Source organism: Panthera leo, chromosome D4, assembly GCF_018350215.1.
Source record: "Panthera leo isolate Ple1 chromosome D4, P.leo_Ple1_pat1.1, whole genome shotgun sequence".
NCBI lineage: Eukaryota > Metazoa > Chordata > Mammalia > Carnivora > Felidae > Panthera > Panthera leo.
Genome location: NC_056691.1, coordinates 60,305,967 through 60,532,598, shown reverse-complemented (window position 1 = coordinate 60,532,598; position 226,632 = coordinate 60,305,967). Strand labels below are relative to the sequence as shown.

The window sequence follows — 226,632 nt, the reverse complement described above, 5'->3', positions numbered from 1 at the left end:
TTTGGGAGTCAATTTTAACTCCACAGCAGGAAAGCCACTGGAATGTTACCAGTGTTTCTGGATTGGGTTTCAGAGCCTCTGCTCTGAGTTCTAAGGACTACCAGATGTGAGGCTGTTATCTCAGTGCAGGGCCCACAGGGAGTCATGATTTCATATGATTTCTGCAGAAAAGACCTGCAACATCCACCTTCACTCACCCCCAACCCTGTACGTACAGCCTGAAGGTGGGGGCGAGGTAGGCTTTGTGGGTCAAAGCTAGAGGAAGCAAGAGAATGTGAAGTTCACGGATCAGCAGCCATCGCTTTCTCATCCCTTGGGGAACAGGGTGGGCATTAGACAAGTTCTCTTCCCCCGTAAGATTAGGGGTGCCCAGAGTATTCCTATGTACCCTTTCCCCACCACCAAGTAAAGGATTCACAATGCCCTTTAGCCAAAAACTTCAGAACCACTGGTGTGATACCCAGGGCTGATGCTGCTGGGGTGTGGAGAAAGGGGCCAGAAGATGGCCCAGCTGAGGAGAGGAGGGGTCTGAGGGTGGCCAGCAGCATTCCCCGTGTGGCTTGGCAGGAGACGTGAGTTTCCCATGGAGTGACTGAACACTAAGGAAGATTGCGGGGGGTTCATTCATCTTAAAGGAGGCTAAGGAGTGGTCTGCCAGTGGGCAGGCTGAAGAGAAAGAAGAGGGCTGAGCTTCCAGAGTAGGCTGCTGTATCTCCTTGCTGTTCTTAGAGCATCCCGAGGCCCCAGGTTAAACACAAATGCAGTGTCATTAAGAATTCCATGGTCGGGGTGCCTGGGTGGCTCAGTCGGTTAAGTGTCCGACTTCAGCTCAGGTCATGATCTCACAGCTCGTGAGTTCGAGCCCCGCGTCGGGCTCTGTGCTGACAGCTCAGAGCCTAGAGCCTGTTTCAGATTCTGTGTCTCCCTCTCTCTCTGCCCCTTCCCTGCTCATGCTGTGTCTCTCTCTTTCTCAAAAATAAATAAACATTAAAAACAAAAAAAGAATTCCATGGTCATCTCCAAGGAAACTCCCTCCCCAGTAAAATCCTTCCACTTTTCCACATGGCTTTGCAGAAACTGAGATCTTTCCTTTCCCCATTGTCTGATCTCTTCAAAATATATGTCAAAGGGGGAAGATGTGACTCAGCAAGGCAGATGTCCCCATTTGCTTAGCATCTTGGAGATGAAAGTTACCAGGGGTCTGCATTTATCTCCCTGCCGTCATACCTCCAGTTCTGGCCATGCGCTTTCTGAAGGGGCAGTTCTGGAGGAGGGGGAACTAATTAGTGACAAGCCTAGAAATCATGTCACGGGGGCAGTGGGAAAGCATGGCATGACAACAATTACCTTCTGTGGGAAGCAGTCACATATAAAACGTGCCATCCTCCTCCTTATTGCATCAAAGTGACAAAGGAGGACGGACTGCAGTAAGTTCCAGGAAGACGGTTTTGGCTCAGCAAACGTTAAGTTTACATAATGGAATAGGGAGCCTCAAGAGAAAGTGGCCGTGCCATCTCCACAAGGATTCATTCAAATCAGGAGGCTGGAGAGGGAATTCTTCCACTGGGTCAGAGGTTGAAATGGATAAGTCTGAAGACCTGTGTTTCAGTTTGCAAATGGACAACGCACGTGTCATGTTGGGGCAAACATGCGTTTGCTTTTGTTAGCGCAACGTTTGCCTACAAAGTGGTTTTTTTATTCAAATTTTTTATTTAAATAAAATCTGCATTTCCAGTTTCTTTTGAAAAGTAGAATAGAGCTGAGTAGAGGTACTCCTTTATATAGGTCATATGTTCTTTAATTCACCATAGCCGCACTGTTCCCTATTATTGTACTACATCAAAGCCAAGTGTCAATTGACATTTACCATCCTGCTTGTACTCTGGGGTTTTTTTCCTTACGCCCAACCTACTTAACTCATATATATTATTACCTGCCTTCTCTCCATAGGCATTTGAGTGGATGATCTTTGTTAAATGCTATGGCTCTCAACCTTCATTTGAAACAATGGTATAGAGCTACGTTCATCTCAATTCTCCCTCTCTCTCCATGTTCACTGAAGGTTTGCAGCGCATGTGAACAGGACAGGAAGTCACAAAAATGCCATATTCACCCAGCCCTGGACCTAGTAGCTCCCAGTAACCCAGTGGAGAGAAGAAAGGTAATTCCTGGGGTATGCTTCCACTGGTGGATCATGAAGCTACACTACGTCTTCAGGACAGTGGCCATTTTCCATTTTTAAAGAAACATTAGGGGGCGTCTGGGTGGCTCCGTCAGTTAGGCATCTGACTCTTGATTTCGGCTCAGGTCATGATCTCATGGTTTGTGAGTTGAAGCCCCACATCAGGCTCTGCGCTGATAGCACAGAGCCTGCTTGGGATTCTGTCTCCCTCTCTCTCTGCCTCTCCCCCACTTGTGCTCTATATCTCTCTCAAAATGAAAATAAACTTAAAAAAATAAGAATCATAAAGAGACATTATTCCTCATTGAAGGAACGTTACTATCTAGTTGACTCCATTTAGAAGAGCTCAGAGACCTCTGTTACTTAATGAAACCAGTAAGAAACAGGAAAACTTTTTTGTCTGCTAGCTTGGAATAAAAATAAGAATTTGGACAATGACCTGGATCAAATGCATGTTGGGAGTTCCCTATTAGCTTAAAGGACCTATGATTCTTAGAATTCTTACTAATATTAGTAGCTAGCACTTCTTAAATTCTTTCTATAGCCAGATACTATGTAAGCACTTTACATGGAATATCTCCCATAATTGTGTAATAACACTGCAGGAGAGATATTATGATTATCTTCAGTTATATAGATGAAGAAATTCAGGCACAGAGAGGATAAGTAACTTGTCCAAGGTCACACATCTAGGGATGATGGAGCCAGAATTCAAGTCCAGACCATCTAACTCCAAAGACAGGAGAAGAAGTGATTAAAGTACCACCAAGATTTGATACTTAATGTCCCAATGGGATTTCCTCTCCCTACCCATTAAATGATGTTGCTACATTTCTTGCCAAGCATACCAGGAACATAAAACACAAAAGTCTCGTTTTCTTTTCTCTGGCTTATAAAGTTGTGAACATTAAACTAAAAATATTCCTCCGTGTTATTTGATTTTAAAATATAAAATAAATTAAAAAGTGGGACGCCTGGGTGGCTCAGGCGATTGAGTGTCCAACTCTTGATTTCAGCTCAGGTCTTGATCCCAGGGTTGTGGGATCAAGCCCCGCATCAGGCTCCATGCTAAGCATGGAGCCTGCTTGGTATTCTCTCTCTCTCTCTCTCTCTCTCTCTCTCTCTCTCTCTCTCTCTCTCTCCTGTCCCTTTCCCCCTCTTGTGCTCTTTTTCTCTCTCTCAAATATAAATAAAAAAAAAATAAATAAATAAGATTTTTAAAAATGAATTAAAAAACAAGTTTCCCGGGATCAGAGTTCCTTTGGCAGAATTTGATTCACGTTCAAATTCAAAGAATTGGAAATGGAATATAAAATAGAAGAGCATTCTGGGAATGCAAGCTGGTGCAGCCACTCTGGAAAACAGTATGGAGGTTCCTCAAAAAACTAAAAATAGAACTACCCTACGATCCAGCAATTGCACTACTAGGCATTTATCCAGGGGATACAGGTGTGCTGTTTCGAAGGGACACATGCACCCCCATGTTTATAGCAGCACTATCAACAATAGCCAAAGTATGGAAAGAGCCCAAATGTCCCTCGCTGGATGAATGGATAAAGAAGATGTGGTATATATATATATATATATATATATATATATATATATATATATATATATACATACACATACATACAATGGAGTACTACTCGGCAATCAAAAAGAATGAAATCTTGCCATTTGCAACTACGTGGATAGAACTGGAGGGTATTATGCTAAGTGAAATTAGTCAGTCAGAGAAAGACAGATATCATGACTTCACTCATATGAGGACTTTAAGAGACAAAACAGATGGACATAAGGGAAGGGAAACAAAAATATAAAAACAGGGAGGGGGACAAAGCAGAAGAGACTCATAAATATGGAGAACAGAGAGTTACTGGAAGGGGTGTGGGGGGGGGGGATGGGCTAATGGGTAAGGGGCATTAAGGTATCTCCTCCTGAAATCATTGTTGAACTGTACACTAATTTGGATGTAAATTTAAAAAAATAAAATAAAATAAAATAAATGTTAAGTGAAAAAAATAAGATGGGCCATATATATAGTTTGATCTTATTAAATAAAAAGAAAAAACTGAAAAAAAGTAAGGGGAACTAATGATATTAATAAAGTATTTTATTTAATCAAAAAAATTAGAGCATTCAATGTCTGCAGTATCCAGTCATTCCTTCCAGATTCTATAGCTAAACGCTGTCAAACTTGTGCTTGACGTGTGGAGCCAAACCTCCGTTATGTTCAATCATGCAGACCTTAGCTGAGAGATGGATACTCTTTATGGTGATCCTTCCAGGTAACTAACGAGCTGTTTTGACCTCTGAGGTTATATTATGATGACATATCCATGCAAAACTAAACACTATCTCTCTGTTTGCATAATTCAGTATTTTGCAGGAAAACTGCCAATGAGAATCCTATTTGCAAATGACTTGTGGGTTCAAGTGAACCTAATTCCCTTTAAAAAATATGTATTTAAAAATCGTATGCCCCGGGGCGCCTGGGTGGCGCAGTCGGTTAAGCGTCCGACTTCAGCCAGGTCACGATCTCGCGGTCCGTGAGTTCGAGCCCCGCGTCAGGCTCTGGGCTGATGGCTCGGAGCCTGGAGCCTGTTTCCGATTCTGTGTCTCCCTCTCTCTCTGCCCCTCCCCCGTTCATGCTCTGTCTCTCTCTCTGTCCCAAAAATAAATTAAAAAAAAATAAATAAATAAAAAATAAAAATAAAAATCGTATGCCCCAAGTAAACTTGAATCCTTTGGGCTTATTATCAATTGGAAATTATATTACTCAAAAATAGGTCTAATAGAAAGCATATGATGATGTTTTGCTGACCAGAACACCTAGAGTTTTAAAAATGTGTTTTCAATAAGACTGTACTCCTTCCTTAATAAGAGAGCTAAAGCTAACCCCTAGTAAGACGGAAAAAATTTGACAAGGAAGACAACTCCAAATAACTTGAGGCATAATGTTCATTAGTGCATGTAATAAGCCCTTATATTGAACACAAAGAAAGACATGATTTCGTTGATAGAAATTCATTTCTCTTGCCTTCACTAAATAAATGGGTTGAAGGAACATGTAAAATATATTCCCTTTAAGGATGTCAAAGTATTAACATGCCTGTTTGGGATATGATGTGGGGGAAGGGGATATTGTTTGGTGCCTCTTTTAAGTAAGCCCTTTGACAAAATTGAGAACACTCAACATACCCAAGGGCAGTACAGAATAAAGGCCACAAGGGGTCGCTTTCTGACAACCTCTTGCTTTGCAGCTAACAATATTCTTGCGGGGAAGTAAGGGAGGGGGGGAGAGATGTTAACTATATTTTGATGTAATAACCAGAAGTGCATTTACTAGAATGCATAACAAACAATATGTCTAGATCAACAGAAGTTTCCCTACACCAAAACTTCAATCGTTTTTTTTTTTCCTTTTTATTTTCTTTTCCCCCCGGGGCAACCCTAAGCCTGTTGGTATTATTAAAGATGAAGAATACTGACGAGAAAATTTTCTGTCATTACCTTTTGGTCTTCAAAAACATTCGGTGGGATGTCCTGGGGACAAATTATGATCCCTGTCTTACCGGTGAAGAAACCAAAGCCCAGAAAGGTTGTAATTGGCCAATGAAAATTCCAGTGGCCCGGCCTCCTGACACCCACCACCCCTAACTGGGAACTGTATGCCCTGCCTCTCCCCACATCCCTCAGAGTGTAGATGGTTGGGAGTAGGGAGTGACTATTTTGCTTTTTGGAAATTAGTGTAAATAGTTTATATAAAACTGTCTGATATGAACTTGTATTTGATTATGTTTATAAAATAAGGCTTCAGAGAGTTTTCCTGGGTGCTCTAAGCCACTTTGAGCTGTGTCTCGGATGGGTTTACAAAGAGGCTCATTTTGTCGTTAGGAGTGTGTATTTGTTTGTTAGGGCTGCCAAACAAAGTATAGTTTGGGTGGTTTAAACCACAGAAATTTATGTTCTCACAATTCTGGAGGCTAGAAATCCAAGATCAAGGTGTCGACAGGGCTGGTTTTGTCTGACCTTTTGTAGACGGCTAGAGGTCTTCTCTCTGTCTTCACATGGTCTTCCCCCTGTCTGTGTCTGTGTCCTAATCTTCTCTTTGTATAAGGATACCAGTCATACTGGCACCTCACTTTACTTTAATTACCTCTTTAAAGGCCCTGTCTTCAAAAACAGTCACATTCTGAGGTACTGGGGGAGGGAGCGGTTAGGGCCTCAACATGTGAATTTGGAGGAGATACAATTCAATCTGTAACAGGGTGGAAAAGTTGAGAAACCTGCGTTACCCCTTCCAACTCTTGACCATGACAATGATAGTGTTCTAGTGTGTGTCCTTAGGCTACAACTCTGGAGAGTTGGATGTTATGTATTTCTTTCTCTAGAAAGCTCCTTAATTAATCTTGTTTTTGTATGTAATTTTCTTGATTGTTTCCTATGGGAGTGGAGCTCGAAGAACAGGTTTATGATCTCCATTCTTTTACTTTTTTCTTTAATGCTCTCCACAATAAGGGTAGTTACCATGTGTCAGCATACAAAGTTATTACAACACTATTGATGATATTCCCCATACTGTACCTCCATCCCTGGGACTTCTTTATTTTACATCCAGAAGTCTGTATGATCCCCGTTCTTCAAGTAAGAATTATATTCAACTTTGGAGCAACTTAAAAACAGGAACAGTTGTGTACTTACAAGTACATTTTTTTGAAGTTTATTTATTTTGAAAGAGAGAGAGAGCAGGAGAGAGGCAGAGAGAAAGGGAGAGAGAGAATCCCAAGCAGGCTCCACACTGTTAGTGCAGAGCCCTATGCGGGGCTCCAACTCACGAACCATAAGATCATGACCTGAGCAGAGATCAAGAGTCGGATACTCAACAGACTGAGCCACCCAGGTGCCCCACAAGTACATTTTATTTAAGATTTAAATTACATATTTTTTTATCTGTGGAAAATACAGAAAGCAAAAAAGAAGAAAATGAAAATTATTTTTAATCCCACCCCTAGAGAAAATGCTACTAATATTATGCATGTTTCCAATCTTTTATACATATACATAATACACCATACATATGTAAATATGTAATATATATATATATATATATATATATAATATATTTACCAATAGTAAGTTTTGTGAAAATGGTTTTGTGGTCTGCTTTGTTAACCTAATATTTTCCTTTATTTTAATTTTTTTTTTTACGTTTATTTATTTTTGAGATAGAGAGAGACAGAGCATGAACAGGGGAGGGTCAGAGAGAGGGAGACACAGAATCTGAAGCAGGCTCCAGGCTCCGAGCTGTCAGCACAGAGCCTGACACGGGACTCGAACTCACGGACCATGAGATCATGACCTGAGCTGAAGTCAGACGCTTAACCAACTGAGCCACCCAGGTGCCCCTAACCTAATATTTTCCATATCATTTCATATCCTCCTGCAAAAAGTAATTAATCAGTTACCTAACCAACTTCAGATTTTGGGACATTTATATTGATTCAAATTTTTGAAGTAATAAGTAATACTGTGATGAACATATTTGTAAGCATGTATGATTTTTTTCTTATGACAAATTCTTAGAGATGGAACTTTAAACCACAGGACACACAAAGTTCCAGGACTTTTGACCTAGCTGCCAAGTTATTTTCTGTGTTCCTTGTCCCAATTTACATCACTCTCCTCTGATCCCTCCTCTAGGAGACTGATGTGCCCCCATTCAAGGGACAGATTACATACAAAAAAAAAAAAAAAAAAAAAAAAAGCTGACCAATATTAATTATAGGTCAAAATTACTGGAGTGGTTAAAAGGTTTTGCTCTTTACACATTTAGTCTTTTCTTTTGTGAATGGATTGTTGATTTGTCCATTATTTTCATTGCTTCTTTGACTTACTGACTTGTGTGTGCAGCTTATAAATATTAACCCTGCATCATATGTGTTACAAATGTGTTTCAGATAATTTTCTCACCTTGCACTTGTCTTTTCAGGTGGTTCCTGATATTTTCTGGTACACACATTTGGAATATGCCTAAGGACAGTCTAGCAATCTTTAGCTTTCTGTGTGCTCTTTTTCATGTTATGCTTATAAAGGCTTCCTTCCCTCAAACCAAGATTACATATACATTTGCCTTTATTTTCTTCAAATACTTATGGTTTCACTTAAAAAATTTTATTGTGGTAAAATTATACATAATAAAATTTACCATTTTAACTATTTTTAAGTGTACAATTCAGTGGCCTCAAGTACGTTCATAGTATTCTACAACCATCATCACTCTACATTTCTAGAAGTTCTTCATCATCCCAAACAGAAACTCTGTACCCATTAAACAATAATTCCCCATTTCTCCCTTCCCCAACCCCTAGTAATTTCAATTATACTTTCTTTCTCCGTGAATTTTCCTTTTCTAGATACCTCATGTAAGGGGAACTATGCAACATTTGCCCTTTGGGGTCTTGTTTATTTCACTTAGCAGAATATTTTCAAGGTTAATCCATGTTATAGCATGCATCAGAATTTTCTTCCTTTTTAAGGCTGAATAACACTCCATTGTGTATATATTATTGTTTCATTTTTATGCATTATGTTCTAATCTACATAAACACTATTTTTATACACAATATTAGGTGAATACCTAAACTAACTTACTAAATAAATAGCTTATCATGTCCCCCAATGTTTTGAAATTCTAACTTTGTCTTATACTCCAATCACATGCATTCTCAATAAGGACAATATCACCCCAAGGGGTTCAAAATTGGTTCTTGGGGTACAAAAGAAAAATCCTACTCTTTGTATATATAAATCACAGATATACATGCAGTTCATTAAGAGATTCATATTATATTTATGGTGTTAAAATTTTACGGGAGGTGATGATCAGGGGGAAAAGCCTGAAAAGTCTCCTTTAGGGATAATAAGAAAAAAAAAAGTTTGAAACCCTTCCCTGTGCTACATTTCTACACTTATTTGTATGTTTTTCTGAATTTACTTTGCTCCATTTATGTGCCTGCCCCTGGACCAGAAATACTGCATTCTGTTGTTCTTATAATTCTGTTTATTTTCTTCCCAGAAAGTATGACAATCTGAAGTCACCATGTTCATTTACTTGCTTACCTGTCTATGGCCTGTCTCCTTGGACTACGGTGACAGCCCCATGGGATCTGGGACCTTGTCCCATTCATCACTGCAGCCCTGTATTTTAAATGGTACCTGGCAGTAGGTGCCCACTAAATACTTTTTGGTTGAATCAATACATTTGTATATGTAGTAGGCCAGATCCTAATTGCTCTTTTTCTTCAAAATTTTGGCTATTCTTGGGGCGCCTGGATGGCTCAGTTGGTTAAGCGTCTGACTTCGGCTCAGGTCACGATCTCACAGTTTGTGGATTCGAGCCCCACATCGGGCTCTGTGCTGACAGCTTGGAGCCTGGACGCTGCTTCTGATTCTGTCTCTCCCTCTCTCTCTGCCCCTCTCCTGCTCATGCTGTCTCTCTCTGTCTCTCACAAATAAATAAATGTAAAAAAAAAAAATAAAAAAAAATTTTTTTGGCTATTCTCACCTGCTCACCCTTGGAAATAAGCTTCAGAATCATTCTAATAGGCTATACAAAATGAAAATGCTACCAACCGTCCCCAACCCCCAGAAAGTGGAGCTTCTTGTGGTAGAGATTCAGGGACTCTATTCCAAGGAACAGAGTGTTGAAAGGGGAAAATGGTAACTTTATAGCCAAGGAATCTGGCAGAAACCATCTTAACCAAGGGACAGAGGTTACCATCACCATGTGTGTATCACATAGTTGGATATTAGGTGATGAGAGAGGCACTTCCCCTCTGTCCTGGTCTCCTCCAAAACCTATCACCCCCCTCTCATCATGAGAAAACACCAGACAAACCTAAATTCACAATATTCTACAAAATAGTTGACTGATACCCTTCAAAACTGTCAGGTCATAAAAAACAAGGAAAACCTGAAATATGTCATAGTTCACAGGAGACTAAGGAAACATGATGAGCAAATGTGGAATCCTGGATTAGCTCCTGGAACATTAGTGGGAAGACCTCTTTAGTTTTTCAGATGTAAGGCATATATTTGAAATTATTATAATTGTTCCTTCAAATACCTATCATTATTTAGCTAGAAAATCTAGAACAAGATGTCTGATTTATTAAGAAATTTTGAAACATTATTTCCATAATAATAGTGTTAAACTTCAGAAATGATGTTGAATTTGATCAAATACCTTTTTAGAAAATATTAAGATGCTCATATTTTTTGCACTGCAGGTGTAATTTTTTTATTGTTATTAAAATATCCCTAAAATAACTCCTTCTAGGTGTAGCATGTAATTCTTCGTAAAATACTAGAATTGATTTGTAAAATATTTTATTTAGGATTTTAGCATCATTATTTAGCAGCAGCCAAGCCTGATCACCTTACACAACCCGACCAGAGCCGTTGGGTGGTGAGTGGAAGTTGGGAACAGTACCGGGGTAAGCCGGGGAAGTCAGGGGGGAGTCACCGCGGCGCTAAAGTAACGCGGGATACAAGCCTGCGGACAGAGCCCTAGACCTAGAGCGCCCCGAGCTGCGCCGGAAGTGGCGTCACCGAGCCGGCGTCCCTCTCAGCCAATGGCCCCGGAATGCGCCGTCCGACGGTAACCCGCGCGGCACCTGCGGGGTAAAGGCGGACTGCCCTTAAGACGCAAGAAGAACCATCCTTCTACCTTATTACACGAGTTACCAAGGCAGTCTAGTCAGAGACAGGCATCTCTTCCCGCTTCCCTGCCGCCAGTTAACTTTGCTCAGTGTCACCGTGTTTTCAACCTGAGGGCCCCCACACGCCCTGCAGCTGCCCTCACTAAATATGGCTGACTTGGCGGAGCCTGAAAGCCGGAAGCGGGTGGGATGGGGAGAGCCGGCCGAGGGCGTGTCGGGGTGTGGCCTGGCTGCGGAGAGCTTGGGAGGGGCGTGGCCAACCGCCCCACCTGAGTTTGCCGTCAAAGGTTAACTTACTGTAGCCATCCGCATTCCTGCGGTTTCCAGGGGGGCGCGTCACCCGTGGCCCCGCCCCCGCCCAGATTTCTCGCTCTTAGGAGTTACCCGCTGAGTCTCTGGGATTTGGCCAGAGTTGGCTGCGGACCTCCAGTGCCTCGACGGTCTTTAGTGGAGATGGAGGGCGCCCAGGAGAATCCCGCAGAGTCTAGCTCCTCGGTCCTCAGGTCCGAAGAGCCTGCCAGGGGCCCAGAGGTGTTGCCTCAGGAGGAGTCGGAGAGCTGCTCCCGTTCCCTGGAGGCGGCCCCCAAGAAACTCTGTGGTTATTTAAATAAATTTGGCGGCAAAGGGCCCATCCGGGGTTGGAAATCCCGCTGGTTCTTCTACGACGAGAAGAAACGTCGCCTGTATTATTCACGGACCGCGCAGGATGCCAATCCCTTGGACAGCATCGACCTCTCCAGTGCGGTCTTTGACTGCAAGGCAGACGCCGAGGAGGGGACTTTTGAAATCAAGACTCCCAGCCGAATTATTACCCTGAAGGTAAATGGGGCAGTTTTTTGTTTTTTTTTTCCTTTTAAAGCCGGGATGAGTTCCCAGGGCACAGCCTGGCACGTGTGGGTGGTAACAGTAAATTTACTGGAACGAGTATTACAGACCCTGATCTCCCCCAGTGAACCGTGGGTGCCCAGGATTTAGTGCATTCCAAGACGCATTTGCACCCATTTTCTCATTGAGCTCCCATAACAGGCAGGAATGATGTACCCACATTAGAATCAAGAAACAGAGTCTTGGAGAGATGAAGTAACCAGCCAGTTACTTCAGAGGTCAGGCATCTAGTGAGTGGTGTAACCCACACTTGAAATCCCTTAGTCTTTGTACCTCTCAGTACTGTTTCAAAACTTTTACTTTTTGGTGTGCCTTAACAATGCAGTTACATTAACTTTCTTACTTGGGGCCGAAGGATAGTAAAGATATGAGCTGTGCAGTCCTCTCAAGACAAGGACTCTGAATCACTTTTCTTGATATTTTGGCGGAGGGAATTGAATGCTGAGCAAACATTGGCAGGGATTGGGAGATAAAATACTTAGGTTTCACTGATCGGCCTAGAAGGTTCATACAGGCTTATCTCAATGTGTTTCATCATTAGTAGGTTTTGTTTTATTATCGTCTTTAACTGAGAATGCCTGAAACAGTGGTAAGGCCATATGCTTTGAAATCAGACAGGCTTGGATTCAAATTTTACATCAGCTACTATTAACTAGCTGTGTAACCCTGGGCTACTTAATCTCCCAGAATCTAGGTAGTTTGTGAGATTTAAAACAAGATGTGTAAGCATCCAGGACCTACAAATTGAATTAATCCCAGCATCTAGAATACAGCCTAGCACCCGAGTGGGTGCTCCATAAATGTTTGTTTAATGAACCCACATGGTAATAGAACTGAGGTCCTAATGTTCATTTCCGGAGGAGTTGCCCCAGAACTTAAGTGGAAAGACAGATCTGGGTTAAGAATTCCAGGATTCACACACCCCAGAGAACAGTGTGCCAGGAGACAGCCTCCCCAACCCCACCCCGTCTTCCTGCTCCTTGACCCCCACTTCCAGCCAACTGGGAATCTACTGAGCGCCCTGTATGTAGCCCACAGCTTCAGTTCCCCTTTGATGGCTGGGCCTGGCCAGTGACCAGGCTGGGAAAATCAGACAAAATAATGCAAACCAGGAATTCCAGGCCAGGGAAGGCAGGCATTTTAGAGATCAGGTGGTTTACGGGTCATGTGTTTCCTCCCACAGGCTAAATGCTGTCTACAGAGTCTTGAACACATGGCTTTTACTGTTCCATTGATCTATGTGTGTGCCTGGCTCGGTGCTAAGCACCAGGGTATGGAGCCAAATCAGACCTGCCCCCTGGTTCTCAAACAGCTTAAGGTCTGGTGAGAGAACTCACAGGGGGCCTGGCACACACATGAAATGTTCCTTAGAGACGCCCTGATAAGTCTGTACCAGACAAGTATGGTGAACAGGAGGGTCAGTTCCACTGAGTGGAAGGGTCCATCCAGGAGCGCAGCACAGAGGGGATGACATCTGAGTCCTGAAAAAGGGATTCGGTTTTCTATGAACAGACAAGAGGAAGAAGGGCATTCCTGGCCGAGAGAGCCCCATGAGCAAAGACAAGAAACAGGATACAGCCCAGAGTGTCCAGGCAGATCACAGGAGCCTGGGGTACAGAGGGGCCCAAAAGATGGAGTGGGAGAGTGGAGGCCCAAGCGTGGGGCATTTGTGAGGTAGGCCTGGGAGCTTGGACTTTGTCCTATAGGTTGTGGGAGATTGTTGAAGAACTTTAAGCAAGGAAGCCCTGTGAGATTAGAATGTTTAGAAGGTTCAGTGTGGCTGTTGGGTAGAGAAAAAATGAGAAGGCAAGGTTGCTGAGCAGGGAGTCCATCTGGAGGTGATCGAGAGAGAATGGTGGCTGAGCTAGAGCTGTGACGGGGGAGGAAGACCGATGGGGGTGACTAGGGATGTGAGGGAGGAGGAACGCAAGGGAGGGGTGGCTGACTGCTTAGTCGGGCCAGCCACGACCTAGGGAACCCAGGCTGGGGAGGCCGTAGGACACCCCTTTGGTAGACTCTTAAGTTCTAAGAGGATGGGGCCATGACATGAATAGTAGGTGCTCAATATACACTTGTCCAATGAATTACTAAAATGAGGTATTTGGGTATGGGCTGGGAGCTTGTCAGCACAGGGTCATGGTGAAGGCCTGGGTAGCACTGAGGTCTCTTAGGGAGAGTGTATGGAAAGAGAAGACTGGTAGGCATTATTTTATCTCATGTGGCACCTCCTGACAGGCCCAGGTCCTCTCTCATGGAGCCCCTGGCCTCATGCACCCATCATCTGTGGATCACTTAGAAGGGGGAGCTTTGCCCTGGTTGCCCATAGCCTGCTGCCTGCTGGTGTTCTCACCTGGCCTTGATTGTGGGCAACTCTGTGAAGTTCACCATCCACTCCCAGCGAGCTGCCCGGCTGCTGTGGCCCAGGTGATCTCAGCCCTTCTCTGTGTAAGCCACAGTCCCCTGGCCATAAATTGCCACAAAGCTCTGGTCTAAAAGGGGAGACCCGGGTTCCGGGACCAGCTCTACCACCACCTGCCTGGGCAACTTCAGAGCCTTAGTTTCTCCATCTGTTGAAGGCTGATCACTCCTGCCCTGCCTCCCTCCTGGAGGATCCAACAATGTAATAGATGTGAAAGTAGGTATTTGGACCATCCAGTGCTGGGAAATGAATGACCAGTATCAACCATTACCTTGTTTGGGGTGCCTGGAGGGTGCCACTATGTTGTTACTGTGTGCATATGGCTTTCCAGTCCCCAACCAAATCCATGATTTCAGTGCATCCCCAAAGCAGAGGAAGGATTCTCTCTGTTCCATAAAAAGTCAGTCTTTTAGGATTCTTGGACCCAATTCAAACATGGGGCATGGATCCCCCCACAACACCAAGCAATTCGCAGGCACCAGCTGGTGTCCTAGAATTCAACTTAATTCTAACACTGTCTACCTGGAGACAGCATCAGATCCCATGGGTTAAGGGCTCAGTCCTACGAGACTTCCCACCTCACTTCCACACCTCACTTCAGATGCCAGTCACAAGCCCCAGGCTGTTACTTGTGCTGCTGACAGCAGGCTACAAATTGGAGTTTCCAGTGACCTCCTCCTTAGGTTTGATTATTTTGCTAGAGGGGCTCCCAGAACCCCCAGGGTAACACTTATGTTTACCAGTTTATTAAAGGATATGATAAAGGATACCAATCAATAGCCAGATGAAGAAGTGTATTGGGCAAGGTATGGGGAAGGGGTAGGAGCTTCCATGCCCTCTCCAGCTATGCCACTCTCCCCACGTCTCCATGTTCACCAACTCAAAAGCTCTCCAAACCCAGTCCTTTGGGTTTTTATGGAGGCTTCATTACATAGTCATGACTGACTAAGTCATTGGCTATTCTCTGGTTCAGCCTCTTTCTTTCTGGGGGGTAGGGGTGGGACTGAAAGTTCCAAGCCTTAGGGCATCTCAGGGTGGCTCAATGGATTAAGCATCTGATTCTTGATCTCAGCTCAGGTCTTGATCTCAGGGCCCTGAGTTCAAGGTCTGAGTTGGGCTCTATGCAGGGTATAAAGCCTACTGAAAGTTCCAAGCCTCTAATCACATGTTTGGTTCTCCTGGCAACCAGTCCCCCTCATTAGGTTCCCTAAGGGCTTTCCAAGAGTTAACGTATGAACACAACAAAAGTCAGCTTTATCGCCCTTATCCCAGGAAGTTCCAAGGGCTTTAGGAGCTGTGAGCCAGAAACCATGGACAAAGATCAAATACATATGAGAAATATATCTGGGTCATTTGAATGATCAAATATACGTTTCTTATAAATCGCAATATCACAGTCAGTTAAGACATTGCGATGTTGCACAATGAGGTGCTGGGGCCCCACTCAGGTCAGAATTTCAAAGTTCTTTCCCTCTCTTATCCCCTCCAAATTCCTTTGTCCAGTGAGCACATTTTGAGCACCTCCAGTGTGTCTGGTACTATGCTGGGCATTTCACTTCCCTTACCTAATTTCATCCTCATAACTGCCCCAGGACATGAGTGGTATCTTCACCATAGTACAGATGGGAAAACTGAGACCCAGAAAGGTTAAGGAACCTGTAAGTTTGGGACTGATGCCTGATTCTCTTCTGGGGCCAAGAAGCAGGTGGTGTTTCAGAAGCAGGCACCCATCTGCAGTGATAGTTGTTTTCCCTGGGAGGGAGAGAGTCACTAAGCCTCCCATGACCTTCCTGCACCCCACACCCAGTGCCACGCTGAGGGCACAGGGCCATACCAATTAACCCCTGTGCTTCTCAGGCCGCCACCAAGCAAGTGATGCTGTACTGGCTGCAGCAGCTGCAGATGAAGCGCTGGGAGTTCCACAACAGCCCGCCTGCACCTCCCGTCGCCCCTGATGCCACCCTGGCTGGGAATGGGCCCGCCCTGCGCCTCGAGCTAGGTACCCAATGGGTTCGCCTCCTGCACACACACCCAGGGGTCTTGGTGACCAAGCCTTTCCCCTCCTGTTGGGAGTGAGTGGGAGGAGCCTCTGCTAAAGAAGCAAAGAGCCAGGGATGTGACTCAGGATCAGTTAGGGCACAGTGTAGTGTCAAGGGCAAGAATACGGGCCCTGAGGCCAGGACGTCTGGGTTCAAATCCTAATCCTGTGTGGTCTTAAAAGTCAGTTGCTTGATCTTCCTGAGCTTCCGTTTCCTTCCGTATAAAATGAGCGTGATAAACTATACCTACTTCTTAGGGTTGTTATGAAAATCAAATGAGTCCATACACCTTAAGTGGTTGGAAGCATGCCGCACGTTGTCAGAGCGCAATAAGCGTCAGCTACTGTTACGATGACCGCCATGGGAAGGTCTGAAGAAATGAGACTCTCACGGGGTTGCTGTGCAGAAGGGTAATGAGAACACGCAGTTATTGTTGCTGCCTCCTACACAAATGCTTCTGTGTGTGCGTTGGGTAGGTCAGTGATTTTACCCGTAGTATTCCCTTAAGGCGGAATCCTTCACCTCCACGTGGCCTACAAAGGAAGTTGCTTGATCCCAAATCCTAGAACATCCAAGTATGGAAGAGTCCTGGAGATCACACCCTCCCACCCCCACGCTGCAGCCAGCCATATGGTTGGCAGGTAGAGAATCAGGACAGACCACCCCCAGCTGCCCCTGTAAGGGCTCGGAGCCTTGTCCCAGCTCAGAGCTGCAGCATGTCTGTAACACCTCATCCTCGGTTAGCAGGGAGACCGAATAGGCAAGGGCGCGACTTGTGGCCAGGCACCTCTAGAACTCTGTACCCAAGTGTTTTCCGTGTCCCAAACCGAGCTCTTCTGCCCTTGACCATCTGCTCCCCCAGTTTCTTTCCCGTCGTTAAATGGCCTTTTATTCACCCGGCTGTCCGGTAACAGGGCGCTGCCCTCGCCCCTTCGGCAGTCTGGGCTGGCCAGGCCGGTCGGTCACCATGTTGGCTGTGTCCGCCCTCTGGTGTCCGCACCAGGCCGGCCCCTCCTCGCTGCTGTACCTTGGCTCTGGCCTCATAGCCCCTGGCTGGAAAACCACAGTAGCCTCCTCACCCGTGCCCGTGAACCGGCCCGCCACCTCAGACCCATCCTCCCCACTGCAGGCCGAGCGGACTTTCTAAAGTGAGCGCTGGAGCCCCCCCACCTGTGACCGAGGCCCAGCTTTTTAGCCCGGTGCCTAGGGCTCATCCTCCCTCGGCTCACCTCTGCCTGCTCCCCCAGTGCCCGCCTCACGCCGTGTGCGCTTCAGCAGCACCAGAAGCTTGTCTGCCTGGCAAATTCCCGCTTATTCTTCATAGCCACGCTCCAGTGTCGCCTCCTACTCCTGCCAGGCTCCCCTTGGAAGCCTCCCAGTGCTAGGCTGGCTGGACTCTGTATGAGCCCTTGACGCTTTTTTCGCATGGTTCTAACAAGGCCTGTCACGCTGTGTTCTCCTTACAGCATCCTTGTAGGTCCCTGCCCTCGGGTGGGGACCATGTCTTTGTCACTTGTGTCCCAGTACCAGGTGCCCTACCTGGCACATTGGATATTTGTGAGCGATTGCATTGGATTCTATAATTAAATGAGGAAAGGAAGGTAAAGCCCTTAGACTAATGCCAGGCACACAGTAAGTGCTCAATACATAGTAACTGTTCTAATAACTTGTTGTTATATGTGTATGTGTACATTACTACTCTTAACATAACTGCTCTTTTCAGTTGTTAATAGTAATTATCAGTCATTTCTTCCGAGAACCTTCTGGGTGTTTCATGTGAGTAAGGGCTTTCTCTGGGGAAGCGTTTGTTTGTGCGTCTGCACTTGCAACCCACCCTCTCTCCGCCAGAGAGCCAGACAGCCCTGCCTGGTGTGGGAAACTGCAGCCTGAGTTGGCACAATTGGCCGAGATCAGCCTCAGATTTGCAGTGACAAGAAACCCTCCTGATGACAGAATTCTGGTGTGTCCGGAACTGAAATTGGAACTGAACTGGCTTTGGGATCCCACAGGTTCTTCTGCTGTGCTGAATCCTTTCCAGGTTCTTGAATTCTGTGGCTTTGGTTTACTACATTTAGTGAGCCTCTCCGGGGCCAGCTCCTACTGGAGACGTGGCGGGGGGCCGGGGGGTGGAGGAGGGAGAGAGCAGTTGTCATAATGACCAGGACACCAGTCTCCCAAGGAGGACCCTGGTAGGAGATGCAGGAAGCTGGGATGTGGGCCTTTACCCTCCGGATCATGTCCCCTGCGAACCTTTCCCGGCCCACCCAGAAGGACATTTGTGGAGCTGTGAGCGACCTGGATTTGCTGTCTGGAGCAGGTTGCCCCACAGCCGGTCCCCACCCTTTCTGGGAGGAAGCAGAGCCGGCTCCGGGACACTGAAAGCCAACTGACTCACATCTGCCTTTGAGTCACAGACACTTCATCTGGTAAAAAGTGTCCTATCACTGCTGTTGAGCAATCTGCAAGGCACGTTGTCTGCAGCTTTTAAGCGTTTACACCATTATTTCATGCTTTACCTAAACGTTGGTCTCCACAAGAGCTGAGAAAGATCAAGGGCAAACCAGCAGATTAATGATAATATGTTGCCAAAGTAGGACACGATTTACACAAAATAGCACTTAGGTAAGAATATATTGTTGTAAAAACATGCATACCACTTACACCGTTTCTAACACTTTACGTGTTTCTTTCATGTCATCTAATCCTCACATCAATCTTATGAGGTAGTGTTGTACCCATTTTACAGAAGAAGAAACTGAGGCCCCCAGAGGCCAGTGGACCTACCTGGTCAAGGTAGCAGAGCAAGAAAATGTCCACACTGAAATTTGAACCCGAATCTGCAGGCTCATAACCCCCTCCTTATGCCGAGGAGGCCACCACCATGTCCAGGGCCCTGCAGGGAAGTGACTGGCTGGCCCAGGCCCTTTGGTTGGGCAGTGACTTCCTACTGGTGGTGGAGCAGCCCCTGCAGCTCAGGCAAAGGGAGAATTCGGATGAACGCTGCTGAGAATTCCTTGTGCGGCCTTGGAGAGAGGCCCAGAGGCCCCAGACCAATCCTCTTACCCACAGGAAGTGCTAACCTTCACTGTGACATCACTGTCACGTGCCACCCATCTCTCAAACACCTCCTCGCGCTGGGGGCCTTCCCACTGGGCCTTCCCGGGCAGCCCCTCTCATCTTGGAACTGTCCGCCTGCCACAAAACCTGCTCTGACAAGCCACGTGGTTTTAGTGGACAAGCAAGGAACTGTGTTTGAGTGCGTGGCTCTGCTACCGGCTGTGTGACCCTGGCCACGAAAATCCTCCTGAGCCACTGTTTCCTCACTGGTGAATCCAGCCAGTGGGTGACATTCACCCCCAAGGCTTAGTTCGTGTGGCCTCAGGGTGGATTTAGGGCCAAAGGTGGACATTAAAGGAGAACAGATATTGGCAGTTAGGGAAGTACTTGCCAAGACATTAAAAATCTTAGGCAAATTGTACATTTTTTGTTTCTTCTGCATGAGGGAGATTAAAGATGGTTAAAGTATTGATAAACAAGAAAACCGTAATTATTTTGAATCAGCTCAAAGTCTGGATTAAAGACTACTTTTGAAAGATGCAAGTCCATGGGGCGCCTGGGTGGCTCAGTTGGTTAAGCGGCCGGCTTTGGCTCAGGTCACGATCTCACAGTCTGTGAGTTTGAGCCCCGTGTCGGGCTCTGTGCTGACAGCTCAGAGCCTGGAGCCTGTTTCAGATTCTGTGTCTCCCTCTCTCTGACCCTCCCCCAATCATGCTCTGTCTCTCTCTGTCTCAAAAATAAATAAACGTTAAAAAAAAAATTAAAAAAAAAAAAAAGAAAGATGCAAGTCCACAGAATGGGGCTTTTATGGTTTCCTAAATATTTTGATATACTTTACCTCCGAAGGAGACAGGATGGAGAGTATCCTTCCCATTTTAAAAATGCGGAACCATGCAGCGCCCGAGTGGCTCAGTCAGTTGAGCATCTGACTTCGGCCCAGGTCGTGATCTCATCGTTCGTGGGTTCGAGCCCCGCATCCAGCTCTGTGCTGACTGCTCAGAGCCTGGAGCCTACTTCGGATTCTGTGTCTGCCCCTCCCCAGCTTGCTCGCTCTCTCTGTCTCTCAAAAATAAATAAACATTAAAAAAAAAATTTTTTTTTTTTTTTAATTTAAAAATGGGGAACCTGGGGCCAGAAGAGAAAATGCGATTTCCAGTCTGGTCACAGCACCCTTCTAACAGAAACGTGGATTGGCTTCGGTTCTTCCAACACCACAGCTGTAACCCAGGTTCTTTGGAGCTTTTGCTGAAACCCTCAGGGGTCCCGTGGGTCCAGCCAGATGAGATCCCCTATTAGCCCCCTCCTGCCCATTTGTCCTTCCCAGCCCCATCTCCTCTGTTCCCTCTTGGCATCCTCCTTCACTCCTTTAGCAGTTCAAAATCCTTTCCAGCCCTCTAGGCCCTGCTCGAGTGCCCTTCCTCCAGGAAGCCTTTCCTGACTTGTGGTGAAACAATCTGTCTTCATCTCCCAGAACTCGCCCGCACCTTGCCTGGACTGCCCTCCATCTTCTACTCACTTGGTCTTCCTGAAGTGCACACTTCTCCCTGCTCCTTAAGCTGGGAGCTTCCTATGCCTTTGATTATCTAACTTTCTCCAGCTCCACCAGAAACCTCAGGGCAGATGCCAGAAGTGTTTGGTGAGAGAGTGAATTGAAGACAGGGAGCTCAAAAGAATGACTTGGGCCAAGTCGTGGCCCATCTGCCGGATGTGACAGGGCCTATTAGGAATTAAATATATTGATTGCAAAGTCTGTTTGTGAGTAGATGGAACAGCTCCCCCGCCCCTGCGGTTGTAGTCAATGTTTTTGCACCTGCACCCTGTTTGAAAATGGAGTGCAAAGGTAAAATTCCTTCTTCCCCTACATTTCACCCTCTCAGTAAGAGGGCTCCAGTGGAAGGCCAGTGGAGGGCCTGCTGCCCTCCGTGTCTCAGGAGCTGCCTGATCCAGATCCTGCCGCCCAATAGGTGGTCTTAATCCTCCCCTGCTTTTTGTAACACTCAAAACTAACTTCTGAGTATTTCACCTCCTCTCTCTTATACTTCAAATAATGTTACCTTAGCCTCAAAACGTTCCTTAATGTTAAGTGTTTTGAAGCACTCACTGTATAAGAATCGTTGCAGAACATTTACAAAAAGTAGAAAAGTGGAAGAAAAAGTAGCCATAATCCTATCACCCAGAGACAGCCAGTGTTCACATTACATTATGACCCCCACTTGCCTTTTATTTAAACGTATTTCAGATCATATAATAATACAAACACCCTACCTTGCTCTACGGTACTACGTATTGTGACCCTAATGCCTCCATGTCATAAAATCTGTTCATAAACTTCTACTTTTGATGAGTAAACATTATCTTTCTGTTTATAAAAAATAACCCATGTTTAGCATAGACAATTTGGGCAAAAACACGAAGCGATAATGAGGGCAGCCTGCTTCTGATCCCACCATGCACTTCTGACCTCTGTCCATACCACAGAGTGTATTTCTGTGAGACTTTCTCTACAGTTGAGATCATGATGCTCTAACCCAATTTTTTTACTAGCTGTTTTTATATCCCACACCTGTTCCTCATGATTTTAAGCATTCTTCATTAGTGTTGTTTTAAACGGCTGAGTAATATCCTATTTTCAGAAGGCATCATGATTTGTTTAACCCCTCCCCAGAACTTTACTTCTAGTTTGAGGGAGTTATTTCCAGTGTGAGGACAGACGGTGCCAGGATGAACCCCTTGGCTCATAAAGCTTTGTCTGCATGTCAGGTAACGTTTTTAGGGTAGATTCTCAGATGTAGAAGTATCAGCAGTTCTGCATATTTTAACAAGGTTTTCAGGAAGACTTTCTCAGTAAGATGCATCATTTTCCTGGAAGAACATTTAATGAAAAGCCTGCCTCTTTGGCTGCTCTTAACCTTCCAAAGAAGGCTTGCTCAGGCAGCCCACTGACTCCCACTTGCTCCCAGTGGGAACCCAGCCCAGTGCGCCTCTGTCTCGTATGTACAAGTGCAGCGACCCAGGTGGATGATTACCCTGTTTCTCTGTTCCGCAGAGCAAGAGGAAGTGGAGCTGGAGGAGTTCCTGTGCCCTGTGCAAACGCCCCCTGGGCTCGTGGGTGTGGCAGCCGCCTTGCAGCCGGTGCCTGCCATGCCCTTAGCCCTTCAGAATATTTCCCTCAAGCATCTGGGAACCGAAATACAGTAAGTGCAGTGGGACCGAGGGGCCGGCCACGTTGCAGACAGCCCCTTCTTTGGAGCTTACAGTGATCTGGTGTGATCCCTGCAGGGATGTGGTCCTGGGGAGAGGGTGAGGGGCTTTATTTTTAATTCGTCACATCATTTCTTTAAAATACTACATTTGTGCTTCTGATTGTTAAAGTAGTGCATATTCTTTGTAGGAAATTAGAAACATCTAGAAAGGTATAGGTTTTCAGTTACCCATGATCCTGTCTCCCAGACAGCATTCTTAGCATGTGGTATATCTCTTTCCTCTTCATTGTCGATACAGGTATACGCATAACTGAGATCATATTGAATGTAATGTGATGATCGTGTCACAAGTGTCCTCATATGTGAAACGCATCAAATTGTTAACTTTTTTTTTCCAGAGTGATTGTATACGACCTACTTTTTTTTTATTTATTTAAGAGAGAATTTGCACATGCACAGCGGGGGAGGGTCAGAGAGAGAGAGAGAGAGAGAGAGGGAGAGAGGGAATCCCAAGCAGGCTCCGTGCTGCCAATGCACAACCCGATGTGGAGCCTAAACTCACGAATCCATGAGATCATGACCTGAGTGGAAATCAAAAGTGGCATACTTAACTGACTGAGCCACCCAGGCGCCCCTGCAACCTACTTTTTAAAAATTTTTTACCTGAGTTTCATTTTATTTTTCATCTCGATAAGTGTACTCTTTAAGTTCCATCCCCTATTTCACCCATTCCCCTCCCCCCACCCCCCGCTTCTCCCCTCTGGTAACTGTCAGTTTGTTTTCTATAGTTAACAGTCTATTTCTTGGTTTGTCTTTCTCTCTCTTTTTTCCCTTTGCTCATTTGTTTTGTTTCTTAAACATATGAGTGAAATCATAATGGCATTTGTCTTTTTCTGACTGATTTATTTCACTTAGCATTATACTCTCTAGCTCCATCCATCTTACTGCAAATGCCAAGATTTCATTCTTCTTATGGCTGAATAATATTCCATTGTGTGTGTGTGTGTGTGTGTGTGTGTGTACCGCCTCTTATTTATCCATTCATCTATTGATGGATACTTGGTCTACTTCCGTAATTTGGTAAATAATGCTGCAATAAATATAGGGATGCATGTATCCCTTTGAATTAATGTTTTTGTATTTTTTGGGTAAATACCTAGTAGCGTGATTACTAGATTGTAGGGTAGTTCTATTTTTAATTTCTTGAGGAAACTCTATACTGTCTTCCACAGTGGCTGTACCGGTTTACATTCCCACCAGCAGCACAAGAGGGTTCCTTTTTCTCCACATCCTCACCAACACTTATTTCTTGTGTTTTTTATTTTAGCCATTCTGACAGGCTTGTGAGGTGATATCTTATTGTAATTTTGATTTGCATTTCCCTGATAATCACTGATGTTGAGCATTTTTTCATGTGTCTGTTGGACATCTGGATGTCTTCTTTGGAGAAGTGTCATGTCTTCTGCCATTTTTAATAGGATTATTTGGTTTTGGGGTATTGAGTTGTATCTGTTCTTTATATGTTTTGGATACCAATCCTTTATTGGACATGTCATTTGCAAGTATCTTCTCAAGTACCTTCCATAGGTTGCCTTTTAGTTTTGTTGATTGTTTCCCTCACTGTGCAGAAGCTTTTTGTCTTGATATAGTACCAATAGTTTATTTTTGCTTTTATTTCCCTTGCCTCAGGAGACATATCTAGAAAAATGTTGTTACAGCCAATGTCAGAGAGATTACTGCTTGTGCTCTCTTCAAGGATTTTTATGGTTTCAGGTCTCACATTTAGGTCTTTAATTCAGTGATCCAGTTTCATTCCTTGGCATGTAGCAGTCCAGTTTTTCCAACACTATTTGTTGAAGAGATTGTCTTTTTCCCATTGTATACTCATTCATTCTTTGTCGAAGATTAATTGACCATATAACTGTGGGTTTGTTTCTGGGTTTTCTATTCTGTTCCATTGATCTATGTGTCTATTTTTATGCCAGTACCATACTGTTTTAATTATTGCCACTTTGTAATAAAACTTGAAGTCTGGAATTTCATACCTTTAGTTTTTTTTTTTAATTCAATTTTAATATGTTTAATTTACTGTATGTTGATCATTTCTCAGCTACTTTTTCATTTATTATTCATGTATATACAATTTCCCACTAGCAGGATTTGATTTAAATAGTTTTTAAGAAGATAGTAATATGGCCTGAATTTTAGAGGCTGACTGCATGGATTTGTATCCTGGCTCCACCAGTCATGGGCTGTGCTGTCCTAAGCATCTTGTTTGATTTCTCTGTTTCACTTAAGTTTTTAGTAAAAGTGAATACAATAGTGCTTGCCCTACAAGATTAGTGTGGGAGTTAAATGGGTTAATGCATGCAAACTGCTTTAGAACTGTGCTTAGTACTTTATAAATATTGTTTGCTGCTGTCATAGACTCTGGGTCTAAAGTTCTCTCTTGTCTAGGAAAAAAGCGGGATGTAGGATTAAAGCAAGAGGTGGCTAATGTCTGGGAAAAGACAAGAGCCCCGAATAAGGGTCCTTGCCCCGTTTTTATTAGGATCAGAAGGCTTACAAACATGGCGATGGAAGTGCACAAAGGGACAATGAATCTGTGAACATTAACTTGTGGACATGAGGGAAAGGGAGCCTTGAGGATATTTGGGGTGAGGGGTTTGGGTTAATACAAAACAAAATCGGGGTACCAGGAGGAAGGTTGTTTACAGCAGACACGAGAGTGCACCTCTGTTTATCTTAGCCTAGGGGATGAGACAGGTAGGGGGAGTAACCTCAGGGTTAGTAAGGTACTTCTTCTTTTGTTAACCATCTCCATTCTGGGCTGCTTTGTCTGCAACGCAGTGGTCCATAGTCCAATTCACCGATTTACCTAACCTGGCCCTATTCTCCTGTGAAAGTGGCTTTTCTGCTATAGTACTAAATTGGGGTGTTTCCACCCTGAATATCTAATCTTGTTTATTTCATATACCTATGTATTGGGCATCTTTGCACCATTCCTATTTTAGGCCTTTGCCTCTCCCTCTCTATTCTGGGGGCTCTGCACCCCCTCTCTATTTTGGGGTGCCTTTGCACCTTCCTATTCTCGGGGTGCCTTTACACCCCCCTATTCTTGGGGTGCCAGTCTGATTTGCCCAAACTCAGGATTGAGCATTTTATGACTTTGTATTTCTTTATGTCTTGTTAACCCATGGGTGTAAGCCCGAGGAATTCCTAAGCTTATCCCCTACATGCTGCTATTATCATTTGTCTAACCAAAGAGAAGGAAGCTTTTGGGAATTCATACTGTATCCAATACTGATCTGTTGTGGTGCTTATTTTCTGTGTGGACTTCAGACAGACAGGGATGTTTTAGGAAGCAGACTAGATTGTTACCTGGACTTGGATTAGAGACCCCTGGCTCTGTGTGGCTCCTTTACAGAATTTCCCTGTCGGCTTCAGCGTTTGAATTCTCTCAAGTAACTAGGAGTGTAGTGATACTGATCCCAGGACAGAAGCAGGTTTTAGGGGAAAGACGATAAGTGTCCTCTAGGCCTGCTGGCTGGAGGTAAAAGTAGCCCAAGAGACATTTGGATGGAAGGACCTGGGAACTCAGGAGAGACATATGAGCTGCAGAGAGAGACTTAGGAGGTGTAATGGGTGAGCCCCCTGGTGTGAGTAGACAAAGAAGGTGGCCTGCAGGGGATTTTCCCTCAGGGGGAGCTGGAGGGAACTGGATGTGCTGGGAGCCTGTTGGGGCGGTGGGGGGGAGTCCAGCCATCCAGCCAGGGTGTATCCAGGGGGGTCTCACCAAGCTTAAGCCAGATCAGTGCCTGATGAAGGCCACAAACAGCAGAAGTGGAAGAGAGAACATGCAGAGACAGAAAGGAAGGAAGTTTCAGAGGATCAGTTGGTGACTTCCGTCCTGACATTTGTAATAACCCACAGAAAACATGAGGGAAAAGTGCAAGAAATGGGCTACTTGCCCTGGGCTGTTGCGAGCCCCCATAAGATTGGGGTTGCTTTTGTCTCCCGCATCCTGGGCCCTGGCTGTTCTTACAGCTTGCTGTGAGCTCTGTCATGAGCCCGGGTCATACTCTGGGAAAGGAAGTCAGGGTATTCCAGAGCGCTGTGCTAGGTGCGCGTGGCACTGGCGCTGAGTTGTCTGAACAAGCCTGTGAGGTGGTGTCAGAATGGCTAATTCTCAGACCATAATGTTAGACGTCCAGGTCTAATGCTCAGTCCCTCCACTCGCTGGCTCTATGGCTTTGGTTACTTAGCCTTGCCAAATCTCAGTTCTCCTCTCCCTACAATGAAGCTGGTACTAGTACTTCACTGGGCTGTGCGGAGGATTAAATGAGTTGAATGACTAGTGTTAGCTTAGCGTCTGGCCCATGGAAGGGTCCAGTCATTGTCTGTTGTGGACATGTTCCTTATCCCCATTGCAGACAAGGAAAGCCAGCCTCTGGGAGGATAAATGGCTTGCCCAAGGTTATCCTTCCAGAGCAAGTCTTTATGACCGCTCCACCCATGCTGACCAGGCCCTTCAGACCTGGAGCTAATCCTGCACAGAAAATGACCTATGAACTGCTCCATACAAGGTCAATAAATTTATGGAATGGAGATACCTCTTCCAAGTGCAGTAGTTCAGCTAGGTAGTGGCCACCTGGGCTGTGTCAGTAGTTAATGAGCATCTATCTCCAGAGGTGATGTGTGCTAGAGCTTAGGAGGCCCTTTGCTGCCCCGGAGTCAGGGTTTCTGTACCCTCTCCTACCCCAGGAATGACTCTTGTGAGCCCCTAGACACATAGGGGAGACAAGGGGACATGTAGGCAGCAATGATGGTCACCCACCCAGCAAGCGCCTCTGGCTATAGGAATGTGTTCCTGAGTCCTCTCCAATTGTGTGGCTGTGATTTGTGAGATGCATGTAATGGGGCTCAGCACAGGACCCAGCACAAAGTGGTACTCAGTAAATAGTGCTCCTCAGGACCACCATTTTCTTTTTAATATGACCACTACCCTTTTATTTGTAGATGAGGAAAGTAAGAACTGGGAAGGGGAGGTGACTAGGTCAAAGAGTCAGAGGCATCTTACGATAGAATCTTAATAACAACAGACAAGAGGGCGCCTGGGTGACTCATTTGGGCATCTAGCTCTTGATTTTGGCTCACACACTCTCAGTTTGTGGGTTCTAGCCCCTTGTCAGGCTCTGGGCTGATGATACAGAGCCTGCTTGGGATCCTCTCTCTCCCTCTCTCTCTGTCCCCTTGGTCATGCTCTCTCTCACTCTCTCTCAAAATGAACAAATAAAACTTAATAATAACAACAACAACAACAACAACAACAGAGCAAAAGCAATCAAAGACCAAATTTCAAAGTCAAGCATTTGGAATGCTGAGTTCTAATTTCTTCTCTGTTCTTAACAGATTGATTTTCCCTCCATGAGTCAGCTATACTCTCCATTAAAGTACAATTTTCTATCTTTCTCTGGACCCAACTGTACCAAAAGACTGGATTTTGTTTTAAAAACAAATTTCAGATCAAATGATGGTTCTTTGAAAAGATCAACAAAATTGACAACCCTCTAGCCAGACAGACCAAGAAAAAGACATGAGACTGAAATTACTGAAGTCAGGATCAAAAGATGGAACATTACTACCAAGCTAACAGAAATAAAAAACATTATAAAGGGATACTATGAACAGTTTTATGCCAACAAATGAAGAAAGGGACAAATTCTTAGAGAGACACAAATTACCAAAACCGATGCAAGAGGAAAGAGAAAATCTGAATAGACCTATACCATGTAAGCAGATTAAATTAATAATAATAAAAAAAAAAAACTACCCCCCGCCCATACAGACGAAAAACCCTAGGACCAGATAACTTCACTAGTGAATTCTACCAAACATTTAAAAAAGAATCAATACCAATTCTTCACAAAATCTTCCTTCCAAAAAAGAAAAGGAGGGAACACTTCCCCAATTCATTCTGTCAGGCCAATATTATCTTGATACCAAAACCTAACAAAGATATCACAAGAAAAATTTTTGAATGCCCAGAGCCTTCACCTAGAATTTCCTTGTGTTGATTTTGCCAGCAGGCGTGTTTTTTCCTAACTCACCTCATCTTGGGACTCCCAGCTGTATGTAAGAATTTCAATTTCAACTCTGCACTCTGGGTCCAAATGCTTTCTTTCCTCTCTTGCAACAGCCAAGGTTCTAGGCATCTGGAACCAACAGTTGATCCATGAAAAACATCTTGTGGCCATGCGTGGTGATGGATCTTCAATAGACATATCATGGTGATAATTTCACACTAGATTGGATAAATTTGTTGTACACCTGAAATGAATGTTATGTGTCAGTTATATCTCAAAAAAACAAAACAGTTGACCCCAGAGCAAACTCATATCCTAAGTCAATTTTCACAGCAATAATGCTGCAAACACACTTCAGAATTCAGTGTCATATGATCATTTCTCACACATCTGGATTCAGCTGATATAGGCTAGGTTCACTTGGTCTTAACTCTAAGCTGTTGGTAAGATCTAGGTCTACTTCTCGTATTTCTCATCTGCCACAGACCAGCAGCTGCCTGAGACTCGTTCTTGAAGAGGACTAGCCCTATATGCGAGGACGTTTTAAGCCTATGTTTAGATCACATCTGCTAACATCCCTTTGGCCAAAGCAAATCACATGCCTTGCCTGAGCCCACAGGAGAGGGAAGAAGTATTCTGCTCCTACGGAGGTGGTGGGAAAGGAGTGAATGTTTGCTGAGGACTAATCTAATCTACGTAGTCACCTTCTCACTTGAATTCACGTTTAGGCCCCAAGAATTTCCCTTCCTTTCTTGGAAATTTAGCTAAATATTTTTGAAATATGCTTGGTGTTTACCTAGCATCTAGGTGTTTGTGAATAAGGGTTTTTCAGGGTATTTTTTCCATCTTACTGCTAGAAGTATATGTTGTACATAGAGATGGCAGCAGAGCCAGGACTCCATCACAGATCTGCAGACCTTCATGTCCCCTTCTTTTTTGACCACGCTATTGCTTCCTTTTAAGTAAATGACCCCCTAGTGCATTGTTTTCAAACTGTGAGTTTTATAGCTCAGTACACATATATAGCTCAGTAAAACTTACAAAATATTAACTCTTTCAAAGTGGGGTGCATTCTGATATTTTCCATTCCATATTTTAAATGCTGGTTATGATACTAAACTGATTTTATAATCTACCAATAGTTCAGAACCTGCCATTCAGAAAATGCTGACCTGGTGAACTCTTTTAATCATTTCCTCTTCCTTGTTGTTAATTTTGGAATATGTTGGGGCACCTGGGTGGCTCAGTCAGTTAAGTGTCTGACTCTTGATTTCAGCCTAGGTCATGATCTCACAGTCATGGGACTGAGCCCCACATCAGGCTCTGTGCTGAGTGTGGAACCTGCTTGGGATTCTCTCTCTCTTCTCTCTCTCTGCCTCTCCCCTGCTCACATTCTCTCCCTCTCAAAAAAAAAAAATAATAATAATTTTGGAATACATCTACTTTCGTATCTTTTTAAAGGGAAAATAAACTCAGTTGAATGTCCTTTTATCTGCCTCATTATGAATTTTTCTGTGGCTGTGGTCCTAGGCCAGCCTTTGGTGCTACCTAGTTCCTTCCTACAAATCCAAAGTATCTTGAGCCTGCACACTGGGCATGTGCAGCCCAGTACCAGGTGCCACAGACATGCAGGTAGGTTACTGTCCAGCTCTTGAAGAAATGACACCATTATTCAGCCTAGACAAGTACTTGGTCAAAGGGTAGCCCATTCACAAAGTGCAGTAAACTCCTTGGAGACCAGATGATTAGTGAAGGCCTCAAGGGAGAACAGATCTAAGTGGGGAAAGAGTGCAAGGGGAGAAGGATCCAGGAGCGGTTTGGAACTTTGCTCAGCAGAAGTAGGGAGCTACTGATGATTTTTGAGCAAGTAGGTATAAAGCCAGATGAAAGTTTCAGGAAGTTCCTTTGGCAAGTTCATTCAGCATTCATTCAGCACGTATACTGTAAGCGCCCTCAATGCTGCAGGCGCTATGCTAGGCATGCATGGGGGCACCTGGGTGGCTCAGTCTGTTGAGCGTCTGACTCTTGATTTCAGCTCAGGTCATGATCTCACAGTTCGTGGGATCGAACCCCGTGTTGGGCTCTGCGCTGACAGTGCAGAGTCTGCTTGGGATTCTCTCTCTCTCTCCCTCTCTCTGCCCCTCCCCTGCCCATATTCATGCACATGCACACGCATGCTCTCTCTCTCTCCCAAAAATAAATAAACTTAAAAAGCACAAAATATTACAGGACACCTGGGTGGCTCAGTCAGTTGAGCATCCTACTTTGGCTCAGGTCAAGATCTCATGGTTCATGAGTTTGAGCCCTGGGCTCTGTGCTGACAGCTCAGAGTCTGGAGCCTGCTTTGGACTCTGTGTCTCCCTCTCTCTCTGCCCCTCCCCTGCTCACGGTCTGTCTCTCTCTGTCTCTCAAAAATAAACATTTAAAAAACACACACACACAAACACAAAATATCTTAGTGAACAAAACAGGCAAACATCCCTGCACTCAAGAGAACTTACACTCCAGTAGTGGGTTTGGGGGTGGGGGAATCAAGCTTCTGTTATTAGCAATATCATGTGTGGAAGGCGGGAAGTACAATGAGAACATGAAAAGACGGGCGAGGCGGGTGGGGAGCGCTCAGGCGGGATGCATCTTGCAGGGTGCCTGGAGTGTGGCAGACCGCTCCGGGCATGACTGGGGCTGAGGATGGCAGCCTCATGCTCCTCTGTTTTCCTTTCAGAAACACGATGTACAATATTCGGGGCAACAGGCAGGCCTCAGGAACAGGCCACGGACCTCCAGGGGAAGATTCTCCACTGAGCGGGGAACCTCAGAGGGCAGAGCAGCCTTTGCCCTCTGACCCCAGCACCCCAGGTGAGCTCTGCCCAGGTTTGAGCTGGGCCTTCAGAGGCCAAGCGAGTGCCCTCTTTCCTCCCCCAAAACCAACATCTACGCTTGTGTGTGTCCAATAGGACACTCTCCGGGTCACTCCTTGTTTCTATGGGTCTGGTAGCAGTGACTCCTTTTTTTAGTAATAGCGTTGTGGTAAAATATACATAAAATTTACCACGTTAACCCATTTTAAGTGTATAGTGCAGTAGCATTAAGCACACTCACGTCGACCACTGCCATCACCCACTTCCAGAACTCTTCCTCGTCTTCCCAAACTGACACTCCTGCAGTGATTCTTGAAGTAATGAAAATATCTCTCACTTCTTCTTTCTTACTTTTTTTAATTTATAAGGAAAGGATATGAAAATGCCTGTGTGGGCTGAGCAAAATCAGATCTCTGCCTGAAGAAGCAGAGCAGATGACCTCTACGTGTCTATCCCGGCTCCTCCATAGCACTTAATTATTGCACAAAATGTGAGTGGCCCACACCGCCGTGGGGGTTGGGCTTCTTTTGCAATTAGCATGGGTGCCCCCCCACCCAAGACATACCGTAACCTAGAAATGGAAGAAAACCAGCTGAGGCAGCCCTGTGCGGGCTTCTGGCAGGGGGGACCCCTGCCCTGTGGAGCAGTGCCTCCAGAGAAATCTCCCCTTTGGAGCAGCGTCTGGTGAGGCCACGCCGGTCACAGTGAACAGTCTGAGAGGGGACCGGTGCTCTCTCAAATCAACGGTAATAAAACCAGCACCCACATCTAGCACCTACTCTGTGCCAGGGCTACTCTAAGCACTTTTTTCCCTTTGGTAATGGTTTTATTAAGAGATAATTCACATATCAAACAATTCACCCATTCGAAGTGTACAGTTCACCATAATCTATTTTACTTTATTTTTTAAAGTTTATTTATTTATTTTGAAAGACAGACAGGAAGAGCATGAGTGGGGAGGGACAGAGAGAGAGACAGAGAAAGAGAATCCCAAGCAGGCTCTGCACTGTCAGCATGGAGCTCGATGCTGGCCTCAAACCCATGAACCGTAAGATCATGACCTGAGTGGAACTCAAGAGTCAGAGGCTTCACTGACTGAGCCAGCCAGGCGCCCCTCACCATAATCAATTTTAGAGCATGCTTATTATCCCAAGAAACCTTGCATCCTCCAGCTCTTGGCAACTACCGTTCGACTTTCTGTCTCTGTAGATTTGCCTGCTCTGGATCGTTCATATAAATGGAATCTGAAATATCTGGTCCTTCAGGACTGGCTCCTGTCACTTACCAGAATCTTCTTCCACGTGCACTAAGCACCTGCATTAACCTCTTCGACCCTTCCAACATCCTGAGCGGTTACTACATACCGTTGTTGTTCTCATTTACTAAATAAGGGAACTGAGGATGGAAAAGTGGAGTGACTCGCTCATGGCCGCACAGTGGGTGCAGAACTAGGGTTCAGGCCCAGCACTCTGGCCCCATACCACCACCTCAAGCCTCATTTTCTAAAGCGGTGATTTTTCAGACTACATTTTTCTCGCCATGACTCCTTGACCCCCATAAACAAAATCTAATATACAATGCAGACCACAGCAGACTTGAGGCATCGGTGGGAGTCTGGGCTCCCCTTGGCTCCCCACCCGTCCCTCCCAGTCAGCTCTGCCACCCTCCCATGAAATCCTACAGCACTGATTGAAAAACCACCCTCCTGGGCCTCATTTTCTCCAACTGTGAAATGGGCATAGTGACCCCTACCTTGCCTGCCCTCAGGGTGAGTGGGCAGTATTGTTATCAGAGGGCAACAGGGCTACAGCGAGCCCCCCTGCTCTTCTATACCCCGTGGCAAGAAAGAGAAAGAGACACTGCATTTTTCGGAGCTCTGCGGTCTGATTTGTACGCAGTGCAACCAGATTTCTTTCAAGTCTAGAACAAGACCATTCTGTTCTTGTACCCAACAAGGTCAGGGAGTTTCTGGTTCCCGTCACCTACTCGAGTAGTTTTTTTGTTTTTTTGTTTTTTTTTTAATTTTTTTTTTCAACGTTTTTTATTTATTTTTGGGACAGAGAGAGACAGAGCATGAACGGGGGAGGGGCAGAGAGAGAGGGAGACACAGAATCGGAAACAGGCTCCAGGCTCCGAGCCATCAGCCCAGAGCCTGACGCGGGGCTCGAACTCACGGACCGCGAGATCGTGACCTGGCTGAAGTCGGACGCTTAACCGACTGCGCCACCCAGGCGCCCCTCGAGTAGTTTTTTATCTGTTCAAGATTGTTTGGCTGGCCCCAGAAGAAACGTGGTAAATTATTCGGCTCTTCCTCTAAGCCCTCACCTGGGATCCCATACCACGTCCTTACGTTTAACACACTAGTCCCAAAAGGATCGGGGATAGCTTATTAAAATACACATCAGGGGAAAGACAATGAGTCATCTGGGTTAGGAAATTTAAATAAGATCAAGATATCCTATAGAGTAGCAAAGAGTGGGCAGCAGTGTGTCTGAGCTTCTCAGCAGCCAAGGCAAAGAGGGAAATGCAACTGTTAGATGATTTCCAGCATCCCTAAGAATAAACATATATTTTCTTGGAAGAAGCAAACCTTTTCTGGCACTGGGAGCTGTGGATGGCTCAGTTGGGAGAGCGTCCGACTTCAGCTCGGGTCATGATCTCACGGTTCGTGAGTTCAAGCCCCACACTGGGCTCGCTGCTGTCAGCGCAGAGCCTGCTTCAGATCCTCTGTCCCTCTCTCTCTGCCCTGTCCCTCTCTCTCTGTCCCTTTTCTGCTTGCACTCTCTCAAAAATAAATAAAACATTGGGAATGCAAGCTGGTGCAGCCACTCTGGAAAACAGTATGGAGGTTCCTCAAAAAACTAAAAATAGAACTACCCTACGACCCAGCAATTGTACTACTAGGCATTTATCCAAGGGATACAGGTGTGCTGTTTCCAAGGGACACATGCACCCCCGTGTTTATAGCAGCACTGTCAACAATAGCCAAAGTATGGAAAGAGCCCAAATGTCCATCGATGGATGAATGGGCAAAGAAGATGTGGTATATATATACAATGGAGTATTACTCGGCAATCAAAACGAATGAAATCTTGCCATTTGCAACTCCGTGAATGGAACTGGAGGGTATTATGCTAAGCAAAATTAGTCAGAGAAAGACAAAAATCATATGACTTCACTCATATGAGAACTTTAAGAGACAAAACAGATGAACATAAGGAAGGGAAACAAAAATAATATAAAAACAGGGAGGGGGACAAAACAAGAGACTCATAAATATGGAGAACAAACTGAGGGTTACTGGAGGGGTTGTGGGAGGGGGGATGGCTAAGGGGCACTAAGGGATCTACTCCTGAAATCATTGTTGCACTATATGCTAACTAATTTGGATGTAAATTAAAAAAAAAAAAAAAAAAAATAGAAACCACAAAAAAAAGAAAGTAACTGAAGACCCCAAAGAGCTTTTGTTAATGTGGGTTATATCTACTATTATTCACTGTACTAGAAATTACAACTGAGAAAATATTAAGTATTTATATGTCAATTCATTTAAAGATAATGGACTTATATAATAAATAATAAGTGAACATAATAAATAAATAAATAAATAAATAAATAAATAAATAAAACACTGAAAATGAAAAATGTCCCTGGATGCAGGCTGATGGCAGATCCTTTACTAAAGGATAGACAGAACAAGGCAGCATAGGTGACTGACTCTGATGTTGGATTTGAATGAAGAATAAAATAAGATAAAAATCAAATGAAATAAGAAATTCAGCAATGGTTGGCAAATGTTTTCTACAAAGGGCCAGAGAGTAAATGTTGGAGGCGTTGTGGGACATACGGTCTCCGTTGCCACACTCAACTCTGCCCTTATGGAGCGAAAGCAGCACAGACAATGCACAAACAAATGAGTGTGGCCGTGTTCCAATAAAACTTTATTTACAGAAGCAGGCTGTGGGCTAGATTTGGCCTGTAGACTGGATTTGGCCCATGAGCCAGTGTTTGCTGATCCTGGCTGTAGAGGAAATAAAAGAACTGTGCAGCCTTGGGACGATCAACTATGGGAAATATGTGTCCTAACTTAGCTTGTAATAAGAATCAAACAAGAGGGGCGTGTGGGTGGCTCGGTTGGTTGAGCGTCTGACTCTTGATTTTGGCTCAGGTCATGATTCCAGGGTCGTGGGACCAAGCCCTGTGTCCAGCTCCACACTGAGTGTGGAGCCTGCTTAAGATTCTCTCTTTCTCTCCCTCTGCCTCTCCCCTGCTCATTGCTCGCTTGCTCTCTCTCTCTCTCTCTCTCTCAAATAATTAATTAATTAAAAGGAGTCAAACAAGAGTTTGAGTTACTCTCTGGGGCAAGAATGCAGAGTACAGATACTCGATACTCCTATCTTGAACAGTTGTGTGTACTTTGGAACTTGCCCACAGGGTAGAGGTGGGATCCTGAGATAAGAAGCAAGACATCCTGCCAGGGCTTGTGCCTGAGGAGATGGCCGCCTGCACCGGCGGTGTCCTAGGAGATCACCCATGCAGGCAGGGATCCAAGAGCACAGGACAGGCACACTTTAGAGGATGGGCTGAAGGACCAGCCAGTACAGTGTAAATAATGTTTTTAGAGTCTGATGGTTCTCAAAGTGTGAGCCCTGGGCTAGTTGCATTGGCATCACCTAGGAATCTCTTAGAAATGCAAATTATCAAGCCCTGCCCCAGGCCTGTTGATGAAAAGTCTGGGAGTAGGGTCCCACAGTCTGTGTTTTAGCAAGCCTTCCAGGTGCTTCTGCAGCAAGCTCAAGTTTGAGAACCACTGAGGACACTGATCATAACCTCTGTGTTCCTCCTTTTGAAAGATCCAGCGGATTCTCCAAAGCCTACGCCCAAGTCTTCTCTGACCACCAATCTCCTTCAGAAAGCCAAGCGCCAGAACAACACCTTCCCACTCTTTGCCGAAGGACTCACACGGAACCGAACTGCCCAGGAAAAAGTGTTGGCCTTGGAGCAGCAGGTTCTCATGCTCACCAAGGAGTTAAAGTCTCAGAAGGTGAGCTCTGTCCCCAGAGAGGCCCCAGGCTCCAGTGGACCCCTCTGGGCCTGGAGCCTTTGAACTAGACCTGGCACGTCAGCCCAGCCGGGCATATGGCAGTCTGTGGTCCTTACCAGCCAAACTGCTGGTGGTTGAAAATGCTGTGCTGTTAATTACTAAGGGACATGTGGACACTCAGACTGGGTGTCGGAAGACCCTCAAGGGCAGGTCTCTGGAACTTACTTTGTAATTGCTCTTGGACTCCTCCTGGAGGACTGTGCATGGCCCGTCCCCACACTGAAGGGGGATAGCATTCGGAGGAGGGGGGTCTGGATGCAAGGTCCTGGGAGGGGCTGCTGAAGGAACCGGCAGCTGGTAACGGTGCAGCTCCCTGAAGGACTGTCAGAGGACAGAGAGAGCAGGCAGGTCTGTGTGGCTCTAGGGCTCAAGCAGGCCCGAAAGAGGACAGTGATGAGGAAGACTTAGGCTTAATAGAGAAATTAATTATAGCAGTTAAGAAAAGAAAGAGTCACATGGTCATTGTAGAACACAGATCGCACACATACCCAGACATTCAAATCATCCCCAAATCCTACAACCCAGAGAGTAAGTCGTGTTCACATTCTGGGGTGACTCTGTGAAGTAGGAGAGTCCCAAGGCAGGGGGTGAGAGGGACTGCAACACTGGGCTCTTTTTGGCACAATAAAAGTGGTTAAGTTAGTGCAGTCGTTACTGAAAACCTCAAGGGTGGTGCCTGGTGATGCCTCACTGGGCCCCACTGAGAACCCACACTTCTCTTCCTCCGAGAAGAAGGCCTAAGTTTTCATTTTGTGCTTTGGCTGCCCTGAGTCTTTTTCTGCTTTGTCTCCCGGCTCTTGCTTCTGGGGAAGAGGGGGGTACACTGTATTTACCTCTGAATAGTCTCCTTTCACATGTCTTCTCCTTTCTGCTGCTCTGTGTTTGGAGAAGACAGCCTAGAAATATGCTCTCCCTGCCTAATTTTGCCCCTCCTCTGCCCTTTCTTGCCCTAAGCTGATACCAAGGCAAGTAGCAGAGGCTTCACTCCTGGCAGATCAGCAGATACATTTAATGAAGCAGGCCTTGACTGAAGGTCTCAAGGGAGGAAGCCCATCTGTTTACATGTTCTCAATCCATTTGTTTTTGTGTCAAGTCCTTGTTGAGGACCTGTGGCGTGCACGCGGTATTCTAGGTGCTGGGGACGGTGAGAAGAGACGCAGGCCCCTCCCCTGAAGGGCTTACATTTCATGGCAGAGACAGGCGGTAAGCCCGCGAACACCCACATACATCATCACGGCGTGTGAAGTCCCCTCTGCTATCACTTAGCAGCCCAGCTCTCTTCTCCTCCCATCGTCCCCCGTTCCCGTCGCGGGGCGGCCAGCGGTCCTGAGAGCTAAGAGAGCATGCAGCTGGGTGGGAGCAGCTGCCTGATCCCTGGACCAGTACAGCATAAGTTCCAGGCTGAACCTGGCCAGGAAAAGAAATCTGGATGTGACCTCTGCCTCTCCCTTCATCACACCTTCCCCTTCTTTCTAGGAAATATGGGCAGCCTCCTGTGGCTTGGCCTTTGCTTTGAAGGTGTCGGGAATCATTGAATGAAGAAGAGAGGCCCAGGAGACCTAGATTTCAGTGAGGTTTGCCCCCAACATCTGTGCTACCCTGGAGAGTGTGGCATTCTTCAGTAAATGAAGTTAAGCTCTTGGAGATCAGTAAGGCCCACCCAGGCTGCTGACAGCTCCCCTGCCATCAGAGTGAAAATGGCAGGAGGAAGTTGTTCAAGCATTAAAGGACCTGGACTTTATATCTTTTTTTAAATATTTATTTTTGAGAGGGAGAGACAGAGTGCGAGCAGGGCAGGGGCAGAGAGAGAGGAAGACACAGGATCCAAAGCAGGCTGCAGACTCTGAGCTGTCAGCACAGAGCCTAATGCGGGGCTCTAACTCACAAACTGCGAGATCATGACCTGAGACCAAGTTGGACGCTCAACCCACTGAGCCACCCAGCCACCCCCAAGAACCTGGACTTTCTTACTGTTCACTTTCCTGGCCTGGGACAGACAATCAGAAGGGGAGAGTCTTGCAGTTTCACTTTTGACTCGTGGGATGAGTGTTTTCTGTGTTCTCCTGCCCATCTCCCAAACGTGGGAGACTGAGCACAGAAGGTATAGGCCGCAGTTCTGGCCGAAGAAGTTTCTTAACCTTGCATAGCCTCAGCTTCCTCCTCTGTACGTGTACAGCTGGGCTTACTGGAGAAGCCTGTGTCCGGATTTGTAAAGCCCGGTGTCTGGCAGCCAGCAGCCGCCCAGCAGATGCAGGCTTTGTTGGTTTGGGCTGTTACTGCAGTATTCCCTGCCCTCCTTATTGATTCCTAGTGGCCTTACAAGAAGTGACATGTTCCTCTGAGGGGCTCTGGGAAGACAGACAGGCACCCGTGAGGACCTCCAAGAAGTGAGTGGCCTAGCAGTGATAGGCGAGGGTCAAGTCTTAACCCCACATCAGGCGGGGGGAGCCCTAGCTTTACCGACTCAGGTTTTTAACTCCAGCCCAGATACCAAAACCAAAGAGGGGAAGGAGAAAAGATCAATTCTTGGCCCAGAGGTAGGATAGACGAGGCCTGCAAAACCTTGGGGCGCCCAGCAGTGCCCCGGACACGCAGAAATGCCAATCAGAGGGCCACTGTCCATCTGAGACTCTCTGAGCCCAGTTCTTCAGCTGGGGAAGCAATCCCTTGGATGTCCTGGGCTCACATCTGCAAGATGCTTTCCTGTGTCTCTTCTTGGGAGGTACTCTCTTTCTGCCTGAGGGTGCAGGAGGATGTGGGAACTGGAAGGGGGAAGTGGGTCTTGTCCTGGCTCAGCCACCCAGGTGGCCATTGCCAATAGCAATTGTGATTCTTTAAGAATTTGTATCTCAAAGTCTGTTGGACGCCGTGGAGGACACAGAGGTACACTGGCTCCCTGCCCTTGGGTAAGGAAGAGCAGGTAAGAGCACGCATGACTGGTGTTAAGTGTGGCCGCAGCTCTGTGCTGGGGCTTTCCATGCATTCTCTCTAATACTACAGTTATTAGCCCCCTTTTCCCGAAGAGGAAACTGAGGTTCTGAGAGGTTCTGAATGCCCAGGGTCTCTCAGCGGCCAAGATAGGTTTCACACTCTGGTCTGTCTGCTTCTAGAGATTTTTCCCTTTTTACCATGCCATGCTTAAGGATCTCAGAGAAGGTAGGTGACTGGCCTGAGGTCACACAGCTGAAGGAGCCAAGACTGAGACCCTGGCCTCCTTCCCCCAATCCAGGACTCATCCCAGCCCAACCACCTCCTCCATGTTCTCCAGGTATAGCCCAGCATGAGAGCACCGTAACTGCTCTTGAGAAAATATGAACACAGTCCTTGTATCTGGTGTCATATTAAACTATAGGGCCACTCCAGTACCTGTTGAGCTATTATCTGTCCCAGGCCCTTGTAGCTGGCCCCACAAGAGATTTGGACTCTGGGAGATAGCACCAGATGGCTGGTTGGCCGGGTGGCTCTCAGAGTTCACAAAACTGCACCCAGCCTGAAGGCTGTCTGCTCTGGCAGAGGGAAGCCCATTGTTTGTAGTGATGTTGGCCATCTGTCGACTGCTGGGAATGATGAACCCCTCCCAGGCCCTACCTGGGGTCAACTTAGCTCCCTCAGGGTAATTTGTTTAGAAAACTTGTTGGGGGCAAAGTGCAACCATGTACTTCCCTAGAACCCCAGCCAGGAACCTCAATGTACACTCCCCTTATACAGAGTACAGAGTTCAAAGATTTCAGCATAGAGGGAGGGTCGAGAGGGACCCTGGCTGTAGCTTCCGCTTGGGGAGAGACACTTGCCACCCTTTTTCTCTCCTCCTTTCAGTGGCTCTCCGAGGTGTAGGGATCATGATCTCCACTTTACATATGACAAAGCCAAAGTTCATTTTTCTGAAACACCCTCATTAGATACCCCTCCATAGACCTGGAATAGAGCCAAGGCCTCTGTGACTCCAGTGCTCCTTCATCTGCACCCTGCTAGCGCCCAGCCTCTTAAGGGTCAGTGGCTGGAGTGCCAGACTCTCAGTCCAGTGCTCTTTCCCCAGCATTGTTGGGCCCATCCACCTTGATTTTAGCAAGTGATGAAAGTATCAGCTCATTATTTAATAAGGTAAAGGATTACTTTTTTAAAAGATGATTTGTTGGATTTTAAAAATTTAAACAATCAACTCTCCTACAATTAAAAAAAATTTTTTTTAATAGAATGACAACTTGCAGCCAGTTATCAAAGTCTGAAATGGACCAAACATTGATTTGATTAAGAAATATTAAAAGCAGGGCGGGGCACCTGGGTGGCTCAGTCAGTTGAGCCTCTGACTCTGGCTTAGGTCATGATCTCATGGTTCGTGAGTTTGAGCCCCGCATCGGGTTCTGTGCCGACGGCTTGGAGCCTGAAGCCTGCTTCGTATTCTGTGTCTCTGTCTCTCTCCGCCCCTTCCCTGCTCATGCGCTCTCTCTCTCTCTCTCTCTCTCTCTCTCTTTCTGTCTCTCTCTCTCAAAAGTAAATAAACATTAAAAAAAAAATGGGGCGCCTGGGTGGCTCAGTCAATTGAGCGTCCTACTTCAGCTCAGGTCATGATCTCACAGTCTGTGAGTTCGAGCCTCGCATCGGGCTCTGTGCTGACAGCTCAGACCCTGGCACCTGCTTCGGATTCTGTGTCTCACTCTCTCTGCCCCTCCCTGCTCTCTCTCTCTCTCTCTCTCTCTCTCTCTCTCAAATAAATAAACATTAATTTTTTTTTTTTTTTTTTTTTTTTTTTTTAAGTAGCAGAGCGCCTGGGTGGCTCAGTCGGTTAAGCATCTGACTCTTGATTTCAGCTCAGGTCATAATCTCACGGTTGGTGAGTTTGAGCCCTACATTGGGCTCTGCACTGACAGTGCAGAGCCTGCCTGGGATTCTCTTTCTCTCCCTCTCTCTCTGCCCCTCCCCTCCACGCTCTCTGTCTCTCTCTGAAAAAATAAACTACGTATGTATATTAAAAGTGCCATTTGATCAGCTCTTCTATTTCTAAGAATTGGTTCTAAAGCACTGCTTATAATTGTGGGAATTGGAAACAACCTGGATGTCCCTCCTTGCGGGTGGGATAAGGGAACTGTGTGTCCATACAAGGAGTACCCTTGCACTGTTGCAAGTGATGGTGTTGCTCCATACTGACAGCTTGGAGAGGTGCTGTAGCATATCATAAGGCCCAGAGAAGCTTCAGAAGAAGATGTATCACAAGCTTCCGTTTTTGTTTTTAATATTTCTATGTAGTATGTATGTACATTTTTGTGACATAATGGCCCCAGGTTCGTCCATGAGGTAGCCTATAACAGGATTTCCTCCCTTTTTCAGGCAGAGTTTATTCTATCATACGTATATGCAACATTTTGTTTACCCGCTCACCGTCAGTGGGCATATGGGTTATTCCCAATCTCTTGGGTGCTGGGGGAATAATGCTGCTACGAACATGGGCTATTTCTATTTTTAAGGAAATTGGAAGAAGTGTTTCAGTGCAAAATCTATTAACTACCCATCATGGAGAAGTGGAAGACCCTAGATTAGGAGTTGGGGGTCCTCACTTATGGTGTGTTTTCCCACCTGTGGGGATCCACCAAGTCCCTGTAGTCCTCTTCCTTCTCCTTTCTTGGTCTTTAGTGCCCTCACATGACAGCAAGGCGACCTGACCAGGTGGTCTCCCCCCAGGCCTGCCAGCCTCCAAGTTTTCTGAATCCGAGGTCCATTCACACTCCTCATCTTGTGCTTCCTGCTCCCACTCTGTCCCTTCCCTGGTTCCTTTCTCCCTGTCTCATTCTGTTGTGGGGATTCTGGGGTGGGCGAAGGGCCTCCTGGGCTGGAGGTAGGAATGGGGAGGCACCTGGACATAATGAAATGGGCTTCAGAGTTGACTCTCCCAAAGTTGGCAGAAGGATACCTGCCTGATTCTGAGCCTCAGACAAGTCTGAACAGTGGTCTGCTGGTTATTTCACCCGGCAGTTCCCAGGGTAATCTCCACATCTCAGCCGAACCAGAAAATGGTTTCAGCTTCTCAGTTATCCTGGAACCACAGGAATGGTGAGCTCTCTCCGCAGAGCCTGAGAAGCTAATTCATTCCAAACATTCCGATTTGGTTTGCAACCACCTCCCCACCCACCTTCCAGCCACGCCCAACGATGCCCACAACCCCACATGGGCTCTTTCCTTCCTGTGGGCCTTTGCTTGAGCTGTTGACTCAGCAAGTGTGGAAAGCCCTTCCGACCCTCATCTCCTACTTGCTGCTTGGCCGTCTCTGGCCCTTCTTATTTTTCACGAATGAGTTCAAACTGTTCTGCCTTTCTATAGAATATACTGGTCTTCCCCCACCTCCACCCCAGGCAAAAGTCCTTGCTGTCTGCTCTGTGTCCCCACAAACACCCTTGCTTCCCTCTTGTAGTAAATCACTGCATTACAGTGTTTCACCTTCACTCCCACCAGCCTTGGTGGTTCTTGACCAATCCCCATCTAAGCCCCAGCACCCACCCCAGGGCCTGGCACTGAGTAGGGCTTCGTAAAGTTTGGATGGAGGGAGGGAAGGGAGAGAACCAGAAGAGAGACAGTCCACGGTTCCGAGGTTTCAGAAGATGCGTGCTAATTTGATCTCGCCATTAATTTCTCATATGAAGCCATGGTTTGGTGCAGTTCTCTTCCAAAATGGAATTGTTCTCAGCAGTAATCCTATCCAGCTGATTCATCTAGTTAAATACTTTGGCATGGATACAGGTAACTGGTCTCTAGAAACCATGTTTTTCCAGATGAGACTGGCATGGAGCATAGCAACGGCCCCAAACCCCTCCCCTGCCTACCAGGCTCTGAGGTTCACATGGGACTGGCCACTGGGCCTCCTGGCTTCTGATATTCTGACCCTGGTCTTAAATGAATCCATATCCTTGCTTTGGGGCAGCACAGGTCCTGGGGAGATTGGGGGTTTGAAGATGTGGGGAGCCAAGCAGACCTTGAGTTTCATTCTGAGTCCAGTACCCCTTCACGGGGTAAATAGAGGTCTTTGCTTCTGAGCTCTCTCAGGCTTTCTTGCACCAGCCCTCCAGGCATTGCTTGGTGGCCTAAGAGGCCGGGCACAGTGGACTGAATGAGGCTCTCTGTGTGGTTTAGTGTGAGGATTGCCCATGTGTTTCCTCCCCAGTGCTTTCCCAGCTCCATTGGTAGTGACTACTGTTTGCCGTATTCAGGATTCTGAGGCCTCAGTGAGGCTTAGCAGGAAGGAATAGGGAGCTTAATTAGTAAGGTCTGCCTGGGAGCGAGAGAGAGAAGTGCTGGCCTGTCACTTTGCTGCCGCCCCTGCCTTCATTACTGACCAAGTGCAGACTTAGGATTTGGGATGAAACTGCACCCTACTCTGCAGGGCATCAGTTTTCTCACTTCTGAAATGGACATGGATTAATTAGTCAGGGCACAGGCTCGGCTGCTGTAACAGAGAAGCCTCAGACCACTATCGCCTAAAACAGTTTGGAAGTTTATTTCTCTCCTATCTTCTCACAGAGAATCCAGAGAGGTAAGTGAGCAGTTCTGAGCTGGTAGGGCAACTGCCGTCCTCAACATACACCATCCGCTTATGAGCCCAAGGTGGCTGCTCTAGTTCTTGCCATTTCCCAGCCAGAAGAAAGGGCACCCAGACCAGGGGAGCACATGGGTAGTGGTTTCAAAGGCAGGACCCACAAGCCACCCACCTAATTTCTCAAATCGCGCTTAAGCGGAACAGATGCTAGGCTACACTTAGCCAAATAAGCCTGGCTACGAACATAGCCTTTAGCTGGGGAACCATGTATCTGGGTAAAACTTTCTTGGACAGAAAAAGAGAAAATGAGGTGGCCGAGAGGATGATGCTAGCCACCGCCCAGGGCTGTTAGGAGAACCGGGGGTAGCCAGTGCCGAGTCTCTGGCACCTCACGGGCCTTCCCCGAGTTCACAGAGCGCTTCCCTTCCCCCGCCCAGGAGCTGGTGAGGATCCTGCACAAGGCGCTAGAGGCTGCCCAGCAGGAGAAGAGGGCGTCCAGCGCGTACCTGGCGGCCGAGGACAAGGACCGGCTGGAGCTGGTGCGGCACCAAGTGCGGCAGATCGCAGAGCTGGGCAGGCGGCTGGAGGCCCTGGAGCGGGAGCGGGAGAGCCTGGCACAGACAGCAAGCCTGCAGGAACAGCAGGTGCGGGAGCTGCAGCAGCACGTGCAGCTGCTCATGGACAAGAACCAGGCCAAACAGCAGGTCATCTGCAAGCTCTCTGAGCAGGTCACCCAGACCTTCATGCGCCCGCCTCCCCAGCCCTCTGTGCCCTCAGGGACTGCCGACAGAGACGTCCTGAGCCAGCAGGAGAAGATGGAGCACCTGAAGGTAGGGGCCCCTCCCCCCAGGCCCTGGGCCCTCTGGGAGGGCACTGTTCGCAACCCTGAGGGTTTCCTAGATAGAGCAGGGATAGCCCTCAATACTGGAATATTCGTGTTTGAAATAGATCTTGGTGGAAATATTGCTGTTTCTTTCTTAACCAGAAGGCCCTGTGCAATTTGATCTCTTCCTGATATCCCAGGCTGGAAAGGGAAGGGATCTCGAGATTATCATTAGCAATGGAAGAGCACAAGATGAGGTCAGAACTCCTGAGTGCCACGGCAGCTAAGTGCCACGGTGACGCCCTCAGAAGCCCCCAAGGTGCCTGGCGGCCTCCCCCGGCACACAGTAGGTGTGTGTAATGTGTGGCTGGCTGTGACTTGCTCATAACGATGGCAGTACTCGCTGCTCCTCTGTGAGACTGTCTGTTGTGTGGCGGCCACTATCCCAAGTGCCCTGCTTGCATCACCTCACCTGATGCTCCATCAGCCCTGTGAGGCTGTCACTCTGTGCCCCCCACCACGTGCACGAAGGCTGAGGCTGACAAGGGGCCCCGTGCTGAGGAGGTGTGAACGTGGAACTCTCTGACTAGTGTCTGTTCTGCCGCCTTCTGGTCTCTTTGGGCCTTTCAGCTACTGCCGCCCTCCCTGCCTTCCTTACCCAGGCTTGTGGCTCCCACAGAGACCCACTGCGGCGCAGAGAGCAGGAACTTGATTTTAGGTGTGATGCCTGCCGTGGACTGCGGTGTCCTCTCCAGGACATGGTGACAGGACCTGCCAGACCTCCCAGGGGCCTGAGGCTGGGGATCGGCGCTCATAGCCCCCACTGTCCTTAAAGGCAGCTGTATAACCGGGGCCAGTCCTGCCCCAAACCCGCCACACACAGCCACATGTGTATACATACGTATAACTGTGGGAGCTCCTGTGCCATGGGACCGAAGCACTGCTACTGGAAGAGGGGAAACAGAAGGAAAAAAGAAAAATCCAGAAGCTTTTGCAAGACCAGTGGGCAGTGGTACAGTGGTCCCTGCCCCAGCTCTGAAGTCAGGCAAACCTGTGTTTGGATCCAGGCTCTGCCTCTTACTAGCTATGTGACCTTGACCTTGGGTAGGTCCCCTCACCTCCCTAAAAAATGGCCTAACTGTTCTTACTCACATGGTTGATGGCAGGGTAAAGGAAGATAACATGAAACCCAGATTCCCTTCCAGTTTCCTTCAGCATGAACAAACCACATAACCAGTCTCTGAATCTTTTTCCTTTAAGACCAGAGATTCTTTTGAGTTCAGAATGAAAACAAAATCTTTTCAAATGCAGATGGACTTAAGTTGTTAGAATGCTCTCAGGGCTGCAAAATTGCTTCCATCAGATTGCTTCCCTACCCTCTTAGTTTTGTTGATTGTTTCCTTTGCAGTGTAGAAGCTTTTTATTTTGATGAGGTCCCAATAGTTCATTTTTGCTTTTAATTCCCTTGCCTTTGGAGATGTGCCAAGTAAGAAATTGCTGCAGCTGAGGTCAGAGAGGTTTTTTCCTGCTTTCTCCTCTAGGGTTTTGATGGTTTCCTGTCTCACATTCAGGTCCTTTATCCATTTTGTTTATTTTTGTGAATGGTGTAAGAAAGTGGTCTAGTTTCATTCTTCTGCATGTTGGTATCCAGTTCTCCCAGCACCATTTGTTAAAGAGATTGTCTTTTTTCCTTTGGATATTCTTTCCTGCTTTGTCAAAGATTAGTTGGCCATACTTTTGTGGGTCCAATTCTGGAGTCTCTATTCTCTTCCATTGGTCGATGTGTCTGTTTTTGTGCCAATACCATGCTGTCTTGATTACAGCTTTGTAGTAGAGGCTGAAGTCTGGGATTGTAAAGGCAACTGACGAAATGGGAAAAGATATTTGCAAATGATATATCAGACAAAGGGCTAGTATCCAAAATCTATAAAGAACTCTCCAAACTCCACACCTAAAAAACAAATAATCCAGTGAAGAAATGGGCAGAAAACATGAATAGACACTTCTCTAAAGAAGACATCCAGATGGCCAACAGGCACATGAAAAGATGCTTAACGTCACTCCTCATCAGGGCAATACAAATCAAAACCACACTGAGATATCACCTCACGCCAGTCAGAGTGGCTAAAATGAACAAATCAGGAGACTATAGATGCTGGAGAGGATGTGGAGAAACGGGAACCCTCTTGCACTGTTGGTGGGAATGCAAACTGGTGCAGCCGCTCTGGAAAACAGTGTGGAGGTTCCTCAAAAAATTAAAAATAGATCTACCCTATGACCCAGCAATAGCACTGCTAGGAATTTACCCAAGGGATGCAGGAGTGCTGATGCCTAGGGGCACTTGTACCCTAATGTTTATAGCAACACTTTCAACAATACCCAAATTATGTAAAGAGCCTAAATGTCCATCAACTGATGAATGGATAAAGAAATTGTGGTTTATATACACAATGGAATACTACTTGGCAATGAGAAAGAATGAAATATGGCCCTTTGTAGCAACGTGGATGGAACTGGAGAGTGTTATGCTAAGTGAAATAAGTCAGGCAGAGAAAGACAGATACCATATGTTTTCACTCTTATGTGGATCCTGAGAAATTTAACAGAAGACCATGGGGGAGGGGAAGGAAGAAAAAAAAAAGAGAGGGAGGGAGCCAAACCATAAGAGACTTAAAAACTGAGAACAAACTGAGGGTTGATGGAGGGTGGGAGGGAGGGGAGGGTGGGTGATGGGCATTGAGGAGGGCACCTGTTGGGATGAACACTGGGTGTTGTATGGAAACCAATTTGACAATAAATTTCATATTAAAAAATAAAGATTGCTTCCCTACCCTCCTCCGCCCTGCTAAGAGTCTTCTCTGTGCCCATCTTGCAAGGATCTACAGTTGAAGACCCTATAAAGCAGCTCTGGGGTCAGAGAAATAGATCCGTTGGGTGCCTCTAGACTGCCCCCGAGAATTGACTGGAAGCATGGACTCACCTAGGAGACTGAGAATGCCCCTGGATTTGCATGTTCAGGAATTTATCAGTGAGCCCAGATATGGGGAGATTCACAATCAACCAACTGTACCTTGTAACTGATCCTCAGAGGCCCAGCATTTGTGCTAGAAAGAATTGCAAGTTCTAGAATTCCTCATTTGTTAGCCTTTAACGTGTCCGATCTAGAAAAAAATAGAACACTCATCAAAAATCCACTGTCTTTCAGTCTGGGGACAGAGGATGTTCACTTGCTTGCCGTGTGACATGCAACTTTAACAAAGTGCCCCCTTGTTGAAGGTGTCAATTTGAGAACAGAATCATCGACCTCTTGAGTAGCAGAGCTGGGAGACGCAGAGATCTCATTTTCTGGCAGGGACGGCTGACCCCTGGACAGGGGAAAGGACCGGCCCAGGGTCACACAGCCCAAGCAGCAGGTTTGGGCTAGACCCCAGGTCTCCCCACACCCGACCCACTGTCTTCCCCACTAGCACAAGGGCTAGTCCATGCAGCATTTCCCAGAGAAAATTCCCAGGCTCCTGATCCCTATGAAGGCAAACAGGCAGACTCTCTTCTTCCTGTCCCCTTTCTCCAGTTGTGTTTTCCTCCTTTGCTTATTGGCGACTGTCGTGTGGCATTCTCTTCTCTGAGCTCTCTCTTTTTCCTCCCTACAGTTCTGAGCCAAGAAGAGCACTCAAGGTAGGGCGACAAGCCGAATGGGAAGGTGCTGCCCAGAGGCCACCCCACTGCCGCTCCAAGGGTGCGCACTCCCACCCTCCCTGACTGGGCTGGAGGCAGGCTGCCCCACGCAACATGTCCAAAGCCTTGGAGACGCCAGTGAGCATCTTCTGGGCCTGGACCGAGGAGAGAGGGACGGTGCCAGGAGGCAGAAAGGCGGTGGTGCACTTTCACCCAGCAGTAGTTTTCGATTCTTGCTGAACACACCTGGTGAACACACCTGGATTTGGATCCCGCCTCTCTTGTGTTCTAGCCCATGATGAGGAGGACTTACCCTCTCTGTACTGTTTCCTCGTCTGTAAAATGGGAACAGTAGTACTTCAGTACCCATCCCACAGCATTGTGCGGGTAAATTACACGCAGTGACGTGTGTCAGGGAAACGGGTCTGGCCATAGCAGGGACTCAGGCAATGACTGGTAGCTCTATTCCTCCCGTGCCTGGAAGCTTGTTGTATTCTCCCAGAAACTTGTTGTATTCTCCCAGGCATTTGGGAAGAAGGCACAAGAGCAGCAGTGGGAAGCGTCTCAGCAGAACGCAGGAGGAAGGCAGGGGGTGAGAGCCTGGACAGGGAGGTGACGCCTGCTTTGTATTCACCACTTGGCCCACCATCCTCAGCCTTTGCAGCACTGACTCCCAGCAGTGCCTGAGGCAGCACTGTTACTCTGACTTCCAGATGAGGGGATGAGGCACTTGTGCTGGGGCTCAGCGGTGGAGGCAGGGTTTATATCCAGGCAGCACGGCCCCAGAGTCCACCCCCTGACCACCAGGCAACGCCGGCACTCGGCAACGCCTGCATCTTTGATGTGTTGTGATTAAACTTGAGCCGGAGAGGTCAGACAAGCCTATGCACGCTCAGCCAGACTACTGATCCCAACCCTTGAAGGACGGACTAGAGTTTTGGCGTCCGGGTGGATTGCAGCGGGGACAGAGCATAGGGAATGTCTAGGCAGTAAGTACAGTGCTTGGACTTGGCTTTCGAATCCGAATCCGACAGCCCTGGGCTCAGTCACACCCTGTCTAGTACAGCTGTGTGACCTCAGGCAATGGGCTTGTCCTTTTCAGAGCCTCTGAGACTTTCAGGACCACTGGAGGGATTGAATGGGATGGTGTGCTCAGTGCGGGGTGGAGGCAGGGGGTGATGATGGTGCAGGGAGCCCACACAGCCTCTGTGTTCCTAAGTCTACCAAATCTCCGGACACCAAAACGGAAGAATATTGCGGGCAGCGAGAGCAGCCCTGGAGAATTCTGATGCTCACAGGAGGTTGGTCCTCATGCTGCAAACATGCAGATTCACACCGAGCTCACTGCCCCTCCACATAAGGATAAGGAAATGGGGGTCATGGAGAAGAAGCAGGTGGACACTTGTGCAAAACAGCAGCTGGCACCCCCTGAGAAAAGGGAGCCCAGAGTTTGCTGTAGGACAGACACAGTTGGAGTGTAAGAGGAAGTACAGGCTGGGAGTTGGAACTACCTGGGTCCAGGCCAGGCAGAGAGAGCAGAAGCAAACTCAGCCTGAGTACACACAGCCTTGCACCCTGGACACAGTGGGGGGGGGGGTTGCGAAAGCAGGCGTGTCTGGGGTTAGAGACCCCACGGAGAGCCAGAGAGCCCAGCTGAGTGGTGACAGGCCAAGGGATGCAGTCAGCCTGGGGCTTTGATTTCCAGCTAAGGAGCCCTGGGAGTGTGTGGCCCTCCCACTGTGTCAACCATCTAGGGAGAAGGCAGTAGAGCCTGGGTATGAATTGGAGCTTCTGGGCTGGGAAGGATCTTGGCCAGAATGCAGGCCCACCCAGGGAGGGTCAGGATGGCCTGTGAGCTGTGCACAAGTGACACATCCCTGATAATGAGGTGCCAAGGGCATCACAGGCGTGATGCTCTTAATTTCCAGATAAATCAGGGCCTATCCAAAGTCATGCCCGCAATAGTGTCTCTCACATTCACCTACAGCCCAGCACATTGCTAGAGTGGGAGCAAAAGGGGTTGAGTTTCAGCTAGTGAATGTCCTGGAATTGGTAGGTATAGCTGTGAGCGTGTGCTGTCCATTGCTTCTGTAATGTCCATCCCAGCAGAATGAAGGTTGAGAGCCAGTGCTGTGTCTGCTCCTTTCTGAGGCTCAGACTCCTGCTTGAACCTCCCCAGCGTTTGGCCAGCTTCTCCTCGAATGCCGCAGCAGCATGATCATATTCTGTCACTGGACAGCTTGCAAAAGGAAAACTCTAGGCTCAGAGATGTGCATCACAGCATTATTCATAATCAAAAACAAACCAAAAACACTCAGGACTCAAATAAAAAATAACAGAGGGATTATAACTATGTTATAATAAATTCACCCAACAGAATAGTCATCAGACATTAAGAATGATCATTGGGAAGTTTATGTAGCAACATAGAAAAGTACAGTAGACCCTTGAACAACACGGATTTGAATTGCATGGGTCCACTTACAGGCAGATTTTTTCTGATAAATACAGTATAGTAATGTAAATGTATTTTCTCTAGCTTACTTTATTGTAAGAATACGGTATATAATACACATGGCATATGAAATAGGTGCTCTTTATGTTATCAGTAAGACTTTGGTCAACAGCAGGTTATTAGCAGTTAAATTTGGAGGGAGTCAAAAGTTATACACAGATTTTTAACTATGCAGGGGGGTTGGTGCCCAAACCCCAGTGTTGTTGAAGGGTCAACTGCATATTTACAAAGTGACTTAAATAAAAATTTTCCACCCAAAATTGTTCAGTATGATTGCAAATATATAACGGCAACATATGTTTATTTTTTTTTATTTTTTATTTTTTTTAATTTTTTTTTCAACGTTTTTAATTTATTTTTGGGACAGAGAGAGACAGAGCATGAACGGGGGAGGGGCAGAGAGAGAGGGAGACACAGAATCGGAAACAGGCTCCAGGCTCCGAGCCATCAGCCCAGAGCCTGACACGGGGCTCGAACTCACGGACCGCGAGATCGTGACCTGGCTGAAGTCAGACGCTTAACCGACTGCGCCACCCAGGCGCCCCAACATATGTTTATTTTTAAAACAAACACTACTTGGATGTTTGTTTTGGTCTCTGTACTTTTTTTTTTTTAATTTTTTTAATCTTTATTTTTGAGAGAGAGAGAGACAAAGTGCGAGCGGGGGAGGAACAGAGAGAGGGAGACACAGAATCCAAAGCAGGCTCCAGGCTCTGAGCTGTCAGCACAGAGCCTGATGCAGGGCTCGAACCCACTAACCGTGAGATCATGACCTGAGCTGAAGTCGGGTGCTTAACTGACTGAGCCACCCAGGCGCCCCTGGTCTCTGTACTTAATGTTATGAGACGTGTTACCTCACATAGTCTCCCAGCTGCCTAGTGGAATAGTTAGTATTTGCCCCTTTTACAGATGACAAAACAGAGGGTCACAGTTGTTCAGTGAAGCCTCGCATCCAGGAAGTCAGAGCCAAGACGTGAACTCCAGACTTGATGCTCTCTCTACTGTATCATGTGAGATCAAGACTAGAGAAGGGGACTGTCTGTAATACTACTTCTTGAAGACTTTCTTTTCTGTTGTCATTAGAAATTTCTAAAGGAAGGAAGTGTTGGCACCAACAGCTCATGCGGAGGGTGAGGATCAGGGAGATGGCAATTCATCAGATGTTTTGCTCTCTTCTCCAGGATGACATAGAAGCATATCGGACCCAGAACCGCTTCCTAAACTCCGAGATCCACCAAGTCACAAAGATCTGGAGAAGGGTGGCTGAGAAGGAGAGGGCCCTCCTGATGAAGGTAAGAGGCAGAGTCCGTCTACATGCCCAGTCACCCTTCAGTCCCTTACCTTCTCCGCCCTGTATCGCTCTGTCCTTATCACCTGCCTGCCCTGCCTCTGGACTGTGCCATTTAAAAACTGCCTTTCTGCCTCAGGCATCTGTGCTCTGATTGCTGCTTCTGATCACAGAAGTACAGAGGAAGGGACAGGCGGCCATTGTTGTACCTCCCCTCCGGGCTAGAGTAACTGCCAGAGGATTCAAAGGGCTGCCCCACTTCATTTTTCTCTTTTCCCCTTTTGGGAGCTAGAGCTTGAAGACTAGACATTCAAACACAACTGCATAGATGAGGAAATTAGAAAGTGGCCATGCATACCCAGGGAAAGACTCAGAAAAGAGATGACCTCTCTTGGCCCAGAGACAGCCTATAACAGCCAAAAAACAAAAACAATTTTTTCTTAAATTGGGAGAATCTGATTCCACTACTACCACATTATTAGATTCAGATGTCTAGTTTTCAACATAATAATCACAAGGCGTACAAAGATATATAAAAGTATGGCCCATTCAAAGGAAAAACATAAATTAGTAGAAACTGCCCCTGACAAAGACCTGATGCTAGATAATACTAGACAAAGATTTTAAAACAGTTGTCTTAAAGATGTTCAGAGAACGAAAAGAAGATGTAGAGAGTCAAGAAAGCAATGTATGAAGAAAAAAGAAATATCAATAAAGAGATAGAAAACCTACAAAGAAATCAAGAAGAAATTCTGGAATTGAAAAGAACAATACCCAAAATGAAAAATCCACTAGAGGGATTCAGAGGTAGATTCAAGCAGGCAGAAGGAATCAGTGGACTTGAAAATAGGATAGTGAAAATTATTAAGTCTGAGAAACAGAAAGAAAAAAAGATGGAAGAAAAGTGAACAGAGCCTAAGTGATGTGTGAGACACCATTAAGCAGACCAACATACCCATTATAGCAGGGGAGTCCCAGAAGGAGAAGAGAGAGAGAGAGAGGGGCAGAGAGAATATGTGAATAAAGGCTGAAAATTTCCCAAATTTGATGAAAGACATGAATAAAAATGTCCAAGAAGCTCAACAAACATCAAGTAAAATAAATTCCAAGAGATCTACACTGAGACACATTACTATCAATCTTTTGAATGCCAAATACAAAGCAACTGCTTGCAAGCAGAAAGAGAAGTAACTCATCACATACAAGGAATTCTCAAGAAGATTATGAGCAGATTTCTCATCAGAAACCTTGGAGGCCAAAATGCTAAAAACAAAGACAAACAAAAAGCAAAGCAAAAGAATTTATATCTGGCAAAACCTTCTTCCAAAAATGAGGGAGAAATTCAGAGAAATTCAGAGAAACGAAAGTTGAGAAACTTCATTCCCATTAGATCTGCCCACAAGAAGTGCTTGCACAGTCCTGCGGGGTGCAATGGAGGTACACTAGGCAGTAACTCAGAGGTGTTTGAAGGTATACAAATCTCAGTAGAGGTAAATACATGGGCAATTATAAAACCTAGTATTATGGTAAAAATGGTTTATAATTCCACTTTTGTTTTCTATATGATTTAAGAGACTAATACATTTTTTTAATGATTAATCTAAAAGCTAGTATTATTACAACTTTGGTTTATAACTCCACATTTTGTTTTCTACCTAATTTTGCATTTAAAAGAATCATTACATTATGTTTTGGGGCTCACGATGTATAAAGATGTAATTTGGTGACATCAACAACCAAAAGGGTAGGGATGGAACTATAAAGGAACAGAGTTTCTGCATGTTATTGAAGTTAAGCTGATATAAATTCAAATTAGAATGTTATAACTTTAGAATTTTAAATTAATCCCCATGGTAACCATAAAGAAAGAAGCTATAGAATATACACAAAAGGAAACAGAACAGGAATTTAAACATTTCACCACAAAAAACACAGTAATGCAGGAAACAAGGGACAAAAATGGTATAAGTCAGCAAATAAATAGCAAAAGGACAGACATCCCTTATCAATAATTACTTTAAATGTAAATGGGTTAAACTCTCCAATTAAAAGAGTTTGACAAAATGGATTAAAAAAAAATGATCCAACTATATGCTGTGTACAGGAGACTCGCTTTATATTCAGAGACACAAATAGATTGAAAATGAAAGGTTGGAAAAAGATATTCCATGAAATAATAACCAACAGAGAGCAGGGTGGCTTTGCTAATATCAGACTGGAGTGACTTTAAAGTTTTTAAAGTTACAAGAGACCAAGAAAGACATTATATGTTAATAAAAGGTTCAAGAGAGTGAGAAGATACAGCAATTATAAACATTTATATACTTGATAACAGACCAGCAAACTATAGGAACCAAAAATGACAGAACTGAAGGGAGAAATAGATAATTCTACAATAATAGTTGTAAACTTTAGTACCCCACTCTCGGTAATGGGTAAAATAACCAGACAGATGATAAGTAAGGAACTAGTGGCCTTGAACAACACAATACACCAACTAGATCTAACAGGTATAACACAGAACACTCTACCCAGCAACAACAGCACATGCATTCTCCTCATTTTCCAGGACAAACCATATGTTAGGCCACAAATTATATCTCAGTAGATTTAAGGAGACAGGTATCTTCTCCAACTGGAATGGGATGAAGCTAGAAACCAAAAACAGAAGTCAAACTGGAAAATTCACAAACTTGTAGAAATTAAGCAACATACTTTGAAACAATGAATCAAAGAAGAAATTACAAGGGAAATTCGAAAATACTTAAAGGCAAATGAAAAAGAAGACATGTCAAAACTTACGGGACACAGCAAAAGCCATGCTGAGGAAGAAATTTTTTTTTATGTTTATTTTTGACAGCAAGAGAGACAGAGCATGAGCAGGGAGGGGCAGAGAGAGAGTGAGACAGAATCCAAAGCAGACTCCAGGCTCTGAGCTGAGGAGGGAATTTATAGCTATAAACACTTTCTTTAAAAAACAAGAAAGATCTCAAATCAACAGCCTAACTTTACAACTTGAGGAACTAGAAGAACTAAACCCAAGCTGGCTGATAGAAGAAAATAATAAAGATTAGAGCAGAAATAAATGAAATAGATAACAGAAAAGTAATAGAGAAAATCAATGAAACCAAAAGTGATTTTTTTGAAAAGATGAACAAAATCGACAAACCTTGGGCTAAGTGAACTAAGGAGAAAAAGAAAATTCAAAGTCAGAAATGAAAGTGGGAACATTACTACTGATTTTACAGAAATAAAAAGGATTATAAGAGTACTATGAACAGGGGCGCCTGGGTGGCTGGGTTGGTTAAGCATGTGACTTCAGCTCAGGTCATGATTTCACAGCTTGTAGGTTTGAGCCCCGCGCTGGGCCCTGTGCTGACAGCTCAGAGCTTGGAGCCTGCTTCGGATTCTGTGTCTTCCTCTCAGCCCCTCCCCCACTCATGCTCTCATGCTCGCGCTCTCTGTCTGTCTGTCTCTCTCTCTCTCTCTCTCTCAAAAATAAACATTAAAAAAAATTTTTAATAAAAAAATAAAAATAAATTTTTAAAAAAGTACTATGAACAGTTGTATACCAACAAATTGAATCACCAAATGAAATGGACAAATCCCTGGAAACATAAAGCCTACCAAGACTAAATCATGAAGAAATAGAAAACCTGAATGGCCTGTATAACTAGTAAGGAGACTGAGTTAGCAATCAGAAATCTCTCAACAAAGAAAAGCCCTGGACCTGATGGCTTTACTGACGGATTCTAATGAACATTTAAAGAAGAACTGACAAAAGGCCTTCTAAGACTTTTCAAAGAGGGTGTGTGCAGACTAGTGAGGATCAAACACAATCAAGATGCAGTTGGGCACGCAGGATTCTTTGGGGCCCAAAGGAGGAAAGAAAGTCAGGGAGGACTTCCTGGTGGAGGTGCCTTCTTGAGCTGAGTCCTAAAAGTGAGTTGGTGTTATCCAGACAAACAGTGGAGAAAGGCCTTTCAAGAAAAGAGACAGCATGGTCAAGACCTATGGATTGAGAGGAAGGGGGAAGGTGAGAAAGGAGACGTGAGGCTGAAGGGGGGAAATGTTGGGACGTTCTCTGAGGAAACTGGCAGTTGTAGAAGGGTTTTGAGTGGGGCAGTCGGGGGTGGGGGTGGGGGGTGGTGCTCAATCAGATTTATGTTTTGAGAAAGCCAGGGGCTCATTGGGCTTACAGAGGTGGGCTGGAGAGCAGGAGATTCGGGGGTCTCAGAAGTGCCTGGGAAGACTACTGGGAGGGGACTCGGGAAGCAGTCTTGCAGGCAGAGGGACATGGAAGTGGGAGCCGCCTGGGTTGGGGAGGAGGGCCGGCTCACCCGATGGCCTGGAGTTGGTGCTTAGCCAACGTTTGGAGATGGTAATCTGGGTAGAGGTGCAGCAGATGGGCACCCTTGGCCAGGAAGCTCCCACTCTGCCACCCCAGGATGAAACAGGAGCCAGGCTGGCCCAGAGGTCACAGCAATACTATGAGGTCGATTTTTCCTGTCCAGCTTACAAAGAAGGAAAATGGGCCTAGGAAAGTGACGAGACTTGTTCAGAACACTCAGTTTGTGTAAATAGAAATACAAAAGTTCAAGACGGGCAGGGAGGGGCAGGGAGCGTGCAGGAAGGCCACCGATGGGAGAGAATGATGCGTAGCAGGAATGGAAGGAGCCAGTGTTGTGGCAGCAGGAGGCCCAAGGGCAGTGTCCGGAGCCTCATGGCCATCTCCTGGGTGCTGCTCAGTAATACCACCTGCAGAGAACTGCTCTAGGCTAGGTGCCCTGAGAGGGACTTTACACACATCAGCTCATGTAATCCTCACCAGAATCCATATGAGTTCCATTGGTTAAATGAACAAGCTAGGGCACAGAGCAGTTAAGTAACTTGCCGTAGCTCACCCAGCCAGCAGTGGCCGAACCAGGATGGGACTGCAGGCTATGCAAGAACCTGCACTGCCCCTGTCCACCTTTCCTCTCTTTCTTCTGAATCCAGCCCAGCCCTGGGCCTGGCTCTCTTGCCTGAAGCCTTCACTGCCTTGCTATAAACCCTTGGGTTTGGGGCCCATCTCCTTTCCCTTATACGATGGGCTGGGGGGTGGGGAGGGGATGCAAGATGAGATGGGAGAAGAGCTTTGCTGCCTGTAGCTGCTCAGGCCTCTAGGGTGGCCCAAGCCCAACCAGGTGGCCTGACAGCCCCACCCCTCCCTCCACAGTGTGCCTACCTCCAAGCCAAGAACTGCCAGGTAGAGAGCAAGTACCTGGCGGGGCTGCGGAGGCTGCAGGAGACCATGGGGGGCGAGGCGAATGACTGCTCAGAGCTGCTGAGGCAGCTCATCCAGGAGGCACTGCAGTGGGAGGCCAGCGAGGCCTCGGCAGAAGGCATGGAGCTGAGCCCTGTCAGGTGAGCCCCGCAGGCAGCAAGGGAAGGTCTTGGTCTGCCTGACCTGGGGAGCCCCAGCTGCTCTGCTGCTGGTTCCTGCTGACCGTGTACGAGCACTGTGCATCCCTTACTTTCTCGTATCTTCAGGTATTGAGCATGTGGTTGCGATGAGCCCCCTCTTACGGCTGAGGTGGCGTCACTTACACTTACACCCCAGCTGTAAGACGAGGTGGCGTAGGCTCAGAGGAGGCAGCCCCTTCCCCAAGGCCATGCAGCATACTAGTGCAGCTGACCTGGGTCTGCCTCTGAAGCTCTGTTTTCTCCACTTCTCCAGGCTCCCAGAGATACTTGTCAGAGAGGGGAGGAGGAGAGACAAGCCAGCTGCCTTCCCCAAGCAAAGCCCTTGCTGAGCCCAGTGGACATGGGCAGTTAAATATAACAAAAGGGGCTGTGGCTGGGGTCCAAAGGCCCCCGAGGCTGGGAGGCTCGGTGGAAGGAGCCCAGGCTTTGGAGCCACCCCTGGCCGTGTCACCATGTGACCTTGGACAAGTCACTTTACCTTTCTGGGCCACATATACAGCCTCCATCAGATGTGGGCTAAGATTGCTGCTTTGCAGGATCAGTAGGACCAAATGAGACCGCACATGCGGAGCACACAGGGCAAATAAATGTTAGATCAATGAAAAGCTATGTGGAATGGATCCCCAGCTCACCCATCTTGCTTGTCAGTGATGCTGTCTGTTCCCCATCCATCCTTGGGCTTACTGTCTTGTGGGAGTGGGATTCTATATCAGCAGTGCAGGACTCCTTGAGCCTAAGGCCTCATGGGGTAAGAAGAGGGTTCTTTATATCTTCACAGAATCCACTTACTATGCACTTACCATGTCCCAGACACTGTCTAGGCCCCCAGCATTTTACAACAGGGGATGTCAATGTCAATGGGTCTCCATGGGGCAGAGCAGGAATCCTACCCCTGGTACAGATGAGCAAACTGAAGTTCGGAGAACTGAAGTCACCTGCCCAAAGCTGCATGGCTAACCCGCAGTGAAGCCCCGGCAAGAACCTTGCCTGGGGTCCAGCCCCTGCCCACTGCCCCTTCTCCAGGGAAGGACTCTGCAAGGTGTTGCTAATGTGCATTTTTGCTGACAGCGAGTATGACGAGTATGGCTTCCTGACGGTGCCCAACTACGAGATGGAAGACCTGAAGCTGCTGGCCAAGATCCAGGCACTAGAGGTGCACTCCCACCACCTGCTGGCCCATGAGGCTGTGGAGCGGCCTCTTCGGGAGCGTTGGGCTGCCCTGGGTGATCTCACGCCCTCGGTCGAGCTCAAGCAGCTGCTGCGGGCAGGTGTGCCCCGAGAGCACCGGCCGCGTGTCTGGAGGTGGCTGGTCCACCTCCGCGTCCAGCACCTGTGGAGCCCCGGCCGCTACCAGGAGCTGCTGAGCCGGGGTCAGGTTCACGAGCACCCTGCAGCCCGCCAAATTGAGCTGGACCTGAACCGCACCTTCCCCAACAACAAGCACTTCACCTGCCCCACCTCCAGCTACCCCGACAAGCTACGCCGGGTGCTGCTGGCCTTCTCCTGGCAAAACCCCACCATCGGCTACTGCCAGGGCCTCAACAGGTGAGTGTCATGGCTCTAGTGAGGGCACAGCCCTTGTTCTCTAGAGCACCTCTCTGTCTCTTTGGAGTCTCCCAGGAACATGGAGAGGGGAGCCCAGGAGGCTTGATTCCCACTGTACAGATGAGGACAATATGGACATGTTCAAGATGGGGACAAGGACAGGTTCAAGACCGCGGTAGCTCCTCATGCCGTGCTCTCTGCTTTGATCTGTGCTCAGGGTGGGGCCACCCATGTAGGAAGCATCGGGAATGGTCTCCTGGGATTTTGTAGTGTGCACAGCTCAGCTCACACATTGCAGAACTGTGGGTCAAGGCTCATTTGCTTCAGACAAAATCCATTCAGAGGAACCCAAGAGAAAGAGAATTTGTAAATGTTACAGGGAAGCTCCTAACAACCAGGAAAAGAAAAGAGAGGATGAGACCCCATGGTCATTAGAAACCGCGGCATCTCCTGTCTCTAGCAGGGCCACAGCACCACACAACCCCAGGGGTGCCAATCGTGCCATAGTCCGTGGGGCCAGGTCCCGACACTGTGCAGCACCACACCCTACTCTTCTGCAGCCTTTACGGGGCCTCACAGTCTCTGGACTCTCTTGCTTTCAGCAGACCAGCCTCGGTCCATCATTCTTTGGACATTTAAGGCCCATTGAGGCTGTTCTGTTCAGAACGGAGAACTCAGCCCCTGAGTCTGGAGCTTTGTCAGCAAGTCATCCCACTTGTCGATACCCTCTTGCCGCAGGCCTAAATTCCCAAAGGAAAGAATGCAGCCGGGCCAGCCTGGAGTTGGTTCTGCTTCTGGTGCAACAGCAGGAGATAAGGGATTGGGGGTGGAGGGGGGGTGGTGACTGGTAGGGCTGCCCCCTTCAGGACTGTGGAGGACTCTCATGGATGCCCTTAGCTATCCTGATAGAGGTTATGTAATCTCAGATATTTCCCAAAGCAAGTTTTGACTCTATTTATTTTTAAAGTTTTTTTTTTAAGGTTTATTTTTGAGAGACAGAGAGAGAGAGAGAGAGAGAGAGAGAGAGTGAGTGTGAGTGGGGGAGGGGCACAGAGAGGGGGACAGAGGATTTGAAGCGGGCTCTGCACTGACAGCAGAGAGTCCAATGTGGGGCTGGCACTCACGAACTGTGAGATCGCGACCTGAGCCAAAGTCAAAAGCTCAATGGACGGAGCCACACAGGCACCCCTTTGACTCCATTTAATTTAAACACGCATACACTCGAGCAAAATTTACATAAAACCTTCTGGTGTTTTTTTCAAAATAGGTGGTGTGTGACATTTCTTTAACACAAAATAAACATTCACAGCGTCCCTACTCAAATTTGAATGGTTCCTAAGGGTAGATATTTTTGATACTTGATTTCCAGCCTAAATTGGGTGAAATTGAGCATATATACATGTTCAGTTACTGGGAATTCAGAGTTAAACCACAGCACAGCTAATCTGCGCTGAAGGGGCGGGGGAAATCCTATAGTGGGAAGGATCTTGAGATAAACCTAGAAGGAAAGAAACTGTTCCCTGTGTGGATAGAGGCAGCACAAAGGCTGTGGAAGGGTATGTAGGAATAACAGACGGAGAAGGAGGTGACACCCAAGAATATTTCTTTAATTCTTTCTCTGAATACTTTTTTTCTTACTGATAATTAGTGTTTAGGCACACATCCATATTATTGCTTAAAATCGAAAGTTATTTGTAATGGGAAGAGCCCCTTCATACGTGGCGAGTGCGGCCCTTAAACCCCACCTTGCAGGCCCCTTTCACTTGTCTGACTGCCACCATCTAGTGGCAACTGATAGAACTGCATGCATGGTGTCAAAAGAGGACACACCCTGCTTCTATGCAACAAATCAACCTGTTTAGAGGGTGACAGGTATCATGGTAATAATACACTGCAGATTTAGGGCAAAAACGTTAAAGCTATTTCCCTTTAGAACATAAATGGAGTGCTTTAAAAGTAGCTGTTTCCCACATCACCATGCTACTTCCTTTGCAGACCCACTTGAGCCTGAAGGCCTTAAGTCCGAGTCTGGTTGTAGCCCTGAGCACTTGGTGGGCCCTAATTGGTACCAACAGCCTCTCATTACTGATCTTTTTAATGTGTAGAGAGATCTAAGCTGGTGCCAGCAGCCAGCTCCTGGACTGAGCATGTCCTGAGGCTCCAGTGGAATGGGGTAGGGTGGAGAGAACACCAGCCTGGGACTTTGGGAGCCACTCTACCACCAGCTGACTGTGTGACCCTGAGCAAGTCATTTCTCCTTTCCAGGACTCGGGTCTTCCCATCTCTGCAATAAGTTTATCTAGACCCAGGATGACCAGTAGGAAGCATCTGTCTAGAGCCTTCTCTGGTGAGAGTTTCTGAGGCAGCCTCCAGAGTCAGTGGGAAAGAGAACAATGATGAATTAGTTATGTCTGCCCTGGGCATAGACAAAGGGAATGGTGTCATGATTGATTAGTTATGTCTGCTCTGGGCATAGACTAAAGAGTGGTGGCCCGTGTTTCACACGTTTGCTATCCCTGAACTAAATGACCTCAGAAGGCACCCCTTCCCCAGCTCTGAGAGGGCAGAGCTTCCTATTTCCAAAAAGACCTTTGACTCTTCTCTTCATCCACTCAGCTTAGACTCAGGAGAATTTGTACAGATGGTTTAGCCAGAGCGAAAAGAAATTCCTTCCCAATCTATTGGGGAGAGAAAAGGGGTTTCTTTTTTCTTTTGAGAATTGGCCTTATTTCTCTAAACAATATGAACCTCAGAAGAGGTTGGAGGTCATGAATCCAATCTTGTAAGAGCTCAGAGAAGGATAAATAGCTAGACAATGAAATGTGTTTTTTAAGCCCATCAAGTGTGTGAGGCTTCATGATACTGTAAGGTGGCATCTCCCTAAGGGTGTTCAGTGGGTGCACTGTACAAAAGGGGCTCTACAGCCCCAATGGACAGTCCTGGGCTAGGGTCACATGGGGTTTTGTCACTGCAGAATTTCTAAGAGGCTTTTACTAAGATGTTGTATATCACTGGCCTCTAAAAAGGGGCTAGAGTATGCAGCATTTCCCAAACATCTTTGAATTTGGGACCTTGTGTTTACCTAGCATCTTGAGAGACCATTGCATCTTGGAAAATGTATTCCTGGGTTGGCCCTGGGTGAGACCTGCCAGGAAGGATGGGAGAGGTAGAGAAAACAATACTTCTTCCAGGCTGACATCCCTGCTCAGCACTGTGGACTTTTTCCTTTCTTCCCATGATCTCATTAGAGCTTCATGGTAACTTTAGGGGAAGGGGAAGCAAATGAGAGAAAGAATTTTGTGTAATGAGCACCTGCTATATGCCAGACGGTTAGCAAGACACTGTAATTCTGTCTTCTTGCTCAAAATGCCTCACAGCCCTAGGAGGTAGAGATTGTTAATCCCACTTTACAGATGATCAAAGTAAGGCTCAGAGAGGTTAGCACACTTGCCAAGGTCTCAAAGCCTGTGGATATTAAGATAAGGATAACTAACATTCATAAAGTGCTCCACTACATGTCAGGTGCTATGCTGGGCATTCATCTCTTGTTAATGTCATTCACCCTCATAATAGTCCTGTGATTATTATGAAGAGGTTGAGGCTCAAAGAGGTTTAGGAACTTGCTTCCAGCAAGGAAGCAGCAGGTGCAGAATCACACCTAGGCAACAGGACTCCAGAGCCCCTCCCTAGAGACTCAGATCTCCCCATTGCTCTGGAAATCCCTGTGTAGTCCCCAAAAGCAAGTTCCTCTCACCCCAGGTGCCAGAACACTAGACTGGTTAGGGTTAGACACGACAACCCCCTGGGATCCGGGAAGCGACCTCTGCCACCCTCTGCCTGGCTGTGACTTCTGCACATCACCCTAAGCCTCCTTTCTTCCCCTTCCAGGCTAGCGGCCATTGCTCTGCTGGTCCTGGAGGAAGAGGAGTGTGCCTTCTGGTGCCTGGTGGCCATTGTGGAGACCATCATGCCAGCTGACTACTACAGCAAGACACTCACATCATCCCAGGTGAGCAGAGCAGGGGCAGATGGGACTTGGAGGCCACACAGGTTGGTGCTCCTTGAGTGGTTCCTTCAAGCCAGTGAATCAGAAAAATCAGGAACCTCTCAGGCCTCCATTTCTCCCTCTGTACAGGGGCCAGTAACCCCTCCCTGGGACTCCTGGGAGGCTCTGGTGAGGTGATGGCCCTTTAGAGTTGTTGGGGCCCTGCCCACGGGACAGACTTGTTATTCCAGTGGTGACACGATGTCACTAGGAATGGTTGGTCTGTTTCTTTCTTTCTTTCTTTCTTCCTTCCTTCCTTCCTTCCTTCCTTCCTTCCTTCCTTCTTTCTTGAAGTCCCCTTCAAGCTCTCTGCTTTGCCATCCCTGGCATATTGCTTTCAGCCCCCTGCTCATGGTCACAAGATGGCTGTACCCTCGTGGTCACAAGACAGCCGCACCACCTCTGGCACTGAAGCCATGGTCCAGCTCTGGAAGAAGCAGAGGGTAGAAGGCAAGGGCTGTCTCCCCTACAAACAGCTCCCGCCCAGCAGTTGCTGGTTATACCTTATTGGTCAGAACTCTATCACAAGGCACCACTTGCCGCAAGACAGGCTGGGAAATGTTCCATATTTTATTTTCATGTTTTAACACCTCCGAAATCAAGGTGTGTTGTGTAACCAGTGTGCTGTGGTGGGGTTGTTGGAAGGTTTCTCTCTCTCTCTCTCTCTCTCTCTCTCTCTCTCTCTGTATAGAAAATTTCAAATGCAAAAACCTCACTTTGCTCCACTGTCTCATGAAATGTAAAAGTTAAAAAAAAAAAAAAAGAAAGAAAATTTTGAATGTACAAAAAATAGAGAAAATAGTATATGAACCTCCATGTATCTATGACCTAGTTTGAATAATTATCAACACAGGCACCCACGTGCTGTTCCGTCTCTACTCCCACCCATCCCCGGTGAGACAAATCCCAGACGTCACATCCGTTGATCTAGGAGTCCTTCAGGTTCAGTGGCTCCTTAGGCTCAGTGAGTTACCCGAGGTCTGGAGCTGGACGCACCGAGCACCTTGCGTGTCAGACCCCAAATGGATGTAGCGTTGAGGCCAATACAAGCCTGAACTGCTTGGCCTCAGGTTCAGGAGGGCTTCAGGTTCACTGGCCAAGAACGTAGCCCACAGAGACCTCCGCGTCAAAGCCCAGCGCTCCAGCTCGGAAGACTGCCTGCCTGTGCTGGGAGCAGCAGAGCGGTGTGCCGCGTGCCCGTCTCCTGGCCACGGAGGGCTCCGGCTCGTCCAGGCACTCGCGCCCCCGGGCTGGTGGGGGGCGACTCCACGACTGTGTGTGGACTGGCTCTCTAGGGAGGGCGGCGGCCCCTTCCCTAGGGTGGCGGCCAACAAGCCCTGTCTCCCGGCTCCCAGGTGGACCAGCGGGTGCTCCAGGACCTACTTTCGGAGAAGCTGCCCAGGCTGATGGCTCACCTGGCACAGCACCACGTGGATCTCTCCTTCATCACCTTCAACTGGTTCCTCGTGGTCTTTGCAGACAGTCTCATCAGCAACATCCTTCTCCGGGTCTGGGACGCCTTCCTGTATGAGGGCATCAAGGTGGGGCGCTGCCAGGGGTGAGCAGGACAGTCCCGAGCAAGGCCCTCTTGGGCTCAGTTCCACCCCCGGAGAATGGGAAGACGGTGCTCCCCTGTCAGGGCTGTTGAGGACCCCTCGTGGGAGCATGGCTTTGTAAACTAAAGTGTTTTGCACACATGAGGAGAAGAGAAGTTGGGGGGATTTCCTTTCCCTAGGGAGGAGGCACGACCATGATCCGGGAGGCCCATCCCTATTCCATCCACTGCCCATCCAGTCATGTGGGTCCCCCCTTCTCTCCCCCCCCCATATTTGGGTGTGGTCCCAGCTTTGCCCCTCGCCTTTCTAGGAGACCCTAGGCAGGCCCTCCCCACACCCCACCCCAGTGTCCCCATGGTGGTTGATGACATACCACACCGCAGATTACAGAGCACCTTTGGATCTGTTAGTCCAGTCAATTCCTGCTGATGCCCCATGTAGAGACAGTATCACCCCCCTCAGGTCCAACAGGGTAGCAGCTCACCAGGGTCCCGGGACAAGTCAGGACAGAGCCAGAACTCCGTCCCCATCTCCGGATTCCAAGCTGTGCTCTCTCCCCTTGGGGTCCCCAGTCTGCGCACCCCCTTTGGCCTCCTTGCACACATGTTGCCTCCAGGCTTTCAACCCTGAAGCCTGTCCTGGGAGCCCCACACTGTCTGGGTGTGTGGGTTCTCCTCCCCCTGGGGATTACCTGCCTGGCCCCCCCCCGTGCCCCACCTGAGCCCCCCCGCTTTGCCCCCAGGTGGTATTCCGCTATGCCTTGGCCATTTTCAAGTACAACGAGGAGGAGATCCTGAGGCTGCACGATGGCCTAGAGATCTACCAGTACCTGCGCTTCTTCACCAAGACCATTTGCAACAGCCAGTGAGAACCCTTTTCTGCCCCCACCCCTGCCGGTCCAGCAGTCCTCCCACCCTCACATGCCCCCAGGACACGTAGCAGAGGGTATGCTGGTGTTTGCTGAGTGCCGATTCGTTAGGGCTGCTGATGCTCCGTTACGGCTTAGAAAACTTTAGGGACATTCCACTGCCTCAGTGGTCTGTCTGCCCCTTAACATGGCATTCAAAGCCTCCATGCAATTTCATTTCCTTCCCACCTTTTCCTGCCCCTAATACTTGCCATGCCCTACAATCCTGCCAAACAGAATTATTTGAGTTCCTAGGACAACAGCCACCTCTGGGCTTTTTGGTCTTGCAGTTTCTTCTGCTTAGACGGCCTTCCTGCCACCTGCACCACCACCACATTTGCCTGGCCAACTTCTACTCATTCTTCAAAACTCAGCTCACATGTCACCTCTTCCAAGAAGCCTTCCTTGACCAACCTTTCCTTACTGGGTTAGAGCTCCCATAGTCCTAAGCTTTCTCCTGCCCCAGTACACATCACTCTGGGTGGAAGTTGGCTTCTTATTCACTGTTTCCTTCTGGGAAGGTGAGCTCCCTGCAGGCGGGGGCCAGGGCCTCAGCCACATGGACAGAATGAATGCCAGGGTGCCTGGGAAGGCCGGGTGAGTGTAGGCCCAATGGGGCGCTGGGCTCTGGGCTGACTGTGCTCTCCCCCGCAGGAAGCTGATGAACATCGCCTTCAACGACATGAACCCTTTTCCTATGAAACAGCTGCGGCAGCTGCGGACGGCCCACCGGGAGCGGCTGGAGCCTGAGCTGCGTGAGCTGGAGCGGCTGAAGGCCGAGTACTTGGAGACTCGGAACTCACAAGCCCCAGTGGTGCCGGAGGACTGCGCCAGTGAGGACGAGGTGGAGGGCGAGGCCTGACTTGGCCACCTGCCCTCCCCAAAGCCCTTTTTCCCTCTTGGCTGACAGGCCCCCAGGAGGATGGATGGCCATGGTGTGGTGGTCCAGCCCGTGAGCCCCATCACCACGTCGTGCTGGGCAAGTCCCTTCCCCTCTCTGGGCTTCGGTCTCGCCATCAGAACATCGTCTGCTGGGAAGCCTTTGGTTGGGTCATCCCCTCATGAGCACATACCCAGGGATGCCAGCCCTTTCTCGCTTCTTCCACAGAGCACTTTAGTACATAGACGAGCAAGAATGCTGTCTTCTAGGGTAACCTTGAACATTCCTTAAATTTTGTCTATATAAAACAATATAAACATTAGAATTAATTGACAAGCTTTGGAAGCTTAATGATTCCCAGTAACCAACTTCCTGGGTGGGCCCAGGTCTCCAGGGTGTCCCATCACTAGGGCCTACCCGGTGTGGGACATCCGTGGATTCTGTTTCCTTGGATGTCTCTGCAGGGCCAGCCCCCCTCCTGGGTCCCTGAGGAGCTAGGGTCCTATGCATGCAGGGTGTGTCTTCCTGGGTGACAGTGCCTCCCCAGTGTTGGTTAGGCTTCTGTCCCAGGCCCAGCTCCCATCTACCAAGGCCTTTTTCCTGAGCCCTGCACCTGTGGTCTCCTCTCCATTCACAGCCCGTTTTGAGGGAAGAGGTTCCCAGGGAAAACCCCTGCCTGTACCAAAAGGAACTTGGTGTGGGTGTTGGGCAGAGAACCCTGGGTCAGGCACCCAACGGCTGGCTTCCCTCTACCAACTTCACAGGCCCAGGCAAGAAGAGTCACCTCTTCTCTGAAAAATGGGTGGCTGGAGGGTGAGGAAGAGGTGTTGAGAGGGACATAGCTATAGCCTGTCACCAAGTCAGGGCTGTCTCTTCTGGCACCCACTGCATGCAGGAACTCAGTTTCAGTTCTTCTGGGTTCTTCCGGGCCCTTCCTCAGCAGTCCGCCACCTCCCCCATTCCCCTCTAGGCAGGGAGTCAAGGCTGTATAAGTGATTTGGGCAGCCCATTTCTCAACAAACCCTTCACTGTGTCAGTACAGGCTCAAGCTGGGCAGTCTCTGGTAGGAAGGAGTGGGGGTGGGGGGGCGGGTGTGTGGTTCTCCAGCAGGAAACTTCCAGCTCTGATCAGAGGTTCCTGTCACTGGGACCAGGAACCGGCCTGCTCACCCACAAGTGTGAACTTAGAGGGACTGGTGTACCAGGCACCAAGTTCACCCACACAGTGTACACAGCTCTGGGGAAGAGGCACTCAGAGTTCTTTCCTCCCACATGACATGGGCTACTAGCCGACCCCAGGGCCCCGGGTTTCCCATTAACACTCCACATAGTGTCTTGATAACCTTCCTCATTTTTGCTGAACTTTTACCTCTGCTGAGATGCTTTCACCACCAAAGGGCATCTGTGAGGCGTGATGTTGGCCGGCGGGGGTCCTAGCTGCACCCCCAACAGGCTGGGTGCTGTACCCTTTAAGGGCTATCACTGGGGAGACAAGGGGTCTAGCCTCTCAGAGCTCCCAGGAGATGAGCTGGTTCCTGGCAAGAGGAAAGCACCACCAGCAGCAGGGAGTTGCCTTTTTATAGAAAAACTACCCAGAGGGCTCCCAAGGCTCCAGGAAAGGCCCAGCTGGTCCTTCAGCTCCAGCCCTGAAATTCAAATTCCCTCCCCAGCCAGGGAGGGGGTGGGGTGGGGGGTTGGGGAACAATCCCTGATCAGACAGGGGCTGTCTGATAAATGGCACACCCCTCTCCCTTCTTCCCTTCCTATCTCTCCCCTGCTTCCTCTGCCTCTTTGCTCTCCCTCCCCTCTCCTCCCTCCTCCCTCCTCTTTCCCCTCCTCCTCCTGCCTGTTCTCACCCTTCTTCCTTTGTCCCCTCTTCTCCCTTCCTCCTCTCCCCTCCCCACCCCCAGGCAGAGAAGCTCTGCTCAGAGCTGGGCACCACACCTTGCCCCTCCTGGGCTGGGGGAAGGCAGGTGCTTTGCCATTGACCCAGCACTGTAACCTCTGGTTTACACCACAGAATCACCTAAGCAGCTTTTAAAGAATATTGGTGCCAGGCCGACACGGAGCCTTTTGTGGGGCCTGGGCATTCTGATACACCAGGAGGGTTGGAGATCACAGGACCGAGTCTGCTCCGGCCTCCTCCAGCCCTAAAATGAGATGCTGGAGCCAGGAATGAGAACTGCCTGTCCTGGAGCATTGCTCACCCCAGGCCAAACTCGGTTTAGGAATGAGGAGATGAAGCCTCAGAGGAGTTAACTAACTTGCCCAAAGTCACACAGCTGCTAAGTGTTAAGTCATGCTCAAGCCTTAGAGGTGCTAACTGTAAGACTAGGGAGGGTTAGTTCCAGCTCACCTCAATGTCCCTGGAGCCTAGAACACAGAAGGATTCAATGGAAAGAGCAGGCCCGGCCTATAGCTCCCTGAGTGATGTAGGGCCCTGTGGGATAGCTCCAGGCAAAGGAAGATGGAAGGAAGAACCGTCCACCTGACAGGGAGGCTCTAACAGGGACTGGTGGAGATGGGGGTGTGGGGGGGGGGGTGACACCTCGAGAAGGGCTGTGGCTGCTGCTGCTGTCTTCCCTCCCTCCCCTTTCTTCCTAAAGAGCATTTGGGGCCCACCCCTGGTGTCAGATTCCTGGCCTCGCACCACAGCTGTCGCCCCCCCATCCCCAGGGGCTGCTGCCTTCTAGGGCTGGAGGATCTGATCCCTCACAGCCCCACCTTCCTACCCCAGGGAATGGGACCTCTCCACTCAAAGCAGACACTAGGCCCCAAGCATTGTGTAGAGGAGGGGACAGGAGTTACTCAGGGAACCTCCCTGGAGCAATATTGCCAAGAATAAAGGGTCTCCTCAAAGGAGAAGGAAGGGCCTGGAGGGCTGTTTGGAAGACTCCCCCCACCTCCACCCCAAAGTGGGGGATGTACACTGACTTCTGCAGAACACCTGCACTCAGGGCTACTATCCCCACACTTGGAACCTCACCTCTCAGGCACTGCTCTTTGTTCCTTCATTCTTTTTTTTTTTTTTTTTTTTTTTTTTAAAGAAAAAGGTTTGTTTGGTTGGTTTTGTTTTGTTTAGAGAGAGAGTGAGTGCCAGCACAAGCAAGGGAGGGATAGAGAGAGGGGTAGGGAAAGAATCCCAAGCAGTTTTTCCCTCCATGCTGCCATCGCAGAACCCCGACGCAGGGCTCGAACTCAAAAACGGTGAGATCATGACCCAAGCAGAAATCAAGAGTCAGACACTTAACCAACTGAATCACCCAGGTGCCCCTGTTCCCTCATTCTTATTTCAATCTCCCAGGGCATGAGCCATATTGCCCAGAAAGCTCCAGGCAGGGCAGGTAGATGAAGAATTTGCCACCCTTCCTCACATATAGTCCGGTCCTTTACAAGGCATTTACCCAACACAGTAGATTAAACAAAGCTGGCCATGCTGACATATAGGGAAGGAAGGGGGCATTGGTCTCCTGGCTATCCCAATCAACAATAAGGCCCAATGTAAGGTGCTGGCAGATGGGCCCAACTTTGAAGCCAAACCTACTGTGTGGTTTTCTAACTAGGGGCCCCTGGGCAGGCTACCCTTGCTCTGGCCTCAGTTTCCCCATGTGTGCAATTCAGAAGATGATCAAGGGTTAGCCTTCCTCAAATGGACCAGCGCTGGGGGAGGGAAGGAGCAGGAGAATGAGGACACCACTACCACCACCACCCCCTCCCCCTGCCCCACACACACACAGGTGCACACACATGCAGCATCCCCAGAAAGGATCCCAGGTTGTGTCTGTTGCAGAGGCTTCCAATGACTTCCTATCAGTCCATATGCCCATGGCCCCCAGGGGTCGCTGTCAAACCAGCCTTTCCCAAACAGTCCCAGCCACCCATCATCATGGCACACGATGGAGAAATGCAGGCACAAGGCTGGGAGGGCTCATCCACAGGGCATCTGGGGAGGTGTGTCGGTGATGAACGTGGAAAGAAGGATGTGTCGGTTTAGACAGGGGGAGATGATACAGGAAGAGAATTCCTAGCAGAGGGGACCATGTGAGCAAAGACACAGAGGTATGTGTGGGGGAGATGGGGGGAATGCAGGTGAGATGAATTAGGACATTCAGATGCCTTAGCCTTGGAGAGGCTGTGGTGCCCACAACCAGGAGTAATTAAAGATAAAGGCAATATTGATCCATAAGGAACTCCTACAACATTCTGGTTTCTCCATATGCTTTTCTGAAACATCAAATATCTTGACTCTCTTGCTGATACCTGAAGCACGCATTCCGCTGGACTACTGAATAGTCCAGCTCTGAGAAGCCTGGGTCAGGGCCACAGGGGGGTTGGCTTTGAAGGCCACACTGCAGGGGTGGGGGGGGGGGGGAGTGGGGAGGGGACTCTGGATGGGACAGTGGCCCAGTGAACTGAATAAGTTGCAGGCTTTGGCCCTGGCTATTCTTGCCAAGGATATATCCCCGAGCCCCGACTTACTTAGCCACTCTAAGTCTCAATCTTCTTACGTGTAAAATGGGGGTAATCATAGCAGCTAAATACAAGGGTTACTAGGATTAAATGAAATAATATATGTAAAGTACACAGTATTCTGTCGTTCACTCAAAAATTGAGCAGGGTACTGTTCTAGGTGCTCCGGGTTACACGACTGAACAAAACAAAGAGCTCTTCTCAAGAGGGCTGCTGTGGTGAAGTGGCTATGAGCTTGGACTTGGGAGCCGTGCTGCCTGGGGCTGAATTAATAGCTGCGTGATCTTAAGCGAGGTGCTTAATCTGTGCCTCAACTTTCTTATTTGTAAAATTGGTAATAGTGTAACCTCATAGGCTTGTATGACGGTGAGGTGAGGTAATTCATTTACGGTGCCTAGCACAGTGCCTGTCTCAGTAAGTGTTAGGTGGTAGTATTATTAAAAGGAGGGGCCTCACCATCTCCCATTGCCTAGTGTGCTCAGAACCCGAGAGCCAGCGGGCCTGGGCGGCAGCGCCCCCTCCTGACTGCCGCGAGAACGGAGTCCTCCCGTTACAGAACCTCCCTCCCTGCTTGCTCTTTGCGTCCCCGCCGAAAGGGAAGCCTCAAGAATTTCTCTACCAGCCGAGGTCTACCAAGCGCCACTCCCGGGGGGGGGGGGGGGGGGGGGGGGGGCTCTGTGGCTCACTTTGCCGGCCGGTAAATTAAGTCGTCTCATCTAATTCTCAAACAGCACTCGAAAGCAGGAACAGTTACTGTTTCCATTTCACCTAGGGGGAAACGGAGGCTCGGGAGGTCGAGTCCCCTGCCCCGTGCCGTGAAGCGAGGGAGCGGTGGGTCCGCCGGGCCCCAGCCTCCGCCTGGTCGCCGGGCAGCCCGCCCCAATCTCTGCGGCGTGTGCGCGCCTGTTCTGTGCGCGTGCGCGCGCCCCAAGACCAGCCCCGCGGGCCAGGAGCGCGGTCCGGAGGGTGGGGAAGGAGGGGTGCGCCCGGACCCGGGGCGCACGGGCGGGGCTAGTGCCGGGCCCCGGCCCCGCCCATCGGCCCTGCCCTCCCGGCTGCCGCGGGGGGAAAGAGGCGGCGGAGCTGCGCGTGGGGACTCGGCGGGCGGTGAGGAGCGCGGAGCCGGAGCCGGACGCCGCCGCCGCCACCGCCACCTGCGCTGCCGTCATCAAGGTAGGGCGGCCCCGCGCTGCCAGCCGTGCCTTCCCGCGGTACGCGATGTGTGCGCGCTGCGCCTCCCGGCTGCAGCGCCCTGGGAGGGATGCTGGGCTGGGCGAGCCGCGGGGGACCCGGCGGGGCGCGGGGGACGAGACTTCCAGCACCTCCGCGTGAGCTTACAAAGCACCAGCCCTCTCCAGGCCTCAGTTTCCCCACTGGGATAGCGGGCGCAATGGTGGCTCCTTCCGCGCCGCGCCGTTGGGAGAGGCCGCCCTGAGGTCCAAGCTCCCGACGGCTGAGGGGCCGGGATCTGCACCGTTTGCACCCGCCCACCCCTCCCGCCCGCTGTGAGGGCCGCTCACCCTGGGTGTGGCGAGCCGGCCCCAACAGGCCTCCCTTGTGGCTTGGGTGCCCCTCTGGAACCCTGTCTGGACTCTCCCCCTCCTGACTAGGTGACCTGCAGGGCTTCAGCTTCCCCATACGGGAAACAGGAGGGGGCGACCGCCCGAGATGCCTATGGAGCCCGCCTGGGCGTGCAGGGTGGGGCGGTCAGTGTTGGCCGGCCAAGTCGGCCTTGCTGGGGGGAGGCCTCACTGGGGGGCGATGGGACCATCAGCTGCAGACTTGCCTGGGCTAGACCCATGAACCAACCTGGATTTAGAGAATGGAGTGGCACGTCCTCTTCCCCTTCCATTGCCCCACCAGGTATGCTAGGGCTGGATCACGTTGGTGTGGGGGGGTGGGGGGTGGGGGTGGACCTCAGAGGCGTGACAGTGCCGAGAGAGCTGTGTCTGGGTGGGGTTGGGTCTGGGACAGAGTATGTGTATGAAGGACTGTGGCTCTAGGCTCTCCGGGTGAAAAAGATCTCTGGCCTCTGGCTCAGTGGCTCGGTAAGATCCCCTCTGGAAGGTCTTGCTTCCCCATTGCACACCTCTTATGATGGGGATCTTACTAGCTGTAAACAGCAGGAAGCTTCTCGTCCTGCTCTGGGCTTACAGATCACATCTTACTCCTCTTCCTCCACCCTGGGCGTATTATTTGGCTTAAATCTGCTCACTTCCAGGCTGACCAGCCCCAGGCCCAGCACTCTTTCTGTTGCCAGAGCCAAAGCACGCAAAGGCAAGAGGCAGGAGCTGAGGTGTCTGCCCCAGAGCAAGTAGTGGTCAGCCTGGGGCTTGTTCAGAACCCACCTGCATCAGGACTGGAATGTGTCCCCTGCATTCCCTGCACTTCTAGAGCACCTTTGGGTTAGCAGCTGCCTTAGAGGTCTGGAGTGAGAGGAAGGGCCAGAGAAGCCCCCCTCCAGGCCTCCCTGCCTCCAGTGCCTCTTCCCCATCTTCTCCTGTTGCCTGCCCTGACTGAAGGAGTAGTTTCTGAGAACCACGTCTGGTCTCTCTCGTCCACTTCGTGACCTGCCCCCCGCCCAAGAGCTTTCTTACTGCCAAAAGTAGGGAGAGGCTGCCTGGGCAGGTGGTGAGCTCTGTGTCATCAGAGGTATGTGAGCAGAGACTGGATGAGCACTTGCTGGAGTTGAGCTACCTTTGACTGCAAGTCTGGGATTCTCAGGCCGACTGAGAGTGACCGTGACTGTGCCTTCTGGTCATGGTGGAGCCTCACAGAACCTGGAGCTAGACCACAAATGAGTATTATTACCCCCTTGTAAAAACAGACTAAGTATATGTGCTGTCACTCGAACGTAGCTCCAATGCACACGCTTAAGTGCTACCTAAGTCTCCTCTCATCTCTAGGTATGTATGATCTGGGCTCTGTTTTCCTGCTCAGCTAGTGCAAAGAGGCACCCATTTTGGCCTGATTTAGGGGCATGGCAAATTCTGGCTATTAAAAAGTCATCCTATGCTAATAACTGAAAATGTACTGTGGAATTGTGGAATATCCAAGCGGAAAGGGATCTTAAGAGATCATCTCTCCAAATCCCCCTTTGTCTAGATAGGCATCCCCTAGCCCCAGAGGGGATGTGACTTGTCAAAGTTCACACAGCAAACTAGTAGCCAAGCCCAGGGATCCTGATTTTAAGACCAGAGTATTTGTTTATTTGTTAGGAAACGCATACCATGTATATGGTAAGTGAAAGCAGCCTGTATTTATTCCTATAGAATTAGCAAAAATAAATGCAAAAGGTTAAACCTCTTTGTGGGGATTCTCCAGCAGCATTTAATTTTGCAGGGCAATCTGGCAGCCTGTTACAAAAGTCTGTGAAAATGATCCTAACTGCCCTTTGCCCCTAGACTTCTACTTTGAGGACTTTACCCCAAGGAAGTAACTATGTAGAATGATAAATGTAGTGCTGATATTTATAACAGTTTTCTTATAGTGGAGCTCTTGGTGTTTTATCTGAGGTTTAATAAACATTTCATTTGAAAAGTACAGCTTAAAAAATAGTAACACTAAAGCTTACATTGCCAGCGTCTGGCCAACGTAAAAGCAGTGTGGTCCAGAGGAGAGACCACAAGACTAACGTCAGCAGGCATAGATACCAGGATGAACTCTTCATGTACCCCACTGTGTGACCTTGAGTCAGTCCCTTTCCCTTTCTGGACCTCATTCTCCCCATCTGTGAAATGGGGTAGATTGAGGGATTGCTGAATTTCTTTCAGCTCTGACAACCTGCCTTCTGGACCTAACAGACCTCTGTAACTGAATCCTGTATTGGAACAGTGAACATGGTGATAACCAAAGAATGTTCTAGCCTTCCTCCCCCATCATTAAATGAATCCCCTTAGAGGTAAGCAGCTAGCCTTTTCCACCCGGGACGGGGCTTAATCCAACCTTAGACTTTTATTAGTTCTGAATGGCCAGAACCTGGATTGTTTTAGAATATAGCATAGCTTTGTTTTTATTTTCTTTGCCAGATATCAGGGGACAGAGATTTTTCTGGAGGACCAGGAGATAATGCAGCAAGATCCTCTGTTGGCTATTTTAAGTCTATAGGCTGTGACTGCTCTCCCTCAGACTGGATTGGGGGTGTTTGCAGTCCCACCTAGTATGAAGGGCCAGGAATAGGTGACTTCACTTTTTGGACAAACATTTATGGGGTACCTACTGAGTACTAGGTCTTGAGGTGCCCCCCAGAGTCCTGCAGGCTGCCATGAGAAATATATTAGGTTGAACTATGTGAAATGGCCAATATCTGCCTGCTTTTGACTTACAAGAAATGGCAATTTCATTCACTTCAGCCTAAATGGAAAAAGATATCATTGAAGAGCACTGTGCTCCCTGCCATAATTGAGAGATTGGCAGGATACCGTGGAGACTAGGAAAGTGTGATTTTGAGCTTGGAGATGTCCAGGAGGAAGGGCATGGGAACCTCGCCTTGAAGAATCAATAAGAGTAATAGCAGCTAGTATTTATTGAGTACTTACCACTGGCCTGATTCTCTCCTAAGTGGTTTATATTCATTCATTTAGTTATTCAACTGTTCTTTTATTAAGCATCTACATTGTGCTAGGTATTCTCTGGGGTGGGAGCAGGAGTCTTGATAGTAAATAAAATAGACCAAAAAATCTGTCCTAAAGAAACCTAAAATCTAATACAGAAAAAAGACACAATGAGCAAAAAGTAAAGCAGCAGGTGATAAGTGGGACAGGACAAGTAAAACACAGGAGTATGTTTCGAGTGTGTGACAGGGAATGGAAGGAGGGGGTTGCGATTTTAAGTAGGGTGGCTGGGGGGATCATTGAGAAGGTAACTTTTGGGCAAAGTCTGGAAGGAGGTGAGAAAGTGAGCTGGGCTGATTTCTGGAGGAGGAGCCATCCAGGTGGAGGGAACAGCCAGTGCAAAAGCCCTGAGGTAGCACCATGCCTGGTAGGTTCATGGAAGAGCAGACTAGAACAGAGTTACAGAGAAGACAGAGGAGACTGGTAAGAGGCACCACTGATGGTCAGGTTGTGGACCCTGCCCTGTACATCAAGGAATCCTCTAAGTTTGGGGGGGGGGTGGGTATTGTTAAATAAATAGGCCAAGGTAAATCGTAGGGGTTTAACAAGTGGGGCTCAAACTCACGACCCTGAGATCAAGAGTCACATGCTCTCCCGACTGAGCCAGCCAGGTGCCCCAAGGGGGGTACTCTTTTACTCCTTTTTTCAGTTTAGAATACACAGATACAGAGACATTAAATAGCTTGCTAAGACAGTGTCTCACAAAGGAGCTAGATCTTTTAGTAGAGGGCATTGAGGAGCCATGGGAGGCCAAGGCAAGAGCATGGCCAAATTTGAGTGTCAGTGCGATTCCTCTGGGGTACAGAGAGAAGGCTGTGGAAATAATCCAGACCCAGGGTGATGAGTTGGGCCCCGGCAGTGAACCAGTGAATGTAGGGGCAGAGGATCCACGAGCTCAGTGCTGGGAGTGAGAAGGGGGGTCCAGCCCAGGTGAGCAGGAGGAGAAGGAGGAAGCCAGGCTGGTCCTAGGCTTATTTATGTAATAAACATTTAATAGCACTTCTTATGCTCTAGGCACCATCTAAAATTTGACATACATTAACTCATTCAATCCTCAAAGCATCTTGGAGGGTAGATAGTCTCATTATTATTACTACTTTTTAAAATGGGCATATTATATCGTCAATAAAGTTAATTTACAAAGAAAGCATATTTGTTTTTTTCTATCATAAATACTTGATGGTGATGGAGAATTTAGAAAAAAAGGAAAACAGAAAATAAATTACTCATACCTTCTCTTTTCATCTCAGGTAATCAATATAAATATTTTGGTGTATTTACTTTGTCTTTTTTCTACCACTGTCCCCATTTTACAGATGAGGACACTGGAGCCCAGAGAGGCTGGGCAGTTTGCACAGAGTATGACATTTGAACCCGTGTCATCGGACTACAGTGTCCAGGGTCTTAATCACTGTGCTGTGCTACCTGGAATGTCAGTTGTGTGTGAGACACACACCCCTCCACTCACCCCACCCCAGCATATTTCACAGATGGGGAAAGTGAGGCCCAGTGAAAGGCAGGGCCTTGCTCAGCATCTCTCACCCAGTTGGGAGCAGATATGTGAGGTCCCATTCGAATAAGAAATAGGATGCTGAGAACTTGTGCAGGGTTGATGTGACAGCTGCCTTCAGCCTGGCCTTGAGCCCAGAGCTTGCAGGGGGCTGGCAAGCGGCGTGACCCTGCCCAGAGGGAGTGCCGAGGACTGCCAGGGCAGGCCTGTGTTCCCTGAGCTCAAGACTCTCATCCCTCCAGCCGGCCCTGGATGGGAGGTGGCCAGGAGATGGGGAGGGAGAGGCTGGGGCTGTGCCAGGCCTGCAGGCCCCCTGGGAGTTGTCTCTTGTACTCTGACTGTGCATTTATTTCTGGCTCTGGTGCCAGCAAACTCCTGGGGCCGCCTGCTGCTAGGGATGCAGTCCTGGCATCCAGTCCCAGCACAGCTACCAGGTGAGCCTTGGGCCAGGGGCTTGCCCACCCCGCCCCACCTGCAAAACAGCATCATAATGGTGCCAGCTGCAGGATGAAGTGAGGTGTAGGTGGAAAGTGCGGGCACACGGAGGTGCTCAATAGATGGCCAACCGCTGTTGCTATTTCTAAGGCTACCCCAGGGTGTTGGCTCAGGCTGGGGAATTGAGCCTGCCCCAACCAGATCCCCCTCCACGACACTCCCCTTCACACCTGGCTGAACCAGGTAAGGCCCAGCCAGCGCACAAGGAGACGGAAATGAACCTCGGGCAGTGGCTTGGAGTCCAAGATTGCAGACAGCAAAAGACGCAATGGAACGAAAGAAGCCATACCTCTGAGGAGGGAGACCTGACCTGGCCAGTAACGTGCTCTGTAGGCAAGTCCTGACCCTTCTTTATGCCCCTTGTTCTCACCCATAAAGTGAGGAGAGTATTTCACACCCCCCCGCCCTCCTGGAAACCCAGGAGCTGTGGGCCCTCAAAGGGGCATCTGACCTAGCCTGGGGTGAGGCTGGAGGTGGGGAAGGCTCCTGGAAGAGGTGATGTCTGAGCTGGGTTGTTAGTGGGATTAGAGTCAGCCAGACTCTGGAGGGGAGGAAAGCAAAGAAGGTCATTGGGTAAATGGCCCACCTCTCTGAGCCTCAGTCTCTTCATCTGTAAAATGGCTCAAATGTCAATACCTGCTTTGCCTAATTTTTAGGGTGGTTGTGAGGCTCAAAATTGGATAAAGAGCATGGAAGTGCTTTTGAACTATAAAATGCCCCAAGCACCTGTTCATTGTTCTTTATTGTGATGTCTGGAGCCCGCTGGGGTTAGGAAGTACAGGGCCAGCATCCTTCGGGGTCTCAGAGGACATCTGGTCTGTTTTAACAGGCCTCCAGTCAAAGTCCAACAGGGACAGACAGCTTCCGTTTACCTCGCACCCCTTGATTTAAGAGCTCAAGAGTATTTCTGTACTGGGGTGTGGCTTTGCTTCCAGGAGGCCTGAGGGCAGCCGTGACCCAATCACAGCCCTTTCCCATGGAAGGGGGACAAGTATCTGCAGAAAGCCATGAGGCCATGAGCATGGGCCAGGCCTTGGGGACCTGGCTGAGGTGGACTAAGGCACCTGCCAAGGGAAGGGATGGAGGACAGGGGAGTGCCGTGAGATCACTGAGAAGAAACCCGTCCATGTGGAGGGTGGTCTGCAAGGTCATGTTAACTGGAAAAGCAAGGAAGAGAACTGTGTGTGGGGATTGAGCCTGTTAGGGTTTGAATGTGGGAGAAGAATATATCTATGCACCGTGACTACGGATACAGATGGACACACATCAAGCTGGTTGATTATCACTGTCACTTTTGTCTTTTCTATATTTGAAATTTTTATGTGCTATTTGACATTCATTTCTAGAGCAATTTGTCTGTATGTAATATATGTTACAATATAATGTAGATAGTATAACAGTCTGACCTCACCAGGCTGGAGGGTTTACCGAGGCACCCAAGGACTTGGATGAGGCCTGAATGACACCCCCCTGCTGGCCTTCTAGGACAGTTGAGAGCAGAGTCCAGGGATGGCTTGATGAAGGAGTCACAGAAGAAGAAGTCTCTGGGTTAGGTTCCAGGACTCTTTGGGACAAAGGCTGGGGGTTTTAGGCAGCCGTAAGCACTGTTAGGACTGTGACCAGACTGCACAAGCCAGGGACTGCAGGCTACATCAGCAGGAGCACAGGGTCAGATCCAGAAAGGTTAGGATTCTACTGGAGTTTGGGCCACCCCCTGAGTGGGACCGGGACAGCAGGGACAGATCCGGAGGGCCAGCTGGCTAGGGAAGGGCCTATCTTCAGAGTTTGTGATGCTTCAGGGCCCCGCCTCAGTATGCCAGACCCCAGCAGACCCTTTTCCCTCAATGATGCACTTTCTTGGTCTTTGGTCCATGGGGCGCTCACACACCTTCCCGTCTCTTTGCAAAGGAAATAAAGAAACTAAGCTATTGTCATGTTTTGTTAAATGCAGAGTACCTTCTGTTATGAGATATACCATTATTTTAAAATCCATTAAGAAAGAAAAACAGCAGACAGTTAAACTATAAATTGCATCCCAGTTTCAGAGATGTTACATGTTAAAAAACTGTGTGTCTTAGAATCAATTAGATATGACATGCAGGAGGCCCCAAACTAGGCTCTTAATGTGCATATATCCATTTAATCCTGTATCAACCTCCTGGCTAGATAGTTTTGTCCTCTTTTTACAGATAAGAAGACAGGGGTCCCAGAGAGGTTTAGTGACTTTTGCAAGGTCACACAGCCACTGGGATCTGAACCCTGCTCTAACTAGACTCCATTACTTTTTCCTCATCCCACCCCACAAAGAAAAGGCTCCTGAGTCCTGGCCCTTGAGAAAAAGAAAGTGTTCACACTGCAGAGTAAACATATTCCAGTTCAGAAATGCCCCAGTGGACTGGTCATTAACGCCCAGGGCTATGAGTGATGGGGGAGTCCTAGAGGGGAACTCAGGAGATAATGGACAGGAAAGAGCTTTGAGAGCTTTTTGGCTGGTTCATTAGCCTCATCCTGTTAAAACCATTACCAGGAGGAGTAGGTTGACCTATGGCCCACGCGCCTGGAGAAAGACCACAGAGACCTGCCCCACACAGATTATCCTAGAGTCTCACCCAGAAAGGCCCATTCGTTCATTTCCTACAAAGTTATTTTTCAATTAACTTTTTTAAATGAGATCTTTATTCGTGTATTGGTTACTGAGTGTGAGGGATACGGAGCAGAGCAAAACAGACATAGGTATTGCCCGGGTAGGCTCACAGACCAGAGAAGATGAGCAGTAATCCTAAAGTCCCACAAAACCTGGAACAGGTGCCTGGGGGAGAAGAGAGGGTATCAAAGCTTGCCGAGCTGAGAATGTGTGTAATTCAGGGTCACTGCAGAACGCTATTCTAAGGGAAGGACTTTTGAGCTGAGATCTGAAGGATGAATACGAGTAATCAGGTGGAGGTGGGAAGGGGAGCATGCTGGACAGAAGAAACAGCCCCGAGGCTGAAGGGGTTGGACCTTTGAGGAATTAAGAGCACTGAGTGTCTACAGCTCTGATTCCTGGGCACAGGAGGCTGGAGAGGTGGAGTGGGCCAGACCCTTTGGGTCCTGGCGTAATGGCCATGGAGTGGCATGCTCAGATTGACATCTTTGGGGGGAAAAAATGATTGGTAGGTAAGACTAAGTGTGCAGGTGAGAGCAGCTGGTAGCAGTGGGAGTGGAGATAAGTGGATGGTTTAAAAGGTTTGGGAGGGGTGACATTAGTGACGGATTTGGCTCTGAGTACAAGGAGGAGGAGACCACACAGGCGACCCCTGGGATCTGGCTTGCCTGGCTGCACCCTTGCCCTCACAAGACCTGGCTTGCAGAGGAAGGGCCCTGGAGAGAGAAGAGCTGCGCTGGGAAAGCCGTCACCCCATTTGGCACTTCCTGTTTGGGTTTTGTCTGTTTTTTCCCCGGCCCTAAGTAGGTATGCTGGTTTGTCCGGCACCGGAGTTGTGCCGGATAATGGGGAAAGAAGTCAGTGGGTGAAGGTTTCAGGGTGAGGGTGAGGTGATGGGCCGTGGCACCTGTGGGAGGAGAAAGGAGGAGACAGGTGGGGAGGAGGTAGAGGGGGGCCAGTGACGGGTCGTCTCTCAGGTGCAGGCTGTACGACGGTGTCCCGCATTACTGGGCACAGGAAGCAGGCATCATGGCAGATGGATGTCTCATGGCCCAGACACCATCCCGGGAGCTGGCCTTTCAGAAACGCTGGATCCAAGCTTGGTGGCAGAGTCAAGGCAGAGCCAAATGGCTTATGTCTCTCTGGAGAGCGGTCTGTGGTCCCGGGCTCTCTCCTTGGGCCTGAACCAGCACCTAACAGGGGTACTGACGAAGGCCTGCTCACATCTGGCAGGTGACAGGAGGCTGAAGGTGGGGAGGTTGTGGCCAGCAAGGGGGCACTTGAATTAGTGACTATGGAAGCGGGTGGCACATTTTCACATGATGACAGAGTGCAGGGTATGGCCAAGAGAAGGCGTGACTGAGGACAAGGAAAGAAGGTCATTTGGAGATGATACGGTCCTTGTACAGGGGGAGACTGAGGCTGGAGGGGATCTGGGACTTGTCTGAGGTCACACAGCGAGGAAGTGGCTCTCCTGGTGTGCTGTGCTGTGGGTCCCAGATTTCAGAGGGTGGTTCCTTTCCTCGGTCTTCCACGGGGAGACTGCTGCTGAGTCTACACCCTGGGCTGGGTGTCAGGAGGCCTAGGCAGGGGGTCGTGGCCAGGCAGGAGGGAAGGTGTGCGGGGAGCCTCTGAAAGAGGGAGCAGCTAAGCTGAGCCTTGTAGGAGCTGAACGTGCAGAGAGGAGGGAGGGACTTTTTGGCAAAAGAAGCCGCACAGGCCGAGGGCTGGCGAAGGGGCGGATACTGAGCCTATTGGGGATGTAGCGAACATACGGTCCAGTTTGGCTCAGTCTAGGGAATAGTATCAGGTACTGGCCAGTTGCCAAGGGCAGGGAGGTGGGAGCAGCCTGCCCTGGCAGGGAAGAGTGTTTTTTCATTGACACTGTTTAGAGTTGCAGGCATATCATGATAATAAAAAGTCAGACTTTTAGTCGGTCTTATTGTTTTTAAGTTCTCTATAGAAAATGCACCCCCTATTGTCTGCACCCAGGCCTACTGCCCTTGTGCCCCCATTTTCTCTCCCCACCTTGCCCCACCTCTCTTCTGGGTTTACCCCTCAGATCTCAGCTTTGAATGCCCAACTGAGAAGCCATTGAAGGTTTTGGAATAGGGGATGCTTCCGTCTCATGGTAGCCTAGGGGGGACTCAGCTTAGGAGAAGTCAGAGAGAAGGATTAGAAGGACAGTCTGGAGGAGGCAAGAAGGTTATGGGAGGTGGGGAGGATGAGAGTAGGGGGGAAGAGAGCCGTAGAGCAGGAGCGGGATTTCAGGCACGCCCCAGAAGGCCCAGGACCCAGATCCACAGCTGTCTGCCACCACACCAGGCCTGGGCGGGCACACCTGGGGGGCCACTGGGCTGCAGAGGCTCCAGGTCCTGCTGTATCCAGGGCTGTAGCTAGCAGTCAGAGGCAGAATTCTCAGGCTCCAGATCTCAGCCCCCTAAACAAAACCTTCCAGAGTGTAAGGACAGAAGTAACACCCCTCAGGGGCTACTACCCAGCCTGCAGATGTCAGCAGGACCTCATGGGGTACCCAAACAGCAGTCCGTGAGCTGGGTTTGATGGGTCCCATTTCACAGATGCAGAACCAAGGCTTCAGAGTGAGACAGAGTAACTCCTGGAACCGTGGCCTGCCGACAGCAACACGTCCCTCCGTTGTGCCAGCATTTGTGACTTTGCTGGGACGCACTCCACCCTCAGAGCCAGCAAGTGATTCATGCCACAGGGGACACAGCTGCAGAGGGCTGAGAGGTGCAGGGACCTGCGAACGGCCCAGTAAGAGGCTGGACTGTGGCCAGGACAGGGAAGCATCCAGTGTCAGCATCTAGAACTAGAGGTTTGCGTTCTCTCTGGGATCTGCTACTGACCAGCCAGGTGACCTTGGACAAGTTACATCCCTTCCAGAATCCTTGTATCTTCATCTGAAAAGTGAGGTTAGACCAGATGATCTCTACCGTCCTATGCGGCCTGAAAATCCTCTCTGATAGTTTCCCCAGCTTCTGTTCTGGTGGCCTCCAAAGTGAGGTGTGCATGCTCATTGGGGTGCAGGAAAAAAATAATATCTGACGGGAAAATCACTCAGCTTTGCTCATGTTTCCCAGGTTTACACCTGCTGACGCCACTCAGGGTGTCAGCCTCATGCCTCATGTCTCCAGAAGTCTCGGGAGAGAGGGGGAAAGCCCTCTAAGAAAGGATGACCCCTACTCTTTGATTTGTTTTCAGCAGTTTATTACAATTAATTTAACCTGGTTAATGAATCCAGGTTAATCCAGACTAATTAATCCAGATTGGATTAATGGATTATACTAACCAGTTTTAACTAAACGAATCCTCACAAAATGGACAAGTGGTTTTAGAAGATTCCTATCTGAACAGTGGGTTGGTTGGTGGTGGTTCTAATAATACCAGTAAGAGCTGACAAGAGGTTAACCCTTGGGTTTCCAGCAAGATTCCATCGGCAGCCACAGATAAGGGGAAAAAAAACAATGACAAGCTAATCAAGTCTGATGAGAAATCAGCCCAAGGTGTTTTTAAATTTGAGGGACATTATTTGAAATTTGCAGTCACTCTGATTAATGATGAATCTTGCTGGGGCGCCTGGGTGGCTCAGTCGGTTAAGCGTCCGACTTCAGCTCAGGTCACGACCTCGCGGTCCGTGAGTTCGAGCCCCGCGTCGGGCTCTGGGCTGATGGCTCAGAGCCTGGAGCCTGCTTCAGATTCTGTGTCTCCCTCTCTCTCTGCCCCTCCCCCGTTCATGCTCTGTCTCTCTCTGTCTCAAAAATAAAAAACGTTAAAAAAAAAAAAAAAGAAAGAAATACAGACCTGATTTAAAAAAAAAAAAAAATGATGAATCTTGCTTCATGTGTATGTTGTGCCTCACAGCTCCCAATGGTAGTTACTCGTGTATAATATAAAATATTGGCAGGGGTGGGGACTCATTTTTTTTTCTCTTTGAAAGGAGCATATGATTAAAAAAAAAAAAAAGTCCCCCTGCTCTAACCTCCTGGTCCTTTTCTATGCAGCTGCCACTTCTAACAAACCACCACATTTGTGATCAAACTTTGTTCAAGTGGGGTGTGATTTCTCCGTTTTTCTACCCATTCCCAGGGCAGCCACCCCATGGCTACCTTTGAGCCCACAGATGCCAGCACAGGGTCTGTCTCCAGCTGGAGACATGGAAAATGTAGGGTGAGTCGATGTGCCCCGATTTACCTTTCCCACTGTGGGGCTGTTGCCGTGTTAATCTTTCTAGCAGCAAAGACTTGGGGGTCTGTCTTCTCTCCTGAACCTAAGGAGCCCCATCTTTCTTAGCCTAAACCACACACTGGAGGAATATAGCCCACGTTCCAAAAGTCTGACCTCCAGGAGGGTCCAGCTAGGGTGAATGACCCCCCAGCTTCACAATTAGATTTTTCTTCCCCTGTCATCCTTGGAATTTGTCCCTCTGAGGACAGCAACACAGATAAGAAACAAAATATTTGGTGCGGTATCCAGACACAGGATCAAAGGAAACTTTGTTTCATGTTTTAGAGGACTCTCCTGGGCTCAGGTGCCAGAAATCTGAATCCCATTCCTGGTTCTTCCCTGTATGGATGGCCCTGGGCAAGCTGACTCAGTTTCTCTTTCTGCACCCCATGAGTTCTTGGGGTCTGGCCAGTGCTGCTATTCTAAGAAGTGAATCTGGGATCTTTGGGGGGACCTGCTCTTCTGAGTGTTTCTCAGCCGCCATCTGGAGGATTTGAGTACAGTCTGGGCTCCGAGCTGGGTGAGAGATGGAGAGCTCCCCACTGGAGCATAACGGGGAGGTGACCAAAATGGGGAGTAGTTAGGAAACTTAGCCACACAAAAAACTCCCCAACCTGAGTAGAACCATCCCAGAGGCACGTGGTCAGGGGCCTCAGATCTCTGAAGGGTTGGCATGGGGCAAAGGCAAAGGATGTGGTTGGTGGGGCTCAAGGGATGGAAGAGGGCAGTAGGGGAAATTGTGGATTTCCTCTTTGTAGAAGGAGGAAGTGTAACAAACAGTTGAGTTGCTCTGTCCCCGGAAGGAGTGCGCTTTCCATCACTAGAATGGTACAAGCCAGGACCCTCAGACTTTTCAGACAGAGTGGTGTGGAAAGGGAGACAGAGCTGGGCTGGATGCCCACCTGGGTCCCTGACACTGGGCAGTCTTGAAATACTTCATCTGTTTTTTGCCCCAAATGTAATAAAATCATTTGAGAGAGGGAGTTAGTGTGCCTGGCTGAGAATTAGATTAGATAAGAATTAGAGCTTTAGACTCTAAATCAGCACGAAGCGGGTGGCAGAGAGACACAAGGCTTTCTCTGTTTCCAGACTGTGAAGATCTAATACTTAAATCTTTAAGTATTGCCACTTAGAGGAGAAAGAAAGGACACGGACACTTTGTGTTTCTGGTTTAGTCTGTAAGTCCTGTGCACCTTATCCATTTTTGCTAAAGGTTCATTTCAATCCCTCAATACAGTCAAATACCTTAGAACAGTGCCCAGCTCACAGTGAGTACTCAGTAGAAGTTGCTATTATTGCTTATTTTGAATTTATCTTGAACTTGCCATGTGCCAGGCAGTGTTCTAAGTACTTGTCAGATATGAACTCATTTCCTATTACCATCCCGCTTCGTGATGACAAAACCTGAGGCCTGGAGAGGTTGATGAGCCTGCCCAAGGTGTCCCAACTGGGTGTGTGGTGAGGCTTGTGTTCGAGCCCAGTAGGTGGTCCCCGAGACCGTGTCTGTCACCATCCCTGCTGCCTCTCTGTGTAGTCACATCGCGCAATAAAGAAACAAAACACCTTTGCCTCCACTCCCCCTGCAGAGCCTCCCCAAGGCCTCAGGAGGGTGACAAGCAGGGACACACATTCCCATTGCACAGACAAGCACCAGGGCCCAGAGAGGGACAATGACGTGAGTGGGGTCACACGGCAAATGAGGGCAGAGCATCCTGGAGCGGGGCCCCTGGTCTCAGAATGTCTGTGTACCTTCCCTGCACAGAGCGGAGCTCCCAGCTGAAACCGGAGGGAGTCCCGGTTGCAGGCACTGCCTCACAAGGATTTTTCCTTCACCAGGAGCAGCTGGAGCTGGCTCCACAGAGGGACAGTGAGCAGGAGGGAAGTGGATGGCAAGAGCCGCCCCTCTGCCCGGGGAATGGTCCTCCGGGCCCTTCTTGACAGCACCTGGGAGAGCCATGAGGCACCCTACAGCACCCCTTCTGCCCTGAGTGGCCAGGAGTGAAAGAATGTGACCTCCACTGGGGCAGGAGGACCAGCCCCACCCCCCCACTCCCGTCAGGGAAGGTGTAGCAGAAGCAGAGGTGGAGCTGGCCAAAGGTGCACCGAGAGCCGGGCCGTGATACCTAGGTGCTGCTGGCTCTCTTCTTCCTTCTTCACTGTGGCAGAATATGCATAGCGTAAAATTTGCCATCGTAACCGTCTTCAGTTCTGTGACATGGAGCGCATTCACACTGTTGTACAACCAGCACCACGAGGATTTTTGGTTTTATTTTTAATTTTTTTTTTTTTTTTTTTTTTTTAAATTTAACGTTTTATTTATTTTTGAGACAGAGAGACACAGAGCATGAACGGGGGAGGGGCAGAGAGAGAGGGAGACACAGAATCGGAAACAGGCTCCAGGCTCCGAGCCATCAGCCCAGAGCCCGACGCGGGGCTCGAACTCAGCCCAGAGCCTGACGCGGGGCTCGAACTCACGGACCGCGAGATCGTGACCTGAGCTGAAGTCGGACGCTTAACCGACTGCGCCACCCAGGCGCCCCTTATTTTTAATTTTTTTAATGTCTATTTTTGAGAGGGAGAGAGACAGAGAGCGAGCGGGGGGGGGGGGAGGGGCAGAGAGAGAGGGAGACACAGAATCCGAAGCGGGCTCCAGGCTCTGAGCTGTCAGCACCGGGCCCCACGCGGGGCTCGAACTCACAAACCGCGAGATCATGACCTGAGCCGAAGTCGGACGCTTAGCCGACGGAGCCACCCTGGAGTCCCTGGTTTTTAAATTTTGACGTCACGATAGCCTAATGTATTCTTTGACGGTTTTGCTGACACGTATTAATGAAAAGTGTGCGTTAGGTGCTAAAATTATCATACTTGACAAAAAGGACCGTGTGTAGGAGCTTCCCCCATGCCAGGCATGGCTTTGAGGCATTTTAAATTAATAAATTCATTGAATCCTTGCAATTTCCCTATAAGTTAGGTTCTGTTACTGACCCCAGTTTACAGATGAGAAGACAGAGAGGTTTAGTATCTATCCCCACATCCCTCCCTGGCTCTTGTCTGGGCCCTCCGGTTGCTACCGTTTATTGAGGACTCACTGTGTGCAAGGCTCACTGCTCTGTTCAGCCTTGGCCCCATTTCATAGCAACCTGGCAAAGAGGTAAGTGCCTGTGTGGTTCCAAGATACACAGAAAGCAAGTCTAGGTTTATATCTGGGTCTCTGACTCAGAAGCCTGTGTCTTGACCAGCAGGCCTCGGTGCCTGCTGTTGAGACAGTGAAGCTGTCATCATAATACCCGCCTGGTTCTTGAGTGCTGGCCTCAGCCCATGTTTGTATATTGAGAATATGTGACTGGTAGAAAGCCAAGAATCACAGCCCCAAGTGGCCCTGAGCTAGGAAGTGGTTGTGTGTTCATGGAATCTTTGTGTATTTCTGTAACCTCAGAAAATTGCTCTGAGCTGAGCACAGCTTGTTGCATCCATGAGATGGGGGTACTTCTCCCCACCCTCAGGCGGATGTAAATTCTGCCTCCCCTGCAAGGTGGAAATGAATTGAGCAGTGAAAGGGAAGGACTGTGCAGATCGTTGAGCGGGGTTGTAGAGCGATGGCTCTCAGAGTGGTCCCCGGACCAGCTGCATCATTGTCACCTGGGAAATTGTTAGAAATGCAGGTTCTCAGGCTCCACTGCCGAATTGCTAAATCAGAAACTCTAGGATGGGCACAGCAGTCTGGAAGTTAATCAGCCTTCCAGGTGATTCTGATGAACTCTCAGGTGGAGACCCACTGCTAGACATCATCCCGCAAAGTGTAAATTGAGATACTGTCACCAGTCCCCGCAGAGAGTTTGTCTTGGGCCAGAAGCACGTCTTCAGCCTGGGATGCTGACATCTTTCCTGTCCCCTTCACCCTCACTCCTGTGCTCCCTGGCCCACAGGCCCAGTCTGAACAAATGATTGGGGGGAGCTCAGGGAGGCTGGAAACGGGGAGACGGTGGCCTCACGGTCCTCTCCTGGCCACTATTGCAGCCAGTACCTAAAGAATTGATTAAAGCTGAGCGTTTACCCCCACATTAATAAGCAGGGGAGGGAGAAGCAGGAAGGAATTGCCCAATGTGTGCGGCTCCAATGTGTGTGGCTGAGCTGGGAAATGGAGTCCTGGGCTGTCCCGGCATGTGCAGGAAACAGGCAGCCCCTCAGTCATATCTGGAGACTCCTAGAACAGCGAAGTGGGTTGAGGGAAGAAAGGAAGCTATCTCCTGAGGTAAAACCCCAGCTGCTGAGATGTGGCCTCCCGGCTCCACTGCTGAATCAAATTGCTAAGACCTGGGGAGGCAGAGCCGAGTTTGACTCCTGGCCAGCAAATCGGTGGCTCTGCACGCTCCCCTAATCAGGCATGATCTTCTCCTCCCTCCCCCCCGCCTCAGAATGAGAGAGAGAACACAAGCAGGGGAGAGGCAGAAAGAGAGGAAGAGAGAGAATCCCAAGCAGACTCAGCGCTGACAGCACAGGATTCGAACCCAGGAACATGAGATCATGTCCTGAGCTGAAACCAAGAGTCAGACGCTTCACCGACTGAGCCACCCAGGTGCCTCCTCCCAAGTCTCTGAACCATCACCCTCTTCCTCTTCACTGTGTTCCACAGCCCCTCCAGCCAACTGGAGCCGGGTGGAAAATAAAACCCACTTCACACACTTATTTCTTCCTTAGACACAAGCCCAAATGGAGGAAAGAAAATACTTTCTCCAGCCAAACATTCTAACTACCTAATAGGAGGAGCTAAATACACAGCACCTCTCACCTCACCACACCCCTGGTTACAAACTTTGACATCTTCCCGTGGTCTCAAGGGCCAAGTCCTTGAGCCGGTATTCAGAGCCCTTGCTGGCACCTTGCTGGCCTGGCCCCCACTGCTCCCTTGGCGCTTGCCCAGACGCCGGCCAGACTCCACCTTTGTGGTTGCCACGCCACACACCCCCTTCCACCTGGAATGCCCTCCCTTCACTCTGGGCTCAGCTCACTTTACTCAGCCTTTGAGACTGGCCTCAAACCGACCTGCCCAGAGGCCCTCACCTATTCCTGGGATTTCCACCTCCCTTCTGCAGCCTGCTCAGTCCCATTCACCCTGAATTGTGCTCGCTGGTTGCATGTCGGCCTCTCCCATCAACCTGAGCCCTGAGGGGCAGAAGCCCCTGCCAGGGTTATCCTTGCCTTCTCCCACACAGTCCCCAGCACAGGTCAGGCTTCAGGAGGGCCCCAGTAATGCAGGTTGAAGTCACCCTTCAGGCCCCAGGCCCCTGCCACAGGGCAGGTGGGAGCTGACTGGTGGGCCAGAGGCAAGAGCCAGTGACAATAGAATGCAGGCCCCCTGGCAGGTGCCATCCCAGAACTTGGACTATAGGGCTTCTGCTCACTGTGGAACCCTGAGCCAGGCACTCTCCCTGTCTGGGCCTCAGTGTCCCTCTCTGTCCAAAGACAAATTCAGAAGCTTTGCTGGGGAATGGATGGTGAGGAGGAAGTAGGGACTCCAGATTTTCAACCTCCTGAAGGTGGGTTTAGAAAGTCCCCAGTGACCCTTGTCCCTTGAAACTCTCAGATAAGGAGATTGTGGGGCAATAAATCTGCATGGAGTTTTGGTCTGGGCCTGATTTGGGGGAATAAATAGGAAGAAGCTGTGTTCTTTGTCTCCAGAGGAGCCAGGCAAGAAGGGTACCAGGCTGAAACTAAGGACTGGGACAGCTGATAGGCCCTAGCTGATAGGTGACAGCTCTGTCACCCTCACAGTCCTGCCTGGGCTTTGGTGTGTGTGGACTGGAGAGCCCTCAGCAGACCGTCCTCACAGACGGGCAAGGTAGGAATATTACCTGCCTGAGAAAACAAAACCCGAGAGGGGATGAGATCTGCTCAAGGTCATGGAGTAAATTGGCATCAGAATCAAGATTCTCCAACCTGACCAGCATGCCTGCTATGAAAGTGACAGGCCCAGCCCCCTCCCCCAAATGCCCAGGGAGGGTTCAGGAGAGGCTGGTGGCATAAGTGGAAGCTGGCCCAGGAGCCAGGTCGGTCTCCCCCTGGGTGCCTGCTTGTGGAATCTGACCTGAGTGTGGGCAAAGCAGAGGGGAAGACCCTTCGGACTTGGCAGTCTGATGGGTGAGTGGCTGGATGAATGGATGGAGAAAAGTAGGAAGAAACACAGGCAGCAGGACCAGAGAACGGAAGAGGGCAACCATAGCCGAGCTCTTAGTTGGTACTTGATGTTTGCAAGATAGTTTGCAGCCATTATCTCATTTAATCCTTGGCAAGACTCTGAGGTAGATATTAGGGTACCCTTTTACAGATGCGGATGCTGAGGCCCAGAGACAAGTGGAGGTCCAGGATTTCAACCTGATTCTTCTCTTTTCCTGCCCTGGGCAGCCTCACAGGAGAGAGAGCGCTCCTCCCTGGTGGTGGTACTATTTGAAATGGGCCCAGGAAGTGGGAGTGAGAGGAAGGGCATCCTAGGAGCCCAGCTAAGTGCCAACCATGCGCTTACCTGGGCTGATTAAGTTCGAGGCAGAGCGAAGGGGGCATGATCAAAAATGGCGTGTCTGGGAAAACACTATGCTTTGAGGGGAGAGCAGATAAACCAGTTTGGCTAAAGGGTGAGTCTGTGGAGATGAGGAGAAGCAAGCAGATGTGGAGATGAGGGGAGGCAGTGGAGGCAGAATGTGGGGCCCCACAACCCTAGTCCAGCAGAGAGCTTTCTCCTAAGGACAGAGAGGACCTAAGGTGGGCCTTAGGGGAAATGACAGTGTCAGAGTGAGTGCAGGAAAGGAGCCCTGGGCTGGGGTGAGGGAGAAATGGAGTCGCCCAGAGAAAAGGCTGCCCATGCTTTGCGAGGCTTGAGGGAGGGGGAGAACAGCTGGGGGCCGTGGGGCAGGGGAGGTGAGGCCATTTCAGGAGGTGGCCTGCCTCTCTTCGATGCCAGGGACCTGGCTCTGGGGAGTGTCAGCTGTCAGGAGGAGGGGCTCCTTCGGGCCTAATCTTATCAGGAGGAGAGAGGCATTTTCTTGGTTCTCTCTCTGACTCAATCTGTATTTCCTGGGGCCTGTGGGGAGCCGTCCGTGCTGGACTAGAAGGACCGGAGACCTGGAGGAAGGGAGATGGGGGCAGAGGAGGGTACGCATGGCAGAGAGAACGTGGAGGTAGGACTGTTTTTACTTCTAGCTGCAGGAACCTCTGCCTTCACTGCTGAAGTCTGTGAAAGTCTTCACTGAGGAAGTCTGGTGGGGGGTTGCCCTGAAGCGGTGTCCCCAGTATCCTGTGTGGCCTATGTTAATGGAGAGAACCAAGGGCTGCCCCTGTCTTCCCTTCCACCCCCACCGAGAGCCTCCCCCCCTCCCCCACCCGCCACCTCAGCAAGCGGCTGAGCTAGGCGGCTGGTTTCCACCCCAAGAGTCCTGCCACAGAGACGCACACATAACACTCGTCGGGTTCTTCTTGACCAAGATGGATTATTGGTTAGCTTTTCATGGGTGCTTGTCTGTTCCCTCCATCAACGTGGTGAGCACTGGGGATGAGAACTCTATGCCTCGCGTCTGTTTTGCACTTTCTGGTTTGGGATTTTTACTTAGATCCCCCAAATGTTGGGCCTTCAACACGTACCTATCACATACTAAATCAAATCTTAGTGTCCTGTAAACATTGGGACCACAACAGTATTTTTTTTTAATGTTTATCTATTTATTCTTTAGAGAGGTGGGGGAAGGGAGAGAGAGAGAGAGGGCTCCAGGCTCTGTGCTGTCAGCACAGAGTCCTATGCGGGGCTCAGACCCATGAACGGCGAGATCATGACCTGAGCTAAAGTCGGACGCTCAATTGGCTGAGCCACCCAGGCGCCCCAAGGGACCACAACAGTCTTAACAGCAAACGTGTAGAGCACTCAGTACGCACCCAGCATCACTCCATGTGCTGTGTGGATTCTCTCATTTAATCGTCTGGACAGCCCTGTGAAAGAGTGTGGATCCAGGCCTAAACAGCTTGGCTTCAAATTCCAGCTCAGCCGCCTGCTAGCTGTGTGATTTTGGACAAGTTGCTTTGCCTCTCTGAGCCCCCAGTTGTCTCATCTATAAAAATGGGGGGATAATAGTACTTGCCATGAGGATTAAGTTAGTACGTAGAACATACTTCATACATAGTAAGCAAGTAAGTAAGTTAACTATTATCTATTACTGTGCCTGATTTTACTGGTGAGGAAATAGATACATTAAGTTAGCCTGCCCAAAGTCACACAGGTGTGGTGTACATGATCTGTCAATACACTGTTAACTGAGTACCCAGTAGCCACATGTGGCTATTGAGCAGTTGAAATGTTGGTAATGTGATTGAAGAGGTGCATTTTATATTTTTTGTGTGTGTTTATTTATTTTTGATAGAGAGAGCTGAGCATGAGCAGGGGAGGGGCAGAGAGAGAGAGGGAGACACCGAGGCTCCAGGCTCTGAACTGTCAGCACAGAGCCCAATGCGGGGCTGGAACTCACGAACTGTGAGATCATGACCTGAGTGGAAGTTGGACGCTTAACCCACTGAACCACCCAGGCGCCCCTCTTTTAATCATTTTGACTTTAATTTAGAAGCCACGAGACCCCCGTGTTGGACAGAACTGGTGCAGAGGTCCCACACCCAGTGATCCGATGTAAATGATTCTCATGTGCATTTGAGGTCACAGTCCACAGCCCTGTGCTTTACCAGTTTAAGATCGTGCCGTGTCCTGTCTTCCTGCTCTCAGCCATTTCCTCAAGAGGTGTAAACATGTGGAGAGCAGTGACAGAACTGCCCAGCCCTCGCTGCCCCATCTCAATCCCAACACGGGGCCTGGCCCAGAATAAGCACTAAGCCAATAGCGAGTGGAGATTGCTGATTGAATTAAGCCAGGTTCACCTCCCTTTACAAACCTCGTATTTTTCTGCTTTGAAATGTTCTATGCTCTGGTTCAGGATGTTGGGCTCTTTAGGAAATTGGTTCTAGAGCCTTCTCTTCCACACAGCAAATTGCCAGAGTCAAGGTTATGAGTGACTTAGAATAGAATCATTGCATGTGGGACACCTGGGTGGCTCAGTTGCTTAAGCATCGGACTCTTGATCTCAGCTCAGGCCTTGCTCTCGGGGTCCGTAAGTTCAAACCCCACATCGGGCTCCACACTGGACATCGAGCCTACTTAAAAAAAAAGAAAAATCATCGCATGTGAATCAGATAATGGTTCTCTGGAGATCTCTGTGGTTGGTGGGGGATGGGGGTGACCAACTTGTCCCCATTTGCCTGGGACTTTCCTTATTTTAGCACTGAAAGTCCTGCATTGGGAATATGCCCCTGTCCCATACCCTACACCTTAGGCAAACCAGGACAGGGGGTCCCCCAAGTTCTGTGGAGAGCAACAAGGCCTCTTCTTGCTCTGAAGAAAGGGAAGAAAACTAAGCCTGCGAAGTGAGGCCCTGAGGCTCCACGTCCCTGCATCCCAACCTTTCACTGCAGACCCTGTTACTGGCCTGTGGAAGACGAAAATAGACACTTTGTGCCAAGGAGTGACAAGTACAACAGGGCGTGGCCTCAGACAAGCAGAAATGACTGTGGATAAAATTCTCACTAGCAGGAAGTCGCCAAGACCTGTGGTTTCTTCTTTCTGCCTGGTGGGAAGGACGCCTCCAGGTGAATGGCTGGTTAAGCAGAGACCTATGTCAGCCACAGGGGCCTTGACCTCAGCTGGGCCTTGTTTCCAGAACCAGATATCCCACTTCTGGGGTGGGTCACAGGCCCTGATAAGGATTCAGGACAAAAGAGAATGGTTTCCAGGCAAGTTTGGAGCCAAGGTCAGGATCAGGACAAGCCCTATGATGGGTAATAGTTGGTCAAAGATTGGAGTCAAGATGAGGGACCCGCCCATAATCAGCTGTGTGTTGTGTTAACTCTTGGTCTTTATAGATCACCTTCAAATAGAGTGTTCTTTACTCTTACAGTAATCTTTTCAGTTTTTAAACCGAAGAAACCGTGGTTCTAATTCCCCTCTATTAACTGCACTGATATAAATATGGTGGTTTAGACCTTCTCCCAAGGCAATAGGGGGGCAGCTCACTGGCCACAAGGTCAGGTTTTAAGAGAAAGAAAGTAAAACTCCAAATATTGGATGTGGAACCCCAAACTTACAAAGGGACAAGGGTAGCCAGCAGCACCAGACTCCTACCCACCTCCGACGGCTAAAACCAAATTAGATAATTTCATTCTTTCCCTGAGGCCAGGAACAGACAATTAATGAATAATCTATTATGCTGGTTCGTACCACACCCAATTTGGGTTTGGTTTCATTCACCCTGCAGCTTACCCTCGTCCTGTAATGATGCAGGGCTGGGCTGCGAAGACAGGCCTTTGGGGGCAGGCGGGACAGTCTCTGTCTGTGTGTGTCTCTCCATCTCTTTCTCTACACGTCAGAGAGGAGCATGTGGCAGGAAGAGGGACCCCTGGGTCAAGCCTTGGCTTCTGCTTCCCGCCTCCACTGCCCCTATTAATATGATCTTGGTCAAATCGCTTCCCTGGCACCTCAGTTTTGCCCTCATCAAATGAAACAACTATCTCCACTTACCTGCAGGAGAGCTGCAAGGGATGGGGCAGGGAGCAAGCCATTCCACTGTCAGGCATTAAGAAGTAAACTCAGTGGGTCGTTAAACCCAGAGATGACTAAATCTTTTGGTAGAGGGGGCAGGGAATTCGGAGTCCACAAAGCCTAATCCCATGGCTAAACACGCATGGGATAGCAGCAGCAGCAGAAGTGATGCCACCCCTGCTTTGTGCCCCAGCGGGCTGGCCGGCCACACCTAAGAAGGCATGCTGCGACTTTGATGTGGGCCCAGCCTGGCACCAGGCAGGATGGGACTGGTGGCATGGGATAAATCTGGCCCAGATCAGCCGTTCTGGCCCAGCCCATGGGTGAGGGCCCTTGCAGTGCTGAGGGCCCGCTACAGGCTGCATTTCCAGGCAAGTGCCTGCTTGTGGGGGAAATGAGCAGGGGAAACTCTCGCTCTCTGAATTGCTGAGTCCTTAGATTCACGCATGCACAGATACACACATCCAGGCACAGATGCAATTGAATACCCAAAGAGACGCACACATGCGTGCACAGGAGTACGCGGGCACATAGGATGAACGCAGTGCTCATGCACAGACATGCACACCCAGTGCATACACATTTGCACAAAGTTCACCCACATATATGTGTGCACATGCCCATCCCGTGGGCACAGAGAGAGAGATGGCCTGCCTGGTTTGGCCCCATCCCCCACTTCTCTAAGTTTCCTTCCATGACAACAGATCTGGAAGAAACTTGGCAGTGGAGATAAGGTGCTGGGCGGGGTAGGGCGGGGTAGAGTGGGGAGAGGTGTTGGGGGCAGAGGGACAGAAGGTCGCTGACACAGAGTTTTAGTTTTCTGTCACTGTTTCACAGCAGCTGGCTTCATCAATGGAGGCAAACAGCCCTCTTTTCAAAAGGTGTCCACGTAGCTTCCTGAGCCATGTTTTAGTTAGTTAGTTAGTTTTTTTTTTTAATTTTGGTGGGGAGGTGTGCAGAAGGAGAGAGAAAGAGAATCTTAAGTAGGTGACACGGGGCTTGAACTCATGACCGTGAGATCATAACCTGAGCTGAAATCAAGAGTCATATGCTCAACTTACTGAGCCACCCAGTCACCCCTGTTTTACTTTTCTGAAACGTGGGGGTGATAATGGTCATGATGTCTCCTCTTCTGGGCTGAGAATGGGTGTGAAGGAGATTTCCTCATCATGGTCGCTATCTGCAGGAACCTGGAGATGGAGGCTCTGGGGGCAGGACTGCGTCCCCACCCCCAGCTCCACGGTTTACAAGCTGTGCACCCTTGGGTGGGTTACTTCCCTTCTCTGCCTCCACCTCCACATCTGTAATGGGGAGCAAAGTAGCACCTGCCTGTTAAATTCATGCTGGGAATGGCACCTGGCACATAGCAAGCACCCAAAAACTGTGAGTTGTCATTGCCCAGGAAGTGACTGAGCTGAAGGACAGTCATTGACCATGCCTCTTGAGGCCCCCTGACCCTGACCCTGGGCTGAGAGCCATCCCTCAGGTGTGGGGCCAAGCCCCAGGCTGTGAAGGGAGGGCACCAAGAATGGCCAGAGGGGCCAGGACTGATGCTAATGGTCAGTCATGTGGATTTCTGCAGCCGTGATGGACCCTCTCACCCAACAGCCCACAGCACTTGAGCCCGAAAGCTGGCTTATCTCCCCTGCTTGGTTTCTCACTGACATGTCTCCTCTTCTCTATCTCCTCTGCCCTATTTCAGCCCAGGTGATCCTCACCTGTCACCTGTCCCACCCTTTCTTGCTCTCAGCAATCAAGAGAGTCCTCCTAAAAGTGAGCTCTGCTCGATCCCCTGTTTTAATCGCCTCAGCAACTCCTCATTGCCTTCAGAGTCTGAGTTCTTTTACATGGCTCCTGAGGTGATCTGGGTCCTGCCTCCTCGCCCATCTCTTTCCCGCAGGTTCCTGTGCCCCAGCCACACTAAGCACAGACAGCCATTTCCCAGTTTACCTTTCGTTGGGGCTGCATGGGGCAGTGTGTTAGTCAGGACAGTAGGCTCAGCTCTGGGACAAATGGCCCCACTTTCTAACTGGTTTGCTCTGCAGGTTTATTTCTTTGTCACGCCATGACAGAGTCAGGGACTTCGTTAGGGGGAGATCCTCTGTTCCACAGGACCCCTTGGGGACCCAGGATGATGGAAGCCACATCATGCAGAACATGTGGGCTTTTCATCCCTTCAACCAAGGACAAGAGTTCTGGAGGGTCACAGGCAGGTCTTCATGTTTCAGCCTGAAAGTGGCACACACCACTGCTGTCCCTGATCCATTGGTGCTAGAATCAGTTCTGTGACTGCCCAACAGCAAGGAGGTAGGGACGTGAAGGGAGCAATAGAATGTCTGATGAGCCCCACCACTGGCCACAGACGGGTGTCCCCCCCGCCCCACCATGGCAGCTGCTGAAGGTGAGGCAGAGTTGGGAGGCACCTGGAGCTGAGCCTGCTGACATGCCCCCCTACTTTTCTAACCCCAGCCCTGGCCCAAGGCAGTTCCTCCGCTGCCATCTAATTACCAAGACCCTAGGGACATCTCGGTCCTCGTGATTTCTTTCTGTGAGGACCCCCAGGACTCATTTCCCTCAGGAACCCCTGCAGAGAAAAGCTGTGCTGCTCCTTAGCAAGTGGTGGCTGGCTAAATCCCTTTGTGATTCTGTTTCCCTTATCGAATTGGCCACTAGGAAGCTTGGAGCCGAGTCTGAAGTGCACCTGCACTGTGTGGAGGACCTAGCAACACACGTTCAGTAGCTTAACTACCTCCAAATATCAGGCGATCTCTGTGTCCCCGCATTTTCCCTTGTCCCCATTTCCTTGCCAAGGCTTTTCCATTTGCTCCTATCTTGTGTGCTTTCCATTTCTATACAGCTTCTTACACCCTTTCCGGGATCAGATGGACATTAATTAGTCTGTCCCTGTGTTCTGTGCTGCTTCCTGTAGCTCTGGCAAATGCAGCTCCCAAAAGGAAAGTTAAAATGTCTGAGCTTCACAGGACAGACCTGTCCCGTGAGGCTGATGGGCTTCCCTGTAAAGAGTTTGGCTCATGGGTCAGACCCCTGATCACCGTGACCTCTTGAGGTCAACAGTCTATCTTGTGGCTTTGAACTGAACACAGAGCAAGTGCCTTCTTTGGTCCTGACCCTGTGGGTGCCCAGCACACACATGCCTGCCCTTGGGAAGTTCCTAGGGCCTGGGGTGGGCCGAGCTCTGGGCTGGGCACTCCTGGAGCAGAGTGCCAGGCCTTTCTCTGAGGAGCCTGCAAGCAGCAGAGGAGATGAGACCTGACACCAGACTCAGGAATCAGAGCCAAGAGTGTCAAGAGCCCAAGGGCAGCAAGGAGACATGGCAGGTTGGGGTGAGAGAGAGGAGAGGAGAACCAGAGATCTGCTACTTGTGGTGTCGTGGAAGACTCCAGAGGAGGACGTGGGAGCTGGAGAAGGGAAGGTGGAGATAGGGAGATGGATACAGGGGATACAGGGTGGGGAAGGGCAGGCCAAGCAGAAAGGAAAGCAAGGGGGAGGGTCCAGAGGACTGGAAATGCAAAAGCAGGTTCAGGGAAGCTGGGGGTTCTTTATCTGGAAAGTACCCTTTAGAAGATGAGCAAGGAAAGTTGAATCTCGGAATATGGGGCAGGACCTCACCAGAAGGCCTTAAATGTTAGGCTGGGTTTGGCCTTGCTCCTGCAGGGCGGCAGTAAATCGGGAGCATCCAAGGGTGACCTCAGGAGGGTGGCGAGGAATATATCCAGGCTTGGTCCAGAAGGATCTCTCTGGTCTAGATGAGGAACATGGACAAGAAGGCCCAGTGGGGTCAGAGACTGGGGTCAGGGGCTTGACCTGGGCAGCAGCAGGACTGAGAGGCCACGTTGTGTCGTGTGTTTGGCCACTGATGAGGCCGAGACCCTCTTCTGCCATTCATGATCTAGCCCTGCTCACCCCTCTAGCTGTGTTCTCGTCACTCACATCATCCAGTTTACGTGTGTGTGTGTGTGTGTGTGTGTGTGTGTGTGTGTGTTTAACATCACCTTGCTAATCTTACTAAACCACATGTAGTTTCCCAAACATTCCATGTTTGCTTCTGTCTCTGGGCCTTTGCTTAGGCTGTTCCATCTGCCGGGCATATCTTCCCCCCACCTTACCACTGTCCTGTCAACATAGCCAACTCTTCCTCATCCTTCAAATCACAGCTCACATGTCACTTCCCCTGGGAAGCCTTCCCTGACTGCCATGTACAAATCTCCATTATTACCTAGAGTACACTGGGTCCCAGTGGCCCGGACTCCTGTAGGGGCCTCGCTCACAGGATTCTTCACTCCTGTAAGGATGGGCTCATGCTTATTCTCTCCAATCCCCAGTGCCAGGCACGGGGCCCAGTCGTCCAGTGGTGCTCAGTAGACAGAGTGAACAAATACAGGGCTGGATGAGGATCTGGAGAAGTTCAGGATGCCTGGATGATAATATTGGGAGTAATTACTACTGTAGATCAAGGGACCTTAATGTATCATGTAATTTAGTCCTCATGACAAGTCTATGAGACAGATGATTTTGTTATCCCCATTTTACAAATGAGGAAACTGAGAACTCAGACTTAAGTCACTTGCCCGCCCAGCTGGTAAGTGGCAGAGCTGGGATTGGAGCCCAGGCAGGCGGCTCCAGAGGACACAGTGTGACCCACTTAGCTGGGCTGAGTGGCATGGCACGGCTGGGGTGCCTGCTGAGATGGTGGAGAGGGGGGGAAGGTGGTGAGTTCTGTCTCTTGCGTTTCTGCCTTTTGTTCTTACGCTTGAAGAAATGACAAGCAAACAGGCCAGCGATAACCATACACCGTCTCACCAGATCCACAGAAGTAGCCACAATAACAGTCTGTTCGTTTGGTTGCCCTTCATAGCACATTGTCCACCTAGAACTGACCACTGTGCTGGTCGTGCCCTCTGAAGGTGAGCTCCCTGAGTGTCCCACCATCAGGGCAGCGAGCCTCATGCCCCTTTTGTCCTGTTTGTCTCCCGCAGATGTCATGGCATCCCCAGTACCGGAGCTCCAAGTTCCGCCACGTCTTTGGCAAACCAGCCAGCAAGGAGAATTGCTACGACTCGGTGCCCATCACCCACAGCGTCCACGACAATCACTTCTGCGCCGTGAACCCCCGTTTCATTGCAGTCGTGACCGAGTGCGCTGGTGGGGGAGCCTTCCTCGTCATTCCCTTGAACCAGGTAAGGCTGCCTGCTAAGCCCCAGGTCCCAGCAGCCCTCTGGAGGCTGTACAGACAGAGGGGAAGTAGAAAGAGCCTGGGTTCTGGTCTCTTATGTGGATTCGAATCCTAACCCTGCTTATTACCAGCCATGTGACCTTGAGTCGTTTCACTTCCTTGAGCTTTGGTTTCCTCATTGAGAAAAAAAATACCTATCCTGGGATTTCAGCTTCTAACTGAAGCTACCTAGCTAGCTTCTAGCTACTCCTAGGACTACTCCCTCACTGCGAAATGATTCACTCCTGAATAAAATGTAATTTGTGATGCATTGCTGGGCTCACAAGATGTTGGGGAAATCTCCAAGGCCACTTCCCCTCCCCAGCAAAAAGAAACAAATCTTGAGCCAAAAAATCTAACTGGGAGAGGTAAGCAGTAAGCAAACAGAAAGAACAAGCTTATCCTGCCGGCACATGTTAACAGTATAGGTTAGACCATATGCAATTGCTGATACTTAATAGTTTTTTAACCCAGAAGTGGGAATTTTGTATAGCTTAACTTAATAGCAGACCTTGTCAGGAAACCGAGCCTGAATCTTCTTAAGGCTGAACCTGCAAAAGAGCTAGAGAGATCCCGGTTGGTAGTGCCTCTGGCTCACAGCAGAGGCAGATAGGAAGTTTCTCCAGAGGAAGGCATCCCCGATGTGGACAGGACTCCTACAGAGTCAGATCAGGGAAATTTGTAATCTGAGATCACCAAGCATGTGAGCCACCACGAGGGAGAGTCAGCTGAGACAACAAACTACAGACTTAGACCCCCCCACAAAGGACTTCAGAAATTAAAGTCATAAATACAAAATGGAATCTCATAGACCAGGTTTTCTGATCCCAGCGGAATTGAATTAGAAATCAACATCAAACGATACATTTTCAACTCCCATTCACTAGTATCTCACCAGGAGACCACAATGAGATACCACACAACCACAGAATTGGCAAAGATGTAAAAATCTAACAATAGGAAGTTGTGGCAAGGACATGGAACAGTGTAAACTCTCAGACACTTCTGGTGACAGTGTTAACTGTCACACGTGGTTTTTTGGGGGTTTTTTGGTGTGTTTTTTTGGTTTTTTGTCACATGTGTTTTGAAGCAAAACATGACAGCTTCTAGTAAAGAGGAAAATACACATACGTTCTGACCCAGAGATTCCACTCCTTGGTATATCCCATGCAATGTGTTTACGTGCATCAGGACACAAATACAAGAATGTGCATAGGAGTGTTGTTAATATTATCACAAAACTGCAAAAACTCAAATGTCCAAGAATTGAATAAATAAATGATAATATCTCCATAATACGGAATCTGCACAGTCATGAAAAGGAACAAAGTATACATACATACGTACCACAACATGGATGAATCTTAATGACAATTTTGAGGAAAAGAAACCAAACAAATTACAAGCGATCTCGCTGTCTTTACCTAAAGATAGATACAGACTAAATTAAATTCTACCTGAAGGGATGTATTAGTAAGTAGAACAATTTTAAGGAAGAGCAGGCAAAGGACTGTCATGAAATCCAGGACGATTGTCACTCCCTGAGGGAGGGGAGTAGTTATGATTGGAGAATATCCATGGAAGGGGGGCGTCTTCTTTGTGTGGTGATAGTTCATGTCTTAACCTGAGAAGATGGCAGATGTATGGGTAATTTATTTTCCAGCAATTCATTAAGCTGAACACTTGGATTTCATGCCTTTTTTTATATGCTATATTTTATACAAACACATACATAAGGATGATACGATGTCCATGTGGTTTTACGGGCAGTTTCTATATAACTTCCAAGGAACTGATTATTCCAATATTTTGCAAACACTTCTAGAGAGAAGAAAAAGAGGAACTTCTCCCCTCCTTGTTCTATGAGCCAATGTAACTTTGATTCCAAAACCAGATAAGGAGAAAACAAGAAAGGAAAATGACAGCGCAGTCTCACTCAAGATGTATGCAGAATGGCTAGCAAACAAAATCCAGCAGTGAATTTACAAAAGGATGCATTCTAACCAAGCTGGATTTATTCCAGAAACTAAGGACAGTTTAATAGTAATAAATCTAGAAATGTAAATCATTACATTAACAAATGAAGGGAGAAAGCCATACAGTCATCTCCATAAATGCAGAAAAATCATTTGATAAAGCTCAGTACCCATTCATGATATAAATTCTTAGCAAATCAGGAAAAGAGCATTTCACTAACATAAACAGGATTTTTAAAAACCTTTTATTTAGATTCACCCATTGCTAACATTCTGCCAGGGTTACTTTTTATCTCTTTTATATCTTTCTCTCCATATGTGTATATATAGAAATTTTATGTCTGGACCAGTTGGGGTCTGGTCCGCCAACTCAGGACGATTCATTGTATTTTGTTGTCATGTGTCTTAGTCTACTTCGTTTCATGATACTAACATTTTTAAGCAGGTAAAGGACAGCTATTTTGTAGAACATTTTAAAATTTGGATTTTTGAAATTGTTTTCTCATGATTAGATTTATATCATACATTTTGGGTAAGAATTTTAAACAAATGGTGTTGAATCCTCAGTTCATATGTCTTGTGACACATGTTGTCAGTTTGTCCCATTATTGGTGATATCAGTGATATTTGATCTCTTTGTTAATATGATGCAAACATTCATAAAGATGGAATGTTAGAAACATCCCTTTAAAATCAGTAGTGAGTTAAAGGTCCTGGCCTGCACAGTAAAGCTAAAAAATAAGTTAAGGTAGAAGGATTGAAATGGAAGACATAAAATCACTCTTCTTTATAGGTATGATTGCCTACATAGAAACCCAAAAGAATATATGGTCAAATTATTAGAAAAATAATAAGGGTTTTTGGAAGGTGGCTGGATACAAAAAAGTCAGAATACAAAAATGAATTGCATTTTTATATACTAAGAACACTTACAATATGTAAACATTTGCAGTGCAATAAAAGAAGTTTGGATATATAGGAATGAACAAACAAAAGGAGGAAAATACAGAGCATTATTGAAAAACTAGTATTAAAGATCACCTAAATAAATGGAAATGTATACCATGTTCATGAATGGCCTGTCTTTCTCCCTCTCCCAAATCTCCAAGGCATTCTTCTTTTTTGGATATAGTCTGCAGCATATTCCTTTCTTAGGATACCACACCCTGATTACTTTGAATTAGAGTTATTTGTGTTCTTCTGCTAGTACCTCCTAATGCACTTGGAATGGGGGGAGCGGAGAATGGCTACTGTGTTGACCTAAATATCACATGTTGGGCATGCAGTTGGTGCTCATAAATTTTCATTGATTGAACAAATTACCCCATGATTGTTCATCTAAATACATAGGGAGGGTGTCATTGGCAAAAGGAATGGCATCAGCAAAGGCACAGAGGTGGGACTGTACATGGAATGACCAGATGATAATGCAGAGAACAGTCTGGCCAGAACAAATGAACAGTCTGTGTTGAAGGGGAGGAAGGGAAGTACCCTGGGGACGTGGATGGGGCCAGATTAGAAGGGCCTTGAATGCCAGGATGAGAAGTGTGAACTGTATTCTAGAGCTGAAATTTTTCATGCTGGGGAGGGACAAGTATAAAATGGGATTTATGGAAAGACTTAAAGGTCAGAGCTCAAAGGTCTCCTAGGGATGACCCATTTAACCACTCATTTTTCTCAAGCTCTGGGTGCTTTTAAAAGGCTCTATCCAGGGGCACCTGGGTGGCTCAGTTGGTTAAGCATCCAACTCCCACTCAGGTCATGATCTTGTGGCTTGTGAGTTCAAGCCCCATGTCAGGCTCTGTGCTGACAGCTCAGAGCCTGGAGCCTGCTTTGGACTCTGTGTCTCCCTCTCTCTATGCCCCTTCCCCACTCACACTCTGTCTCTCTCTGTCTCTCAAAAATAAATAAACATTGAAAAACGTTTTTTTTTTTAAGATTCTACCCACTAAACAGACTCTATATTAATGTGTTTTTCAGATTTTTATTGCTCGGTCTTTTTCAGAAATGTCTGTTTCTTTTTTTAATGTTTTATTTATTTATTTTTGAGAGAGACAGAGACAGAGAGGGTGAGCACGCTAGTGGGGGAGGGGCAGAGAGAGAGAATCCCCAAAGAGAAAGAATCCCCAGCAGGCTCCGCACTTGTCATCACAGAGCCCGACATGGGACTCAAACCCACAAACCATGAGATCATGACCTGAGCCAAAATCAAGAGTCAGATGCTTAACTAACTGAGCCACACACCCCCAGAACTAAATTTCTAACTCAGTGAACTACTGAGTATAAGTAGGTACTAACAACTGATTTAAGAAAATAAGTTGGTATGATGTGTTGGAGTGTTACCTGGGTGGGGAGGGTGGACCTGGTTTAGAAAGATAGGATGATCAGAGAAGGTCTTTCTGGAGAGGCAACATTTGAGCAGAGAGCCACCTGAAACTCTAGAAGTGGGGTATTCAGGCAGAGTGAATAGCAAGTGCAAAGGCCCTGGGGTGGAAATGGGTTTGGTGTGGGCTCTGGCTTTGGTGTGTTTGAGACACAAACTGGTACAGTGTCACAGGGGCAAGAGCAATGGGAGGTAAGGTCAGAGAGGGGAGCAGCGTCAGGACTGTGAAGGCCTTGGGGACCAGGGCAGGAGTCTGCCTATTCTGAGTCCAGTGAGAAGCCACTGGAGAGTTGAAACCCACTTGTCCTGTACAGCCTGATCCTGGGTAAAATGTGTGATTCCTTTTGGCCTTTTTGAAATATCGTAAATAGCCCAAGGACACATGTTAATTGCTTTTATCACAGACTCTTAGGAATCCAAGCACAACAGGAGGTGGAAGCCACTAATCAGAGCTCACACCTGAGTGTCACAACACAGACTCTGATTCCACGGGTCAGAAGTGGGGCTGGGGAATTTGCGTTCCAACAAGCTCCAGAGTTGCCAGATAAAACACAGAATGCCCAGTTAAACTTGAATCTCTCTCTCTCTTTCTTTTTTTAGAGAGAGAGAGAGAGGGAGAAAGAGCGAGCGCGCGTGTGCACCCTTGCATGAGTGGGGGAGGGGCAGAGGGAGAGGGAGAGAGAGAATCTCAAGCAGGCTATGTGCCCAGTGCAGAACCCCACACAGGCCTCGATCTCATGACCTGAGCTGAAATCAAGAGTCAGCTGCTTAACTGACTGAGCCACCCAGGGGCCCCAAAACTTGAATTTCAAATAAACACCGAATAACTTTTTTTTGCTTATTTTTTTCCTTTTTGATTAAACTTTTTTGTTTTGAGATCATTGTAGATTCCACATGCAGTTTTAAGAATAACATAGAGATTCTGTGAACCCTTTACCCAGTTTCCCCCGAAGGTAACATCTTGCAAGACTAGAGTACAATATCAAAACCAAGATATTGACATAGGTACAGTCTAGATACAGAACATTGCCACCACCACAAAGATCCCTACTGTTGCTCTAGCCACTTCCCTCCACCCCCACTCTCTCTATAACCCCTGACAACCACTAATCTGTTCTCTGATTTCTTTTTTTTTTTAATGTTTATTTATTTTTGAGAGAGAAAGAGTGTGAGCAGGTGAGGGGCAGAGAAGGGAGGGAGACACAGAATCCAAAGTAGGGTCCAGGCTCCAAGCTGTCAGCACAGAGCCCGACGCAGGGCTCGAACTCACAAATGATGAGATCATAGCCTGAGCCGAAATCAGAAGCTCATGTTCTCTGTTTCTATCCTTGGGCCATTTTATGTATGTATGTATGTATGTATGTATGTATGTATGTATTTATAATATGAAATTTATTCTCAAATTGGTTTCCATACAACACCCAGTGCTCATCCCAACAGGTGCCCTCCTCAATGCCCATCACCCACCCTCCCCTCCCTCCCACCCCCATCAACCCTCAGTTTGTTCTCAGTTTTTAAGTCTCTTATGGTTTGGCTCCCTCCCTCTCTTTTTTTTTTTTCTTCCTTCCCCTCCCCCATGGTCTTGTGTTAAATTTCTCAGGATCCACATAAAAGTGAAAACATATGGTATCTGTCTTTCTCTGCCTGACTTATTTCACTTAGCATAACACTCTCCAGTTCCATCCACGTTGCTACAAAAGGCCGTATTTCACTCTTTCTCATTGCCAAGTAGTATTCCATTGTGTATATAAACCACAATTTCTTTATCCATTCATCAGTTGATGGACATTTTAGGCTCTTTCCATAATTTGGCTATTGTTGAGAGTGCTGCTATAAACATTGGGGTACAAGTGCCCCTATGCATCAGTACTCCTGTACCCCTTGGGTAAATTCCTAGCAGTGCTATTGCCGGGTCATAGGGTAGGTCTGTTTTTAATTTCCTGAGAAACCTCCACACTGTTTTCCAGAGTGGCTGCACCAGTTTGCATTCCCACCAACAGTGCAAGAGGGTTCCCGTTTCTCCACATCCTCTCCAGCATCTATAGTCTCCTGATTTGTTCATTTTGGCCACTCTGACTGGCGTGAGTTGATGTCTGAGTGTGGTTTTGATTTGTATTTCCCTGATGAGGAGTGACGTAGAGCATCTTTTCATGTGCCTGTTGGCCATCCGGATGTCTTCTTTAGAGAAGTGTCTATTCATGTTTTCTGTATCCTTGGGCCATTTTAAGAATGTCACATAGATGGAACCATACAGTATGTAACCTTTTGGGCTTAGCTTTGGTCACTCCAGAGTAATTTCCTGGAAATCCATCCAGGTTGTTGCATGGATCAATTACTCACTCTTTTCCATTGCTGAGTAATATTCTGTGGTGTGGGTGCTTGCCATTTGTTTAACCAGACACCCATTGAAAGCCACCGAGATTGTTTCCAATTTGGGGCTTTAGGCATATATAGATTTCTGTATGAAGATAAGTCTCTGTTTCTCTGGATAAATGCCCACGAGTGTAGTCGCTAGGTCCTCAAGTAGCTTTACTTTTTTGGATTTTAAGAAACTGCCAAGGTATTTTTTAGTACAAATGAAATATTGCACAGAGCATACTTATACTGAAAACTTTTTTGTCATTTATCTGAAATTTAAATATCCCTGGGTATCCTGTATTTTTATGCATCAATTCTGACATCCATACTCGCAGGTCATGCTGACGCTGCTGGTTTACAAACTACATTTTCAGTCGCTAGTCTCTAATCTAGTTCTTTTTGTAATTATGAAAGAATTTCAAACACAAGAGTAGATAAAAACAATAGTATGACTCTTCTTACCCAGATTCTAGAATTTTAAAGACTTTGCTCATCTTGCTTCGTCCATGTTTTTTTTTTCCCCCTGAGGTATTTTAAACCAAATCCTGGACATTTTGTCGTTTTACCCCTATAAGTTTCAGCATGCAATTCTAAAACCTAGAGACATTTTTTGACATAACTGCAGTGCCAGGATTTGCAGCATTGACAGTATCTTCTGTGTCACCTTATTCCCAGTGCATGTGGCTACGTCCCTGATTGTCTTATAAGTGCCTCTTTGCGTTTGGTTCCTTTGAATCGGGGTCCAGAAAGATCCACGCATTGCATCCGGTTGATATTTTCTTAGGTAACCACAGGCAGCCTGCTCGAGTAGGACCAGAGGAGAGTGGGAGAAGACACGCATGCTGGGCCTTTGACGCAGCACTTCCAGACAGACAGGCCTGTAGGGCCCTTTTTCACGTGGTGACCAAGGACGGTGCTTATGCCGATCCCTTCCTTAACTCCTTCTGTAGGAAGTATTGCCCCATTGTACAGATGAGGATGCCGAGGCTCAGGGAGATGACTTCCCCAAGGACCCTGAACCCTGAGGGTAGGACTGGAATGTGGCCCAGACCTGGATGTGGCCACAGGGCCCTGTTCTTGCTTAATTCGTCTATGTGCTGCTTCTCAGCTTGGGCTCTGGTTTATATGGGCTGCTGGTCAGATACCAGGGATGACATCCCAGCCAGGCACAGAAAGGTGTCAGTAAACTAGAGCCGTGAGAAGGAACAGAGGTACAAACTAGCTAATTATTTAATGGAGTGTATACAGGAGCATAAGTATCGGAAGGTGCCTGACCTCGCCACAGCGTCCTAGAATGTATTCTCAGATGGACTAGGCAGCCCCAGGTACTGGGTGATTCTGCAGGCAGGCTCCTTCCTCTCACTGTGACCCAGGGCAAGACTGTTTGGAGAGAGACTCTGGCAGCCTGGGCAACAAGGGCTGTGCTCAGGGAACAGGAAGGTGTGGAGACAGGCCCGCCCAGAGCCTGGGGACAGGCCAGGTTGGGCTCCTGAGCCTGGGGCCTGGCCTGCATCAAAGCCACCCCTGGGGGTGTGCAGGGTGGACTTTGCCATGAGGTGTGGTAGGTGGGGAGAACTGAAAACAAGGGCAGGCAGAACCTTGGGGATGGGCCCTGGGAGTGGACCAGATCAGAGGAGTCAGACTGACACTGTGGTGCCCGGGAGAAGGGGAGGGGCGCCTCGCTGCTGTGCCAGTAGAGGCCCCACTGATTCTCAAGCTTGTGTCTGACCCTGTCACTCCCCTGCTCGGTCCCCTCCCAGAGCTCCCCATTGCCTGCAGACGAATCCTGCCTTCCTCATCAGGCTTCTGTCTCTGTCCCAACCAACATGTTGAACCTCCAACCTTCTGTGGAACACATTTGTTCCCTCCACACTCAGATTCTCTTTCTAGAAATGTAGGGGGTGGGCTAGTATGGCATGTTGCTTCCTGTTTTGTTTGTTTTGTTTTGTTTTTGAAAGTCTCTTCCAGTTCCAGGGAGGTCCTCAGTGAGAGTCGTGCACAATGCCAATGATAACGGCAGAGCAGGGAGCGAGAGGAAAGACTCCCAGTTCTCAGGGCTCTGCTGCAGACTGGCTCCGTGGCCCTTAGCACATGACTGTCAACCTCTCTGCTCCCCGACTGCTGCACCTTAAATGGCGATTCTCCCTGGGGTGGTTGGGAGCTAAATCAAATGTGAGCGAAGCATGAAGCATGGGCCTGGCACATAAATGGCCCCCTAAATTATGGTTTCTAAAGAACAACATTTACAAACCTATTCCTTACAGGCGTGGGAATGTGCTCGTTCAAGTTTACTCATTGGAATACGATCTAGGCATCACTTTATTCACGGAGGGCACCCTGACTCAGTCACCCATCAGTTGTGCAGGGAGAGAAGGGAGTCCCCTGTGGAACAGTTGGGACTCACACTGAGCGCATCCTTGGGCCCCTGAAACATTTTGAGTGACAGTAAAACTGGGTCACTGTGATTAGCTCTGACAAACTTACGCTGGTGAATTTACTGAGAGCCTACCATGTACCAGGCACTGTCTTGAAGTGCTTTACTTGTATGAGCTCATGTAATCACTCGCACCCTGGGAAGTCCTACTACTGTTGCCATTTTGTAGATGAGGAAACTGAGGCATAGACAGCTGAGGTCTCTTGCCCAGGGTCACACGGTTGTTAAGTGCCATAGCAGGGACTCAAACCCAGGAAGCCTGAGTCAGCGTGCCTGCCTAACCTCTTCTACACTATGCAGCCTACCTCCACCTCTACTCGTGCCTACCACCCCTGCCTCCCATGTCCACCCTGGGCTGTTGGAAGGGTTCCTGGAGGTCGTGACACTGTTGTGGGAATGGCCGCACCCTGTTGAGTGCTGGGCGTTGTGGGGATGGCCGCACCGCTGTCCCATCCCGGCAGCTGAGGTCTGCCTGCCCCAGAGTGTCCTCTACCTGCCCAGCTCAGCCTTCCAGGTCCCACAGTTCCATCCACTCAGGGCCGCCCCACCGAGACTTGGAAGTGGCATCTCTCCGGGCTGAGCACCCAGCTTCTGCACCCAAGCCAGGGTTCCCTGCAGTCTGCGAGGAGGGCGAGTGTACCTCCCCTGATTTAGAGCTGCGTCCCCCATAAATCAGAGGCCTGGCCCTGGCTGACTGCTGGACTAGTGGACTGAAAGGCAGAAGTGGCCTCCTGATTCTAAATGCCCCTGTCATGACAGGGCTTTTAGCAGCTCGGTCAATAGCCCATCAGGCTGGCTAATAATGTCCATTAATGTCAGACCTCAGCATAAAACCCTGTTAGGCAGAGCAACCTGCTGGCCCCAGGGGAGAACGAGCCATCCCTTGTTCTCTGAGAAGGAAGAGAAGTTGTCTGGGGCTGGGGTCTCTGCTTTGGGAGGCCTGGGAGGAGCGCTGCCCCATCTGAGCCATGCCTGGCCCCCCAAGCACCTCCTGAGTCTGAGGCTCAGCTGAGCCTCCACAGTGGTCTGAATGGAGATCCTGGGCAGCTTGCCTCCTGTCAGCCAAGGCCAGCCTGACAATCAGCTCTTCCCAGAAACCTTCAGGACAAAATTGTGGCAGGGCTCTGGGCCAGAGAGCAACTGGGTGTGCCATAACGAAAGACCCAGCACTGTTCATGCCCTTTGACCCAGGAAATGAGCTAAGAGAAGGAAAGGCTGTGTGCACAAGTGGGGCAGGACACCGACTCAAAGAGGGCTGAGAGCCCTCAAGCACAGCAAGTACAGCACAGATACACCTGGGAGCCAGAGCCCTGGGCTGCAGCCCCACTCTGCCCTCCACATTCTCTGTGACCCTGAGCAAGTCCCTCCAGTTTGGGGCCAGCGAGAGAGCTGTAATCCATTAATGATGCCTGCCATGGGGGCAGGTAAGAGAGTTCGAAGTGTTTTTACCGGTCCTGGTCTCTGAGAGCCCTTCAAGATCTGCAGTTTTAGGGGTGCCTGGGTGGCTTAGTCGGCTGAGCGTCTGACTCTTGATCTCAGCTCACGTGGTGATCTCATGATTTGTGAGTTTGAGCCCCACATTGGGCTTCTCCCTTAACAGCACTGATCCTGCTTGGAATTCTATCTCCCTCTCTCTCTGCCCTTCACCTGCTTCTCGCTCTTTCTCTCTCAAAATAAATAAATAAACTTAAAAAAAAAAAAGATTTGCAGTTTTATAACACATTTTTGGCCGATCCTGGAAGGACCCATCTTTTCAGAAAGTTTAGAGTTTTGTGTTAACAAATGTCTTTTGTTTATTGCAAAATCCACACTGTTTTATAGAAAGTTTGCAAAAATTTAAAAAAAGAAACACAGACGATAAAACTACCATTTATCCCACTGTCTACAAATAACCATGAATAACATTTTGGTGCCTTTCCTTCCAGTCTTTTTTCCCTCATTTTTTATACACACGTGGGTATGCATACACACATGTATACACATAATAACAGCTCCTCTTTTTTAAGCACTTACTCTAGGGCACCACTGTTCAGCTTTTCATGCACAATATTTCATTTTACCCTCATAACAGCCCTGTAAGGAAGAGATTATTATTATTCACATTTTACACATGAGGAAAAAAGGGCTTGCAAAATTTGAGCAGGTGCAGGACACGATCAGATTTTAATTTTTGAAAGCTCACCGACAACAGCGGGCAGAATGGCCTGGAGGCGAGGCAAGAGGTCGCTGGCCGGAGCGGTGGTCCTGTCAAGACCTGGGCAGGGCCCGTAGGGACACTTTCTCCCTCCAGGACACTGGCCCCAGGAGCAGGGGGCATGCACCCCTCTTCTTGTTGAGAAGCCCAAATGGAACTCACACATCACTAACAAATGACACATGTCCAAGTTCTTTGCTTTTCTCTGTCTGAATGTATATATGAGGGTATAATTTTCTTTTCCTAACCATTCGAGGATACATTACCTATACCTTTGACCTTTACCCCTAAATACTTGAGTGTTTCCTAAAAGTACGAATGTTCTCTTATATAACCATATCACGTTATCAACTTCACAAAGTTTAATATTGTAACAATACTTTAGTCTACCTTTCATGTTCCAATTTATCAAATAATGTCCTGTATAGAGTTCCCCCTCCAGTATGGGATCCAGTCAAGGGCGAGGTGTCTAATACCCTTTCCCGAGAGGTAAGAGCTGAACTGGGCAGAGTATGTCTGAAGGGGAGCCCAGGACCACTACCTCTGTTTGCAGAACTACTAAGATGCATGCATAAAGCCTCCATGAGCCAGGGTCTCAGCGTCTGTGTTCGCTAGTTTGCCAGAGTGACCCAGAAGCCCTGTGTCTTTTCCCATAGCAGCTGCAGTCTTATTAAGCCAGGTCCGAGATGCTTCTGCATCTTTGCTGGATCTCAACGAGGCAGGGTCTCAGTGGTTTCTACAGAGTTGGGGAGGTGAGGTTAGGAGAGGCGGTGGGTGTTCCTTGAGCCCACTCTGTTCTTGAAAGACCTTTTGTAAAGATCCTGAGAGCATTGATCCTGCGGGGTCAAATAGTACATCCTGTGCTCCCCAGCCCCTCGCATGGGGCCTGTCCCTACATATGTCATGTAGATTTGCTGAATGAATGGATGTAGGCCATTTTTCTTCTCAGCTGTCTCTACCTCGGGAACGGAAAACTGGACTGCAGAGCATTCTGGTGGGGGCGGGGGTGGTGTTTCGGCATCTGAAGTTGGATGGTGGATGTGGACGAAGCCTGCTTTGGCAGGCAGAGGGCCTGGGGCCTGTTCTGCCGAGCTGTGCGATGTGATGTGTGACATATATGATGTGTGACATGAGTGTGCCGGTCGCTGCCAGCCCCAGGTTTCTGTAACTGAACCGACACGCTTGTGCCATGGCCCAGGAAACCCAGGTCCGTGTGCGGGTCAAGAAGTCTCAGCTTGGTACCTGTGTCCCCCCAGTGCCCAGACAGTGATTCTCAGCAGGCAAAGTGGAAAGGGAAGAAAATGCTCTTTTTTTTTTTCTTTTTAATTGAAGTATAATTCACATTCCATAAAATTCACCTTTTTTTTAAAGTTTATTTATTTATTTTGAGAGAGAGCGCACACCTGTGTGTGCACAAGCAGGAAAGGGCCAGAGAGAAAGGGAGAGGGAGAATCCCAAACAGGCTCCACGCTGTCAGCACAGAGCCCAACACGGGGCTCAGTGTTCAGTCTCACAAACTGTGAGATCATGACCTGAGCTGTAACCAAGAGTCAGATGCTCAATTGACCAAGCCACCCAGGCATCCCTCACCACTTTAAAATGTACAGTTCAGGGGCACCTGGGTGGCTCAGTCAGTTAAGCATCTGATTTCGGCTCAGGTCATGATCTCACGGTTCATGAGTTCAAGTCCCTGTCAGCACAGAGCCTGCTTCAGATCCTCTGTCCCTTTCTCTCTCTCTCTCTGTCCCTGCCCCTGCCCAGCTTGTGCTCTCTCTCTCTCTCTCTCTCTCAAAAATAAATAAACATTTAAAAAAATTTTTTAATAAAATAAAGTATACAATTCAGGAGCACCTCAGTGGCTCATTTGTTGGGCGTTGGACTCTTGATTTTGGCTCAGGTCAGGATCCCAGGGTCATAGGATTGAGCCCTGCATCAGGCTCTCTGAGCACAGAGCCTGCTTAAGATTCTCTCTCTCCCTCTGCCCCTCTCTCCCACTCGTGCATTCTCTCTCTCTCTCTCTCTCTCAATAAATAAATAAACAAATAAATAAATGAATAGGAAATCGAAGTATCAATAATAAAATACAAATTTAAAAAAATAAAAAATAAGATGTATGATTCAGTGGGGTTGTAAGGTAGTCACATGGTTGTGCAAACATCACCACTGTCTGATTTCATAACAATTTCATCACCTCACAAAGAAACTCCACACCCATTAGCAGTTACTCCTTATTGCCCCACCCCCCCACCCCCGCCCCGGGTCCTGGGCAACCACTAATCTGCTCTCAGTCTCTATGGATTTACCTGCTCTGGATTTTTCAGGGTTCTGAATACTGGGTACCAGAAGATGTATCAATGTGCTCTAACGATGAAACCACATCTGGTCCATCATTTATGTGGAATCATGCAACGTGTGACTTTTTACGTCTGACTTCTTTCCCTCAGCGTGTTTCCAGGGTTCATCCATGTTTCAGTGTGTGTCAGTTCTACATTCCCTCTTTGGCTGAAGTAATACTCCATTGTATGATATACTACATTTTGCATAGCCATTCATCCATTGATTGACATTTGGGTTGTTTCCACCTTTTGGCTATTATGAATAATGCTGCTACAAACATCAGTGTTCAGGTTCTTCGTAGGCTTGTGTTTTCATTTTTCATGGGGATATACCTAGGAGTGGAATCGCTAGGTCACGTGGTAACTCTATGTCTAACCCTTTAAGGAACTGCCGGACTGTTTTCCAAAGTGGCTGCCCCATTTTTTCATTCCCATCAGCAGTGTGTGAAGGGAAATATCCTTTTACTGAACACCTACTATGTGCTAGGCACTGTGCTAGACCCTTTCCACACCTCATCTATGATACTCAACATGAACCTTATGAACCTACTGAGGACGGCGCCAAAGCTCAGACAAGTGATGTGACTCCCCCAGCATCACACAGAGAATAGTGGTAGGGCCTAGATTCACACTCCGTTCTGTCCCTTACATTTTCCGGTCTACTCAGTGATTGCTGACTGCCCGACTGACCAGATGCTTACGTGGAATTAGTCCCCTCTTCTCTCCAACACTCCTGGGCACTGTTTTGCAGACAGGAAAGCTGGACCCCCACTACCCAAAGGTCTGCGGGCACAAAGGGAACGTCTTAGACATCAAGTGGAATCCTTTTAATGATTTTGAGATCGCCTCCTGTTCTGAAGATACCACAGTGAGTATCAGCACATAAGGCGGTTCCCTTTCCCGAAATGAGTGGGATTGGGGCACAGGGAGATGGAATAGTGTCTGTACTTGGCTCTGATGCTCCTGACCCGCTGATCCTTCATGAGGTGAGGTCACTGTGTGGGGAGGGGCTTAGTGAGATTGAGTGGGAGAAGTTCTGGGCTCTGGGACTTGGAGCACCACACCTTTAGGCCTCCTATCTGGGACTTAGTTCCCCCCACTTATAGAATGGACATAATAGCCCCCAAGCAGCTAATGAAGATCCAAAGAGACTCCTATTCCAGTGGAAAAGCCCATCTTTGGGGGGAACTATAAAATGCTTTAAGGAGCATTTTTTATTGCGGTCAGAAAATATTGTGACACTTAATCTCACAGACAGTGGGGAGGGGAGCTTTAAAAGGATAAGAGTGGGATCCTTAGATGAATATGGGCACCACCACTTTCCCAAAAGCTTTAGCCCCACCAACTTTTTTGAGCCCCTGTTCTGGATCAGGGTGATAATCCCTGCTACCCACAATGTTCAGTGTTACTTATTTATAATTTCTTCTGTTCCCACTTCAAAAATGCCGTGAGTATGGCTTAAAACAAAAGACACAGATATGATCAGATGATTAAAATAAGGATAAAGGGCACAGTGACAGTTTATTTTGTGCCCATTGTGTTCCTGACTCTCAACTACACGTTACCATTTAAATCTGTCTTCCTGGCAGCCCCACGAGGTAGGATTTTTTTTTTTTTTTTTTATGGAGAAACTGAGGATCTGAGAGGTGAAGCAGTTTGTCCAAAGTCACACAGTCTGAGCAAGGCTTCAGGCTGAGGCTTGATTCTAGAGCCCAGTATGTTTTCACTGAGCTATGCACTTCCCTAAGTGGCAGCAGCCACAGATGGAGGAAGTGAGGAAATAATACTCAGAATGTTGGTTTTGAAGGGTTGCAAGTGTACAATTCCAGGTTTAACTCAGAGCTGCCTGGCAGTCAAGGCAAAAAGGGAAATAGAATGTATTGTAGAAGCCTTACTGTCTGATTAAAAGGAAACAGACCAGTTCGTCAGGAGAAGCAAGTGGAAAATTCTCAGAAGACTTGTGCCAGTCGCATATAGGGGTTGCCGAGGAGCGTAAAGGACAGTATCTGCCAGGATGGTTTCACTGAAGGGGCAGTCAGGCCCTGTGAGAATTGGCTTTGCCTCCAATGGTGGGATGTTGAATATCTGACTCTGTCCCCTGACTCTGACTCTGAGTCCTGAAATACTTGCCTTTTCAGGCCTGCTTTGAAGACTCCCTACAACATCTTCATGAAATTCCTAGCTCTTCTCATCTCCTGCCACCAGTTCCTTCCCAGATGCCCCCAGGGGCAGGAAGAGTGCACACAAGTATCAGGGGTGGCAGTGCCTAACCTCAGGCCCTCCCATGTAGAGTGTTCAGCTGTCTCCTCCCTGTCCCCACCCTGTGGGGCAGGGATGACCCTGTAGCTCTGAGGAGTCTGGGGGGTGGTCTCTGCCCCTCCCACACAGGTCTGCCCGAAGTCCGTCCTCCAGCAGGGGCCAGTTCTGTGCAGTAATAGGATTCACCCAACTCATCGTCTAGAGCCCCTGGCACTCACCTCATGGGGCTGCCTTCCTGGTTTTAAATCCAGATGACCAGGAAATAAATATTTGTCGAATCAAAAACAAAGTCTACCTGAAAACCCTGGGTATCTCTGAGGGAAAAGGGACATACAATCACATAGGGGCCTGAGAACCCCAAAGGACAACAAAGAATATCAGGTTACTGGCCATCCCCTCCGTAACCGGGAGCTTACTTTCTACCAAGGAAGCGCCTTCCATCCTCAACAACACTGCTCTGGAAGGAGGCCCCAGCCCCTCCTCCCAGGCCCTTACTGTGGAATACAGGCTGTGACCCCCCTGCAGCCTGGCCTTCTGACCCTTCATCTTTCCTCTTCCAGGCCATCCAAGGGGGGCACTCCAAAGGAAAGAGCTTCTCCCTACCCTATCCTGCCCCAGAGACTGCACTGGCTCCCTAGTGCCCTGACAATATAGCACAAACTCCTCCTCCTGGCATTTGAGCCTTCCTCCTAGCCTATGCCTTTGGGACAAGGAAGGGGTAGACCAGTGTACTCTGAGAGATATTCTAGGCTGGGAGTCAGATTTGCTCTGACATCCAGCCTGGGAGTCAGGCCTATGGCCCACCCAGCTCCCCACAACTCAGGTCATTAGGATGGCAAGGATTACCAAGAGGGAGATCTGGAGGTCTGGGCTCAGCTCTGGCAATGTCAGCCCCTGTTTGGGCTGGAAGACCTTGGCAAAGCCTCTGTCCCTCTAAGGGTTCCCTGCCCCTCCACTGAGTGAGAGATGGATACAGAGAGCACTCCCCTGGCCCTTCTGCTGGGCACTGCCAGCTCTGTGGCTTAGGGTGGCTGGGGTGCCAAGGTGACCCTCGCTAACAACACTCCCCCACCGGCTGTGTCTCCCCTGAAAGATTAAGATCTGGGACATCCCCACGCAGCTGCTGACGAAGAACCTCACAGTCTTCAGGAAGGAGCTGATGGGCCATGCCCGCAGGGTGGGCCTGGTAGAGTGGCACCCCACAGCCGCCAACATCCTCTTCAGCTCTGGCTATGACTACAAGGTGGGTCCATGCACTCAGTTTCTGGGGCCACCCTAACAAATGACCAAACTGGGCAGCTTAAGACAACAGAACTTTATTTTTACATTGTTCTGGAGACCAAAAATCTGATATCAAGGCATCAGGAGGGCCACGCTCTGTCCTAATTTCTTAGGGAAGAATCCTCCCATGCCTCTTGGGACTTCTGGTGGCTCCACACATTCCTTGGCCTGGAGCTGTATCACTTCAGCCTGCCTCCAGCTTTACATGGCCTTCTCTGTGTTTCTGTGTGTCCTTTGCTCTTTTTATAATGACACCAGTCACTGGTTGTAGGGCCCATGCTAATCCGGTATGACCTTATCATAATTAATTACATCTACAAAGATCCTGTTTCCTAATAAGGTCACATTCTGAGGCTCCAGGTGGACCTGAATTTGGGGTTGGTGCGGGGGGGGGGGGGGGGAGTACACTGTTCAACCCATTAATCTGCCCAGAGGGGATGGGTTGGGCTGGGCCCTGGCCAGAGAAGCTTCCCATTGCCCTGTTGACGGCCAAGCTGGAAGTCTGTGGGCCTGTGGATTGGGAAAATTCACAGGATAGGAGCCCTAGATTCTATTCCAACTAAGTTTCTGCCTTGCAGTATGAACTGGGAAAGTCCCTTGTCTTCTCTAGGCCTCAGTTTCTCTATCTGTACACAAATGGAGTTGGTGTGACCATAGCCATGGCTTTTAAACTCATCCCTTCACGACATGGGGCTTCACAGAGGCACTTCGGGGGCTTCTGTGATGAAGAAAGGGTGGGATAGGAGTGGCTGGCAGGGCCTCTTCCCTTCTTGTTTTCTTTAAATTTTTTAATGTTTATTTTTATTTTTGAGACAGAGAGACAGAGAGCAAGCAGGGGAGGGGCAGAGAGAGAGGGAGACACAGAATCCGAAGCAGGCTCCAGGCCCTGAGCTGTCAGCACAGTGCCTGATGCGGGGCTCAAACCCACGAACCACGGAGATCATGACCTGAGCCGAAGTGGGACAGTTAACTGACTGAGCCACCCAGGCGCCCCAGGGTCTCTTCCCTCCTGATCAGAAGTGCTCTTTTTTCTGTTTATGTAGGGTGAGTGTGCAGGGCGCTGCGATGATTGTGCACATTATTCTGCACACAGCTCCAGGGGGTGCAGTTCATACCATGGGCTATGAGAATGGATTGCCCTGGAGCTGTGCAGTGCACAACCTATGCAGCTAAACATGGCAGTCCTGTTTATCTGTGTGAGGTGGAAACTGCTACTAATAACTGTTTGAAACCCCCTGGTCTAGCTCATCCCCTACGGTCCTCCAGCCATGGATGTTTTGTTGCTCCAAAGCAGATGGTGTTTTCTTTTCACCACCAGACAGCCTGACTCCCGGCTTCCCCTTTTGCCACGTGGCAGCTTCAGCCGGCAGATCCATCCTCCCACCCAAGGCTTCTTGGCCAGACTGCCATCTGTGTCTTCCCTCCTGGGGATACCATGTTTCACTGCAGCCTGGCGGGCTTGCGACTGTGGGAGCCAGGGGCGGGGCAACACTGTGCTCAGAGCCAGCTCATTGCCGTACAGGTGATGGTCTGGAACCTGGACACAACGGAGTCTGTAATCAATAACCCCGTGAGGACAATTTGCTGCCACCAAGACGTGATCCTTTCCATGTCCTTCAACCCCAGTGGCAGCCTGCTGGCCACCACCTGTAAAGACCGCAAGATTCGGATTCTCGACCCCCGGGCAGGGGCCGTCCTCCAGGTGTGTGCTGGGTTGGGATCGGGCTTGGGGACAGAGGAGCAAGGAGTGGTGAGGGGCTGGGGGAGGCTTCAGAGAACAGGGCGGTAATGCCATCAGCATTCTGGCCAAGCCTTCACATCTGCTATAGCTTCTGTCCTCCCGGCTGGGAGGTAGTGGATGTCACCCCCAATCTTCAGATGAAAAAACTGAGGCTGAAGAGAGGTAAGGTGACGTGCCCACACTGAAAGCTGAGCTTTGACCCTGGTCTAACTCCAGAGCTTGTCAATGTGCCTTAGCTCTGTCAAGAGGCATGACACGACTGTCTGTCCACTGTGTGACCTTAGGCAAGCACTTCCCATTCTCTGGGCCACTGTTTCCTTATCTACAACAATGGACCATTAGTCCTTCCTCTTGGAGGACTAAATGAGATAATCCAGATGACCGCCCAGCCCCATGCCTTGCATACAGTGATAGAGTGCTCAGTCATTTTTCAGAAAGAGCATGGAGCTGAGCAGAAGTTTGCCTCTATCCTGGCTCAAAAAAAGAATTCTCACCAAAAATAACAGGAGAGACTCAATGTGGATGGGGTGGGAGTGGGGGGGGGGTCTCTGGAAGGCTTCCTGGAGGTGGTCCCTCTGGAAAGATTCTCTAAGCAGAGCTGGAGTGAACAAGGAAGGCATTCCAGGTCCTGCCACAGCACAAGCAAAGGCAGGGAAGCCAGAGACCCTAGCTGCTTGCTGCCCGGGAGTCCCTGACTGTACATACTGTCCAGGAAGCCAGCTACAAGGGGCACCGGGCCAACAAAGTGCTGTTTCTGGGGAACCTGAAGAAGCTGCTGTCCACAGGCACATCCCGGTGGAACCACCGTCAGATGGCCGTGTGGGACCAGGTGAGTCTCCTGTGCGACCCCGCACCCTGCCCCTCACCATCACCCTTCAGCTGAGTGCTGGCTTCATTCATTCATTCATTCATTCATTCCCTTGCTCATTTCTCAAGCACTTACTTAGCACAGCCTGCCTGGTGTGAAGGACCCAGGGATGAATAACAGGGAGATGCCAGCAGCTGGTGGGGCGAGCCCAGACCTTGTGCATCTTCTCGTTCAAGGAGACAGTGGCCGTGGTGTAGGGGGTGGAGGGAGGTGGCCACTTCTGGGACCAGGACAGGGCAGGGGCTGGGGGGAGAGAAAGGAGATGACCTTCCGGGCAGAGGAAACAGCTGGAGCAAGGGCTTGGAAGGAAACACCAAGGCATGTGGGCAGAAGGAGCAGCTGAGGGGGGTAAGGGTGAGGGCCAGGCCAAGCAGTATTGATTGGAAGGATCACTTGGCTAGAGTTTCAAAGACTAGACAAATCACTTTCTCTCTCTACATCTCCATCATATTTCACAACAAATCATAAAACAAGCAGGGGAGGGCTGGTGTGTGATCAGGCATGTGAGAAGCGATCTGTGAAAGGCAAAATGCTGGCAAAAGAAAAGGGGTGGTCTCCCTTCCTCTCTCTCTTTCTCTCTCTCTCTCTCTCTCTCTCTCACGCGCGCGTGTGCACGCGCGCATACACACACACACACACACACACACACACACACACACACATCCAGAGCCCCTTGACAGGGATTCTCATCTCCACCCTCCCCAGGAGTGACCCACAGGCCTTTCTGGCTTCCCTTCCCTTACAGGACAACCTCTCCGTGCCTCTCTCAGAGGAGGACCTGGATGGCTCCTCGGGTGTGCTGTTTCCCTTCTACGACGCAGACACCAGCATGCTCTACGTGGTGGGGAAGGTCAGCCTGTCTTGGGAGGGAGGTGGCCGCCTGCACCGCTGAGGCAGGAAGCAGAACTACCCCAGCCCGGCCCTGCCTGTAGCCAGACAGCAGCCTGGCGCCCTCAGCCTGCAGGGCAGGGATAGGGACAGGCGGGAGGTACCGCACACTCTGGCCCTCTGGTGAGCACAGCACCTGGCCCACCTTCCTGGCTCCCCAGGAACACCTAGGGCCATGGCTTTGGTCAGACACCCCAAGCTTGTCCCTCTTCAGCTCTGGATCCAGATGAGGAGGGACCAGTCGGTGTTTCTCAATAAGGGCATCTTCAAATTTGGGGTGGAGAAGGTCTTCATTAGGTAGGACCATCATTTGGCATCCCAGCTCCTACCCGCCAATGCCAGGAGCAGCCTCCACCCTCCCCAGTTATTATGACGACAACAACCAGAAGTGCCCCAGGGCACCAAGACCCGCCTGATGGCCTCAGCGCCTGCCACTTCTGACCTTTCTGTGAGGCTGGCAGTGAGATTCGTGCCTGTGCTCCCCCACCGAGCTTCTGCCTTGGAGGCGCATGGGTGGGCTTTGGGTCATGGTTGGGGGGATGGGATGTCACAATGAGGCCCCCCAGTGCCTTGGCGACAGTCCCCTGGTGCTTTCTTGTGTGAAGAGGCTTTGCCAGCTCACCGCTGCGCGGCGACAGGGGCCGGGAGCGGGCCGGTGGGAACTGGCTCTGAGCGCACCCTCCTGCTCCTCAGGGAGATGGAAACATCCGCTACTATGAAGTGAGTGCCGACAAACCTCACCTGAACTACCTGACGGAATACCGCTCCTACAACCCCCAGAAGGGGATTGGTGAGTGTGGCGTGGCGCACTGAGGCCACGTGGGACCTGGGGAGATAGGAACGAGTCAGAGGAGAGGCCTGCCCTGGAGGGGCCCACATCTGGGAGGGGAGATGATAGATCAACACTGACTCTACGGGAGGCCTGATGGAGGTGTACAGGAGGTCCTCCAGGAACGTGCAGCTGGAAGTCAAGGAGGGCTTCTCAGAGGAGGCAAAACTTGAGGAGCCAAAGGGAGAACAGAGCACCGCATGGGGAGAGCATGAAGGTGTTGTAGGCCAAGGTAGAACAGTTACAACAGTAGCCAGGATGTAAGAGAGACTGACCGAGGAGAGCCCCTACTTTTTAAGTGTGTTTGCAAAAAACAAAACAAGATGCGACTATATGTGGGCTATACGAAATCCACTTCAACATGAAGACACAGATTGAGTGCAGAGGGAAGGAGAAAGATACCACGCTAACACTAATCAGAAAACGAGGGTAGAGCTCTGTTCAGAGCAGCTGGGGCCAAGCTGTGGGGGTGGTCACGGAGGGCCTTGAGCAGAGCATGCTTCCTATAAAAGCCAAGCTAAAATCACCACGAAGTCCTTGAAGGTGAGGACAGAGTCTCATTTCCCCAGCACCGTGTAGGTATTCGTTTATGAACTGTTTGTAGAGGGAACGGTGGCGGGAGGAGGGTACTCTCTGCTCACGTCTGGGTGTGCGACCTGGCTTTGCCACTCACACCGGGGCCCCTGTGACCGCAGCCCAGCCAGAACCTCTTAGCCCTCCTTGACCATCTGCCCGCAGGTGTCATGCCAAAGAGAGGTCTCGACGTGTCCTCCTGCGAGATCTTCCGCTTCTATAAGCTGATTACAACCAAAAACCTCATCGAACCTGTATCCATGATTGTACCCCGGCGGGTAAGGGTGGTGGCAGCCATCTGTGAGGGAGGCAGGAACCCCTCCTGGAGAGAACAGGCCCCGGACCTGGAGCCTGGAGCCCAGGCCCCTGGGGCAACAGCAGGGAGGCTGAGGGCCACTCCTCAAGGGGAAGGCCTTCCTCATTGTCAGTGCAGTGTTGCTGCCTAAGTCTCGCCCTATCTCTGCTCTTGAGTTGCTGTGTGACCTTGGCCATGCCCCTTTGCTCTCTGGGCCTTGGTTTCCTCAACTCACAGGTGGGGAAAGCCCGGACCCCAGCTCCCTAAGGGCCCTCCCGTCTGGGCAGCCCCTTTGCCATCCCAGCCCTCACTGTCCTGGCTTCTCCTGCAGTCGGAGTCTTACCAAGAGGACATCTACCCACCCACGGCAGGAACCCAGCCCTCTCTGTCGGCCCAGGAGTGGCTCTGTGGGATGAATAAAGGTGAGGGAGGCTGAGAAGAGGCCCGGCGCAAACGTGCGGGGAAATAGAGTGTCTAGTGGCTGAGCTCAGCTAGGGTGTCTAGCTGAGCGGGGTCTGGCCTCTAGTTGTGTTCGCCCGTAACCCTGGACAGGTGGTCCTCAACAGTTGGTCCCCAGGGACTAGGATGGTCCGAGAAGGGAGGCGTTGCCCCAAGTGGCTCAGGAAACTCTTTTCCAAATCAAGGAATTTTGTTCCATGGAAAACTTCTTGAAACTCCAGGCTGTGCAGAGTGACTGGAGAGTCTCAGCCGGATGTCCCCTGCCTTTCCTCCCATCCACATGGGTGCATTGCTCTTCGACCTGAGAGACCCTCTGGGCAGCAGCTGCCCCACCCCACCTCAGGCCCTCCTTCCCTGTGCTGACACCCTCCCTGTTCTCTCCACCTGAGGGCCAGCCCAGGGGAGGCTGTGTGTGGTCCCTAGCCCTGCCCCAGCAGCTGCCTGTATGACTGGGACGTCCCTGTCCTTCTGCCTCTCCGCTTTGGGCAACACTTGCTCTGCTGCTCTCTGGGCCTGTTGCCTCCTCTGTGACTCTGATACCTGCCTCCCCTGCTTCTCAGGGCTGCTGGGAGGATTCATGAACTGGTAGACGGCAGAGCACAATGCGTGTGGGACTGTCCCCACAGAGCAAGGGCAGAGCTTCACTGGAGGCACTCACAGTGTTTAGGGGCAGCTCCAGGGTGTGCACTGTGCTGCTCCTACAAACCGGTCATCACCTAGATCACACGTGTGCGTGTGTGTGTGTGTGCTCTCCTGGTGCCCTGGTGTGCAGGCTGGTGTCTGCGTGTGGCCAGAGCTCCATTTCCATCACGTGACTGTGCGTGTCTGCGTGTGGCAGCATCTGCTCATGGACACTCAGTCCTCATGCAGCCCTTTCCTTCCCTCCCAGGGCCGGTCCTGGTGTCCCTAAGGCCAGGCTCCGAGCAGCTGAGCTCCCAGCCACCGCTCCCAGAGAGACCCCCCTCCCTCAACCGGACAGAACAGTTGGTTTTAGAAGATGGCCAGAGGCCCTTCTCCCTGCCGGAGGGGAAGATGCCAAGGAGGGCAGCAGAACACAGGCTGGAAGAGAAGAAAACCCGGCTCACAAACGGCTTTGACGTCTTCGAGTGTCCCCCACCAAAGACAGAGAACGAGGTGTGAACGAGGGGTGGGGGCTGTGCTTGGAAGGTGGGGAGAAAATGAGGGGTGAGAAAAACAACCAGCTGTGTGCCCTGGCCTGGCCACTTAACTCACTTTGTTAATTCATTCAGCAGACAGGCAGTGAGCGCCATCTGTATGCCAAGATGGTGGGTTTGCATATAGATAGATGGTGGTGGAAGACCATCTATGAAATGCAGAGGGTTTGATCTGGCATCAAAGTCCTTTCCAGTTCTGACACTAGGATTTTCTGTGCTTTCGGAGTCAACTTGTGTTAAGTGCCTACCGTGTGCTGGGTCCTGCAGTAGGCACTGTGATATATAACCTCCCTGAATTCTCTCCAGAGCCCTGGGAGTCAGTAGGTAGTGGGTGAAAACACAGGGACTGGCATCTCACAGCGGAATTCTGATCCTGGCTCTGCTCAGTACTGACTGTGGGACCTCAGACCCAGGGGCCGAGTCTCTCTTAGCCTCAGTCCCCACAGTGGTACAATGTAGTGCTGACACCCCCCTCGGAGGGGTGTCATGAGCATCCAGTGGCATCCGGAGATCCTTAGGTGGGGGGCACCCAACGTCCAGTTGCATTCTACACAGCGCAGCAACTATGTTAATGCCGAGGTTCGTTTTCTGGCCCCCTAGTTCCTAGAGGAGGAAATTGAAGCTCAGGGAGGGTAAGTAACTTGCCTGAGGCCACCGATTTTAGCAGTGGTGAAAAGTCCAATCTCCAGACTTCAGGGCCAAGTATCCTTTTCTCTGTGCCACAGGGGGTCTAAGGATGCAAAAAAAAAAAAAAAAAAAAAAAAAGTCTGAAAGATCAAGTCTTTTAAAATTTCATTTCTTGGGTAAAGACAAGGTTTTTTAAATTTTTTTTTAATGTTTATTTATTTTTGAGAGAGAGAAAAAAACAGAGTGTGAGCCGGGGAAGGGCCGAGACAGAGGGAGACACAGAATCCAAAGCAGGCTCCAGGCTCTGAGCCGTCAGCACAGAGCCCGACGCGGGGCTTAAACCCACAAACTGTGGATCATGACCACAAACATGTGGATCGAACGCTTAACTGACTGAGCCACCCAGGCACCCCAGACAAGGTTTTATAAAAAGATCTGTGCGATGGTTGCTCCCTCAGGCCTCAGCCGTGGTAATCACCTCCATCTTTCTGAGTGAAAAGGGAGCAACATTTTGTCCTTCCTGCTGGTGTTCTGGCCCCTCCCATCCTGGGGCACCGAGTGACATTTCTCTCTGTTCTGTACTTTCCCAGCTGCTGCAGATGTTTTATCGGCAACAGGAGGAGATCCGGAGGCTCCGGGAGCTGGTGACCCAGCGCGAGGTCCAGGCCAAACAGTTGGAACTGGAGATCAAAAACTTGCGGATGGGCTCAGAGAGGTTCTGAGCAGAGATGTCTGCCCTCCTCGCCCTCAGGGACACCACTCGGCTCCATGGGGAGGTCCAGAACCAAACCACAAGTCCCCCAACAACAACCACTATTTCTATATTTTTTACCAGAAAACGAAACTCTCGGTCGCTGGAAGATTCTAGTGGGAGGGACGTGGTGCCGTTTTTCTATTTGCCTTCTCAAAACAACACTGTCTGAATTGACTCTTTGTAGACGATATCTTGCCTTCTGGTTAATTCTGTTTTTAAGGGTCCACGATGAGCTGTAACTTCTCAAGGGAAAGAACATTGTACAAAGTTAGAGCTGGAAGGCCCTAGGAGATTTTCAAACTGGGGTCCATAGAACGAGAGGAAGGCTAAGCAGGAGGGCTGTGCTCCCCCCCATCCTATTCCAACCACACAGCTCCCCTTCTCTCTGATTTATATATTGGCTTCTATGGAATACATAATTCTGCTTCTGAAAAAACATTTAGAAGTTTGAAAAACTGTGATCTGGCCCAACTTCCTCATTTTACAGGTGGGGAAACTGAGGCCCAGAGACAGGCAAGTGATCAGGGTCTGCAGAGGGTTCATGGCAGGGCTGGGTCAAGCTTCTGGTCTGTTGGGTCGGTCTTTCTGCTGCTTCTAGTCTGAAGCAGCCCTCAGCCCACAGGGCAGAAATCCATTTGTTCTGGCCTCTTCTGTGCCCCTGACTCGCTCTGTACCTCTTTCAAGTTACTCCCTCTCTGGTCTCAATTTCTCCATCTGAACTAGGGGATCCTGGCGTGTGCTGCCCTCTACAGGATCTGCCACCTGAGACAAGAAACCTTGGTCTTGACCTGAGGAAAACTATCTATATAAGGTGATGATCTGGGTCTGCTATAGGAACTCACAAGACCTTGGTGAAAGGGCAGAGGGAGTTTAACCTCTGGGAAATAAGTCAAGGTTTGGCCCAGTTCTAGAACACGGATAGGAGACCAAAACCGTCCTCTCTTGAACCAGAATCAGCCAAATGTGGGCAGACACTATCTCTCGTGTGGGGAAGCAGACATCAGGGTGGTGCCTATGACCACTGACTGCCACCACCAAAGCCCTCAGGTCCCAGAGCCTGCCTGCTCCAGGAGGGTACAGGCAGGCTTCAGTCCAAGAGGTAGGAAGTCCCGACACTTGGCAGGATGCCAGCAGAGCCTCTGGCCACCCACTCATGCGGGCTTCTGGAGAGGGATGACTGCATTAGGCAAGGAAGTAGGGCCAAATGGCCTTGAAGTCCCCTGCCAGCCTGAGAGTTTTTATGTGTCCCTCCTTTGTGAACCTGTGTTCTGAGCCTGTTCTCTAAGGTTCTTTCTCGGTGGTCAGTACAGCAGCCCAGCTAGAGATGGGGAACGTTGGAAGTCAAATGCCCCCCCTCCCAACCTTACCGAGGAGGTGCAGATGATGGGTTTTGCCCACTGGACACGGTGATCGTGGAGCTAAGATGGGGACTGCAGGAGCCCACCTGGCCTGGTAGGTTTCAACCCAAGCCGTACATTAGGGTCCTCTTGAGAGTGTTCGAGAAATACAGATGCCCCGTCCCAGCCCTAGACCAGCTGAAGCTGAATCTCCAGAGCAGGGCCTGGCTTTGTGTATGTTTTTAGAAGTTCCCAGGTGATTCTGCAATACCCTGAGGCTGGAGACCCACTGCGTTAGCCCATCTGTACCTATGTGTGGTACAGAGGGGGACAAGGAGCACCAGATAGGCTCTGGGACTCCAACCCCACCCTCTAAGTCCGGGTTGGAAGCATCATCCCACATCTCTCTGGGCCCCCCCCCCCCCCCGGCTGCAACTCGATGAGGTTTCTGTGCCCGAGTGCCCCCTCCCCTAGCCATGGCTTGGTCCCCTTGTCTGACTGCACACCCCAGCTGCCGACGTTCCCTATCTTGTTTACTCAGTCACTGGGGCTCGCCAAAGGCCAAATCCCAGGCACTGCCAGGGAAGCAGAGCTCCACTGGATGGGGTTACCTCTCCCACCTCATTTGTGGCCAGCACTTCACAGTTTACAAAGCCCTCCCACCTCCACTCACTGGCACATCTAACTCTAATTCTAACATGGGCCAGAATTAATTCCTGTGGTCAGAATAATGATACTATCCCCATGTCCTTGTCAGAGAATGAAGAAGCATCGTGCCCACAGGCACTGGCTGCAAAGAGCTGGAGGTGGGGCTGAGCCTGGGGAGGGACCCGAATGCCTCCTCTGCACATAACCTTCTCGAGCTCTCCCTACCCCTCAGGGACCCAGACCTCATGCTTAAAAACAATATGAAGGCATCCATGAACAAAACTGTTTTTGGGTTGTTTTGTTTTGTTTTTACAACTAGGATTATTTAAATGAATTTAAGTGATTTCACAGCAAGGGAGAGGGATAGGTAATTTTTATCAAATATTTTTTTAAGCCATTTTTTAAAAATTGTGTTTTTGTTTATATTCTTGACTGATGAAGTAGAACTTGCCCAGCATCTGCAGGGTCGGGCCCTCACACTCAGGGCAAGTAGAATGTGCACTCATTTCTTTACTCCATACTCTGGGAGCCCCCTGTTGACTCAGGAACTTTCTGAGAACGAAGACAGCACTGGGAGATGAGCATTGAGGGCTACCCACCTTAGCTCTACGATAATTATTCTTCCTGATTGTATCATAGAGGGAAGAAGGAAGTAAAAAATAGATCTATGCTTTTAATATGAACCCGTGCCTGAAATAGTTTGATTGTTTTAATGTTGTTTCTGAAATTCCTTTTACCTTTGTAAAAAAAATTAAGAAATAAAAGTGAAAATAGATGTGAAATCGTGCAATGGCAAGAATGTAACAAAATAATAAACATCTGCCTAAATATTTTAATACATGGAGCTTTCCTTTTCTTGATTGGTTCCACAAATACCAGTTAAGTATCTCCTTGTTTGGGCCAGAGACCAGGCCAGGAAACAGATACAACAGACTTGGTCCCTGCCCTCTGAAGTTTTCAGTCATGGTTGGATGGAAGGGGAGGGCCAGGATAGGGAAAGTGTGGGCTGCTCTGGGAGGAGAAGCAAGGAAGGCTTCCTGGGGGAGGTGATATTTCGGCAGACCCCTGAAAGATAAATAGAAGCAAGCAGGGCAAAAGGTATTTGGGAAAGAGAGGTCCCAAACAGAGAAAACTGCCTATTCCCTGGTCTGAAAACAAGTGAAGGGTGGAGTACAGACAGGGCAGGGATCAAGGGTATTAGAGCCAAGGATAGGAAATGAGAATTTTTTTCCAATTTTATTGAGATATTCCAATCTTATTGACAAGTTGTATATATTTAGGTTGCATGTGATTTTTTAAGGTGTACAAGCGTGATGATTTAATATATGTATACCTTATGAAATGATTACCACATTCAAGTTAATTAACACATCTGTTATATCACATAGTTACCATTTTTTGTGTGTGGTGAGAACATGAGATCTACTCTCAACAAATTTCAAGTATACAGTACAGTATTACTAACTATAGTCACCATGCTATACATTAGATCTCCAAACATAAGCATCTTACTTTTTAAAATTTTTTTTAATGTTTATTTTTGACAGAGAGACAGAGCATGAGCAGGGGAGGGGCAGAGAGAGAGGGAGACACAGAATCTGAAACAGGCTCCAGGCTCTGAGCTGTCAGCACAGAGCCCCACGCGGGTCTCGAACTCAGGGACAGCAAGGTCATGACCTGAGCCAAAGTCTGACACTCAACCGACTGAGCCACCCAGGCGCCCAAAACTTAGGCATCTTATAACTAAAAGTTTGTACCCTTTCCCCCCGCCCTCCCAACCCCTGGCAAGCGCCTTTCTGCTCTGTTTTTAGGAGTTCAACTGTTTGTTTTTGGTTTTTTTAGATTCCACATAAGCGAAACCAAATAGTATTTGTTTTTCTGTCTGGCTTATTTCACTTAGCATAATGTCCTCCAAGCTCATCCATGTGGCAACTGGCAGGATTTCCTTTTTTGGGTCTGAATAACATTTCACTGTATATACACACAGCACATCGTTATCCATTCATTCATGGAAGGACATTGGTTATTTCCACGTCTTGGTTATTGTGAATAATTTTGCAAGGTGCCCGCCAGTGCAGATATCTCTTTCAGTTACTGACTTCATAATCTTTCGGTATATATACCCAAAAGGGAGATTGCTGGATCATACGATAGTTCCATTTTTAATTTTTTGAGGAACCTCCATACTGTTTTCCATGATGGCTGTACGAATTTACACGGGTGGACTGGGAGACAGCCTGGGGGCAACGGGAGTTTCCAAAGTGATTCTGCCAGTTGTGGGAATGGTGGTTTCTCCTGGGGAAAGAGCAGAGAGAATCAAGGGAAAGTGAAAAGTGTCGGTAACGCACATCACCTGGAGAGGCCTCCGCCAACTTTGGCCCCACCCACAGGGCTGCAGTTTTCTGAGCATGACTGGACTCGCATCACTGAGCCGGGAAGCTCACCCCCTTTCAGTCAGCCCACGAGAAGCGAACCCCATTTCGGCGGCGGCCCCCTCAGCGCCACTGAAGCTGCCGGGACAGGCGGAGCGGGGGAGGGCACCCCGCGGGGCCGCAGGGCGCCGATGGCCGCCGCTACCCGGCCGGAGGCGTGCCCGCCTCCCTTCCTCCCGGAGCTGGGCCGCCCCGCCCAGCCCCACCGCTCAGGGTTTCGATTCTCCGCTGGAGCCCCTCCCCGACACCGCGGCCCGAAACCGAGGGCTAAATGGCGGACGCAGGGGCGCTGGCGGACGCAGGGGCGCAAAGCGGGACACCGGGGGGGCCGGGCCCCGCGAAGCTCGAAGACACGAGCGGCTGGCGCTGCCCGGAGCATAGCGACCGCGTGGTCGAGCTCTTCTGTCGCCGCTGCCGCCGCTGCGTGTGCGCACTCTGCCCGGTGCTGGGCGCGCACCGCGGCCACCCGGTGGGCCTGGCGCTGGAGGAGGCGGCGCACGTGCAGGTGGGAACGCAGGCGGCGCGCGGAGGCGGGTGCCCGCAACGGACTCGGTGGGGCGTGCCGGGTGGGCCGGCCGTTTCTTTCGGTTTGGTTTGCAACCGAAGGGCGGCCCAGAGGACCTGTAGACGGCCCACCTGCTGTCGCCAAGGATCAGTTAAGCTTCAGAAGAGGTGGGTTTCGGGAGTGAAAACTTAGGCGCCCCGACTGATCCGCAGATGTCCTTGACCTCGTCCACCACGGTGGGTCCACCACACCGCCCTTGGCCTGAAAGAAAGTCTGCCTTTAGAGAAAGTTGAAAAGCCACACAGGCATCTCTGGTTTTCTCTCCTGGAGTTCACCGACAGGGGCTGAGGACTGCCTGACTGCCTGCCCTGGGAGCGGCCTCCAGCCACTGACTCCGCCCTTCTCCTCCCCGCACGTGCCCATTCCACGCATTTAACAGCCAGGTGGGGAGCTATGACAGCCATTTTATTGATAAGAAAAGAAAGGCTCTGGAAGCCGAGGCTGGCTTTGAACCCAGCACTCCACAGCTGGATTGCCTCCACTGGCCCACTCCCACCTTGGAGCCCTCACCTGTGCATAATCCTAATAGTGGTCAGGGGCTCCGGACTCTTGTTCCGGCCTTAGGGCCAACTTGTTCTGTGACTCTGGTCAAATCCTCTGCCTCCCTGAGATAGGCAGGCCCGCCCGTTTCTGGCGGATGTTGATTCTACCACTTCCTCTTGCAGCAGTTTTTGGTGATTAATGACCTTTTTCCTCACATTGTGACAACCTTGGAGCTCCAAAGTGAGAATGGGCCCTGTGGGACCTGGTTCAGTTGGCGGGGGGGAGTCTTGGGTTTGAGGCCTTTCTTATCTGTAAAATAACTGTAATAATAATAGCTCCTCAGAAGGCTGTTTCCAGAATTAACATGGCTGCTTCCAGAGATAGGGCTTGGGCATCTCATAGGCAGGTCCACCCACCTACCTACCAACATACTCATTTTGTGTTCACACACCTACCCACTCACCTGTTTATCCATCATCCTTCCATCCACTCATCAAACATTCATTCGGCACACTCCTTGTGCCACGAGTTAAGGAACAGATCAATTCTTCCCTGATCAGGAATTTCCTGGCTGGTGAGGTGAGAACAAATAGTGACAGTACGGTGTGATAAGTATCGTAATTGGGGAGCCAGAGAGAAGACAGTATGAACTAGGAGCAGGGAGCGCAGGAAGACTTCCCAGAGGAGTGCCATTGGAACTGTCCTTGAAGGATGAGTAGGATTCCACCAGGTAGCATGACAGGCACAGCACCATGTGACTGGGAGGCCCAGGCACCAGGAGGCTGGGTTATCTTTGGGTGACAGCAGCTAGACTTGATGGCTTAGAAATCACAGTGGGGTAAAAGATGTGCTCCCCGAATTTGAGGCTGTGGCTTCTACCTGGGTTACCATTGTGTCCTCACCCCCAGCCACGACCTAGAATTACAACTGCACACAGTAGCAGATGCTTGTTGGGTGTTACAATAACAGTAAGAGCTATACCTGTTGAGTACTTACTGCCTGCCAAACACTGCACCAAGCACTTCGTGTACTTTTCATTCTCTACAGCAATGCGATGCGGTTATCCCCATGTTTATGGCTAAAGAAACAGGTTTAGAGAAGTGAGGTCACTTGTCCAGGTCACATGAAAGGAGGGCCAGGAATCAGACCTAGGAAGCCGCCTGTCCCTCTGGGGCTTATGCTCATAACAGCTTGCTGGGTGGCTCCAGCTCTCCGCTTGAAGCTGGCAGCCCTTGGTCATTGTGTTTGATTCAGCAAACACTTCTGGGTCACCCCGTGATCCCCATGGCAGAGCTGGGAATGGAGCAAGCCTGCCCTCAGGGAGCTCCCAGTTGACGGGGCAGCCAGATCTGGGGCCAGCAGCTGTGTGTAAGGCCAGCTCTAAGAAGATCCGGATAGAGGCAAGCTCAAACCCGTGGGGAAGAGGCTCACAGAGCAGGCCTTTGGGAAAATGGTAATTGCAAAACAAGGAACTCTGGAAGGGAGCCATTTCAGGTGGGAGGGAGAAGGGAGCATGAACCCCCACAGACCTCACCCGTGCAGGTCTTCTGAACCCCAGTTCAAGCCAAAGGGCCACAGGCTCCCTGGCATGTAATAGGTGCTTAGTTAATACTGACTCCATAAGTGAAATGCTCTTCTCCTGTCCCCAAGCTGCTTGCCTTAAGGTCCTATTTGAAAGGGTGAAAAACCAGGCCATAAGCAGGAATTGTTCTAGAAAAAAGGGAGGGGGGATCAAGGTTGGAAGAATATCTGATGTGGGATTCTGAGGATCAGAGGGACCCTCATTCCGGCTCATCCTCCAATTTGCCACGTGACTCTGGGCCAGTCACCTCACCTCTGAGTCTCAGATACCTCAGCTGAAACAAAATACAGGGGTGGGAGGAGATGACCCCTGGGTGGCTTGTTATCTCAAAAGTCACAGTATTAAGTATTAATTTTTCCTAGCTCTTTCGCATACAGAAACGCATCCAAGAATGTTTAAAGCACTTGGAAGCCAAGAAGCAGCAGCAAGTTGGCAACATAACCCAGATAGAAGAAGCTGCCGAGAAGCTCAAGGCAAGTGGACATTTCTTCCTTGTTCTAGTTGAGATGTTCACACTTCCCCTGGTACACAAGGCTCTCCTCAATATGGAGCCAAGGGAAGATCAAAACTAACCTCAAAGGGACAGATCAGGTTTGATGGGGCTTGGGACTTCTATAATGTAGGGGACTCTTTTTAAGGAAAATGACACAAGGGGCACCTGGATGGCTCAGTTAGGCATCCGACTCTTGGTTTCAGCTCAGGTCACGATATCACGGTTTCGTGGGTTCAAGCCCCACGTTGGGCTCTGCGCTGATGGCGAGGAGCCTGCTTGGGATTCTCTGTCTCCCTCTTTGCCCCTCCCCCACTCACGCTGCCTCTGTCTCTCTCAAAAATAAATAAACTTTAAAAAAAAAAAAAGAAAGAAAAATGACACAAAATCAGGTGCAAGACCATGAAGGGCCCTGGCTAATGAGGAGCCTTAAGCTTCTGTTGTGTTAGCTTTGTGTGAATCCACTTCTGCCCAGCACCTTAGCTAACTTGCCCCGTGGCAGCTCACAGAATGGAGGAACAGCCTTTCCTTCTGGCAACCGCCAAGGCCATTCTCTTAGAGGGACCAGTCATCCATCCCCTGCACCCCAAATCACCTTAAACAAAGCAAAATGCAGCATAAGGAGCATACAAACAGCTCTTTGGGTTTTACTGCTTTGTTGAAAGAAAGAAAATAGGGTATCAATGTATTCCATAAATAAATACTTTCTTCAGGCTTCTCCTTTCATAGCAGTGTTTATTTACATGGATTCTTTTGTGGGCTTGAAATGGGAAGTTGGGGCTGACGTTATTGGAAGCTGCCATCTGACTAAAAAAGTTGCTGGGTCTTCTGGTCCTTTTATGTGAACTGAACTGGTCCCTTCCCCTTTCACCCTCAGCTGGCCCCTCCTGGAAATGAGGGCTAGGGTGGGATGCCTGCCCAGGGTCTCTGCCCCTGAGGGCTCTGTAAACCCTGGACTGACCCCTCACAAGTCAGGCAGAGAGACTGGCTCCAACCAAGGGAGTAGCTGGCACCCAGGACTTTCTGGGCCAGGCCCACAGCAGAGTGGAGAGGCCAAGACCCAGGCCAGGCCACAGAATTGACCTCCTGTTGGCCCAGCATCCACTGTCTGTGACTGCATGCCGGAGTGTGCTGGGGACAGTTGTGGTTTATACCTGTGGCCCCAGCTTCATTATTCATAGTGACGCTCATGTCTTCAAGAGCATTTCTCCGGGCTCAGACCAATAGTGGTTTGAAAAGATTTGGCAAGGGATGGGGGAAGTGCTTTGGGCTGTGCGGCTAGAACAGAATTGGGATACAGATTCACTGTCTGCAAATCTCTGAGCACGTATGGTTGGGGGCTCCCCAGGAAAGAGTTAGGACCCATGTGGAGAGTCTAAGGGGGCCCGTTTCAGCTTCCTCTAAGGAATGGAATTTTCTTTCTTTTAGTCTTCTCCTCCAACTTTTAAACTTTCATTTTGAAATAATTCCAAATTCACAGGATGTTGCAAAGGTAGTACAGAGAAGCCTTGTGTACCTTCCACCTAGTTTGCCCTACGGGTTAGATCTTACATACATACAGCGCAGTATCAAAACCAGAATTGACAGGGGTGCCTGGGTGGCTCAGTTGGTTAAGCATCCAACCCTTGGTTTCGGCTCAGGTCACGATCTCACAGTTTGTAAGTTTGAGCCCTGCAACAGGCTCTGTGCTGACAGCTCAGAGCCTGGAGCCTGCTTCGGATTCTGTGCCTCCCCCTCCCGTTGTGACCCTCCCCTGCTTATGCTCGCTCGCTCACTCTCTCTTTCATAAGAAAGTAAATGAACATTAAGAAAAAAAAAAAAAGTCCAGGGTATCCATTGTGTTCTTGTATGGATTGTGCTCTTGCTGTCATGACTGAGACTCTTTGGCTAGTCCTAGATCCCAAAGATTTCCGCCTTGGGTTTTTGTTTGTTTGTTTTTCCGAAAAGTTTTATAATTTTACATTGAAGTCCATGATTCTTGTCAAGCTAATTTTTGCATAAGATGTGAGATTTAGCTCAAAGGTCTTTTTTTTTTTTTTTCCTTACGGATATCCAATTCCTCCAGCACTGTTTGTTGAAAAGACTGTGTTTTCTCCATTGAATTGCTTTTGTCAAAAGTCAGTTGGCCATAGTTGGCTGAGGCTATTTCTGGGTCCTCTATTCGGCTCCATTGATCTACGAGTCTATCCCTCTACCATCACATGGTCTGGATTGCTAGAGGTGAGAAGTCCTGAAATAACTGATACCTCCCGCTGGATTCTTTTTCAAAATTGTTTTAGCTATTTAGCTATTTAGCTATAAAGGAACTATTCTAGTTCCTTTGCCTTTCCATTTAAGTTTGAGAATGATCTTGTCTGCTTTGTTGGGATTTTGGTAGGAATTGTGTTCAGCATGTTTATCAAATTGGAGAGAGCTGACATCTTTACTATGTTATCTTACAGTCTGTGACCACACCCCTCTTCATTTATTTAGATTTGGGGGGGTTGACAGCATTTTGTAGTTTTCAGCATGCAAATCTGTATATGGTTTATTGGACGTACAGCTCAGTGGCCCTCAGAAGGTAATAAGAAGGGGAACCTGGGTGGCTCAGTCAGGTGAGTGTCCAACTCTTGATTTCAGCTCAGGTCATGATCTCATGGTTCATAGGTTCGGCCCCGCCTTGGGCTCTGGGCTGACAGCTTGGAGCCTGCTTAGGATTCTCTCCTGCCTCTCTCTCTGCCCCTCCCCTGTTCATGTGCACACACTCTCTCTCTCTTTTAAAATAAATAAATAGGGGCGCCTGGGTGGCTCAGTCGGTTGAGCAGCTGACTTCGGCTCGGGTCATGATCTCGCGGTCCGTGAGTTCGAGCCCCGCGTCGGGCTCTGTGCTGACAGCTTAGAGCCTGGAGCCTGTTTCAGATTCTGTGTCTCCCTCTCTCTGACCCTCCCCCATTCATGCTCTGTCTCTCTCTGTCTCAAAAATAAATAAACGTTAAAAAAAATTTTTTTAAAAATAAAAATTAAAAAAATAAAAAATAAACCTTAAAAAAAGATAATAAAAAGAATGAGATTAATGGCCAGCATTTTAATTTTTTTTTAATGTTTGTTTATTTTTGAGAGAGAGACAGACTGCAAGCAGGGAAACGGCAGAAAGAGAGGGAGACACAGAATTCAAAGCAGGCCCCAGGCTCTGAGCTGTCAGCACAGAGCCTGACCTGGAGCTTGAATCCACGAACTATGAGATCATGACCTGAGCCGAAGTCAGACACTCAACCAACTGAGCCCCCCAGGTGCTGCCGTGGTCAGCATTTTAAAGCTGAAACGGGTTGATTGGTTGATCTGTATAAAAATTTAGATGTAAAAAAGTATGAAGATGTGGCCGTCCTACACCTGCGCTCCTACATGGGCGCTGTCAGAGCTGATTAGGTGCTCCCACTGGAAGGACACCTGTCTCCAAGTCTCCCAGCCCCCACCTGAGCACCTCCCTCACTGTGTTACCAGTCTGGCTCCTGGGGGCATTTATATTTCCATTCCTGGTTAAGAAACAGAGGTTTAGGGGCTCTTGCATGGCTCAGTTAAGGTTCTGACTTCCCGCTCAGGCCATGATCTCGCGGTTCCTGGGTTCGAGCCCCACATCAGGCTCCGTGCTGACAGCTCAGAGCCTGGAGCCTGCTTTGAATTCTGTCTCTGTCTCTCTCTCTCTCTCTGTCTCTTTCTGCGCCTCCCCGCTCATGCTCTGTCTCTGTCTCTGTCTCTCTCTCTCTCAAATAAATAGACTTAAAAAAAAACCAGAGGTTTAAAAATTCAGCCGTACTTAACTAGGTGATGGGGGATTAAGAATATGCCTGTAATGATGAGCACTGAGTAATGTATAGAATTGTTGAATCACTGTATTGTACACCTGAAACTAACTTAACACTGTACATTAATTTTACTGGAATTTTTAAAGATTCAGCCACACTTCAAGCCAACTACTGTTCACATTTTGATATTTTTTTCTCTGTACATGTATACGCATTGATATAGTTTGAGACATATCCTCTACACAGTTCTAATATCATATCCCCACTTTGGAGCTAAGGCATGTTGGCTCGTTTCCTTGTGTGGTTTGCTATTTGTATCTTCACCTTGCTGCCCTCAGTAGGTGTTTTGCATGGTGTCCTGTACCCCTGGGTTGTGGGAGCTCGCCTTAAGAGCCCTGAAGCCAGAGCATCTGCAGTGTACTCTTATCAGTTTCAGTAGTTACAGACCTGTTTTTATATATGAATTTTGCAGTTTTGAGGGTCTATGAACTAGGACTTGAATTCTTCTCAATACAAGCCTGTTGTTTGGTTTATGTGTTTTGCCGATGACTCTCTTTTTCACCCATGACCCTTGATGGATGAGAAGATTCCTTGCCCCTTCCTCAGGCCAGTGGGTGGAGTTTTCCCAGTGCCTCGTTCCTGGATGGAGGGGCTGTCTGTGCACCTGACTTGGTGCAGGTGACAGGTGCCCAGAGCATCCTCTGAGACGACCAGGCCCCCAGTGTGGTGTGGCTGTCATACGCTCCTCTGCCCTTCCTGGGGTCACTCAGCTCAGCTTCTGCGTAGCTCTTACAGCAGGTTCTCTCTTTGTTTCGGGAAACTAGGGGTTTCTGTTGTTGTTTGTTTGTAGGTCTGGTTTTGGTTTTTGAGCTTGGTCGTGGAATTTAAAAATTTGCTCATTTTATCAGCATTTCTATGTATTTGAACTAGGAAGGGGGATTTTCCACATCAGCTCCTTCTCTCTTATTGACCAAAACTATATGTCATTTTACATATGGGGTTTTTGTTTTTGCTTAAGGTCATAACACTTCCCTGTGTCATTAAAAGTTCTTTATCAATGTCAGTATTAGAGGCTGTATATTCCATTATATGGATCTACCATGATTAAGCCATTTCCCCAGTGTTGAACATTTAGATCATTTCCAGTTTTCCATTAATGTAAAATAACACTGCAGTGAACATTTTTTACTTATTCTCTTCAGACGCATTCCTGGAAATGATTCGTCTGGCTCAGTAGGCACAAATGTTTATAAGGACTCTCAGGCATTCTGCTGAACTGTGGCTAGTGTGGTGTGTGGAAGAAAGCTCAAGGGAAACCATGCCGCTCTGTACTTGCTTTCCTAGAGGCATTACTAGGGGAAAGGTCATTCACCTGAAAATTAATCCATAAAACACCTTTGTCGACAAACTAAAAACAGTAAAGTTTATACACGGTCCAAAGCCCATTGTCTACAAACCAATGATCACGCCCAACTAACCCCTTCTTCCCAGAGAACAATCAAGAGGACCTTCCTCATTAATCCTCAACCAACACCCATTAAATGATTTTCTCTGACATCCTTGTTGGTAGGCTATTTGCTTCCCCTTTGTGGCTCCTCAGAGGGCCGGTACCTGCAGGTGGACGGAAAACTCAACACTTACCTGCTACCCTAACTCAACAGGGATGGGAGTGCTTATGTTCTTTCTGAATCTTCCCACTTTATTCCAGGGAACTTTTGATACCGTTATAAGGAGGGGGGAGCATATAAATATATATACTATATAGATAAATATGTAGTTAAGTTTGATTACTGTCTGTCACGTCCAGACCTAGGTAGGAAGTTAGGATGGGCACAGACTTCCAGAGCTGAAAGGCCCTTGGAGATGGGGCCACCCAGGAAGAGAAGTGACTTACCACCAGTCACACAGGAAGGCAGAGGTGGACCTGGGGCCACAGCTGTATCTATCAAGGCCCATCCAGGAAGACAGAAGCCACTTCGAGGGGATGAATGCAGGGAATGGAGGCCAGCGTGGGAAAGGTGGAGAAACCAGCCAGGGGGCAGCGAGGCAGTAGCATCAGCAGGAGGCACCTTTACATGTGGCCGGCAAGGCCAAGGGAAAAGATGGGATAACCGGGGGCAGGGGCCAAGATACCTTTGCAGGAACTGGAACCAGAGTGGGCCTGTCCTGTGGAAGCTGGAGGGTAGAAGGGATGCAGGAATACACCTTCTTGTGGAAAAACCACCCTGGTGGGAGGGACACCCTGGATGCTGCCTTCTCTTGCCTCCTTCTAGTCCCTCCTCCCATTGATCAGACCCAGCCCGAAGGAAGATCCTGGAAATTCAGGAGTCAGCCCCTCTCCCTCTGGAGTAGTGCTGGGGGAAGGACAGGAAATGGACCTGAGTCACATGGGCCTAGACTGGCTCCCTGGGCAGGGAAATAAACAGCCTCCATTCCTGGCTTTATGTCTTTCCCTGTGACCCACAGAGCTGCAGAGCCTGAACCACAGATTAGGGTCAGGGGACCAGTGATGTGACAGAAAGTGGCCTTTGCCAGAGGGGGAACAGGAAGATGTAGACTCAGCCATGCTGCTGTTGACACTGACGATGCCACCGGTCTCTACCACCCCTGCTGGGCATGGCCTCCCCTCTGCTTCTTCCTGCAGGCCACTGCCACATATCAGAGTGGTCGGGATGGCGTAGCTAAAGTGGAGAGGGCAGGGGTCGACAGCATGCCTGTCTTCCCCAGTGGGATGCCCCTGACAGGTGCCCACAGAAAGGTTGTCCAAAGTCCTACTGAATTATCAGCAAAACAGCTCTTTCCGTTTTCCTCACAGGCTCCTCACCCTCCACGGGACCCAGACAGGCCTCCAGGGCCCTGGGCAGAGATGGAGTCACATAGCAGCCAGCACTCCATGTGCAAAATCCCCCACCCTCCCATGAGTGCGCTTCATCGATGCCCGAGTGCCTTTCCCTCCCCAGCCGGTTACCTTCCCAACTAGACTGTCAGGCGCTCACCCAGCCCCACCCGCTCCAGTGCGAGCTACAGTTTCACTTTGAACCAACGTGGTCCAAGCCAGACACATACTTCCTTATCTCCTTGCCAGAATTCCCTCCCTCTCCCTCCCAGTCTTTGTGTGTGTCTCTCTCTCACTCTGTCTCTCTTGTTCTTTTTTTTTTTTTTTTTTTTTTTTTTCAGAGAGATAACATGAGTTGGGGAGAGGGGCAGAGGGAGAGAGAGAATCTCAAGCAGACTCCACACTTGGCACAGGGCCTGACTCAGGGCTCAATCCCACAGCCCTGGGATCATGACCTGAGCCAAATTCTTTTTAACCATTTGCATAATCAGCCTCATCTGCTTACACCTTAAGTTTTCTTATAGAGGAGTGCCTGGGTGGTTCAATTGGTTAAGCATCTGACTCTTGGTTTTGGCTCAGGTCATGATCTTGTGGTTCACAAGTTCTAGGCCCTCATCGGGCTCCATGCTGGCAGTGTGGAGCCTGCTTGGGATTCTCTCTCCCTGTGCCCCTCCCCACCCTTTCAAAATAAATAAATAAATTTAAAAAAAAAACTTTAAAAAATAAAAAATAAGTTTTCTTGTGGATGTTTTCAAACAGTTATTCCTGGAGTGAGAGTTATAACAATGTGTTTATAAAGTAGAGTTGTAGAGGGCATCTGGCTGGCTTAGTTTTTAAAGAGCATGTGACTCTTGATCTCGGGGTTTAAGTTCGAGCCCCACGTTGGATGGGAGATTACTTATAAAAAAATCTTTTAAAAAAAGTAGAGCTATAGAAACTGCTTGGAGCATAGCTTCGTCGGGAAATTATTTGCTCTCTTAGTTTCTATAGAAAGGTCTTCCAATTACTTACATTGCCTCCAAAATGTGTTTATAAATCAAGAGTTTGGAACACATTTTCTTTCCTTCATTTGGGTCATTCAGTAGAGATATATTTGTGTCCAGGTTCACTGGCCCATAGAAACCCTGTTGTAAGTGTAGGCTAATTCCCAGGCTAGCCCAATGGCAATTTAACCTAGGTTGCATATGGTTGGTATAAGCTAGCCTCAGAACCTAACCACTGCCTAGAGCACTGTATAGGAAACGGGACTTCAGGAACTCATCCCACAGATCATGCCAAACCACGTGTTCCTGCCCCACGAAGAGAACATGACATCACGGGGAGCCTGTCCACACCACATCCCCACCCCCACCCCCGGTGCCTCCCCAAGTACCAAAGGCCGCTATTCTGTTAGGTGTAGGAAAGAGGCCTATGTTTTGCTTTTGTTTTTTTTAATGATTTTCTGTTTTATCTTTTAATTGTACTAGTAGTGTATGAACACATGTTCATTTTTTTAAATGTTAATCGTAGTATATTAGAATATAGTATAGAACTATAGAAACTACAAAGTGGGAGTTCCTCTTCGCCATCCCCCTAATCCTCACACCTCTTCCCAAGCATGACCAGAACTAACAGACATTGGAATGCACTTGCAGACATATATTTGCCTATACAGGTTTCCCCTGCTATCCAAAAGTAGAGTGTTCTGTGAAACCTTGTAGAAATGGCATAAAGTAAAGAGCATCTCCCGCTTTTCAAACGTTTGAGTAAAACCACTTCACTTTTACAAAAGACTGTTTTCTAACCAAATGCCTGTTTTCTAACCAAAAGAAATCTGAAGAACGTTTTCACTTTTGGGACAAAAACTATTACCACACTAATGTAGCTTTCGTAAGGTCAAAGTGGACTAACGCAGACTTTCAGAAAGCAGGCATACCTGTATCCATATATAATTTTTATTTAGTTATCTTTTATATAAATAGGATCATCCTGTATATATTATTGTGTAACTTGCTCTTTTTCATGTGGTGTCTTGGAGAGTTTTCAGTGCCAGGACATATGGATCCCCTGAATTCTTTGTGCAGGGTGTGTGTGTGTGTGTGTGTGTGTGTGTGTGTGTGTGTTAAAATATACATAACATAAAAGTTATGATTTTAACCATTTTTAAGTGTAAAATTCAGTGGGACTAACTGCATTTACAGTGTTGTACACTCATAACCACTATCTGTTTCCAAAAAGTTTTCACTATCTTAAATATAAACTCTAACCAATAAGCAATTACTTCCCTTCCCAGCAGCCCCTGGCAAACTCTAATCTATTTCCTGTCTCTGTGAACTGGTGTATTATAGATATTTTATGAAAGGAAATCATACAATATTTGTCCTTTTGTGTCTGGCTTATTTCACTTAACATATCTTCCCGGGTCATCCAATTGTAGCATGTATCAGAACACTGCATTCTTTTTAATCACTACATATTATCGTTGCATGAATGCCTCATAATGTGTATAATAAACACACACGTATTTCCCAAAATGAAAATTTTGCCCAACTTTATCACCGACAATGCTGTATGAGCATCTTGGTACACAAACCTTCATGCACATGTGAAAATGTTTTCTAGGATCAATTCCTTCAAGAGGAATTGCTGCATCAAAGGACATATGCATTTAAAAGATGGATATTGTCACATTGCCCTAAAAGTGCATTGCCAACAGATGCTACCACCCACCATGTATGTGAGTGCCTACTCCCCACACCATTTCAGACTCTGCTATTGTCCATCAGTTAAGATTCCTCCAGTCTGATGGCCAGAAAATATTTTCTGCTTACATTGCTCACTTCCTTGATTGTTTGAGAGGCTGAGTACCTCTTCATACAGTTATTGGCACTGGCATGTATTTGGTCCATTTTCAATCGAATGATTTCTTTTTTTTACTATAAGTTATGGATAATAAGCCTGTGTAGTTTGTTACTTGTCATGTGGTTGTACAGAACCTTCCCTCTTAGGAAAATTTTCACTTTTTTTAAAAATTGTTTTAATGTTTTTATTTATTTTTGAGAGAGAGAGAGAGCACAAGTGGGGAAGGGAGACACAGAATCTGAAGCAGGCCTCAGGCTCCGAGCTATCAGCACAGAGCCTGACACGGGGCTTGAATCTATGAACTGTGAGATCATGACCTGAGTGGAAGTCGGACAACCTAACCTGCTGAGCCACCCAGGCACCCTTGTTTTCATATTTAATAAGGCAGCTCATCCTTCATTGATCTTTTTAAAAATTTTTGGCTTTTCTTGTGCTTATTCTTCCCTACCATAATTTAATATTTGTTTAATCTGCATTGTTAATTAAGACTTTGGGATTACAGTGAATTTGTAGACCAATTTGGAGACAAGTAGCATCTCTAGCCACAGATAATGGTTTTTTGTTCTACACATTCAGAGGTTTGGTGTTTTGTTTTGTTTTTTAAATGTCTTCCAATACAATTTTATTCTTCTCTTTATGTAGGTCATTACAATTTTTGTTAGATTTATTTTTAGGTGTTGTCCTATTTTTTTTTCCTCCGACCATCTTTATTTCCCCATGTATTTTCCAATTGGTGATAGCTGGCACTTTGGAAAGCTTGAGTTTTAACAAGCTGATCTTCTACTTGCCCAGCCACCTTGCTGAACTCACGTTTTAGAAGTTACAATTTTTTTCATGTTGACTATTCCGGATTTCCTGGTTGGCAATGATGTCATCTGTAACTGGTTTCTTTTTAGGCTCATGCAGAGTCGAGTAAAACCTGGCTGACAGGAAAATTCACTGAACTCAGATTGCTACTTGATGAAGAGGAAGCGCTGGCAAAGAAATTCATTGATAAAAACATGCAGCTTACCCTCCAGGTGTACAGGGAGCAAATCGAGTCTTGTGGAGAGCAAATAGACGTCATGAACAAACTCTCCAGTAGGGTCTGGAGGATCAGCCAGGAGCCCAGTCCTGTCCAGCTGCTGCAGGTAATGCTGGATTTCTGCCCTCACGGTGGATCCCTGCCACCAGCATTTCACGTTGGTCACTGGAACACAGTATTTACACACCAAGTAAATACACAGAGAATCAGCACGCAAGTTTTCTTGCCCCTACACCAGTGGGAAGAAAATATGCTTTGTTAGGAACAGTGTATACATCCTGGACTAATTAAATAACATTAACAGCCACCATTTGGGGGCAGGGGAGAGGCTCTATGTTCCCATCACTTTGTGTATCTTAGCTCTAATATTTACTAGAAGTCTGCAACGTGGATATTCTCACCCCATTTTATGAATGAGAAATTGAGGCTCAGGGAGGGTGAAGTGACTTGTCTGAGGTCACACAGCTGGTAGGTGGCAGAGCTGTGATCAGAGCCCAGGTCTGCCTGACTGCAGAGCCACGAGGCCCCACTGCCTGGCCCTCTGCCTGTAGAGTCTTATTTGAGACCCTCCCCCTCCTGGAAGGGTAGGTGTCCTTTCAGCTCCTGAGCAGGCTCCACGAGGTGAATCACAGTTTGCTCAAAGGGGAGAGAAGGATCCTACTCCTTGGCCACTGGGCTTTGTTGGAGACTCTTCCCTTATACCAAGGGAGAGTCTAAGAAATAGCCCCTGTGATTCATTGCTGTATTAGTGAACACATGTTGTTGTGAGTGGTGTTCGTGTTTTCAAGGAACCACGGGAGAAACTTCCTTCTCGCGCCAGTGCTCCCATGCAGCCTCCAGTGTGCTTGGATTGCTTTCCTCCTCATGGAACTCTTCCTGTTTCCTTCCTTGCCAAGGCTTCTGGGAATCTCAGAGCTAAATATGTTTCAAACAGCTTGGCTAAGACTTGGTGGCATACATCTTGTTCCTCGTCTCACTCTGGCTTCCAGCTTATGTTCTTATCCTGGCGTTCTCTTCACCTAATTTTCCTGATTATAAAGGAAAATCTCACAGTATTAGATAGCCTTCATGAGATTCTTTACAGGCTTGTGGGAGAAGGCAAAGCATAACTAAAGGTGTCCTGGAGTGTAATCACAGATTAGACTGTGGCTGGAAAATAAGACAGACAAATCAGTCAGTCAGTACAAAACCAGTTAAGCCAGTCCCTGGCAGATATTTCTAGTCTTGTGCCTTTATGTGGCCTTGGTCAGTTTGGCTTCCGTGTGTCATTGTTAGCTAACAAAAAACTAAATCTAAGAAAAATTCTGGGTGAGGTACTTTCCTAGGCACAGTGGATATTATGCCTTAAGAGGGGCTAGATGCACAGTGGGGTACATTTGTTTGTTTGCTTTTTAAATAATGGTACTTTGTAGGGATATCTAACACAAAAGGATGCTTCTGTGGAGAAGAATGTTTCTCTTTAAAAAAAATTTTTTTAACGTTTATTCATTTTTTTTTTTTTTTTTCAACGTTTATTTATTTTTGGGACAGAGAGAGACAGAGCATGAACGGGGGAGGGACAGAGAGAGAGGGAGACACAGAATCGGAAACAGGCTCCAGGCTCTGAGCCATCAGCCCAGAGCCTGACGCGGGGCTCGAACTCACGGACCGTGAGATCGTGACCTGGCCGAAGTCGGACGCCCAACCGACTGCGCCACCCAGGCGCCCCTATTCATTTTTGAGACAGAGAGAGACAGAGCATGAATGGGGGAAGGTCAGAGAGAGAGGGAGACACAGAATCTGAAACAGGCTCCAGGCTCTCAGCTGTCAGCACAGAGCCCGACGCGGGGCTCGAACTCACGGACTGCGAGATCATGACCTGAACCGAAGTCAGACGCCCAACCGACTGAGCCACCCAGGCGCCCCATTCTTTTATCATAGATACAGTTTCAGGGCTTTGCCATCTTTTTTCTTTATTCTCTGGTGCCAGAACTACTGATATTCGTCATTTGTCATTTCCCCCTTCTATTTGCTTGTTCACGTATTCATCAAATACATACTGAGCAACCTGTTCGCACCAGGCCCCTGCTTGACATTAAGAGCTCATGGGTCAGGAGACATACTCAGAAACATTTATTTACAATGCAGCCCAAGTAAGCTATCAAAAGTATGTCCAAGAAATGTCCAATTCTGTATGGGGGGTCAGGGAAGACTTCTAAGGGAAGGTGACAGTGGAGCTCAGTGTGGGAGCATGAGGAGAGGCCACTGGGGATATACAGAGGGACAGAGCAGAGAGGACATCCCAGACAGGAAGGAATCATGTGCATGTGAGAGCCTGGCAGGCTGGGCAGCAGCGGGGGTTCAGCCAGGCAGGGATACGAGGGAGGAGGGGGTGTTGGGAGATGCAGCTGGACCAGGAAGCCAGGGCTAGTTAGCCAAGGGCCATATGTGCCTGGTCATGGGGTTTAGACTGTCCTGTAAAGATACGTGAGGAGTGTTGTGAACTGGGGAAGGACCTGGTCGGTTTAATGCTTTTGGAAGGTCACTTTGGTGACAGAGTGGAGGATGGACTGAGGTGGCCTGGGCCAGTGGAGGGGTGTCAAGATGGGAAGAGGCAGGCAGGTTTGAGAGATGCAACAGGATTGGTGATTGGAAGTGGTGGTGGAAGGGCGGGGAGATGCAAGATGATGCCCAGCCTCTGGCTTGAAAGATAGGACGCTCAGTTGGTTGAGCGTCTGACTTCGCCCCAGGTCATGATCTCATGGTTCGTGAGTTCAAGCCCCACATCAGGCTTGCTGCTGGCAGCGCAGAGACTGCTTTGGATCCTCTGTCTCTCTCTCTCTCTCTCTCTCTCTCTCTGCCCCTCACTCTTGTGCTCTCTCAAAAACAAGTAAAATATTGAAGGGAGGGAGAGAAGGAAGGAAGGAAGGAAGGAAGGAAGGAAGGAAGGGAGGGAGGAAAGAAAGGAGGAAGGAGGGAAGGGAGGGAGGAAAGAAGGGAGGGAGGAATGAAGGGAGGGAGAGAGGAAAGAAGGAAGGGAGGAAGGGAGGAAGGGAGGGAGGGAGGAAAGAAGGGAGGGAGGGAGGAAGGAAGGGAGGAAGGGAGGGAGGGAGGAAGGAAGGAAGGGAGGGAGGAAAGAAGGGGGGAAGGGAGGGAGGGAGGAAGGAAGGGAGGGAGGAAAGAAGGGGGGAAGGGAGGGAGGGAGGAAGGAAGGGAGGGAGGAAAGAAGGGAGGAAGGAAGGAAGGGAGGGAGGAAAGAAGGGGGGAAGGGAGGGAGGGAGGAAGGAAGGGAGGGAGGAAAGAAGGGGGGAAGGGAGGGAGGGAGGAAGGAAGGGAGGGAGGGAGGAAAGAAGAGAAGAAGGAAGGAAGGGAGGGAGGAAGGGAGGGAGGAAAGAAGGGAGGGAGGGAGGAAGGAAGGGAGGGAGGAAAGAAGGGAGGAAGGAAGGAAGGGAGGGAGGAAAGAAGGGGGGAAGGGAGGGAGGAAGGAAGGAAGGGAGGGAGGAAAGAAGGAAGAGAGGGAGGAAGGAAGGAAGGGAGGGAGGAAAGAAGGGAGGGAGGAAGGAAGGGAGGAAGGAAGGGAGGGAGGGAGGAAAGAAGAGAAGAAGGAAGGAAGGGAGGGAGGAAGGAAGGAAGGGAGGGAGGAAAGAAGGGAGGAAGGAAGGGAGGGAGGAAGGGAGGGAGGGAGGAAAGAAGGGAGGGAGGGAGGAAAGAAGGGAGGAAGGAAGGAAGGGAGGGAGGAAAGAAGGGAGGAAGGGAGGGAGGAATACAGGGATGGAGGGAGGGAGGAAAGAAGGGAGGAAGGAAGGAAGAGAGGGAGGAAAGAAGGGAGGAAGGAAGGGAGGAAGGGAGGGAGGAAAGAAGGGAGGAAGGGAGGGAGGGAGGAAAGAAGGGAGGGAGGGAGGAAAGAAGGGAGGGAGGAAAGAAGGGAGGAAGGGAGGGAGGAATACAGGGAGGGAGGAAGGAAGGAAGGGAGGGAGGAAAGAAGGGAGGAAGGAAGGGAGGAAGGGAGGGAGGAAGGAAGGGAGGGAGGAAAGAAGGGAGGAAGGAAGGAAGGGAGGGAGGGAGGAAGGGAGGGAGGGAGGAAAGAAGGGAGGAAGGGAGGGAGGAATAAAGGGAGGGAGGGAGGGAGGGAGGAAAGAAGGGAGGAAAGAAGGAAGGGAGAGAGGAAAGAAGGGAGGAAGGAAGGGAGGAAGGGAGGGAGGAATAAAGGGAGGGAGGGAGGGAGGGAGGGAGGGAGGAAGGGAGGGAGGAAAGAAGGGAGGAAGGAAGGAAGGGAGGGAGGAAAGAAGGGAGGAAGGAAGGGAGGAAGGAAGGGAGGAAGGAAGGGAGGAAGGAAGGAAGGGAGGGAGGAAGGAAGGGAGGGAGGGAGGAAAGAAGGGAGGGAGGAAGGGAGGGAGGGAGGGAGGGAGGAAAGAAGGGAAGGAGGAAGGAAGGGAGGGAGGAAGGAAGGAAGGGAGGGAGGAAAGAAGGGAGGAAGGAAAGGAGAGAGGAAGGGAGGGAGGGAGGAAAGAAGGGAGGGAGGAAGGGAGGGAGGGAGGAAAGAAGGGAGGGAGGGAGGGAGGGAGGGAGAAAAGGGAGGAAGGAAGGGAGGGAGGAAAGAAGGGAGGAAGGGAGGGAGGAATGAAGGGAGGGAGAGAGGAAAGAAGGGAGGAAGGGAGGAAGGAAGGGAGGGAGGAATGAAGGAAGGGAGGGAGGGAGGAAAGAAGGGAGGAAGGAAGGGAGGGAGGAAGGAAGGGAGGGAGGGAGGAAAGAAGGGAGGAAGGAAGGGAGGGAGGAAGGAAGGGAGGGAGGGAGGAAAGAAGGGAGGAAGGAAGGGAGGGAGGGAGGAAAGAAGGGAGGAAGGGAGGGAGGGAGGGAGGAAGGGAGGGAGGGAGGAAGGAAGATGGATGGGTGGCTAGAGAGCTGTTGCCTGAGTTGGCAAAGCTGAGAAGCAGGTGTGCTCGATTCCATTCCTTATTCTATCATAAATATTTACTGAGAACCTACTATGCGTCACACCTTGTGCTAGATGCTGGAGCTGGGGGTACCAGGTGGTGGCATTTGTCCTTCACCCTCTCTCCCCCATCCCATTCCACCCATCTGCCCTCTGAGCCACCCTCCTGTTGCAGAGTGGCACCCTGGCCCCCATGTTAGTGCTCTGACTCCCTGGCCAGCTCTGTTCCTGGGAGTGACCTTAGGCCTGGTTCCCCACACTTACCTTCTTCCCCACCAAATGCGGATAGAGTCCAGACTGGCACCCCCTAGGCTGCACAGGGCCTAGGACCAGCCTCCTGACCTGAGGTTCTCCTGAGGTCCACCATCCTGCCTGGTGGTTTTGCCGTTAGCCTAACAGCAGAGGGCCAGGCCGTGCTCCCTCCTGAGGCGTCCATCTGCCCATCTTGCCCTGCGCAGCACCGCCCACTAACCAGGGCCTGCTCACTCAAGGCACTCCTTGCCCGGGACAGCCCTTGAAAGAGCGCAAAGTGGGCTCCTACCTGCCAACAAGAGAGTCCACTGTAGCCGTTTCAAGCAGGAAAGGAGTTTATGAAAGAACGAGTATTTGGCAGGTCACAGGATCTCCAGGAGGGCCTGAAAGTCAGGATGAAGACCAGGCGACAGGAGGAAAGTCCAGGCCACAGCACGGGGGTGCTCCAGCGTAGACCCCGCTGCGTCTCTGCTGGGCCACTGACCCAGGCACTGCCCCTGAAACCTCCAGCCCTGCTGTCCCTGACGGCTACATGCTGCTGCCACTGCCTCATGGTCACTTCCACATCCAGGCCTTAGATCGGTCACAGGCCTGCACCTAGGTGCAAAGAAGGCTGGGAGAGGGAGTTTTCTAACTTCTACTTAGGAAAGCAACACTTAACACGGGAAGGCTATTTAAAGGGTGAAGTCCAGGCAGAAAACAGGTCAGGCCCCCCCAGTGGTGGGCCCTCCCCCTCAGCTGGCATTCCGGCTGAACTTTCAGGGTCCTTGGCTTCCTTCTTGGAACATGGTTTCTTGCTCCCTCCTTTGGACATGCCCAAAGGGCTCTTTCCCCAGAGAAACTGGCCCCTCATCCCTTTTGTTCCCTTGTACCTCCAGCAGACCCGTCGCAGTGTCTGTAAAGCTTCAGGGTCCCTTGCAAGGCGGTGAGCAACTTAAGGGCAGGTGCAATCAGCCAGCCTTCCTCCTTCCTCTGCCCCGAACGCCTAGCACAGAGTAGAGCTCAGTGAACATGGAGGGGAGGAAGAAATCAACAGTGTAGGCCCGAAAACTGGACCTCCGCATGTCTGCCGCCCTGGGGCCTGCTGTGTGGTCTCTTCAGAGCTCTGTTCCCGGGGGCCCAGCCTGGGCCAGTCCCAGTTGCCGGGGCAGGGTGGGGCCTGTACTTGCTGGCCTGGGTTTGTTCCGGGGTGCAGCGGCGGAGGCTGGGACAGCACCCGCAGTTCCCAGAGCCACCCTGACCCCCGCCCATCCTGGCAGGAGTACGTGGCCACTGAGCAGCAGATGCAGCAGCAGATGAGCCTGGGAGAGCTGTGCTACCCCGTGCCCCTGTCCTTCGAGCCCGCCAAGAGCTTCTTCAAGGGCCTCGTGGAGGCCATGCAGAGCATGTTGCAGACACCACTGGACGTTCGCCTCAAGGAAAGTAAGTCGCTGCGTGGCCAGCCTTGTGTCCTTAACTCCCCTAGTGCCCTTTCACCCAGAGACAACGGCAAAGACCCAAATCATGATCTCAGTCATACCTTTTCCACACAGAGGCCCTTGGCTGGGCAGTCAAGGACTCCTGGGCCTAGGCCCCACCCACCCTTCAGACTTCACCTCCTTCCCTTTCTGAGACCCTGTCCTGCCTCTCGCAAGTATACCGCTGTGCTTCTGCCCCTGAGTCGCTCCCGGGATTCTGTCACACTTTATATTTGCCTGCTTTGGGCTCCCAGCTGGAGTAGCCAACTCTCCCTCCTCCCCTTGCTCTGTCTAGCCAAGTCCCACCATCCCTGCGGTGAGCCCAGGACACTCACCTGGGAGTCCTTTCCACACCAGCCTGGGCTGGCTCTGCTGGCCATCTCCCCCTCTGCCTTTCCCCCGTCCAGGCCCTGGCCGATCTCCTGCCTGGGGCTGTGCGTGAGCTGGATCCATGAACCTCTCCCTGCCCCTCGTAAATGCCGCAAAGGCAAGAACCGCTACAAGTCCTGCTCTGAGGTCCCTGAAGGGCCTGGTATAAAGCAGGTGCTCAGAAATACCTTTTTCCCATTCATTTACCTCTGTTCTTATGATTCACTCAGAGCATTTACTAAGCCCCTTTTCTCTGTTAGGCATGGCAGGGTACAAAACAAAGGTCTTACCTTTATGGTGTTCATTGTTCTGGGAGAAAGTCACGTAGAACAGTATGTCAGCGGTAAGTGCTCTGAAGAAAAATACAGCAGGGTGAGGAGAATACAGGGTGACTAGGAGGAGGAGCTATTTCTTATGGCGAAGTGGAGAAGGCATCTCTGGGAAGGGGATATGCGAGCTGGCCGAAGGAAGTCCCCAGCAAGCTCTGTAGGTCTGAAGGGCTGAAGTTCAGTGTAGTGGTTACATGCGTGGACTCTGGAGCCAGGCTGCCTGGGTTCCTATCCCAGGTCCACCACTTCCTAAGCCTCCTTTCTTGGGCAAGGCACCTAAGTTTTCTGTGCCTCTGTTTCCACATCAACGGAGAGAATAATAAAGTCCCCTCTCATAGGGTTGTGTAAGAATTAACATCTCATACATAAACTGCTTAGAACCGTGCTCAGGCATAATAAGCAGTATGTAAGCATTAGCTATTATTGTTGCTGTAGTCGGTCCATCTGAGGGAAAGTTCTTTTGGGGCAGAGGGAGACACAAGTGCAAGTGTCCTGAGGCACAATAAAGAGTAGTTTGGCACGTTGAAGGAACAGCAAAGGGGTCAACAGGAGTGAATGTGGGCGCGAGGAGGGAAGAAGAGAGAGAGAGACCGAGAGAGAGAAACCAAGGAGACTCCAAGGACTTTGGTCTGAGCAATTGGGAGAAGAAAGTTGCCCTTTTCTGAGATGGGAAGGAGGAGCATTTAGAATTGCAGGCAACGGCCCTTTTGGTTCTCTGAGCAACACCATGGTGGTTTGCAAGAACAAACACCTGATGTAGGATGACAGAAGGGGAGCCAAGAAGAAAGTGGTTGATGCATTTTCTCAGGATGATTGGTGTGATGTGAAAGCACCAGCTATGTTCAGTGTAAGAAATAGTGGCAAAACGCAGGTCACGAGAACTCAAGGAACCAAACTCGCATCTGGTGGCCTCGCGGGTTGTATGTTTGAATTGAGCTTTGTTGCAGAATGATGAAACTACATTTAGAAAATCGAGGCCAACTACTGAGGACATTCAGGGCAGAAACTGCATGATGAAGTGGAGGAAGTCAGATGCCACCTGGTCAGATGGGGCCTGGCAGGGCAGTGGCAGGAGATGAGGAGAGGAAAGGGCGAGAGGAAGTGCTACAAGCACCCATTCAGCCCCCTCCGGGAAACGGACAGAGGGGAGGCCAAGCCCTGGCTACAGTGCCGGCCAACCTCATGGGTGAGTAACAGAGACACAGGAGGTAGCAGCACCCAGAGGAAGGAGAGAGTGATTCTGGTGGAAAACCAGGAAGCCCTCTTGAAGGAGGTGGCACATCAGCTGGGCCTTGATGAACCACTAAGGCTTCCAGAGTGGGAGAAAACAGGGAAAGCCATTTCAAACTGAGTCGAGAGAAGGCTGCAGCCTGTTTGGGACACTGTGAAGTGTGTAGCAAGGCTGAGCGGTAGTCTTTTGTTTTTTGATTTTCCAAGCTGGTTTGTTAAAGCAGATTTTAAATCTATAGATGATGTTCTCTTTGCTCATAACTCCCACTGGAATTTTGAAAACATTTTAAGATGAAATCAATTAAAAAGAAAACCACATGTCCGAATCGTAGCAGTCAATATATCTAAATGTGTAAAAAGAATAATAAATAGCCAAATATGAAAAACAGAAAAAAAAAAAAAAAAGAATCTTAGCAGTCAGTTTTGGGAACCTTTGGGCTTGTCAGTTTTCAGCAAGTGGGCACTGGTATGTCCCCAACCACCACAAGATGTTACTCAAATGGACCCCAAATGCAGTTCACCCACATTTACATTCTCAGTGGCCCATTCCCAAAGAACCAGTGGTGCCTGCTGAGTCCATGATAATTGCTAACGCTTGCTCCGTGCCAGGCATTGTTCTGAGCATTTTACAGATAAATCCAGCAACTCCTCACCACTATCGTGTCAGGGTCGGGGCAGGGACGGGGAGTGGGGGATGCCTTTATTATTTCCATTTTACAGATGAGGGAGCTGAGGCTCAGAGAGGTTAACTGATTACCCTTACCTTGCACAGCTGGTAGGCGGTAGAGGCAGAATTCAAACAGACTCTGACCCCAGGGTCTGTGTTCTGATTTCCCGCCCCCCACCTTGCTTCCTCCAGGCCATCACCCCTCACCGACCTCCAAATGCGATCATCACTCTCATGATCACAAGTAATACTGAGAGGTGCTCACTCCCAGGAAGGACACAAGGAGACAGGGGTCTTGCAGCACCACTGCCCTTCCGGTGCCCCGCCCCCCCTCCCCCCCTCTGTATTTTCCACAGACACTGTAGGATTCACAGGGCCGAACAGAATCCAGCATCTTGGGGCTCAGTCGGTTAAGTGTCCGCCTCTTATTCTCAGCTCAGGTCTTGATCTTAGGGTCGTGAGTCCAAGCCCCATGTTGGGCTCTGCACCGGGCATGAAGTCTACTTTAAAAAAAAAAAAAAAAAAAAAAAAGAACCCAGCATCTTCCCCCCAGTCTGCTGCTGCTTGACTCCAGTCTATTCCCAGTAAACAGTTAAGCCTGGCACTTCTGCCATTGCAGATTTCCTTAACCCAGCCCCCTCTTCCATCCCTATTGTCCCACTTCAGGCCCAAGCCTCCTAGCAGGGCCTCTGCCTCCATGCTCACCCTGCCCCATTTATCCCCCACCAGAGAGATCTCTGGAAATTCTGCTTCTGTCTACCCGTAGACGCCTTCCGTGGCTCCCCGCTGTTTACATGCCACTCCTAGCACTTGCCTTTAATTAATGTCTGTGCTCCTGCTGTACCCTCTTGTTGGGAAAGCCTCCTATCCTTTTTTCTGGATGTCCAAATCTTCCCGATCCTTTAAGGGCCAGCTAAGGTGCTTCCTCCTCCACGATGTCTCCCTTGATTCACCTCTCTTCCCTCTGTGCCTTGGCTGGTAGCTCAAGTGAGCCCACCTCATTTACCTGACGGAACTGTTGAAGACAGGGACCATGGCTTGGGTTCCCCCCTGAGCCCCCTCCCACTCAAATGAGACACCAACATGACCTTTCTGATGACTTCATTTCTTGTTTTCCATCTTATCCTGGAATTTGCATTTCCGCCATGCGGTCGCCCCATTCTCAACTATTTGAACACACAGTTGATTCTCGTGATCATCCTTGATCCTGTGGTCTCTTCCCCAGGTTGAGGGCTCATTCACCCTGGCCCGAATTCACTTCCCACCCTCAGAAGTACACTTCTCCTTAGATCCAAGTATTATCCTAGAGTATTCCTGTTGCAAATTCCTGAATTTGCATTAACTGCTTACATTTGTATGTGGTTCTTGGGAGAGATTATGCGACTCTCCAGTTTTGTAATATTTTTAGTATGTTTTGTAGTTTGCTCTTGCTTAGATGAGCACCAGGCACTCATTTCTCACAATCTGTTACAGACATGAACTGCCAGCTCTCAGGCTCCTCCAGCACCAAGCTAGTTTCCTTGTTGAAGACAAGCCCCTCACCAGAGCGATCACTCTTCCTAAAATGTAAGCCCCAGGAGTGGGAGCGAAGAGAGGGTGGAGAGGGCTGGGTGCGTGGGAGGGGAGACGGGGGGTCATAGAAATAGAGGCCCCCCCTTTTTCCTAACAGACCCAACTTGGGTTTTTTTAACCTTTATTATTAGTTTTTAAATACAGAAATAATACATATTCATTGTAGAAAAATTAGAAAACAAAAACAATTTTTTAAGACCATCACTTTCTCATAGATAACTACTAGTATTATTTGCCCTGTTAGCTTTTTTTGGTTTATTTATATATACATACAAGGATATATTTAATATATTGTTTTTTACAAACATGGTATCAACTATACCTACTGTTTTGTAACCTGTTTTCATTTATGGATATGTTGTGAAAATCTCTGTTCCCTTAAAAAAATTATACAGGTAATGCATGCTTCTTACAGAAAATTAGAAATTGCAGATACACAAAAAGAAAACCGTTGCTTCCCCAAAGATAAATGCTATTAATATTTTGGCATACATTTTTTCAGACATTTTAAAAGCACACGTGTACAGATTTTTTTAACTGGGATCATATGATACTCTTTTGTAAATTTTTTATTTAACAGTGTAGCTTGAAAAATTTTGTTTCAATAGATTTAAATATCATCTTTATTTTTAAAGGATGCATAGTATTCCATTGAATGAATATGCTGTATTTAACCAATTCATAATGCTGTGCATTTAGGCTGCTTTATATTTTCATTTCTATGAACAATGCTATAATAAACACTCTTATACATGCTAGCTGCACTAATGAATAATTGAATGGATATACCTTAGCTCATTTTTGGATTATTCTATAGGAGTAATTTCTCAAAAGGGGAATTACTGGGCATGTACTTTTTAAAGTAAACTTTGAAATATACATAAAGAGGGGCGCCTGGGTGGCTCAGTCGGTTAAGCGGCCGACTTCAGCTCAGGTCATGATCTCACGGTCCGTGAGTTCGAGCCCCGCGTCGGGCTTTGTGCTGACTGCTCAGAGCCTGGAGCCTGTTTCAGATTCTGTGTCTCCCTCTCTCTCTGACCCTCCCCCATTCATTCTCTGTCTCTCTCTCTGTCTCAAAAATAAATAAAACGTTTAAAAAAATTAAAAAAAAAATATACATAAAGAAAAGCACAAAAGTCAAAGGGGTGCTGCTCAATTATTTTTAAAAAGTAAACACTCTATAACCTCCTTCAGACCAAGAAATGGAAATTTCCAGCTCCCCAGAAGCCTTCCTCATGTGGCCTTTTTTTTTAAGTTTATTTTGAGAGAGAGAAAGAGAGCATGTGAGCTCACACACCTGTGCGCAAGAGTGGGGGAGGGGCAGAGAGAGAGGCAGAGAGAATCCCAAGCAGGTTCTTCCCTCCGGCTCCCCGCTGTCAGTGCACAGACTGACGGGGGGGGGGGGGGGGGGGGGGGGGGGGGCTCAATCTCAAGAACCTAACCGAGAGACCATGACCTGAACCAAACTGACACTTACTGACTGAGCCACCCAGGCACCCTTTTTGTGGCCTTCTATTCACTACTCCCGAAGGGTTAACTACTCTCCTGATTTCTGACACTGTAGGTTAGTTTTGCCTGTCTTTGACCTTTATATAACTAGATCATTCAAACTGTACTTTTTTGTGTCTTCTGTCACTCAACATAATATTTGGGAGATTTATCCATATTATTGTGCAGAGTAGTAGTTTGTTCATTTTCACTGCTGTATATAGTATTCCATTGTATGAATATAGCACTGTTGAAGGACATTTTGGATTATTTCCGGTTTAGCCTGTAGTGAATGATGTTGCTATGAACATTCCCGTGCATGTCTTTTGATGCACGTATGTATGCATTTCTGTTGGGTATTTACCCAGGAGGGGGAGAAAAGGATGCCTACTATAACCACTTCTATGCAACATTATTCTAGATGTCCTAGACAGTGCCTTGAGGTAAGAAAAAGAAACGAAAGCTATAAGGATTGGAAAAGGAAGGAAAAAAGATCATTATTCACAGATGACATGATTACAGAAAATCTAAAATAATCAAAAGGTAAATTACAATTACTACTAAGTGTATTTAGAATAACTGTTGGATGTAATATCATTATACAAAAATCATATATCTATATATTGGCAGTAAACAATTAGAAAATGAATGTTTTTCTTTTTTTTAAGGTTATTTATTTATTTTGAGAGACAGAGAGAGTAGAGAGCATGAACAGGGGAGGGGCAGAGAAGGAGGGAGAGAGAGAATCCCAAGCAGTGTTGGCTCGATCTCATGAACCTGAGCCATCAGATGCTTAACTGACTGAGCCACCCAGGCGCCCCTAGAAACTGAATTAAAAATTTTTTTAATGTTTTTATTTATTTTTGAGACAGAGACAGAGCATGAGCAGGGGAGGGGCAGAGAGAGAGCGAGACAATCTGAAGCAGGCTCCAGGCTCTGAGCTGTCAGCACAGAGCCCGACGCAAGGCTCGAACTCACGGACTGTGAGATCATGACCTGAGCTGAAGTTGGACGCTTAACTGACTGAGCCACCCAGGCGCCCCTAGAAACTGAATTTTTAAAAATATTATTTTCAGTAACACTTTTTAAAAACCAGGAATAAATCTAACAAAAGACTTGCAAAACCTCACTACAGGAAACTCCAGAACTTTACTAAGAAAACAATTTGGCAGTATCTAGTAAAGCTGAACATCCATGTATCCTACCACGTAGACTTTGTTTTTTTCACTTCATGTCTGCATATGTGGTATAATGCACTGAGAATGATTATTGGGGATTTAAGTTAGCACCACATTTCTGGAACACAATTTGGCAGTATTTACCAAAGTCCTTAAAAGCAAAATTATCCATGTTGACCCAGCAATTCCTCTTTTAGGAATGTATCCTAAAGAAATAATCAGATACATAAAGATGTAATTAATATTTTCAGAAGCTTTTTTTAAAGCCTAAATATGGAAAAGGGGGAGGGATAGGTTAAATTATAATACATCCAATACATCAAAATCTTAGGGTTGCCATTAAAGTGCTCTGATGAAAGAATATTATTTGACAGGGTAAAATGTCCTTAAGTATGTCAATAAATTATAAAAAGCAGGTTACCCAAGAGCATGTATGGCATGATAATGTTAAGAAAAACTATAAAATGGCAAGATAAAAACTGGAAGGATATACACCCGTGTTACAAGGGATAGGATTTTAAAATTTTTAGACATCAGCAACAAATTCCATGGATGGTACAAAATTCAGTGACATTTCCACTCCTTCACTTGTGGCCCAGCCACCTCCCCAGAGGCAGGCAGGGTTACAAGGGTGGTTTTTCATTTATCTTTTGGTGATTCCCAATCTGGGCTGCGGGTGCGAGCCTGGTCGGTTGCCGGGTCGGGGCACCGCGCTGCCCCTCCCACTACGTGTCGCCCCGGTGTCCCCGCCCCCTGCAGACGCGCGCACGCCAACTCTGGAGCCGGACACCATGCATGCACGCCTGCGCCTGTCCGCCGACCGCCTGACGGTGCGCTGTGGACTGTTGGGCCGCCTGGGACCCGCGCCCGAGCTGCGCTTTGACAAGCTGTGGCAGGTGCTGGGTCGCGACTGCTTCGCCGCCGGACGCCACTACTGGGAAGTGGACGTGCAGGAGGCGGGCGTCGGCTGGTGGGTGGGCGCGGCCTACGCCTCCCTGCGGCGCTGCGGGGCCTCGGCCGCCGCCCGCCTCGGCTGCAATCGCCAGTCCTGGTGTCTCAAGCGCTACGACCTCGAGTACTGGGCCTTCCACGACGGCCAGCGCAGCCGCCTGCGGCCCCGCGACGACCCCGACCGTCTCGGTGTCTTCCTGGATTACGAGGCCGGCGTCCTCGCCTTCTACGACGTGTCTGGCGGCATGAGCCACCTGCACACCTTCCGCGCCACTTTCCAGGAGCCGCTCTACCCGGCCCTGCGGCTCTGGGAAGGGGCCATCAGCATCTCCAGGCTGCCCTAGGGGCTGAGACTGGAGTGACTGCCCTAGGCCTTCCGCCGCTCTGGTGTCACCCGACCTCGATGTGGCTGGTCTGCCTGCTCCCTAAGCACTCCTATCATCTCCCCCGCCAGTCATGCACAGGTGCTTTGAAGGTCTCCTCTCCTAAGTTGGTTTCAAACATGCCCCAAACACAGATCCTCTGTCGGGACTGTCTCATCGGACCTTCCCACCACCAGGGCACTTACACTACACTGCTTTTAGTCCGGGTGCCACCCACATGTGAGCCCTAAGCATCCTGACCGTGTCAGAATACATTATCTTCGGCCTCGGACCTCTCCCTCATACAGCAGTCAGCAATACCCGGCACTTAGTAGGCGCACAATAAATATGAGAGAGCCATCCAGCTCTTTCTCCCTTAATGTCCCTTTGATCTGCCTCCTCCTCTCCACTCTGCTTCAGCTTATCCATGTCACTTACCTTCAGAGCAGCTGCAGGAGCATCTTAACACCTCATGGCCTGAACCCTCTCCCGTCCTCATCCTCCACTGTAAGGCCAGAGGCATGTGCCTAAAACTTCGCTTAACCTTAGAACTACCAGGAGGTTCCTAAGGACTACAGGGAGAAAAGCAGGCACTTTCCCTTAGCATTCAAGGCGTTTCTAGTCTGCCCGGAACTTCTTTATGCCTCATCTGGCTTCTACGGCTCTTTTCAGAGACCCTCCAATTAGAGCTGTCTACACCTTTGCCCTCTGCTACTGGCCCCATACACTCATTTATGCAGAAAAGCCCTTTCATCTTCCTTTGCCTGTTTCAGCCTTCCCCTGGCTTAACTGCCCCAGGAAGTCTCTCCCCAAGCCACAGGAATCTCTCTTACTATTAGAACCACAAGTCTGGGACCTTGCTTTCCAACTAGATTGGAAGTTTCCCAAGGGCAGCTGTGTCCTACACTCTCCCCACCCTGAAAAGTTCAGAATGTTCCGTTTCTCCCAGGCAGTGAATGACCAGCAGCCAGCTATCATTGACTCAGCAGTTGAGCTGAGAAGTCCACATGAACCACCCAGCCTGACCTCACTGTACATGTGGGGAGACTAAGGTCCTGAAAGAACGTTGCTTAAAGTCACCCTTGGTGATTAAGGGCTGGGCCATGCCCCGCTCCAGCCCCCAGGCAAGTGTCTTACTTTGGTCCCTGTCCCAGCTCTTGATCTGAGAGATTTTACTGCTTATTCATTCCTCAGGGGATGTTGGGAAGAAAACCAGCAGGTGACTGCTGCTTAGCAACCATAGGCAGTTTTCCCAACTGTCTTGGAACCAAAAGAAGAGGAGCTGAAAGTAAGGTTTGGACAGTCCAGACATCCCCATGCTCCTCAGGCCCCTCAGTTCCAGGTGTTGCCAAGGAAACCCAGAGAACCCCACTTTCCAAAAGAGAAGTGACAGAAATAGAGAAGGCCAAACCAGCAGGACCTCGCAGGCCAGCTTCTCTAACAGGAAGGGAAAAGCATCTTTCTTGGGTCTGTGCCTCAGCTCTGAAGACTTAGTATCATTGTCCAATTCCCTAGATGGTTTTGAAACCATCCTGTGTTAAAGTGTCTTCTTAGGTGCTTGGCAAGAGGGCAGTGGCAGAGTGAAGAAAATGCAAAGGTGAAACCTACTTACGGTTTCAGGGCATTAATTAGCTTGAACCACATAAAACTGACAATTTCTAACAGTTTCTGACCTAAAAATGCCACTTTCATATAGGGCAATGAAATATAAGTAGGATACAAGGCAGAAGGAACCTTAAGAGTGCCTTCAGTTCTAACTAAATCACTTAAGACGCTAGCTGGATAAACAGCAGAATGTCTAAGCACATTGCTCCAGGAATCCTGAAAAAAGAATTCTACTGGGGATGAGCCAGATCTGAATTCTGACAGGGCATTCCTGACAGAAGGAGATGGATATACTGTGTCTCTCCCTGCAAAGACATTCCCAGACCCATGGCGGCCAGGGCCAAGCACTAACAGCACCTGCTGTTTTGTCAGGCACGGTTCTGACGCTTTACAACTATTAACTCATTTGATCCTTACATCATCCCTAGGAGGTGGAAAGTTACCCCAATTCTACACATGGCAAAACTGAGATTCAGAGTAAGTAACTTGCCCAAGGTCACACAGCCAGTGGTGGAGTTGGGGGTCTATGCTCAGGTCCATCAGGCCATACTGTCTGGGTGAACACAGCTAGTCTCTGGCCAATGCCTGCTCGCTCCCGCCTGTTTTGCCTGTGATACTTGGCTTTGGCCTAGTTACTCTGTGGGACGTGAGCCTAGCTTTGGATTATTTTCCTTGGGCTGAGATGAGGTCCTGCACCCAGAGAGGAACTTGAGAGTTTGGAATTCATGTATCAGAGACAGAGCTGGATTATAAAGGACAAAAACTGGCTCTTATCAAACGCCTACTCTGTATCAAGACTTGCACTAGCCAGAAAACTGCAGTTTCGGTACACAATCTAGTGACCTTAGGCTAGTAGTTTTACCTCTCAGAGGATCATTTGTAAAATGGGAGTAATGACCCTGCCTAGTGCTGGGAGGCTCAAAAGAGCCAACGGTTTTGAACTTGCTTTAAAAACCATACGGCACTGGACCATGTCAGGACCCATTAGCATCCCCAGTGGAATTCCTGTCGTGCCTGGCATAGTGTGGGGGCAACAGAAGCTCCCAGCAACCATCCGGCAGTAGCAGGAACCTCCCTGACTATTCCTCATACAGGACTAAAGCTTCCTTGGGGTCTATGACTATAAAGTCACTTACCTAAATCTCTTTCAGATATGAACTTGCAGAAATTTAAAAAAAAAAATTTTTTTTTTTAATGTTTTTACTTTTGAGAAAGAGACAGAGGCATGAGCAGGGGAGGGGCAGAGAGAGAGCGAGACACAGAATCCGAAGCAGGCTCTAGGCTCTGAGCTGTCAGCACAGAGTCCGACACGAGGCTCGGACTCACAGACCATGAGATCATGACCTGAGCTGAAGTCGGATGCTTAACTAAGTCACCCAGGCGCCCCATCAGAAATTTCTTAATACAGCAAACTGCCTGCAGATATTTTTAAATGACCTTAATTTTCTATTATGTGATTTGTTTTAATAAAGATGAATACTGTACCTTGTAACCATGCTCTTCATTGGGAGTTCATGCTGCCTCAAGTACACAGCACCTAGGCCTGGACAGGGCCTCACTCACCTCACGTCCCCTCCACAACTTTTTTGTGGGAGTCAGCTCCGCTGGTCCCAGGTTCAATAGTGCCAGAGATGGGGAGTTCACCACTGCTGAAGATAACTTACGAAATTCTTCCCTATGTACAAACAAGTCCTACTTCCCAGCTATTCTATCCAAGAAAATACCATGTCGCTTTTGGCATCTTTCATCTTTCATCTTTACATTGACGCCACCTGTGGTCACTAATATTTAGAGATTTCGGGGACCCTTCCTTGCCTACTGCATCTCGTTTCTGCAATTCCACTCTGTCAGGGAGCAGTGACTGTGATGTCAGCCTAGCAGAGGGTACACGGCGTGGTCCCTCCACCCTCTACTTGGCACGCCGAGTCTACCCACCCATGTCACACACAGGTGATTATCTTCTCTACGTGCCCCAACAGGAAGTGTGTTCCAGACAACCACCCCCCCCCACCCCCCCCCCCGCAACTCTCTCCAACGCACGATCCAGTCCTCCACACAAAAGGCAGAGTTAAGACTCATGACCTCAGTGGCTCTTCCAGGTCTGAGCCTTACTGATTCCTGCTCTGAGGGAAATCCAGCTGGTGTTTACAGAGCTTCCTGGGCCACCCTTTTAACACTCCGAATGTCTGCCAGGAACTAGAGGCAACTGACTGGGTCCCTGTTGGAAACTAGGTGCTCCACATTCTCAGCTAGAGACCAAGTCAGGCCCATCCCTCCCTCCCTCCCAGATCCACATCCTGTTTCCAGGCCCCGGAATATCCCTCTACTACCATCCAATGTCTCTTCTTGCTAGGAAAGTCTCAGATATTTGCCTAAATGTCACCTTCTCTGCTGTTGTAGAGGAAAAGGTTATGGAATCGGAAACATTGATGATCTTCTCAAGGCTGCTTAATAGGGAGAAATGAAGTAAACACCGGCCAGAAATTGATAACTATCACACTTCAATTCTTAGCACATCAATTTGATGCATTCTCTTTTACACATGAGTACAACCCAGGATTCCCTCCCCACCCCACCCACACTTACAAACATCAGTGCCTTTCCAGAAACTGATTTGGGATCCACAGGAGAGGGAGGCTCTAAACTCAAAAGTAAAGAAACTTCAAAAGGCTAATTATATGCATCTGGAAAGAGACTCAAGGATACACTTTGAAACAAGAAGTGATAGTGAACAACGTCAAAGAAATATGAACAAAGATTAGGAATCTGGAAATACATTTGAAAAGAACTGTTCATCTTAGCACTCATTCAAAAGAACAAAGGAGAGTCCGATATGGACTCCCTGTGAAAGGGTCATGCGGTTCAATGAAGCAGTGAGAATCTTTCTTGTTAGCTGGGTTTCATTATGGATTAGGGAAGGGCTGATTTCAGCATTACCACTGTATTAAAAAATCACCACAAGCTACAAATACACCAAGCCCCACACCCCCATCTCCCTTACCCAGCCCTATTCCCCACTCCCCGCCCCCACTGCACATAGCACCTTCTAACTTACCGTGATTTACTTACTATGCTTATGGTTTGCTGTGCATCTATCCCCATCTGAATGAAGTTCCATGAAGAAATGTGGGCTGCTCACCGCTGAATCCCAGTACCTAAAGCAGGGCCTGGCACAGAGCAGAACCTCCATGTTGTTGAAAGGAATGAACATTTCTCTCTCTTCGCTCACAGATATATGCAGGCTTTTAACATTTCTCTGCCTGCAAGATCCTTGACCAACCCCTTCTCTGATGCCCACCAATCACTATACAGCTCACTGGATACAGAGGCCCAGGGCAGGGAGAGAATAAGGGCAACGGCGAAGAGACAGCTGGAGGTCAGGACAGAAGGGAGATTTGGGGTCATGTGGACTGGCTTTATAGGCAGGATGAAAGAAGACTTAAAGAAGAGGGCCTTGTACAATGAGCTTTCGCCCCTGTGTACCCTCACAGCAGCTGGACAACAATGATTTGCTTTTGAGCCCATCTCCCCTTCTGGGCCAGCCAATGTGAAGCAGAGACTGACATGTTTGCTCTTTGTATCCCTCCTATGGGATTGAGACAGGGCCTGGCCCAAAACTGTGTGTCTAGGGAGGAGGAGTAGATGAAAGCCAGGTTTCTGGAGACCATCACTCCTACCCCACCTCCCCTGACAGTACGAGCAAGGCAATTCAGAATTCAGAGAATGGCACTTTATTTTAAGACTTGATTTTTTTGCCATGATTTTCTACCGATTCTTCCAGGATGGTGTCATCTTCTTCAACAGTGACCAGGACCTTCTTGCCCACCAGACTAAAGATGTCTTCAGGAGGGTAGCCTTTGGGCTCACCCACCTTCACAGTAAGCATGTCCAACGTTAGAACAGTGCCTTCTGGAATTTTCACTTTGGCCACCACGGACTTGCCCAGCTGTGGATAAAATTAAGACTCAGTGCCAGCCTCCCAGAAGTTAACTGGAACATGTTGTTTTATACCCAAGGTCCCTGACCAGTCTTCACAGGTACCCTGGGAGCAGGGACTTTGTTCTCCCACCGGTGCCTAGAACAGAACCTCACACAGAGTGGGGACTCAGCCAGTGTGGGGTGAACTTAGAGACTCAGAGAGGGGCCTTAACAATAAAGTGTAAAGGAAAGGGCTCAGATTATACAGCCAAACAGACCCAGGTCCAAATTCCCTTCAGGCGGGTACAAGCCGTGCCTGAGTTTCTCTGTAAAATGGGAAATAATAGTGCCTCCAGCATGTCAGACGACTACAAGAATTAGTGGTAATAATATATGTCATCTACCTGGAACATGCTCCCAGTACGTGAACATTATGATTTGTCATCATTCAGTTCAACATCTCATTTTAAACGCGGAGAAACTAAACTGAGATCCATAGAGGGCAGAAAACTTGGCCAAAGTTGCAAGAAACTGGGATTCTGACTCCTGGCCCACTGCTCTTAAGGGACACAAACCTTACAGCCACCATGCTCGGTAAAATAAGAATATGGAGGGCTCACAAAAGACCGAGTGTGCCGTTATTCAGCGGACGGGAAAAGGGGCCGCCTACGAAGGGGCAGGCAGGGACAGGCAGCCGAGGGGAATGAAGGGTACCAGAAGCTCATGACCAGTCTTTCTATGTCTTGTCCCTAAATGCTGTTGAACAAGTCACTGCACCATGTGAGGGCCAAGGAGTCAATTCTAAAAGTAAGTGCCAGGACAAAAGGTCTGTCAGCGGATGTTATCCGATCACGCATCCCACCATCCATCGCTGTTTGCCCAGGGAGCCAAGAGGCTCAAAACCAAAGTAACCAAATGCAAACTCTCCCGCATTTCTGGTGTGATTCTCTCTCCCTTTCTTCTGTAAGGCAGTCTGTTTCCTTTTACTGTTATTTTCATCTCCTGGTACTTCGCATCTTTAATTTGAGGAAGGCAATCAGGCCCCACTAGAATAAAAGATGAAAACATTCTTCACGCATGCCTGGTGTTTGGTCTTTGCCTCAACCCAGACAGCCACAGCAGATCAGGAGTGGCTGCAGTCCTGGCAGCTCCAGGACACTGGGCTGTATGACTAGAGGCCAGGACAGGTCTAGGCCACGGCTTCCAAGAAGCCCAGGTGGTCAGCAAACCAGGCAGTCCTTGGCCTCAGCGTCCCCTCTGTCTGAAGGTCAATGCTGCACAGCTCACACTGCTCCTGAGGGAAGATTCGCCACCCCCCCCCCCCGCCAACCCCCTGCACCACACATGGCCCTGTCCATCTAGGGCCTCCTCCGTTTAGGGGTGCCTCTGTGTATCACAGGCCCTTCTCCCGGTGCCTCACGGAACCCCTTGGCCCAACTGTTTCTCAAGGCTTACCTATTCCAAGGGACCCCAGGCTTGACCACCCAGGTGCCTTCTACCCCCACCCCCTTACATCTCCTGGTGTCTACAGCACTGGTGCCACAAGCTTCAGAGACTTGGTGGGAAACCGTAACGTGATTCTAGGAGGCCAGAGAAACTGCTGAGGCTCCCTTAAGTGACAAGCTTCTCCTGCGGCTGATATGAGCCCAGAGACACTCAGACGGTCGGCCCGGGCTCAGGCAGGGTTGGTACTGACTCCCCTGGCACGTAAGCCCACTGAGGCCCCACTCAGAGCAGTGCAGCCTGGCAGAGTTGTGCAGAACCCACCTTCTCGTTGCAGGCCATCTCACAGGGCAGCAGCTGCTTGGTCGGGGAGCCCATGGCCCTTTCCACAAGGCGCACGGACCGCACCAGCTCGGCCAGCTCTCCAGGCTCCAGCGAGGCAGAGTGGTCACTCCCCTTCCAGGTCTTGTCCAAAGTTATGTGGCGCTCCAAAACCTTGGCGCCCAGAGCCACTGCGGCCACAGATATCGCTATGCCTGTTTCGTGGCCAGAATACCCTATGGGAATGTCAGGAAAGAGCTTCTGATACTCCTTTAAAATAGAAAAAAAAGAGAAAAGGCTAAATTATGCATACAGTGCAGAGTCAGGAAGAGCTAGGTTGGAGTCCCAGTTGAGCTGCTCACTCTTTGAGCAACTACAGGCAAGATGCTGAGGCTCTCTGAGCTTCTCCTTCCTGGGATAATAGTGGTACCTGTCCAGGGCTGCTCCAGATGCACGAAAAGCACTCAGCGTGCTGGAATGCTGCCAAAATAATGGCTACCGTTATCAAGAATGCACTCCAGGAATGCTTCACACTACGCGAACCACCAGGAATAACAACAGAACCACGGCCGATTGCCGAAACTCATTCAAAAAGCAGCCGTCACATTTAATTAGCCTGAGCTGCTGAAAGCAAGTGTACTGTATGCACACATATCGTCATCAATAATATATGCAGCCCAATCTCGAAACAATCCTTTGGTGAAAATGCTAAATAATTAACTAATCTGTGATCTATAATTCACTGAATGTAACAAAAGACATTCGTCAAGTGAGTCTTGTCATTGAGGGTGACCGGAAAGCTTAAGAGTAGTAGGAAGACCCAGATGGGGTTTGATATAAGATTAGGGCAGCTGAGTGGCAAAGGCCCCGAAAACCAGGCTGTAGGGTGCATAATGAACACAGGAATGCAGGTGACAGGGTCAAACTGCTCTAACATGGTTGTACCGGGCCCGGGACGGGGCAAGCGGGCAACTGAATCCTCACTGTGCCCTGGTATCGAGAGAGGCCACGACGGCAGCCTGGGTGAGAATGGAAAGAGGGGCCACACTCCACAGAGAAAGAAAATCAAGGAAAATATCTGGAGTCTCAAACAGTAAACTGCCCATTATAGTGATCTCTGTGGGATGAGATTCCAGAGCACGTTTACTTTCTAGATTATGTTTTCAGAGCTGTTTGAGTTTTTTTTAAAAACCATGTTAAAATTTTTAAAATAACATGGTTTAGAGATAAGCTAGAAATGGAGAAAAAACCACCAACTGGGAGAGACACAAATTTAGGTAAAGAGACAGCAGTGTCCGTTTTCAAAAAAGGCTAATTTTTTTTTTTAAGTTAAATATGAAGACTGTGTAGCAACATGCACAAAAGCTTATACTCTCGTGGAAAAAGCCAGAATGTCAAATACTGTTACTAAAAGGAAAATATAAAAGGGCACTGGTTAATTGCAGTATCAAGATTAACTGTGTGTCTGTGTATATTTGCAATTCCACTAGTATCACTACAGCGTTTCTGTATGATAATTACATATACATGTTTCTAATTAAGTGGAGCTTCAGGTGCTACGAGGCGAAAGCACGTAGGGATGGAGATGGCCTGAGACTACAAGAGACAAAGGGTTGTAGTCCCAGCTTTGCACCACGACGCTGTGAAAGCTCAGGCAAGAGTCCTTTTCCCTCTGGGACTGGATTTCACCATCTGTAAGATGACTGAGGTGGATAGACCAAATCCTGGGAGAGAGAAAGCTCCCTCAAGTCTGTCACTGTAACCCATCTGGGCCTCAGGGAGGCTCAGGATTATAGGTAGAAAACAACAGAGCTGGCAAGCAGCGCAGAGAAGGAAAAGCCAGAAGTTTCAAGAAGGTCTCCTACAACTCAGTATGAAGAAAACCGGACAGATATTTGTACACCACTGTTCCTACCAGCATTATTCGCAATAGCCAAAAGGTGGAAACATCCCAAATGTCCATCGACGGACAGATGGGTAAACAACACGCAGTACATACGCACAATGGAATATTCTTCAGCCTCAACAAGCAGTGAAATACTGGCACACGCTACAGTATGGATGAACCTCGCAGACATTACATTAAATGCAAAAAGACAGACACAAAGGACACATATTGTAGGACTGCACTTAGATGAGATCTCTACAGGAGTCAAATTCATGGAGACAGAAAGCAGAATGGTGGCTGCCAGGGGCCGGGGGGAAAAGGGAATGGGGAGTTCGTGTTTAACTGGGACAGAGTTTCAGTTTGGGAAGATGAGAAAGTTCTGGAGATGGATGGCGGTGACGGTCGCACAACGGTGTGGATGTACTTAATGCCACTGAACTGTACACTTAAAAACAGTTAAAATGGGAAATCTTTTATTTTGCCACACACATAGACACTAAAGACAACGTACTAAAAAAGGGTATGAACCAGCAGTTTACAGAAGAGGGACCTCTAATGGCCAATACACATGATACAGAAAATATAGAGAGGCAATTATGAGGACTCACACCTAAAATTTCATAGTGGGAAAAATTAAGATTGGTTTTCAGAAAATTTAATTTATAATCACCCTCTTTAGAATATATCTGCTTCCTTAACTGCACAGTTGGTTCTAATTTAATTCTATAACTACGAGATTGTGAATGGAGGGTCAAATTACACGAAGCATGTCAAGATGGGTTAGAATTTTGGTTACAACGAAGGCCCCCTCTTTCCCACAGTAAATGACCCAAGAAAAGCCATTTTGTTGTGGCCCAGTCAGACAACGGCTTGCTCACCGTGATGATGCATAGGTTGACGTCCTCGGGGGAGAGCGGGTACGCACTGGTACACTGGAGGAAGCAGAAGTTGGGGTTGAGGGGCTTCACAATCTGATAGACTTGCTTCATGGTGTCCATTGACTGCATCCCGCTGGAGATCACCATTGGGCGGCCTGAATGACCCAACACCAACACCATCATCACTTTCTTTTTAGGGGTTCTGACTGTCCCTCAAGCATACCCCAATTGCTCGTCTCATCATTCAAATGAACCCCACAGACATCTCTCCAACACTGTGCCAGCCGCTGCGTGGTGAGAGGGGAGCTTGGTGGATTCTTGCCCTCAACCCAGAGGAAATGGAGACTCCCCTCACCCTCAATATTACTGTTTGGCAAAGTGAACTGAATCGAGGAGGCAGAGGAATTTCACACTCCTCAGAGAAAGGTGAGCATCTCATTGGGGTAAGAGTGTGCACAGCACGGTCGGGTGAGCACTGCCCCTGACTCGAGAGCAGATGTGTGAGCCCCGGAGCGGCCGCCTCCCAGCTGTGTGGCCTCGCATGCCTCATCTATGAAGCAGTATGAAGCATCATAATCAAATAACCAACTTCAGTCCCAGGGCTGTTTTGAGAATCAAACGAGATGATTCAGGTTGCAAACCCACTTTCCAAACCATAATGGAGGAGGGTAGAGACTCTACAAGATCAAGACTATTTCTCCAAGTCAGAACTTCCTCTGTACTGCCATATCCTCAATTTCATATAAATCAACACAATAAAATAATTTTTAATTTTAAAAGTTCTTATCAAAACTGACTTGTTCTTAATTTCTTTCAAGTCAGCACATGCAACTGTGGAAGTATATGCTAATTGAAAAAAGAGGTTTCTAAAGTCTGTCTTCAGGAGACTTCATTAGCGGGTTCTACTAAAGGAATAAAAATGGGAAGGTTTGGACTCCCTCATTTTAGGGCAAAAATTAAACACTTACCTTTTTTGGCGGTCTTTTCCAGATAAGGAAAATTGTTAGTGTCCCCAGATCCAACTTTGAAAAACGGAACATTCAGCTCATGCAGAAATTCAACTGCCATCTATAAAAACCAAAGAAGGAGCTCTTTCTCACCACCATTCAAAATTACTGCCCTCGGGTCAGGCGAGGAGCCACAAACAGAAAACCCCCCTGGTCTTGCCCAGCAAGAGGGACTCTCGCAACAACATGAAAGCAGGCAAAGATGTGTTACCAGTCCTTTCATTCACATTCAAACCTTCTTTCATTCCTAGCCACCCATCCATCTGTCCAACAACACTGCATGCTGGCCTGTACTGGTGATGAGATCTGCCAAAGATTCAGACCCCAGGCGAGACATCCCTTCCCAAGGGACCCAGGGAGTGTGTGTTGGTGGTATAGTGGTGAGCAGAGCTGCCTTCCAAGGGACCCAGGGCCCAGTGAAGAACTGGAAAAGGGTTGAACAACCTAATCCTGACCCAGGAAACTGGGTGGCGAGAAAGTTGAATGGCTCCCAAAGGCCTCACCCTTTACTCAAAACCAAATAGCCAGGGAAAGAGGCCATTTCAATCCTTGCCAAAAGCGGGAAAAAATGAAGCATTTTATGGCCCAGGCCTGACATAGTGATCCACAGCTGGCAGGGCCCATCAAACCCAAACCCTCTCAGCCCCCAAACAATGCTGCCCACAGGAAAAACAAACCTCATTCACTTTTTTTGACACAACATCACTGCTTGAGGTTACCTATGGAGGGCCCTTTACCATCGTTCACCTCCACTGGGATTCATCAGTAAGACTCAGGATCAGGAAACTGGCAAGTGTCAGTGAACACTTGCTAAAGGAATCAGTGGGCCACAAGTTTTAAAGTCTCAGTTGGTCATCAAATTACAAAAACCCCAAAAAACTACATTTTTTACTATTTTTAAAAATTGAAGTAGGAGATCAGAAGTGGGGAGAATCAATATCTCAGAATGTTTCCCTATACCTAAGTTTGATCTATTGTAAAATGCTGCCTGGGTTTCGGAAGTAGGTTTGGAAGGCCTGATCAGCTACGTCACTGCTTCTCACACTTTAATATGGGATACCAATCTCCTGGGGATCTTGCTCAGATGAAACGCAAATTCTGACTCTGCTGGGTTAAGGTGGGGCCTGAGGGTCTGTGTTTCCATTAAGTTCTTGGGTAAGACCGCCGCTGCTGCTCCGTGAACCCTATTTTACAAGGAGGTAGGTCATCGTGCCTGAAAATCCAGAGGGCATAGGGTGGCCAGGAACAGCATGAGGTCATTCGGCCAGCAGGCGCTTTAAGTCAACTCGCTGCTGCCTGAGCTTCCTTCCATCTTGTCGGCAGGTGATAAGTTACTCCAATCACTGGCTGCAATCAGAGACTAACTTTCCTCATCTGTAAATCCTCTAATATCGTGAAGGTTAGAGCCGCCAGAAAGCCACACCCGGTGCATAACCAGCCAGTGAACAGTTCAAAGGCAGTTCACAACCCCCTGGGTCCAAGAGACGCCGTCCAGTGTGGTCTGAGTTCTACTCCCAAGCCTGCTAAACTACCTGTACTGCAGTTCTCACGGTCTTCCCTCTGCTATATTTCTTCCTCACCTCTCTTCTCCTTTCCATGTTGTTCCACCTGGCCTCTCCTGCTCACGTGTCTCTCACATTGCTGACCAGCCCTATGATGGAGGATGAAAAACATTCCTTCTAAAGTGTTTATTGAACAAAGTTGACTTCCCCCACTTTTCTCATTCTATCTGGCAGATAGAGTGTTTTCTATTGTAAGAGGGAAAACCCTATGCTAAGTTTTCTTCTTTATAATGTTCAACTTCTAAGAGAAATGGCTCCTGATGAAAAAGCCCCCGAGGGCACAGAGGATGAGCCCACTCAGGAGAGGCACAGGGCGAGCAGGAGCGAGGAAAAACCAAATGCAGGAGAATACACTTTGCAGAAGCTTACCTACGAAGGCTGGAAAATCTGCTTGGAATTCTACAGTTTTCAAGTGAAGAAAGGGGACAAATTCCTCTCCAAAGGGAAAGGGGCCTGTCTGCAGTCCTCCGAGAGAACCAGTCCCACCTAGCGGTCACTCCGAACACTACCACTGTGGCTTCATCTCTGCAAAAAGGGTGCCAACCTCAGTAATGGGGAAGATCCTAGCCTTCCATCCTGAGGCTGTCTTGCCGTGCCCAGGCCCCCTGAGGCTAGGTTAGCGCCGGTGCCACCACCCCCCCCACCCCGTTCTCCAGGGACTCCCTGGCTTCCCCTAGTCTGCCCACCCTGCTGTCCATCCCCTTTTCATCTAGGGGTACAGTGAGGCCAGGCAGCCTCACATCTCCCTCCCACCCCGCAGCACAAAGGCTTTCAGTCTGTCTGGAAGGAATTCTGCTGACAAGACCTTCCCTGGGCATCCAGCTGGCTTAATACACAGAAAAGGGCCCAACCAGCAACCTGGTTTCAGTGAAATGCTGCACTGCCAGAACTCCCTCTTACAGAGTCCCAAGAAATCACTTGTCTAGCATTTTATTTTTTTAATTCCAGTGCTTCCCAAACTTATTCAACTCAGAACCTTGCTTATTTGGGGGGGGGGGGAGGCTTTATTGCCAAGAATTAATTGGTAATAATTATTATCAACGAGGATCGATAATGGGTGCCCACAGAGTCCCCTTTCTGCATCACGGCCCACAGATCTGAGGGGTAACCAAAGCAAGAAGAGGAGTTGGGATTTTTCTAAAGCCCCTTCCCCTGCTCTCAGCTTTTGGATCCTGTGGAAAAGGAAAAAGAAGCCCAGAGTGATGAGTCGTGGAGAACAGGGTCCTGGCGAGCTGCCCAGCGTGACAGAATGATGAGGGGGGAAGCATGGGACGTGAGACTCCCCGTGGCCCTGTCAGAGTGCATCACGGCTTGGGCAGGGGGGTGCCCTGCTGGTGGAGGTGGCAAAGGAAAGAAGAGAGGAGGAAAGAGGGCGCCTCAAAGGGTACCTCTGCTAGGATGGGGCACCTGTGTGTGAGGGCAGCACGTCCTTCACCACCTCGACCGTCATGGCCTCCATTTGCTTTCTCAATAGAACTCTCCATTTAGACCAAAGGAACTCTACTCATCTCAGCCCCATCCCACGAGCCTTTCTGCAGCTTTGGCCAGGTGCCCTGGTAGTTTTCTCAGCCTTAATAAAATTCCACGACACCACAACCTCTCCTCAGCATATGAAGAACACCTCGGGACAGCACAAAGAGTGGAGAAAACAGGCACTCCACAAATGGCTGCTGTCCACAAGGAAGTTAAGGTGGGTAAATACTCAGAGCCACCTGCCAGGTAAACACAGAACAAGGGACCAACCTACTTCCAATAGCCAGGCAGACAGGACGTGCAGGTTCAGCAAAGGGACCTGGTAAGCAAGACAAATGAACTCTTGTAAAGGCTCTTAAGAACGCATTTCCCCTCACTGCCTTCGCCCGGGTCAGCTGGGAGAATCCTTGGGAACAAATGGCATTCCCAGGGCAGAGAAGCCTCCTTGTCCACACAGTGTGAAACAGAACAACCCCAAAGGGTTCTGCATAACAGAATGGCCATCATTCGGTGGATGCAGGTCTGGCACAGCCCTCGCACCCAACACCTCGCCACTGCCACGTGGGGCGGGCACCTTTATTATCCTGTTTTTACGGATGGGACACCTGCAGCTCAAAAAGGTCACATGAGGCACCTGAACCCACAAAGTGTCAACTTGAGAACCTGAACTCAGGCAGTGTGGCTGCAGAGCACGCGCTGCACACACCACACAGAAGGGCTTCCTGGGGAGCAGAGAGACAGGAACCGAAGGGAAAGGCTGAGAGGCAGATGCCGCCCACCAATCCCCGGGCTCTCCTCCATCTCCCGGCTGCTCCTGCTTCTAGCTCCAAGCCACCTACGAGCGAATGATCTAAAGATCTAAAGAGGTGACTTTTCCCAGGCAGCCTCACAGATGCAAGGAGGTGCCCTCTCTCCTTCAGAGTCCACATCCTGGAGCTCACATGCCTGGCGACACGGACTGAGAAGGAAAGTCCTCATTCCAGGTGTAAGTGACCTTAGTGACCTCTTCTCCGGCTGGGAGAGCCCCTGGACGGCAGCGGGTTCACACTCGAAAGGAAACAGAGACCCAGAGAGGGAAGGGTCTCCACAAGCTCACACTTGAGATCAACTCAGAGCAGAGTCAGGCTAAGAAGCCAGCCGTCCTGACACTCGGCGCAGGTTGCCTACCTTCACCGTAGCTAATGTTTGCTAAGTGCTGGCTGTGTGCTATGCTTTATATCAACAATCAGGTTTCATCCTCACAACAACCTTGCAAGATGGGTTCAGGTACTAACCCTACTTAGCAGCCGAAGAAACAGGAGCACAAAGAGGTTCAACAACCTCCACACAGAATGACAGGCGGAACCACATTCAAACTCAAAATCTGACCCCAGAGTCCATGCACTTAACCATGAGATCAAACGGCCTGGGTATGTGACATTCGGCATAGGGTCTCAAAGGTTTACACTCTTTAAAATTACTATGGACCCTACAGGGCTTTTGTTTTTGTAGGTTCTAGCTACTTATATTTATTGAATTAAAATTACAACTAAGGAATTTGGGCTTTTTTAACTTTAAACTTTTAATTTTGAGATAATTTAGCTTAACAGGAAGCTCTAAGAAATAATACAGAGAATTCCTATGTATGCTTCACCCAGTTGTCCCCTATGGTGACATCTTGCAAAACTAGAACACAAAATCACAACCGGGAAATTGACATTGAGAAGAGTCTACCGATCTTACTCAGATTTCACCATTTTTACATGTATTCGTTTGTGTGTGTGTGTATTTAATTTTATGCAGTTTTACCATGTGCACAGACTCACGACTACCAGTCACAATCCAAAACTGTGCCATCACTCCAAGTATCCCATGTATTACACTTTTACAGCCACATCCCCTTGCCTTCCTTCCCCTCCCTAACCCCGATAACCCTTTCTCTGCTCTCCACCTTTGTAATTTCGTCAGTTCAAGATTGCTCTATAAAATGAACGGTATAGTATGCAACCTTCTGAGACAGGCTTTTTCACTCAACGTAATACCCTGGAGATATATCCAAGCCACAACATGTATCAGCAGTTCATTCCTTTTATGGCTGGAACCATTCATTCACCTACCTACCAGAGAACTATCTGGGTTATTCTAGTTTGGGGGCTGTTACAAATAAAGTTGTTATGGACATGCACGTACAGCTTTCTATGTCAATGCACGTTTTCATTTCTTTTAGGAGAAATTACCAAATGACGCATGGCAAGCAACATGATGAGCACACATCTAGTTTGTGGTGGTGTTTTTTTCAGGTATGCAATAAATGGTTATTTTCTACGGAGATAAAATGGACACACAGCAATGTATTAGTTCTGAGTGTACAACATGACTTGATATACATATATATTATGAAATGGTTAGTTCAGTCATAACCCATCCCCACACATAGGTACAAAATTCTTTTACATGTCCGGTTTTATAAGAAACTACTAGTATCCTTTAAGTGAGTGAATTGTGATATGACACCATATGTGAATTGTACTAAAATAGAGTTGTTTTTAAAAAAAGGAGACTACCGGGGCACCTGGGTAGCTCAGTCGGTTAAGTGCACGACTTCAGCTCAGGTCAGGATCTCCTGGTTCATGAGTTTGAGTCCCATGTCAGGCTCTGTGCTGACAGCTCAGAGCCTGGAGCCTGCTTGGGATTCTGTGTCTCCCTGTCTCTCTGCCCTTCCCTGCTCATGCTGTCTCTCTTTCTCTCTCAAAAATAAATAAACGTTAAAAAAAAAAAAAGGAGACTACCATATTATTTTCTAGAGCGATTATGCTGTTCTACATTCCCACCAGCTATGTATGAATGATCCATTTTCTCTGCGTCCTTCCCACCTTTGGTGTTATTGTCACTTTTTGCTTTAGCCAGACTCACAGCTATGTAGCAAGACCACAGTGTGGTTTAAAATTGAGAAATTTTTAAATCATAAGAATAGACAAGCACACACACACACACACAAAAAGATGAATTGGACAGCATCATAATTAAAGATGTTTGTGCTTCAAAGGACATCATCAAAAAGTGAAAAGACGATCCAGAGAATGGAAAACATTTCCACAAATCTGTATCTGACTAGGGACTCCTATTTAGAATATATAAAGACAAATAACCCAATTAAAAATTGGCAAAGGATCTGACAGATATTCTTCCGAAGAAGGTATACAGATGGCTAATAGGCATATGAAAAGATGCTCAACATGATCAGCCATCAGGGAAATGCAAATCAAAACCACGACCAGATACTATTTCACACTTGCTAGGATACCTAGAATCAGAAAGTCAGATCATATCAAATGTTGGTGAGGATGTGGAGACACCGGAACCCTCATATACTGCTAGGAGGATTGTAGGTGCAGTCACTTTGGAAAAAAAACAGTCTGGCAATTGCTCACAAATTAAACACAGAGTTACCATATATCCCGAGAGAAATGAAAACATGTCCCTAAAACCTGTACAGGAATGTTCATGGAAGCATTATTCACACTAGCCAAAAAGTAGAAACAATCCAAATGTCCATCAACTGACAAATGGGTAAATAAAAGGTACTCTATATCCATAATACTGAATATTACTCATCAATAACAAGGAGTGAGGCACTAATACACGCTACAACACGGCCGAACCTTGAACACATGTTACTATGTGAATGAAGCCAGACACACAGGACCACATACTGTCTCGTTCTGTTTATATGCAATGTCCAGAAAAGGCAAATTTATAGAGACAGAAAGCAGATTAGTGGTTGCCTAGGCCTGAGGGAATTGGGGGGGATTGAGAAATGGCTGTTTACGGGTACATGATAAAAATGTGCCAAAATCAATCGCGGTGATAGTCACAACTCTGTGAATATGCGAGAAACAACTGGGGGCACCTGGGTGGCTCCGTCACTTGAGCGTCTGACTTCGGTTCAGGTCGTGATCTCATGGTTTGTGAGTTCGAGCCCTGCATGGGGCTCTGCACTGACAGCTCGGAGCCTGGAGCCTGCTTCAGATTCTGTGTCTCTCTCTCTCTCTCTCTCTGCCCTTCCCCACTCACTTGCTCACTTTCTCTCTCTTAAAAATAAACATTTAAAAAACAATAAAAACAAATGAATTGTAAAGTAAGCTTTAATTGGTGAATTGTATGGTCTGTGAAAAGAGTTGTTACTAAAACAGAGAGCATACAGCATACCTTTCCTTAGGTACTGCCAGCGGAATGGCGTCATCGAACATCATGCAGCTTCTGGAAAACTCCACTATACACGTGGGAGAGTATGACAGTGAAAAAGGCAAATCACATTTGAGTATCACTACGAAAATAGTCTGGACCTGGTGGAGCTTCTGAAAGGTCTCACGATTCCCCCACGGTTCCTGGACCACACTTTGAGAACTGCCGCCACACTCTTCCCGTTACTCTCATGTGTTATTGTTGATCTCAGGTGTCACTGCTGCGGAATTCCCAAATGACCTCTTCCACTTCCCCCTTCTATGGACTCAATATTGGATATAGTCAGGTTTTAGGAAAACTGTCCTGGGGAAGCAATTATGTGGTGGAGGAGGGGGGCAAGTACACGCCCGAGGCTAATTAGTTTTAACAAAAAGACCAGGCAGGACTCAGTCCTCAAATGCCAGTGCTTCTTAAAGTAGCCACTCTGGGAAAGGCTGTGTGCTTATTGCAAAGACAACACTAGGGATCCAAAATATTTGTTGTAATCTTCTTTGGAAATTCTCTCCAGAGCTCTGTGGGCCCTACAGAAACAAACCTGCCCATTACTGACTCGTTACTAAGTCAATCAGACCAAAAGTTTCACGTTTAGCACAGGAAGGATGAGTAGTTTCCTGAACCCAAACCTGCCCTCTGAGGACGGGGGCTCAGTTGTCTCTGAGTGCCTGCGTCCTAGGGACTGCTAAAGGGCAATCCCAAAACGCCATGAACCCGCAGTAATGCGAAACAGGCATGTTATGAAAACAAATGTCACTTTCTAGGTGTGAGCTTCCTTCCACCAAGGCACTGACTAAGCAGGTACTGGCATGTATCAGGATCACTATGTCAGGATCTGAGTTCACGGTGAACACACAGACCTAGTCCTGCCTTGAGACGTGTGCTTTACACATATGGTCTCACCAGTTCCAGAAAACAAGGCCTGCATGTTCTGTATTTTAATCAATGGGTGGCCCTTAAGAGGAAACAGGCCCAGAGAGATGAAAGGAGAGCGTGGTCAGGCAGGAGGGCTCTGGAGTCGGCCTGGCTTCGCTGATCCGTAACTACTGACACCCTCCCTGTGAAATGGGGATAATAACTATCCTACCCAGGGCGCCTGGGTGGCTCAGCTGGTTGAGTGTCTGACTTCAGTTCGGGTCATGATCTCATGATTTGGGAGTTCAAGCCCCACATGGGCTGGCTGCTGTCAGCTCAGAGCTTGCTTTGGATCCTTTGTCCTCCTCTCTCTTCCCCTCCCTCATTCATGCTCTCTCAAAAATGAATAACTATTTTTTTAAAAAAATTGTCCTATCTGAAGAGGCTAAGAGGAGTAAATGAATTGATATTTTTAAAATACCTAGCACAGAACTTGGTACATTGTAAATACTCAAGAAATGTTAGCTAATAGTAAAACCAAAAACAACACCCAAGTCTTTTAGATCCTAAAGCCCACATTCTTTCCTGCTTAAACTTTTTTAATTTACAGATCGTCTAAGAATCTGATAAAAACTATGTAAGTGATGAGTAACTAAATTCTACTCCTGAAATCATTATTACGCTATATGTTAACTAACTTGGATTTAAATAAAATTAAAATATTAACTAAAAAAAAATCCACTAGGGCGCCTGGGTGGCTCAATTGGTTAAGAGGCCGACTTCAGCTCAGATCATGATCTCAACATTCATGACTGTGAGTCCCATGTCGAGCTCTATGCTGACAGCTCAGAGCCTGGAGCCTGCTTTGGATTCTGTCTCCCACTCTCTCTGCCCCTCCCCAACTCGTGCTCTGTCTCTCTCTCAAAAATGAACTATTAAAAAAGACCAAACAAAAAAAACTCCACTAACCCTTTTTGTTTGGTTCATTCATTTATTCCTTCAACAAGTATTTCCCAACCACCTGCTGCACGCCAGGCACCAGGGATGCTGTGGGGCTCGGAGTTTAGTAGGGAGGAGTTAACACACAAGAGTACACAAGAGTACACACACAAGAGTAACACACAAGAGTACGCAATTACAAAAGTACCAGAAGAATACATCTGGAGGGGTCTGAATCAAGCCAGTGAACAGGAAGAATTCCCAGAGGAAGTGCTCTTTAAACTGGGATCAGAAAAATGCCCAGCAACCTCTTTAGGAACATTTTCCATAAAAAATCTCTCCCCTTGTCCCCAGGAAAGCTCTTGGGCTTAGAGACTCTCAGGCCATCAACATCAAGGCGGTGAAGAGCAAGGGAGATGCCCAAAGGCTCTGCTGAGCTCTGCAAAGCCACACACACCTGCACGGATGCCCAGGCAGAACTGAAGGACCAGAGAAAGCACATGGTACCACACATCAGATCTGCCTTCAAGACCCATTTCCTAGCTGTGTGACTTTGCACAAACCTCCCAGCCCCTCAGAGCCTCTATTTCTTCATCTGCAGAGTGGGGCACAGTAGGGATAAAATATATTTACTGGACGGGAAGATGCTCTGTAAGCCGTAACATATAACTCAAAAGTAGAAAATTATGATTATCAAATGCACAACTGGAGCTGAAGAATGTCATGCTTATGAAAGCTGCAAATTAAGGGATGAATTTGGGCCACAGAACTGAAGCCTGGATGCGTCATTTCCCACAGATGCCTAGGTTCTCTGCCTCCCCACCCTTGTTAAAACTACCAACAGTTGGGGCGCCTGGGTGGCTCAGCTGATTAAGCGTCTGACTCTTGATTTTGGCACGGGACACGATCTCGAGGTTCGTGAGTTCAAGCCCCACATTGAGCTCTGCACTGACTGTGAGGAGCCTGCTTGCGATTCTCTCTCTCTCCCTCTGTCTCTGGCCCTCCCCTGCTCATGCTCACTTGCTCACTCTCTCTCTCAAAATAAATACACATTTAAAAAAAAAAAAAACTACCAACAGCCTACACTAGACTTCCGTTTCTTTTCAGCTCAATTTGCAGCCCTGTTTTGGGGTTGGAACAGTGGCACAAATGGTCAGAGAGGCCCACAGAATGAAATGGAAGTGTTTCAAATATTCTGATCAACTGAAAGAATTCCAGATGTTTCAAGTCATAAAAACGCTCATAGGTTTCATCTAATGATCCATGTCTAAAAAGCTATCCCGAGGAAACAACACAAAACACAGAAAAACGATGTCCATGTCCACATCCAGCATTATTTATAAGCACAAAGAACTGACCACATGTCCAAAAGTAGAGAAACGGTTAGGTACATTATAAATCCTCAAAAGAAGCACTGTATTGCTATTAAAAATTTTAAGCACAAGATGTGGGGATTTATATGTCAATTATATCTCAATAAAGTTGGAAAAAAGAAAAAACAAGATATGGGTAAAAGCTGGTGATATAATGGTAAATGGGAAAAGCATGCACAACTAAATATTCACAAATGTAGCAACCAGGCAATGAAACATGTATATAAAAGACTTCAGGAGGAAATCTACAAAGAGAACCACCCTATAGGGATTATGGGTCAGTTTTCTAAACTTTCTGTGATTATCTATTATTTTTACAATTACAGTTTTTACATTCAAAAAAGAATTCATGAAAGGATCTGACAGAGGCAGGTCACAAAGCAGATGGGACCTGAGACTTGGCACCAGCTGGACTTTTCCAGGATGTCAGCATGCCATTCTGTGAGCAACTCAGGATGACACCAATGTCCCCCATCCAAATCACCGAAGGCCACTCAGCAAGTGCCTGACCCCTATCAGAATGGAGGTTTCCTGATTCCTAGTCCAGGCCATTTTCCACTGGGAGAAAACTGGTCTGGCACGGGTCTCCCACAAGCTTTGAGGGATTCAGGGATTCCGGTGTGGCTGCCCCCCACTCCCAAAGACAACTGGTTTGGAAACTTCTGGTATTCCTCCCACAAAACTTCACTGGGCCTCTGCTCCCATTGGCTTCCCATTTAGTGGGGCATTGATATGGTTAATGTGATGGGGAACTCTAGGTCCAGAAAGCACAAAAGTCTCAAGCAAGGGCTGGAGCCAACTCTAGGCCAAAACCCACCAGGCCGCCTGCTGTCCCCTGGGTCTGCTAAAGTGGCAGGTAACAGAGTGGGAATCATGAGGACTCACCTCATCCATTCCAGAGGCAGTGAAGAAGATGCCAATCTCCTGGGCATATCTCTGCAGCTCCCTGTACTGGGCATGGCTGAACTCCAGGTGGCGCTTGTGCTCCCCATACGTCTTTCCCCAGGAATGCTTCGACGTGTAGGGCCTCTCCAAGGCTTTCCGATTAAACTTGTACTCCAGCTCACTCTTCTGGAACTTGGCACAATCGGCCCCACACTCCTGCAACACACAACAGGGCTCCTTCAGTGACTTGTCCTGGATTCTCACAGAGGAGAGAAATGTTGGAGCAACTGCTCTGACATCAGTAACTTTAAATATAAAGATTAACTGAGGGGCACCTGGGTGGCTCAGTTGGTTGCGTGGTTGAGCATCAGACTTCGGCTCAGGTCATGATCTCGCGGTTCGTGAGTTCGAGCCCCACATCGGGCTCACTGCTGCCAGCCTGCCGGCACAGAGCCCGCTTCGGATCCTCTGTCCTCCCTCTCTCTGCCCCTCCCCTGCTTGTGCTCTTCCAAAAATAAATAAATAAATAAGTATTTAAAAAAAAAAAAATAAGGTTGACTGACAGTGGCAAAAGGGGCAGAAGGAAGAAAATCTTGAAATAAAGGCTGGGGATGGAGCTTCCCCCTATTTTTCCCCCTTAAAATGCAAAAAGGAAAAAATGAAGGCTTTTAAAATTTTATTTTATATTAGAATATTGAAAATAATTCAAGAGCTAAAGAAGATTTTAAGTTGGGTAACTCAGCAGAAGATAGCAAAATGAGCCCTAGGCCAGAATTGAGGGGAAGTCAGAATCTGCTAACCCTTGGAGAAATCACTTCCTGTCTCTGGACTCGGCGTCTCCATCTACATAAACAGCAGCTCTGGGCCAGCTCCAGGACCCTTCACCGTTCTGAGGAGCCCCTTATGGGGCAGGAAACAGACAGCTCTGCTTTAGCTGTTTTGCACTTGTGCGTTTTGCATGGCATCTTGTTTGAACAAGAGGTTCTGGAGCAAAAAGCAAACAAACAAGACTTAGAACTAAGTTCCAGTCTTACTGAACCAAAACTATAACATAAAATCTGGACTGTCCGACTCTAAAAGCCACAATTCTATTGCCACACAGCCCCCAAGCTCTTAAAACTGCTTTTAAAAACTACTCAATAGAAAGATGAAGGAAAACCCTCTGAAGTCTCAACTCACGGACATTTAGGGAGACAGAGTTATTCACGCTGCTGAAAACCTCAGCTCCGGAAATATCTGTGCTAACAGTTCTGCTCCCACTCCTGGAAAGACCACAAGATGGCATGGTCAGGAAGATTCAAAACACAGAACTGAAAGTGACCTTGGGCAACAGAGCTCTCATTGTCCACAGGAAGATCCCCAGGCCCAGAGTGACCCGAGTACAGCTGCACAGCGAATCTCTGGCTGGACTGGACAGACTGCTTCCCTAAGGCTGCAGGACAGGTCTGTCTCCTGGCTCACGACTACAACCTGACTGCAACCTGGATCTCGCTGCGACAACCAGGCCTCCAGCAAGCTAGGGGGTAGAGCCCCACAGAGCGCTGCTTCCTGCCTCCTTTGCTTCTCAGCTCTACCTCAAGGAGTGGACTTACCTTCAAGAAGTGAAATAGCTTGTCTGCTCTGGGCAAACGTTTCCTTTACAGCAAGATGAGAAAAGTAAAGTGGCAGAGACTACTAAAGACAAGAGGTCAGAGAAAGTTCTACCACATTCCACAAGACAGCAGTTGTATGAGGAGGAGAGCAGGGTCTTCCTCTGCTTTCCTCAGCTTCTTTCCTAAAACTGAGCGACGTCTTTTAACTGTTTAAATCTATGGTGAACTCCAGGTTCAGAAAACACAATCCCCGTCCCTGTTTTACTAAAATGTTGATGGTTTCTCTGTTCAAGGTTTTATGGATTCTCTCCTGGCAAATGACAAGCGGCAGAACTCCAGACGGGCCAAGGTGTGATGCTCCATTTGCAGCAAAATTTGGCAATTAAAAGTACATTCAATTAGGCAACCTCTAATTATAATACATTTATATTTTATATATAGCGTATAATTACAATAATATTTTGCTGTAAGAAAACAAAAATAATTGAATGAACTCAACTTTAAAAAAAATTTTTTTTTAAATGTTTATTTATTTTTTTGAGACAGAGAGAGACAGAGCATGAACGGGGGAGGGTCAGAGAGAGGGAGACACAGAATCTGAAACAGGCTCCAGGCTCTGAGCTGTCAGCACAAAGCCCGACACGGGGCTCGAACTCACGGACCGCGAGATCATGACCTGAGCCGAAGCCCGACACTTAACCGACTGAGCCACCCAGGAGCCCCTGAACTCAACTTTTAATATTGCAAATAGATTCGTTTCATGGTCTGAGCAACTCTGGGTAACTAAACATGGAATGTGACTTTATTTGGCAGCAAAGACTTAAAAAAATCCTAAAATACAAAAGATTTCAAAAGATTCCACTACTGTAAATTTAAAACCAAAAACAAGCACACGCTATGAAACAAGTGACACTGAAGCTTAGAGAGGAGGAGTCACCCGCCCAAGATTATTCAGCTAGTAAATGGTTCTCTTGACTCCAGTCCAGTGTTCTTTCCACTACACCAAAGCCTCAACCTCTTCATTCTCCTCCCCTGTCCCAAAACTAACCTCCAAAATTAAAAGAGCAGGAAAACAACAACAACAACTCTGTTTCTTTCCATGGCCTCAACACCTCTAGGTATTTTTACAACTTTAGCATTCAGAGGTCACATCTCCACAAACAGGTTGTTCCCTAAATTAAGAGCAGGAATTTTCCCCCTAGAAAACAACGTTACAGCACAAAGGCTAGAGCCCTCTGGCTAGGAGCAAAGCTATGCAATGTAGCATTTACTACCTGTGTGCCCTTAGGCAAGTCATTTCTCTGAGCCTTTAAAATGAGACCAACAGGGGCACCTAGGTGGTTCAGTCGGTTGAGCGACCGACTTCGGCTCAGGTCATGATATCGCAGTCTGTGAGTTCGAGCCCTGCGTGGGGCTCTGTGCTGCTGACAGCTCAGGGCCTGGAGCCTGCTTCGTATTCTGTGTCTCCCTCTCTCTCTGCCCCTCCCCCGCTCACGCTCTGTCTCTCTCTGTCAAAAATAAATAAACATTAAAAAAATTTTTTTAATGAGACCAACAGCATCTACCATGTATATTGTATTGTGGGAATGAAATGAGATGGTGCATTTAAAGCATTTAGCCCAGTATCTGATAGGGTAAGCACTCAAAAACAGCAGTTGTCACTCTTTAAAAGTGTTTTTTATGGGGACGCCTGGGTGACTCAGTCAGTTAGCATCTCTTGATTTTGGCTCAAGTAATGATCTCACAGTTCGTGAGTTCGAACCCCACATGGGGCTCTGCATGGATGGTGCAGAACCTGCTTGGGATTCTCTCTCCCCTCTCTCTCTGCCCCCTACCCCGCTTGCTGTCTCTCTCAAAAACGAATAAATAAGCTTAAAAGAAACTGTTTTTATGATTCAGTAGACTTCCATAAAAGCAGAGTTACTCTGCAAAGAAGAGTAAGGGAAAACCTAATCACAACTGATGACATCAGGTGAACAGCTTTGACTGAAGGGAAGAGGAAAAAAACCCAGATGCAGTGAGCAATCTCTAAACCAAGGAATCACAGTGCAGACCTCATGCTGGGGGCTAGAATCACAATGAAAACACCACAGTCCCCCCACTCAAGTGTCTCACAATCTAAGACAAGAGAGAAAGAAACTTAGACAATGGCAATGCAATCTGGTGGGAACAAGGATAGGGGCCCATCCTTGAGGGGAAGGGTTGGAAAAAGCATCCAAGTAGATCTGTACAGAGGTAGAAATTTGCCAAGAGGGAGCAGTTAATAATATGCATAAACCTCCTATCGCTACATTTATTGAGTCCTCTGTGCCAAGTACTGTGCTAAGAGCTTAACATAAATCATCTCATTTGATCCTTACCACTCTGAGGTTAAGTACTATTACCAAGCCGATTTTCAAATGATGAATCTGAGGATCAGAGAGGTTAAGTAACCGTTATCCCATGTTCACACAGCTTATAAGTGGTGGCGTCCAAATTTGAACCCAAAGTCCTAGCATTTTAACCCTTTCATATTCCAAACACAAAGAATGGCAAGTGAGAGAGACCAAAGCAACTTCCAGGAACTTCTAGAACTTCCTGGAAGTAATTCACTGTCGCTGAAAGATATGGGAGATGAAAATGATAGGCAAGAAGGAACCAGGTCATTAAGGTCTTGAAGTCTATGTTAAAGGGTTTCGACTCTACCCGCGGCCAACGGAGAGCCCCTGAAGTTGTGAGGCAGGGGTATGACCTGATCAGACCTGTGTTTTAGAAAGATCACGGTGCCATCAGAAGGGGGTTAGGTCGGGTTAGGAGGCAACTGCTGTAATGCAGTCAGGAGCGTGGAGAGGGATGAGGAGAATTCCAAAGATTCAGAAACGCAACTGCAAGCTGGACGCCAGGTCGCACACGGTGCACCGAGAGGCACAGGAGTTCCCCGCCGACAGCTCTCCCGCGGCCCCGCCCCCGGTCCCCGCCCTCTATTTCGCGGGCTCTGCCCTTACCTTGGCCGTGCGGATCATGCGCTTGGCCACGTCCAGGTCGCCCTGGTGGTTCTGGCCGATCTCGGCAATGATGAAGCACGGGTGCTGCCCGCCCACCCAGCGCCCGGGACACAGCTCCAGTTCCAGTGGCATCGCGGCGGCTTGCGCTCCGGCGCCGCACTGCCCGCCGCGAGTCCGGTTCGCAGCCCAGCGGGGACCACAGGCCTGCCCAGGCACGTCAGCTCCGCCACGTCAGCCCGCCGCCGCGCAGCCAATCCGCGGGCCCCACCTCGATCCCGCCAGCCAATCGAGGCAGGGGGCGGAGCCACCCGTAAGATAGGCGTTGCGGTGGGAAGGGAAAACCCAGCAGGCTCTGTTCGCGAGATCTGGGCTCTAGGCTCACGGCAAGGAAACCAGGGCCCCCAATCCTGGTTGCAGCGTACCTGCGTGCACACTTTAGCAAATATTCCCGAAGAGAGGGTGGGGAGGTGACGGCTGCCTTGGGCGTGGGGAGAGTGAGCCCTGCGGTGTAATGGAAAAAACGGATTCTGGAGGTGGACTTACTGAGGTGGGTGGTTTGAGCACAGCCCCTCCCACTAACCGGCTCTTGATCGTGAATAGTCTCTCTGAATGCTCTTTTCTTTTTTCCATGAAATGGGAAAATGATATAGATTCGTGAGATGATGTATAGAAAGCCCTGCTCACGGTACTTGGCCTGTAGTAAAGTTTCAGTAAGTGGTCTCCATTCCTGTTATATGAGACGCAACAGGTTCAAAAAGTTCCACTGACTCGCCCAAAGCCACCCGGAAAGCCTGAGCAGAGCTGGGACCAGGACCCTGGACTGCCTCTCAGTCTAGGGCTGTTGCAATATGTTGTTAAGTTGCAGACAAAGTTCAGAAATAAGAGGCAGTTTGGAGAAAAGAAAAAAACACTGATTTCCAGCTTGACTTACCAGAACTGATGAGCAAAGTAACACTAAGAGAAAGGTAAGGAGGTGGCACCTCCAGGTGGAAGGCGAGAAGACATGTTAGTATAAATATGCAGGTGAAACTGCTTACCAGGTAGGAGGAAAGGCAGGGCTGAGGCTCAGAGTAGCGGTCTGGGCCAGAGAGAAACCTGAGCCATTCAGAGCAAGACCAAGACCAAGGGTAGTTAGACTGCTGGCAGAGAGAGCGTGCAGAGGAATGAGCCTGGGCAGATGGGAAGGCAGGAATGGAGAAAAGAGACTAGAAACCGGTGATAGAACTAGGGTGGTCCTGAGGTGGGGAGACCCACAGGGTCAAAGGCCCAGTGCAGTCCAGGAGAATAAGGAAGAAGAGACCAGGAGACTTGGGGATCTGCTGGAGATAGCAGATTTGTTGGCCAAGGGAGGTGAGGAAGCAGACAGGACAAAAATAGACCTTTTCTGAGTCACATTGGTTGTTAAAGCAGATGGCAAATGGACCCTGGGCTAAACAGGGTCCCAGAGTTGAGGGGTTTTGAAAAAGTGCACCTTTGGAGGCCAGGAGGAAGCAACCAAAGGAAAGAGGGGTTCACTCATCCGTGATATGTGGGTGTGCTAGACCGGATGGCACATGTGTTCTGTCAAGTTTAACTGACAGTCAACCTCTGGGTGAGGCTGAGCAACAGACCCTGACTACAGAGAAAATTAAACGCAGCGCTAAAGTAACTTAGGAACTTCATGCTAAAGAAAACCATTATGGTTTTGAATACTTTGTGAATAAGTGAAAATTAAAGGGAAGAAAGGTGAAACCACATTTAAAAATACAACCACACCACAAAAGCAAATTAGGCTGATGTCATTTGTGATGACATAAAAGACTTCGGTAAATTAAAGTAGTGCTATATACCTTACTAGAGTAAGGAGAAAAAGACAAATTTTTTATTTCATTCTCCCTTTTTAAAAAGCCAGTTTCCAGAGCTTTCTGAGGCGTTTTCTGCTTGGGTAATGAATCAATGTTCAATATATAGAAATGGGTGAGAGCATGTGGGAAGGTCTTAAAAACAAATTAAAACCAATGAGGGATTTTTTTTTTTTCCTGTTATTGGCAAGAGAGGGCAAGGAAGAACTTAGCTTTGCAGAAACTGGGGTAACCCAGAGTGATGGGTCATGGGGATCAAGGTAGAGCAGGGAGACCCAGTTCCCAGACCCGAGACCCCTGGGTCTGAGGCTCCAGGGGTCAGCCCTACTATGCTAAGCCCCTTCTTAAGTTGGTCCCTATAAAGCATCCTACCACCTGGTAATACTGCCTAATCATTTGCCATTCTGTGCTCTAGCTACACTGAACTATTTTGGGTTCCCCTAAAGCGTCATGTTTCCTTACCTCCAGGCCTTGGCATAGGCTGTTTTCTGAGCCTGTAGGCTTCCCACTCCTCCACCTCCACGTACTGAGCCATGACTGACCACCTTCTGGTCCATTAACATAGAAGTCACTTCCTCTCACATTCTTCTCGGGTCTCCCCAACAATCTTCTCTGGGCTCCCAAAAGACTCTTATTTGCCCACTTATTATCTCTTACGGTAACTGCCCCTCGTCTTGTCTGTCTTCTCTTTAGATTGTGAACTTCTTTGGGTTGGGAACCATTTGGAGCACCTGCTCAGCACGAATAGCCTAGGGATACCATGGTGAACAAGATGGTCCATACCTCTGCCCATATGTTGCTTAGATCCTTCCTTGAATTATAAGTGTCCTGCAGGGCCAGGAGCTCCTTGCGAGCAGACCTGGACTGTTTCTGACTATATCCCTAGCACCAAGCACACAATTTCTTAGCACTTAATAGGTGCCAATAAATATTTTCTCAGTGCCCAAGTGCAGAAAAGGAAAGATGGCATGAATACTGAGGCATAGCTGACTTCATATGTTTATTCCTCGGGCCACATTCAATCTTAGGCAAACATGACTGTTCCCTGGGTTGCTCCTGAAGTCAGCCTTCTGGAAAGTTCCTCTGAGGAAGAAGTGAATTGTTGATCCACCCAAGTTTCCCAACCCCAGCCGCCAAGGACCTGGTGGTAAGTGGCCAAAGTGTCTGATACTCCCAAGTTTCTCAGTTGTTCCATTTACAGGCACCCTTGCTAGTCACACTCCCACCCACACCTACTTCCTGCTTCCTCAACCTTGGTCCCCATCCCTGTGACATAAACATCATTTTTCTACTGTCGCTGAGAAAATAAGCCCACCATCACACCCTGGGGGGTATGGAAGGTAGAAGTCAGCTCATACTGACTCCCTCAGAGAATTTTGATCTGTGTATACACATCTTATCTGCCTCCGTTTTCCAAATGCGACCTCACCCCCCATTCAACAAATAATTTCTGAGTGCCTAGTATGTCAGGCACCTCGCCAGGCACCAGGAATAAAATGAGGAACAAAGAGTTTTCTTGCAACTTGTAGTTTACAATAAAGATCTTTAAAAAGTAAATTTGAAGATCTACCGGGGTTTATGAAACGGTTCATGAATTGGGCAGCACTCCCTCTAGCAAGTAGAGGAATTGTACAAAATGAAAGGTTTTTCTAGACAGAGAGTGGGGCAAGAAAGGTACTCATGAAAGAAAAGGATTGCTCCAGAGAAGGCTGCTTGCTAGGGAAAAACAAGGTATCTTATCGTGCAGATCACCTCATCTTTCTTTGGGGGATGGAGAGAACCCAGGTGGCAGATTTCATTGCCTCTCATGGAAAGAAAAATTTCCTGACCTGTTAAGACCATATTTCAGTGGGGGGGTGGGGGAGGGTTTGAAACTGCAATTAGATTGGGTACTAAGCCCTGGTTTGGGAACTTGGTCTATGTGACACCATGTGGGGCCTATGGTTTTCTTTATTTAACAATATAAAATCATGAATTATAATAATAAGGGCAATGAAAAAAACAAGTTGAGTGCTGGTAAGACTAACAAGGGGGGGGCTTCTTTGCATGGGGAGTCATAAAGAGTCTTTTTTTTTTTTTTTTTTGAGAGAGAGAGAGAGAGAGAGAGAGAGAGTGCAAAGTGGAGGAGGGAGGGACAGAGGGAGAGGGAGAAAGAGAATCTCAAGGAGGCTCCATACTCCACACGGAGCCCGATCCCATGACTGTGACATCATGACCCAAGCCTAAATCAAGAGGGGGACGCTCAACCAAATGAGCCACCAAGGCACACCCAGGAAGAGTCTTTCTGAAGAGTTGACATTTAAGGTGAAAACCCCCATCCCAAATTCCTTCCAAATGATAACAATCTCTTCCTATGTCGGGTCACCACATGAGACTGAGACAGAACATTGTCCTGGAAAAAGCAGGACATTCCAAACAGGGTTTGGAATAAGTCAGGCCTGGGTTCCACTCTCAGCTCTGCCCCTTCCAGAGGAAGAACTTTTCAACTTCCTGCCACAGGCAGGCAAACACCACCAGAGGGCAGGAGTGAGGATTGCAGCAGAAGAAATGTGTGAGACCCCTAACAACCCAGATCTGTCCACCCAGATAGTGGTCTCATTCCTGAACTCTGATTCCCTGGTCTGTTTCCACTGCCTGTGGCCTCCTGGGACCTTCCCTACCCTCAGACCTCATCCGGACAGTCAGCAGCCTTATCTCCCAAATTAGGATAGTGGATCTCCATGATGTGTCTCTACTTGCTCTTCTCACCTTTAACTTCCAAGAGTCCCCAAAGCTTTAAGAACTTTAATTCTTCTCCCCTCACACTTAGAGATGTTGGCAATCTTATCTCTTCACTGGGTTTTAAGATCTCATGTGTCCTCATGGGCAACTCCCAGACATTCATCACCAGCCCAGACAAAGTCTTCTCCCTGGTTGTCTGCTCAGCTCACAGCCATTTCTAAAAACAGCCCCAGTAGCTCAGAATGCCCCATAGCAACCCCGTCTCAACCATGGATACTGTCAACCTGAGGACAACCAGATTGATCCAGACATGTGCTAAAAGATACTATCCCAGGGGTGTCTGGGAAGCTCAGATGGTTAAGCATCATACTCTTGGTTTCAGCTCAGGTCATGATCTCACAGTTTGTGAGATCAAGCTCCTCATGGGGCTCTGCACTGACATTGCAGAGCCTATTTGGGATTCTCTCCCTCCCTGTCTCTCTCTGCTCCTCCCCTGCTCTCTCTCTCAAAATAAATAAACTACAAAAAAAAAAAAAAATATTAGAGAGCCTGGGTGGTTTAGTCGGTTATGCAGCTGACTCCTGATTTCAGCTCAAGTCATAATCTCACAGTTGTGGAATTGAGTCCTGCATTGGGCTTTGTGCTAACAGCGTGGAGCCTACCTGGAGTTCTCTTTGACCTTCTCACCCCTCCCAAATAAACATTTTTTTAAAAAGATACTATTCCAGGGGCACCCGGGTGGCTCAGTCTGTTAAGCATCTGACTACAGCTAAGGTCATGATCTACAGTTCGTGGGTTCGAGCCCCACGTCAGGCTCTGTGCTGACAGTTCAAAGCCTGGAGCCTGCTTTGGATTCTGTGTCTCCCTCTTTCTCTGCTCTTCCCCCACTGATGCTGTCTCTCTCTCTCAAAAATAAACATTAAAAAATTTTTTTAAAAAAAGATACTATTCTAGCAAATAAGCACATGAAAATATGCTCAACATCGTTAGCCACAAAACCACAATGAGATTCCAACTCACACTCATGAGGATGTCTAGAATCAGAAAGACAGATCATTACAAGGACATGGAGACATAGGCACCCTTAGACACTGCTGCTGGGAATGTAAAATGGTGCAGTTGCTTTGGAAAACAGTTGGCAGTTCTTCAGAAGGTTAAACACAGAGTAAACATATGCCCCAGCAATTCCACTCCTCACATATACCCAAGAAAATGAAAACATGTCTACACAAATATAAATAAAATGTAATATAGCCATACAATAGAATATTATGGGAAAAGAAAGGAATGAACTAGTAATGCATGCTATAACATGGATGAACCTGACACTGGGATCTCGTCATGGGGTATTCATTAGTTGAAACTTGCAAGAACATTCAAATGAGATAAATTTTGGGGAAAAGAGGTTGGATGTTGCAGGGGCATGATAGATATCATCAAATGTTTACAGGACTCCACTGAAAAAGCTGGATTAGTTCCCCCCCCCCCCCCCCCCCCCGTGGCTCCATATGCCCAAGAATGTTAGAGATTTGGATAAACAAGAGTTTTGTATAGGGGCACCTGGATGGCTCAGTCGGTTAAGCGTCCAGCTTCGGCTCAGGTCATGATCTCACAGTTTGTGAGTTTGAGCCCCGCGTCAGGCTGTGTGCTGACAGCTCAGAGCCTAGAGCCTGCTTCAGATTCTGTGTCTCCCTCTCTCTCCCCCTTCCCCGCTCATGCTCTGTCTCTCTCTCTCTCAAAAAATTTAAAGAAAATTTTTTTAAATCTTAGAAGTTTTTTACAAAGACTGCTTCCCTAACTAATAAAAGATAAAGATGCCTTATTATTCTAGAGATAAAGAACTTTGTTTTTCTAAGATGGAATATATTGGCTTATAAGGAGTGAGCTCCCCATCACCAAGGCATCCAACTAAAGTCAGGCATGTTACAAGGTGGGGGCTCCAGCATTAGCAGAGGGATTCAAGTAGAAGAGATCTCGTTTCTTCTACTTTAGGGAGCTTGGATTTCTTGGCATTTTAGGTTCCCATAGGTGTCTGGAGATAGAACTTTGTTAGTTCCAGATTGGTGGGCCCTGATTTTGGGGTCAATACAAGACTTCCTTGTACTGATCTGTATTATCTGCTGCCACTTTGGCCCTCTGTTCCTCAAAATATACTCATTTTTCTGGTTGGGTTTAAAGGAGGGTAAGATAATGAATGTGAATTAATACAGTTTAAAAGAGAAATATGGTTTGAATAATGTGAATTAATATGGAAGAGAAATGTGGTTTGAAATAACTGTCACACAAGATCACAAAATTGATGGGAGGCAAATCAGGGTTTGACTGTGCTCTCAAAACCAGAGTTCTCAGGCCCTCCTTTTAATCACATTGGTTGTATATCCAAACACCCAAAGGGAGATGGTGGGGGAGGGGGAACTAAGCACCTGACAGCCATTCTCTGCCCAGAGGTTTTCACAATTCACTCATTTGGTGTTATGAATTGAATTGTGTCCTCCACAAATGCGTCTGTTGAAGTCCTAACATCTAGCACCTCAGAATGTGACCTTGTTTGGAAATATCATCTTTGCAAATGCAAGTAGTTAAGATGAAGTCATTAGGGTGGGCCCTAATCCAAGGTGACCAGTGTCCTTATAAAAAGGGAGAATTTTCACACCAACATGTACAGAAAGAGAACTCCATGGAAAGAGGCACAGGGAGGAGATGATGTCTATAAGCCAAGGAGAGAGGCATGGACCAAATCCTTTCCCCATGGCCGTCGGAGGAATCAACCCTGCTGACACCTTGATTTTGGATTTCTAGCCTCCAGAACCGTGAGATGACACATTTCTGTTGTTCAAGCCACCTAGTTTGTGGTATTTTATTATGGAGGCCCCAGGACACTAACACACTGGGTCATCGAGGAAATGTGCATGGAGTGCCAGCGTGAGGCACAGCAATGGCTAGTGCACATGTAGCCCAAGCACCCACTATCTGCGGGGAAGGAGACAGGGAGCAGAGAAGCCAGTGCCAGGATGGTGAGAGCAAGTCACCAAGGCCATCAAGTGAGGACCCCAGGGAAGAAACCCTGGCTGCAGGCCACTGGGGAGGCTAACACCTTTGTGGAGGTTCTTGAAGATGGGGTGGGTTTTGCTCATGCAGGTGGAGGAAGAATGAACAAGTCCCGTGCAGGGACATGCAGATGGCTGGGCCAGGAAGGACTTGTGGGGACTGAGGGGCAGGGAGTGAGGCTGGAAAGGTGCGGAGGTTTTGTGTGTGTCTCTGGGGTGAGCAGCGTAGGGATGACAGGTCCAGGGTGGGACACTGAAAGATTGGTCTCAAGTGGCCCATGACGTGGGAACGTGGATTTCCTCAGCTTCATTTCTTCTTTTTCCCTCTATCTGCCACCTACTAAAGCACCTGCATCACTGAGAGCTCTGGATTTCAAAAGTTACCACCCACATGAGCTTCTCCCAAGTCCAGTGGACCTGGTCCAATAGCCCCCGTTAGCTCTCTCACACCAGCCCACTATTCTCCGGGAAGAGCACAAAGTGGGAAGAGAAGCCGGTCTTGCTCTGCACTCTGGGGTCTTACAACAGTCACTCTGTGCCTCAATTCCCTCATCTGAAAGATGGGGTCAGAATCCTCACACTACCTCCTTGAGTAAGATAATGGGCATGTAAGAGCCATACAAATTGTAGTGTGCCATGAACACACCGGGGCCAGCATTTCTTTTGTCAGAAGTGGGGCTCAGGACCGGTCAGACTGGAGCCGGTCAGGGTGGCAGGGTGATTGTTGGTAGGATTTAGACAGGTAGTCCTGGGGGGCACTGGGTGGCTCCGGAAGCAGGGAAACAATGGTCTGATGCCCCAGCAAGAGAGGAACCTAAAGGCCAATCAGAGACAAGGTGGAAGATGACCTGGTCCCTGGAATGCACAAAGCCAAGAGCTGGACAGGAGTTCCCAACCCAGGAGCTGGCTGGGGTCCTATGGACTTCTCAAGTTTCCCCAGGGTCCTGCCATCCACTCCCAGAATCCCTCAGTGCCAGGCTACCCCCTGCTAAGCTGCCTGCTTTTCATTCAACTGCTACAGCAGCTCGTAGGTGCACAGCTGGTCACATGCACGCTTAGCTTAGTCGACCACAAACAGAGGCCAATGGCATAGGCTGTTCCCAGGTCTTCTGAAGAAGTTACCCCTCATGGGCATCGAGCACTTTCACACTCAGCAGAGAGAACAGCAAAGCACTCCCAATTTACAAATGGGAGAACAGAATTCCAAGATTGCAAAGGGTCTTTAGCAAGTTCACCAAAGTGGTATATGACAGGACTGCCTTCCACAACACAAAATGGTTAAAAATGGGGACTGTATTTGCAGAATGCTCAGTTTGCCTGCCCCCCGCGCCCCCCCCCCCCAAGCATTTTACGTCTCCAGCTCTGAAAACCTTATACTCGGTCCTGAATCTCTGGAACCAACAGGGTGTGGTTAGCCAGCCTCTACTTTGTCCCAGAGTGAGGAGGAAGAAATATGCCCACTTACCAGAACAGAGTCTGGAGCCAGAGAGCCCTAAAGAGGCACATTCATAGAGAGGAGAAGCTTTGGATTTGGGCATAGCTGGATTAGGATCCCAGCCAGGCTAGCTATTTACTGGCTACATGACTCTGGCTAAGGAACTTCATCTCTTCTGTTTTGTGTGTGTGTGTGTGTGTGTGTGTGTGTGTGTTTTGAGAGAGTGAATGGGAGCAGGGGAGAGGGGCAGAGGGAAAGAACCTTAAGTAGGGTTCATGCCCAGTGTGGAGCCTGACACGGGGCTCAATCCCAAACCCTGAGATCATGACCTGAGCCGAAATCAAGGGTCAGACCCTTGAGGACTGGGCCACCCAGGTACCCCAGTGCACTTCACCTCCTGCTACTTCAGTTTCCACATCTGTAAAATGGGGATTACAGTTTATTATTTCACGGGGTTTGAGGATTAAAAAAAGAATCCTTTCTCAATAAATGGCCATCTGCTCCTTGACTGGAAGCATTAGTGCCCTCTAGTGGCAGATATACATCCTGCTCATGCTGATGAGTCTGCAATGTTACTTCCAGAACACTGAGTAGTCGGACTGGTCAAGGCGGATTTACCAGGATTTTTCTTTCTCTTTTTTTTTTTTAAGTTTATTTATTTTGAGAGAGAGGGAGAGGGAGGGAGGAAGGGAGAGGGCGAGAGAGATAGAGAACGAGTGGGGGTAGGGATAGGGAGAGGTAGGGGAGACTCAGGATCTGGAGCAGGCTCCGTGCTGACAGCAGAGTCCAATGAGGGGCTCAAACTGAGATCATGACCTGAGCCGAAGTGGGACGCTTAACCAACTGAGCCACCCAGGTGTCCCGCTAATATTTCTATTGCAGTTTTTGGAAGACATCTCACTCATCAGTCCTAGAGGTGCAGCCCACATCTGGCCTCCTCACTGGTCTCCAGCTACCGGTCTATCCCTTTTACTCCATCAGCCTAAAACAAAGCTGACATTTTCTATCAGTTCAAACCCTTACCTACTCCTTGGAAGGGCTCTGGGGTAACAGAGTAAAGCAGGAGTAACTGAAGGATTCCTGTTGCTGAAGAGAACTTGGGATTGTACCCCATTCAGATCTGTACAGCTGGAAGAGAGCTGTAAGCTCATTTTAGTTCAGGCCCTGTAATTTCAGCTGAGGAACTGGAGACTCACAGAAAGGAAGTGCGGTGGGGAGGGGGCCAAATACCAGCCAGTGGCCAGGCTGGGGCTAAAACAGGGTCTCTGGATTCTGAGACCTTCCTCACCAAGTACCACTCCTGCTTCTCTAGGGTTGAGGTGGGGCAGTGCCTTAATGGATACCCATCTCCTCACAAACCCCTCCTGCCCTGGAGTGAAGTCCCTTTCATCAGACAGAATAGCTCCAAGGGTCATTTTCTTTCTCTATATGCCCTCCCAATACCTCTGGGACAAGTTATAAGATACTTGGTCAGAGATTATGAGGCTGACCTAATTGGCTCTAGGAAGAATTTCTACACTTGCTGCAATCTTGGTGGTTTTCCTGCAGAGCAACTGTTTGGCCGACCTAAGCTTAAGTCTAAGTCAGCTAGTAACTTGACTCCCTTTTCAAACTGTCAACACAGCGGTATCATCAGCCTCATTAAAATTGATGTCAGCACCACTTGACAGGGCTGGAGAAAAGGGAAGGTCATGGCCTAAGGGTAGAACCACCTTCATGGTTCTGTCTCACCTTTCTCTGGGGGTAGAGTAGTGTAGCCCAAATAGGAATGCCAGAATGGAAACATGGGACTGTCGTTAACTACCCTCATGCAGGCACTGGTCAGGAGTCCTCATGCTGGTGAGGAGTGGGGACTAGCGTCTTACACAATGCTTCTGCATTCCTGTCAGAAGAGGCCAGCACTCTTGGGCTTGGATTCCTGGAGCAGAATGAGAAAACTAAAGGTAAGAGCACCAAGTTGAAAACTGGGCCATGTGGCTTCTAGGCCAGGTTCTTTCACTTCACCAGGAAACCTTGGGCTAGTCCTTGATTCACTTGCTTGTGCCTCAGTTTCCTCGTCTCCACAATGAGTATCGGTTCCTTTTTATTTACAAATGTTTCAGATGCAATCAAGACATTCCAACATATTACACAGGGAGAGAGCAGCTGCTGTGGCTGGAGAGCAGGTGTGAGGAAGAGACCCACTACACCTACGCCCCGCACAAGCAAGGTGAGACCAGCCATCCAGCCCAACACAGCTCCCACCCAGCTTAGACAGTTGATAACTCACATAGACTGCAAAAGCTGGAAGCAAACCTGCTCAGTGAGGGTCTCCTTCAGATGGGAGACAACTCCAGAAATAGGGTCCACTCTGTGGCCTCATCACCAAAATGCTTGTCAACAATTTAAAAATAATCTTTAGTCAAGAGCAGGTGAGCCTCAAGGCCCTCCCAGAGGGCAGCATGTCACAGACTTCTGGAGAACCCTATTTAAAAAAAAAAAAAAAAAAAAAGATAGAAATGAAAACCTGGCTTGGTAATTTCCCAGACATCTTCACCGGCCACATGTAGTAGGTCAAACTGACATTTTACAAAGTGAATGCCCAAGAATGAATGACCTTCAAAGGCCCCCTAGAAGTCCCAAATTAGTGCTGCAGTCTCACCTGCCATTCCTGTATTCTTACCCATCCTCTAGGCAAACTTGCCCATTTGAATCTAAAGGTGCTTATCAGGTGCCAACCTCAGACCCCTGTTCATCATGCTCCTCCCTCCTTCCCCCATTCCTCTTCTAAACCGTTTTATTTCTAAACCTGTAGTGGCAGCATGTACAGCTGAAATATTTTTTCTAGTAGACATTCCCAATCCTTCTAGATGGATGCCACCTTTCCAGTCTCTGTATTACTCTCACACTTACCGGAGCTGTAGCTGCAGGTACTAGTTAAGTATCACTCCTGCGTCTGTCTTCTCTTCCCTACTAGTTACTGTGAGCATATCCAACAGCTCGCTTGTCTCCATCCCAGCCCTCTCCCACTTGTCCAGCTAGGGAGTCTGGCACAGCCTAAGTGCTTTGGTAGATACTGGAAAAATTCTGTAAACTTAAAGAGGCAGGAAAACAATCATCCAAAGTTACTGTTTGATATTTGGCAATATATGCAAAACCTGGGTACGGAAGAAATTGCTTTATAATGTTCGAAGATTTGCCAAATGGCAAAGGCCTTGTGGCTGAAGAAAATATAGTAGTACCTGTTAAACCAGAAATAAAAATTTAATTTTTTGGAATTTCCTTAGCAAGAAGCAAACTCCACTTTATAGCCCAGAGACTTCAATTTTAAAGTACACGATTTGGGAGTACCATTGACACTATGTAACTTTTTCTACACATTCAGATTCCAATCTTTTAACACTACTTCTCTGCATAAAAACCCTACTCCTATCAGTAGCTTATAGTGTTAAGATTTGCTAAAAGAATCCTCAAATCTTCTACTACAAAAAACATTGACAACAAAGTCACGTATCTATTAAATGGTTGAGCCATTGAACACGCAGACTGCCGAACATCTTACCCCTCCCCCAAATCCCTTTAGGATCTTTAAGAATAGAGAAAATTTCCATCTTCTGGAAAAGCTGAGTTGACCTTGGGCAGTGCCTACCGGCTTCCTTGGCAAGGCTTTTCACATGTCATTCCTCTTTAGCACGCCTGTCTTGATAACAAACCATACTCTGTTCACTTGTCAGTCAAACCCTACGTGTTTTGGCCTTGATGCAAAGCCCGTTTTTTTTCTTCAGACCTTCCTGTCAGTGAGGGTCACAGACCATCAGTGCTACAAGAGACTTCAGAAGCCATTTGGTCACACCCCCTCAATTTTACAGACTGGGAGGTGATCCAGAGGTCAACACAAGGTTATAGAGGAAACCACTGGCAGAGGGAGTAATTAGAATTAGGATCTCCCAGAACCCTGAGTAAGGCTTTTCCCTTTATACTTTTTGTTTTCTTAACTCACCTGTTACTTGAACCTAACATTTTTTATTGGCTTTCAGGGACTCCAGGCACTGAATTTCAAATGTTGTTTTAAAAAAGTCTAGGGGTGCCTGGGTGGCTCAATCGGTTAAGCGTCTGACTTCAGCCCAGGTCATGATCTCATGGTTTGTGGGTTTGAGTCCCATGTTGGGTTCTGTGCTGACAGCTCAGAGCCTGGAGCCTGCTTAGGATTCTGTGTCTTGCCCTCTTTCTGCCCCTCCCCCACTCATGCTCTATCTCTTAAAAATAAACAAACGATTAAAAAAAAAAAAACCAGTCTACTCCCAGGGCACCTGCCTGGGTTGCTCAGTTGGATAAGCGGCTGACTTTGGCTAAGGTCATAACCTCATGGTTCATGAGTTTGAGCCCTGCGTCCGGCTCTCTGCTCTCAGTGCAGAGCCTGCACAGAGGATCCTCTCTCTGTCTCCCTCTCTCTTACCCTCCCCCACTCGTGTACGCTCTCTCTCTCAAAAATGAAAATTTATAAACAAATAAGTAATAGTCTACTCCCACAGTAGAGAAATGAGAATCAAATTTAAGTGTTCAAAGATCCTATACACTTGTGCATTTCCTCTCAACCACCACCTAATACATACAAATGCCAGAGAAACCAGTTCTGTAGTGTTTTAACATGAGCTTACAATTAAAGTCTAATTTAAAAATGTAAGCATACAACTAGGCTTTACCAAAGAGGAACGTGTTTATTTCACTTAAATTCTTAAAAATACTTTTTTGGCAGTTGACACACAAAATGTCCTAATGTAAAAAAAAATCTCATTAAAAAGAAAAGAAAAGCATGAAAAAACAGACCCAAAATGTTAAGATTTTATTTACAAAGCTTCTTTGTTGTACAGAAAGTAAAAATGCTGTTACAGTCTCGGTGTAACTGGTAGCCACAGACGGTTGACTCACCAATCACAGCTATCCACGCTACAGCAAGAGTCTTACACGAAAACCTAACAAACGCTTACAATTTTGTTGGGGTGAAGTCCCCAAGCTTGGTGGTGAATTTCCAAGAGGGACTAAATGGAGGAAGGTGGAATGTCACAGGAACTATTCTTTGGCTCTTTGGGTGGGTGGGTATCCTGGGGTTTGTATCACAGCTACCTTTTTTTTTTTTTAAACAGCTACCAAATCCATATGAGCAGTCCAACCAATACTGAACAGTTCTTTTTTTGCAAGTTATTTGGGGTCTTAATCATCTTCTCCTTCATCGTCTGTTTCTCTCTTCCTCTTTTCACCTTTCCCACTTTCTTCCTCCTCTGCACAATAACAAAAATTCACTTTAAGACAATGGGAAAGGCATTTGTCTAAGTTACTGCTAACGGAGGTAACAACAATGAACTTCTGATGGTTGGGAGATGAAAAAAATGTTAAGACTGATCAAATTGGTAGGTTGTCGATTTTAAGAAGGACAAAATGCACAGCACATTTCAAATGACAGCAAGGTTAACCCAGTTTTCTCAACTTTAAGCTGCCATCTAAAAGATGACTCAAATTGTAGCAAGTTAATATTAACTCAAAACGTATTTCTTAGAATTCTTAGGTATTTGAGCCAAAAATACCTATACATCATCCTGTTCTTTCCAATTAGTAAAAATTCATGGCTATGTCAATAAAATTACTTAAATTTGCATTATGTTTCAGAAAGCTCCTTGAAGGCAGGTACTGGACCCCAACTCTTGTATTCAATGTAAAATCTGGTCCAGTACCTGGCACAGAGAGATGTTGAGAAAGTATGAACCAATGGAAAGCAGAGCAAATAATCTGGTACACTGAAACCTATACAGGTAGGAGAATCTATACTCTCAATGAGTAATAAACAGGTGTTTCACTGGTTTTGGCTGTGGTAGGGAAAAAGAATTAACAGTAATAAAACTGGAAAGGTACTATTTATACACTCTGCAAAAATTATGATCCAATTAGAAAGACTTTTTGTCAAAAGAGAGAATTCCAAAACCAGAAATCTCCTGTGTGGCAGTAACCCAAATGATGGGGTCTAAAAACACATTTAAAGTGCGGGACTGAAGGCCAGCCTCCTGCCTGCAGACAGGCATTATTAATCACCGTAGAGCAGGAGGTCTGTACCAGCACAGGCTCACTGACAGGGCCATATAAGCCCCTGTGAAGACCACCAGGGCAAAGGGAATTTTATTTTGTTCCCTGCAGTTTTAAAATTCTAAATTCATGGACATTTCCCCATGACTTTTAACTTAGGAGGACCAACGTGCGTGCATCAGACCCACCTTCATCTTCATCTTCATCCTCCTCGTCTTCATCTTCATCAACTTCTCCATCGTGTCCAAATTCTTCTTCCTAAAGAACAGTAAATAGCAACCACTATTAGGTTGATCTGCCAAGCTGAGACATACAAAGAGAAAAATAACTTGCCAATAAATGTAAAAATTCACCAAGGAGAAAACTTTAATATTATCTTTATCTACTTTAATGTTCTGAGATCTGTTCGTTTTTCTGAATAAATGAATTAAAATTTTCTTTAAAAACTGCTTTTCAGAAGTAAGCATTTTATTTGCCAGACATGTTTATTTAATATACTATTTATAATGGATAATTCGAGAAATGATTAAAAATTTTTTGTAATTTTTTTAATGTTTATTCATTTTTTCTCCCCAAGAAACAGACAGCACGAGGAGGGGCACAGAGAGAGGGAGACACAGAATCCAAAGCAGGCTGCTGGCTCAAACCCACAAACTGTGAGATCATGATCTGAGCTGAAGTCAGATGCTTTAACCGACTGAGCTACAGAGGCGCCCCTAAAAATTGTTAATTTTAGAACAGGTTCAGACAAAACTCTCTGTATTCCCATCCTTATAAAAACCTTTTAGGAACTTAATTTCATTAAATACCTATGAGATTACATAAATGCTCAGCCTTACTTTTTTTGTACTACAAAGAACATGCTTTTTGATGACATTTCATTTTCTTTGCCTGTCTTCACGACCTCCCTGAGGTCTGTCAAAGTTAGGTCAATCCTTTCTCCTGTCCTCCTTGGCAGTCAGCTCCTCAAAGATACTGTATTACTGGGTGTCCCATAAACTAGACTACCTGCTCTTTCAAGGCAGGACCACATTCTTGCTTAACTTTACATCCCCAAATCTTGAAAACGGCAATCGTAGAACATATTTACCGAATCAGACTCAACATACAAGAACAAGTTCAGACTTGGTAAACATACCCTCCCGTCCCTTCTTCAACACAACAGAAGGGACAGACCATACATCAGTTCTCAACATTTCCAGTTTTCTCATCCTATGGAATGAACACCCAACTCACTACTTCCTCCCAATAAGTTAAAGGGTCAAGACTGATAAGTCCACAGAGCCAAGCATTTCACTTAGTATTTACTAAAAGAGGGGAACAGGAATTAACCATCAAACTGTTAATGGTCTATTTACAAGTTTACTAATTACATTGGAAGTCCTTTTTCTTTTCTTTCCTTTTTCTTAAAAACAATACAAAATAAAATCACCCACATTTTTAACTACAAATAGGAAACAGAGCAGCAAACATAGTTGCACCAACCTCCCCACTGACTTCGTCTTCATCATCTTCCCCTTCTACATCTTCGTCTTCATCTTCATCGTCTTCATCATCAAACTCTTCCTCCTCACCATCCTCATCCTCCTCGTCCTCCTCATCTTCTCCTTCTGAAAACAGTCCAAAGGAATTCATTAAACACCCTTGATGGCCCATAAGGCACACCTGCTAAGGTGCTGGGGCACTTCAGGTTGAGCCAGAGAACAAATGCTGTGCTACACCAACGTCCGGGAAACCCATGCCCCTTGGTCGCCCCCTTTCTCCCAGGCTGCTGCAACTCAGTCCCTTTGTCCATCATGATGCCATTACATCTGGAGACCAGGAGTCCTGGCGGACTACATGTATGCTACAACAGTCAGTGATGAAATGATATTATCTCTGGGATTTGCTTCAAAATAAGGAAGGGGGAAGTGGGTAGGGATGTGTATGTATAAAATAAGATAAGCCACAAATCAGTGATTGTTGAAGCTGAATGATGGGAACATGAAAATTCACTTTACTATTATTCCTCTTTGTCTAGGTCTGAAATTTTCCGTAGTAAAAAGTTACCCCCCCCTCCCAAAATAAATAAATAATGAGCTCCTTCTCGGAGGGAAGGGCATCACCATAAAGCCAGCTGCCAGATGAGGAATCTAAGAGAGTAATAACCCTGTGAGAGGAAGGAATTAAGAGGCAGGCTGAGAGGTACCTGCACCCTCTGTGTCTCTACTCCATTTGGCTCAGGCCTCTAGGCAACCAGTTCTTACCTCTCCTGGTCCTGAAGCTCGCTGTGCTGTCCTGCTTCCTAGTCTCTGCATATTTTTCCCTTTCTTCTCTGCTTGGCTAACAGTGATTCAAACACCTGGGTCTCAGTTAAACATCACTTTTTTCTTAATTAATTTTTAATGTATATTTCTTTTTGAGAGACAGCATATGGACAGGAGAGGGCCAGAAAGGGGGAGACAGGATCCAAAGCAGGCTCTGAGCAGTGAGGACAGAGCCCAATACGGGGCTTGAACACACAAACCATGAGATCACAATCTGAGCGGAAATCAACAGTTCGACGCTCGGGGAGCCTCAGAGGCTGAGTTGATTAAGCATCCGACTCTTGGTTTCAGTTCAGGTCACACAATCTCATAGTTCCTGAGTTTGAGTCCTGCATCAGGCTCTGTGATGACAGCACAGAGCCTACTTAGGATTCTCTGTCTCCCTCTTTCTTTCTGCCCCTCCCTTGCTCGCTATCTCTCTCAAAAAAATAAACTTAAAAAAAGGATAAAAAAAAAGCAGGGGATTGGGCGCTCAACTGAGCCACCCAGGCACCCCTAAACATCACACTTCTCCAAGGTAGACTCACCAGACCTCCTAATCCCAGCTCACAAGCTCTTACAGAAGCACCTGATGCTTCTCCTTATCTCATGCTTTACTCACTTGTGATTATTTAACATTTCTCTTCTCAGTAGACAATAAGCACCAAGAAGACAGGAACCAAGTCTGGTTTTTACCTTCAGAACTATATACCTCAGTGCCCGACACCTAAGAAATGCGCAAATTTGTTGTCTGACTGATACTCCCTCTCAGGAGCTGCTCTCCACCCTCCAAGTAATTTCCTTACATGCTCCTGCACACACAGCCATTCAACCTGTTTAAAGTGAGCTTAATTAAATAGACAAAAAGGCACAAATGGTTTTCAGGAATAACGGAGAACCTGCAAGTGAAGGGAGTAAGTGAACATTTGGAACAAAGGGAGATGTCCTATTCTGTGTCCACTTTACAACCTACATCCCATCCTTTATTACCTTGTCTCAAATCTGCCATAAAACTGCCAAAGTGCTACCAGAGTACTACACTATTAATTTGCACCCAAGCTGCCTGATAGATTTCCTCCTCTACTTTTCTTGCCCATTTCTTTTTGTGGATTTTTATCTTTAAAGAAAAAGACATTTAAAATAATGCTTCAAATACAGTAATACCAGATTCCAGCAACATCAGGAATTCTGAGAGTAAGTTTTCTTCATGCTGACTTACGTGAAAAGTGATCGCTCTGCTTCCTTTTAAGCCAGTGGAGAGGCGAGAAACTATTTATCCTAAGTGGCTCAGAATCAGTGGGTCACCATGCAAGGAAAGCTGCTTTATTTACATTTGGATATAACGGACATGTACCTGGTATCTACGAAGTGCTAGGCCTTGTGAATAAAGATGAAAAAGATAGTTCCTACCCAAGAAGATCGTAATAGCATAGCTCAAAGGGACAAGAACAGCAGAGAGACAGGTTATGAAAGAAGTAAATGAGGGGATGCTTTAGCACGCACAGAAACCTAACCTAGCTCACGGGCATCAGGAAGTGCAATCTGAAGTGCTGACAGAGCGTAGTTTGTGAGGATTAAGTCAGACAGTAACCAAGAAAGGGGAATAACTAGAACAGGCAGGGAGACATGAGAGATGATGGTCCTTTTAGTAAAGGGTAAACCACAATTACTTCAATATGTTAGGGCACAGTCTATGATCTCTCCAAATTCAAGACTAACTAGCTAACAAGCCATTTTTATTTCGAATCATTTGAAGGCTTCAATGTCCCAAGGGCTTCTTAAAATTCAACAGAAGTCCTAATCCCAAATTAATGGAATGCCTATACACATGCATACTATTTTTCTCCATAACAACAACATTCTGGAGCTTCCTCATGACCTTTGAAAGGCAAAAATTAGGTTCACTGGATGTTATGGCCACTCACCTTCATCCTCCTCTTCTTCATCCACACCATCCACCTCAGCATCTGAGTCAGGCGCTTCCCGATCCTCTCGGTCATAGCCATCCAGGTAGGTCAACTGAGGCAGGAGCTTAAAGACACTCTCTCGGTAGTCATTCAGGTTAGTAACCTCACAGTTAAACAGATCCAGGCTTTTCAGATATTCCAACTTTTTCTGAAGAAAAGGATCAAAAAACATACTTTCTAAACCAAAGGAACATAAGCAACAAAACCCATCTCTCAAAGAGGTAAAATTCTAGGCTCTGTTCAGTTAGCTGCTACCGACTCAGTTTTATACTCAGGAAAACATTTCAAGTCCTTTGCAACCTTTATAGTAAGTCACCAGATTTTACCTTCTACAATTTACCTTCTACATCTACCTTCTCAGAGAATGGTCTTTTTCTGGCAGCATTAGTAGTTTTAAGAAAAATAAATTTGAAAAAATATTTAAACTAGATCTTTTCACTGTGTGAGACAAATCAAACAGGTTCAATAAATTTGGTTCAAAACTTAAGTTTTAACATCTAAGTAACCCAATAGTCAGTAAGAACTTGATGGATATCAAGCCTAGTCTTCAAAGCTCTGGGGTGACAGGATGGGAAAAAAATTCACTCAATCAATCAATTCAATCTTAAGGTAGTTGAGATTTCTATTCGAAGACACAGATGTGAAACACTAGAGAACGGAATATAATAAAGCACAAAGTGTAGTGATACGGTTACTCTCCAGGAAGAGAGGAGGCAGTACAGGCTGGGGAAAGGGTGGGGGCACTCAGAGTTGAAACTTCAGGAGAGGAACATTACTCTTTTTTAATTTGGGGGGAGGCGGGGAGATCAATACTATTACCAGAGCTTTCTGATATACAATTCTTCTGATTTTACCATACCCTGAAATTTTGTGGCAATACCTCATTTGTTTAGAACTTTGTCTTCTATCTGAAACACAAAATAGTTGAGCTTTAAAGCTTGGGCCAAGGAAAGTGCTCTGAGTAGCCAAAGTAGATAAGAAACTGTCCATTTGTTTTACTCAGAGATTCATTTGTTATTACAACTGTGTACTAGTATTTCTATCCCAGCTCTACTAAGTTGTGACTCAAGGTGAAAGAAGACATTGGGAGGGCAGAGGTAGTATATTACAGGCAAGTAAGGAAAGAGCAGCAGAAGTACAGCAGAGCCTCTTAGGAAGGAGAAGAGGGACAAGTGTTTAAAAAGCAAACATAAAACATGAAGCAGCATGTAGCCTGGAGCCCTCTAGAATATGGCCAATAAGCCCGGAGGGCATATGACATACAGCTTCATAAATGTCACTTTTAATGGTTCTGAATCAGGAGAAAAAGCTTGGTATTCTCTGAGAAAGTAGTACTAACACAAAAAAACTAAGAGGATCTCTGTGTAAAGTTGAGTTGGAAAACATAAACATCGTTTGAAGGCTTTGATGTTTTATTGGGAAAACTATTTCAACGTTTACAAGAACCTGGGAAGAAATGTAGATGAAAAAAACCTTGTCATCAGGAGTGGAGGTATCTGACTAATTCTGGAGAGTTACAAAATTATTTAAAAATCTTTGCCCTAAAGCAGGGCTTGGCAAAAGTCAACTGGCCCATCCTGGTCCACTGCCTGTTTTTGTAAAACACGTTTCATTGTAACTCGGCCATGTATTATGTACAGCTTCTTTTGTGCCACAATCATGGCAAAGCTGAGCAGTTGCAACAGAGACTGTATGGCCTCAGAAGCCCAACAGATCTACTACCTGGCCCTGTAGAGGAAAGGGTGGCTGACCCCTGCACTTACAGAATCTTCATCTTCCTGGTCAAAGAGGTTCCTACACGTGTTTTATTTTCACTGAGCAGCCCTTGGGAACAGACAGCCAGGCATGGAACACCGAACAGGGTTACAGCAACAGGCAAATGCACTCCTCAAAACACCAATGTACGATGATCCAAGAGTTTATGGATCAAATAATGTGCTTATGTAAGTTAGTCCCCTGAGGTCATAAGAAAGCTGTCCCCGAACTTCTAATGACAGGGAGAGCTGCTTTTATGTTGTGTAGCTTTCAGATTAGGTTCCCCACTGGGCAGGCCCTGACCTCCAGAAGCCCAGGTAGGACTTCTTGCCAAAGAGGAAAAAAATGTCGAAATACCACCCCAGACAACTAGCTGACACACTGGGAACTCTTTTCTCGTCACAAAAAGGTTGACTCTATACCAGCTAAGATATAACCACAAGTAAATTTAGGCAGCTTTCCCAAAGTCTAAAAATTCTTTACTCAAGGAACGAGCCATTCACTTCTCAAGATTATACTCGGGAAATGGATGCATAAAAATACATACAACCCCTAATCTTTAATGTTCTACAGTGCCTCAAGCCCCTTCTCTAATTCCATCTACTATCACAGTAGACAGGCCTCCAAGGCTCACCTATTACTGAAACTCCATGTATCTGTGAGGTTTTTGGCTACTTAAGAAAAGGACCCATTATGAATAATTCAAACATGCCAAACAGTATGCTAGAAAACGAAGTGAAAGCAAATAACAAAATTCCAAGTAATTGTAGTACTCCAGAATTGCTTAAAGTATTAAAATTGTGCTTTAAGGCCCAAAATATACTACCCACAGATTATTCAGGACCCCAATGTAAATGTGTAAATACTGCTAAAAAACAAAAACAAAAAAGAAACCCAAAAATCAGAATGCTACCATACCAGAAATTTGGCCTAAAACTAATAGGCTAGCCATAATAAACATTAAACATTTTATTAACAATAATTTTGCTTGCCTTCTTAGAATTTAGAAGGGCTTTGGGGGATGGTTTGGATGGCCCAGGTCTCTTAAAAAAGGTGTCCAAGGAAGTTTGAATTGATGCCTTCTTTGTCTCTCGATTAATGTCCCTGTAGCAAGCAGAGGCATTCACAATCATTGCATTGACTGTAAGAACTGGGCTCAAAGTAGACGGTGTTCAAAATGTACGTGGTTAATGAGGATGAGGATGGTGTTTTTCCCATTGAAGAAAACTTTCAGAAGACAAAATGGACCCAACATTCCCCCCCTTCACCTTCTCCTACAGCTTTTTTTTTTTATTCCGGGATATAACTTCCGGAGACCTACCCTAACACCCCTAGGAATGTGAACAGCAAGTTCAGGAGAATGGCAGGAGCCCAGGCTTTTCCACGCAGGGTGTGCAGCACTGTGGCTCTGTCACTGGCTAGCCAAGTGTGTGACTCTGGACAAGGGATTCAGACTCTCCCAAGCCTCAGCTTCCTCATATGTAAAATGAGGGCCATGTTATTTCTATTCTATTTGTAGAAATATTTTTTGAGGAATACTAATGAGACAACACACATAAAGCATCTACTACAGTGTATGATACGTAACAGATACTCTAAAAACGGTAAATACAATTATGATTATTTCTCATTCTTCACTGTCCTTGGGGACTGAGACTTTCACAACCACCAAATGGCCCTCATTCATCAATGACCAGGTCAGAACGCCCAAGAAAACAAATCCCATACAAGGTTTGCTTCTGCTCTGCCTCTGTGTGCTAGGACACTGACAAAGGCTTCTGGTGAAACATCAAAGAGGACTCGGGTTGGCATAAGAATTAGGCAACAGCCAGTCATCCAGCATGAGAAGGTACTGTGTGGCACTCTGTTCTAGAAAAAAGGTGTTCTTATGCTCACAATGACTGTGAATCGATAGGCCTATCATTGACACATAAACAATAAAGGCTTGGTGTAGCCTGTCAACTGGGAGACACCAGCACTTACTTTAGTACTCCTGTTGGAATTCCCAGTTTAAGGTCAATTTGGGTATGAAATAAATTTGTAGGTAAAAAGAATAGGTCCCAAAGGCAGTGGAAAGAATGGCAGAGTTGGATTTGAATCGCTAGATATGTGGCCACTGAGTAATTATTTAAACTCTCTAAACTTGGTTTCCTCATCTCTAAAAGAGGTACAGCTCTTCTCTTTTCTCTGGGTTCTAGGAGGACACATTGGGCAAATGTTAATGTCCTCGAATACAGCAAAACTCAATAAATGTTTGCTTAAATATTGGAAATGGGGATTGGTTTGGAGGAAAAGAATAGAACCAGTAAAAAAGGAAGGAGCCCAAGTACCTGGGGTGTACCTATAACAGAAAAGGGGATAAAATTCATGAAGCAAAGCTAAGAAACAGGCTCCTAACATTTGAGAAATATGAGCTAAATGTGGTCCACTTAATGAAACATAAAAATAAAGGGACTCAATAAAAGGCAATTTAGCCTACATTGGAGTAGAGCCTTAATTATTGATTAGAAGGGAAAAGATGCTGTAATTCTGGCAGGAAATCCTTTGTTAGAAGAAGTCACAACTTAACTACCTTCCCTTCCTTGAAATACTAATAAAGCATTCTGTACAAGTGATGTGCAACCCAAGTATTTTAATGTATTGTGACATCAGAACTGAAAGAGATAGTAGAGAAAGATGCCTTATCCTCTTGGGTTCTGCTCTTCCAGATCTTGAGACACCTCCTATATGCTTACATAAACCTCTTCCAATTAACATTTGTAAGGTTGAGTCAAATGGAAACACTTGACTTTATGTATACGTAAAAACAGTAAGAAGCCACAGGCTTCTTTGGATAGTATGAAACAAGCTGGAGTTCCATTAGGCATATTAAAATGGAATTCTGTATATATGCCAAATTTACAGAATATCATATTTAGAGAAATCAGTCACTTAACAATCTTAAATTCATAGAAATTTCCAGGTGGCAGCCAAACAGAACAGCTTGGGAGGCTGCCCCATACCTTGCATTAACCTCTCTCTCCAGCTTTTTTGGCCTACAATCTCCACATGGACTGGACCCCCATTAGTACAGCTTCCCAACTTACAAAGCGGAGTTAAGCATATTACCTTATTTTATTCTCAGAACTTCTAAGTAAGGTAAGGCAGAGATTATTAGCCTTCCTGCTTCATAAGTGAGGAAACTGAGGCCCAGGGAGAAGAAGCAATTTGCCCAAGGTCACACAGCGAGCCTGCAACCTAACTGGCACTTAAACTTATCTTTTCATAGCTTATCCTAGTATGTAAGACTGAGGAGGATTTTGCGGTTCCCATGCAAAACTTTAGCCAACAGCAATCCAGCTGGGGCACAAAATCAATTAGAAGACCTAAAACTTACTGGAGCTGTCCTTGGACTGTTCCACCTACAACTCAGATATGCCACCAGTATGAATAGCTTTTTCTATAAAAGTATAACAGTATAGAATAGCCTGGCCAGTCTGGGGGGAAAAAAATTAAATGTTTAAGGCTATGGTCAATATATGAAACTCAAAAAAGACAAAAAAGAAAAGAATTCCCCTGTGAAAGGACACCAGCGCAGTATCAGGTAGGGAGAGCAAAGCCATAGAACACAGAACTAGAAAGGCCCTGATCTTTAAAACTTCTCTAGAAAGTATTATAGTAAGAACCACCACTTTCTTGATCAATTACTATTTCCAAGCACTTCCCTCAGTATAAAGAAATATGAAAATGAAAATGACCAATAAGTCCTGGTTTCCAATTCTCACATACTCACCAAAGGTTCCAAGGTGCTGATATCTTTCAGCTTATTTCCACTTAAGTTTAGATGTGTGAGATTTGGAAGTTTTTCTGCTAACATGTCCAGACCTCCAAAGATTCTATTGTCACTGAGCTCAAGCTGCAAGAGAATATACAATATACACACAAATACACACAGAGAAACACTTTTAAATACCAAATACAGTTTTTAAATATTTATCAAGATCAAATAATCTCTGTTCCTACCAGGGCATGTTTGTTCGCTCTATTTGATTAAACACAGATAAATAGTTTATAGATTCCAAGAGCATTTCAGGGGAAGAGGAGAAACAGGATGGATAAGAAGAGCTGTGTTAGAAGTTAAGAGTTCCTTAACCAGTTGCTAATTGTAATAGTTTGCTCAAGATCTGGCTCCTAATATCAGTGAATCCATTTTCTAACCTAAAAAGTGGGTCAAAGCAAATTAGAATTCTTTGAGAAGTTGTAATACTCTATACCTGCCAGGAAGGGTAAATGGTCTGTGCATTCTAAGCAGCTTATTCCGTGTGCCAAACAAAGCTCACTATGGCGACTCGAAACCTAATTTGGTCTGTAGAGTTCTGACACATTGTAGGGTTCTATACCTGGAAGCCACCAGGGAATGTTGCTCTGAAGGCTACAGGAGTGGGATAGGCCCCAAAACAAGCCCTTAAAGAAGCTCCATGACCTCAGAAAAGTGAGTGGAGCAACAGCTTCAGGGTTGCCGAAACCAACTCCCCAGAGGCCACTTCTTGCATAAAGCCGCACTAGCCTTTATAAGAACCTACTCTTATTTCTTAGCTGCAGGTCAAGTAGCACAGCAAGCCGTGTGCCAATGAAGAAAGAGCCTTCACCAAGGAATCAGAATGGGAAGTGAAAGAAATTGGAGCCTGGAAAAGTTAGACAGTTGAGAGCATATAATTCAAACTCTTCAGTTTGCAGATGAGAAAACTTAGGCTATACAACTGGTTTCAATTCTCTATTTTAAGTGCCAACGACAACGGTAACCGCATCTAACTCTTACACGGTACCTAAGTGCCAGGCAATGTTTGAAGCACTAGAGATACACGAACTCATTTACTTTTACTAACCCTATGGGGTAGGGTAGAATTATTACCCGCATTTACAGATGAGGAAAAATGAACTACAAAGACGACTCTAAAACTTGGCCAAGATCACAAAGTAGCTCTGGTGGTGACTGAGGATTCTGAAGCCAGGCAGGCTAGCTTCAGAAGACTTTGCCTTTCCCACCATGTTACGTGCAAAGAATAGCATGAAAACTTCATGTAATTTGGTCTTTGGCATGCTATGAAATAAACTACATGATGCAGAACAGAGAACTTTTAAAAACTTCAATATTTGTTGGAAGAATGACTTTAAATGACAACTCAAGTCTTCAACAACTTAGGTGTTATTAAATATTTCAGAAGATGAAACTGCAACATTTCAAAACATTTCTTCCTTCCCATGGGTTATTCCAGTCAAATTATCTAGTCATGGTCTAGATTTAAAAATACAAGTCTATCATCAACAAAGACTCAAGTGTTAGCTTTACTGAGATTTTAGTAAATCAAAACAAAGAGACCATTTCTCTTGGTTAGTTGGAATATCACACATTATGTAATGTTCGTATCCTTTCAACATGACTATCTTAGGAAGCAGAGAAACAAGGCAATCTGCCAAAGCATTTAGTGACATGTTTATTTTGAAATGAAATCAATGTGTAAATTTAGGAAACCTGTGACATTCGTACAACAAAATTTCTTTCAGAACCTGTTTCTTGTTAAAAAATAATCTGTGCTCTAGGACAGAAAGAAAATAAGGTCTGTATCAGTTGTGAGAACATCTTATCTGCCTTTAAGTTTGATTTGTAGGATCTCTCCATTCCTCCCTAACTCTGCAAGGAAGTGATTAACAAGACTTCAGAAGAATTTGATAAAGCCTATATAGATGGTCACTGATTCACTCCTCTTCTGAGTTAAGTCTGACAGCACACAGACCACAGTACATCAGGAAAATGTACCAGGATGCTAGGAAAACAACACAAAATACACACTAGAATCATACTAGCATCAAGTTTATGTAGATACATGCCAGAAAGCCACCAGTTGTTTAATGGGCTAATCAGAGCTCCCAATGTCACCAATAACCATGTAAATATAAAAAGATTATACTTGAACCTTTCAAGTAGATGCTTAACAGAAGAAAGGGAACTATTTACCAATTTAAATATAACATGATTATTCTTCCTGATAGGAAGCTAAGTTACCTGAAACTCATGAGGACTGCCTGAACACTTATTACCTAACTAAGGCAAATAAGTAAACATTTTCTGGTTTTTAATTCATATACTTAAACCAAAACAAGTTCCTCTCAGGACTCAAACAGACTACAGGAACAGCCTATTTGCATTTTGTCTAATTCTGATTCCAGACTTCAATGTGTACTTTTGGATGACAGTTCTGCTTAAAATCCCTAATAACGTGAACACCGAAACAGTGGAAAATTCTGCAATATTTATGTGACCACGTATCTTTTATTATATAATAGAAAAAGCATGGTTTAGGAAATAGGAGATACGGATTCTAGTTTTGGCTCTAGTACAAACCTCTTTTGTAGGTGGCTTTAGGCAAATTACTATACCTTTCTGGGTCTATTGCTATGCTTATAAAATAAGGGACTAGAAGAGCAAAGTTTCTTCCAGTTTTAACATTCTGGAGCTCAGTGACAGTTACATAGGTAAGGACATGAGAAAACATTTTCCTTGAGGGTTTTTTATTGGTAGTTGGGGGGGTCTGATTGGTTTATAATTAGACCAATAAAATATGAACAATGAGCCATCAATTAGGATAGGGAAATACAGTAGCTTCATTACAGTGATTTCCTGCAGTCACAACACATTTTATTTTTTTTAATTAATTTTTTTTTTCTGAAGGAGAGAAAGAGAAAAAGAGTGCAAATGTGCTCGTGCAAGCAGGGCACACACACACACACACAGAGGGAATCCCAACCAGGCTCTGCACTGTTGGCACAAAGCCCGATGTGGAGCTCGAACCCATGAACTGAGCCCAAATCAAGAGTCAGATGCTTAACTGAGCCACCCAGGTGCACCTAATCACAACACATTTTAAACTTTCTTTCTAATCATTAAGAATTCGTAATGGGTTTGAATTATCATAGATTACAAATCTGAAGTCTTTACTGAAATTCACCCTTAATCAACAAACAAAACATGAAGAGAGGCCCCTGTGTCCTAAATCAGAGCATACTAAGAAAAAACACATAGCTAACATATCAACAAATTTATAGCAATTAATTAGTAACTTATTCACAAAATAATTATTCTTCATAACTATTTATTGATCATCCAACATGTATTATTTCCAAACATCACAGCAATTCTGTAAGGTCAGGTGGTAGCACCAGTTTACAGGTGAGGAAATTGAGCCTTAGAGAGATTAAGTAACCTGCAGAAGATTACCCATCAGGGAAATGATAGAGCTGGAATTCAATCCCAGATATGCCCAGTTCCAAAGGCCATGTGCTTTCTGCTACACTAAATGCTTCCTTACAAGTAAAATCACCTATGTTTCCCTTCTCATAATGTTCTCTCTTTTATTGCTGAAGAAAAAGTACTTACCTTTTTCAATTTAGGTAGTTTGGGGAGATTTGAAACTGAAATCAAGCCTACATTTATTAAACTGAGGAACTCTAAGTTCACAAATTCAGCTGTTAAGCCCTCAATTTTCCCATCATTTGATTTGCAATTGTCCAGAACAAGTTCTCGAACCTGTGAATGACAAAGGGGAAAAAAGAAAAAAAAAAAACAAAACCAAGCTTTCAAAAACATACATAAAACAAAGAACAAAGCAAAAACTACAACCATAAACACGGAGCAAAAACACCCACATACAGGGGCAGCCTCTACTTAAACCAAGATCACAGTTATAAATAAATGAAAAATGATTAAGCCTTTAGTAACAATATACTACTAGATATCAAGGATGGAATGTTACACCACGGTATAAAAAAGATTTAAACGCTTTACTTTCCAGAGACAGAAACTACAGTTCTTAAGATACAGGTGAAGAAACTATTATCTCCCTCATTCCTTTTCCCAAGTCTATTCTCCCAAGGCGCGGCTTTAACTATAAATGCAGAGAAGACCACCCCACCCCTTCCAGGGCTGAGTCTCCCTCAACGCCCAGGAGATGGACACAGGAAAAGAGGAAACATTTACTTTTCCCAACAAGATTGCTAAGAGATTTTGGCAACACGTTTCTGCATTATACATTTACTCATCTTTACTAAGGTTATCTTGACAATAGAAGGGGTCAAGACACAAGAGGCCTTAATTCAAAACAAAGATCAATTTGGGTTACATGTAATGAAGATATTTCCAGGGGAGAAAACTGTTAAACATTAAATTAGATTTTTCAGGCCATAAAATCTCCTTTGTGGATCCTGAAATTCAGAATTCCAATCCGTCCAAGGGTATCATATCTGAAGATTTTAGTTTGTTTGTTTGTTTGTTTGTTTATTTAAACTCTAAGCCCAACGTGGGGCTTGAAGTCACGACCCTGAGATCAAGGGTTGCATGCTCTATTGACTCAGCCAGCCAGGTGCCCCATGATTTTAAATACTGATCAATTAATAAACAGTCTGTGAATATCTACCATGATAATCCCTATTCCATTCCTGTTCTGTGGTTGACTCTGAAACTTGCAACTTTTAACACATTTTGGTCAATTTACAGTGATGCAAATTAGAATTAACGGCAGTAACGGCCAAAGGCATTCTTGTGGTGAATCTACCACGTTTGATAGCATTAATCAAGCAGGTACATGGAAGTAAGATACTCATAGTTCTAAAAAATATGAGCTAGTAATGTCTTCATCCTCCAGTGCAAAATCCAAGGATAGTATTCTGGTAATTGCTATCATTTACAGAGAACTTACTCATTATTCTTTGCACCACAACACCCTCCCCCCATTTACAGAGAAGGAAACAGATTTAGAGTCGTGATACACACAACACCACAACTTCTCACTTGCTTCTTCACTACTTCTCACTACCCTGTCTACTTCCTCCTCATAAGCCCTGGTTTCAGTTAGGATGCATGCAGGCCTATTACACCTTTAAGTCTTTCTTTCCTTCATTCCACATTTCTTCACACATCTCTGCCATTTCCCCCCTTTTTAAGGAAAATAAGCATTTCTGAAAATTTAAGGTGTCAAATGAGGAGAGGTGGGCTCTACAAACATGCCTGAGGTCATATCCTGGCTCTACCACTTACAACCTGTGTGATCTCAGAAGACTCACCTAACCTCTCTGTGTCTCAGGTTCCTCATCTGCAAAGTGAAGATAACAGTACTCACTGCATGGAGTTGCAGAGGAATAGCACCTGGAACATACTGAGTGCTAAAAAAGTAACTTCTGGGGAAAGGGAGTAGGGGTATGACAGGGACCTACCTCTGCTGTTTATTCATATTTGTAATGAGGTTTTTATAAGCATGTATTTTTGTATTAAAAAAGTAAAACCAACAAACCATAAAAATAAAGTCAACTGTAATTGCCCACACACCTAATACAGCACTACAACTAAAATGTTCTCACTTGGTTTGGGGGATTTTCTATGACTATCTGACAGAGGATCCAAATTATACAGAGTAACACTTATATGCCAAAAGCCAAATGAGGACGAATTAGATTTAGCCATATTGCTTCCCAGGTCACTGGGTGAAATCACCTTTTGGGTATTTCTTTCAACTGGTTTGTTGAACCAAACAGCAAAATAGGAATCAAGAGGAAGGAACTGGGAGAAAAAAAATGTTAAATGGTTCAAATCTGCAGGTTTAGTTGCTGGGTATGAAAGATGGTGGAGGGGAGTTGAGGTTCTGGCTTACAAAAATGGGAGCCATGTAGCTAGATGGAAATAAGCAGGGAATGGCTTTCTGAGGGGTGGATGTAATGAATACCATGAAGGCTACGGAGTTTAAGGTTCCCTTGGGAATGTGGTTTGGAATAGAGGCGGGTTGTCAGTTCTGTATTTGGAGTCATCAGGGCAGAGACCATAGTGGAAGAATGGAATCCCTAAGAAGAGGGCCAACGACAGAACCCTGAGGAACCTGCAAGAAAGACCTAAGAAAAACTGAGAGTGGTACCAATGGTGAAGTATTAGTTTCAAACATGTGTAAAGGCTTATGGAAATAAAGCATGAGAAGTTATTGAAAAAGGACTGAAAAATTAGAAAACAACTTAAAGGCCCATCAACGAGGGACGTATTTCCAAGATACACTGTGGGATGAAAAATGTGCAGAATGGGTATTATCCTTTATGCTATATACCACACACTTTCTTCTATGTACAGAAAATCTCTCAGGAAGAGAAACTGAGTGGTGGGGAGACCTTGCTCTACATAACCTTATTTAGCATTTCAGTGGTGATAATGTTAACTTATTACAAGTATAACAATTTTAAAAGTCATTGTTAGACTTCAAGTTTCATGATGGGCAGGGTGATGTCTACTTTAGTTACCACTATATCTCAGTATGAGAAAGAGTTTTCACAACTGTTAAATGAGGAAAACTGGTCACAGGCTTGTCAGAGTACTGTATTGGGATTTGTGTCAGGATTGTAGGGGATTGAGTAGATGATACAATAGAAAACTTGGATATAAAGAGAACCTCTTTCTGATCACAAGCATAATCACATCAATGCAAGTAATATTTATGTTTGTCACTATGAAGATTTTGGTATATTAGTTCAGCCTCTTTGTATATTTCAAATGTAGTGAGATAAAACTCTATTACTTAGCTTATTTTAACAACTCTGAATATTTTTTAAATGACTAAAAACATTAGAGTATATGGATATACCAAAAATTACTTTACAATCCTCCCTGTTGAATGTATTTCTAATTTTCCCTATCATAATAATGGCACAATACCTTCGTGTAAAATTTCTTTTGTAATTAGGATTCTCTCCTCACAATCTGTTGCTAGATGAAAGAATACAGACATTCAAGTCTCTGTTACTGAGTTCTGAGTTCCTAACTTAAAATGGCAACCAACCCATCTGTTAAATACTTTAAGTATTTAAACATATATCCAGGTATTTAAACATATATCCAGAATGTGACCTTTCTGGATATATGAAAATTTTAGGTATTTGCATTTATTTATCTTTTGCTCAAGGATACTGTTTTTACCCTAAGTGAGAAAAAAAATAACTCAAAAGAAGCATGGACAAAAAACAGACAAGCCATAAAAAATACAAATCACATTAAAAAACTGATGTTCAACAATAAATACGTATTAAAAATGAGATCATTCTACTCTTGTTGGAGGCAGGGAGCTCTTCCTACAGAGGTCAGGATGGATACAGGTATAGGGGAGTTTCTAAGCGGGAGAGCAAGAAGTTCAGGGAATGCACACTGGAATCCTTTAATTTTCTCCGTGAGTAGAAGGTAACAGAATTTACTGGGGGGGAGTAGGGCAGAGGATTGTATGGCTCAGCAGAGAAGGCATGCCCCTTGACCTTTCCAGGAAGCTGAAGATGTAGTAAAGCATGCTATCTGCTAGAACAGAGCACCACAGGCACAGTAGGAGGATCAGCCACTGAGGAATATGCACAGAGCAGAGTGGGAATTACTGGAGAAAGCAGAGGCCACAGGAGGGTTCCACTTGGGGCTGTGCCCAGGATAATAGGTCTGGAAAGTCAACCCTCAGCAGCCTTCCCCCAGCCCGTTTAAAGTTCTAAACAAGAGCACGGCAAAGGGTGTCGGCTCTCAGGCATGGGGTCAGCAGCATTTGAGAAAACTAAGCCTCCTCCACCTCTACACCTTGACTATGAAGGGATCCTGACTCACTTGCAAGGGAGATAACAACTGCAGAAGAGGGGGCAGTGGGTAGGGAGTTGGGGATAGATAATCCCGTGACCTCTCAATAAATGAGGGATTCTAATCAAGAAAAGAATGGTCCCAGCTTCTCCTTTGGATGTTCCAAATCCTCCCAGAGCTACTATCTAAGGAGGTAAGGATGGGCAGGCACTTGTACATTTGTGTGTACAAGTCAGGGAGCTGTTTGGTCCAAGATGAAGTTAACTGGACTTCTGCTTGAAGATGGATGGGACTTTTAAGGCCAATTCACTCATCAGCACCATTTTCTAATTAAACTATATATATTTTTTCCAAACATGAATTCAGGATAAACACTTAAAGTAATCCATATTATTTCCTATTTAACTCGTGTTTTTGTTTCCTGCAACTATCGGTAAAACAGTACTGTTTTCTAATACTTTTTCACTGAAAAATCTGAACTATACTGTAGCCAAGTTATGGCGATTGGTGCTAGGGGTCACAGAGAAAAATCAAGCAATTTTCCTTTCACCCTCTCCAACTTGCTCTCACTTCCCGTTCTCCTGGCTACTTAAAAACAAAACAAAACAAAACAAAACAAAACAAAACCTACCTGGTTTAAATTGCTTGGGTGATCTTCCCCAGTTATAAGTTAGGAGGGGGAAACATGGAAGAATTAGAGTTACCAATTCTTTTAATTAGAAAAGTAATACATGGTTATTGCAGAAAATGAAATCATCCAAAAATGTAGAATAAGTAACTTCTGTCATCCTTGCCAATTTCCATTCTTCTGAGTTAACCAATGTTCAAACCTTTTTCCTTACCATTATTTTAAAATAATGTTTTCAAAATGACAGAACAAATTTAGATCAGTGGTTCTCAGCTGTGTTTAGGTGACAGAACTGTCAACATGAGAGAAGGAAACACTCATATCCTATTGGTGGGTAGGTAAAGAAATGAACCATTCTAAACAGCAATTTGACAGAAGATTCACATTACAAGAAGTTCATTTCAGTACTATTTAAAATGGCAAAAACCCTTCTAACCACCCCATAAGTTATGATCCATGCAGACATTAACAATAAGACTGTAAAATAATAGTGACAGAGAGATAAAAAAGCTTACTCTATTTATGTAATAAGATAATATATGCATTAACAGAATTTGACTTTGGAAAAAAGTAGACATTCTGGTAGACCATACACCAGAATGTCTAGATAAAAATCTCACACACACCTGCCCACCCTATTTTATTTCTGTTTATCCATATCCAGGATTTTTGGCTTATCTGTATCTAATTTTTTCTTCAATTTAGATTACTTATAAAGTGAAAAAAAAAACCCAACAATTAGTTGGCTATGCAACCAATCAGAATACCCCATTGTGCTCAAAATTACATTAATAGACACAAGATGGCAAAAGTTGGGGAAAAAATTTTAAAAGGCATAAAAGTGGGGAAACCGGAGATGTGTCTCTTAAGGAAAGACAATTCTTATGATGGGTGAGAAGTGCCTAGTCTTCGCACACAGCCCACCAGGGTCCCACATGGACATCCACTGTGAACCACAGAACTGCTGGGCTTTCTAACTTTGAATGGAAAACTCAAAAACAGCTAACATCAAGGCTAAGTGTGCTGGAAAAGAGTGTCATGTTTGGTGTAATGGAAGGATGAGAGCCTCACATAAAGAACACATATTTTTTCCCATTTTAGAATATAACTAAATTACATCTCACTATTGAATGCCAGTGTCTCATTTCACATCTGAAAATACCAATTTAAGTAGTGTATACGGTATGTTCCAGCACTGCACAATTTGCTCTCAGTGAAGTAACTGACAATACAAATATTTTGCATAAAGTATTTCTTACCTTCGCCTATAGTTTTAAATGGTGATCTCCATTCTTTATGTAGATGATTTTTAAATGCCATCTTAGGCCATTTTTTCCACTATGAAAACACACCTGATGTGAAGAGCTCTTTTGGTCTTAGAAAAAAACCGAATTATACATTTCTTTGCAAGCACCCTCTTAAAGAAATGTCCATACTTGTTTTAAGGAATAAGGATATGGTAATAGGTGAACTAAACCTATTATCTTGGTCTCATGTATTCTGGCAAGGAACCTAAGAAGGTAAAAGTGTTACCAGGGTCATACTCAAACCTCAAAAAAAAAAAAAAAAACCAAAAAAACCAAAAAAAAAACCAAAAAAAAACAGCCATGGGCACAATAAAAGCCCATCTGGTCTAAACAAACAAAAAAAAATGTGATTAAACCTTCATCCTCCTCAAAGTCTTAGTTCTCATTTGATGATTTTAAGGTCAACCATGGGATGCATATATGCATTTAAGAGCTCCTGTCCATATTATACATTCAGTGAAGAAAGGGTTCTTTTTCTTTTCCCAAATGACAAGGGTCCCAGAGGCCAAGTCTGCTCTGTAACTGCTGGCCCCACAACAAACATAAATAGCCATGTGACTGAGTTTGGTTTTAAAGGAGTCATCTTCAAACTTTTCATTTGCCGCAAGGATGATTCTTTTGCGCAAAACACTGTTTAACTCCTCTTTTAGAATTTCCTTCAAAATCCACTGCATTTTTTTCCTGAAAAGCCTCCAGTTTAAGGTCAAAGCTTTCCTTTCTTAAGAACCTGACTCCTGCTGTCTCTGTCTCCTCCTCAGGTTCCCTAGGGCAGCCTTTCTTTGCCTATCCCCCAACCTTGGCAGGCTCCCAGGATGCTCCCAAAGCCCCTAAATCGCACCAGTGCAATAGGCGCCACCGGGTTCTGAGGCTTCAGAATGGAGGAGGCTGCTCTCTACTTCACCCTGCTTTTCCAGGCCCTGCCATAATGCTGGTACTCAAATATTTATTTAATAAACCAGTGGACTGCTGTAGGCTAGCTAGTCCTGTCCAATACAGTAGCCACTGATCACCTGCTGCTTTTGAACCCTTGAAATGTGGACAGTGCCAAAGATAAACTGACTTTTAACGTTGATGAAACAATCACATGACTCTGACCTGTCTTTGGCAAGAGTGTAAGGCCTAAGAGGATTACCTGAAAAGTTAAAACCTGCACCTATATACCCATTTCTAAGAAGTAACATATTAGATATCGCATAGGAAAAAATTCCATATAGTGGGAACATCATCCCAGCTGTGCTTCCCCTGATGGGAAGAACACTGCTCTTACTTTAGTTTACTACTTTAACAGCACTTTAGTTTGCGGACAAAGAATTCAAATTCCAGATTTTAAAGCGCTTTGAAGTCCCATGTGCATACTTTTAGAAATGTTGGCTAAATCTAACTACTACACATTGCACTGACGTGCAGCTACGCAGTAATAACGCAAAGGTATGAAATTAACAACTCAAAATGGGAACACCACTCTTCAAGTTTTAGGGTGCGAGGAGGCTTAACCGTTCATTACACTAGCACGTGGCCGACACAAAATGTCTGACTGTGGACGGAAGGGACGGCCCTGGTCAAACCTCAACCTTAAAACCCAGAGTGCCGAGCTGAGACGCCCATCTCCCTCAGATCCTCCGGGGACGCTGGGGGGAGGGGGGGCTTGCGGGGCGGCCCGCCCGGTACCCCATTTGTGGGGACACCAGGCAAACCCTGGTTGACGAATTTCCACAAGTTAGCAACTTATTACCCACCGCTACCTGCCTCCACGAAGCGCGCCCATCGCTCGACTAGGATAGGGTGGGAGGACTTCCCCCGGGCTTCCCCAAGGCCAGGGAACGCCACTCACCCGAGGCCCCGGTCTGGCGGAGGCAAGGCCACACCGCGCGGGCGCCGGGGAACATGGCCCCGCGCCCGGCCGCCGCGAGGGCAGGAGTGGAGAAGAAAGAGGCGATTCTCAAAGCCCCGCTCGCCGCTCACGCAGCCGCGGCGGCGGGTGCCGGCCTCCCTGGAGCACGTGCGGGGGCAGAGGCCGCCGGGACTGCGCGGCCCACGAACCCAGCCGAGGCCCGCCAGTACCCCCGCTGTCTAGCCCAGGCGGAGGCGGCCGCCTGGCGTTGCCCTTTTAAGAACGGGGGAGGGGGACGGCAGCGCGCCCGAGAGGAGTCGAGCTGGAGGAGTCGGCTGCGGCCAGAGCGCGCGGCTCCCGCCAGTACGAGCCGAGCCCCGGCGAAGCGGGCGCAAAACAAACCACGGTCTGGGCCCGGGAGCAGCGGCTCGAACCCACAGGCCGGTGTACGCAGCGGAGGGAGACGGGCGCCCGCCAACATGGCGCTGCGTCGGACCGTGGCGCGCCCCGGCTGGCGCGAGGAGCCGCAGCCCGCCCACACCGAGGGGCCAGACTCCGGGCAGGGGCCCCGGGCTCCGCCACCGCGGCGCGGAGTAAAGGCAAAGCCGTCGCCGCCGCCACCACGGCTGGCCTGGGCCGAACGGGGCGCGTCCCGGGAGACCGGGAGTGGGGAAGGCCCGGAGGACGAAAGGGGAGCGAAAGAAATGGGGGACAAAGTTTTATTTTTAGGCTTGAAAAATGGCGGGAACCGCGTCCTTTTTTCAAACTTGGCCTCGGGAGGGGCGGCGGTTGCGCCACCTCCGCCGCCCGGCTCGCCCCTCCCCCGCTCCGCGCGCGCGAGGCCGCGCCCGCCCAAGCCCCCCGGACGCGCGAGGGGGCTCCTTGCCCCCCTCGGAGGCCGACAGCCCCCCCCCTCCTCACCCCCACGGCCCCGGCCCTCAGCCCGGCCGGCGCCAACCGTGAGGCCTGACCGGAGAAGTCCCCGCCCCGCCCGAGCCCCTTCCCAGGCCGTCCGGGAGCGCTCGGAGCCCGGGCGGCCGAGCCCCGGCTAGCCGCGCGGCTCCTCGGCAGGCCCGGCCTCCGCCCGGCCGCGCATCCCGGGAGGCTGCAAACATGGCTCCCAGCGTTACACAACCCCCTCCTCCCTCCCTCGCCGCCGGCCACACGCACACGCGCTCCTCCGGGGAAGGACCCCGGCGGGCGAAGAGCTCAAAGTTTGCTTTCCCCCACCCCACTGCCTTTCCCAGACGGCCGCGGGGGCCCGCGGGCGCCAAAGAGTTAATCCCCGCGCGCTCGCTCCCCCCCTCCACGCCCGCCAACCCGCCCGCCTTCCCTGTCCGAGCCCGCGAGCTGCGCCCTTCTACGAGCCGGGGCTGGCGAACCCGCGGCCCGGGCCCCGCAGGTGGCCACCATTACATGCAAGTCATCGGGGGGAGAGGGCGCCCGACGGGGTCTCTGCTTACAGCTGCCGGAGTCCGGTTCCTCAGCTCCAGGTGGATCCTCCTCTTCATGTCCATGTTCCCCTCTTCCCCCCTCTTCAAACTTAACTTTCCGCGGCGGGGGCGGAGGGGGGAGAGGCGTCCCGGCCTGCGCAGCGAGGGCCGTCGGAAGGGGTCTGCTGGCGGCAGAGGCCGGCGGCGCGGTCCCAGGCGGCGGGCGGCGTGCGGGCAGGCGAGCGGAGCCCCCGGAGCCAAGTTACTCACGGGAGCGGAGAGAAACCATGGAGGGAAAAGGGGGCTGGAGCGCAGCGCTGGTCTCACTACCGCCGCCCCCGGCCGCGGCCCCGCACTGCGCTTAAACCGGCGACGCGGCGCGGGCGGCTGCTCGGCTCGACTCGTCCCCGCGCGGCGCTGCTCGGCTCGGCGGCCGCGGCTGCACCAAGGACGGGGCGGGGAGACGCGCGGCGGGAGGGGCGGAGGCCGGGGGGGGGGAGAAAGGCGCAGCCCCGGGGACTGGAGCGACTTCCTCCCTCCCTCCGACTGCACGTGGGGTGGCTGATGTAAGACCTTCCTCGGGGGCTTCCCCGCCCGCAACCGATGTGAGACCCCCGCCCTCCCCCCCGGCCCCACCTCACCGCGCCGGGAGGCGGGTCTCCGGCCCGCCCTTGGACGTTTGCCCGGAGGGCTGCGGGGGTCTTTAAAGCCTAGTCTGTCCAGGGAGGCTCCACCAGGCCGGCCCGACGCCCGCGAAGTCGGGAGACGTGAAGGGAGCGCGGGACAGGGGCTTTCGGGTTCGCCTTCCTCTCCCTCATACGGTGCGAAGCCAACAGCCCGAACCCCACACCCCTTGGCCTGGAGGCGGGAGGCCAGTGCTGCGGGGACCCCCGTCGGGGGCGGAATAGCGGCCGTCCCGCGTTGCACCGCGCGGCACCGGGCGGAATTGGCCCTCGCGGCCTGTGGGCACAGGGCATCCCTGGCGCCCGCCTGAGCCACAGAGGGACCGAGCGTCCCCGAGTTTCGGAGAATCTCCCTGGGTTTCCTAACATTTAAACATAGGCTAGCAAGGCAGCAATTAGCATTTCTAATGGGGTCTCGAAGTTTTACGAAGTTTTTCCGCACACTTTTATCTCATTTATTCCTCAGGGTACCCCTGCGAGGTGTGTAATTCTCGATGGGCTGCTGGGCTGCGTTTCGGGGAAGTTTGGCAGGTAGCCTTTGTAATCGTCTGGCTCAGACAGCACCCTGAGAGCCAGGGTTAGAGCACTAAGTTTGTTTTGCAGACCTCCGGGGAGTCACTTCAGGGTGTATTCAGCTTAAAATAAGTAAATATGTCATGGGTCAAGTCAGATACAATCTTAATAGACAGACTTCAAAGATTGAAAACAACTTATGAATGGAGAAAAATGCACAATTCTATGCATTAACAAGGTTTTCTTGAAGTTAAGACAGACTCAATCCCTTCCATTTTACCTGAGTTCGTTTAGTGGCAAACGAAACCACCTATACCAATTTTTAAAGTATCGAATTAAAATTTCAAAGCAAAAAAAGTTTTAGAAGCATTTTGGGAAAAGGCAAAAACTTTTTAGTACGTTGTTTCTTGAGTGTTGTATGTAAAATGTTAGTCTTAGCAGACATCTCTGTGAGGGGAAAATCTGTGAGGGAAGTGGTCTTCAGGATGGCACAGGAGGTCTGTAACTATAAGGTTATGAGAACCACAGGGCCATGAAATAAAGGCTTTAATGAAAAACTAGCAAATCAGTTACATGAGCTAACAAGCAATAATTGAGCTGTTCACTTTTAGGGTTTGAATATGTTCTGTCTCATGTAATCTTCAAACCCTGTTTAGTAGACTGTGTTTTAATCATTTTACAGATGAGGAACTGAAGCTCTAGGTCCTTAAGCTGTATGGCTTAAGAGGCAGAGCTAAGATTTAAACCCAGAGGAGTCTGACTCCAAAGTCTGCCGTCTTTTTTCTGTTACACCATCAGTCCAACTGAAATGAACTCATAGCATGGGGCCTGCTTTGAACAGGAGGTTGAGAGCAATTGTAGCAAGCCTTTAACACCAAACGGAGCATGCAGGTGCCATGTCGCAGGCAAAGGAGAGATGCTGAAGGAGACTGGAACATGGCAGCTCTGTGCCAGAGAGAGTGGTAACCTGGTGGCCCATGGGAGAGGTGGTATTGATCCTTGGGGAGAAAAGGGGCAAATCTTGAGATCCTGTCCTCTCTTTATAACCAACGCAAGGCTATGAAGGCCTCTTTCCCCATGCTACATAGCTCACAGGATAAATGTCTGTTTTATAAGATTACGCTACAAAGTAATTAATAAACATAGCCACAATGTGCAAGCAAATAAAAAGAAAGCAAAAGAGCCAAGGGAGGAGAGACTACAAACCCGGTACTGTCCCTTCTGACACAGCCGGTGCTGGCATGCACCTCTGTGAACAAAGAGCATGTGTTCCAGTGACATGCTTCTTTGTCAGGGGCTTCACTGCCAGAGGCATAAATAACACAGGCAGAACAGGGTGTGTCTCATTGCCCTGCCAACATCTTCCACTGGACCGTCAGTCCACAGGCCTGAAGGGGCTGTTGTCACAGTGCCCTAGTTTTGAGTGTTGCTGTACTTAACATCATTCTGAGTATGCATCTGGGTGTAAGAAAGAAGTAGAATATATAATTGTATCTAATCTACAATGATTACCATGTCCAGGAATTTATGGATTTGAACAAGGGCCGGAAGAGAATAAGCAAAAGTGAAAACCACTTAGTTTCTTAGGGAGTCTGAACTATGGGTGAATCTCTTTTTGCTCCCATTAATGTTAACATTTGCCTAGTAAGTTTTTAAAAGTCTGTCAAATAATGCCCGGTTTGGGCACTCATTTGAGTCCTAGAACTGCCCGTTAATCAGAATGTGTATTCCAACAAGCTCCAAAATGTCCGA

General features: G+C 47.7%; 5 protein-coding genes, 2 long non-coding RNA genes and 1 pseudogene across 19 annotated transcripts; 5 read left to right on the top strand and 3 right to left on the bottom strand.

The window, feature by feature from the left end:
* Nucleotides 1–11,063: 11,063 nt before the first annotated feature.
* On the top strand, nt 11,064–67,133 carry TBC1D2 (TBC1 domain family member 2). Of its 5 annotated transcripts, XM_042912277.1 has the most exons (13): nt 11,068–11,724; nt 16,067–16,208; nt 22,352–22,499; nt 31,317–31,450; nt 36,306–36,496; nt 44,516–44,908; nt 52,273–52,383; nt 57,598–57,785; nt 58,914–59,390; nt 63,279–63,399; nt 64,791–64,976; nt 65,734–65,855; nt 66,553–67,133. In XM_042912277.1, exons 1-13 carry the CDS (start codon nt 11,359–11,361, stop codon nt 66,758–66,760), a joined length of 2,787 nt encoding a protein of 928 aa, XP_042768211.1. In that variant the 5' UTR covers nt 11,068–11,358; the 3' UTR covers nt 66,761–67,133. The 5 variants fall into 5 exon arrangements, with proteins under 5 accessions (XP_042768213.1, XP_042768212.1, XP_042768211.1 ...); XM_042912278.1 differs by lacking the exon at nt 65,734–65,855 and having other exon boundaries at nt 11,065–11,724; nt 66,553–66,736; XM_042912280.1 differs by lacking the exon at nt 16,067–16,208 and having other exon boundaries at nt 11,653–11,724.
* A 5,160-nt stretch (nt 67,134–72,293) lies between these two features.
* CORO2A (coronin 2A) lies at nt 72,294–126,228 on the top strand. Its single transcript, XM_042911895.1, has 12 exons — nt 72,294–72,420; nt 100,373–100,573; nt 115,041–115,157; nt 117,642–117,791; nt 119,352–119,531; nt 120,283–120,399; nt 121,184–121,288; nt 122,020–122,116; nt 122,894–123,006; nt 123,355–123,445; nt 124,372–124,616; nt 125,875–126,228. The coding sequence occupies exons 2-12, from the start codon at nt 100,373–100,375 to the stop codon at nt 126,004–126,006; spliced, it is 1,548 nt and encodes a 515-aa protein (XP_042767829.1). The 5' UTR covers nt 72,294–72,420; the 3' UTR covers nt 126,007–126,228.
* Nucleotides 126,229–129,901: 3,673 nt separating this feature from the next.
* On the bottom strand, nt 129,902–131,627 carry LOC122204414. The gene is made up of 3 exons (XR_006195654.1): nt 131,531–131,627; nt 131,092–131,221; nt 129,902–130,318 (listed from the first exon to the last, which is right to left on the bottom strand). It is a non-coding gene; the product is annotated as an uncharacterized LOC122204414 (long non-coding RNA).
* On the top strand, nt 130,716–159,189 carry TRIM14 (tripartite motif containing 14). 5 transcript variants are annotated; one of them, XM_042911868.1, is made up of 6 exons: nt 130,716–130,960; nt 133,463–133,558; nt 143,931–144,164; nt 150,482–150,644; nt 154,748–154,840; nt 158,272–159,189. In XM_042911868.1, the coding sequence occupies exons 1-6, from the start codon at nt 130,727–130,729 to the stop codon at nt 158,805–158,807; spliced, it is 1,356 nt and encodes a 451-aa protein (XP_042767802.1). In that variant the 5' UTR covers nt 130,716–130,726; the 3' UTR covers nt 158,808–159,189. The 5 variants fall into 5 exon arrangements, with proteins under 5 accessions (XP_042767802.1, XP_042767801.1, XP_042767804.1 ...); XM_042911867.1 differs by having other exon boundaries at nt 133,448–133,558; XM_042911870.1 differs by lacking the exon at nt 130,716–130,960 and adding an exon at nt 131,107–131,196.
* On the top strand, nt 150,651–153,608 carry LOC122204413 (annotated as a pseudogene).
* A 4,956-nt stretch (nt 159,190–164,145) lies between the features above and the next one.
* On the bottom strand, nt 164,146–185,983 carry NANS (N-acetylneuraminate synthase). Of its 2 annotated transcripts, none has more exons than XM_042911872.1 (6): nt 185,767–185,983; nt 181,191–181,406; nt 169,847–169,946; nt 168,879–169,033; nt 166,116–166,382; nt 164,146–164,376 (listed from the first exon to the last, which is right to left on the bottom strand). In XM_042911872.1, exons 1-6 carry the CDS (start codon nt 185,896–185,898, stop codon nt 164,167–164,169), a joined length of 1,080 nt encoding a protein of 359 aa, XP_042767806.1. In that variant the 5' UTR covers nt 185,899–185,983; the 3' UTR covers nt 164,146–164,166. The 2 variants fall into 2 exon arrangements, with proteins under 2 accessions (XP_042767806.1, XP_042767807.1); XM_042911873.1 differs by lacking the exon at nt 185,767–185,983 and adding an exon at nt 182,370–182,431.
* A 134-nt stretch (nt 185,984–186,117) lies between these two features.
* LOC122205568 lies at nt 186,118–201,353 on the top strand. Of its 2 annotated transcripts, XR_006196140.1 has the most exons (6): nt 186,118–186,313; nt 188,636–188,754; nt 196,625–196,753; nt 196,913–197,019; nt 200,454–200,596; nt 201,024–201,353. It is a non-coding gene; the product is annotated as an uncharacterized LOC122205568 (long non-coding RNA). The 2 variants fall into 2 exon arrangements; XR_006196139.1 differs by having other exon boundaries at nt 200,454–201,353.
* On the bottom strand, nt 197,160–224,109 carry ANP32B (acidic nuclear phosphoprotein 32 family member B). 3 transcript variants are annotated; one of them, XR_006196136.1, is made up of 8 exons: nt 223,715–224,109; nt 214,286–214,435; nt 210,644–210,766; nt 205,075–205,264; nt 202,350–202,474; nt 201,053–201,122; nt 197,703–197,883; nt 197,160–197,274 (listed from the first exon to the last, which is right to left on the bottom strand). XR_006196136.1 is itself a non-coding variant. In XM_042914043.1 (7 exons), the coding sequence occupies exons 1-7, from the start codon at nt 223,766–223,768 to the stop codon at nt 200,001–200,003; spliced, it is 780 nt and encodes a 259-aa protein (XP_042769977.1). In that variant the 5' UTR covers nt 223,769–224,107; the 3' UTR covers nt 199,618–200,000. The 3 variants fall into 3 exon arrangements, 2 of the variants coding, with proteins under 2 accessions (XP_042769977.1, XP_042769978.1); XM_042914043.1 differs by lacking the exons at nt 197,160–197,274; nt 197,703–197,883 and adding an exon at nt 199,618–200,068 and having other exon boundaries at nt 223,715–224,107; XM_042914044.1 differs by lacking the exons at nt 197,160–197,274; nt 197,703–197,883; nt 223,715–224,109 and adding exons at nt 199,618–200,068; nt 220,777–220,783.
* Nucleotides 224,110–226,632: the final 2,523 nt, after the last annotated feature.

What these genes read in the sequence shown, in the direction of transcription:
- TBC1D2 (XM_042912277.1), top strand. Translation starts at nt 11,359, where the DNA reads ATGGAGGGCGCCCAGGAGAATCCCGCAGAGTCTAGCTCCTCGGTCCTC. An exon ending in CTCTGACCCCAGCACCCCAG is followed by an intron (nt 31,451 to 36,305) that starts GTGAGCTCTGCC and finishes TCCTTTTGAAAG; the next exon opens with ATCCAGCGGATTCTCCAAAG. An exon ending in ATGGAGCTGAGCCCTGTCAG is followed by an intron (nt 57,786 to 58,913) that starts GTGAGCCCCGCA and finishes TTTTGCTGACAG; the next exon opens with CGAGTATGACGAGTATGGCT.
- CORO2A (XM_042911895.1), top strand. Translation starts at nt 100,373, where the DNA reads ATGTCATGGCATCCCCAGTACCGGAGCTCCAAGTTCCGCCACGTCTTT. An exon ending in AGATGGCCGTGTGGGACCAG is followed by an intron (nt 120,400 to 121,183) that starts GTGAGTCTCCTG and finishes CTTCCCTTACAG; the next exon opens with GACAACCTCTCCGTGCCTCT. An exon ending in CAACCCCCAGAAGGGGATTG is followed by an intron (nt 122,117 to 122,893) that starts GTGAGTGTGGCG and finishes ATCTGCCCGCAG; the next exon opens with GTGTCATGCCAAAGAGAGGT.
- TRIM14 (XM_042911867.1), top strand. Translation starts at nt 130,727, where the DNA reads ATGGCGGACGCAGGGGCGCTGGCGGACGCAGGGGCGCAAAGCGGGACA. An exon ending in AGGAGGCGGCGCACGTGCAG is followed by an intron (nt 130,961 to 133,447) that starts GTGGGAACGCAG and finishes AATTTTTCCTAG; the next exon opens with CTCTTTCGCATACAGAAACG. An exon ending in GCGATCACTCTTCCTAAAAT is followed by an intron (nt 154,841 to 158,271) that starts GTAAGCCCCAGG and finishes CGCCCCCTGCAG; the next exon opens with ACGCGCGCACGCCAACTCTG.
- NANS (XM_042911872.1), bottom strand. Translation starts at nt 185,898, where the DNA reads ATGCCACTGGAACTGGAGCTGTGTCCCGGGCGCTGGGTGGGCGGGCAG. An exon ending in CTGCCTCTGGAATGGATGAG is followed by an intron (nt 169,947 to 181,190) that starts GTGAGTCCTCAT and finishes TGGTTTTTATAG; the next exon opens with ATGGCAGTTGAATTTCTGCA. An exon ending in AGATGGCCTGCAACGAGAAG is followed by an intron (nt 164,377 to 166,115) that starts GTGGGTTCTGCA and finishes TTTTATCCACAG; the next exon opens with CTGGGCAAGTCCGTGGTGGC.
- ANP32B (XM_042914043.1), bottom strand. Translation starts at nt 223,768, where the DNA reads ATGGACATGAAGAGGAGGATCCACCTGGAGCTGAGGAACCGGACTCCG. An exon ending in GGAACCGGACTCCGGCAGCT is followed by an intron (nt 214,436 to 223,714) that starts GTAAGCAGAGAC and finishes TGTCATTCACAG; the next exon opens with GTTCGAGAACTTGTTCTGGA. An exon ending in TGAAGAAGAGGAGGATGAAG is followed by an intron (nt 202,475 to 205,074) that starts GTGAGTGGCCAT and finishes GACTGTTTTCAG; the next exon opens with AAGGAGAAGATGAGGAGGAC.